At 44.8% G+C, this 256,285-nt stretch overlaps 7 protein-coding genes across 14 annotated transcripts; 1 reads left to right on the top strand and 6 right to left on the bottom strand.

Moving 5' to 3' along the window:
• Positions 1-19,155: 19,155 nt before the first annotated feature.
• Positions 19,156-188,106, bottom strand: LOC142814134 (uncharacterized). Its single transcript, XM_075892071.1, has 41 exons — positions 187,503-188,106; positions 155,735-156,006; positions 153,877-154,047; positions 152,633-152,709; positions 151,404-151,504; positions 150,211-150,479; positions 148,445-148,602; positions 147,515-147,670; positions 113,456-113,573; positions 110,879-110,982; positions 109,683-109,777; positions 109,017-109,095; positions 106,751-106,934; positions 104,465-104,601; positions 103,478-103,638; positions 101,330-101,570; positions 97,633-97,740; positions 96,559-96,865; positions 95,417-95,460; positions 92,677-92,759; positions 91,154-91,312; positions 89,706-89,768; positions 88,201-88,367; positions 86,980-87,059; positions 86,138-86,378; positions 85,506-85,572; positions 83,826-84,002; positions 61,498-61,514; positions 59,740-59,822; positions 57,344-57,432; positions 56,332-56,419; positions 54,710-54,905; positions 53,020-53,165; positions 50,178-50,333; positions 27,851-27,893; positions 26,698-26,804; positions 26,089-26,177; positions 25,640-25,718; positions 25,236-25,425; positions 22,118-22,284; positions 19,156-20,886 (listed from the first exon to the last, which is right to left on the bottom strand). The coding sequence occupies exons 2-41, from the start codon at positions 156,003-156,005 to the stop codon at positions 20,572-20,574; spliced, it is 5,583 nt and encodes a 1,860-aa protein (XP_075748186.1). The 5' UTR covers position 156,006; positions 187,503-188,106; the 3' UTR covers positions 19,156-20,571.
• LOC142814199 (trypsin-1-like) lies at positions 37,021-45,105 on the bottom strand. The gene is made up of 7 exons (XM_075892357.1): positions 45,023-45,105; positions 43,911-43,990; positions 42,547-42,635; positions 41,680-41,755; positions 40,472-40,661; positions 39,449-39,609; positions 37,021-38,691 (listed from the first exon to the last, which is right to left on the bottom strand). The coding sequence occupies exons 1-7, from the start codon at positions 45,090-45,092 to the stop codon at positions 38,524-38,526; spliced, it is 834 nt and encodes a 277-aa protein (XP_075748472.1). The 5' UTR covers positions 45,093-45,105; the 3' UTR covers positions 37,021-38,523.
• Positions 62,750-64,755, bottom strand: LOC142814200 (trypsin-1-like). The gene is made up of 3 exons (XM_075892358.1): positions 64,493-64,755; positions 63,191-63,351; positions 62,750-62,977 (listed from the first exon to the last, which is right to left on the bottom strand). Exons 1-3 carry the CDS (start codon positions 64,638-64,640, stop codon positions 62,816-62,818), a joined length of 471 nt encoding a protein of 156 aa, XP_075748473.1. The 5' UTR covers positions 64,641-64,755; the 3' UTR covers positions 62,750-62,815.
• On the bottom strand, positions 74,737-81,652 carry LOC142814198 (trypsin-1-like). 2 transcript variants are annotated; one of them, XM_075892354.1, is made up of 8 exons: positions 81,396-81,652; positions 80,716-80,805; positions 80,566-80,651; positions 79,360-79,448; positions 78,394-78,475; positions 77,326-77,518; positions 76,548-76,717; positions 74,737-75,002 (listed from the first exon to the last, which is right to left on the bottom strand). In XM_075892354.1, exons 1-8 carry the CDS (start codon positions 81,454-81,456, stop codon positions 74,835-74,837), a joined length of 939 nt encoding a protein of 312 aa, XP_075748469.1. In that variant the 5' UTR covers positions 81,457-81,652; the 3' UTR covers positions 74,737-74,834. The 2 variants fall into 2 exon arrangements, with proteins under 2 accessions (XP_075748469.1, XP_075748470.1); XM_075892355.1 differs by lacking the exon at positions 80,716-80,805.
• Positions 117,623-134,253, bottom strand: LOC119171745 (high mobility group protein 20A). The gene is made up of 8 exons (XM_075892356.1): positions 133,885-134,253; positions 133,735-133,784; positions 132,284-132,490; positions 129,560-129,677; positions 128,313-128,359; positions 125,908-125,992; positions 122,777-122,992; positions 117,623-118,019 (listed from the first exon to the last, which is right to left on the bottom strand). Exons 1-8 carry the CDS (start codon positions 133,943-133,945, stop codon positions 117,877-117,879), a joined length of 927 nt encoding a protein of 308 aa, XP_075748471.1. The 5' UTR covers positions 133,946-134,253; the 3' UTR covers positions 117,623-117,876.
• LOC142814197 (uncharacterized) lies at positions 163,249-245,564 on the top strand. Of its 7 annotated transcripts, XM_075892347.1 has the most exons (6): positions 163,284-163,691; positions 210,077-210,209; positions 212,578-212,739; positions 218,209-218,335; positions 219,521-219,589; positions 240,444-245,564. In XM_075892347.1, exon 6 carries the CDS (start codon positions 241,980-241,982, stop codon positions 244,164-244,166), a length of 2,187 nt encoding a protein of 728 aa, XP_075748462.1. In that variant the 5' UTR covers positions 163,284-163,691; positions 210,077-210,209; positions 212,578-212,739; positions 218,209-218,335; positions 219,521-219,589; positions 240,444-241,979; the 3' UTR covers positions 244,167-245,564. The 7 variants fall into 7 exon arrangements, with proteins under 7 accessions (XP_075748468.1, XP_075748467.1, XP_075748462.1 ...); XM_075892353.1 differs by lacking the exon at positions 219,521-219,589 and having other exon boundaries at positions 163,249-163,691; positions 240,444-241,601; XM_075892348.1 differs by lacking the exon at positions 212,578-212,739.
• On the bottom strand, positions 197,158-238,883 carry LOC119171364 (sodium-coupled monocarboxylate transporter 2). Its single transcript, XM_037422215.2, has 17 exons — positions 238,212-238,883; positions 221,020-221,211; positions 219,656-219,724; positions 219,529-219,580; positions 218,752-218,819; positions 218,503-218,583; positions 216,051-216,124; positions 213,558-213,698; positions 211,802-211,931; positions 210,102-210,190; positions 208,168-208,277; positions 205,823-205,890; positions 204,670-204,756; positions 202,521-202,681; positions 200,988-201,085; positions 198,975-199,141; positions 197,158-198,133 (listed from the first exon to the last, which is right to left on the bottom strand). Exons 1-17 carry the CDS (start codon positions 238,356-238,358, stop codon positions 198,023-198,025), a joined length of 1,845 nt encoding a protein of 614 aa, XP_037278112.2. The 5' UTR covers positions 238,359-238,883; the 3' UTR covers positions 197,158-198,022.
• Positions 245,565-256,285: the final 10,721 nt, after the last annotated feature.

The raw sequence follows: 256,285 nt of genomic DNA, 5'->3' as shown, positions 1-256,285 counted from the left end.
CCTCAAAGCATTCACAAAAAAGACGTCTACCCTTTGGCACGTATAGATGACGTCGTGGACTGCCTGCATTCTGCCTCCTATTTTTCTTCTGTTGAGTTGCGTTCTGGGTATTGCGAATTCCTATGCATCCCTCAGATGAAGAGAAGGGCCTTCGTAAAACCAGACGGTCTTTTTTAGTTTAACGTTATTCCCTTTGGTTTGTGCAATGCTCCAGCCACATTCGAGAGATTTATGGATACAGTACTCCGTGGACTAGAATGGGAAATTCGCATGTGCTATTTAGATGACGTGATTATCTACGGAAAGACTCTTTAAGAGCATAACCACCGCTTTTCACTTCTGTTTGAATGCTTACGCGAAGCTGGCCTTGTTTTAAACTCAAAAAAGTGCCATTTTGGAGGACGTCAAGCCCTCGTATTAGGCTTTGTTGTGGATAAAGAAGGCGTACGACCAGATCCACAGAAGACCGCAGTGGTTCGCAACTTTGAACAACCACGAACAGTGAAGGACCTGAGAAGTTTTCTGGGTTTGTGCTCATATTTCCGCCGAATTATTAAGAACTTTGCACAACTTGCCTGCCCACTGACGTCCCTTCTTCATAAAGACACACCATACTTGTGGGATGATAAATGTGAGGCTGCATTTTAACAGCTGAAGTTTTTATCGACTTCAGGACCCGTCCTGAAAAATTTTGATCCTGACGCTTTGACTGAACTTTATACTGATGCTAGTGGGCTAGGTGTTGGTGCTGTGCTGGTCCAACTCTGCAACAGCCGTCAGCACGTCGTAGCATATGCCAGTTGGACACTGACAAGAGCAGAGAAAAAAAAAAACGACACCGTCACCGAGCTCGAGTGCTTAGCAGTCGTCTTCGTCATTCAGAAGTTCCGACCGTATCTACATGGCCGCGAGTTCACAATAGTGACCAATCATCGCTCACTATGCTGGCTTGTGAGACTTCGCAACCCGTCTGGCCGGCTGGCTCGTTGGGCGTTACACCTCCAAGAGTACAGCTTTTCTGTGACCTATAAGAGTGGACGATGTCACACGGATGCCGACTGCTTATCCCGCCTTCCTTCAGTACACACCAGTGCTGACGACGATGACATCGATGACTATTTAGTTTGTCTCGTCCGACTTTCCAGATACCCGCAGCTTCAAATGTGAGCAACAGCGCGACCCTACTCTGAAACCCTTTCTCGAAGCTGCACATAACTCCGCCGACAAGCACTTTATAATTTCAAATGGTTTGCTGTACAAGAGAAACTATTCAGTCGACGGCCTCCCGTTGCTTCTAGTGGTGCCGGGAAGTCTGCGCCAGGTCGTCCTTCGTTCTATGCACAATGACATAACATCCGGTGATCTCGGTTTCACACGTACGCTACATCGACTACGTGAGACGTTCTACTGGCCGAAAATGTGGAAGACTACAAAACAGTACGTCGCCAGCTGCGCTATATGTCGGCGCTACAAGCGATCCACCACTGCCCCGGCAGGTTCTATGCAGCCCATCGCTCCACCGACATTTCCTTTTGAAAAAGTTGGCATCGACTTGCTCGGACCCCTTCCTAAGACCCCATCCGCCCACCGATATGTTATAGTGTGCGTGGATTATTTAACTCATTATACGGAAACGGACGCACTGACATCAGCCGCAGCAGCCGCTGTTTCCTCTGTTCTGTTACAACGGGTCATACTGCGTCACTGTGCTCCACGGGTTGTCATCAGTGACCGCGGACCGCAATTTATCGCCGATGTGGTTGAAAAAATTTTGCGCCTCTGTGCCTCCTCTTATCGCCACTCCACCCCTTACCATCTGCAAACTAATGGTCTCACTGAGAGAACGAATCGAACTCTTACGAATATGCTATCGATGTACGTTGGTGCTGACCACAGGAACTGGGACACTGTCTTACCATTTGTTACTTACGCATATAACACCGCCAAGCATGAAGCTACTGGACATTAGCCTTTTTTTTTTGCTTTACGCACGAAACCCACGAAGTTTTCTGGACACTCTCTTACCTTTATCGCATCAGGAGGACCTGTCCATCGCTCAGCCGTTGTATCGTGCTGAAGAGGCACGTCAATTAGCGCGCCTTCGAACATTGTCTACAGTCAAGTTTGCCCTCTGCCGCGGTAGTCTAGTGGCTAAGGTACTCGACTCCTGACCCACAGGTCGCGGGATCGAATGCCGGCTGCGCCGGCTGCATTTCCGATAGAGGCTGAAATGTACGCCCGTGGGCTCACATTTGGGTGCACGTTAAAGAACCCCAGGTGGTCGAAATTGCCGGAGCCCGCCACTACAGCGTCTCTCATAATCATATAGGGTGGTTTTGGGACGTTAAACCCCACATATCAATAATCAATTCTTTCGCATTTTAGTTTCCAGAATTATAATCTGAACAGCATCTAGTGGCACAAACAGTGAACGTAGAAGTCAGCCGACGTGAGTTCCGATACAGATAAAATTGGAAGGGGGGGAGGGGGCATACTTTGAAGAAAACAAATACAAACAATTGTTTCATACAAACAATTGTATACATGTCATGGAAACAAGTGTCTCAATGTCACAATCCTGTAGCACGTACTCTACAAATATAACGGTGCACTCGCCTGACAAATTTAGTCTTTTTGTTATTTCTAAGCGCGTGACTAAAGCATTGATAGAAAAAAACTGTAATCGCGAACGAAGCATGCCGCGTTGACAGACCGTCGTGAAAATTTAGGTGCACGAATGAAAAAAAAAAACGCTTGGCCTGCGCGGAAGGCGCAGCACAGTCACAGCAAAAGCTAGAAGAGCGGCCTTTCAGAGCCTTTTCAAGACATTCATTGAGTAACTACTGCAATCACACTTGCTTGGTACCCACTAGGGCATTAATAATAAACTTTTGGGTAGTAGGCTGGCATTCGCTATGCTATTTTTCGTCATTCTTCTGAGAAGCGTGGTATCCGCTAAAAATTTGCGAGGGATTCCGTGCCAATTGTTCATGCAGTGGCTGACGACGATGAGGAATTATGGCTGGAGTGGGTAAGCGCCACAGTTATGAGGGGAACTAGAACAAGCTTTTGTAAAGGGTTGGAGCATTGGACGGCCCACTCGTTACGCTTTTCGTATTGTGCGACGACAGGTTGTTCTTTCGCTGTTTTAAACCGCTTTGTAAGTCGTGTTAGCGCGAGTGCTTTCCCGACATCAAGCCTGCGTAAGGCAAGTTTGTCAACAAGTCACAACCACCGGCTTAGCACAGTGGCAGAATACTGGGCTGGCACCCAGCGGACCCCGATTACAGCCCACGCTATGTGGTTACGAACACCGGCGGCGGCGGCGGACAACTGAGTTGACTGGGTGTCCCGATTTGTGATCTCATAATAGCTTTCGCTCTAAAATTCACTGTGTCTATGAACGCGTGTTTCGTCCTCAATGCACTTAGATGCAGTCTTCGCGTATGATTCCCTGGGCTATAGCAAAACATTGCGCGAAGCGTAGCAGTAGATTGCGCCACGTGTACAGACTTTACCTGTGTCCGTGGAAACGCGGATAGTGGGAGTAAAAGGTACACTTGATGTTTCTCGCTTGGTAGGCAAGCCCGTGAACCTCGTAGGAGAGTGTGGTACCAAATCGTCACGGTCATCTGCGATGAAAATAGACAAAACAGCCTGTGTACCGTACTACGCTAAAGCAGAGTATAGTGTGAGCAGAATCGATTTGTGACACGCACCTGTCTTGAAGTACAGCACTATTCCTCCGAGGCAGAGAAACAGAACGAGTGACGCTCCAATAGTGACAGTGAAGAGTTCTTTCGTGTTCGGTGGGGACTGTTTCACCGCTCTGCACACAGTGAGCAAACAATTTCATGGGTGAATAAGCTGCACATATTCATTGATGCGATATCAAACGTAGGAGAGCAGCAGATGTACCGTTATATGCAATGTGAAAATGAACACGGAGCTTTGCCTTGTCTAGGCAATCTCCATTGGGCATTCATTCCGAATATCTAGTGCAGGGGAGTCTGTAAGCTTTGCGAAAATCTTGTTGATGAAATTCCCTGTATTATTCTCCAACCTAATTGTTACAGGTAATTGTCGGTTAAAACAGAGTTACTTTGTTACCCAAGCCAGCCAACGATGCGGATAATGACACCGAGCATTTTGGGGTTTACCGTTCCAGCGACAGTGCAAGCACTTTCTCCTTTTTTTTTTACGAGGCGTACGTGAAACAATGTGTATTTGAGCACATCGCAATGTTAATTTCGAATTTGATGCTCATGATACCGCGAGGTATGACACGAATACCGGTAATATAATTTTATTTTTGTGGCAGCTAAGTTTTTATAATATTTCAAGCAAATTTACAGATGTTTTTAGTTTACTCATTCACTATCGGTTCTGGTGAACGTAGGTGTCGGTGTAATGGGGGAAAGTGTGTTTGTTTTGCCTTACTCGTTTTCCATAGGATGTTCTCCCGCTCCCGGCTCTCCTGAAATAGGATAAAAGTATCATGAGATACATCTTTTCATGTTAGGACAGTGTTAGTGCTTTATTTCGTTTTTTTTTTCTCTGATACGACGCTTCCAGTTGTCGCCATTGTGCGAAACTACAATTGGTTATTTGGCACTTTACAGCAGTCGCACAAAGGCGACAACTGATGAACGAAAGGATATAGAGAACCTTCATTAATTCATTCATTTCCATTGAAAGGTAGAAGTTACAGAGTAAAATGAAAATAAAGTCGGTGAAAGGACGAAAGGAGACAGCCGAATCTTCAAATCTACCAGACATAGTGTGCGAAGCTGAATTTTTTTTCCTGCCCTCCTTCTTGAGTACAGTCATGCGTGCATGCACTGAACTTAGTAGCGGGCGTTTTAGGCAGCTCTACTAACAAACCTGGCGGTGCGTGTCGAACGTACTCTTCAGTTACAAGCATCGGCTTGCACTGCTTGCTTTCTCTGTAATGACTGCGTTTCGAGACGCTGTTGTATGATGATTGCCCATGACACAATGATTGCTGTGTTGCGCTTTTAACAACTATAGCAAGGTGTTACACACAGTAAGATGTCACACTCAAGTAGCAGCTCATCCGAAAGGTGATATATAACCTGGCATACTTCCCAATTCAACTTCTATGCTTACACTTCCGTATGCTAAGGATGTTTATGCTCACGCGAAAGTTGTCTGGCGTGCTTCGGCATGAACATATTACGCAGCAAGAGGTCGCCTGATAAGTTTCCACTGCTGTTAGTTAATTAGTTCATTTTTTCTTAAGTACTTTGTGCAATCCACACCTTGGCATAGGCAATAAATCGAATGGTCCCTTAGTTAGCACGCTCTCTTCAAGAAACAATAAGTTTATAGGTAGTTTAAATGTAACTCATTATTGATATAAAGAAATACAACTCAGGTGATGCCATTCTTAGGTTCTTTAGTATAGGCAAGTAGATGATGTTGTAAGCAATAGCAGACAATATTTCTATTGTTATTGAACTATCTACTTACGTGACTCTTCCGAGGCCATTGTGTCCACTTGCCGTGCAAACGGGTTTCGTATGACTCTACTTAACTCCTAAAACTGTAAGTTAGTCTGAACATAACGATGAAACACAATCCAATAATGACTAACTTATTCTTCTTCTTCATCCAAGCTTCCGGATGGGGGAACTTAAGGGAAGCTTTATCTTGTAACTTCCATGCTATAAACCTTTTCTCTTAGAGGCAGAACGTTTTATTTACCGTCGTGACGTTGTCATTAGAGAAACGTTGCCTTCTACAGACATGATGACTGGAATGTGAATGCCATTTCTTTTTTTCTTCTCACTCTCTTGTATCAATACATGACCTTCGCGTAAAGTTGAATTTTGGCAGAAAATGGTGCAGTCACCAATAGCTGGCAGGGCTGTACGGCAACTGAATTTTATCATCATCGAAGAAACCGTATTTAGTGCAATTCACAAAGTATTGCAAACCCGTTACTATAAACACTACTAATTTCTTACAGTAAAATGACACCTTGGTTTGCTGATTCGCACGGATTAGAAAAACAAACTTTAAGATTCCGTTTAGTTCAACACAATGGATACATTTTCAACACAGATGAAAAAGACCAAGTTTTGCATCTTGCGACGCATTTATTTTTCTTCATCAAAACTTGAAATTTCGTTTTCCCCAATGCATCTACCACTGGTTTTTGCCAATCTCCCGTAGTGGTTACGAGCCACATCATATAGGCACAAGCAAGCGATGTCTTTTTACTCTGCCACCAGCCTCTTTTAGAACAATGGAGTGTTATCAGGAGAACTAGACATATCAATAGCTGTCAGGGTAAAGCATATTAAAAAGATTCATCATACAGTTGTTTGGTTAGTTTTGTCTGCTGTGACAGTTTTCAGTACGTATTCAATGCCTTAATTTTACTGAACGCCTTGGGCAAGCGGCCCAAGGAGGCATCGACTATTAAAAGCTACCAGTCACTTCGCGAATCCATTCCTCGATAGCCGGGGCACTGGTCAGCAGAAGGGGCAGCTCGTGCGCCTTGTAGCAGTTACCCCGCGATAATATGCCTGCCAGGAACCACACCCGGTAGTCGAAGGTGCACTGCAGTGGTCCACTAGAGTCGCCCTGCGCACCGGGGGAAGCATAACATTATTCTAACACATTAAAACTCCCGGAAAGCTCCTTGTTAAAGAAGAACTGCTTAAATGCATAATCAAACTCGAAATTTCACTCTCGGCGGCGTCAACATGAGTGGGGCAAATATTTTCACGTGATGACGTGACTATATACGTCATCATGGCATCCCGAATAGGTGAAATGTGTAGCGTTATCACACATCATCACCTCGTCTGAGATGAACCGATCACGGAGGCAATGCAAAATTACGTTAGGAGGCAATGCAAAATTACGTTTTTCGGAAAGAGTGGACGAGAATCAATGCTTCAACTGAGAGGGAGAATATTATGGCTTTCGCAATCAAATCGTCATATGCGAATGCATAGTGGATTGTTTGATATATGGGGTTTAACGTCCGAAATCCACGATATGAATATGAGAGACGCCTTGTGGAGGGCTCCGACAATTTTGGCCACCTGGGGTTCTTTGACGTGCACTCAAATAGAGCACACGGGCCGACAGCATTTCCGCCTTCATCGGAAATGCAGCCGCCACAACCGGAATTCGTACCCGCGACCTGCGGGTCAGCAGCCGAGTACCTTAGCCACTAGACCACCACGGCGGGGCATATGTGAATCCATAACTGATTCTGTGAGTTTAGTTTAGCTTTTAGATGTAAGAATGACCAGCGCTCTTTGCAAAGACCTGCAGGGCTCATTACGCACGTTCTCTCGACAATGCATGAGGCTGACACGAAAACGAAAGCAGCTTGTTCGGTGGCATCATGGAGCTGCATTCAACCGAATGCACAAGACAGCCTGTGGTTCACAACTTAACTAGAGTGATAGCCGAAAAATCATCTTTGTCAGCACGTTATCACTATTGTTGGCCGTCGAACGGCTGCCTTATTTTTTGGTTACTTGGTGCGCATTGCCCAATTACATTCATAAACCTAGTACAATACAGATGGAACTTCGCTTATCTGGAGTGCCCAGCCGGCTGCTGCAGCAGCCGTTTTCTGTAGAAATGTGCAAATACCGACGGCATAATGATACAAAACATGGTCATACCACATGCTATAAGCCCTTGTGCTATAATTTGGCCTTGAAAGAAAGCAAGTTGCTAACGCGAGGTAGAAGCTGAGGACAACAACGGAGTCAACAGCCATGCGCTCCGCCGGTCTATAGACAAGTGTTATTCCGCTCTTCTAAGTGTAATTCTACACCTATCATTTGTCCGCCATTTGTTGACTGCCTTTTGACTGACCGCCATTTGTCACTTATTCAGGTTTCTTGCTGGGAAAAGTTGGGGAATGTCTGTCTTCTCTATGTTACAACTGTACAAGGTATTATTTACTGGATTCCTGCGGTATAGCCTACCTGTTATATCTAACACGTGATAAACGAACCTGCGCACAATCCAAAATATTCAAGCCCAGGCGCTTAGGATATGCCTTGGTTTACCCCGCTGCGCATCGACAGCTGAAACAGTTGCCATTGCACAGGACTACTCGATCATGACGCATATCACCATTGAAACGATGCGTACGCACCTCCGGCAACATGCTAGGAATCCTTCTCACCACTTGGCAACCCTCGCTACTGAGAGGCCCCGCACGAAATTTAGTGCAATTGTCTGTGCACATCGTGCGTCGTTTACGTCCGGTTTTACGCCTGCTGAGAAACTGGTGTATCCTCCGTGGTGCCTGACACTTCCGCAAGTACGTGTTTCAATTCAATTCCATGAATAGAGAAAAAAATCAAATTTGCCTTCATCAGCCCTAAAACAATTGAGCTTGAGCCTTCTGCACGAAATGTACAATAACCACGTGCACATATACACCGATGGTTCAACCACAGCGTCTGGTTCTGGCGGTGCTGTGGTGATTCCAGCTAGAGGAATGACTCTGCGAATCAGGCTGTCACACGTCACTACGTCTACGGCGGCAGAACTTGCGGCTTTGCGTGGCGCCCTAGAGTACATAGAATTCCAAAGATTGAGTAAATGGGCTGTGCTTTCCGACTCGAAACCGGCCCTACAGAGCATGCAGTCAGTCCTTCGACGAGGTTGTCATGAACAATTAACTTAGAAAGTTGTCAAGCTTCTTCACCACGTCACAAAAACAGGCCACGAGGTCAAGTTTCAGTGGCTTCCTGGCCATTGTGGGATCAGTGGCAATGATTCCGCACACAACGCGGCTCGCACATCGCACCAAGAAGAGCACATCCTTCTGATTCCTTTGTCAAGGACTGACGCTGCAAAGCAACTTCGTCACCTGGCACGTAGTCTGTGTCTGCAGGAGTGGAACACCCCAAGCATAAGACATACGAGACTCTACCAAATAAACCCTCTACTGAAACTTCGACCTCCATCCGCACTTCGTCGACGTGAAGCTTCTTTGTCGCCTTTGGTTAGAGTTGCCTTCACAAAAGCATATACAACCCTAATCGGATTGACCGACAATGCGGAATGCGACGTCTGTTGCACCAAAGAAGACATCGACCATCTGATATGCCATTGCCCTCGATTTGCCTCTGAAAGACAGAAGCTTTCAGACGCATTGCGACAATTGCACGATCGGCCACTCTCTGCTCTGTGCAGATGCTACTGGAACATCGTTTTCGCCTTTTGTTGGCTCAAAAAGTAGTCAAAGCTGTCTTGTGCTTTTTGAGGACTACAGGCCTACGTGACCACCTTTAACCTTTGTGAAGTGCCACCGCTGCATACGCGCCAGCCGATTGACTGGCAATCCTCTTTTTATTTTTATCTCTCTTTCTCTTCTCTTTCCCCTCTCTCTCATCTTTATGCTCCCCCCCCTTCGCATTCCCCCAGCGTAGGGTAGCAAACCGGGCATGTGCCTGGTTAACCTCCCTGCCTTCCCTCTTGTGGTTCATCTCCTCCCCCCCCCCCTACAACTCTCAATGAAAGACAAAATGTCAGTAGCTTCATAGAAATACTTCTGGTAGGGATAGTTTGTGGAACGAGACGCACCTATTAAAGCACATAGAGAGTACGAAGAACACCAGTATACGTTGGTAATGACCCTCGTCCTTCCTTCCCAGTTTAACAATATCTTAATTTGCGCCCTCCATTTATAACATGCAACACCTTCAGGGAACAACGACTGTAATTGTTTATAGTTTGTAAACATTTAATGAAGGTGCACCGTCGGTGGCAGAAACGACCACGCATGGCTCGAAGCCAAACCCCTCAGAGCAAGCAGCAGTGTTCGTAGAGACTGCGTTGGCAGTCATGTTACACCAGAAGGGCCTCTCGTCCTTTTGAATGAATCACTTATGTTAGAAATTTTCAGGGAAATTCACATTGCACAAGGCACTTAGACTTACAAAACAGGCTCCCTGCCGCTTCCCGAATTGGCCAGCACACATTGCGCCCTCCACCACAGCCCTTACACCAACGAAACGGGCGCAGTACTGTGAAGGCAGTACATGCATAGGAACATGGTTGAGGCTACTTGGCTGGGTACCATAACCTGCAAGTAGAATACATCGATAACAGCCATAGTGGTATTAAAGTATAGTGGTGAACATTTTTGCAGTGTATACCTTATGTGGCTATAGGCCAAACGAAAATTCATTCGCCACGAGAAATGACAATGGTCTCCAGTGTCGCGCCGATTTCACATTCGCAGAAACACTAGCGCGTGTATTTGGTGTGTGCCCAACACGCATCACACAGTCTCTTCCCCGGAAAACACCGACGCCAAGTCACTCTCTGGTGACGTTTTTTTTTTGTTTTTTTTTACTCGATCGTGGCGTCATAACGCGCCAAGTAGTCCAGCATGATCAAATTTTTGAAGAAGTACAACTCGGAAACGTACGCAAGAGGGCACTTACTCTGCATTCCTGATCCAGTGATCACGCAGAGTGCACCGACAAAGTTTGCTTCTTTGAAAGGCAGGCAGATGGGCGTGATGCGCGATAACGCTTCGGCGCTGTGCACCGTCTGCTGTATGTGCAGAAGTGCGACATCGTGTGACACTCCGTTATAAGTGTGGAAGTGAATCTGGGAGAACAAAAAATAGCAAAATGAGAAAAAGTGCCGCCATATCCACGAAGTGAATGATGATGAGTGGGCGAAGCTCTGGAGGAAAACCTGGTAAACCATGAATCTTCCGTACATTTTGCCTACTCGATTTTATTACAATGCTCCCCCTAGCGTACGTCGCCGCACTAAATCGAACGATTGCCTTCCACCAATGACACGTGCCATATGTGACATATTTCCTATTTTATAACATCTCGCATCTTTCATCATCAACTACAAGTACCGCCGTCTAGTTTATAACATCTTGCATCTTTTCATCATCAGCTACAAGTCCCGCCATCTAGTGAGCACTGAAAGAACTAAACGAGAGGTGGCTACATGCAGGAGACGGTGCCGCCATCTAGTGAACACTGCAAGAACTAAACGAGAGGAGGCGACATACAGGAGACGGTACCACCATCTAGTGGACACTGCAAGAACTAAACTAGAGGTGGCTACATACAGGGGACGCACAGCCCACGCCTTAAGGAGCTTCGCCCCTAAAATGTGCCAGGGTTCAGTTGTTATCTTGATGTTTTTCGTTCCTTTTGCTTGATGTAACACCGCTCAGTCGTGTCATGTCGGGGGACGAGAAATGGCATATGTTTCTGACCCTTCGGTCACATAACAGGTGACGTTTTTCGGAATCATATATAGTTCGTCGGACTTTTTCGTTAGGCATCTGTGAGTGGGAAAAGAAGTGCAAACTGAGATGCATCGCAAGCGAATGAACGCGCAGGACGAGCGCTGACGAACAGATGAAGTTTATAATGCTTTAAAGAAGTGTTAAATTATCTCGCATGTGCCAATATTTTTTGCGCGTTGTAACTGTACAATTGTCCTTTTTCGAGTCTCCGTAACCTACGTAATTGATTGGCAGCTTCTGCCCACGTATCGTGAGGAAGGCTTGAAATTTAATGTGCCGTTCATTTGCCACCAATTTTTCTTGATATTGTTTTTTAACAAAACTCGTAGTGTCCCTTATGCATCCACCTCAATCGACTCGAATGTGAGAACCATCTCCATTTTATTTTATTTTTTGCCTTCTACGTCGACGTATTAAACCTCTCGCGGCTCCCTTCGAAAGCTATCTGCAACTAGCATAGTTTTGCAGGCTCAGGATCGAACGCATTGTCAGCCTTCTGCTGCTCACAGTGTTTTGCACAGCCTCCGAGATTGGCATCCTTTCGAACAGTCAGTGATGTCATGTCATGGCGTCACCGTGCATATGACGTCGTTTTGACGTTACCAATTTTGATGGTCTGTGACGTCATAACGACGTTTTATAGTGACGTTATCACTTGAAGATTTTCTTGCATCACTCGTGTCGAGGCCGCCGACGAGGGATGCCGATGCGGAACGCAGACCGATTTTCGAGTTTGAGATCCGCATGGTATGCAACGCCCACATTTTGGCGGACACTATGTGCTCACGTACAAGCTGACACCGTCACCCGCAGTGAGCTGCAACCTGCTCTAGAAGCGCCTTTTTCAAGTGGACGCCGAGGTGAATTCCTGCGACGCAAGGAGATTCTCCGTCGCACCACACGAGATTTCATTCCACCGTGTGGTTCAAACCTCTCCGGCGGAATTACGGGAGGGAGTGTTGCAGAGATTTCGCGTGGGGGCGGCACTTACGCCGTCGGTAAAATATTCATGGCCACAGCATCTGCACGGACCGTTTGGGGATACTTGCCCGAACTGTACAACTTAAGCGTCCGCGGCTACTACCAAGCACTTTTTACCCACATTCAGTGGCCTGAACCAGACAAGACAGTGCTACAGTGGGCTTTCATCCGTCGAGACCACTGTATAGTTATGATTTGTGTCTTTACGTGCACCAGCAAGAGTGCTGTTGATGTATATCACGGAAACTAACCTACATCTATATACTTCCGAAATGTAAAAAAAAAAATTAGGCATCATAGGCTTTCGCCTTAAGAAAAAAACAACCTTCAGTTCTTAGCGCTTTTCCTGTGTCTTCCTCCCGCTTATGATATACGTCTGTATTGGCGCTATTCTTCTCATTTCAACATGTGTGACACTTTTATAGAAAATGGGCAAATCATTAACCTGTTTTCGCTACCAAGGAACGATTGTAAAGATTTTATAATCGTGCTCAGCGTTGTGCCGATTTTTGTCACGTTCCACCACGATACTCAAGCGAAAATGCTGTTCTGAAACATTCCTTGATTATTGTCGCGAAGAGACACTTTCTCAACGTTGTTAAGAAGAAACAAAGAAAAGCCGTAAGAGGCAAAAGTGGTTATACAGACAAACGTTGTTTTTGAATGATTACATGAAAGTTTGAATCTCTCGTTTCCCTGTATTATAACGATATCAACTGCACATAGCTTACCCCATCCGGAGAAATAAACTCAGTTTCGGGTCCCATGTAGTCGGTGCTGTTTTCGTGAAGAACAATGGCGATTTCACTTGGTGTGATGTCACTGAAGGGAATTGAATACTTGTATTACGCGATACATTCAACTGAACAGACAATAATACTGGCAATAAAAAATGTGTAGGCTCGTAAATTCTGCATAACCACGACGTAGTTACTTTCAAAGCTTGTTAAAAAAATTTTGTAACGAATCTCGTAACCAGTTTTGTAATCAGTTCTAAAGAAGTTAACATAAACAGATATAACTATTTTGTTATTCGGCTTGCAAAAATACTCCTAAATCAGCGGGAAAAAAATGGAAACGTATGGCGGCTGCGCACTAGTGTGAAACCTGGGGAAGCACGTCGCACGAGCACTCAGTGATTCCCGTACGTAAAGTTCCCACTGGTCCGTTTACCCAAGCGTCAGGGACGCTAATATCGACGCAAGATAAGGGGCATTCACCCACACGGTGGGGTGGTGGCGCCATCTCTCGTATTTCGCTGAAATCAACTCTGTTTGCGAAAGGTTTTACTAATTTCGAGCTAATTAATTTGATTAATTCTTGACTATTTATGTCACATATAATTTTTTCAGATCGTGTTTGTTCTTTTTTATCTGAGTTCGAGCACTGCTAACCTTGTTATGGCATGTAGTGAGCGCTTTGCTTTGAGCGTGATCACGCCACGCGAGGTGCATGGATGGACGACATGCCGGGCCCCTCGAGCTCTCCGCATTAAAACATTAATAAAAAATGGCGTCATGCACTCTAGATACCTACCCTCATGTAACGAGTTTTAGGCGAGATGACACAGATAAACAGTCGTACCTGAAGTACTTCCTAAGAAGTCGTGTGGCATGGTCTTTTTGAGGAGTCAGCTGTAAATGATAAGACTGGAGCTTTTCTTTGAAACGCTTGGGGTGGAAATACAGCTTGGCCGATACAAAGACTGGACACAAGTATGTGGAACTATAGTGCAAGCACGAGCGCTAACGAGCACCATATATTAGCCTGTCGCTGTATTAATTACGTTTGCCCATTTCCCACAAAGCGAAGATATACAGGGCGTCTTAGGTAACTTTAGCCAGCGTTTAAAAACATGCCGGAACACGTAATTACGACGTGACCAAATGTATGTTGTTCACCCTTGTCTGGAGCTAGTCTGACTATTTTTTGTGTTCTCAAATATTGTTTAATCAGATATGTTTAATTAACTAACTTTTCAAGAAACGAAGATAGATAAAAAATTTCAACGAGAAAGCTGTAGATCAGTTTGCAAAACGTCCGATTAGACAGTTTAAACTTTATATCTGTTAGGTATTAGTATTTTTCTGTTAATTACAAATGCCCGCGAAATACAAAAAATACCACGTGACAAAACCGCTCGTGTGCCAGTGCACACGATGGTTCTAGTGCTCCATAACGTTCCGCGTACGAACGACTATAACATTTGCCCTATTGTGCTGTCTCAGTAGGGCCGCAACGATGGTGGTGGCTTTACAATGAACACGTTTTGCTATCGGCCACAAAAACAATAACTGCCGTGACTGCTTATCGCTGTCATGAGCCGGTGCGAGGTAGGCATGTCGTTCGTGCGCGGAACGTTAGGGAGCACTAGAATCATCGTGCGCACTGACGCGCGAGCGGGTTTGTCACCTGGTCTTTTTTTTTGTATTTCGCCGTCATTTGTTATTAGCAGAAAAACTCTAATACATAACAGATATAAGGTTCAAAACTATATATTTGGACGTTTTGCAAGCCGATCTACAACTTTCTCATTGAAATTTTTCATCCGTCTTCGTTTCTTTCAAGGTTAGTTAAACAGGTCTAATTAAACAATATTTGAGAACACAAAAAAAGTCTAACTCCAGGCAGTGGTGAGAAGCATGCATTTGGCCGCGTTGTAATTACGTGTCCCGGCATATATTTAAACTCGGGCCAAAGTTAGGTGGGGCACCCTGTATAGCGTGGATATCTATTCTGGAAAGCGCTCAAAGTGAGGGCGATTCACCTCGCTACGCAGTGCGCTGCTGTCACTACCCATTCGTTGCTGAGTAACGTGCCGCCGCAGAAGTGATTTCCCATACGCCTTCCCGGCAGGATTCGGCTCAGGCCCACATTCCATGGGAATACGCCTGCCACGACGGGCGCTCCTCCTATGACACGGCCTGTGGCTGGACGTTGCGATTGGCCACATACTTTGCCAAGAAGGAAAGAAAAGGCAGGGGTTACTGGAAAATATGACTTCAAGAAGCTATAGCACGTCAAGCTTCCACGCAAAATGTGACCCGTTTTATTGTTTTCAGAGAGGCTGTTTGTTGGCATATCATAGGATTAACTGCATATACTTTCTCATTAACTCGAAAATGCAAATCACATGGTCCAACCGGGCTTACGTCATGCAACTTAACTGTTTGGGTTAGTAAAATGGTATATAGCATGAACACACGTCCCGCGCCATTTGTTAATGCAATAAGAAAGTTATCGCAAGACGTTTCAGAAGTGGACTGCTATGCTTTGTCGCAGAGATGCTGACTATGACGATTTTCTAAGTGCGTGGTCGCACTATAAGCACGGCTACAATTTTGCATTTGCGTATGTTGGAAGGGTGTCGATTGTGCAAACTGAATCATTTGCAGCACGTTGGGGAGCTTCGCCACTCGAGAGAGATAGCAATGATAACAACCGTGGTTACGCCAAGTGAGAACAACGGCAGACAGTTGGCAGTTGATTAAATTCTGGGTTTGTGAAACACAGTTTCGCAATATTCAAAACTACTACACTGGTTGAAGCTTTGCGATTAGCGTAGTATCATAAATAAACGTTAGATAGTGAAACCTAAATAGCATTCCGTAGCACGCATTCGGTTGAAAAGGAAACAAGAGAAAGAAAGGTTGATTCACGGTTTCACAGAGCAGTGTTCTTCACTCAGGAACTGAGCAATTAGGTGTGACTTCTATAGGTCTGCAAATCGGCAAACCGAGACATGAGGTCATCAAGAGTATATCCCGCGGAACAACCATGCTCTGGGACAACGAAAGTGAGAATAACTCACGTCACTTACTCGTGTAGTCATCTGTGTAGGCGTCGCACATATATAGGCACCACAAGCCCAAAACAGCCAGCCATATCCGACTCATTGCCACCACTACCGGTCATGTTACTCTTGCTGCTAGGAAACGCTCGCTGGTCTCCTACGACACCGCTGCTCCGTTTTCTGTATTTGTGTACACGTGAATGCATGCTCTTTTTTTTTGTGTGTACGATGCTGCAGAAAAAAAAGGAAATTGCCGGTGCCTATTTCGGCTCACGTAAAAGAGTGTAACAGACTCTTGCGATGGACGGGAAGGCTAAAGAATAAGTTGGCATTTGCAAAATATACGGAGCTGGTATACCGCCGCATGTCAAGGCTTTTGAAAAGCTTTACAATTTTCGTCGCCAGTCCGGTGCAGCTGGCTCACCGTGTTGAATAGGTAAGTTGGAAACGTGCCGCGAAAGTCCGCCTAGATGCTGCCACAAAAATAAAAGGGAGCTGTGGCAGCGCGGGAGTCCACATATCCTGAATACTAAGCTAGGTCGGGAGTTTTCGACAAAAAAGTGGGCTATTATAGAGTAAATTATGTAAACGTACACCAAGGCATTGCTATTTTGGGCTTGCGCAGCCGGCAAAAGTATCTGAATACAGCTACTCATAGAAGCGCAGCCTAACAACAAACAACAAATAAAACGACAAGAAAATAACTTTGTCCAGCGCACGATTTTTAACGGGCGCGCAAGTTTGCCGGAAAGTGAAGGCATGCTATTTTGTGCAGCTGGGTTTTCCAAAAGCCTACGCGTTTCTTCCGTAAGCTGGCACAGCTTTATGAACTTTCTCGCTACCACAAGTAGCCCTACTTATCCAGAGATTTTTCTTTTCCTTCAAGATTTCTCCCTTTCCCTAAAACAAAAAAGTAAACCAAGCTTGTTGTATACTATACCTCTCACATTCATAATTTTTTTTGTGTTTTCATGGCAGTGTACGCTAAAAGCGTAATACACATCTAGGTCGGGCACATGTAATTGTGATGGCGAAAGAACTGTTTCAAAACGTCCTAAAGGGACTTGAATTAACGTCCATGCCAAAAACATTCGGTTGCTTTAATGTCGCGATTTCCCAAAAGTCACACATTCCGTTATTTGTTCATTACAATTATATTTTTCCAATAAAAAATACACGATGCCAAAGGAGCGCGTGGTAATAGCTATATCTCCTTAGTTTTACAACAATGTGTGCACTTAGAACAAGCACTTATCTCGTGAAAGCAAGCTGGAATAAGGTAAGTGTTTCAGAAAGTTTAATGCGATATGAAGCTCAACTACGCAAGATATGTCATTGGCCAACAATGCAAGGAGATCGTAATATAATTCTCATGTCATTCTCAAAGAGAAAAACAGAGAAAAGTGAGCCCAGTAACTGTCTGCATCAGAGTGCAACACCTCAACAATAGCTCACGAGGGATGGGGGTAAAGGAGGGATTAAAAGGATAGGATTAAAAGGTAAAGTGATAGAGAGAGAAAGGAGAGGGCGAGGCGCAAGGACAGCGAACGACAGAAAACGACGGAAACAAAGAGGAGACAGGAAAAATGGACACGGTCACAGGAGTCCGAGGACGGGGCACCACTCAGCGAGAGCTCTTGTCGGCGGCACAAGATGGCATATAGGGCGAGCCAGTCGGCCAGAACTGCGCTGTCGCCGCAGATCGCGGGGGCACAGCCAATCGGCACGAAATCCAGAGAGCCAGTCCGTAATATGATTCCTCCATATGTTTCATAGACACACAAGGAATCCAAAAGAACAATATAAAATGATAAACCATAGAACAAAACTCAACATAATTCATGCTTTAAAAGCAACATAGCTAAAATTGCGCTGCTCTTTTTTTATGTGTGTGCTTGGATGCTGATTTGAATGTCGCTGGTACGACCATTGTCGTGGTGGTCACATTTAGGTGGACGTCGTATATATGCTTAAGGTTCTTGCACTGTGTGACGGCAGTGCTCGTGAAAGAACACCACATGGTAGAATTTTTCGGTGCCATCCACTGCTGTGTTTTTCATAATTTCATGAATGCGGTGGCACAGTCACAATATCGTGGTTCAATCACAAGAAGAGTTTGATCATGTTACTGCCCCACCGCGGGGGTCTCTAAGGTACTCGGCTGCTGACACGCAGGTCGCGGGATCGAATCCCGGCTGCGGCGGCTGCATTTCCGATGGAAGCGGAGATGTTGTAGGCCCGTGTGCTCAGATTTGGGTGCACGTTAAAAAAAAAAACAGGTGGTCGAAATTTCCGGAGCCCTTCACTACAACGTCTCTCATAATCATATGGTGGTTTTGGGACGTTAAACCCCACATATCAATCAATCAACTTTTATGATTTACAAACACACGCGTCCTGTGTACATGCTCCACAATAGAAGATGAAATATTGCCGTCATAATGCGTGGTACAAACGTACATTGTCATCGGGTGTCAGAAAATGTGATTATTATAGTGACTTCATTGTTCAAAGCCGGTCACCCACTACAACACGCACATGCGTTGCTGCGCCTATACCCTTAAGGCCACGTAGTAGGTGCATAGCAAGTTCGAACGGCTTCATGCACTAAGTGTTTGAAGCACGCATTTGAGACAGGATATCACTATTACATTCAACTTTTAAAGGCAAAGCTCAAGGGTCCCCTAACTTTTATGTATACACGAAAGAACATGAAAACATAGGCTACGTTGGAGCCAGCTATCTCGTAAACATGATATTTACATCCGAGGAACGCCCCGCCGCGGTGGTCTAGTGGCTAAGGTACTCAGCTGCTGACCCGCAGCTCGCGGGATCGAATCCCGGCTACAGTGGCTGCATTTTCGGTGGAGGTGAAAATGGTGTAGGCCCGTGTGCTCAGATTTCGGTGCACGTTAAAAAACCTCAGGTGGTCGCAATTTCTGGAGCCCTCCACTACGGTGTCTCTCATATCTTGAGGTGGTTTTGGGACGTTAAACACCACATATCAATCAATTAAACATCCGAGAAACGCGCAGCAACAAGAAAAACCAGACGTGCGGACACTTCTGCGTATGTAGTACACATGTTTGTTGATCATTTTTCTGAAGTTGCTTTTATTGATAGCCTCGTCACTAAACACGCATAAGTAATGCTTGGAAATAAATACTTTTCATCCAAATTGTGCACTCAATTTTCATAATAACACTTTCTCTGTGAGACGTCTATAGCATGACGTTGCAACAAATGAGTGCTAAATTTTTTATTCAGACACTTTTATTGACTATATTTTTTTTTGAAAACAGGCACTTCGAATTGACTGTAGGTAACAGTAATGTGCCAGCAGTACCGCTATACAGTCCGTAAAAAATGTATTCGCAGGAAATACTTGTACAAAGCCTAATGAGGCAGTAAAATATTTAGAATTTTCATTCAGTGTTTCTGTTCTTTTCTTTCCGTGTAAAGATTCATATTTAAAAAAATCAGCTCAGTAGTAATAAGCCTCATTATGCAAACGAGCAGGTGAAATTCGTCGCCCTCGTTCCGGGAGGAAGCGTTGCGGCTGTTCTTCTTGTTGCAGCGTTCGATCCTTTTGTCCTGACAATCAGGTTTTCCTCACAATTATCACCGTCACTACCATTGTTCCTTCCATCAGCAACTAGCGTTTCCAAGTGTTTTGAAGCTGTTATTGTAACCTAAAAGTGTTGTGTCCTGCACTGTTCTGAACTTGACACCGTTCTCGTTTTCGGTGTTGTTCGAAATTTCTTCCTTCGTCCACCGATACAAGAATTTTGTCCACTACATAACGTTGATTGTATCAAACGTTTCGGAAATGTAAATAGTTGACTTTCTCAATCAAAAGTGCTTAGTGGTGTCATTTAGATCTTGCGCCTACCGGGCTTTCAAGAGAAGTGCGGTCCCCGGTCTCGGATAGTTGCAAGACCCAGATGTCTAAGAGAAGTCAGTATAGTGATTTTGGGCTGGTTGCTGCATGTATAGAAAACAAAATGAAGAAAAGCTGAAAATAAGAAAACCAGACAAATGAAGCAATGATGCATGCGGTCGCGCACACTTGAGAGTGCTTTTACCTTGCACAATACCAATATTAAATGGCGCGCTGCGCTGATGATGTGCCCTTGTCATCCGGTTATGACAATCGTAAATTTTGGATTGGTTTGATATGAGTTAAAAACTTTCGCTAGTTCACGTGTTAAGTGCACGCTTTGCATGATCACGCCACATTCTCCTGGTCGCTCTTGCGCCATGCCGACTCTATATCCACAGATGGAACAAATGCGATATGATTGGCAGCTGTACATTCATATACGTGAACAATAACGATATCGTTGATTCTGAAAACACGATCAGTTTGCCACTACGCACACAGTCCGTTTACACAAGGCACCCTTATTTTTCGACGTTGCGGTTCACCTGAAGGCTTGAAACGTGGACGCACTCTTCGGTCGCGCAGAAATACAGCCGACTATTGCGAGAGAGTATTCCGTCACGGCTCTGTCGACCTGGGCTCAGCAGTTCCCGCGTCGCTTGACCTCGTCTCGGTGTTTTCGCTGGTTCGAGTCTGGGCGCTTCCGCTCGTTTCGGTATTCTCGCTGGTCCTCGTTGGAGCGTTGGTACTGGGTTTTTTCTCCTCCTCGTCGGGTGAGGATGCCATCTGTTCGCGGATCCAGTCGAGGAAGTACGAGACCTCTGTGTAGACTCCCGGTTTTCCAGCGCGGGCGCAGCCTTCTCCCCAAGACACTATGCCCACCAGGACAGCTTGACCATCAACGTACTGCACCGCTGGTCCTCCCGAGTCTCCCTGTGTAACCGTGAAGACATTTCTGATTAAAATCGGGGCGTTGCGCGCTTCTGCTGCGAGCATAAGAGCAGGTTCAAACAACGAGTACACACATAAGGTATGTGCTGACAAATCAGAAGTCGTCAGGTCACGATCAGGCAGGCGCTGTCAGATTGTCTCCCTCCCACTGACATGCTGAAGTCAGTGGATATAAAAGTTATTTTTGATTTGCATAGAACTGGAGTATTCCAAGTCGCACTCACCTACAGCCAAACGAATACATAGTCGACACAGGCACGCAAAGTGTGTTGAGTTTTGACACGAAGAGATGAAAAATCTTTGAAACTCAACGTGTAGATGTAGTTATCGTTTCTAAATGCGGTCTTGTCTTCCTCAAGGCTGCAACTAGTTTAAAGCTGGAACCACAAGACAAGTCCACTCGTGTAAATGTATGCTCCATCTACACAGAGTGTGACAAGGATATTCCAGCCCTTCGAATTTTCATCTTCCCTGATTTTGTTCATTATGACATGTTGTATGTGTTTCATCTGTCAGAAAATTTAGCGTAGCTCTTGATACGCCATTTATATACCAATATGGGTCCACGTTCGATTTCTGAAGACTAGTGTACACATGCATAGTATACCTTACTGAGAACGTTGTATTTATGATGATGCTTCTGGCATGCAATATTTATGCGTTCGCATTTCAGTGGCAAAACTGCTGGGATGGGGGATGAATTCAACATCTCAATCCTAACAATAAGAACGTCTGCCTGTGCCCTTGCTGCATTTATATACCACGTTTCTATTGGATAACGTTCAGGCATCGGGATGCTATTGCGTGCGATACCTCAAGTTTCGAGTATCAGGTTCACTATTAGCAAAGTAGCGATCTATAAAATTAAGGACACGTTTTACAGACAGTGGTTCCATAATCTGAAAAATGTAAGAATACCAATGATGTAGGAAGCATGTAATAAAAAGCACTAAGGCAAACGGAAAGATAATAAAGTATCAGATGAGAAGTGTTATGCAACTACACAAAATATACAAAAAAGCTGTAATGTACACTTTTATTTGGTTGATGGAACTCTTCGTTGTTCAGCGGAAGCTACTTCCATTTATTTTGCTCCATTTGGGTTGACATATATCGACATATGCCTTTCAAAAATCTTAAGAACAGCCTTACACGTTCAATACAGCAAACTATATCTGACTTGTGGCAATATTTATCAGCTTTGTAAACATACCTGGCAAGAGTCCTTCCCGCCACGTCTCTCACCGGCACAGAACATGCTATCGTAATGGATGTTGCCACCGAAGATAAGAGACCAGAAGGATAGGTAGCGGTAGTAGCACGAGCGGTCCCCTACAGAAGGCACGGACACTGCCTGCAGCACGTCCGAAGTGAAGCCACCTGCGACGATTCAGTGGCATGACAACGCTGAGATCAATGTGTCGTTCACCGTACTGTGATTAAAACTGCGCTAATATATGAAGTACAACTCTCTTCCAAAGTCAGTAAGGAAAACATTTCTACGAACGTTTCGAGGCATCGTGCCTTTCTTGTCCATCTTGTCCTCGGCAAAGTGCATGTCTTGACGTATATTGTATGACGATCATTTTTATCATCCAGGACAATGCATACTACACATACACCACACACAGTGTGGTGTATGTGTAGTGTACGTATGTATGTGTATACTGTGTATATGTGTATGTATGTGTATACACTGTATGTATGTGTAGGCATACATACAGTGTATGTATGTGTCTTCTCACTTGTTGGGTAGCAAACTGGACCTAGCCCAATTATACTCCCTATGCCTTTGTGGTTTTTCTAATTTATTTTTTATCTTTATTTCTTTCCTCTTTCCGACCCTTTTCCCCACCCCCATACAGGGTAGCAAACCAGTTCGTCTAGGTTAACCTCCCTGTCTCTTCCTTTTATTTATTTCTCTCTCTCTCTTGCTATACTCTTTTTTTGACCTACACCCAGACTTCCTCTACGTGGAGCTTCGCTTCTTAGTGGACTTTGTTGGGGTGGCCTACACAAAAGCATATGCCAGCCTCACTGGAGTAATGGACAGTGCGAAATGTGAGGTCTGCGGTACCGAAGAAGACTCCGACGATCTGCTATGTCAATGCCCTCGATTTGCCTCTGAGAGACAAAAACGTTCTAACGCAGTGCGGTGATCGGACGACCGGCCACTCTCTGTGCACAAGCTGCTGGAGCACCGTCCTCGTCTTTCGTAGGCTCACAATGCAGTGAAATCCCTCTTGCGCTTTCTGAGGACTATGGACCTATATGAACGCCTTTGACTTTTGCATAGTAGTACTGCTGCATACGCGTCAGCTCACGTACATACTGACCTTTTTTTGTCTCTTTTACTTCTCTCTCTCCTCTCTCTCTCATTCTGATACTCTTCTTCCCATTAACCCAACATAGGGTAACAAACCTGACGTATGCTTGGTTAGCCTCCCTTCCTTCTCTCTTGTTGTTCCTTTCTTTCTTTCTCTCTCGTGATCTACGAGAAAAGCAAATAGTTACCTACATGTGAGATTGGTAGCACGCCAGATGCTTACATTTAACTGAATTCATCACATCGCCAAGTGGCGTGCGATGTTTGCGGCACCGATGAAAATATCGAGCACCTGCTGTGCCATTGTCCTCGATTTGTCTCAGATAGACAAGTACTTGGCAACGCAACTCGTCGACTGGATGATCGGCCTCCTTCTGTGCGGGTGCTATTACAGCAACGTCCACATCCCTCGACAGCCCACAAGGCAGTGAAAGCCCTGCTGTATTTCCTGAGAAAGACAGGCTTGGGTGAACGCCTCTGACATGCGGTAGAGTTCTACACGCTGCAGTGAAATTACTGTCAGTCTCTCCCCCACCCCTTTTTGTTTTCTTTTCCTCTCTTCCCTTTTTCTCATTATTCTTGTCCCCTTCCCTAATCCCCCAGTGTAGGGTAGCCAACCGGCTACCTCCCTGCCTTCTCCCTTTTGTTGCTTCCTCCTTCCTTCACATCGCCAACGTCTACGTCTGTGAGCCAGAAATACTTCATCACTTTATCAGTGACTTGTATATAGTTTCCGTATTGTTTTCACATCCATTCGAAGCACCATCACAACTTCGTGTAACTATATAGAAGTGTATCCTCACCTACAGGCGTAATTACGTTTTCAGCAGCTCTGCTTTATGATTTAAAATATGTTACCGCTTATTCTGACGCCTTGGCCTTTGTATTCTACGTTTAACGCTTCTTTTACATGGTATTACTCCTCCAATTAAACTGAGACGAAGAGAATGGATCGAAGTGCCACTTTTTGTCTCAAACGGTAACTTTCGCTGTGCTTCAGTGATGATCCGATATGATAGCTGACCGAAAATTTCTCAACCACCTATTTTTGGAGCACACCGAAGTGCACTAGGCTGATGACGTTTGTTAAGACTAGCCATCACAGCAGTGGGCGATATCTGCTGATTGAAATCAGTGAATCCTTGATTAGAGAAGCGGCGCTCGTCCTTGAAGCAGAAAATCGAGATGAGCTTAGTCGATATTCGTTTGCGTATTAGGGTCTTCACTCACATGCTATGGTCGAGAGTTTATCGAGCAAGAGCACGTCATTGTCGCTCTACAAGTGTCACAGAAGCATTTGTACTCAGTCAAGAAGCGGCGTTTCCGTCCTGCTGACGAAATCAAGGAGTGTCGAGTGTATCAGTGCACTTGAGTGCACCTGTATGTCACTGGCTGTTCAGAGGCACCGCATTTATTTACTTATTTATTTATTTATTTATTTTGATTTTAGTTACCTGCTTCGCCATTATGAGCACAAGCAGGTTATATTCTTAACTACAAACAGGAACAAATTATTAGAATGCGTGGAAGAAAGCATCATTTGGTGTGACGTATACAAAAGTAGATGGCAAACTATTGCAACATCGAACAGATTGTACAACAACAACAAAAATAAAAAAACCGAAAGTCCCCCTTGCGAAGAAATACCAAAAGTTCAAGCAGTGGTCCAGTCCCTCTTTTTCATATATAACGTCGTCAATAACTATATTGTTGGCGTTTTATGGCGGTCTTAGAAAAATAGATATCGTGAAAAAAAAATTGTTTCGGCGTGCCACCTATGGTACCACAACTTCTGCCATTCAAGTTTAACCTACCAACCGCAGTTACGATCAACAATTTTTTTGCCGTATTCTAGAATTCTTTCTAATTTGTTTAGAGGCTCAGATGTACATTACGGTAGACCGTAAAACGTGACACAACGCGTGTCAGCTTCCATATTCAAGTTTACAGGCTTCTAGAGCATTTCCTTTTTTGGTCACAGCTCACATAGTTTCGGTGCACTCACTTTCTCTCGTAGTACCCCAACCAGCGATCACAATGTCGTCCTTGATCTTGAACCCTTTCGGAGGAAGGCACACGGTGTTTATGTAGCCCTCTGAGCCCGCGATGTCAACAGGAGAGTCGAGCTTCAGGAGGCCGATGTCGTTCCGGAAAGTCCGAAGACGGAATCCCTTGTGGGCAAATCGTTTGAGTCCCTGAAACGACAAATCAACTTTTTCAAAAATTTCTTTTATTTCCAAGAAGCACGAGAACTTTGGCAGCTCTATCTATCAGCAAGATTGTGTTGCAAAAGTGTTGACATCCGGGCTTTCGACATACTTTGCCACGTGTTCACTTTTTCAACTCTTTCATTTCCGCAGACGTCCTTTCTTGGCTCAGGGGTGTTATAATAGTACAGAATCCACCTACCTGTCTCACTTGCTTCTGTGCATTGTCGAGACTTAGCTTGTGAACACCCGCGTAGATACTGTAGTCGCCGGCCTCTCTACTGCAGAAAAAGATAGGGTAAATACGTCAGCACTTAGCTTGACATTATTCCATCAGCCACTTAGTCCACTGCTGTTACCAAAGTTACGAACTCGCTTAAAGCCCGTGTTCTATCCTTTGTGACCCGTGCAACTTCGATAATTGTTATTATTTCTACAGCTGATTTATTTTGTCAGATTGAGAACGTGTGATAACGCCCGTAATGTCTGGAGAAGTTGGATTTATGTTGCTTCAACACTTCCCACTTCATTTTCTCTACTCATCTCTATTGTTATGATCAAATACTCAAGATACACACATTACTACTTGAATGATCGTTCGTCGCATGGCTAAGATATTAAATGGATGAAGAAATATGTCAGAGAGCTCACTTCCTGAGGCAATGAGCTGCGGTTATCACCCAGCGAGGAGCTATGAGAGCTCCACCGCACAAATGCCGTCGTCCCAACCGGAGAGAAACCTGCGAAAAAGCACGGGACATTGTAGGCAACATATGGAGCGTGGCGAAGTAGAATGGTATGATCATTTTATTGGACTTCAATATAAATACCGTAGCAGTGTTATTTCCGTGTTCTATAAGTGTAAGTAAGCTGTATTACTTTTTTTTTTGCCTTAACAATGCTTTCTGGTGATGTGCCAGTACTGGATCGGAAAAGAAATCTTGATATGGCAGTTGAACTTTCTATTATCGCAAGCTTGTTCGTTCTTCAAGTGACGAAAATCATTCCATAATAATCCTACCAGTGGTTTCTTCTATATGTGAACTAACCAACCATTTAAAAATGCGTTATCGTCGGTTACATTTCGGTATTTTTGTTAAACTAACATTCCTATGTGTGCTAGTTAAAAGTATCTAAAGGCAGCAGAGCTTACGTACTTCGCATTGCCACTGAGTACATGAGGCGTGAAATGCTTTGCGTTTTTGTCGGTCCGTCCTGCTACAAATAAAGTACCTAAGCAAAATCTTGCATATGACGTACCAGCCACGGGAATTCTTTGTACAGTGCATCCCGTCCTCCAACAATCCTTTCCGATGCTGTTTGCAATAGATGGAGGTTAGCGTGGCTGATTCCACATTCTTCGCCCCCTTGAAAGAAAAGCAAACACATGCGAACGTAAAAAATGATCATTAGTACATCTTTCGATTGCTTGGTTCTTTATTTAGTAATTTAAAAGAATTGTTCACTGATAGCTCATATTTCTCTGGTAATTTATTGGCGAGGTAGCTTTCTTCTACAAATATTGCTATTCAGGGTTATTCAGAACATCGAAATAGCATGGTTTTTTACTGTTGACATGTCATTCCAAAAGACATCATCTCACGGCAGACATGAATAAAGTGCATAATTATTTAAGGATGCGGAGCTGTAACTACATCTAAAAGCTTCGATACGAACAAAAAAAACAAAATTTATTTTAAAAGAACAAGGCTATGACCATGCCTGTTACTAGACCTTGTATATATTGTTACATGGCTTATCCCTATACCAGATATAATTATATCATGACGATTATAGGGCGTAGTGTGATGAACCTATCGGCAGCTTTCTGAAATTTCTGACTGTTTGACTTGTACACCCCTCAAAACTTGAAAATTTGTCTACAAGAACATAACGAATATAACGGTGTTGCAGTGTGTAAGCTTCCTCTAGTCAGCTGTATATATATGATGCTACCCTAAAATAGTCAGGTTTATCGGGTAAATTATTGTTTTTCCTTTATCTGTTGTAATGCTTTATTTTTTTAACCACGCCACTTACTGCGGTGATTATGAACATGAAGCGTGAAAATTCGGGTAAGTTGGTAGAACGTAACTAAATATACGAACAGCACAACTTAGAAGTAGTTACAGTGCAACTACGGAAGCGAAAAAAAACAAGGATAGAAAAAAGTGCTCTTGTCTATCATTGTTTTTTCGCTTCCGCAGTTACACTGTAACTACTTATAAGTTGCGCTATTTGTACATTCAATTATTAACATGATGAAATAACACCACGACTGCAGAAATAACTGCAACTTCTACACAAAATTATCCTAGTGACCTATAGCAAAGATGAATGAACTTACTGTTTATAATCTTATTAGAAAGCTGCAATGTAAGCGTAGTGAACACAGTATCCGTTTATTGCTCACCTGCCAAGTATAATAGAACCGCTACCGTGCACACGCCCAGTATCTTGTCACAATGAAATGCCATGTCACTTCAACGGGTGCTCGCTGTTCTTCTGGTAGGTGACAACCGGCGAAGAGGCGAGGCACTCTGGGCGAATCCCTTAAATATGGGTGACTGCCTCTCTCAATAAGGTCACATGAATAAGCGATAGCGGGCCACTGTTACAGGTGCGCACCATTCCACTATACATAACAAGGTGACGGCGACCGACGCACCCGTACGCACTCGCGCATCTGGAACACGCCGTTACTTAATACCCCAACTCGCGCAGTCTTGGCAACCTTGAGCCGATTTCTGCCACCGGAAGACCCCAGCCATTGCACGCCTCGTTTTGTTGCTGTTTACCGCAACGCGTCAGCGGACGGCGGGTGTAAATGTGTCTACCTGGAATCACTGAGAACGGCAAGGATGTGTGGTATATAGATGTGGTCGAGAATATTGATAAGTATAAGTTCGGTATTTTCTTTTCGTTTGCGTGTCCTGTTATGGGACACGTGTATTTCGAGAGTAGGATTGCGGGAAATGTGGTTACCATGAGTGACGAAGTTTTCGGGGATGTTCCTGTAACGCAAGTTTCTGAAATGATTATGCTTTTCTCACTCGAGGAACAGGACGCAGCTCTAGCCACCTGCAGACGTTCATCGTCACCTGGGTCGGACGGTATTACATACGCTGCTTTATGCCATCTTGGAAGACGCGGCAGAGACCAGCTACTAAAATGCTACAACCAGTCATGGAACGATGGCGTCGTTACAGAAAGGTGGAAATCCAGCCGCTTGGTACCAATCCTCAAACCTGGAAAGTCGCCGCTTGATCTGGCATCATATCGACCCATTGCGCTATCCAGCTGCGTGGGGAAAATAATGGAAAGAATGGTTCTGACACGCCTCGAGTGGTACCTTGAACGCTATAATATATACCCAGAGGCCATGGCTGGTTTTCGAAGAGGCCGCTCTTCTATTGATAATGTCATCGACCTCGTAACCTCTGTGCAACAACAGAAATACCTCAAGCGCATCTCGGTTGCAATGTTCCTCGATGTGAAAGGTGCATACGACAACGTAACGCACGATGCCATCCTAGATGCCTTGGCGAACATTGGAATCGGTGGAGAAATGGTTCGATGGATTCGGAGCTACCTACAGAGGAGATCCTTCTTCGTGCTTACTGCGGATGGCCGTACCGTTGATCATTACACCGCTCGTGGCGTTCCACAAGGCGGGGTTCTCAGCCCTACGCTGTTTAACCTCACGATCATTGGCCTTGTACAAAGTCTACCTCGATCAGTCAATATCTCTACATACGCTGATGATATATGTATCTGGGCATTAGCAGTGACACGACCCCAGGTACGTGCACGGCTCCAAAAAGCAGCGAGAATAACGTCGACGTACCTCAATGCTCGAGGCCTCACAATTTCCACCGAGAAGTGCGCCTTAGTCCCTTTTACCCTCAAGCCCATGATCTATTATCCTGTTTCCATCTACAACGAGAGCCTTTCGTATACGAGACGTCACCGATTCCTGTGCGTCATTATCGACAGCCCTTCAATGCGTGCGAAGTCTACGACGTGGAAACTACCACCAGATGGTGTATCGTATTAATGAAATTTGTCATCGCGCCACTGATCAAGGACACGATATTGTTTTACAATGGTTGCCAGGCCACTGTGACATCAGTGGTAACCACCTCGCCGACGATGCTGCCCGATGTGCCCACGATGGAGCGCCCACACTGTTAATAATACCCTTGTCAAGAGTAGACGCAGCTAGAGAACTTCGTCACATCGCGCATAATGCCACGCTTGCCCACTGAAATTCTCCACTTAACTCCAATCATCGCCCTAAGATAAGAATCTTAAGTCATTAGTCCAGAAACAACTGCCGTCCAAGATTTCTCGACGTGACGCTACAATGCTGTGCCGGCTGTGGACTGGGGTAGCGTTTACTAAGTCATTCAGCCATCGCATTGGCATGGCAGATGCATCCATGTGTGAAAGCTGCAACTGTATAGAGACTATTGAACATCTCTTGTGCCACTGTGCCCAATTTGATGAAGATCGCCGGACTCTCCAGTGTGCCTTGAATAGACTCGATGACCGGCCATTTAATGAAGCAAAGATCTTAGGAGCCTGGTCGCGCAGCAAATCCGCACAGAAAGCCACATGAGCCCTCCGGAGATACTTGACAGCAACTTCATTGAGGGACCGCCTGTGAAACTCGGCATTGTGTGTGTGATGTGACATGTGTCTATCCTTCTCTTTCTTTTTTACGCCCTCTCCCCCTCCCATGTGTAGGGTAGCACACTGGACGCTTAGTCTAGTTAACCTCCCTACCTTTCCTACATTCTTTCTCTCGCGAGAGAGAAAGAGAGAGAGTAGGACCAGGTGGCATGATTCTATAGAGAACGTGCACCAAGATATGTGGAGCTAATGTGAATCTTGAAGATAGGCTCAAGCCCATATAAACATTTATCTAATATAGCGCTAAAGACGATGTCTTGTTCTTACAAATTTACCTGATAAAGAAACGACGTGTATTGACTCCTTTCGTGAAGTAGTTCGCATAGTTGAGTTTGTTGTCAGGCTAGTTGGTTCACAGGTGGGCGGTTTTCGGCGTCCCATGTATCTTCGTCCCTGCAGTCCGAGCACTTGCGTCGGTCAATTCAACTTCAGCCACGTAGTTTACTCAATACATGAATGTCATGGTCCTCTCAGCTCCTTCACCATAGGCTGCCATTAAAAAAAAACTAAAAAAATGCTTGTATGCGAAACAATGTCTCTTTTGCTGAACAATCGGCTCTTGGAAATACAGCTGCGCGGCCTCTGGCTCACTGACGCCGCAAAATGAGCCGGTAGGAGGAAAGACTTAAAGCCTTTTTGCTCAGACACGTGCAGCAGTCGGGCGTGAACGCAGTGAGCGGCGCATTAAATAATGGGATGGATATGTGTGCCAAGTTTACGAGACGCTGCTTGGCAGGTATGGCGTCTTGTCCGTCTTTTGCATTCCGCCACTTTGATTAGAAAACAAATATCTTAGCTATACTTCAGCGGTGTATTACTTATGGGGTGTATTTAGTCGTCTGTATTCGACGAAATCCTAGCCCTCTTCAGGGACAGCTTTCTGCTCTCCCATAGTAGAGTACTAAGTACTCTAAATCATTAAACACTTTTTCTAAACACACTTATCTACGTAGAAAGGATATCAACCCCAAAGCGTAGGCGATACTGAATTGCGCTTATGGGCATGTATACAAGGGATTACCTGTTTGATTATAATATCTCGACACGTGTAATTCGAACGATTATAGGCATCGACACCGCTTTCTCTGCATTTTTTTCCTTCTTCCACCCAATCACTGTAGATGATGGCCAGTGAAGTTTCCTGAGCCACAATGACGTCGTGCCCATTCATAGTAAAGACAAGCCGCTTATGGTAGTGATGGCAAGAAGTTATTATACAGCATGCGTGACGCCCAAATTGTGTAATAACAACCTCCGCCCCCGAGCGTTCTTCATAACCATAGGAGGGTGCCCTGCACTGGAGAATGGTAACGTGGCTAATGGAAAAAAAAACTTCGCAAACGTTCTATTTCAAACACGCCCTATACAGCATAACACACCGTAATTATATTTGTAGGCCAAATTAATCCCCTCGTTATCAAACAAGCTTCGACTCGAATTTTCGTCCTTCGCTAGAGCAAGTCGAACAGTCGACTGAAAACGACCCTGTGCTTCTCGAGAATTGGTGCGTGTTATCGCAGATAAGCGTGGACTTGTATACTGCCTAGAGACGGCGCTCCCATCGACTTTATCAAGCTAAGGTGGGATGTTAGGCGAAGGGACGTTCTAGAATACGGGGAAGGCTGGTCGCGTAACTTAAGTTATAGCGTCGTCATGCACCTTCTCATTTTATGCTACCGACATGTTCGATTTCTAAAAATTGAGTGACGTATGTGCTGGCTTCGATACGACGGTATCCACTCGGCAACTCGAAAATCGGTTCCTTGAGGCAAACTACTGAGGCGGAAGTGACCTGATAAAAAAAGAAAAAAAAGCAAAGTTGATTTGAGTCTTGACGCCTTTTCACTCGTGTCACAACCAGGTGGATCTGCTGTCGTTGATACGAAGGTGCCGCTTCATCGATCGCACAACGTTTCTTTTGATGGTGTGTGCTGTTCATGGAATATGTGCTTGTGGAATTCCCGTCGTGCGGCTTTGATCTTGTCGGGTGAGCACATGTTTTTTTTTTTGTCTTACATGGGTCCCTGTTGCGAAAAAAAGTGGCTGCGTAGATCCGACGTCTGTTGTCTGTGGATTTTATCCCGGTTGCCAGAGCGAGAACCAATATATATATATATATATATATATATATATATATATATATATATATATATATATATATATATATATATATATATATATATATATATATATATATATATATATATATATATATATATATATATATATATATATATTTACCGAGTGAAAGTTGTGTTACTTTTCTTGAGCTTGCGGTAGCTTCTTTATTTGTTCGAATGGATCTGGTATGAATGGCGATGCTGCTTCATCGCAATAGCGGTGTCAAACAACACCATGGCGTTGGTGGCCCGCATGATCTGCGTAAATACTCACATGCAGTCAATCAAGCCTACCTATTTCTGGAATCGCGGTCTAAGCCAGCTACGACCCTGGCTGAAAATCTCATAACGAAGTATCTTTTTTGTGTGTGTGTGTGTGTGTGTTTGTTTGTTTGTTTGTTTGTTTTCTCCACAGTAATAATGTCAGGTTATGAATTAGAACCCGTATGCGGCGTACGTACCTTTATGGAGGCCAAATGCTAAAAGACAGTGTTCTATGCGATGATAGGGGGGGGTTTGACAGCCCAAAACCCCGTTATGGTTATGGGAGACGCCGTAGTGGAGAGTTCCGGAAATTTCAACATCATGGCGTTTTTTAACGTGCCCCTAAATCGAAGCACACAGGCATCAAGCATTTTCGCCTACGTGGAAAATGCGGCCGCCAAGGCCGGCATTCGATCCCGCGGCCTGCGGGTCAGCAGCCGAGTGTCTTAGCCACTAGACCACCATGGTGGTCTAGTGGCTGAGAACACCAGATGGTCAAAATTTCCGGAACCCTCCACTACAACGTCTCTCATAATTATATCGTGACTCTGGGACGTAAAACCCTATTTATTATAATTATTATTGCTATTATTATTCTTAGAAGTAGTCGTAGTAGTAGTAGTAATAGTAGTAGTAGTAGTAGTAGTAGTAGTAGTAGTAGTAGCAGTAGTAGTAGTAGTAGTAGTAGTAGTAGTAGTAGTAGTAGTAGTATACTACAACAGCCGTGTCAGTCACGAATGACGCCTCAGAAACGTTGCATGACTGACTCATTAGTGTTCGCACTAACCTTCTTCTTTACCCATTCACCAAAGTACGTTCCGCCACGGAACAATGCGAACTGTGGGTAAATCGCCTTTTCCGCCCTCTGGTGGCAAGCCGCCTGCTGTCGAATTCATGTCACTGGCAATCACACCGTCAGATCAATGCTGTCGATTGGGAAAGGCTCGCCACTGGATGACGCACACATTTCCGCCACGCGCTTACCTGGTTCGTATTACTCTGTGCCAAAGTGGGCTACACTCATTTCACGTTTCACGCAGCGTTGGTGGGAAGAAAGTGGATCGCGAACGCAGAACATCGGGTACTCAGCATATTGGTAGTAATCTGGGGTGTTAAGTACCAAAACAGCTATCAGTGGCAGCAACACAGCTGTTTGGCCTAGCTAGAATCTATTCATATGGGGGGAAGCGCGAAAAAACATGAGGACGAAGCAGAGAATACACTCAAGACAGGCGCTTTTTAACGACTGGTTTTATTACTGGAAATCTCAGACTATCCGTAGAAAAGCGCGCAAAGCTGGACAAAGGTGTTGGTAGCCGGCAATCACGTGTGGCGCGTGCGATGATTGTTTTCGAACAACCTTCGCCCCCGGTAGCGCGTGATCTCCTCGAGATCACCGCAAAGGGGCTTTGTGGGCCATGCGCTATTTCCATTTTTGTGTGGTGGGGGGGGGGGGGGGGAGACCGCAAACGCTAACGGTGGTTAACGTTCGGGAGCTTTAGAGTAGCGCACCGCGAGCCCTTGCGGTACGGTCACTGCAACTGCGCATGCGTCGTAACACGAGTCGGGGATCGCGTTCGCGGACCACACGCAGAAAATTCGAAATTGCGTGCGGTGATGGCGGCCCGCATGTGGCCTGCAAGCGCTGGTTTCGAGGCTACGGTGTCGCTGCGATCGTGCGTTGCGGTTCGCAGCAAGGCAAACGCTATTCTAAAACTCCTATGACACCCGCAACGCCCGTAGCGCTTGCAAACGGTTTTCCAAAACTCCCTATTGCGACGCATGCACAGTTGCATACCGCAACGGATAGCGTACGAAGCTACCTAATGCCTTCGCGACTCAGATAAGTGTCTGCCGTGCTGACGCTGAACAACCGTGCCAACTGTTGTCAACTTAAGTAGAATATTATTCATAATAGTCTGGCGTATTATGGGCCGAAACCACAAAATTATAGTAAGAAAGAAACCGTAAGGGGGACTGGGGGGGGGGGGGGGCAGAGCATCAATTTCAACCACTTTTTTGTGCACTTACAATCGCACAGTTGCTTTTGCATTCTACGTCGATCAAAGGCGGCCGCCGACTGGTTATTGACTCCAGTGTATTCAAGCAACCGTGCAAAATTGTACTTTTGACGAAATGACAGTATTTTGATACACTCAAGCACTTTTGTAATACATTACGCTGTCGACCAGCTACCCGAGTTGACAGGAACGTGGTGATCGACCTGCTAGTGATGCGGGGCAATAATCCGCTCAATTGATTTCTTACCGAGATAAGTACGTTGATCTGCGCCAATTTAAGAACAGGTGTAATGTGTGGTTACGTGGGCCACATGTCCTGTGAAGCTTCTTGTCTCGGTGCCTTGCCGGGCCGGTACTATTGCGCCCAATATAAGGCGCAAGCCGTGGCCGCAGCATCACTCTTTTTCAAGGCAGCAAGGCACCTGTGATTCCTGTAATATGCACATGCGTATCGGTTGAATTCTCGTGGTTCCTTATCGTAGCGGTAATACGCGCTCCTGCCTAGCACCACGGGCAGTCTTGGCTCTTAGCGCAGCGTGCTTCGTCATGGCGAACAATCGCCTTGGCTTCACAACATTTTTTTCTTTTTTTTTTATTCTTCGTGATGCACTGCTCCAGCGCGAAGAACGCGTGACTGAACGCGCACAGTAGGCTTGTAGCTGGAACGGCAAAATTTTCAAGTTTTTTTTTTTTTCTCGGGCCGGCGTCATTACAGCCAAGACTAGCATGTTGAGACTCGTATTGAACGTGACAGTACGTAATCGCTTTGCTTCTAAACGTTCTGCAGTAAATGAACAGTGACACAATATTTAACCATTTCATAAGGTTGAATTAGTTGCGTGCGATCATCGATATTATTACAATTATTATTACTAGCAGAAGTAGTAATAGTGGCAGTAGTAGTAGTAGCCGTCATTACGTAATAACATCGAAATCGCAGTTGTAGATGCCGGATCAACCATACACACATGATAGATAACAACGCGAAATCAGCAATCGAGTTCTTTATCAAATTTGATAACGAAATTTCCGTAGCTGGTTCACATTTCATTTTTAGCCTGTCATGAAGAAGAGATGACAGCCATGCTGCCGCATAGAACTGTTATGTCAGAAGTGTTTCATTGATATTTTCTGAACAATAATTCTGGAGCTATGGATTAACGGTGTTACACTTTTTTATCCCTATATGACCCGATGCAGTGGTTTTTACTTATACCGCTTTTCTCACCTGTTAGCGATCTTCAACAATGACTTGTTTTTTCTACGCAGATGCTGATTTCTTCCTGCGCGCACCATCCAACCGACAACGCTTGAGAAATTCGCCGTCATAAAAAAAATTCACGAAGTATAGTGCTGAAATTGGTAATTACTAATAACTGGTAGACAAGTTAGCAAACTGGCGGGTATAAATACGTGGATGTATTTTTATTTACCTATTTTTGATAAAAGAAAGAGAGATGAGGGCAAAAGAAAGGCAGGGAAGCCAATCAGGCCGCACTCGGCTTGCTACCCTACACAGAGGAAGGAAAAAGGAAAAGAAAAAAATAGAGAAAGTGAAAAGTAATAATAGTCTTGCACGCGGAGCAGCGTTTACAGTGCACACCCAGCTTTCAAATTCGTTATGGCATACACAGTCAGAAGGCTTTGGTATAATTCCCTCGAACATGTGTTTCTACAGACGACTAAAGCCCACGTAGTGCATGCGTGGTATGTATCTGTAGCACCTAACCGCTGTGGCACACACATAGAAGTTGTTGTATTCCCATGAGCAGCAACTACTATTGGGCGTAGCCTTCACCAATGCCTACTCATTTAAGATAGGGATGGCCGACAGCGCGGAGTGCAGCGACTGCGCCGCCTATGAGACTATTGAACACATGTTATGTTACTGCCCGGCATACACAAACGAGAGGCTTCACCTGCACAGCGTTTTAAATCAACTGGACAGAAGTGACTTCGCTGTCGAGAAAGTATTGGGACCATGGCACTGCCCATTCGATTTCGACACCGAACTGTTTCATCGTTTGTTATGGTGAAACTCTTACGCGTGACCTTTTCTCTCCTCCTCTATACCTTTCCCCTTTCCCAGTGCAGGGTAGCCTACCGGGGCTCAGCCCTAGTTAACCTCCCTGCCTTTTTTCTTGTATACTGTCTCTCTGTCTATCTCTCTCTAACTATACTGTATGTATGCCCAACCACGGTGGTCTAGAGGCTAAGGTGCTCGGCTGCGGACCCGCAGGTCGCGGGATCGAATCCCAGCAGCGGCGTATGCATTTCCGATTGAGGCGGAAATGTTGTAGGCCCGTGTACTCAGATTTCGGTGCACGTTAAAGAACCCCGAATGGTCGAAATTTCCGGAGCCCTCCACTACAGCGTCTCTCATAATCATATGGGGGTTTTGGGACGTTAAATCCCTCATATCAGCGACCAACTATACTGCACATATATGAACAATGGCACACAAACACACATGACTCATCTCGTGATGGCACAAATATAACCTTTATTGGACATGTTGGAGCTCTGCCAGCAGAATGCCAGAAATCTCTTGTGGTCTCGCTCTGTCAGCATTAATTCCGTGACTGCCATTCTGGCGGCATCAAATACATAGGTCACCGTCACGAGTCAGTTATTCTTATGCGTGCTTAATTAATGAGATCCTTCGAGTCAAGCGCACTTTGCGCTTAGTTGGTACGAGACAAAAGTTGCCACGTTTTTTAGTAATCAAAATTCTGCCAGCGAATGCAGGTGGTGCAGAGCTGCGTTGAGTGCGAGAAGAGGACAATGCTATCCTTTGACCGTTGAGCCTAAAGAGCTGTTTTGTTGAATCGCGGGTCCTCCCTATGAACGTCACAAATTCGGAAGCACTCGTCATGGTCTTTCTGACCGATATTGATTACAGTTCTTTATTTTACATACCAGGCTCGCTTGTATCACAGACTTGCCTCATTTGGGTTTAGCCATTGTCGTTTCAGGAGATCGCTTTCGGCTTCATTATTGTATTTTCGGAGAAGAATTTGTGCAGAATCCAACGCAATGTAACCTGCGGACATAATGAAACGTCTTGCCTCTATTTGACGTATTCAGGCTACTCTGCAAACGGATAACTAGTAGCGCAATATACATTTTCTTTTCACTCAAGTAGCCTGGAAATGATTGCTATTGAGACTAAAGTATGGGAGAAAAAAAACGAGAAAAAAATAAAAGGAGACTAGCCAGCATGCCCTATACTGACTCGTTGCCGTGGATTCAGTGAAGGGAATGAATGAAGTTAAACATCGACGAGATTTGAAAGACAATACGAGAATAAATGCAACACGAAGAGACAAAGTTGGTATACAGAAGGCCTGGCGCGCATTTCACATGAGCCCAAGCCACTGACCAGCGTTTTCTATCAAATGATTTGTCATGTAAAAAGCTGAACGTGTAAATCACACATGTAACGGGGCAAAGGACAAAGTGTTGCTTCGTTGAAAAGAAAGCCGGATGGTAAAAGAGTATGAGTTAATTGAGATCATAATTAACGGCTCGTGAATTAACTGTGAAACCAGTATCTAAGGTGATAGTCAGCCATTGTCACCGCCAGGATTCAGTCGGTGGCTGTGATGGCATTTCGAACCACGTATTTCTTTAAGTTAGGAAGTGACTGGCTATTGTGGTTCATTCACGAGCTATTCGTAATGAAGAGCTTGCTGCTCTGATTTGCGTTCTCACTTTACAAGTCAGTGACTCCCAAAATGCTAGTAGATTTCACTTGCTCACTCAATTTAAGTTGACATTCTTTCGCTCCCACAATGCTAGTAGATTCCACTTGCTCACTCAATTTAAGTTGACATTCTTTCGCTCTTCATGTCTCTGTCCCTCGTTGCCGTGTATGACAGCCACCAGGAAAATCAAAAAGAAACACCTTCTCCCAGGTTGCTCTCAGCTCCTTTGGCATTTCGTATACTCTCGTGTCTCTCCTTCTATGAAACACTTCGCGGCAGCTATCGGCCAAACTTCTTTGAGTTGTCCTTTATCCAGTCGACGTAATGCGAAACCTTTGTGTAAACACCGGCGTAGCGCGCTCGAGCGCAGCCACGACCGAACGATACGATGCCGACGACCATAGTCAGTCCTTTCTCCGTTTGTGTCGCTGGGCCACCGGAATCCCCCTGCAAGGATATATTCAAAGCAAATCAAGATAACCATTTAACTTTCAGCACTCAAGATGTAAAATTGTGGACCATGGTACATAGTGTTTTTTTTTTCTGCACGAAGTACAGCGTAAATTCTCTTTTTTTTTACTCTTCTTTTTTCTCTATCTCTTTCAATTCTATTATTCCCCCACCCTAAGTGTAGGGTATGTATGAGCACCCGAGGCAAGCCTGGTTAAACTCCCTGCCTTTCCTCTCTATTTCTATTTCACTCATTATCTCTCTCTTTGTTCTACACTTTCGCCTTTTGAACGGAACGCTATCCTGAAAATAGGATATAGACTTTTGTAGCTAGCTGGTACATGTATACTGTCATACGCCATTTTGCCCGTTGTGTGAAAAACGAACATTATGCGGCCAGCTATGTGGCCGTTAAGAACGAACACTACGTGCTTGTGTTTCGTCATACAACCTTTGAATTGTCTGTATAGTGAACTGTTGAACTGCATTTCGCATTTTTTGTTTCGTCCTTAACCAGTGGAGAGCGCCAAACAAGAATTGTGTTTGTCTGGTTAAACATTAACAACAATTCTGCTATTAAGCACATTTTTTTTTATTTCTAGTTAGCATTATCTCAAATGAGTGTACCCCACTGTCTACATTCCTCTTTATGTGTCAGTAGTATTGTTGCAGAACACTGCCAATTACCATTAGCTATCATGTGCATAAGCACGTCTCGTTTCAAACCTCAAACTCCCTCGACATACAAACTTACCTTGCAGGACCCTCGACCACCCAGCAACGCCCTGGCACAGAACATGATTCTTCGGTCATAAAGTGAGCTCAGTGTGATCAGCTGGCTGTACTGGTAAGTGCAGAAGAGGTCGCTTCCCACGGGAACCGTAACCACGTGCAAATCCTGTGATATTTTTCCGGCTGCGAGACATGGAAGAAAGTGGGACATATAATTGGAAAATCGCCCCTTCCACTTTCCCTCTTCTCACCCGAGTTTTGAAGTTGTTGCAAAGGAAATGATTGCGTGCTCTTTCTGGTCCTATAAGGCGTTTAAAAAAGACTATCGGATCTATATTGTGCATGAGCGCGACACTATATTTTGTTAGCTGTGCAAACATTTATGAAAACACTTTTGATCTGTTGGTTTACATTCAGCAAATTGTAATATTACACATTAGATGCGAAACAGCTCTGACTAGCCTGTGTAACGCTGTCCCTCCGTACGAACGCGCCGCGCGCCGCACGTATTGAAGCGGTGCCAAGTAGGTCACGCACAGTCGCGGCGCTGCTGCGCGTTGACGTCATGCTCCCCTGGTAGTGCGCGCTGACGTCACTCTCCTTCACCTGCCACGCGCTTGCTGCGGCGCCCGTAGCTGCCACCTTGTCTGTTTTTTCTAGTACCCTAGTTTTTTCTTAGCCAGTTATTACAGACGGCAAACACAACCTACCTGTCCTTATATTACCTAGATTCCCTTGCATTCCTTTGCCTCTCCCCAGCCGGTTATTATGGATGTGAAACAAAACGTAAATGTCCTTACACTACCTAGCCTTTGCTCAACCAGTGACTGTGGACAGAAAACAGAACATTTGCTGTCTTTACATACCGCAGTCCTTCCCTAGCCTCTTAGTATGGACGGCAAACACAACTTAGTCGTCCTTACGCTCCATAGCCTTTTCCCAGCTGGTTATTATTGATGACAAACAACCGAGCTGCCCTTATACACTCCCTCGTTTTCTCATTGCCAGTGATTGTGGGCGGCAAACACGACTTAGCTGTCCTTACACTCCCTGGTCTTTCCCCAGCCGGTGATTGTGACGCTTCCTTCCATGCGGTGGTACTTGTCCGGCAGGCACACTGGCGCCACGTAGCCGTCGGAGCCCGCGAAGTCGAAAGGCTCGGCCAGCTTGAGCAGCGCTATGTCGTGGTTGGCTCCGTCCGTGCCGAACTTAGGATGACGTCGAATGCTGGACACCTGCACGATGCGACGCCACGTCGTAAACGAACGTCAAGATGATTATTATTGCTCTGATTGTCTCATGGCTTCAATTAGTACAGTCTCGCGGCACTATCGAATGAAGGGAAAACGAGGTTTTTGATTTAATATCCCACAAAAGAGAGCTTGAGGTAGCCATTGATTTACAACAAGTATGGCTGAGTATTAACATGGAGATTTCAGATGTAAGAAAATGAATATAATATAATATGCTTCCGACAACTTTGAAGCGTCTGTCCGCCTCCGTGTACGTCCTTCTGTGGCACCGCGCACAGCAATTTCAATGTTCTTTGTCGTAATTACTGAATGCGTATTGTCACCCTTTTCGTGTTCCTTCGCTCACTTGAGAATATTGACGCATGTATACCTCATGTGGACAAAAACTACCAAGGGGTTATTTAACGGGCACCACGTAGTGGCCCACGGATGTTCGAAGGCGAGTAAGACGTTTCCCCTGTTCAGCGTATTTGAACATGCTGTTTCGCTTTCTCAAGACGCTCTTGTCTTTTGATCACGTTTCACCACGACATTGGGCAAAATGGGGTTCCTATGTTATTAGTTCGTTTTTCTGTTGCTAAAATGTATTTTGATTAACTATAGTTTTTTTTTGTTTGATAAGGCTTGGTGATTGCAGCGTGGATGATGCCACAAACCAGCATCGTACACATTTGACCTACAGTCATCGCAAGACAAGATAACTAAATTCATTCAGCACCTTTTTTTTAATTTCGTATATGAAGGAGGTGAGAAGAGATAAACTGGTGATAGAAAACGCTTCCAAGATTATAACTAGGCCATAAAGTCAAAGATGCACTGTATGCGTATGAAACCTAAAATATATACTCTTTTGGCAGGGCCTGAATGATAAGAGATCTACGTATATAATATAACCATGATATGCTACAGCCCTGCCATTTTATCCTTGAAATATATTCACTAACTCGTGGTGAGTGTTTTACTATACAAACGTGCATGTACTTAGTTGGGTTTTACTTACATTTCGTCGTTGGTAATAACTGGTTCTTTTTCCGAGGTTTGTAATACCAGCCACGACCGAGAAGCCATTGGGAAACCTGCAGTAATTCGACGTAGTAATTTTATTACATGTTGATTAGGAGATACTTGGGCTATTATACACCACTAGCTACGCTTTTTCACGGATAAAAGAACAAACGAGAATCACAGTCATGAAAAATAGCGACATGAAATCGCCTCTACAGACAGCTTGTCCGTCAAGTCATAGGGATTCACATAAGTGCGATGTCCAGTCTCAGAGTGACACAAGGGACGACACAAAATACAATCCGAGCGCGCGATACTAGAGTTTGAATCAAAATTCACTCACATGGACACCAAGCTGTTTACACGTGTTGTTCTACGTTATGTCCAGTACATAACACTAAGAAGCTGACGCAAGGTGCATGCTAAAGTAATAGTTTACATTCAGCGTAAATAACGTATATATATATATATATATATATATATATATATATTCCTTTATTGTTTTATTTATTTATTTAGCAACAGCATCTGTCATTCTTTTTTCTGGATTCAATGGGTTTGAACAACGAAATAGCAACAATCGCACATACCAAGAGTTGCACTTTAGTATTGTCATAACACGTGAAAGCTCGAACAAGGGGCAAATCTTACCTTGAGGTATAACATGTACTCAAATGCAAAGCTCGTATAGTAATGGACATTTAAGCCATGAGTCCCAATGCTTAATTCATCGTTTGTACTTACAGAAAAAAACAATGGGTTAGGCAACCTTTCTGGCGAACCAGTATGGCAAATCAGTAGTTTCAAAGATAAAGATACATAGTGATTTCGTACCATACCTATCAGCTTCCTCAACACCTACCTGCGAACACAATGAGCAGCAGTCAGGACGATTGTAGGTTCAATTATTGAACCACCACAAAAGTGATAGCCATTCTTCTGTAAGGACACCTGCAACGTAGACGCAAATAACACGTGAACAACAATACACAGCGATCCGTTACGCAGTTATCCCTTACGCAATATGAGATTTCGCACCAACTTCTACTTTTGATTCTCATTGCTGTAAGCATCTGAGCGTGCTCAAGGCGATGTTTCGACAAGTGGATTTGTCTCCTTCAAGGCTAGAACTACAAGCTAACTCTTCTTCAAAGCTAGAACTTTTTCTAGCCTTGAAGAAGACAAGTCCCCCTTGTCTAAACGTTGGCTCGAGCACACAGCGCCTGTTTACGGATTTTTCCAATAAGAGATCTCAAGCGATTCGCGCGCATCCGGCTCTTTTCTGCAAACGTGATCACGCCCCTCCTCCCAAATCGAAAAAAAGAAAAGAAACAGAGGTGCAGTCTGCCGCATTCATTTACTTTGTCTGACCCGTCCCGTTAACACCTCAACTCATGCAGGTTCTTGATGATATGCGGCCTGATCAACTGATGCTGCACTTGCAATTTATCAAGAGTTGCTTAATTCTCGTATTCCCACCTCCGCTTCCTCCCCGCCAGAACCAAATAGAGACCACTGTGAGAAGTACGTCATCGCTTTGTGTGTTTTTTTTCTTTAGTTGCTGAGGGTCTCTTGCTCAGGTCTATGTCTCACTCTACGCATGCGCAACTCTCCTCCTTTTGTCTCTCCGACAAGTAATGTTACTCTCTCCTCATATCTCCCACCACCTTCTTGCGTTCGCTCTTCCATCTCTCTCCTCTAGGAAACCGACCCAGCGGCGATAACTCTGCCATTGCGCATGCGCATTCCCTCTCTCATCTCCTATGCTTCTCTCTCTCGCCTCGCGACGCACTGAAACTTTTCTCTAGGCTTGCCTCCCTGCGGCTTTTACACAGCCATTGCGCATGCGCCTCCCCAGGTTTCTCTACTGCGCAAGCGTCGAAGTCACCATATTCTAGGTCTCTCTATCGCCAGTGTAAGCGTTGAAGCTCACTGCTTCGCATCTACACGGTTCCCTTTAGAAAGACAAGGCGTACTTTTTTTCACGTTTGTTGTTAAGCATTTTTTTTCTTTTGGTCGTGAGGCCCCGTTAAAAACATTCAACAGGGAAACGACACAGGGAAAATAGACATCACAGATCCACACATACACGCCCAATTATGCACCCTAATGAACTTGCCAACACCATCTAATGGATGCCTCTGTGCATGACTATACCCTACAGACCAGTAACCTACTCCTTTTAATGGTTTAATGCGTCGTGTTCACGCACGGGGCACAACTCACCTGCCATGGCGCTTCACCTAATCTCGCACGTGAGCCTCCAACGATTCTCGACTGAATGTCTCTGGGGACTCCGCACTGAACTGGAATCGACGAATTGTCAATAATTAACGTCATCGTGAACTTGCATCATCCCTTCAACATTTAAAATTATTAGCTTTTTTATTATTCATTGTCTAGTTATTGCCTAATTACTGGGTGCAGTTGTTTTAAACTTCGAGCGCAGGAGACGTAAATGTCAGACAATGGTCACACATGTGGCTAAATATAATTAGAAAATTACTAACTCCACGATTTTTGGAAGCGGTGCTTTCACCTCCTGCTATGTCACAACCTGTCATTCATTTGATGCTGCTGTTTTCGTTTACTGGCCTTAACCTCCGAGATTGGTTCAGTTGTGTCCAGCACACAGCCCACACTGCAAGTGAGACCTCGCATGAAAGTCCGCATTTTTGTCGTCCAAAAGAGAGAGTCGAGAAAATTCTTTATTGAAAAGCAGAGAATTTAGCCGGCGTGGGCAAATCAATGGCTCAGCGTTGGGAAGCACCCGATCCAAAATATACATACGAGACGCACATGGTGGCTGTAGCGCCAGTTTACTAAATTATAGATCCTAAAGATAGACAGATCGACAGAACGACAGTGGTGCTATTCTGCTGAGCATGACGTCAAAGGCTTCGCAACCAATTATGGTGGTCGACATGGAACAAGTTATAATGGGGTGGCACTCAGGACCATTTATCTACGTTAGTGTAGATAAACTGTGAAAAGCCTCTGGTTAGTCGAAATTATTATTTTTGTATTTTCTACAACGGAATCCACCATCTCGAGTACTGCTTTGGGACGTTAAACTTCATGGTGCGTTTTTTTGTTCAGTAGTACCAGTTTTAATGCCAGCTTGGATGATTACTGCTTGATCTCATGTCTGCCAGACCTCTGAATTCTTCTGAAGCTTATGACGTCATTTCTGTCATCGTCATCATCTATTTTTATTTAAGACGACAATTAGTGAACATTTACAGCGGTAACGAATCTCGGTGAATCAGCCGTAGCATAAATTTTTGTACAGAAGATAAATAAATAAACAAGGTAAATACTTGGAGACAACGACTCACCTTCGGAGTCGTTTGATGCATCCGCGGTAGCGGCTGCGGCGGCGATGAGCAGCATCGGAGCAGCCCACATGACGGAAAAGGCATCAATGACGGCACCAGCTTGCCTTTTGAGGGCCTGTCGAGCGCCCCTCGCATAACTTCCTGAACGGCGCGCGGGGATGCGAGCGTGCGCCCCGAAAGTCTGACGCTTTTGTGGACCGTATGTGGAGCGTGAAAGTGCTGCCAACGAATTCGATACTTCGTTCCGTGTGAAAGTGAGGTAACCACGCTTGAAACAAGACATTAGGCATAATGCACACGGTTACTGCTTTATTAATGCACTGTAGTTGTTGTTTTGTTTTGTTTGTTTTCTCTTCGAACAATGGGTTTCGATGAATGCAAGCAGAATGTCGGAAGATTCTTGCCACTGTAGGTGAAAGCGTAAGCGTGTGTGCCTGAGGGAGGGAGAGGGGGGGGGGGGGCAAAGGGAACGCCTGAACTTTCTTCCTAGCGTCTGAGGTGGGCGCTAAGCTAACTATTTATGTTTGATCAGTCACACCTGTCGAGTCGTTGTTAATGCACACGTTTATAGCACCGTACGTTTACGACTATATCGCGGCTGCGAAAGACCCATTATGTTGCAATCTAAGAATCGTTGAAATCTCAACAGTTAGCCCTGAGAAGCGGCAGACCAATCTCAGGTCGATATGGACAGTACGTCACAGCCTAATTTTCATGTTTGTATGAATTTGAAATCTTGTTGTTTTTTAATCTACGAGTTTGCAGAGGGGCTCTACGCGCGCCTGTGACCAAAGTTGCTCAACTGTGATCTTCTTGCCGCGTCCGAACTTTACTAACTGTTAAGACTACCACTACTAAGAAGTCATCGTATTGCTGCTACATGAAACCACATCGCACCTTCTATGGAATCACAGACCCTGAGAAGCAGATTGTGTTTCCAGCTTATTTATTTTATGTAAATACAAAAAAACATACATGATAAGTTCAAAAGCTTAAAATGAGTTCGTTTTTTCTTGTGTCTTATTTTGCCGAGTTGAAAATCTGTCCCACGTGACTGCAAATATAATATTATAACATAAGATCGAAGTAGAGTTCAAACATATTTTATTGTTGAAGTTTTTATATTCTTCATCTAAATTGAATCAGCTGTTGGCAGCGCCTGAGTATGGGAATCAACTTTTTTTTTTCTTACAGCGAAAGCTCTTATGAGATCAGGGTCACGCGTGGCGCCGTAGTTGTCCGCCGCAGCCACCGCCGGCGTCCGTAAGTAGTATCGCAAGAAATAAGAAAAAAAAAACTCAGTTAATAATAAACACCAATGACACAATGGGGTTCAAACCCGAGCCACGCCAGTGCTCTTTAATCTCTTATATGCATGGTATTTAATAAAAATACGCCTGCTTTCTAAACTGACCTTAGGCCGGCTTGATGTCGGGAAAGGAATCACGTTAATATCAGTAAAAAGCGTTTTAAAACGTCAGGGACACAACCAGGTGTCACACAATGCGAATTGCGTAACGAGCGGGTCGTCCAATGTTTCAACCCATTAGAAAAAAGCTTGTTTTTGATCGCTTATCAACTGTAACGCATAATTCTTCACCGTCGTCAGCCACTGCGTACAAAAATACACAATATTCCTAACAAGTGTTAGGAATATTTCGCGAGAAATGCTTAAGAACAGTTACGTCTGGGCAGATTACTCGAACAAATGAAATAAAGAAAAAAATTTTAGGGGCCCGTTTTTTTATGCGGCACGACCAAATGAATCAAGCTGCCAATTAGGTCAAGGAAAGCGTGAGTGACAATAAGTGTTGTCTTTGACTGTAGTTCAGTAGTCATGAAGTAAAATGAAACAAATTGAAGTGGGACGAAGAATCATGCTTTCTGTCTGTGGGATCCAAACTCCCAACCTTCGAATGACGAGTTCGGTCATGTACAAGTTGAGCTACGACGGAAGGCGACTCCCCGTCGTCTTCGTTGGGTATCATGCGTGCAAACCATGGGTGTGTTAGCTGCAGTGTAATACTCATAGCAAAGGGGATGTCACGTGATCTCACTGATCTGTGATGATGAGGATGAATGAACATCATTTTGGGCTATTAAGCGCGCAGGAGACGCCCCACTCCACCCGGCTAATCCTACGTAGAACGTGAATCTACTAAGTCAAACGGATTATCAGCCGGGCCACTAAGGCCAAGGATATTTGGCTAAAACCCCTCCACTATACAAACCCTCCCAACTGGTTACGTGTTCTAGCGAAGGCTCAACTGAAACTTCGCATGCAGGACGAATGGAGTGCTGCAAAGTTGCCCGTCTTTTTTTCTGTCTTTTTTTTTTTTTGCGGACGAATGCAAATACGGGTATTCACACTTTCGCTCTCGGTGAACGATCGAAAGTTGCATCCGGTCGCGCACGCGAGCTGACCGAGTTTGTGGACGCGCATAATCGCGCTTTTCCGACGCCCTTGCCCCCCCTCCCCCCTCCCTGAACACTTATTCAGCCGTTTATGCGGGCTGCGTGCGTGCGTGTGTTTCCGGTTTCCGTCGCGTGTCTGGATGCACAAACACACGCCTTTCCCATTTGAGCATCCCCTTTCACTCCCCCACTTCCAGCATCCAAAGCAGACGTCCTCTGCTCACGAGACCTACATGATCGCGAGCCCGTGCGAAGTCCCGGAAAAAAAAAACGGCTTCAGCTGACATGTGCAGTTCCTCGATTCGGTTTGGTCACGTTTATACAGAGAACGCGGCGCAAGATCGTGATATCGGTCTAGAAATGAGGTTACAAGCTGATAATGTGGAACGTTTTTCGTTTCCCTTAGGTTGGATACGCAGAATGAGGTAAGTCGAAGTGAGATGGGCAAGGAGTTAATAATTTTGGAGGTTTTACGTCTAAAAACCACGACATGATTGGGAGAGACGGTGGCAAAGAGTTCAAAAATGAAGGTAACGCACAGTGCTACATTCGGCGAACAAATACGACAGCCTGGAAAAGCCGGCGCGTGTTAATATTGTGTGGAAGTAGAGAGAATAGCTTCGTTAGAGTAGATCTATCAACGTGTCTGTTGCTGATGCACGAGTGGCCCGCTTCGGCTACCCGTCGGACACGTTAGAATGTAAAAGCGTTGACTAAAGACCTTTTCTGTCGCTGTAAACATAGCAGTAGAAGCAGCGCGTGTTGCTTCCCAAGAAACTTCCGGTTACTTCAATTATCACTCTTTAACGCTGAAACAGAAAACTTGTTTTTTTTTTAGTTGTGCCAGAGTAAGGAAAAACTTTTTTTTTCGATTTCTGATAAAAGAAAGGCGCTTAAAGTTAACGACCAACTCCTATACTGTAGTTTGTAGCTGAGAAGAAATTGTATTTGAATTATTTGGCTAGGTGAAGGCGAGAAAAGTGTTGAAAATGAGCAGGCTACTCGCTAAAGCACTCGTTCTCCGCCACAGCTTCTCGGCTACGCTAGTGCACAAAACCGGAATCCGTCCAGGACCTTAGTGGTGAGCTCTTCGACAGCGAAGTCGGGATGGCTTTATTCTCTCCCATAAAAAGTACCTAGTACTCTCAATCGTAAACCACTTAATCTAAACACACTCTGTTTGTAAACAGTGAAATGGTGTATAGACTTCGTAGGTTAACTAAGGTTTGTATAGTTTACAACGCTACACGCGTGAATATATTGTTAAAGAGGAAGGAAGGTATTGGGTTCCTGGCTTCTGCCGGACCAGGGGTCTCAAACTCAGCTCAGCTAGCGGGCCACTATAAAAAAAATGTAGTTTCGCAGGGGGGGGGGGGGGGGAAGGTGAGCTTGTGGCAATATTTTTAAGAAAAAAAAAGGAAAAGAAAGAAAATGGGATGTGGACTTATTGATAACTGTCGCTCATGTGAGGACACCTCAACTAATTAACATTAAGGGAAATCGGGATTGAAGGGAAAGTAAAAGCGGAGAAAATAAAGTAAGGGAAAAGAGCAAAGATATGGGAGGGAAGAAATATATATACGCAGGGCGTTTTCTTAGGCAACACAAAAATTTCCTTTAAAAAACTATAACAGGTAGGCACTCCTCATCTTCACAGCCAATTTCTAAGCCGAGGCGGAAAGATTTTGCCTCTTACTAGATGACTTAGGAATGAGTAATTGCTACAAATATTTGAAATAACTTTTAATTATCAATTCTGTATGGTAGTTTTTTTATATGGCAAAGTTGTTCTACGTCACAAATTTGGCTGAGCCCAGTTTTTAAAAAAGAAAATATCACGGGTGGTTTCAGAGATCCATCCTCGAATTTCTAGACCATGGTGCCGGATAAACCGATACTAACACAATAGGTGCGTTAGTTTCGATACAGTCTGTTATTTTCGTCACGCTCGGTGCATTAGTTTCTGTTTCTACGGCACCATGGTATCGAAATTCAAGGATGGATCTCTGAAACCACGCGTTATATTTTGAATTTTTTAAAAACAGGGCTCACCATAATTTTTGACGTAGAACAACTTCGCCATATAAGCAACCACTCTAAAATGGATAATAAAAAGTTATTTCAATAATTTTTGTGAGTTAGTCATTTCTAAGTGGTATAATTAGTGATAGATTAAATAAACTAATATTCAGCGGGATAACTATAGCGCCACACATGTGTGGCGCTATAGTTATCCTACTGAATATTAGTTTTAAAACTATTGTTAATAGCTACTGCAGTAGCTATTAACAATAGTTGTAAAAGTTTACCGCTCCAAAGCCACGATACGCTTGTAAAAAACGCCGGAGTGAAGCACTCCTGAAATATCGACCACCAGGGATTCTTGAACGGGCATCTAACCACCGTATTCACAAACGCTCCTCGACTCGACTTTCACCCTTCACTTGACAGAGTTGAGCGCTGCGCCGCTGCTCAGCTGAAAATGACGCTGCTCTACTCAAGAATAGCAGCAAATTATTACTGATATGCAGTGATTTGCCCTGTCTAGAGATGGCGCTCTAATCGGCTTTTTCGGGTGAAGGTGGAACGTTGAGTGAAGGGGCGTTCTCGAATACGGGGGTAGATCTAAGCGCACGAGCCTCGAGGATTTTCACCTCCATCGCAAATGCGGCCGCCGCCGGGCACACAGTCTCTCTGAGAGCGTTGTCAAAGCAACGCTGATCGTGGATATGAGTCATCGCAAGTGCCGGTGACTCTCAATCCAGTCCAGGTATTGGGAGACTCGAGTGTAGACGCCAGGCAGACCCTTGCGGCCGCAGCCTTCTCCCCAAGACACGATTCCCGCCAGAACGACGCGACCTTCGTGCATCTGCATCGCTGGTCCTCCGGAGTCGCCCTGCACGAGCAGGAATTAAAAAATTCGGCCGATTCCACGTACCTGGGTATCGACGTTATGCGAAGCATGCGGAGGGAACGTGACTGTGTTGCATTTTTTTTTTTTTTTTGCTGAGTGACACGTCATGAAATGAGGCTGAATATATATATACAAATGTTGCACGCACAGATATATGTTGAAGAGTTGCAGATGTTCATAACACTAATTGTTTGCACTTGCGCAACGATGTCAACTGGAACATGCGTATTAGCAAAACCAGAAACTGATATGAAGCGCTGATGCTGGCCCTGGACACTGCTATATAAATCCACTTCAGCGCATGGCGCCTAACCACAATTGACGTTAGCCCAACGTGACGGCTGTATCAAAGGAGTGCATATGTAATGTTTATAAAATTGGGTACACAGTACTACAACCACTATTCACGTTTCACGAAGATTAGCGTCTATTTGAAAAGTAGTTCCGAGATCTGGCGTAGCTCTGGGGTAGAATGCTTAACTGCCACGCAGAATGCTTGGGTTCTATTCCAGGTGGGACCCTGAAGTTTATCATTTGCATTCGTCGGAGGGTAAGCGTTGCCAATGTCAGTCTTTTCTTAACACTGACCTTTATTCTATGCCTTAGTTGGGTGAACGCTACCCGTGTCGGGTATTGCTTGACGCTGACGCGTTAGAATTGTCCATGTGTGTTCTCGTCGTTCCTGGGTAGATACTAAGTGCCTATCACCTGTGGCACATACCTGCGTACCAGTGGCACATGCCCGCGCGTGTGTATGGGCCACTGTATGACGGGAAGTGTTTGACGACGTACGCGACGCGATTGTGATAATATACATGTCGTGACCAGTGCGTCATACTCGTCAAACCGTCTTACCCTCCCATGCTAATTTTGGTTCACGCCAAACTAAGGCATTGATCACAAGAGCACCCAAATGTAAGCGGATAGATAGATAGATAGATAGATAGATAGATAGATAGATAGATAGATAGATAGATAGATAGATAGATAGATAGATAGATAGATAGATAGATAGATAGATAGATAGATACGCTCGAAGTCGCCGAAGTTCACCAAGAAATGCTTCGCATTACACAGTAACGAGCTTTATGAATAATTAAAAGTTCTTTCGCTGCATGACGAACTCATAAAGTGCGTTGAACAAAAAGTAAATACGCGAACGTGCGTACATGTACTCTGCACACCATGCCTCGCCAAAAGCCATCGTGTCGCCCTTTTTGAAGAAGTTTCTCCGCGTCCGTGCCAGTGATTCTTATCGTGAGCGCCGTGTTGTTAGCATCTCTGCAATTCGTCCGTTTCTTATTGTTGCGCTTCTTATTATGTCTCAACAGTGGCGAAATTCGTACCAGTGGTGGATACGGGTTTTTTTTTTTTTTCGCTTCTTCGTCGAAGCCGGTAGTCGTGCCGGCGCTGCCTGCGAGCTGTTGTGTGACCCATCCGCACCAAGGACTTCGTGCACTTAACGCGAGACCTGTGCTCAAAGGACATTGTGATCGACGTGGGAGCGCAATTGCAAAGAGCTTGGCGACAACTTGCAGAGTGTTTGGGAATTGTCATTAGTAGAGAAATTGCGTACCAAAAAAAAGTACAATGCGGCCAGCACTTCTGTCAACGCTACTGCAAACATGCTTGCAGGTGTACGTTACTGATAAAATCGAAACGCTTTTTTTTACTTTTTTCAGTGTGAATACATTATAATTCATATATTCACACGTACGATTGAAAAAGTTTTCAGAATGATTAGAAGCGAAATATTGCGGGCAGAGAAGGTGCCGCATTGGTTTATTGTGACCCTTGCGGCTTTTGTCGAAAGCTCGTAAAATTGCCGGGTGATAAGCGCATAAATTCATCTTCGTCGAATTCTCTAAGTGAGTGTTACGTTGATGGAGGTTGCAGAGTTCGGTGGTGACCATGTAACAGGGGTATTACTATAGCATCTGGTCTTACGTAATCTTTCGGCCCAACTACATGCTTATAAATAAGTACTAAGGGCTGAATTGAAAAGTTCTTTAGCCATTTGCATTGTTCGCTGTCAATCAGCCGCGACAGGTACAGAGGTAACGGGAATAAAAGTTTTCCCATGTGACAACTGGCTTTCTGAAAAAGTCATCGTTGAAAAGCCGAAGTTCCGATCCTAGGCACATGGTGGTTAACAACGCTGTGCCACAGTGACCCAAAGTGTTCGCACATTTTGCACGAAGTTATTTCTAAACATAGTAGCACTCGAAGAATAGTGGTTGACTTCCATCCCTGGGGTAGCCTTGGTTGTGTTAATTTTCAATTCTCTTCCCCCTGGAAAATTTTTAATTTCGCATGTGCGTATAAACACGTGCGCACACAAATGAATGCACGCAAGAACATACATGAAGTCTATTCTTGACCCCCTACCTTTCCACCCACTTTTGCAAAAAATGTGTTCTGGCTACAATTCTGGCTACCGTGTACGGGTAAAACTGGCTAGGGATGTTAGTGTCAAAATACATAGTGCCAACGTAGCGCCATAATTAATAACCTCCCCAAATCTACTAAACGCGCTGCAGATGGCAATAGTGCGGCTGCTACATGAAATATGTAGCGGTCGAGGGAATAGTAATTGATATTAGTAAGGTGTTATGAAAATTTCCAGGGGGAGAGGGCGAACAGGATTAGAGAGTTTCTTCAGCTCTACCTTGCATGAGTCTTGTCTGTTGACGAAATCCGCTGCGCAGAACATTGTCTCGGGATCGAACCTCCCTCCGTAAGCCTTGTCGCAAGTAGAGTTGGGGAGAACAGCCATCGTGGCCACTTGTAGCACTGACGCCAACATATTGCCATCTGAAATGCCGATGTTTGCAATATATCAGAAGAACAAGGATAAAAAAGAATTGGTGAAAAAAGTTGGGATAATAAAAGTTTATCTGCCTTTTTTAAATGACAAAAACAACAAAAGTAATTTGTTTTTCCAAATTCACATAAACTGGTAATAGGTGCCACAGAGGGAACCCTATAAACAGGGCTGATAACAGTGTCTTAGAAAATACTAGAGGACGACTTTGTATACTCTGCCTATCTGACTTTGCCATATAGTAGCATACGCGAGGCTGTCTCACATTGACCTAAACTGAAAGTGATAGCCGTTACTAAATGCCTAATTTCTCCGCTAGTACTTTAAAATCACACTCGGGGCTGATCAACACGTGGTGACATAACCCTGCTGTCAATGCATGAGAAAGTCAGCTGTAACCATGGTGGGCGTAACTGATTAATTGATTGATATATGAAGTTAAATGTCCCCAAACCACCATATAATTATGAGAGACGCCGTAGTGGAGGGCTCCGGAAATTTTGACCACCTGGGTTTTTTTAATGTGCACTCAAATATGAGCGCACGGGCCTACAGCATTTCCGCCTCCATCGGAAATGCAGCCGCTGCAGCCTGGATTCGATCCCGCGACGTGCGGGTCAGCAGCCGCGTACCTTAGCCACTAGACCACAGCGGTGGCGAAACTTGGGCGTAACTATTGGCGGTTATGGACACCAGGCTAGCCCGGGCGCAGGTAGGGTCAGGGATAATTATACAGGTACCATCATCATAAGGATCATCATCACCACCCCAACAACAACCACCTCCACGTACACCTGATACAAGGCTTGTTACACAACCCGAATTCGTGCTGCCTTAATGCTATGAAAAGAACTTGTGCATCTCTACTACGAAACAGCGCTCGAAGGCTTCAGTATATTTGGCACCTCTTGGGCACCTCTCTTTAAGTTCTCGGGAAAGGCCGTGCGACCACTGTGTGACAGTACAATCGAAAAGTGCACCCGCAGGTCGCGGGATCAAATCCCGGCCGGCTGCGGTGGCTGCGTTGCCGATGGAGGCGGAAATGTTGTAGGCCCGTCTTCTCAGATTTGGGTGCACGTTAAAGAACCCCAGGTGATCGAAATTTCCGGAGCCCTCCACTACGGCGTCTCTCATAATCATATGGTGGTTTTGGGACGTTGAACCCCACAAATCAATCAATCAATCCACTACGGCGTCTCTCATAATCATATGGTGGTTTTGGGACGTTAAACCCCACATATCAATCAATCAATCAATCCACTACGGCGTCTCTCATAATCATATGGTGGTTTTGGGACGTTAAACCCCACATATCAATCAATCAATCAATCCACTACGGCGTCTCTCATAATCATATGGTGGTTTTGGGACGTTAAACCCCACATATCAATCAATCAATCAATCCACTACGGCGTCTCTCATAATCATATGGTGGTTTTGGGACGTAAAACTTCACATATCAATCAGTCAAAAAGTGCGTTGTGCGCACATTGTGTATTTGCAATCAGACTTTAACGCTTTTATCAGCGTATACCTTCTTTTTGCCAGCCAAATCCGGAAATGGACATCAGGCCAGACACGTCGTAGGTCCTCGGCGGCAAGCAGATGGCTCCAATGTGACCTCTGGCTTTCGCGTAGTCAAACGGCTGCTTTAGCTTAAGCAGCCCGATGTCGTATTTCTGGTGGCCGTACCTCCCGAAAAATTTTTCGTGTCTAAAGCCTTTCCTCACCTGGAAAAAGATAGTGACTAAACTTACAAGTTTCACTTGTTGAAGAGTACTTTCCGCAATCTGGTAAACACCTGCGTGTGGCGTGCCCTTTCCACGATAGAATTCCTGAGAGAGATACGCATACTTGTGCTTTGAAGCGTCACTGCAATCGAAATGCTCGTAAGCTAAATCTAGTCGCATAGTACTTCAGTCAATTTGCGATAAAGAGCAATTTACACATCAAACCATGACAAAGCGCCGCGTTTTAGCACTTCAGCGTCATGTAGTCCTTCATTGCTGGCGTTGACATGTCGACAGCTATATTAGATGACCAATAAAATGTTTATTGTTTTAAAAGACAACATAGCTCATCGCGTGAACAGCGTTAAAACGTATTTTAAAGAAAATTTCCGGTAAAACTAATGTCATTTTAACTTGCCACTTGGTTCGCCTGTACTTTAATGTAAAGGGACACTATAAAGTCCTATAGCAATTCAAGTTAGAGTGAAAGCTCAATGTATGACAACGTCTAAAACGACAATATTGCCAACAGCAGATCCATACTTACCGAGAAATTGAAGTAAGTGAACGAGAAGGCATGCGCCACGAGTAGGACATTCGCAGAATGATCCCGATGACGTCAGAGTTACCGCCTAGAACTATTCACTAGTAATCGAAATAGCAGCACTAAATCAGGGGCCTTCCATGCATCAAGAGACGTAATAAAACGCAGCTTGCTCTTTTCTGTTTGATTCATGGAAAAAATAATAGTCGGACGTTACTATGCGGAATGGCGCAAGAAGTTCAATTGTTTCATTTTCGCGTGGTTAAACTAGCGGGACCCAATTTAACCAAACACATCTGCCATCTTGCTGGCCATGGCGAAAAAATTCTCAATGGCTGTTGTTGCTGCTGTGGTTACTGCTACTTTCGCTTTGCTGCTACTAGTGTCGGCGGCCGCGCAGTAAAGCCGGGCCACATTGTGCTTGGCAATGATGACGGGAAAGTTTCCACTTAGAGGTGGAATTTGAAGTGTGCTAACGCGATGCGGACCACTAAACGTGATTTCATTTCAAAATAAACCCTTACTTGGCACTAAAGTAGCACTACGAGGCATCTGGACTACTATTTCAGCAATCAACATTGACTTATTTCCCTTTAGTATCCCTTCAATGCTAATTCTTCTTTTCGTTAATGCTCTTAAAGCAGGTAAAATATCCGGTGACTGGCACTGTGCACAACTAAAGTTGCTCCTTCAGGGTGAATATTTGGCTTTCATAACACCTATAAAGGGTCAATATAACGTTTTTCTGCAATATCAAAAGCTGCGATATGTTCTGTTCTTTGAGCAATTGCTTCTATTTGTTCTGACTACGTGTGCCGCCGTGAGTGGTAGTGTTCATACTTCATTTTTGCTTGCATACATGCTCAACCTAAAAATACTAACCTTCCTTTTCTGAATGAAGTCATCGTTCAACTGAATGATGACAGGATGGCGCGCTCCAGCGATGACGTCTAAATCTTCGATAGTGTAACTGAAAAAAAAAAGTTTTTTTACCAAGATAGCGCCATAGTTTTAAACCACATACAAAAAATCTGCAACTTTTAAACTCACTACAGCTGTTGCATCATCGTTGCAGTATCAACATGAAAACATTAACTATGTATGTCGAGCAGTTTCATCCCAACCGTAAAAGGTTTGCCCATTTGTAACAAGAGCTCTAGTCTTGTTATTGTCTGAAAAATTACAATTCAACTATTCAAAGAAAATTGGTTTGTACCAAGCTTTCACAAGCTGGACAGCCAGCCCGTTTAATTACTCTTAAAGTGCTCACTGGATGAACGTGCAGTATACATAATTGTTCCTTTTCAACTGATGCAGTGTCACTGTTTAATATAGACTAAAACTTCCATTCTTCAAGAAGCTCAGCGCAGGTTCGAGTAGTATAATTCTGCGACTCAAATTTATTTGTTACTGCCATTGGGGACTCGAGATTGTTGAGTGCATGAGGTTGCTGACATTTAGAAGCACGTGAAGTTTACTAGAGGCGTTTTTTAGTTTCGTTCTTGTGTTCTTTTAACAGTCCCTTTGGCAGCTGAGTATGAAAGGAAAACAAGAGCTAAATTCTAAAAACGTTCTATATGGTTGATTGATTGATTGATTGATTGATTGATATCTGGGTTTAACATTCCAAAACCACCATATAGTTATGAGAGACGCCGTAGTGGAGGGCTCCAGAAATTTCGACCACCTGGGGTCTATATGGTTACATATGTAACAATGTGCAGAATAAAGGCAAAAAATATTAACTCCTGAAATGTTCATGTGTAGATTACTAGTATTTATAATTTAGAATTTTTTTATCTCGTGCTGCATTTTATTTATTTATTTATTTTTGGTAGAAAACGACATCAATTTTTCTATATACGCGATCTCTATATAGTATTAAATCACTCACTTGTTGATGCAGTGCGCTGCCGTTACAACTTCACTTGGAGAGATTAGGCTACCACCACAGAAAGGCTGTCCTTTCCAGACGAGGCTCACCTTAATACAAGGTTGAAATTGGTGTTAACATTCTGAACTTCCTCGTGGATATTCGGTTGTTATTGTTGTATAAGTTGATCTAATTTGCGTAACTTCTATGACAACCTTGTGACAAAGCGAACATGATTTCATAAACAACACGAATGTGTCATTTTCTTCCTTCTAGAATCATTCTGAGTCGGTGTATTGCAGGGGTTTATATCGCTCACTTAGTTTATTTTCGTATCTGCCACTGCTAATGAACTTCCGGTCGCGATGACGACAAAGTCTCTGATCCCTCACCAAGCCTCAAAAGAATAAGAAGAGGACTATTATATTAACATCGTCATCATTGGCCTGACTACGCCTACTGCAGCACAACAGCATCTCCCATGTTGCGCCAGTTAACTCGTTCTTGTTTTTGCTTTTTTTGCCACATTATATACGCAAACTACCTAATCTCCCTATTCTCAAGTGCCCACCTAATTTTCTGTCTTCCCCTCGCGCACTTGCCTTCTCATAGAATCCAGTCTGTGACCCTCAATGACCCGCGGTTATGTTGCCTTCACGCTACGTGCCCTGCCCATGACCATTTCCTCTTCTTGATTTAGACTGGTGTCCTCAGCACCCGTTTGTTCCTTGATACACTCTGCTCTCTTCCTGTGCCTCATGGTTACCCCTGTCATTTTCCATTCTATTGCCCGCTGCATCGTCTTCAACTAAAGTTGAACCCTCTTGAGGGATCATGGCAATCTACCAGTCATTATTTCATAATGCTTGTCGAATGTTCTCCGCCCCATTCTTATTCTTCTAGTTACTTCAATCTCGGAGTTTGGCTCCGTGGTTACTACCTGTCCTAAGTACACGTACTCTTTTTTTTACCTCATGAGCACTGCTACGTATACATATATCGAAGTGCTGTTCACTTCCGAGGTTGTTGTACGTTACTTCCGTTTTTGGTGGATTACTCTCAAAACCTACCTTTCTGCTCTCCTTGCCTAATTTAGTAATTGTGAATTGCCATTCGTCCCCTCAGTTACTAAGCAATGCAATGTCATCGGCAAAACACAAGTTACTAAGGTACTCACCATTAACTCTTATCTCTAACTGTTCTCATTCTAGGCCACTGAAAACCTCGTATAAGCACACGGTAAATAGCATTGGTGAGATCATATCCCTTTGTCTTACACAATTCTTTATTGATATTCAGTAGCTTCCTTTATGGCGTACTATGGCGACAGTTCTGCCGTATATTTCTTCCAGGATGTTTATGTGTGTTTCGTCGACCTCCTGATTCCGCACTGCCTCTATGACTGCTGATACCTCTACTGAATCAAATGTTTCCTCGTAATCTATGAAGGCTATGTATAGTGGTTGGCTGTATTCTGAGCATTTCTCTATTACCTGATTGATAGTATATATGTGGTCGATTGTTGAGTAGCCTGTTCGAAATCCTGCTTGATTATTTTGTTGATTGAATTGTAATGTTGTTCTAATTCTGTTAGCAATTAACTTTGCAAATAGCTGCTACACGATGGAGAGAAAACTGATCGGCCTGTAATTCTTCAAGTCCTTGTCGTCCACTTTCTTGTGAATCTTTTGAAGGACTATTATTACACCCTTTTACTACTTATTTTTGCAATTTCGCAATACCATTTCGCTTTCATTCAACGTAGCATTTCTTACGCTTTGGGAAAGCGAAAACCGCCCGTAACGAAAGAGAATATGACTCAGCTGCAAATGTCGTCTCAAACGAAGTCGGCACTTCACTAGCATTACCATAACTGATTTTGCGTACATTTACCCTAATGAATTAACGAAATAGATTCTAACAAACTCCAACCCAGAGAATTTCTGCTGAGTTTGTGTATTCAGATAATCAGCATTATGTTCAAGGTTCTGAATTTGTGACTGTAGTTTGAAATTTTGGAACGAAGTTCAAATAACGCTTCATTATAATTAGCCCCTGTTATGTTCTCACGTTGCGCAAGAGTCGTACAGCGCGAGTATTCCTAACTTTACGTATGCATGGTCATACCGTGCTCGCTTCTGTACATAAACGTTGTCAGGTAATTAGAAATTAGGACGTCAAGTATGTCATCTACATTGTCACATCGTTTTCGAGCATGGATTAGAAGCGTGCTCTGCTACTCCATAAAGTAAAGGAGATAATTGGCTTCCGTGCACAGGCTCGCACTTCAAAAATTTGTTCGGTAACAATTTACAGCAGCGATTCCTGCTTGATTGCAGTTTACAATATGAACTGGGTGAACTATAGTTGCGCAATAATGTGGAGAAGATGGTAGCAACGCTCTCTCGTGACCATACCTGCCAAGGAAACTCCGCGGCCATAGCATCCCTTCCTCCAACGATTCTGGCCATGAAGTGGCGGCTCTTGCCGCATAAACTTGCTGTAAGAACATAAAGAAAGAGTCGGAGAGAAATGCATGCGTAGGGGTGGGGAAATAGGGTTTGTACATAAGGCAGAGAGAGATAGATAAATAAAACTGAAAAAAAAAGACACATACACACACATGGACAGCACGCAGGACGTCCAGGTCAAAGTGGTTCTGAGAGGCTACTTCAACGCAAGAAGCGGAGTAGCGCCTGCACAGCCTTTTTTTGACTCGTTAGATCAGATCTGCTCGGTTTCTACAGTTGTTTTCGACATGTGACAAATCCCGATTACGCATGTGCGTACAATTTATTATGCATTAAATTGTACTGTATGCCCCTCACTACGCCTCCTGGGGGCCTGGGAGGTATTAACTAATTAAAGTAAGTAAATAAATAAATAAATAAACGTTGAAACAGCGCTTTTTTATGGATTGGAAGTGAATATACAGCACATTTTTGGCACTTACTTTTTCAGTCACTCTGGCATTGACGGCAACGACTATGACGATAATTCTGTCAGGAATCGTCCTAGGGACCCGGACTAGGGGTTCCTCTCCCGCCCTCCTTCTCCATGCTTTTGTGAATAAAGACGTCTCTCTCTCTCTCTCTCTCTCTCTCTCTCTCTGCCAGAGATGCTCATGAAAGTGGCATGCAGAAATCCATTCAATTACCAAGAACCGATGCGGCAACAAAGATTCGCTCGCCCGCGCGTGATATAAGAGACTCGACGTGGAACACGACTGGTTTTCTGCGTCCCCATTCACGCCATTTAGATCCGTCACTTCAGCATGAAATTTCACCTGGACTCTCCCGATCCAAAACAAACACCCTCTGCCGCTTGTGGCTTGGAGTGTCATTCACGAACACTTTTGCTTACCGAATCGGAATGGCTCAGAGTGCTTCGTGCAATCATTGTGGCAGTGAAAAAACCATTGCCCACGTTTTTGTCACTTTCCACATTAGAGCTCCCTAAGACAACAGCTTTTGGCAACATTAGGACGGCTCGACAGCCTGCTGCTTTCGAAGCAGTGAATTTTGTCGTGACTGGGTGCTATTTTGGACATGGTCTAATTCCACTATATTGTCGAATTCTGTAATGACGGCATTCTAAGCCAATCAGAGAGGTGGCAGCGGCTTACTTGGCCGATTAGGATTGATCAATAACGGAATCTGACATCATGGCGGAATTCGACAATGTCCAGAATGGCACCCCCGGAACATTCGACCTTCCAACCAGAAAGCTACAAAGGCGCTGCTCTAGTCTGCGGTCTACGCGACTCGTAAAACGACTGTGACAAAACCGTATATGTGCTCGTTTTCTTTTTTTTTTTCAACTATTCCTCTTTTTTTTCTTTTTCTCTCCTTACTCTTCTATCTGATTTCCCTTTCCCCAGTACAGGGTATCAAACTGTGAACTTTCTTCTGGTTAACCACCCTGTCTTTCGCTCAACCGTATGTTATATCTCGCTCTTTTGAGGCTTATCTTACATTTGCTTCATTGTTACGGCGTTGAATTTCAGCGCTAAATGTTTGTATGTTTCTGACCTCTCACAAATAGGTTTTTTTTCACTGATATTTCAATTGATATAGAATATAGCCGCAGCCATATGAGAAATGTATTTTTTTCTGTTTGGGAAAAAGAATAATTTTTGACTAAATATTGTCTACAAGGATTCCAAGTTTTATTACCAATACTGTTGATGTAGCTGCAAAAATGAAAAATCGCAGAAGTTACGGATAACAAAAAAAGCCAAAAGAACAAGACATTTGAGACAATTGTAGCTTTCAAATAGATAATTCCGCTTGTTGAAACATTGGCTCACGTTGTCTACACAGCATAACAAAAAAAAATTCAAAAGATAGCAGTGCTGACCCACTGCTTCGAGCAATATAGATACCTGCCACATTTACGGGATGTGAACAGGCGGTATGTATATACCTTGCCACCTGACAAGATGAAAAAAATAGGAGCTCTACAATAAATGTGTATCTCAACGCCCTCGAATTGCCTGACTTGTTATGCATATAAAGTAGAAGCAGAAAACTTGAGAAAGCGTATGTATTAAGATGATATAGCTACAAGAACAAATCATGAACACTTACCGGCCAATAGAGGCTCACTTCTGATCATCACATAAACACAGATTGCTAAGAGATACATGTTACAGCTAAATGCGACTTCAGTTCGGAAAGCAACTAAACCCTCACGTACTCCGCTTCTGCCACTGTTCGAATATGTCCCCGAAAAGTAGACTGGTTCGTGCTTAAATAACTGCGGTGTTACAAACATAGCTTATTTGTGTCACCGGAAAGCGACAGACTAAAATGTTGTTTTCTCTCTGAAGATGTGTGTTATTATGCTTACTGTTGGCAACGCTGCCTAGTGACAGAAAGAGGTCGTTGCATTCCCCGTAACTGGTGCCGCGTGGTAGCTGGGCCACGAGGGAAAACCACGTATCCTTCGTCCTTTAAATTCCTCTGGGGCATTTCGATTGTTGAATGCACATTTAACTTAAATATTTATTGAACAACTATAGAATAAATATATTTATGAGGTCCTAATAATCAGTATGGCTATCATTTCTTTTCCTTTAATGAGGGTGCTTTCACCACGGTATGCTGAAAATTCCTGTTTCTAGCATATGCTCCATGAAGTGGTAAATCTGATTGTTTTTTTTTTTTCTTTACTCGCGAAGTGCGCCTGATGTGAGGTGCAACCGTTCGGAAAAGGAATCTCTTTGTTCCAATAACCTTAAAAAGTGAGGTCAGTGATCACTTCATCCTGTTCTAAAACACATTTGCACACTAAAAACGAGTTGTCTCAAACCATTATTTCACGGTAAGCGATGACACTGCATTTTTTGTGCGCACTGTTTAGACAAGTGTGTGTGCACGTTCGTGGATTAAAGCGGGCATTCCCACCTGTTTTGATATTGCCAGTAAGGGTAATAAATTTATTGCGTAATACTGTCCAGACATAACAAAAAAATGAAAGTTCTTCTCGTGGTCAGTTCTTGTCGGCGTGTTCTTGGATCCAGTCGATGTAGTTAGACACTCTTGTGTAGACGCCCGCATGGGTGAGGCGAGCGCAGCCTCGTCCGAACGAAACTATGCCCACGAGCAACGCTGTTCCGTTTCGATACTGGATCGCTGGCCCACCGGAATCGCCCTGCGAAGGAATCGGGGTGAAGAACTTTACTTCCGGTGCAGTGATATAAATAGAAGGGAGCACGAACTTACATGACAAAAATTACAGAAAACGTCCGCTAAACTTACTGCTTCATGCGCAAGAAATACGAAATTATTGCGGTAACAAACCCGAGATACCGAAACTCCTAAGCCGTTTTTACACACCACCGCTGACATACGTCGTTATACGTACCTGACAAGAATCTTTGCCACCAAACAGTTCCCCGGCGCAAAACATTGTCTCTTTGTCGTAGGCAGTGGTTAGAGATGATGGCTGCAGATACTGCACAGCGCAGTACATGTCGTCGGACACGCGAACTGACACAGCCAGAAGTTCCGTTGAAATACGGCCCCCTGAGAAAGAAAAAAAGAGGAAGAAGAATTCGCTCTATCAGGAAACATGTTGTCTGCCTGATTTGCTCTATAACATAAGCATAAAGGATTCACAAATTGATAGTATTCAAAAAAAAAAGGGGGGCAACGTGCCTGTTCTTCAGGCCTGACGATGGTTATAGCGCGAGACCAAAACGACGACACAGAGACAAGAAGGACACGAAAGCCTTCTTGTCTCTGTGTCGTCGTTTTGGTCTCGCGCTATAACCATTGTCATGCCATACCAACTAGCCCAAGCTGCCACACTTCTATGTTCTCCAGGGCGCCATCTCTTTGCCATACCACTTCCTTGTTTACAAAGCATACAACTTGAAATGAGTTCCCGAGTTGATATGAGCTTTGTAGCATATATAAAATTAGAAAAAAAGTGAAAATTATGATGCTTTAACAGAACTGACATTCTTACAGCAACAGAATTTTTTTTTATAAACTACATCATTTTGAACCTCGGATTGTTACCACGAGCAGAACTACAGCGACCAGATGCTACAGTTGTGTTTTCTCAGAGTTTTAATCGATTACACAAAGAAAACAGCCTCGATTTATCTACTCGGTTAAAACGCTACGCCACATATTATGTGATGTCTTTTACTGCGATAAGTTTATGTGCTTTTCTTTCTTTCCTTCTGTTCACATCACTGTGCCTTCTTTATTCCTCTTAGAATACGTGAAATGTTTCCCCGATAACGTTGTTCATTTATTCTGACAGTGGCTCTTCATTCATTTAGTTAGAAGTTCATGCATTATGTATACCATGTGCCTAGAAGGGAGCACGAACTTATACATGGCAAAACTTGCAGAAAACGTCCGCTAAGTTTACTGCCTAATGTGCAAGAAATACGAGATTATTGCGGTAACAAACCCGAGCTACCGAAACTCTTGAGAAGTTTCTACGCACGACCGCTGAAATACGTGTTTAACCGCTGTGACGCTGTCCCGTACATCAGGTGGCCAGGTTTCTCCCAAGCTGCTCAATGCAGCTTTTGCCTGGTAATCCTCGCAACCATGTAGCAGAATAAAATAAACTCAACTCTATGTATCCTACGTAGGCTATACGAAGCGTGTGTGTTTATGCTAACGGCAGCGAAAATGGCCAGTTCACCTTCGCGCGTGGTGCCCCAACCGGACACGACAATGGCGTCACGCATCTTGCGATTGGGCTCTGGCAGGCACACCGTGGAGACACAGCCGTCTGAGCCCTCAAAGTCGAACGGCTCTTGCAGTCTGAGGATGGCTATGTCGTCACGCATGCCTCGCTTGCCGAAGTTCTCGTGTCGAGCGGCCGACTTCACTCGACGACGCTGGTAGTGAGCGCTTTTCTTCTTAAGGTCGACGTTGCCCGCAACGACTTCCACCGTAGACGGGTCTCCCCTGCAGAAAATATTTTCCTTTGTCGAATATTCAAGTGAGTACTCAAGAATTATGGAATTCTTTTACGTATAATAGGGCATCTCGTCGTAATTGTACTCCCATTTTATTGAATTACGTGATCACAACAAAAAGTTGGTGCATTTTCGTCTCACTAACTGTTCCTCATCGCATGCGAAGCAAAATTGAATTGCATGAAGCTCTGGAAGTGTCCCGCTCAAGATCACAAACACATCCAAAGACAGCTGCACAGAGTACTGCAAGCGGCTTCATTGGCAACATGTGCGAGTGGCTAAACGTTCTGAGTTATCCATTATAAAAATTATAGCTATTTTGCTAATTGACAACGGCCAGAACCGATGTGGTCGACTCATGTCCCTGTTCGTCGCAGCTACATTACAGCGAAGCTGTCTTAGTCTACCGTATGCCGTCACCATCATCGTAGTAGTAGTAGTAATAGTAGTAGTAGTAGTAGTAGTAGTAGTAGTAGTAGCCATGGTAGTGGTATTGGTAGCAGTAGCAATAGTTGTGCTAGTAGTAGTAGTAGTAGTAGTAGTAGTAGTACTGGTAGCAGTAGTAATAGTGGTGGTAATACTAGTAGTTGTAGTAGTCGTAGTAGTGGTTGTGGTAGTGGTAGTGGTTGGGGGGTAATAGTAGTAGTAGTTGTGGTAGTAGTAGTAGTAGTAGTAGAAGTAGCAGTAGCAGTGATAACTGCTGTGGTAGTTGCAGTTGTAGTAGAGATAGTGGTAGTAGTATTAGTAGAAGTAGCGCAGGTCACGTGACCATGGAGTGGGGTTGAATTAAAAACAAAACAAAAAGGAGATCATGACGCTACATGACACTGATGATTCCTCGAAATGATGATGATGATGATGATGATGATAAAAATTTGGCAGATCCCACGTACTTTCGGAATCGACGTTTTGCGAAGCATTCGGAGGAAATGTGAGCATGTCGCAATTTTTTCATTGAATGACACGTCATGAAATCACGCTAAATATGTGTACAAATGTCGCACGCATAGGCATATGTCGAAAAGTTGCAGATGTTTTTATAACCAGTTGTTTGCACTTGCGTAACGATGCCAACTGGAACATACGTATTATAGCAAAACCAGAAGCTGATATGAAGCGCTGATGCTCGCGAGGATGCCGTCCCTGGACACTGCTACGTAAATAAACTTCAGCGCATGGCACATAACCACAATTGACGTTAACCCGACGTGACGGCTGCATCAAAGGAATACACATGTAATGTTTATAAAATTGGTTGGGCAGCGCGTTAAAAAAATTATGTGTGTTCTCGTCCTTCCTCAGTAGATACTAAGTGTCAATCATCTGTGGTACATGCACGCATGCCACTGGCACATACTCACCCGTGGGTATGTGCCACTGTCCGGCGGGAAGTGTTTGACGACGTACGCGACGGGAATGTGGCATGATTCATGTTTTGACCAGGACGTATGTTCATCCAAACATCTTACCCTCCCATGCTGATTTTGGTTCACGCCAAGTTAAGGGGGTTATCACGAGAGCACCCAAACGTAAGCGGTTATATAGATCATCATCATCACCATCATCATCATCATCATCATCATCATCAATCAGCCTGACTACGTCCACTGCATGACAAAGGCCTCAGTGGACGTAGTCAGGATGATGATGATGATGATGATGATGATGATGATGATGATGATGGTTATATAGATAGATACGCTCAAAGTCACCGAAGTTCACTTAAGAAATGCTTCACATTTAATAATCATGACTGTCATGCACGCGATCTTGCGACCCAATCACACAGACTCGCGCGTTTACAGCTTGGCGCTCCCACAGTTTTCACAGCATGGAGCTGGCCGTTTTTTCTTTATTTTGCTCTAAAATATGGATTACTATGGAAATGATGACGCACCTCACTTTCCCGAAATTTCTTCCCCGAACGTTTGCTCTCATGGTGTCGATTTGACGTAACTGGTTCTAAGTACGTGAAATAACTTGTGTTTCGTTTATTCTATCCTCCCATAGAACATCTTATTTACATCCAGTTCAATTTCATTCGGTGAAAGCCAGAGTTTCCCACCATGGCGTCCCTCTCGTTCAAGTCATGGTTTTTGCCCACAAAATCGTAATGTAGTAGTATTATTCTTATTGTAAGGTTGTCAACCAAAACTTTCTTGGCCAGGGAAAGGATATGAAACATCAGTTCACCCACTTGAGACAGAACGTTAAATGAATGTATTGTGAAGGCGACAAGTGAATCCTCCTTACGTATTATTACCCCTGTACATCTTCGTCATTTGTACATATTATCAATGTAATTTAGCTCGAGGCTAGCTGAATAAAACGGTTCCTTATAGTCATAAGTAATGTAGAGGCTCGATACCTTCCGCACTAAAAAATGACGATATTAGAAACATTTCACATCAAAGCATTAAATTCCATTTTTAAACGCAGGTTTTGGTCTCGGTATAGACAGTGAAAGCGAATATAAACCATACATCGGAGAGGAATAACATTGTACAATTACACTTTGTGTTTTGAATAGTCAAACAGAACCTGAATCTCAGTACTGCTCATGATGGCCATCTTTCAACTGGCTATAACAACAGAAGATGACACGGTCTTGAGCTCGTTCCTCTTCAGCCGACTAGAAAGTTTCAGACATTATTTCTTTCTTTGAACGATTATCGAGGGGAATGCCTTAGACACACTGCCTGTTGAAGGTGACTATAGAAATCTTCCAATCATTGCTTTTTACCCTGTTATCTGAAGTTCATTCTCTTTCTCTTTTATGCGTATTCCTTATAAAGTTTAAAGGTTAGCTGTATTTTTGGTACTTTATTTCGGGTTTATTACGATTTATGCTACTGTCTCTGAATAAAAAGATCATTTTTTGTATAAGAGAGGAAGAAAGAAGTATGCGGAAGGACAGGGAGGTTGGCCAGTTCTTAGATGGGTTGTCTACCCTTTATTGCGAAAGTGGGTAATAGGAATAATATATGATAGAAATGAGATACTGCAGAAAATAAAAAGAAAAAATTAAGGAAAAGAGAATACAACAATGCCTAAAGTCTATCACTAACCCACTCTGCAGTGAGTGTACTGAAGTCAGCAGTACTGTCGAATAAGTAAGCAAAAATAGCGGAAAGCATCGATACAAACGAAGTTCAATTAAATGGGCGCAGAGAAAGAGGAACTCACTTTCGGCCGAGACAGTGCGCAGCCGTGACGACAGTGTCCGGAGAAAGGATTGATCCTCCGCAGAAGTGATAGCCGCGCACTTGGAGTGATACCTACGAAAAATTAACAGACAGACAGACAGACAGACAGACAGACAGACAGACAGACAGACAGACAGACAGACAGACAGACAGACAGACAGACAGACAGACAGACAGACAGACAGGCAGGCAGGCAGGCAGGCAGGCAGGCAGGCAGATGGGTATACGGATGGAGGACAGACAGACAGACAGACAGACAGACAGACAGACAGACAGACAGACAGACAGACAGACAGACAGACAGACAGACAGACAGACAGACAGACAGGCAGGCAGACAGGCAGACAGGCAGACGGACGGACGGACGGACGGACGGACGGATGAACGGACACATGGACAGACGGATGGACACATGGACAGACGGATGGACACATGGACAGACGGATGAACACGTGGACAGACAGACGGACAGACAGATGGGTAGACGGATGGAGGACAGACGGACGGACGGACGGACGGACGGATGGGCAGACATACGTAGTCGTCGTAAACGTGGCATTGAAGCTGTGACAATTAGGTTTGTTGGCGCAATACGTTTACGCAAAAGTAAACGCGGATGTTTTAGCCTCAGCAAGAAACATTGTGAGGTAAATGATACGGTATACGTTGCTAAATAATCAAGTTGTTTTGTGCTTGGAGACACTTTTCCGAAACTTCCACGTCACGTGTTAAGATGTTTGAAATATTTTAATTCATGCAAACGGGGTATTTATTTTCATGAAGAAACCACACGTGTGAAAATTTCTGCATGTTGTCATTTCTTTGTTCAATAATTCTCTCAGCTTGCACAAAACCCAGTCATCCTTTTAGTATGGTCTCAAAATACCTTATATGTTTGTAACAGTAACGACTAAGACGATCGCAAAGTTAGGCGGGGCTTCAAGTTTGTTTCATAAATATTATGTGAAGGCATGACGTAAATACGCAAATTGAGATGTTTTTTTTTTGCAAATTGTCATAAACCATTTCCTATTTTAGAAAAAAAGCACGTGACAGAGAAATGAACATACCTGCCAAGGGAACTCGCATTGCTTGGCCGGTCTTCCCCCGACAATCTTTTCTGAAGAAGTGTTCCTTAGACCGCAGTCACCTGCTCAAATGAATTATTCCCGATTACAGTGTGTCTTCCAGGTGTCCTTTGATGACGTAAGTGACTGCGGTGTAAATTATATCCTGCTGTGTACTATACACTATACTGAAATGGCAATTAGACAAATTTATATTTATATGTGGGGTTTTACCTTCCAAAACGACGGCATGATCATGAAAGACGCCGTAGTGCAGGGCCCCGGAAATTTCGGCCATCTGCTGTTCTTTAACGAGCACTTAAACGCACATTACCTAGGCCTCTACCATATTTTCTCCGCCAAAATGGGACCGGCACAGACAGCATCAAACCCGCGACCTTTCGATCAGCAGCCGTTCACTATAACCACCAACCCACCGTGGTGGACTGCATCAAATAAAATTACGGCGTTTCGCACCCCAAAGCAACATATGCGCCACAAGATACATCATAGCAAGAACCTGATAAAGTTACGTTCTTGGTTGTACACCTACACGGACGTTAGGGCGAGAAATGGGACGGAAAGCACAGAGATACAAGTGCGAACTTGGCGTTTCCATCAACAAACTAAGATTAATGCTGGTGACACAAACATCGAGCTTCATGAAAACGTGGGTCTTACAACTTCACAGCATGGGGTACATAGAGCAAGACTGAAAGCTGTTAACTGCGTTGTTTGTAATTGTGCAGTGGAACTACATAGCCCGTATGAAACGGATCTCGGGTAAACGTATAGTTACGTGGCTAACTGGGTCAGGTGATATGGCGTCGTAAAAGAACATCGGTGAGAAATAACGTGTACATTTATTATGTTAGTGCAGGTAAATATTAATCATAAGTAGTTCTAAACTGTAAAAAATAAACATGAACGGTAGGCGGGTATCTTGTACGAATGAGTTAAATTCCGTATACGTTACCCGCGGCGATTCCAAGCAAGCAGAAAAGGACAACAAAAGTAAACGCATCGCGGGTTTCCATCGCGACAGCCGCGCCGGAGTTCGTTGCCGATCTGTGCTAAACTCAAAGTAAGCTACCTCGCTTCTCTACTACCTTGTCCAAAGGATCAACGACCCACAAATGTATGAGGATTTGACTCGGTTCATCCTTCTTGTTTACCACGACTGTGCTGGTACTGGGTTAATCTATATTTGTCGCCACCATTGTCACTGCTGCCGGCTTGCAGTTGCATGATTCACGGCCCGTTGGAAGAAACCCGAGAGCTCTGCGTCACGAAATATATCTTCACTGATTCTTCCCGTAGGTAGGAAAAGAATCACAGCATATCCACGGGGTGAATGATGAGTGGGGCGAAGCGCCCATCCGTCCGTCCATTGGTCCGTCCATCCATTGGTCCGTCCGTCCATCCGTCCGTCCGTCCGTCCGTCCGTCTGTCCGTCTGTCTGTATGTCTGTCTTTCTTTCTGTCTGTCTGTCTGTCTGTCCATCCGTCCGTCCGTCTGTCTGTCTGTCTGTCTGTCTGTCTGTCTGTCTGTCTGTCTGTCTGTCTGTCTGTCCGTCCGCCTTACTGCCATGGTTTCGCCTGACGCAGGACAAGGCTAGACAAAGAGGAGCTTCGCCCCTTAAAAAATGGCAGCATATCCATGGAGCGAATGAGGGATAGTGGTGCGAAGCATCCGTCCGTTGATTCGTTCTTGCTTCCGTCCATCCATGTGAGCGTCTGTGTGGCCGCCCGTGCGTCCATCCGCTCGTCCGTGCGTTCTGCTACGACGGCGGTCGAAATTCGTGAAGGCCGCTCCGTCTCACCACCGAAGGTCCTTCCTCCCGGGTTTCATGGCACCAAAATGTTGAAGAAAGGACGAGCCGCCGTGCCCATGACGAATCCCACCCGTTGACCTCTTCTTTATTCCGAATGCAGGTCTAATCCCCTGATAATGATAGTGACTATCTTCGTCGTTCACACAATATTTAAGAATGACACCTCGTACGTCTTTTATAAGGTATGTACGATGTTTCACGCATGTTGACGTGCGAGATTAAAATGAAATGAATTCTTCATTTGCAAGCATCACATACGAAAATTCCAAAACTGGTTGTACCCACAGCCAAAGGCTAGTAGAGGGTCCAAAGAAAAATTAAAGAAGAATCAGATCACCATGTACAAGAGATACAAAAATGCGCACGAATATAATCATTATACATTTTAAATTCCACAAGGGTACAAAAGGAAAGCAAATGTTTCAGTAATTGCAGAGTTACAATGACTACTAAATATGTACAAACAGTAAAACAATTTAATTTCATGCATTATTATTCAATGTTAAAATTTGCATGTTTAACCTCGCGAAAAACTGGCTTTGTAAGCAGGTTTCAGCAAACTACTGGCAAGCAAAAAAAATTACATCCTCACCGCTCACACTGAAGCAACATCGTTCAGACTAAGCAAGTATTTTAAAGCACATATAAAAATTTTTGATTGTTTTATTTCTGCTGGTAGTTTATTCCAGACTTTCGCCCCTGAAAACTGCAGCAGGAGTTCCCGGTATGTATTCCTAGTTGGGGGTAGATTAAAATTTCTGCATGCTTGATTTCTAGCCACTCGAGAAGGTGTGCAAAATAAAGACATATGAAATGGTAGGTTGTTTTTAATTATATTGAAAACACGCGTGGTGATTTTTAATTCATGTATTCTATCGTAGGACAAGATATTCATTTTTATAAACAGAGGTGAAATAGGTTGATCATGACGTGAGTGGGTGATTATGCTGAGTGCTCGTTTCTGAAGTTTGCGTACAGGTTCAAGATAAGTTTTGAACGTCGTATCCCGCGATTCGTTACAATGTGATATGGCTGTGGACGAGTGTGAAATATAAAATACGTAAAGTGTTAGTATCGAACTGATGGTGCGTTTTCACACGCTTGTAACATCCCGAGGCTAGCTTTGCCCAAACTGTGTTTGTTTGCTCTTTTTAGTGCAAATTATTGTCAAATGTCATGCCAAGATATTTAAATGAGCTGGTTCAATGTATTGGAAGTTCGTCTATACGTCAATCTAGTCATTCAGCCCTAACCATTCTTTGACACGTTCGGAACACCACGTATTTAGTTTTTTTTTTTGTTAATAGTAGGTTTGTTCGCAAAAAACCACTTACTTATTTTAAGTCGCCGTTTGCTCTAGTTTCCAGATCACCAATACTGTCGGCTGTTAAAACAATTCAAGTGTCGTCGGCGTACATAAGAACTTCACTGCTATCTAGAGTTAGTGGGACGTCATTGTAATATAACGAAAATAAAAGTGGTCCAAGGACGGATGCTTGATTAACTCCAGTGCGCACACTTTTAGGTATTGACTCTAAAATTATTTATCTTTACTACCTGCACCTGTTCATGAAGGTATCTCGTTAGTACATGCAGTGAGCTGCCGTGGAAACCATAAAAATGTAGTTTACTTAGAAGGATGCTGGGAATTACTGTGTAAAAGGCTTTTTTTAAAGTCTAAGATAATGACCTATACAAGCATATTGTATTGTAAAGATGCATTAAGTTTTTGAGTTAACACGGCTGACGAGGTTGAGTGATTGGGGCAAAAGCCGTGTCGCTGCGGGCACATAACCTGATATTTAGCAATGAATTTGCGGAACCTACCGATCAGAAGTTTTTCTGATCGGTAGTTTTCTGATAGATGGTACTGAGTACAGATATTGGCCAGTAATTATAAGGGTCATTACGCTCTCCATTTTTGTATATACGGACAACCTTTCCAATTTTCAAATGTGTAGGGTGTCTACTGCAGTTCAAACTGATTATACAAATGACATAAAACTGGTCCTGGTATATCTATATTCTCTTTAATTATGCGAATAGGTATACCATCTATCCCGGAAGATTTTGAGATAGACGTCTTATTCACTGTCACTATTGCTTCTTCTATCTCAATTATATCAAAAACGAAGGTGTTCGCCACATAACTCTGCGAGATAGAGGTATTGTTTAAGTCATTAAACTTTTCAGCTAGGGTTGGACCAATGCCGGCAAAATATGTGTTGAAGTTATTCACAACTTCTCATTCAATGGTTTCTGGGAGCACAGCTGGATTACTTTGTTTACCTATGATTTCATTTAGAGTCTCCCACAGTTTTTTTTTTTTCGTATTGCCAGCGGCCTGCCTAATAAGTTGAGTATAATACTCTTTTTTTCGTGTTCGAATCATAGCAACCGATTTATTCCGCTGCAGTTTAAATTGCTGTGAATAGTATCGACTATGTCTATTCTCACGCTATTTGTCGTACCAGTATTCTTTGGCTTTGAGTGTTTGAAGGATGTCCTCTAGGATGTCCTCTGTCATCCACCGACATAAGGGTTTAACATGGTGGCCTTTACAGATTTGACGTTTACTCTTTTCTACGGACACTTGTAGATTTCTAATTAAATTAGCTACTTCTATTTCGAGGTCCTCGTTGTATATTTCATTGTGCTTAATACGAAGAATTTCTTCCCGTAATACTTTGTAATCTATTTTTATTACGACATCATTTTTTGTTCGCGTTGTGCACTTTAAGCAACCTAAAGCGGCAAATATATATGTAAGTGATCCGAAACTGGGGGGGAGGGGGTCTCTGAGTGAACACCTCCAGTGACACCCGTATCAAGATTTGTCAATGCGTGGTCAATTAAGGACGCCGATACCTAAGTTACATGCGTGGTGGACGTAATTGAGTTTCGATAGCTGTAAGACTGCAACAAAAAGCTGTAGTCACGATAGTGAGCTCGAACTAGCACTTGCGAAAGGTCTTCTACTTTGTATTTTCTTGTTAGTGCTTAACTTTCAGCAACTGCAAAACGCTGGTACATCACTATAAATAAGTGTGCCAGTGTGCGGAGGGATCAGCGTACATGCTGATTGTTCACCTGTTTGTTTCAGATTGTTCAGATTTTCAGATTGTTTAGTCGCCATGGCAACTGCAGAGCTTCTGCGCACCATGTCACTTATCCTGATTTACAGAACATAACAGGACAAAACACAGTATTTTGTTCGTGGAATATTTCCCTTAGCTTCGTCGTGTAATTTACCGCGAGCAGTCGAATTCCAAGGAAGTTAATAATTTAAAATAATTGACTATGGATCATCAACTATGCTGATTTAAGCCTCCCGAAATCGAACCTAAACTCACGCATGTGTTTCATCAGTGTATGTGTGTGCAGAGGATTCGAAAGTGGCAGCTCGGCAGGCGGGTGTAGTGAATCACATTTTACGATCCCATCGACAGGCATAAATTTCAGTCAGCACTCATGCAGTGTGTCCCACACTGCTACTATGGCCCTGAGAGACTTTATGCGCTTCGATGTTCTAGAACTGTAAGACAAGTCCTACATCTAGTCCAGTGTGCATCTCTTTATGTATTTATCTATTTACAATTACTTACAGTAACTACATACTTATTCATCTACTCCCCTTCGAAAGCGTGGCAGTTGAGCAGTACCTTTCAGCAGAGTGCATTTCCGTGGTTGTCGTAAAAGATAATGTCGTAATGGAAATAGATTACAAAGTATTACGGGAAGAAATTCTTCGTATTAAGCACAATGAAATATACAACGAGGATCTCGAAATAGAAGTAGCTAATTTAATTGGATATCTGCAAATGTCTGTAGAATAATTACGCTCCTACTATAATGAATTATACATGCAGAAAAAAATATTTATTGATCAAATTTTCTGCCATGCCGTGAAGCATGGCTGTTGAAGAGTTTCAATGTAGTGCTGCGGGTTGTCCCGTCAGCGCTGTCCCGTGGACGTGTGATTTTTGATCCAGGGAACGTAGCGGGACACTTTGGTGTATACTCCGGGATAGCGTGAGTGGCCGCATCCAACACCCCACGAGACCACGCCCACCAGCTGGGAGAGACCTCCTTGTCGCTGCACGGCGGGCCCTCCGGAGTCACCCTGCAAAGCCGTTTCTCGGTGTAGTTGTAAGGAGCTAACATAAGAGCACACGCAGAGCAATACTAACTCTGTATATTGTCACGGGGTCGTGACGTGGCCGAAGACGGGAGACTTTGCGTTGGAATTTAACTGTTTATTTGGGTGAACCTGTGCCCGGTAAACGGAAAGTCCGATTACAGTGGCAGTCTTGGACTGATACAAAAAGAAATTTATTAACTTCAAACTCAAAAAAAAAACTCTTTACATCATTTTATACATACAGTGCTCGTTTAGACACCCCTCCTATGCAATATGGGGCATACAAACTCCATTATCCATTGAGGAAACTAGCGGCACATACACGAACGGAGCGTCGGCCGTCGATCAACTACTGACTAGCGGCGAAACGCGTCGGCATTTATACTCTTGCCGTCGAATGTTCTAGCGTTATCGCTGGTGGTGGCGTAGGTTCCAGAATAATCTGTACAGTTCGCAGAGTAGGCGTGATCTTATCGAAGTGGTCTGCTACAGTCCGGAAGCTTCTCGAAAACTGCAGGCGCGGTTTGCGCTGAGAATTGTGTAGTGTTTTGGGACGATAACAAAACTTGGGAAATGGAACGTGGCAATATGGTCAACAGAGCAAATGCGAAAGAAACAAAGACAGACATAGCGCTTCCTTTCTCACGGGGCTCTTTTTTCGCTGTTCATTCCTCAAGAGAATGGACTACGATTTTTTATAGCTCAGGCTACCAATATTGTGACACTAACTGCTAATCATTGTACTAATTACGAATTGATATGCAGTGCTAATAGGCACGTACGAGGCACGTAAAGCGAAACCACGCGGAGCCACCACCAAATGAACAAGGCTGAGCGGCGTACTGGAAGTGAAGTAGTCTTCGCACATGTACAACTAGAGCATAATTTGCATTCTGGGTATTGCCAAGCCACACAGCGATACACATTTTAAATAACTGGGACTCCCGATTGCTGCTAAGTGTTGCTTCCGTGTAGATGCACACTTACGATTTTCGCTTATGTCGACAGAAAGAATGCACTTCTTGTCTTTAATTTTGTTCCACAGAGAAGAGAAGCAGCCAAGGGTGGCTTGATGATGATTATGATGATGACCTCAGGTGGATGGTGCTCACCCACAAAGGGGGATGGGCCAAGAAACGAGTGGCAGGATACTTAAGTGAAACTAAAATCAATCTGAATCATTAGTTTAGAGAACAAACTGCGAATAAACAAAAATGGTTGCTGAGCAAGCGGTCAGACCATCTCTTGGTCCTGACAGACATAACTACGAATTATAAACTAAGACTAGCACGGTAATCTTTTTGTTGCCTTGGCTCATTTTTATTACCAATTCTCACTCCCTCCCCCCCCCCCCTCCCCGCCTTTTTTTTCGTAGCTAGCATTCTTAGCAATCTGGGAAAATTTCTGCTAATGTAGTGACATTCTGTTACAATTCAGTGTCACATGTATGACCATCTAATTCACCATCGTGTAGCTGTCAAACAGCACAGCTCTCAGTGTCAAACTCTCGGAACTCGTATTGATTACCTGGCAGGAGTCCTTTCCTCCGCCTTCTTCTATGGCACAGAACATGGCGTCAGCGTCGAACGGGTTTGGTTCACCAAGGCTGACGAAGGCGTCCTTGTAGAGACGGCTGCATTTGCTGTCTGGGATGACTGGTACAGCCACTGTCCTCAACTCTCTCGCCTGTGGTCCACCTTGAAGCAAAAAAGAGTCAGTGAACTGCAGTTAATTAATGATTCGTTTATTGACTTATTTGTTTGGGCAACGAATGCGTAGCTTAACGTTTTCGTATTTCCGAGCTTAAATTCATAATTACTGCGCTACAACTCTTCGTCCTTCAGAGTGCAAACTGATAGTTATATTGAAACAATTAGCCTGGTAAAACTTTTGTTGGGCCTGTTGGTTTATTGCTAAAGACAATAGTGCAACGTCAGGCGAAATATACAAAAGGTACGTGAAAGAGCGTCAACTTGCAGTTAAATTATTTTGAAGCAATGTTCCTTTTTTGTTCCTTGTTGTTTCTGCTCATGGCCACCCTGTTCCTACAGGGTGGCCATGAGCAGAAACACACTGTTCTCAGATCATGATTGTGCAAACATAGGATTGTGTATCGTTGTCCTGATCAAATATAACTGCACACCTGGCTGCCTGTACAAAACGGATTGTGGTACATGACATTCCAGGCTTTAAAATGTCTACTGATATTTTTTTACAAATATGGTACGAGACAAGACTGCAGATATATAAGTTCGTTCACCCTATATTGGTCGCTATGAATATGTTCCATTCAGTAGAACCTCACCAGCGTACAACGTGCCGTAGCCGGACACAGTGAGTAGTGCCTCGGCTTTGTAGTCCTCCTCGGGCAGACACACGGGTCCTACGAAACCGTTCGAGCCTTCGAAGTCAAACGAGTCGTTCAGCTTCAGCACGGCAATGTCGTTGCTCATATTGCCTCTGCCCAGGAAGCCCTCGTGCGCGATTATTTGTTTCACCTGCATTCGTTAACACGCAAATGCTGGCGACATGACAAACAAGCGATGACTGAATTCATTAAAACATTTGAATATTGTAGATATAGATTTGATAAGCCCTACTTCTGTTGTACTAAACAGTAGACAGCTATAGCACCTGCTTTTAAACAGCGTCCCTGTTAGTTTTTCAAGGTTGTTTATTTTTTCCCTAACTTCATTGTTAGTTAGAATACTGCATAAAAAAAGAAAAAACAGCTCATGTGGAGTATTATTAAATTTATTATGTGAAGAACTCTGTGCATTTGGAAATCTGTAGAGTTGACATATATAATATATTCATACGATGTGCAACTTCAACAGGCATGACTGAGATTGCCTATCCATCAGGAATTATTGAACCTACACAAAACATTACGTCAAATTGCACAGGAAATCAATGGCAAAGCTGCTGACTAGTCGAGTGATATTATTGAAAAAACAAAAATAAACAAGAAACGTAACGGTCCGTAAGCTTACGATCAGAGTCGGGCAATTCAAGTTATTAGTGGAGTCACACTGTCAGTTTCATCAGCTTTCATAAGTACTGTTTTCATAAGTTTTGGCCTAGACACCTGTAATTATATTTCTGTCGCATTTCAAATATTTTAGATCTAGCATCCCTTCCGTGACATCCTTCATCTCATGTACCTCCTCTGGTGTATTCGTTTAAGATACTTGAAATGAACACAGTCTATTAAGAGTCCCTGTTTTATGGTTTTACTTGATATCTGGATGCGAGAAAACGTTAAGTGCATCGAACTATTCTGCGCATAGAAACATCTACATGGTTTACAGTGTCAACATCGCGCGAGACTAACTAGGGTACGTTGTTAGTTGGTAGGCATTTTTTTTCTTACCCTTCTTTCCTGAGCAGTATCATCCAGGGGTTCAGTTCTTTTGAGTGTGCCGGCCACAACATTCAACCTCCTCGCTCTCATTCTGCGTGTATATATAAAAAAACTGTCACTGGTGGAAATGGATGCATCCATATCGCGAAACTCCGCTCGGCAATAAAATCGATGCACGCCGCGCAGCGCTAACTGTCCTGCAGGGGCAGCCGAAATACAGCCCTGTCGAAGTAACCTGTGTTGGCTGATTTAAGAGACAGGAGTTAGAGCTCCTCTTGCCTGCATTACCGTCTTGCATCACTGTCTTCGAGTGCTTCTTTTCCATGGGCTCTACCCATTTATATCACGAGAACCTGCATCCTTTCAAAAAAATTGGATTGAATGCTATTCATTGACCAATAAATGGCATATAAGAACAGTAAAATCAAGTCGTCTGGTCATGTGGTGCATAAATATGCTTCAAGCATTAGTCAAAAGAAGTCACCACTCTGCACATATTTACTTCGTTCGGACTAATGTCATTATTCTGGCGCTTCACTAGAAGATTGCTTTGACCCTCAAGCCAAATATAAATGCGCCACCGCTAGCAACAAGCACACACTTTTTTTTTCTTATCGTCGAATACCACTAGCAATTACAAGCATTGGTGGTATTTTCTTCGTCCTCCACATCTCTGAAAGTTGGCTGCACATCAATGTGAAGGCCTTTCCTTCTCACAAAGCCCTACTTGTCTGGTGGTTCTTACAGACAGTTTGGTAGCAGCCATTCATTCGAACAGTAATTCGATCCCACTGTGTGCCTGTGATAATCGTTGGCTAGTGCTCCACAATATCCAGCGATAAAAGAAAATCGTCAAGGGGGAACGCAGACGCGTGGCAGCCGCAGCGATATTTTGGAGCCTCAGCGATATCGTACTTCGACTTCCGACCTTATCGATTTCCATGAAAAAGAAGATTAGCCTATAGTACTTCTCACCCTCGGACGCAGTGTGCTGCTGTGACCACCTCCGTTGGCGAAATGATCGCTCCTCCGCAAAACACCATTCCGTGCATTCTCAGTGCAACCTGAAAATAAAAAGATGTACTACGTTAAGCATTTCGATGGTCTAAATCTGAGTGGCGAAGCATTCTATTTTTTCTGTGGGACAGCAGATAATTAAGCATCAACATGCTATACTTTCTGACAAACTGTGTTATCAAATAACCCACGAGTCCTCATAATGGTTTCTCAGAAATTCATGGTGTTATTATAAAGGCAATGCAAGGTACTGACTTAATAGACAAGTTTTTTGTTGTAATACATATGTGTTAAATATTTACATAAAAGCGGTACACGTCGAATTTCATGATAATGTTGAATACCCTCACCTATTTACCGTCTGTTGTAGAAAACGTAAAATGAAAATTTGAAACGCTTAACGTGATTACCACTGACAAAGCAACTTGCTGCTGTTGTCTCATTGCACATTTTGTGTGTGTTTTTCTTTGCACATGAAGAATTTGTTCTGACAGTGTAAATGCTCCTTTCGAAATTCTCGCAGTCGTATAGTACATTTTTTTAGAACAATAGCACGTAGCATGTGCTTTAGCAATTCCAGGAAGTCTGTCTTCTTCTCATCACTGTCCTTGAATTATTCGTCGCGTAGATACCAAGGACGCTCCACATTTGTTCGGCATCTGCCACGCATTGTGCATTAGAGATCGCAAATCTGTCGCCTACATGACAATAATTTCGGACAAATATTTCATGCTATCAGCGTATGACGATCTCACGACATCTCTGACAAGAAGTGGGTCTCATATTTATTTTTCGTATATACGCAATATAGTTCCGAAAGCACCGGCGTCGCAGACACGAATACACCACACGGCACCGACTCAGCCCCGACACCATCCCGACATCGTCCGGACGCAGTGCCGACACAGCACTAGACACGGCGCCAGAAACAACACCGACGCAAAGACACCATAGTCAAGAAACATCATAAAACGATGACTTGACGACGCATAGAAAGACCTCAGGTACTTCACGCTTTATAAACTTAAATAATAGCCAGTTTTTACATTACATATAGCCTCCTTATATACCTCGCCATCAAAGAACACGGCCGCTTACAAATGTAATTTGCTCTGTTTACGACAAGCTTGCTCTCTTCGTTGTCACACCGGAGGCAGTCCATACCTGCCATGGAAATTCGCCGGGCAAAGCCTTGCGGCCACCTACGATGCGCCTTCCGGGCGTTCGACTCTCCCCACACTTTGCAGCGCCTGCGTGTGAAAGAATTCGGAATGAGATTACGGGGTCGGTGTACCGTACCAACCTTCTTCTTACACTTCGGCTTTACGTCGCCGTGCTTGCCATGTTCTGTGCGAGCTTCTGCAATTGTCATTGTGTGCGCGCGCTGACCTGCCACAATTTGCACTGGTTTTTGAAAAAAGTACACCGTAAATTACTCTTCGAACTTCCACTGCACTAAAAGAAAGCAAATACTGGGTGAATAAAGATGCTCCACGAGATTTCGAGACCTCTTCAGGAAATATGCACTGCGTATCTTGCTCCTAACATAAACAAAAAAGGTGACATGACTACATGCGTAATGTGGCTTCATGAATAGAAAGTTTGCCCGCCGTGCATAGGACCAGAAACTTGCTTTTTTACGACTTACGGCTCCTGAATTTCTCTGTAACATTGATGTGTGAATACAACTGGCATACATGGCGTGCCAAGTTTTCGTAAGTGAAAAAAAAAAGCTTGAATTTCATGTGGAATTTCAGAGTGTACCTATATCTGCAACGCAATGATGCCCTTGTATTTATCGCTATTGAAGCTGTCTTTTCCTGCTATAAATAAATTTCCCGCGGTAAACAACATTGACAAGCAGCTGGTCACGTTTACCTTTATGTTGCATATTATGCATCTAAATAAAACTTCTAAACGTAGCTTTTGAAATCAACCAATGGTAATACCTACGCCAACGAGCATAAGCCAAAAGTAAACGTGGCCTTCCTTACCATGCGTGAATTGTATGAGCAAAAGGAACAGGAGAACCGATAGCGGAGTTAGGCAAGACATATTTTAACCCTTTTTTGCTGAGCTCCAATTCACTTTTAAACCCTTTGCCAGCCTCCGTATGAAGATCTTGCTATGAATGGATCTGCAGCAAGACCACGTGACGCAGCATGAGGTTCGACCTCAATGATTTTGTGTGTTATCTATTGGGTTTCAATTATAGGGGCACCTCGATGAATGGAAAACTGCCACTTGCAAGAAGCCAGCCGTGTGGGGCAGCCAAGTCTCTTTGTACCCTTATAAGCGTGTTTGAAAGGTGAATGACCGCTTCATTTCTCGTGGCATGAACCGAACCTCTCGGTCAGCTGTCGTGGAGTACATGAGGTTCCTTAATGCGGGCACCATAACCCTCTCTACGCCAAGTACCCTTTTTTTCTTTTTTTCTTTTTGTTGCGCTGCTTTCAAAAACAAGCTTTTTTCATTACTTTGCCACATGTTATGCAAGTCCTCATATATATATTGAAGCAGAAAAACTATACGCTGCAACCGCTGTTCAAGAGAAGTTGAAGGGAAAAAGCGTAATTTATGGAGCTTCGTGTGAAACACAACGCTCTATAAAGAGGGACAGACTCTTGCTTTCGTTTTCCTCTTGTCATTTAATTCAAATGTTATCGATTTTATTGCTACCTCCACTCTCCCCATCATAAAGTATACTGTTCGTTATATTTTGTTGGTCATATTAGTAGGGTGTGAGTTTGGTGTTAACTGCGAAAGTTATAGCCTATAGCAACAGGGTTTACGGGGTGTGGCCGACAATACGGTGAGGACCGAAGAAGGTAAGAAAGCGCCGAAAAAAAAAACTGAAAGTCCTGATAACATTCTACAAAGTACGCATGGTAGAACGTATAACTATTTAATCCTTTATTATCGTTCTTCCCACTAATTGGTGTCACTTTTGTTCCCTGTATTCAAACAATATTCGCAATATATAGGAAACTGCTTTGCAGTGACCGCTGTTATGAGATCCCGACTCGGGCCTCGCGCAGCGCCGCAATTGTCCTCTGCCGCCGCCGCCGCCGCCGGTGTCCGTAACCACATCGCGTGAAATTATAAATAAAAACCTATTACCAATGGCACGGTGGGGCTCGAGCCTGGGTCCGCTGGGTGCCAGCCCAGTATTCTACCACTGAGCTACACCGTTTTTTTTTCTTTATTGTCTGTTTCGGGACACTTCTTGGGACTTGTTGGCAAACTTGACTTTGGCAGGCTTGATGTCGGGAAAGAAATCGCGTTAATACAACTTATAAAACGTTTTAAAACCGAGAAAGAACAAGCAGTCGTCGCACAATGCGGATAGCGTAACGAGTGGGTCGGCCAATACTCGAACCAATTACAAAAGCTTGTTTTTGTTCAGCCATTGACTATGTCGCATACCCACTTGAGCCATAATTCCTCATCATCGTCAGCCACTGCATGAACAATTTTCACAAAATTCCTCGCAATATTTTAGCGGACACCACGCTTCTCAGAAGAATGACGACAAATAGCATAACGAATGCCGGCCTACTACCTACAATTTTTATTATTAATGCCATAGTGGACATAAACCAAGTGTGCTTGCAGCAGTTGAGCGTTTAGAAATGGCTCTTAAAGGCCTCACTTCTAGCTTTCGCTGCGACTGTGCGGCGCCTTCCGCGCAGGCCTGGCGTTTTTTTTTTCCCTCTTTTTGAAAGTCGTATACAGCCTGTTTGTTGCTGGTGGTTAATTTGAATTTGGTCAAGTTTTCGTAATTTTGAATGTTCGCGCACAGCTAACTTTTCAGCAATGGGTCCTGCGAGGTGTGCAGCACGATTCCAAATACGTAATTGACGCAGAAGTGATTTTCTTTGTTCCTGAATTATTTATATCTTTATTGTGATAGAAATACAATCAAGTTCATGAAAATGTAATCCGAAATGTGTTCCTATGTTGGCGTGGTGTGGAAGACATCGGCCGAGTGGTCAGGAATACCGATATGGCTATCGCAGTAAGAAAACAAAAGATTTCATGGAAGCAAAATTTATTCATCTCAACGATAAAAAAAACAAATTTTAGACGTCTCTATGATTAACAGCTTGCTATTTGCGTATCACATCAACGTGGTATTTGGTATTAATCTAACAATGAGGCTAATGTTCTTGTACGCTGCGATAGAGCGATCAAGAATGTGTTGTTCGACATCCATACTGCATTGGTAAAAACCTCACCCACCCTCTTCCCCCCTCAAAAAAATAAAACTATAGTTCATGAGAGGGAAGAATAGTACGCCTACCACTAAGCTTTGCGATAAGCGAAAACACTATACGAATTTAATACAATGGCCGATGTGATGTAGTGAAGAGGAAGATGGCGAAAATTGGTGGGGCGCTTAGAGGCCAAGCGCGGCGACAAACTCTTCAGCGGAGTTGCACTGTTGCAGCTGGGCCTGCCAGGAAAGCAACTCTTCGAGGTCTGCGCGCTCAGCACGCGCTCGGGACTCGGGCACCTCTGAACGCAGCTTGTTCATCATGCTGTCCATCACCGCGCCAAGCCACATCACGTTGCCGTAGAAGCGAGGTGTCTCTCTGTCACTGCGATACAATGTACCAGGATGGGTGAACAACCAACAGTGCGCGTGAACGATCTCATCAGTGAACGGCGACCTTGCAGGTCGTTTACATGCAGGGGAAACGCCTCATTAGTATTCCAGCCGATATAACTTCAATATTTTTTCACGTTCACGAGAAATCTAGCAGCTGTGGTGAGCTATTCCTAAAAGTAATCGACGCTGCATGGCATATGAGAGTGACCATCGCACGTAGTGTAAAACTTCGCACGAGAATTTAATAAAAGCTGGGGAAGAGAAGTGAGGGAGAAAAGGAGCGATGTGAGATCAAGGGGGAGAAAATGAGGCTTAGAAGAGGCCGTGCGTAATATGGTATAGTGATGGTGAGGATTAATGTGAGGGTGACGAGGAGGCGAGGGTGAAGCACGTCATAACTATCTGTATAATATAGCAATGTGTGGGAAGGAAAAGTGACGATGAGGAGGATTAACGTTTTCTTGAACCACGAGGGTGAGGAGGATGAGTGAAGGTAAAGCATGGTATATTCTTGTACACCGTAGTATAATAAAGGGTGGAAAATGGAAGTCGGGGGGGAGGACAAAGGAGACGAGGAAGCCAAGACCACCAGCTCCATTGTGTCCTCCGTCTTCGCGCCACGAGTGCGTAGCTTCTCCTTTATTTCTGGGGTTTTCAGGGCCGAAGCTGTTCAAAGTCTAACTTCGTCCGGCGTCAAGCGTAAAACCGGCAGAAGAAAACGAGAAAAATACAAGAAAGCAGTTTTTCCGAACAATATCATAGATGGCGCTGTCTCATATACACATAAAGTGCGGTTGAGTGAGTATATTCTACATGGCACTGTAACGCTACTCTCCGATTGGCTGTTGCGCCGGCTGTAAATGGGTTCGCGGGGAGCGAGTCGCCGTGCGTGTTGGATCCTTGGTGGAGCATAAACACAGCGGAGGCCTGCGGCGGCTCGTGCTCGTCGCCAGCAAACAAAAAGAAAGCTAGACGGACGGATGGACAGAGGCTTCGCCACACTCATCATCATTCACTTCATGGATATGCTGTGATTTTTTTATTGATTTGAGGCGCCCGTTCTTGTGTCAATCCTTCTTTGTCAGAGAATTTCTTTAGTGGGTAAAAATAGCTGTCACTCTATCACTCGCTCTTCTTTCTCTAGCCAATAAATGACGTCTGCTCGTAAAATCATGATTGATTGATTTGTGGGGTTTAACGTCCCAAAACCACCATATGATTATGAGAGACGCCGTAGTGGAGGGCTCCGGAAATTTTGACCACCTGGGGTTCTTTAACGTGCACCCAAATCTGAGCACACGGGCCTCGACATTTCCGCCTCCATCGGAAATGCAGCCGCCGCAGCCGGGATTTGAACCCGCGACGTGCGGGTCAGCAGCCGAGTACCTTAGCCACTAGACCACCGCGGCGGGGCTGCTCGTAAAATCAATGTGAAAAATTACACCGCACACAGTCCTCAACGTTCCTAATTATTAGGTATGAATTGACAAACCTGTGGTTTGAACCAGGACTGTCGTTTCCGTTTCCTCGAAACGGCGGGTCGTCGTAATTCTTGCCCCCTGCAATGAATGAAGTGTTGGGAAGAAAAACGTTATAGTTTCTTCCTCGCGCACATCTCCTTGAAGGTTCTCCGTGACAAATATGTCGTCTTTGCCTTCCGTGTGGCTACGCGCATATGTGTCTCACCGACACATTCGAACATATAGAATGTGGGACTCAATGGACAAATTATGCGTTGTGCATTTACGGTACGTTCATCACTCATGGATAGAAACGAAACAAGTTAGGCTGAAGTAATGAACCCATTTTCGTTCCCACTATTCTTAGTTCGAGTCATACTGGCGTAACTTCATAATCGAACGCTTGCATGAGAGAAATCCATTCGTATATGCTTCAGTTCAGTTCCCATTGGGCAAGCATGAGTGCGTGCCCTAGTGTTCAAGGCACTCGCTTTTGCACCAGGGAACCCGGGGTTCAACCACCGTAAAAGAGTTTATTTAGGTATTATTTCTCTGGCGCGCGCAAGTTGTGGGCGAGGAGGTTTTTTTGGCGAGGAGTGGGTAACACCAGTTTCACCGGTCAGTGAGTACAAGCTTCGCTAGAGAATGCGCGAATGAGACGTGCCTGCCGAGTCGATGTCGAACGACAGGCATCCGGCCAAATGCGCTTTCAGGCCGGCGCTCTCGATCGAGATGGGCGTCGTCCTATTGGGCAGCCGGTACTCGAGGCTCGCCGCGTCGGTCATGGCCACCAGCAGCTTGTCGGCGTCCACGCCCGTGTGCCTGAGTCCCAGGGCGCGTTCAGCCACGGCCAAGCAGCAGGCCGCCTGCTGAACCAGGCTGCGGCCTTGCACCGCGCTGCGCAGCTACAGATCGTTGGTGGTCGAGAATAGAGCGCAATCAACCAAGGGGGGCTTTAAAAAGTTATCCATGAATCATGGGCAATGTTCGGAGAGTGCTTATCTGGTGGTCTCTTCTCAACTTTTTTTGTCTTTTGTTTAGTTAATGTGAGAGCGCCATATATACATCCGCGGGACTCTTTATTAGGGGGAACCACGTCTTACAAACACAGCGCGTACCCCCCACTCTCCCTACCAGTGGCGGAGTTCGAAAGGAAACATTCTTCGCAATCTTAGTTACTAAAACAAAGAAAGTTGGGAAAGTTGCTAACAATGCATAGTATTAGTATGTGACTTACAGCTTCTAGAGCGAAAAAAAAAACTTACAGGAAGAAAGTGAAAAACACGGCGGAGTGCTATAGACTTCAACCAGTATATTTTATTCATAGAACATCCGAAGAAGGCACCATATGCTTTAAAATTCTGCGCATTGAATGCGAGAAAAGAAACAAAGCATGACTGTCACTGGCTTTCAGGGCCCAAATGTGAGAAGTTAATTAGGCCGTAACACTGAACATTGAAGTATGACTGGAGAGGTACGACTGAGTAAAGGTACGGTAATACTCACCGATATCCGCGACAGCGGTTTTCCAGCGTACGACAGCTCAAAGACAATGAAGTGTCGAGTTAGGCAGCATTGATAAGCGCCTGAAAAACCACCAACAGAAAGCATCGAAAACAATGTTGATGAAAACTTTCTGTAAGTCGATAGGCCACTATTAGTGTCCATTTTCTATGCCTAACTAAGGAAGGCTTATGCAAAGCAAGCATGAACCGGAAACACGTATGAAACGGATACGTACAAAAGAAAGACACGAGACGACACACAAGTGTTTGTTATACCTGCAAAGGTGTGTGTGTGTGTGTGTGTGTGTGTGTGTGTGTGTGTGTGTGTGTGTGTGTGTGTGTGTGTGTGTGTGTGTGTGTGTGTGTGTGTGTGTGTGTGTGTGTGTGTGCGTGCGTGCGTGCGTGCGTGCGTGCGTGCGTGCGCGCTTCCTGCATCGGCGCTACGAAATTATTTAAATATTTCAGATATACAACGAAGAGGTCCAATTCGCCACAATTCCAAACTTTATTGAATGCAGCTAAAAAAATCGCCTTGCGATGACAACTGCACGTTGCTCCCCTGACAACGCAATTCAAGCATATCGACTTTTCTAGAAATGAAATTATGCTTCAAATTATTAGCACTTAATTATAGATTTTGCTGTGAGCTGTCTATCAGTAAAGCAGCGTTAATTTATACAAGGTTGAAAATTATTTCTTCAAGTGACAAAGTGCTTTCCCAAAGAAAGTCTAAAAGCTGGCAGAGCTTATGTCACTTCACAAAGCTCCGCCACGATGACCGCTATATGATCATACGATCGAGCAATTCTCGGTAAACAAAACTTTATTTCAGCCTTTACCGAGTTTACCAAGACGGAAGAAATAAAAGTGTTGGCTACACATGGATACACCTTTGTATGTTACTTATTATTGCAATTTATAATTCACATTGCAGAAATGATTGCCCGAGATTAGCAACTGTGTAGCCACTACGTTACGACTTCTAAGCAGTAGCATCGTTCTATCTCAATATAAATACTATTTCAGTGTTTAATTCGAAGTTTTTCTCCTAAACTTATTATCAGCGCATTAACAATAATCTTTGCTTTCTCTTTATTACCTTATACGCGAATCTGCATGTCCCACTTGAGTTAATATGACAATACAATTGGACGCATAAATCGAACCTCTTACATGCCTGGAGCTTAAAGTTATCGCTGTGAAAAGTGACTAGTATGTGTACCCTTCCACGGGCGGAACGCCGTGGACAAATCGGAGGCGTCGGAGCTGCCATCCGTACCGGCCATCTCGGAGGCGAGGCTCTCGGCCAAGGACTCGTTCGAGCAGTCGAGGCCTTGGTTGCCGCGGCGCAGAAGCCACTCCGGAAACTGATCGAACACGCACACGATCCTGCACGCGGAAATCAGACGCGGTGGAGACGCGATTGAAGAGAAAACCGCACTTGTGTAACCGTGCGTTCTCGCGCCTGCTCACGTGTGACGAGAGAAATCGCGCACGCTGTCAGGCTATAATGGCAGTCGAACGGACGTTCAAGAAGTGTGATGAACACTAGTCTGAAGCGAAGGATCTTAGACTTATGAGATTATCATAGCTTCATCCGTTTGTGATAATCAATCTTAGGCTTGCGTGCCACAGAACACATCGTATCATTACAAAGAAAAAGAGGAAAACTGATGGCGGTTGCCTTGTCCAAGGTACGCATATATAGGAGTCAGTTGTCTTGCACTAACAAAATAATAGCCTTCGTTTCAACACCGGAGCTGTTTTAGCTCGAGTTCCAGCCGTGGTCGGCGACCGCTTAAAACTCGGCGCCGCGGTACAAGGCGAACCAGAAGAATAACATAGTCGCGCATAGTGCAGTATAGCAATGGTAGAGAAAGGGTATCGAGGGAGAGGGAGATTTGTGTGAGGGTGAGAGGGAAAGAAAAAGGAGGAGAGGGCAGAGCATAGCAGTCATGTATTTTACAATATAAAGGGGATGAGAAACGAGAGTGGGGGTCGGGTAAAGAGAGAGAGGGTAATGTAGAGCACAGTCTTTTACACCATAGTATGGTATAGTAATGTATAGTATAGCAAGGGGTGAGAAAGGAAATTCAGGGAAATGATAAGGGAAAGCTTAGAGTAGCATATCAAAAGGGTCAGCAAGGGAAGTTAAGGTGATGAGGGGTTATGTGATAATGAGAGTGAGGGGAAGGGTTAGCGTGGACGTTATTTTTTGTTCTAGCTTTATGGTAATGAGAGAGAACGTGCAAACACAGACACGAGAGAGAGGTCAAGGCACTACAAACGCCGACTAACCGTTAGTCAGATAATGTGGTATATAGCTTGACTTGTATCTGGTGTCCATATTTGCACGCCCTGTCTCTTTAAAATTAAAATACCTAACAACTAGCTCAGCTCTCTTATTTCCGCTACAGTCCTAGTTTTGCATTTACTTCTCACTACATCACTGCGGCTTGGTCTCAGCTACGCTGTCTCTTTATGTTTACGATGTTAAGTGAGATAAAACCACGCATAATTTTTCAGCGCTAACTTGTAATTTGTCATGGCAGTGAAGTTGTGAACCAAGTTTGAAGCACACTCGAGTTGGCTAGAGCAATAGTGTCCTGCCTTCTGTGCAATAAAAAAAAGGACGGTTTCTGTAATGTTCATATACTCGAGTAGTAACGACAATGATCGTTTCCTAGTGATTGCGGCTGAGGTGTACCTGCTGAAAAATTTTCTAACCTTTCAACTTCGATGAAATTCGGAGCCCTGAAGGTCATGCTGTGCTTTAGGGCACTCAGCTTGCTGAAAAACAGAAAGATAATTTTAGTTGGCGCAAAACGACGTCTTATATGCGAGGCCTGTTTTATGAATACATTAGCATTTCTAGCCGGCAAGCTATAAGACGTTGGCGCAGATTAGTTGCATTATGTTATAAACATCAGACACCATCTCGCAACCACTAATATTGTGTCCAAACCCCGAACATGATAATTAATCACTGAACTTTTTTTATTAATATAATGCACACACAATACTTCTTTAGCCTTCAGAGGCCCTGATCTAATTAGCCGGACCTTTTTTTTATGGCACCGGCATATTCAGCCAAAGACTCAAACAGCATAGTATTTCTTTTAAAAAATTGGCCCCGTATTTGCATGTAATCTGCAAATGTCGTCGAAAGACGATAGTCTTGTGTGTGAAGAGAGTGAAAAAAAAACATTTATTTGATGTTCTGTGCAAGAAAATCGGTGAATGGTATTCTGGAGGCGCTGCGTTAGTGCCTCGAGCGTGCAGCGGAGGCGAACGAGCACGTCAAGTCACAAGTGAGACGTGAGCGCCATCTGGCAGTTTTCTTGGAAAACGAAGCACGTGGCACTGAGACGGGTGTGCGTGCGTCTCAAAGGTGATAACGTGTAGAACGCAAGGCGACGGGTAGGTGGCCCCACCGTCTCGTTTTAGCAAAGCGGTGGAAACACTCGTCTTTTCGTGCAAGCGTTGCATGATCAGCGCAACGTGATAAGCGCTACGGTCATTAAAATTACTTATGTATGTCTTTTCTAGTAAAAGATGCATATGCAGAATATATACGCGTTGTTACGGTGCCCCAGACATGCGCAATAATTGCTTTCTAATTGACAATTGCACAAGCATGAACGCTAAACCTTGAGCGTCATTGGTGGCTGCGGATGGGGTCGGCCGTTTCAAGTACCTGGTGCCGTTAAGAGTGGACAAACAGATAAATGTACAGACAAACAAACAGACAGACCAAAATTTTTGCGTCGAAGGTCCCCAAGAAAGACTATCGTCTTTAAAAAGAATGCCGTAGATACATATAGGCGTAGAGAGGCAGCGTAAGACGTGATTCAAAGTCATTAACATTGATGTTGCCGAATAATGAGCCACAGTATTTTAAATATTCCAAGTATGGGTGTGTTCAATGTGGTAAGCAATCAAGTTTGCTAGAACAGCGTTGATATATGGCACAGTATAAGCAACAGCTTGTACGCAAACCCACAGTTACACATAGGTCGTTCGTAAAACTTCACCGTTTTTTTGCTTACATTTTCCGCTACTATATGGAATTTAACATAACTGAAATTAGGAACGGCCTACGTTGTTACACAGACATAAAGAGAAGCTACATAAAAAAAATTGTTTCGTATGTCCGTGCTATGCAGCCGACTCACAAGCAGCACTCAATGGCCGAAGCGATGATGTGGACCTCTTGATCTGTGAAGTCTCCCGTGACGGGAACAACCTTGAGCACGGTCCGCCTGAGCAACGAGGCCACCCGGAAGACCTCGCTGTGGCGACCATGGGCTAGCCATTTGGAATGGTGCTGTCTCCTGGGTGACCCAGGAATGAAAGTATACGGTGCAGAACGTTTCCAACAAAAATTGAACAGCCCTTCTTCCCTCGGAAAAGTGTAGGCAAGTGAAGCTTGGCGCGTACTTCCCTGATGTACCATTTATTTATTTATTTATTTATTTATTTATTTATTTATTTATGTTTTTCTCTCTCTTTCGCATTGCGCAATAGTCCTGGCTCACGGTTTACTTCCCCCATGCTGAAAATTGGGCTTTCAGTCACGTGCTTACATGGCAGTGCCACACTGCACTTGCTACGGGCAATGTCGGTCACGCATTCGGATCAAAAATATTTTTTTTTTTTAAATGAAACGTGTCGGCGTGACAAGAGATCGAAATTCCGTACCACAAAAGGCTTACCGTCAAAGGGCACACAATAAGTAAAACATCATTTTCAGGAAAATGGCGCATGCAAATAGGTTTGTGACCGGAGTACCTATGATGGCCGCATTGCCGTAGGAGAATGCTGGCGCATGACCGTTCAGAATTTGTAAAGCCGTGTCTGTCTACGTCCAACAATGATCGCCTCTGAATTAGGTGCGGAGTTCTCAGCACCTTGCAGCCTTCTTACGTGAAGCATGCCCTTAAATGTCTAGAACAGCACGCGTGCAACATCTGAAGGAAGCAGTGTGTCATCATCATTGTTTGAAAAGACCCGTGGAACTTATGTCTTGATTGGGATACGGGCTTGCAATTGTTCTCCTTGAATTTTCAAGTAAGCGCGAGTCATAAGCTCGTAGGCGCCGGATTTTTTCGTGTACGACTCCGGCACCAATATCGGTGCGAATTACGGCAATAATAATAATCGGTGGGGTTTAACGCCCCAAAACCAGCGTGTATGACTATGAGAGATGCCATAGTGGAGCGGTCCGGAAATTAATCTCATGCGACTTGGGCATTTTCGCCACATCGAAAAATGCGGCCGCCATAGCGGGGACTTCATCCCGTGACCTGCGGGTCAGCATAGTCGAGCCATATATGCACTTGACCATTACGATGTGTGAGTTATAACAAGCTCAGCATGAAAAATCAGCGGCTTTCACGGAAACTTGCGATGACGAGGAGTCAGTGAAAAGCGACTCTAAATGAATGACACCTTAAAGGCTAAGGAGAGAAGGGGCAATTCAAGAGCTTGATTTTGCTTTTTTTTTTTTTGACACAATAATAATGATAACTGCCAGCGACAACTTATCTATTCATGCATCTTCCTTTCTCCACGTTCGAATTACCATTACTACTGATAACATATACTCTCCTTGGCATCATTGTCTGCCAATTTTCATTAACCCTACACGCTGCATTTTTCAATTATGCCACAGATAAATGTCACGAAAATGGCTCACCCATTGGGTAGGAGGACGTGGAACGTCAGTGGTGCGTCCTGGTTGCACAAGTCCAGCAGTCGGCCCGGAAATACCTCGATGGGCTGCGAGTATGATTAAATAATAAATATAATATTCCCTCGCATATCGGCCTCTGTCGGCACGTGGAAGGTGTGTGATGGTGGTATTTTTTCCCTCCATACTTATACCAAATAACAATACACATTACGCAATGGTATAACACTGGAGCGACGGTAGCAGTTCATGAGCGCGATCATTTGAGTCGGTAAGTGCGTGTTGTCCCTATTACACCGTTGCCTGGTCACGTTCTAGCACAGCCTAAAACGCTTCAATGCATGGCTCGTAACTTCCGTGCTAACACCACATGTGCAATAGCGTGTAGTGGGCTAGTATGTCATAAACTGTTCCCTGATACAATCAACTGAATATTGATGCTCTAGATCGTTATATACAGTGCAAACCGACGTTCAATGATGGTTCACCTGGGTAGCGTTCAATGTGCATGAGTTGTTCTCGAATTTCGTCTGATTTCTTTCTTTTGTTTTCTTTTGTTCCCCATCTTCTTTATTCTTTATTCAGAAATACCCTGCTTTGCCCAAAAGCGTGTAAGCGGGGGGGTTACAGCTTTGAAAAAAACAAGTCTTCGTTAAGACAGCACACTTGGTCACAAGACAATTGATTCCACTCTTGTACAGTATGAACAAAAAAGGAATTAGCATAAAGGTTCGTTCCAGTCCGGTATTCTTGAATCTTAAGGTCATGACCAGACCTTCTAGACAGATAATGCGGTGGTTTAAGGTAAGCGTCTTTATTGATGCCAGTCTTCGTATGGTATATCTGAAGTAACAATTTCAAACGCAATTTTCTTCGGCGAGAGGAGAGCGCTTCCCATCCCAGCTCGTTTTTCATTTCAGTACAGCTGTCACCTCGCTTATACCGAATGAGAACGAACCTTGCCGCTCTGTTCTGCATTTTCTCGATCAGGTCAATCAAGGAATTTTTGGCGCGGATCCCACACACAACACGCATATTCCAAAATTGGGCGAACAAATGAAATATACGCCGTACTTTTTAGGACAGCAGGGGAGGATCTCAGATTTCGTTGAATGAAATTTAGGGCTCTGGCAGCTTTTGCAACTACAGCATGCACATGCGCATTCCATGAACAGTCGCTCGTACGTGTTACACCCAAGTATTTATACATTGATTAATGATCAATGACGTCACCATTCAAAAATTAACGCGCTTAATCCTTTTTCTTTTTTTAGTAAAAGACACGTGCACACATTTTTTCATATTAAGTTGCATTTTCCACTTATCACACCATTGCACAATTCGGGTAAGGTCAGCCTGCAATTCAATGCGATCCTGTTCATTTTTTATTTTTCTGTACACAACTGAGTCGTCGGCGAATAAACGTATTCGAGAAGTAATGCCATCAGGAATATCATTAATGTAAACTAAAAACATTAGCGGCCCTAAAACGGACCCTTGAGGGACACCCGATGTTACTTCCACCGTAGAAGAAGTAGTACCATTGAGAATGACACATTGTCGACGCTGTGATAGATAACAGGCTATCCAATTCAGTACTTTCTTATCAATATTGGCCCTTTCGAGTTTGCGAAGAAGCAAGGGATGGCACACGGTGTCAAACGCCTTTCTGAAATCTAAGAAAACACAGTCTGTTTGATCGTTGTCATCAACCTCGGACACTAAATCATGGTAGAACTCAATCAGCTGTGTTTTGCAAGACAGGCCCCTGCGGAAACCATGTTGATCATCAGCTAATAATTTATGTTGAACTAAGTGTTTCATTATGTCTTTATAGAAAATGTGCTCTAGTATTTTGCAGGGAATAGATGTTAATGAAATAGGTCTATAATTGTTGGCCTCTTTTTTGGAACCACCCTTGTGAATAGGAACCACGAAAGCCATTTTCCAGTCCTCAGGCAGAACCCCAGTAGAGAGGGATTTTTTCTATATTAGGTAAAGATAAGATGCTTTTGGCCAGGCACAGCGCTTCAACACGCGTGGGGAAATACCATCTGGACCAGGGGCCTTGGTTTCGTCTATATTTTTTAAAAGGGATTCGATACCACTCACGCAGAGTTCAACCGGTGGCATTAATGGCTGAGTTCCCAGAGGTGGCTCTGCTAGCGTAAATAATTTCGCAAAATCCGTTTGAGGTAAAAATATGGAGTGAAAGAAATCATTAAGACACGACGCTTTATCAATATCACTGGACAAGATCTGACCATCATGGAAAATTTCGTTTACTCCGGTTGAATCAGCTCCACAGTTTCACGGCTTGCACGGTACGAAATAAATGTTCGTAACCAGCGATTACAATCCGAAAGTGGATACGCACTTCTTTTTTTTTTTCATTTCTCACAATACCGAACTATTGTTAACATTTCAATCGGGTCATCCCCCTCGACTTCCTTGTTGACAACATTGAGAAAATGAAGTCGACGAAGTAACGGACGAGATTTTGGACCTAATAGGTGAACTGAATCAACGGCGTTAAGCCGAAGATTTACATCTGCATCCATCTATTCTGGATGAAGGTGTTTACATCGATTAACAAAGGGCTAGTTAGTTTCCTTCTGATTGTTAATGTCACCACAAAACAAGTATTAAAAAAACATTTAGCGTCAGGTCTATTCGTCGATATCTCCCAGCGGCCAGCAATTCTGCATGCAGAGTTCTTAAGCGAACACAGCAGCGTATTGCTCACCCGTTTGACGGTCGGTTTACTCTTGATGAGAACTTGGGGAGGCTCTGCAAGCAATCAAAGTGAAAAAAAAACCATATGCTCTCAATGACGGCAAATCATGATAACGATAAAAACTCATCTATGTGAGGCTCACATGGGATTGTCTTATTCGCACTATTACAGCGCGCCCCGACTGTATATACGCACAGGCCATTTTACATTAGGAAGAGGAAGAAAGCTTGGCGCGCGAATTCTTTTTTTTTTTTTTAGTCTGGCTGTAACGCATGCATAGGTTCGAGGACTAAAAAGTGCGCCTTAGTGCCATGAGAATACGGTATTTGAATGAATACAATACTTTTTTTTATGCTAAATCAGCACTCAATGATTGGTTTTAACCGTACAGGCTCTCATAGGCTATTACATTTTTTTCACTATGAACAAAAAATATTCGTCGTCGTCGTCATCGTCGTCATCATTGTTGTTGTTGTTGTTGTCGTCATCGTTGTCGTTCTTGTTGTCGTTGTTGTTGTTGTTGTCGTCGTCGTCGTCGTCGTCGTCGTCGTCGTCGTCGTCGTCGTTGTTGTTGTTGTTGTTGTTGTTGTTGTTGTTGTTGTTGTTGTTGTTGTTGTTGTTGTTGTTGTTGTTTTTGTTGTTGTTGTTGTTGTCAACGGCAAGAAAAAGAAGACCGTGTATAATGCTTTCACATTGGCTGGTTTTGGAGTGATTAAGCTGTCATTGAAATATTTTTTTTTCAGACGTAACACCCACATAATCACGCCCCGCCGCGGTGGTCTAGTGGCTAAGGTAGTCGGCTGCTGACCCGCAGGGCGCGGGTTCGAATCCCGGCTGCGGCGGCTGCATTTCCGATGGAGGCGGAAATGTTGTAGGCCCGTGTGCTCAGATTTGGGTGCACGTTAAAGAACCCCAGGTGGTCTAAATTTCCGGAGCCCTCCACTACGGCGTCTCTCATAATCATATAGTGGTTTTGGAACGCTAAACCCCACATATCAATCAATTAATCAATCAACCCATATAATCACAAACGATTTGATAGCTTCCATATTCGCGAGAGCGTATGCACGTACCACCAGTAAAAGACCATGTCATTGACCACGGTCCCTCGCTGATTTCCGAAGGAGTGCAGCCAGCGAAGCTAGACGCACGTTCACCCATTTCACACTTCACTGCCGGGGTGCAGTCGAGCACGTTTTCGTTCTTTTCTTCAACCACCGCTTCATCCTCGTCATCGTCGTCATCGGAGCTGCCCAGGCGCTGCGTCACGGGCGAGTCCCGACCGACTCGCAGTGGACTCCGGTCGAGGAGCGGGTACGACTCGGCGAATTTCGCCCACGACGCGCTCGACGTTGGTCGGCCCGAGTTCGACTCTCGTCGACCACCGTAGGCTGTTACCAGCGTGAAAACGAGCACCAAGCCCGTCAGCACGCAGGAGCAGACCAAGTAGATAATCACCTGCGAATTATTATTCGGGTGAAATACTTAGATGCCCCCATCGAACGCAAAAAGTGACCGTCAGGCTCAGCATCGGCGGCATCGATGCGATTGGTGTAAAAAGTAATCATCATTCGATGACTTCATCATGCGAAGTCTTCGTGGTTCTCGTTTGAATTCACCCACGCCGTTGGCTTCATTACATCGCGTCGCTATTGCTGAAAGCTGGGCGACTTCATTGCTGGCCCTACGGAATCGGTGCCTGCTTGTGAATTTTGTGCATGCGCTACATGTAAGTGACTAAACACGTTTTTATTTATTATATGACGTAAGATTTGATGTAGCGCAAAGCAAAACGCAGACACGGGAAGGCACGTATGGATACAACACAGCGCTAAACATACGGAGTCCGCATGTGCCTTTTCGTACACGTGTTTTGCTTCGCGCTTTCAAATCTTTTCAAATGCTTCACCGACAAGCCCACATTTCAACATTCGTCGACCGCGTAAATAGGTGTTATAGCAAAAACATACTGCGCAGTTTGCACTGCACCATTCCAATCCACGTAATCCTGTTCAGCTATAGTCTTCGTCAAAGCGAAGCAAAAAATGCACGGTCTTTTTAAATAACGCGAAGAGTCTAATCATCCACGAGACTCCTAAAATTACAATGACGTTATCAGCCGATTACATCACAACAGTCTATGTCATCACATCACATTATGAGGGAGCTCATGTGGTATTTATTCTTTTGTTCATGTGCATTTGTGAGACATAAACATGGCGCACCTGGTTGTTCCGGAAAAACTCGTGCAGGTCGACGCGGCCCGTCGTCTCGCCAGGGCGATCGGTGGCGACGACTCTGTCCCGAGAATGGTGGTCGTTACTGATCCCCTCCTGTGTGTAGCAGCCAATGCGAATGCAAAAACTTTTTTTAGCGTTCGAGAATAGTGTCCACGCAAGCAGTCAGAGACAACTATACGTCCACAAAAGACAGATTCACGCGTACAGATTGACCGACAAATTACGCCACCGGTGCGTCGTTTTAACACAATAATGCGTTTCTTTTTTTAACGCAAAAGCTCTACTTGGCCCAGTTGAGCCAGTTTCGCCGTGTAGAACGGATACCACGTAACAAGCCACGCAAAATTTAATTATAACGTTGCAGTTCTGATTGCATGCATCAGGTGCAATAACGATGTGGAAGCTAGCGAGACTTCTAGCAATGAATGCTTCCGCACTAAGAAACAGTACGATGACTTTTTTTTGCATCTGAGACATGATTTATTTTCCTCCTTGGGCTTAGCAGTAAATGAAGATGCTTTGTTCGTCGTTATATGGCTAACGTTGTTCTGGATCACTTGGCATCCCTTCGTTCTCACTTTCGATGTTTTACTTGTAGCATTTCGTGGCGCTGCGCGTGCGTGCTCGTCTCGCACGAGCATTAGAACGATGAAAGCCAAGCACCAGACGCGTGTAGTCCCACATACTGCTGGCCAAACTTCTTCCGTAGCTTCCACAGCATTGCACCATGTATGAAACGGAGCATAGAGCTTATACAACTGCGGCCGCCTTCCCCTTCCAGCTGTGATTAAGTGAACGTATTCCTCGGCTCGTCTGTCTGGGTGTGTACTTTTCCGAATTCATTTACTCAGCAGCTGAGGTGAAAACGCAAAGAGAAAGCGCGTTTCCTATCAGAGGACCACGCGGGTGGCTGTACGTGGTTTAGGGCCATGGCGTTCTTCGCGTCGACTTATACTCTCTCAGAAGTTCCCTTCAGCACTGTGGAACCTACAGGGTTTCTCAGTAAATAGGTAGAGTGATTAGCCCCTTCACATGTATTCATCCAGGCCATGTCGTCTGCTCAGTCTTCGAAGATGGTTTATTAACTTAAAAATACAGTGAAACTGTGAACCAAGCAACCACGCCAGGAACTTGAAGCGTAAATTTGTTGCTCTTCTGAAGATCGGTATAGACGCTCGTGGCGGCGAATAACTTCACGTTGTGGCTGTTTCTCTCCGACGATGTTCGTGGCTACTGCTCCTTCGTCGGCGCGTTTCTTCGCGTTTCCCGGTGTAACGCTTCTTTTCGCACTCTCTCTCTCTCTCTCTCTTGCTTTGTTCCCACCGAAGGAGGATGCAACCTGGCACAGCGCACGAAACGCTGTGCCAGGTTGCATGTCCACTGGCATAGCCTCCTAGATTTCCCTTGCCTGCCGGATGAGCGCGAAACGCCCGTCATTTATGGCGGTGCTACCTACGTAGGGGTAAGGGTGTTTGTACTCAGCCTTAGAGATCGGCAATTTTGGCGTATGTTAATTTCAGAGGCTACGTTTTGTATTGAAGGGGTTGCCTGCTGAATGAGCGCACAACGCCTGTCATCTATAACGGCGGCACTTGCGTAGGGTTAATTATATTTACGTTTACGCCTTTTAAAAAAACTTTACGCTATTCTTGTTGCATATAAGCTCCAAAAACGTTAAACTTATTTGAAGACATCCCTACTTAAGTGGCGCCACCACCATAGTTCCGATGACGGCCGCTTCTCAAGTGACCGCTGGTAATCCGGCAGGCAAGGGAAATCTAGGAGGCTATGCCACTGGAGATGCGGCGTTCTTGGTCTGGCAACGCAGCCCAAACACTGCCTCGTCTCGTTAAGCTTAGCAGATGCGACTAAGCAAGCAGTATAACTCGCTAATAACGACAAAAACGCACCTGATGCTTTATTTACCACACCGAGATAAACCCAATTGATGGCTTATTTCACCATTTATTTGTTGATGTCAGCGCTGTGTGAGTGTAGCAAGATCAAGTTCGGATCGAAGCCGGGGTGTTATTCTGGACGCTGTGGAATTCCGCCATGTTGTCAAATTTCGCCATTGATCGATGCTGATTGACCCAGTGGACTGCTACGACCTCTCTGATTGGCCTAAAATGCCGCCGTTAGGAAATGCGACAATATGGTGGAATTACACCCCGGGTCGTCGCTTGTGCATGGGCGCTGACATGTTTATTTGTAAACACAGTTAACTGGCGGTAACCGACACAAATAATTTATTGCGTACGAAACGAATGTGAAGAATAAACGTATCACGAGTTGATGTGACGCAATACACACCAAACAAACGCCAACTTTACTCAACCCTGTCAATTAATATTAACGCACTTATACTATATATGAGACTATGTTTTGCTGCGCAAGCGTGCGGCTTTCTTACACCCCGTTGTTTTGGTAGCACTGAACCCGAGTGATCAAACTTAGTTGTTTATAAACATTTCAATCCGGCCTTCTCCGGGGAATGCCTGCGCTGTGATCATCCGCTTGCGGATACTTTCCACATAGTGTGGGCATGCCCATCTAACCCTGTGGTCCCCCAATCGTTTGCCCTTCACGAAACGACAGTACCGAGTGCACGCAATACGGAACGTTAGACTAGTCATATCGTTCGGTTAGAAAACTACGCTTCGGCTACGAGGGTAAACATCCCTAACCAAGTAAACAAGCTTTTGCTTGCATAACCAGCCTAGCCGAACCTAAAATCCCTAAACAGAAGAGATGAATATCTGGGGGCTTTAGCTGAGTCAAGCCACAGCAATTTTTCTCATATATCACTTCGCACTACCTGTAGGTAAGGCTTCCAGTTACAGCACTCACACTCTTAAATCGGGAGTTCTCAAATAGCTTGATCTTTCTTTTATTTGCAGTCTTTATCTTCTTGTCAAAACTGAAGGTAACTTTTGTGGTCCATGGCGCAATAATCACTTGTGTATATATTTACTATGTCTCGGACAGATAGCACGTAAATTCAATAATAAAAATGCAAGATTAAACATGTCAGAACATGTCACTGAGCGTCTAAGTGTACCAAACACCTCAATTTTTACAATAATTTCTATATTGCTGGATCCGCTTCTCGAGAGACCAGGAAAGCTAGATGTCAAGAAGCGGTTTCGCACAGTTATCCTTGTTTTTAAGGTATCCGAGTCAAGGTCTAAAAGACAAAGATCTGTATAATTCTGCTTTTTTTGACATGACTGTAAAGACAGGGAAGCTTCCTGAACTCTCTCTCTCTCTCTCTCTGTGCGTGCGCGCGCGCGCGCGCGCGCGTGCGTGCGTGTGTGCGTGTGTGTGTGTGTGTGTGTGTGTGTGTGTGTGTGTGTGTGTGTGTGTGTGTGTGTGTGTGTGTGTGTGTGTGTGTGTGTGTGTGTGTGTGTGTGTGTGTGTGTGTGTGTGTGTGTGTGTGTGTGTGTGTGTGTGTGTGTGTGTGTGTGTGAACAGCCTCAAGAGCAGCAACTTTGATCGAAACAGAGGCAGTTTGTGCCAAAGAGTCGTCGCCCCTCAGCATTCAGTCAGCCATGTCCAGGCGGTCTCCTGTCCGCCATGGCACAGTGCGGTGTCGATACCCCAGTTATCAACTTGCTTATCAACGCAAGTAATGATCAAGGAGCACTAGGGAACAACGTCCGATAAAAATGAAATAGCGAACCTTGGTATATTCGTCCAGGAAGTCACTGAGAAGCGAGGCAACGCGTCCGCTTTCGTTGGCGCCTTCCTCCGCGTACAGCCCGTTGCGCTCTCGCTGTTCTTCTGGGAGAACGTGGCTCGCGTTTCGTGGGGCATACGACAGTCGCCTCGCGGACATCTGTCGGGACGGAGGAGGCGTGACGCCGGAACTTAGAGCTGCCACTGAGACTAGCACAAATGACAACGCTAGGGAGATCATCCTGCTTGCCGGGAACGAAAGCCGAGGTGAGACTCGACAGAGACAGGATGCGGGGGCGTGGCCTCTGCAACAGCCACGATCACGTGCGATGTCATCATGGTGATGATAACAACTGACCACATTGACGAATTATCCTATGACCAGTCATTGTAGAAAGCACAAACGAGACGTAATTGTGGCAACACGTAAATAAATAAAAAGTCGGTGGTAACAACATTGTTTAAGTGCTTAAAACCTGTGAGGTATGGTGACGAAGACGAACGCCGCATTTGAAAATATTCCCCGCGTTACCCCTGCCTTGCGATTTTCGGTGAACAGGTGCGATTAAAAATAGTTAATCATCATCACAATCCTCGTCAGCGGCAGCATCAGCATAAGTGAAGAAAGCGGCACAAAAAAAAAAGGAGAAATTGCAAGTTTCGAGAATTTGGAGAAAATTAGGGCAATATAGAAGTATCATTTTCAAGTGGTCAGCACCCTTTTTTGTGTAGAAGTCAGCGCTACCAAACAAGCGAATAAGCAAGCAAGCAATACCGTCCTCTTTATGTGATTTTCTTTTTTGGGTTACTCTAGGAGCAGCAGTTTTGGAGAAATTCGTGTAGCTTGCTATGTATTTACTTTGATGTGTGCGTATTTTTCTGACATTCTTGATGTCTTCACCTACTTGGACAAAAGAAAAATTCTTTACAGCTTGGGTTGTGCTAGGCGAAATGAAAACTGGGTCACACAGAAGCCCTACACCTTAGCGCTACTCAGTGTTGCAGCTGCGCAATGATAGCAACTTCATCAAATCCGGCAAAATTTAACAGTCCAGGTATCTTATACCCTGCGCTGATTTCAATAGCTGTGAAATTTCGAGGTGTTCGAACATTTCCCTTGGTGAAAGTGGCTTGCGAATAAAATTGAATGCTGAACTGCCAGAATCAAATATTCGAAGCGAAACCTATAGAGATACTCTTGGTCAAAGTGGCCTGCGAATAAAATTGAATGCTGAACATCCAGAATCATATATTCGAAGCGAAACCTATAGAGATACTTCGTTTGATAGCAATGTTTTCCAGCCGCATGGATGATTGACGCTCGCTATCGACGGTTAATAACGACGCTCACTTGAGGACGTTTTCGAAGAGAATAACAGATGCGCTCTTTGGGGTGTTGGTTTTGGTTTCGCTATCTAAATTAGACAAATTTCATCGTTTTGCAGTGATAATCACTGGCTGTTTCATAGAAACTGCAGAACGACTCCAATTCGCTTATTTGACTTATCAGCCTATTTACAAGGATTAAAAAAGTTAACTCTTTTAATCTTCATAACTACTGCCATAATTTTATTGTTTGTATGCATCTTAGGACGCCCTCTGCCACAGTAAAGGTAACACTGCAGGTACACGCAGATACCTCCCTTCTGTAATGTTTTTATGATTTTGAACACATTCCTTGAAACTCCATCTCACTGTCTCTGAGTACCAAGCCATATGTTTATAACCCTTTATACAAAAGCCATTTGTCATTTTCTGTGGTTGTATACAGGAGCAAAGAGACACACAGTGTGACTGGTATTCACACATACTTTATTTTGTTGTCAATCAATCACGTAGGCCTCTGAAAATTTACAGCATGGTGCACTTGTGTCCGATGTGTAATGGTCGTTAAGCTTTTAATCTCGGCGCTGTTGTCTAAGTCTAAGTAAACTTGTCTAAGTAAACTGAAAAGCATTCATAATAGCATTTTTAAAATGGTGCAACAAATACAAAAGCGCTCTCTTGTGTCCTATACAGTTATAATTATTTCGCGCAGAGGTGGACCATGTACGAGTCCAAACAAAAACATCGAATGGCTTCCAGCTTGCTGCAATATAGTCGCGCATGAAGCCACGCTGCCAATGGCACCGCGACAGGATCCCTGTGCAGCTAAGACTGCAGCGCTGCCACGTTTTCGGTGATCCAGGGAATGTAGGTGGGAACCCTTGTGTAGAACCCGGGGAAGATTGCGCACCCTAGGCCAAAAGACACGATGCCGACGAGAGTGTAGAGACCACTGTTGCGTTGCACTGCGGGACCCCCCGAATCTCCCTGAAGACAAAGAAAAGAACAGCATTTGGTATCTCCTTCAGTCAACGGTGTACACGCGTATGTCATTTGCATTTGCCAGTCCTGTGCAACAGTAACACAATAATAGACAAGGAAATTAATCTAGTCGCTATCATCGTACAAAATATGGCTCCGTTTCGCTACTTCCGGGTGGTGTATAGCTGGACAAGACGATTTGACTGAAAGTGTACGGTGTTTCACAGAATACTCGAGGGTGGTGTGTCGTCGGTGCATAATGCACGAACAAAAGTTATCCCTTTGTCGCAACGTCTCACATCCATAAGGCATCAAAACAAAAAAATATATATAGAGCTCAGTCAGACTCACCCCCGTATTCACAAACTCTCCTCCACTCGACTTTCACCCTTCACTTGACAGAGTTGAGCACTGCGCCACCACACGGCTGAAAATGACGCTGCGCTACTCAAGAGTCAAGACTCTCAGCAGACTATCGCTAATATGCAGTGACTTGCCGTGCCTAGAGATGGCGCTCCCATCGGCTTTCTCAAGTGAAGGCGAAGTGTTTAGTGAAGCGAAGTTCTAGAATATGAGGGTCAGACTCGTCAATTTTGCTTTTGTGACTCGACTCGTACTCGTATTTTGTGACTGAAGAGCATTCGAGCCGTAAAATATCCCTTTTTACGTGGCGCTGAAGGTCGCCAATATTCGCTTCAGTAAATCAATATCCTTCACTGCATGTACGTGGACTTCTAATTAGCGTTGTTCGAGTGATAAAAGTTGCAGACGTATGAACCCTTTTGAAGTGCAAGAAGATCAACTTTATAGCTGTCGCTGAAAAAAGGCGCACCTGACAGGAATCCCTTCCCGGAATGCCTGCGCAGAACATGGTTGTAGAGTTGTAGCTTGTTAGCCCGGATACGGTGCATGCTAGGTTGCCCTGCACAGGCACTGTCACTGTCATCAGCTTCGGCGATCCGGGTCCACCTGGAACATCCGCAATAGAAACCACACTATGCATTTCCGACTCTTTGCTCAATAATAGCTCGTCGACGTTTGTCATTGCCCGACTCGTAGCCCTATTGATTCTCATGCATACCTGTAAAATGCAGTTTGTTTCTGTTTAATCGTCAACGGCTATCAGTATAGATCACGCTGTCAGTGGAATAAGTACAGTGAAGTTTTGCTTGAACGAACTTCAAGGTACCCTCAGAAAAAGCTCGTTGAAGTGAAAGTTCGCTGAACTGAAATAGCTGTTGCGATGTCTTATCAGGAGCTGAAGAACACATCAGCTGCTGAGACGAAATGTGAACATTTTATATGCAATACTGCTTATTTGACTGAAAATTCCTGCTTATTTAGCATGTTTTTAAAAATGTATAAATCATTTGCTGCACTTGTGCCCTTAGTTCTGTACTTGTTATGAATTAAGTCACTCTGCGCAAGCTATGATAAGCCTCCTCCGGCACAACAGTCTGCTGCCCAGCAAAGTATTTCACTTTTTTTTTAATACATCAGTGCTTCTACAGCTGAAATTATTGGTGTTTCATTTAAACGGTTATTTCTTCCTCTTAACGTATACGACGCTCGCTATATAATCTCTTCTGTAGACAAAACGGCGGATGTCTCAACGTGAGAGTCACAGGTTACACTGTCCTCAAAACACCAAGTGTTGTCTGTATATTTTAGACAATCCTTTATCAATATCACGTGAGAGGCATCGGACGCTGTCAGAAATTATGGCCGAAGAACTAAAGTGCGCTCCCCTCCAATTCCGTTTAACAGAAACGCGTTAGCATTGGGTTTACTGGCGCTACGGTGTGGGAGGTATAAAAGCTTCATACAGCTGAATGGTTCACACGACATCATCGTTAGCTTCACTGACGTTTGTTCAAGTGGTATTTTAATGTAAATCGCTATCGCTACTTTTGTCAGCGGCTAGGAAAAAAAAACAAACGCCAGGCCTGCGCGGAACGCACAGCACATTCACAGCGAAAGCTGTAAGAGCGGCCTTTCGCAGCCTTTTCTATAAACACTCTTTGGGTAACTGCTACAAGCACGCTTGCAGGGTACCCACTATACCATAAAAAATCATAGTTTTTGTGTGGTATACCTAGGCCGGCTTCACTGTGATATTCTTCATCATTCTTCGGAAAAGCGTGGTATCTACTACACATTAGCAAGGAATTTCGTGCAAATCTTTTTATGCAGTGGCTGACGACGATGAAGAATTACGCCTAAGGTGGGTATGCGCCACTATTATTAGGTGAACAAGAACAAGCTTTTGTAATGGATTGAAGCAGTGGACGACCAACTCGTTCTGCAATTCACATTGTGTGGCTCTTGGTTGTTTGTTTGCTGTTCTAAAACTCTTATTATACTCATGCTAACGCGATTCCTTTCCCGACATCAAGCCGGCCTAAGTCAAGTTTACGGAGTTTCGAGCACCGTCATGGCTCTGCGGTATAAAACACTGGGATGGCGCACGCAGGGGACTTGGATTCGAATCCCGCTGGGTCCTTGGTTTTTTTTTTTTATTTACTAAGTCTTTTTTTTTTTTTACGTGCGACAGTGGTTGCAAACAACGGCCGTGGAGGACAAATATACAGCGTACACGACCCTTCTTGTGATCTTATAACAGCTTTTGCGGTAAAAAAAAAATGAAAAAAAAAAAGAGGAAGACAACTGCCCGAAGGCAATGTAAGACACTTGGGTCTGGAAATATCCGAATCGGTTGTTCTATCATTCGGCGCCTCTACTCTGGGCTACAGTCACAAGGATGTTTACTACGCAATAGAGGAATTTATCAGTCAGACTAAAAGAATATAGAGCTAAATTCTTCATTTTTTTTAACTTTTAAATATTATTACTCAGTATTTATTTGTTTTGAAACCTATCCCTAGCATATACGAGTAGTATTGCGAAGAAACAAAAAAACTAATTCACCTGAAGAAGAAGAAGAAGAAGAAGAAGAAGAAGAAGAAGAAGAAGAAGAAGAAGAAGAAGAAGAAGAAGAAGAAGAAGAAGAAGAAGAAGAAGAAGAAGAAGAAGAAGAAGAAGAAGAAGAAGAAGAAGAAGAAGAAGAAGAAGAAGAAGAAGAAGAAGAAGAAGAAGAAGAAGAAGCGTATATGCATACCCATTCGGGTCGAACCCCATCCTGTGACGACGACCTGGCCCCTGATGCGGTAGTCTGGGGGCGGGAGACAAACCGCGCCGATGTGCCCTTCGCTTGCGGCCAGGTCGAACGGGGTCTCCAGCTTGAGCAGGGCGATGTCGTTGTTCACATCGTTGTAGCCACTGTACACGACTATCCGTGAGACCTGTTTTGATAAAATTTTCTTTGTTCAAATTGGTGAAGGAAGAAGTGTCTCGCGAAAGACATCCAGGAAGTAACAGACTCAACTGGACATTGCAAGACAACGCAGTCGAGAAAGCAGTTGTAGGGATCCGTCATCGTACAGTCATTTTAAGTTGTAACAACTTGATGAGCGCTGGCTGTTTTATAATTAGAGTGTAGAATGGAACACCGTGACGAGAACGAGGAGAGCAAAGGAATGAATACCACAGGGCATGAATTGAAAGTTTGTTCGGCAATCAAGTTTATTAGACAGGACATGCAAACACTGACAAACGGGGAAGTCAAAATACCACAAACATCATGGTGCTCCATCTTGTTGTGTGCGTGTTTTTGCATGTCCTCTCCCTTTAAGACATGAACCAACTAGGTCACATCTCTGTTATTCAATAATAGTTGTTTGTGTTTATGTATACGTCACAAACACACGGTACGATCGTGATGAACGCCGTGTAGAGGAGAGCTCCAGAAATTTTTGACCATTTGGTGTTTTTTTTAGTTGAGTGCACGGGTCTCCAGCATTTGAATTTCCATCGAAAATGTGGCCGCACGACCGGAATTTTTATCAGGCAACCTTCGACTCAGTAGTCGAGCGTCATAACCATCAAACCAGCATGGCGGGTGATGTTTATTAGAATAACAATAGATATTTTTAAATAGGCTTTGAACGGGCAGCTAGCACTTCTTCAGTGGTATTCGTCCCTGTGGTGTCTGTGGTGTTCGGTGGTGTAATTTTTCTCGTCACCCTTTTCCATTGTCTAACTTCTCTACGTAAACGTTGTTGATACTTGTTCTTTGGGTTCATTCCTTTATTCAAGTTTACATACTGTGCGGGCCTTTTTGTTTTCTCTGGCACAGTGTCGTAACACCTTTGATGACGGGTGAGAAAAAAGGCGTAGTGGAAACACGGTCCCGGATATGTCAGCTAAATTAAAAGAGCCTTGCAACAATTTTTCAAGTAATCATCGAATGGTTTAGCTTAAAAAACTTACTGCCTCACGAATCAGTCGCTTCAAAAAAAAAAGCATAAGATCAGTCAAAAACGAACGGAGTTACAATGGTTTGCCACACGCTTTAAGCACTTCCTCTCTGCTTTCATAAAAGCGACAGAACTGAAAGCTATGCAGGGAGGGGGGATGACGGCAAGAATATACGTCTCTACGTCAGAGCGTGTCATGACCTTGAACATTTCCTTTTGATGTTTTGATTCAACGCACGACTTATTTTCAGTGTGATCGCGAGTGCGTTCGCGGACACGTGGCGACATCTCGCCGTGGCCACGGTATAAAGCTATGAAAGTCACGATGTTCAGATGAGGCAATGGCCGTGGACATGGAAAAATGGCACAGTGACTTGGGCATATGGTATCATTTGTAGAGAGGAGGGAGCGATTTCTAGATCACTTCAAGTATGAATTGTAAATTCCAGGTCACGTGCTGCGCTATACTGTATGGCTAGCTATAGTTCTCAGGAGCATCGATTGCCGATCGGTAGCGTTTTCTGATCATGCAAAAAAAAAAAGTGCGGCAGGGCCCCTTGAATAATGTTTTCTATAGCTGTTTTTTTGTTTCTTTTTTGTGTGTGTCTGTCAGATGTTTCTTATCCTTGTCACATTCAGCTGATCTTGACAACAGGTACTGCTGGCAGTGTTTACGAGAAAAACTGGTGTGCCAGATATATACGCATCGTTCGGTAAAACGATATTCACTAGCGCTTATCAATATATCAAAATCTCTGATTGCCTGAATGTATGCATGTGTCCTAGTGATGTATGCTGTGTTCATCATTCCATGATAGCTGAAATGATTTGGCACCGTTATTATCATGTCAGGGAAGCCTACATTGAAATCATAAGCAGCAGATTCTCAAGAATAGAAAATATATTCGCGCTACGAAGATGGGCGAAAGCAGAAGTGAAAAGAGCAGTACGTTCATATACATGTCAAACGCACTCATTTTATCGAGGCCGTGTGTTCACCAGCAAATAAGTTTGTCAATCGTCCAAAATCGGTGCCATTCTTCAATGTTTGAAAACTGAACCACTCACCGAGCGGCGCTGACTGTAACTTGGTGGGTCACGCAAGTCCAGAAGCCCCCCTTGAACAGAAATCGTGTCTGGAGACGTTCTGCGATTGATAAAAATTGTTGTTTTGCTTCTCGTCACTCTTGCAATGAGACAACGTTGAATATAATATACATCCAGTGTCATTATTAGGCTAGCCGTGCTAGGTCTACAGACATCTACAGCGGCCAATGGGCGCCACAACCCAGACTTATTGCCCCATGCACCGCCTATCAATATATCATCGAAAATGGAACGGTATTCCGAAGTACAGAGAATGACGTTACATCGCTTACAGTGCGAAAATCTCAGAGTGTCGCTGAGTTCAAAATTTCAAGATCACTAATGTCCACGCTTTTACGGTTTTGATAATGGCGTACACATGTCGCCCCATACGTTGAGCATGCGTATGTTGTTTTTTTTTTTTGCACGTAGTGAAATGTGATTTTGTTTTACGGCTGATATTCATGATTTTAGCTGCTCCTCGATAGCCAACATACGGCCAATCCAAAGCGCACAAGCTGTACAATACACTCTACGATCAGCTAGCGTGTTGGACAAGCGACGCTCACAGAAGCAGCATACGAGTAATAGCACCACCATTATTGCATTGTTGTAGAAACAAGTGGTACATTCTACCACCGCCCTTACGAGTCAACGCAGTGCCCGGCCGTGACAATGATGTCGGGAGCGATGAGGCTCCCTCCACAAAAGTGGAAGTTGTCTTTCTTTCTCTGGACAGATACCTGCGAAAGGAAAAACAACATTTACGCCACGAAAGGAAGAGAATCGCCACGTCACATTAACAAGATTAGCCCCGAGCTCTAGGTTCAACTCTGGAGTGTTTATTCGAGGAGAAGGAATAAGCTTTCATTAAAACCAGCAATTTAGTCGGCTGGGCCTAGGCCTCCCACGTGGGGACGTCGGGTTCTTGCCTTTTCGTCGCCTCTTGGGCCTGCTGGGATAGCCCAAAGTTGATCGTCGAGGTAGGAGTTGCGCAAGGCGGCATGCCATCTCGACGAGAAGATCTCTGTGTCAATGTATGAGTATTGGGGTTTACATTACCATAGCAAATGCGGGAACGAAGCTATGCCTGGGTCTTACAGAACTTACATTTTACGGGCGAAGCTCCTTAGGGCGTGGGCCTGTACATCTCATGGGGTTTGTTGTTGGTGATGTACGTAACCACCGGTGGCATACACCCACTCTAGAGCGAGTATGTAACACAGGGTATGGGAGATGGCGGTACTTGGAGATCCCTGCAAGAAGACGTTGACTCTTCCAACGAGTTTATCATTGCCCTCCTCAACGTTCGTTCTCTCAATTCACATGTGGATTTCAACAATGATATCTCAGATACGACCAATAATTGGTTTATCCAGCATGTGGCGCCTAGATATGCACTCAGATGTATATCGTATGACCATATGAAACCAACCACGATCTGAGGAACATGCATTGACCTAGTACTTGCAAATTTTCCACTGCAACCTATACAGGAACCGCTCACCCTTGAAAGACCATAAAGGGGCATCGCAAGCCATCCATCGTCTCTAAGAACAAAGAAAAGTTTATTTCTATATATACACCCACAGTGTTTCTCATGACGTCTTTAGATCATGATCAACTGGGCGAATTACACGCGGAATATTCATGGTTATACCGACGATTAATCTCTCCGGAGCTTCGCCCGCTCGTCATCGTTCACCCCGTGGATATGCTGTGATTTTTTACTCATTGTTTTAAGTGTATGTGTGATGGTGCTTTAAAAGTAGGGGCCTTAAGTTTCGTTCCCGGTCATGAGTTGTCTCATACGCCAGGGAAAGAGAACAATAACATTCTCTCACCTGCCATGGGTACTCAGCATCTTTAGCCTCCGTGCCTCCCACAATTCTGTCATCCTTGAACCGTCGTGAACTGGAGACGCCGCATTGGGGTCCACTGTCGCCAGCTTCAAAAATGTCATACTCGTTTATTTATTAGCCAGTATTACTATAGGTAAAGTAGATTGAATCTGGTTCAGACGATAACAAAAACATGTTTCATGGTCTCTTACTGAGTACTTCAATTCATATTTGCTTTTACTGCGAAAAGTGTCTGCATGTACATTCATTCCATCTGATATACTTCAAAACGTGATGGCGTTTTGTACACTGTCGTACTTTCGTAATATATATATATATATATATATATATATATATATATATATATATATATATATATATATATATATATATATATATATATATTACCGAAGGGTGCTAAGTTGCGAAGATCGAAGATCACAACACAGGGGTTGGTGGTTGGTGGAAAGGGTGGCTTTACATTTGAAAGATCCTTGTAGAGGCTCAAGAAAAGTGAAATCTGTTAACTCGGAAAAACTGTCACTTTCAAATAACACTCACTAACACACGTAGCGGAGAATTTATTCGGGGAACAGGGCTCTGCCTCTCAAGGCATGTTTACCTATGTCGTTAATTTTTCAAACTCAAAAAGTGGTCTACCCCGTTTCCTGTTATTAGCTAAAGGCATAGTATTAGGCCGACCATCGCACAGATGTTTAAGGACACGAGTAGAAAACTACATAGCTTCTATTGGAGAGATGGCAGGAACACTGTGCACGCGTGGCGCCCAAGAACCACTCGTAAAGGTGCACGTGAGGCAGTATATGATTATCAGATTAAATCGGGCAGACTATAGGCTAGAAACTTATGAGCTCGAAAACGATCACCTGATAATCGCGGACAAGGTTAAGTGCAAGTGAAAAAAGCTGGCGAAGCTTTCATAAGGAGCGCAATGTTTGCAAGGGTGAGACTTGACGATTCTCAAGAGTAGTCCGGTTACTTCAATATAGGTTGTTTCCATAGGCCTTAGCTGGGAGATGAAATTATTCTCTAGGTTGTTGCTAGGACTTAGCTAGCTGATGCTAGCTTGTTGTTACGTTGATTTTCAGTGCAGAGACATTCGAGTTGAAATGGACAGTCACAGACACACTCTTCTTAGAGAGAGTGGCGTCAATTACGCTTTATGTGTGTTCGTGTTTGCGTTCTTATGTGTGCGCGTAAATATAAACACGCCAAATTGAAAACTGTGATAAAGTGGCTAGCGATTGAACACCTCCCAACCCCCCCCCCCCCTTCTTCCCAGGCTACGCCAATATGTTGTGAACGATGCTTTAGATAACATGTGCAAGTCCTTGTGAGGAAGAATAGATGGACTTGTTAGTAATGGGTCAATTTGTAAGCTTCTTCGTAGAGCGGCAAGGGACGTGGACATGGAAAGAAACTTCACACAGACAGCACCGTGCATCGTGGTCATAGGTCGCCATAAAAACCGGAGCTCACTCAGGCCCACTAAAGATGTATATACTTCTCTGAGGGTTCACTAGGACTGACTGAAATTTTTCTCAAGCGGAATCACTCAGGCTCGTACTCACTACAATTTTTTTTTTTCAACCGGACCCAGTCGGACTCAAGCTCATCAGCATATGGCCTAGCCCGGGCTCGCTCAGACTAAGACTCCCGGCTTGATCTGAGTCTGGGTGAGTTATTCGACTCATTCGCAGTGACAATGCGCAGTGACAATGCGCTGTATTGTCTGAAGCGAAAATAAAATTTGATTTGATTGATTGATTGATCAATCCGTGAGAATAGGTTCGGCTTTTTCGATCAAAGTGTAAATGCTTCTTAAAGCAAATATATATCTCGCATAATCTGCTATGCGAGACTACAGCCCGCCTTTCGATTTTGTGCCTCTTCAAGTGAGAGTTGTCAGGAATCTAAATTCAGTAAGGACATTTTGATTCAGTAAGCACTCACACGAGGCACTTTTATCAAAAAGTTTTCGCGAAAAAGTTTGCAAGAGCGTTTCATGGAACTACCTCCTCTCACCTATGGGTCGCTCTTATTAATAATTATTTAGGCGGCATGTGATCGCTTATGCGTTTATGTGTGTGTGAAAAGACTTGAGTGCAAATGTAAACTGATATGCGGCTGACAGTAATGCTGAAAATGAATAGGTATGACCATATGTGGCCAATAAAAGATGGGAATCACTCATACTCATTGAAAAAATATATTTTGCAATTGTTACTCACTAAACTAAAACTGTAGATCAATATTTTCCTCAAACGCACTCGCCCAGATTCCAACTCCATAAAATTTTCCTCAGCTAGACTCACTCGGATTTAAACTCAACAAACTCTTACGAACCCGGACTCATTCAGACTTACACTGACAGCCCTTTTCCGAGTCTGAGTGAGTCCACGGGAGCCGACTTACGTATGAGTGAGCTTGTCGACCTATGTCGTTGTACTACGTTCCTTCAAGTCCCATGCCGCTGCACTACAGCAAAGCAAGTGTACTGTTTACTTTTCCTCCCATCTGTCATCGTAATCTATAGCGCAAGGCCAGTTTAGCACTCACCGCACGCAAGTGAGCTGGAAGACAACGTTAGCAGAAAGCACAAGACGAACATGTCCCCTCGTGGAAAACGTGCTGCCTGAAAACGAAACGCTAAGTGGGACACACAGGGCGAGTCGAGTTATACCGCGTCGCCGTCCAGGTCCATCGGTTTCCAAGACGTATGACGTCCCGGACGTATTAAATACTGGTGCCTATGCGGGTCGCACAGTTGCCGCACACTTTCTTGGGTCAAGGGGCGAAACACGTGCTCCTCTTTCCGAGCGCTGTGGATCCACTTCACTGGAGATTGTCCCGTCAAATCGATCTATTTGAGCAGTCGATCGAGTGACATCACAAATATGCGGGCGTCGTGCAATAACTTAGCACTAATCCCTGTGCTGCGCTGTGTGGCGTGAAACATTCTAAAACTCCGCAATTATGAAGGTCATCGTATGGAGGGCTTCAGAAAATTACCACAGTGTTTTAGTCGTTAATACATCTCCAAAATAGGCGCGTAGCCAGAAAGCTTTTTCATTAGCGGGAGGGGGGGGGGGGGGGCACCACTTTGATTTCGGGAGGGGCACCCCCTTAAAATGGCCGCGTGCCCGGTCAGAGACAGGCACCGCAATCGAACGCATGACCACATGTGCTCTACAAAAGCACGACGCCATGGTCCTTCAGCACGGTGTAAAATGCCTCACATTGTGCCTCTGAGCTGTACCCCGGCGAATTCTGTAAAGACTAAGGAAGGTGATTGGGCTGATTAAGAGATCCCAAGTTTCGCTGACCCTTTAGCGAGAGCTGCTGTTCTTTAATGTAAACGTTCAGCGCACCATTTGTGTTCGCGTGAAGGAACGGTGCGACAGCTTAGCGCAGCCAGAATTTACAAAAAGGAGCGTGGCTCAACGATTCTTCCTGTACGTTCGTGCACGCGTTCGAATACGTGCGTGTGTATATACGCATGGAATATTAAAACATTTTTAAAAAAACTTGACCACCCCGCCCCACCTGGCTACACCAGCACAATGCGGTGTTAGGTCCTTGAGAACATCGATACACAAGAGGTACCACCATAAGCATGCAGGTCATTATCATATGCTATATAAGAGGGAGACTTGAGCACGGCTTCCCGTCCCATTACCATTTGTTGTATTTCATCACAAACAGCGTAGCACTGGCGTAGCCAAGAAGGGGGGGGGGGGGGGGAGTAATGAACTGGCCGAACCCACCTACCACCTCCCATCCCTGAAAACATTTCTGACCACTTTATCGCAGCATACCTTAAATTACAATAATTGCAATCCCCGGCAAAACCAAGTTATGTATCGTTCGCACCTTCCCCTGTGGAAATTAATTAGGTGTATTTTTCTCAAGAAAAAATCAAACGTAAGTGCACTTGAATATGTTAAGCAAGCGAGCACATGCATTTACGGGCATACGTTTATTATTCCGCGAAAGAAACGCTGGGAGCCAATGAAGATGAAAAGCAGAAACAAATATGCATTCAACTCCGCATCCAATGAAACTAAGAACTTTTTGAGACCTGCTTGCAAAACGTGCTGGCGAAGCGCGGTTATAACTAAAGGATCAAGCGTTGAGGTACGCTGCGCCTTCTACAACGTTGCACTGGCGTGTTACGCCCACGGGATGGAACGACTTCGTCCTCACGTACGACTGAGTGATCGAACATGGCCTTCATAAACCGCGTGCGCGCTTGTCTTATCGTTCCACAATTTCATCATAGAAGCACATCTTTCAACTCGTTCAAAATGAGCCTTCAGTTGTACTCTCCAAAAAAGGCAAGGAGAAGATGAGAGGGCCGTCAACGCGCAACGCATGAGGGCAGTTCCACGACCTCAGGCTCAATCAATCCTGTCTGACAGCGCCACGCTAGCTGCTGCGGGATGCCGCTTCCTCGTAGTTTGGTGTCACCCGCTGAGGCTTATGCAAGCTAGTGGCTGCTTATCTGTGTACGAGCTATTACCATGTGACCAGAAGTTTACACACAGACCACCTTGTCTCGGCCTCATTATGATGAATCTGGGATGCACTGAAGTAGTCAGGGGGGAGAGGGGTCGCCCCCCCCCCCACCTCCACGGCAGTTTAATTTGGCGTATTACATACACGAAAACACACGCACGAATGTACAGTATGGTCCACTGTTAAAGGGAACACTCGAATGCACACCATCAATATTCCTGGCCCTCTAAGAGCAAGTGGATTAAGAAACAATCTTCATGCAAGCCAATAGTCTGTCAAGAGGAGGCAGAACTTTTAACCACCAGTATTCTTATGCATATCTAAGCCGCTATGATTCCGTAAGATAGTGAAATTTAAACATGCTGCTCACACAAGTGTTCCCTTTAACAGTGGACCCGTCTGTACATGAAGGGTTTCTGAATATACATACAGGGTTTTGAAGACGGGCGGGGCGTTTCCTCTTTGCTTGAGAAGCATTCAACGGCAGGGCTAGCAAGCAGGGAGGGGGCGGGGTGTTGTCGCGCGCACACTCTGAGCGACGGGGATGGGCCACCTCATTTGATCTCAGCTTCAGCTATATTCACCACCCCCGCTCACACGCTTTTATCCGCGAGTAGAACAAATCGATACACAGGTGGGATGTTTACTTTATACGGAGCATGACGGCGACGGCAAATCCCATCGAAACTATCTATATCATTGTTGTCGCAATGAAATAAGGCTCCATGCTGAGATGCCAGCGCAGCTGCCACAGTCTCATCTGAAAAAGAGGGACGCATTTGCCTTTCGAGTACTGTTTACAGGACTGTGACATCTGTTTCTTGTACAGGGTTATACATGAGTAATCTTCATTCATCTATTTTCTTGAAACTTATTGCTTGCATAAAACAACTTTTTTTTGTAACCTCACGCTTTTTATGTTACTGAGTTCACGGAACTGAACTTTCTTTCTCACGTGACCTAGGCCAGTGGCCGATTTATAAAAGGTTCTCAGGGTCATACGTGTGCTTACAAAAGAGACAGTGGTATTCATATTAAGTTTCCTCCAAACAAAAGCAAGGCAGTAATGACCAGCGTAGTGTGGTTAAAGAGATTAGAACACATTTAAGAATTACAACACATTTGAAAAAATAAATCTTACAAAACAAACTGTTGAGTATCCCCTTTAAATGATTTATTTCTAGAAAGTATAACACAGGGCCTTACTGTACCCACTTCAGCAAGGTCTGCTTTGTTACCAACTGCAAGTAAGCTGGCAGCTAGCTCTTCTGGGTGCAACTTCGCGTAACTCTACAGAATGCTGGTGTAATACAATACAGACTTTAAAAGGGGGACACCGTCTCGTACAGTCTCTTTTCAGGCCAGGAGTCTTAATTCCTGGCCTAAAATCTAATCATTTTGATCATGTAAAAGCAAGCTTGTTTTTTTTTTTTCTCCTCTGCCCTTGAATTAATTTCATGAAGCTAAACAAGAAACAACAAAAGGTTGACAAGCAATTCCATTATACAGGGTATCATAAAAAGCAAAATTTAACAATTTGCGTATAATTTCTGGCGGAAGAACATAGAACTCTTCTATCTTAAAAATCTCCAAAAAGAAAGCAAACAGATGCAAACTTTTACATGAACTGCATGTGAGTGTTCAATGTTCAATTAACATTGGCACATGTCTGTACTCGTATTGTATCACAAATCAGTGAAGCCAACACGAAAGTGGAAAACAATTATGCATTTTATCAGCCAGTCGGGCAGCCTAGTAAGAATGAAATGCTAGGTACAGAAATGTTTGTTTGTTTTTAACCTTGGCACACTGTAACATTGTATTCATTTTTTGGTTTAACTTTCATTCTCTCTCAAAGCACGGCACTCTCGATTATAGGTTTACACCCTTCCTTGTACTCCACATATTTCATTTATTTATTTTATTTATTACATATTGAAGACAAGCAGGTGGGCAGTTTCAAGAGGACATAATTGATACAATAAGTGGCATAAAAATTGTTTGGGGCGAGTGTTTCATACACTCATAGTGAACACAAGGAGCGACAGAGAAAATTATTTCGTAATAACGCATGTACCGGACAAAAGAGAAAAAATGTTTTACGGTTTGCGAACAATCGCACCCAAGCAATGTACATGCTTTGCTTTTTTGTTTGCCAGCTTTCAGAGCCATTTCAGAAAAAAAAAAAGAAAAACAGGAGCACGGAGACAGGTTATGAGAATGTATTTATTTATTTCATCAGGTCATCACATAAGCATGAGCTATGCACAGCATGCGAACGCTACAAATTCATTTGCACCAGCAAACTACAAGTAGTCTGTTCAACATTATATGAAAAGCATACGTAAAAGTTGATCATGAAAATGTACTTGATCAGTAAGTTATTTTCTAAGGAATTCAATGTTATGTACAGCATGCAAATGCATATATTTGTTTTGCGTTAACATATTAGCAAGCTGTTTTCATCCTTGGTACTCCAAGCGATTAGCTATCTCACGAACAGAAGCAATCAATGCTTCATGTTCCTGTGGTCGGTCCAAGATGATGCTATGAAGTACAGCCATATAGCTGTCTATGTTCTCCAATGTGGCAGTTTCATTTGTTCCTGCAAGTTACAAAGAACATACATACTTTAGTTTGCTTACTGTAATAACAAAGCAAGAAAAAAAGTTAACCTAAAAAGTAGTAAAGTGTCAAGTGAACAACAATAACAGTAATTGGCACTGAACATTTCAGAAGCACATACCTACATGGTGAACCCCAAAATACGCTGCAAAACAGAGCCGCGCAAAGTAGTCTTGACTAGTTAAGGTTCATTTGAATCGAAACACATGTACAAGTGCCATCTACAATCATTCTCCACAAATGAGGCTACCAACATTTCTGAGCAACGAGAACTTCAACTGCATTATACTTGAGTGTGTTCAGGTAAGGACAGACCAAGGGAGGTCCCGACTTTTTTTTTTGTATAGCTCTAAATTTTTTTATACCATCTGAGAAATGTCTCTGTAGCAAGGAATCAACCTCCATTCTGCGAAAATGATTCCTAATTTTTAGGGAAAAATTCACAATTCACTACAGGTAAAAAAAAGGCACTTCTGCAACTTTCAAATTTGCGAAATTTAGAGGCTTATTACTCAAGAATTAACGTATTGCAGTCACCAAAAAATGTTTTCGTAAGTCTACACCAATAGCGCCAATGGGCCAAGAAAAAATTATACTTATGTCACTCATAGTACATTCTTGGAAAATTGCCAAACTGATTTTTGAGCAAATGCCTCTTCAATATGGCTACTGAGTATTTGTTGTTTTGCTAAGCTCTTTCCAGGACACTACTTTCACCCCATAGTGGGAACGCTTGATATTCGGCCAACCTGCTATATCTGTGAGAGACTTATAACTATTCACCATGGCACGGCTATTACAGCAAAATTTCTTGCCCGAAATAACTTTTCTGAATACTTGAAGAGGCGCAAACAGAATACCAAGCTTCAAATGAATTTCATTAGAAACATGGAAATTGACAATCCAAAGAAAAGTGAATCTATTCAGTTTAATGATGGTTTCCAGACTACAGACGAAGTTATCGAAGACATTAACGCAATCGTCTGCGTCCCATAAGCAGTGTCATCACTAAAGCCTCCTCACACGTAAAGGACGGGAATATAGTCTCCTACGCTGGAGCTACTATAAAAAGCATTTGCTCCAGAATTCACACAGCATACAGCATTTAGCAGCCATACTGCAGAGAGAAATTGAGCGAAGCAGACACCAAGAAAATCTTTGATTACTCGAAGAATGAGCTGGACCATTCAAGGCACTGTCCAAACAGGAAAGATGTGTCGGTGGAAACGCACCATATCCACGAAGCGAATGATTATCAGTGGGCAAAGCTCTGGGGGATCATTCGAATAATCATCAGTCCCCTTACAGCACCCAATCGAACATGCAAGTGAGTTACAACATGTGTGTACAATATATGCAATGTTGTTTTGTTGGTCATATAACGTATTGAGGTGAGGACTTCGCTCTCCCTTCATTGAGACTGCCTTATGATCAGTGAAATAAAGGACCAAGGGTTCTTAGATGGGATGTAACCTAGCTGAAATTCGCAAAAACAAGGTATATACACGTCCCCCTAATTGTTGTGGGTTGTTCGTAGTCACATGATAGAACAGGCCAACTCGGGCACTATCCTACAATTCGAGCTGCGATCCTGAGCCAGCCGGTCTGAGAAGTGGCAACCCTTTCTTTCCTCCTTCCTTAATTCTTCTCCATCCTCCCAATTGGCAATCATCAGTACAATCATTCTATCGGATGATTGCACAAGTCTATTGGCAAAAAACATGGCATAGCAATATGCCATATATAACGACGAAGCTTGCCATGATTTCACACATGCTTGCTTTGCTCTGAGAATAATCAAGAATAACATTGAAGACTATTCCGCATTTATGCAAAACTAACACTTTTGAGCAATGGTGCAGCTGCCCATTTTAAAGAATTGCTTAAAACTGCATGAGCTGCAACACAATGAGCTTCAAACAGCCGAGTGGTTTTTTTTTTCGGCTACTTGGCACAGCAAGAATGCCAGCAATGGAGCTGGTGGGCTTGTCAAAGACCTAGCTACACTATATAACCTGTAATTACCCACCACAGCGATCATTCAGAACACAGGCGATTTCGTTAGTATTGCGGCCGGTAAACTAAAAATGTTTTCATGGCGCATACGAAAAAGAGTGAAGTGGAAGACTTCAGAGAATAGAGGAAAGAAAAATGGAAACTTGGCAGAAGGGTGCATGCAATTCAGACAACCCACATGTGGAAACAAAAAATGCGACCAAGAAAATTTTATTATATGTAGCGTGGTGTGCAAACATAAAAGTGGAAAAAGCTGTGATTCTACAATGTGTGAAGCTTGCGTGCCCAATTGAACATTACTCATTCTAGGCGATGAGATCGAGCCATTTATTCTGTGACATAAACCCGTGGTTCTCCTAGTGTCATGACTTCTTCCCACCTGTCTTTCCAACCTATTTTGGTGAATGCAAATTAGTCAATATCTACTAAGGCTTCACAGTTCCTTGATGATGCCACACTACAGTAATGCTTAAGCTATCGGTATATTGACGAAAACCAACTCTAGTCATGGATAAATTTGTTGCTTGATGGAAGAAAATATAGGTAAACATGTCACTGAGTATAATAACAACTTATACCATTGTGCAGTGAAAATCATAGCCGAAAATGAGTGCAGTAATTGTTAAATGTACCAGGAAAATTTTCACAGGCCATTCCTCAGGAAACGGCCCTTGAGTAGTCTTAAAAGAAGTTGAAATAATTTTTCACTGAACAAACGCAAACATCACATTTGGTGCCCCCTTTTTCTACCATGCAACAGCAGAAAATTAGGTCTAGGTGCATTAACACAGTGATAACATTATGCCATACTTTCAACAAAATACCTATTAAACCTCTTTAGCACAGTATACATCGTAAGAAGTGAAGCGAAATGGCTGGCGCGTATGAAACTTTGCACAGTACACAACAAGCTTTCATTTGTATTCACTCTTGCATGCCTGCTGGTACAGACAGGAAAGCCCTAAAAATTCTAGTTTACCTTTCCTATGACTTTTAATGGGTAAACATGGCACAATCTATGTCACTCTTCTTTATTACAACCCAAAAAAAAGAAGCTAAGAAATACAAATTGTCTCTGACATTAATTTGCCCATAAAAACGCCACACATCCCAGTTAAGAGGCTCACTTTTCTCACATAAAACAAAACAATGCCATATATTTTTTACAGTACAATATCAGGCAGTCATTTTTCGGCATTCTTCCCCATTTTCATAATAATCAATGGTGATCATTTCTTCTTAAGTAAACCCTCACATGAATTGATTTTAGTAAGTTTTGCAATTATGATATTTTTGGCATAATATAACAAAGTAATTATGCAGCACTACAGCATACTTTTTAGTTAATTAGCAAAAAAACTTTGACTTGGGACGAATTTTTTTCATTTTCTGCCTCTTAGGGAAAATTGCGAAGAGCAACCCCTAAATTTGGGTTAGCCAAAGGCAGTCACTCAAAAAGCCAACTTTGGCAATTTTACAGAATGTACTGAGAGACATAGGTTTAACTTTTTCTAGACCTATAGTGCTATTGATAGACTTGCAAAAAAAAATAATTTTGGAGACCACAATGTGTCAATTCTTGAATGATAGGCCTCCAAAGTTGAGTGATTTAAAAGTTGCAGAAGTGACGTTTTCCACCAGTAGTGAATAATGAATTTATTTCTACAGACACATAATCATTTTTGCAAACGAAGGTTGATTTTATCCCTTTCTATAGAGACATTTTCTCAACTCATACAAAAATTTAATCAGAACACCCTTGGTCTGTCCATATCTGAGCTCACTGATATTTTACACAACAAAAGCCAATAATTCAGACCCCACTTACATTTCCCCATGCTACAACCACCAAGCCAAGAAGAAATAGCAATTCACTTGACTCAGGTACACTAAAGAATTCCAGGTGGCCAAAACTTCTGGACCCCACTCTATAGCATCTCTCATAATCGATTCATGATTTTAGAAATTATTGATGATACTGTTTTGAGACGACTGCACATCCTTAAACTAAGTCATGTACATGCAGAAGGGTAGTCAATACGCTATGTAGCTGCCAACGACAGCCACAGCCAAACTGTGGGGGCAAGTCACGTCAAGTGACTTAGCATGGAAGGTTGCATTTACAGTTTATGTGCATTGCGCAAGTTCTACACAGCCATCACTCGTTTTTAGGCATACTAAATATAGTGATACATACTGTCCTGGGTTACTTCTGTGGCTGACCAAAAAAGTTTGGTTGAGTGGAATAATGCACATTCAAGCACCACAAAGATCACCTGCAATGTGTACCCTTTCAAGGTTGACTATGAAGCAAAGAAAGTAGTGATAAAAAATTGCTGTCGAGTCACACTCGTTCCGTTTTCACAGCACAGCTGTAAGTTAAAAGTTACAGCACAGCTGTAAGTACAGTACAGTAAGTACAGTACAACTGTAAGTTACAGCACAGCTGTAAGTTAAAAGGAGATGACAATGTAACTTGCCCTGGTCATACTTTCAGCTATCGTTTATTCAATTCGTTTCGGTACCTGTATCGACATGGCTCAAGTTACAAGCAGCAATTCAGTGACGGGCATAATCTGGTATTCGTGCCGTAGTCTCGCATTCCTAGTAAATGAGTCTCCTAGTTATTCACGTGTTCCAGGCAAGTACACAGCTTCGGGCAAGAGCGAATAATCAGCTGGTGACCTTTCATTTTTTTTTTGCTAATGCTGGAGGACTCACCAGGCAATGGAAGGCTCGAGAAACTCGCGGCAAGTTTTGTGCGTAATGCGGCCAAGTGCTGCTGTAGGGCAAGGTTGTTGTTCTTCTGCTGGACCGTCTCCACTTCGAGTTTTTCGATCGCTGCCTTCATGGTGTCAATGTGTTTGCCAAGGATGGCGTTCTGTTCCTCGTACTCTGTGTTGGACTTGCGCAGCTGTCGAAGCTCTGCCTCGCATCCTGAAACATTGTTGAAGCCACTTTAATGCCAGTACTGAGATACACAAAATGACAATCTGCATATATTATACTCACAGAATTAAGCTTAACAGGTAAATATTAATGTAGAACACCTAATAAAATCAATTACTCAAAGGTTACTCGTCGCACAGCTATGCATCAGGTTGCTGCTCACAGTTGAAGGTGTACACTCTGAGCTACACGAAAATGCCCATACTGTGCCACTCTAATCAACTAGAGGGGAACTAGTATGCCAATTTTGAGGAAACAAATTACTTAGATCTAAACTGACATTTAATTACATTAAGATTACAGGTGAAAGCTTTCCAAAAAAAATGAGTTTATAGGATTTGCATCGCTTTATGAAGAAATGAAGTTAAGAGGTGGCAGGAGGGGCAGGCGGTGTTGGCAGTCATCGATTCCGTGAAGCTGATGCTGCATGTTTTTTCTCGAAAACGAAAATGAGAGACGTATATGACAGGTGTAATAATTATACTCGGGCAGAAATGATGAAAACCAACCCAATACCAACAGACGTTAGAGAGAGCGATGTTTACCGTTTTGCTACAAGGTGTTTTTATCCGCTGGGGTGGCAACTGTTGCGTGGTTAGTGCCGCAAGGGCACGGACACGCAGAGACTAATGCATGAATGTTGCCCGAGACGAAAGTGGGACCCCACTCTTTCTTAGACACGAACATACATAGGATGCAAGTAATATGGGGCACCACGCTGTAGTGGCGGCCCAATGAAATAGCTGAATTGTGGCGACCTATACAGCACAGAAAGCAAGTCTTGTTTACCTATTTGTAAAATATTTGTGTGCATGTTCCACCCACTAAAAACATCAATGCAAGATATTGTGCACTGTTGGATGACGAAATTTTCAATAATTTGTACAACAATGTGTTTCGGCTCAGGAGACAACTATGGCTCGTTTTGGAAGCTTCCCATCACTACAAACTGCCCAGACAACAGCTTTCACAATGCCCGACTATTTTAACCTTTCAATGTGATAGCATTAAGGAACCTGTGCTATAGATTATCCATGTCGTTGCCATTATTGTTCATGAGGAGATAATAAGAATTACATGAATTTAAAGACAGAAAACCATGATATGATTATGAGGGATGCCATAGAGGAGCTCCAGGAATTTCAACAACAAGGGGCTCTTGGACATGTATCTAAATCTAAATACACGATCCTCCAGCACTTTCAGCTCTACTGAAAATGCGGACGCCGTGGCCGGGATTCAATCCTGCGACCTGTAGGTCACCAGTCAGGCATCGTAACTACAGGTCACCGAAGTGGCTATGCTCATGAGTGGAAAAACCTGATAGGTACAAAGAATAGAAATTGGGGTTTGCACTGAAACTGAACCCAGGCATTCTGCTTAGTAGTCAAGTATTCTGGCTACAAAGCCAGTCAAATGCTCGAAAATGTTTCACAAAAAGACCCTACAGAGACATCAAGTCAGATATGACATCACGTCTGTTTGAAAGCTGCCAACCAATTTAAAAACAACTCGCCCATAATTCACAATCATCAGCCACAGGGTCTACAGAGTATTACGTAACAAACATGGTGGCAAAAGTATGTGTATTTGTCTATTTGCAGCAAAAACAACCAATACAGGTGTGCAAGCAGTGGCAGGCAAGGAACAAAAGAAAGCCTTTTTTGAAACTCTACTTAAATACTGCATTAGCATAACCACCAACACACTCTCTATATTTCTAATCAAATAACCTAAACTACTGTGCTATCTCATTGTCCAAGTCTGTAACTCATTGTACAGTCAAACACCGCTTTAACAAACTCTGCTACAATGGAATTACCGCTTCAAAAAATGTTCTTCGATTCCCCACCCCACATCCCACAGGCACTAATGTACTAAATCTTTCTCCACAACAAACCACTCTTTTATTGTTCTCACGGTTCAAGGAAATTTTCTGGGGACACGAGTTACTCGACGAGCCACAAATCGAGCCACGCTAACTAGTAAATTGAAATGACACTTTTTTTTGCTTAATAACAGTATGGGAAAAAAACGTACACACTACAGCGGCTGTCTTTGCATTTACATTTTATTTCTCGTGCTGCCTCTAACAGAAAATTCTTATTAGCTGGCCCACATTCAGAGTCTACATTAGGCATTTTCTTGGTTATTGAACAGCTAAAACAATCGTAAATGCACAAAGATTGACCGAAGTCCACAAAACCTTCCAAATTCTGTAAGACCATGACCCCATGGGGGACACCATCGTTTGTGGTTAATGACGATACTCTACAGCACTTCGTGAAGCATAGAGTTATGCTGTGAAAGCCCACGAACTTGGCTAGCCAAAGCCTAACCGAATTCACACGTCCGATATTGGCTGCTGGCTCTTTTTTCTTTTCTTTTCACATGTTCTGGGGCCTTAGCAGTGTTAGTCCTGGTCAGTCCCCGCCTCGTGCTTCATCTCAGTAGGTCAGTAGTCCAGCACCTTGTTACCTCTGACCTGGGTAACTTTTTTTTTTTTTTTTCGCTCCATAGCAGCAAGGGCTTATGGCCACACCAGAGAGTAAGAAATAGAAGTTTGTTTTGCTAGAGCAGAAGGCGGAAATAATTGTGGTCGCAGCAGCAGTACAAAAAAAGGATGTATCACTGAAGAATATGGTATCTCCCCGAGCTCACTGTGAACGATACTGAAGTCCGCAGCGAGCATCTTAAATGCCCTAACGTCGAGCACATCTGCCCAACGGAGGAAGACGACCCAGCCAGCCCACGAAGAGCTTGACTAGGCAGTGTATGACTGGTTTTGCGAAACGAGGGCTAAGCAGATGCCGATCAGCAGCAGCCTATCTTTTCCATTATCCACTTATTAAACTAATGAATCACTAAAACCAACATCACAAGAGCCTTCCATTGATGCTGACCCTTGTTGTAGTCAAGGAACTCCTCTGTGAAAATGGGAATGTTGTAGCCAGGTAGTTCATCTTTCTTGCTGTCTTCAGTTACTGCCTACAAAGAAAGAAAATGGTGAGACTGTTTTAAGTATGGTAGTGCGTGTGTTTTGAAAGTGAATCCAGTAGTGATAATACATGTCAAAACTCTAGACCAAATAAAGGCCTTTCTTTTACTGCTACTACTACTACTACTACTACTACTACTACTACTACTACTACTACTACTACTACTACTACTACTACTATTACTACTACTTCTACTACTACTACTACTACTACTAGTGTTATATTCGCCAACCATTTATTTGTACTAAGTGGCAATCACCAAAATGTTGAGATAATTGAAAGTCCAAATAAAAAAATTGACTTGCAAAAAAAGCACTTTTACCGGCCCACTAGCCAGAAAAATTCGTCTGCACATACATGCACACACGCTTACGCTCAGCCAGTGTTTGGCCATCTCCGTGGGCCGACAACAATAGCACTGTTACAGCCTGTGCTCATTCGGCATTTGATGGCTGTGATGCAAACGGTGCGTCATTACAGTCACTGTCCACCTGCGCTGGTTCGAGCACCTGATACACTATCTCATCATCTTATAACTCGGCAAAATCCCCTAGGCAACTTCGAAGTGGACCGCTGTCCATCTGTCAAATATTCACTGCTTTTTTTTCCTCCATCGTCAGTGTCTAATGAATGCCACGTTTCTTGATTAGTTGTGATGGTACAAATGCAATGGCTGGCATTTGCATGCCATACAACACACAATAGAGCAAGACACAAAGCATGAGATGCAGATCAGGTCTAATCACAGAAACAACTGACAATAAAAATGTAGCAAACCCAAAATAAATGATGCGCCAAGTTGACTCTGAACATGGCTTGACTAGCCTGGAGTATAAAGTTGGGCATGTTGGTAAGACATAGTAGATCGACGTAGCGCGTTTAGAAACATAGGACAAGGGAAGGGACAGAAGGGAGCGCTCCCTTCTGTCCCTTCCCTTGTCCTATGTTTCTAAACGCGCTACGTCGATCTACTTGACTAGCCATTTCGCTGTAATAGACATTAAATGCATAGTTTACAGGCTAAAGCCAAAAGGCAACCATTACGCAGTGCAAACAAACATAGTATTTGAAATACGTAATTATAATTCCTGAGGGGACCACTCACACGACCTACAGACAGCCAGTACAACCTTTCTGTGCTGGCAACCTAGCCAGCAGAGAATATCGTACCATACAACAGCACACCTGATCAGCCAGCCAGAGTCTGAAAAAATCAAATAGCGCACTGTGGGGCATCGTAATTTTCAGTTGTCAGTTAACATTTCAATGGGACGAGAGGTAGCGACACAAAAGTGTCTGAACAAACAAGCATGTATGAATTTTCAGCGTCCAAACAAACGGTCAATGACTGCAATTTTGCCTGAAAATGGCCTGCATGGCACCGTCAAACACAAAGCCAATTAATAGTCTACTGCACGCACTAGCACTTTGATCAAGACAAGGTGGCAACAGAACAAAGAGCATTCTTTGAACATAGCTTAATGACAATAGACATTAATGTTTGCCTAGGAAACAATGTTTTCTTCTGATACTATTCTGTTCGGAATACTTCAATTAAGTACTTTGAAGGAAGACTATGCTGAATGTTTTGTATCACACTGTGTTTGCAATGGTTAGCAGTGTGCCCCTATAGGTGGCAGCTTCACAGGCCAATATTAGAGGTTGTTCCACGTTTACAGCATCAACTTGTTCAGAATTCTTTTCTATAGTTCATGCTAGCTGTGCGTGTATGTTAGAAACGAGATTGAAAGTCTTGTTTATACTATTTTCTTACGATCGCAAAACCCGTGTGCAAGAGTCAGGGGCGCATTAGACGTGGGAAAATATCCCACCTTTTTGAACAGAGATACTGGTAATCTGCCATTCGTGATGTGAGTGTACCTGCCTGATGCACTCCAACTTATTCTAATTCTTCTAGTTATTTCAGCTTTGTTTTTTGTAACTGCAATAACTGTATGACCTCAATAGATGTACTCTTCCTTACTTCCAATGCTACATTTTGCACACAGCTGTTCTCTTCAAAGACTACCGAACATTTCTTTAGCTTTCTGCACATTCAATTCTGCTTTGCCTGCCCAATTCAGTCATCCCGCTTTACCATCGATCCCGCTATTTACACAGCAAGGCAATGTCATCAGCAAAGTACGCATAACTAAAGCATTCTCCATTCACTCTTGCCTTCTACTATTCCAAACCCAAAAAGCTGAAAACTTTAAATAAACACAACAAATATCATTTAACCACTTATCCCATTTTAACTTGAAACCGACAAAGAAAGCACGCAAAATGTTGAGAGAATCAACACTTACATCAGCTGCTGTGCCATTCGTAGTGGCTGCTGCACTGGCATCATCACCTGAGCATGATGGACACTAACTGTTAGCAGTTTTCCAGTGTAGCTTTCAATGAGTAACACACGCCATAAAAGCAACCACCACTGCACTTGAACAAAGTCAAAGCTGGTTGCATTCCCACGAGCATAACACTTTATTCACAGCCATGGGAGTCTCATAAGAGATCGGTCGCTTCTTCATTATATACTGTACATGCTTCAGTACAAATTCAGTACCACAATTATGAAAAAAAAAAGCAGTTGAACGGACTCTCAATCTCAAAAATGGCATATTAGGAATTTACATGTCAAGATGACATGAGCTAGAAAATAAATATTGCTTTGCAGGGAGCATCACAAATACAATAGTGCCTCGTTAAGCCACTTTTTTTTTTTTTTTTGTTAAAGGGACAAGAGTACAGCTGAGACACCCTTACAGCAAACAACTTACGGAAATCGCTACGGGGGGACACTACACCAGTTTTTAATTTTAATTGCCTTCGTGTCCCACAAGGAAATAGCTAAATTTGAGGGCATACAGGAAAGTATAGAATTTGTTGTTTTAATTCTTGAATGTTATAAGTGCACTGCAGGGTGATAACCGTAAAGTGGTGAAGAAATCAGCTGACATTCCGAAAAACGAATCCCTCAAGCAACAAAATCAAATCTCAAAGGTAGTGCTTTCGCACAGTACAGCAACAGGGCGCTCGTTTCAGCTAGAGATTTTAAGACTGCCATGTGGCGCCTTGGTGTTTTTTTTTTTTTTTTTTTTTTTGCACTTCAGGTTGGTGCTGTATCTTGTTTGACAAATGAAATAATTGAGAGGAATATTCAGCTTCGAAGCCCTCGCTGCGCAGTTGGGTACTAGAGCATGGACAACAGCATGTCCAATGTGGCCTTGCTCAATTTACAAGAAGAAAACACAGCAGTGGCTTTGAATTTCTTTCTGTACCATAGTGAATACCAAAATGTCCTTCACTTCCAGTAAAGACTTCAGAGGTGGCAGTTTGAAATAGAAATTTCGTGCTCAAATGTGCATTCGAAGCCCAATTTTTTCGTACAGAAGAAAAATGTGGCAGACACGCCCTATCTCATTCAGCAGTTCAATGCAATCACATTTTTTCTTGGCTTCACCCCACTTTACAAAAAAAAATTATGACTGTAAAGAATTTGTTGCACATCCACACGTGCATTGTGAGAGGGAACGAGTATGGCTAGAAATACCTTTTGCTTTTTTCTCATGCTGCTTCTTTGTGAACATTCTGTATGCCTCTGTCTGCTGGTACTGCTCCAGCTCCTTCGTGTAACGCTCCCGGTCTTTCTCAGCTTCGTCCAAATATTTCTGCACAGAGCAAATACAATTGTTCACACTGCTGTAGAAGAATTATGTCGGTAAAAATAACAACACTCATTAATAACTAAGTAAGTAAAAGACAACCCCAGCGGCACTCCCAGCAGTGCACTTAGATTAAGCATCACACAAAAAGCACCACAAGTGTCGTCAACACAACAGTCCTATTGATTTCCGTCAATGTACAATTTCAGCAGGCTCATTCACTATTATACGAAAAGCAACTTCCCATCTGGATGATTTATGGCTGTATTAAACACAAGTAACCTTGTACTTTTGTCAATAAAAGTATCTCACGTGGTTTGCGATGAAGTGTAAGCTACGGGAAACCTAAGGTTGGCATAGAGATGATCTAACATGCTTTTCAGTAAATCCAAAACAACAAAAGAAGTTGCCTAACAGTCATGCCACGAAGTCGAAAGCGCAGAAAACTTTTGCGGGTTATGTGTGTCTGTTTTAGTGTTTTGTTTACATGATTGTAGGAAATCACTAACTAAAGAAGCAGTGGTCTCACATTGTTGCTTTCATGTACTCGAATAGCATTCCTTTAGTACTGAAAAAAAAATTCAGTACATAAAAGCGCAATGATATGACCCAAGAATATGTCAACCATTCCACAAAACTAGCGGAGTACGCCTGCAGTATGCTAGACATGTCTGCATGCTCCACACAAATTCACGGGCACATTAAGAGTCCTACTATTTGAATAACGAGTGTGAGTGCGGTCAATCTTGCACCAATGTAGAAGGAATCAAACAAAAAAGAAACCTTCAATGATGCTGATTTATTGATCTACTAGTAACACAGAAAGTGTTACGAAGAACCACAACCTGTGAGGCAATAGCCACAAATAAAATCAACCAAAATAAAAAAAATTGTTTGGTTTAGACAGACACTACAGGGAACAGAAATTTGAGCTGTAGTATTATAAAAAAAAAATTGATTTTCTACAACACAATAGGGACACTAAGACTGCAAGATGTTTGGTAAGCCAGCAAAAGACAAAGACAAAAGAAAGGTGGCACCGACACCACATTGAAGCGACTGCAGCAGTTCAAATGATTACAAGAATTTGGAAAGCTTCTGTTGTGGTATAGTAAATATTAATTATTGGTGAAGATTGACCATATTCAAAGAGTTAAGGAAGCAAATAGTATTTATTTTTTAAGCTTCCAAAATATTTGCTGAATGCTATAGCACAACCCCAAACAAGAACAAAAGAAAGAGAATCCTTTAAAATCTGCACTCTGTAGACTGGAAGAACAATCGTAACTAGCATCAAAATTAGGCTGTTTTAACTTCAATGGTGATGTTCCAGGGCTATGAAAATGAAAATAAATAAGGATGTCTAAAATGTTACCACAGGGAGATTTAAACCCTGGTCCCTTAGGCCTGAAGCTTTCTGGTGTAACCACTATAGCAAAGGCATCTTACAGGCAAGTTCTTAGGTATATGTGGCAAAATCGCCATATGATTATGAGGCTTGCTGAATAGAAGACTCTGAATTAACATTGACCACCTGGGGTTCATTAAAATACACCTTGATCGAAGCACAACAATGCTCTTGGACTTTAATTTCCATCAAAACTGCCATGGCCGGAAATCAACACCATGTACTGAAGCATGACAGCACGGCATGTCTGACCAAGCAAAAGAGATTGCCTTTGTAAGTGTCTCGTATGCAAGCCCACGCTTTTAGACACTTGTTAGATTTTTACAATGCTGGTGGCTTCCTAAAGGCGCATTTACACTAGAGAGACAGGACACCGATTTTAGTCTGCAGGCTGTTTTTGAAAGTGTCTTTTCTCTTGTCGTCGGCCTATGTACACTGCAAAGACACAAACAGTCCTCCGGTGGTCTATCGAAGACCCCGCCTTGTCGTGATCACAGTCTTTTGTTGGCTAATTCTGTAGTCCCATTGGAAGCTCACGCCACCCGTGCAGCCCCCGCCATAACCCGCAGTGACGAGGGACGGGGGTGATGGACACAATAGCGAAGCGAAGAAAAGACTTCCGTTGGGTGCTCGACCTGCCTATTTAGATGCCGCCTAAGGCTCGGAGAGGTCATTGTTAACTCCCGCAAGATTACCCCCTTCGGGGTCGTTTGAAGCAAAGACATGGGGAAAGTTTTTGCTCAGCCGGCGATCTCTTGAAGACATGCCGACACCGACGACAGGTCAGCGAATACGTTTTGCCGGTGTTTTCAGTTTCTCATCATGTAACACCACAACGACATGCTGTCTTTTCAGGCGCCGTCGTGAGCCTAGTGTGACCAGGAGGTCTGGCAACTTTGTCGGCGGGCGACTCACCGGCCGATGGTCTGCGTTTGCCTCGCGTCTTTGGCGGGCTCGTGTCAATGTCGTGTCACTCTAGTGTAAACGCGCTATGAACAACATTCTTTATGCAAGCCAGTGCGTTTAGATGCTTGACGCGTTTCACAACACCGACAGAGTGCCACCAGGTTGCAGCTGAATCTAATGTGGGTGCACAAATGTACCACACAAAAATAACCAACAATTCTTGTACAGCTTCTACTGTAGTTACTTTTACATTATTTTTGCTAGATTATAGTGTATAATGTGACGAGAACTGCATTGCCTGTTTCTCCTGTGGACTAAGCTTGCTCCACTCAATGGCCAGGAGCTTTGTGACATCTGGAAAGTTGGCTGTAGGGTTCGCAGCTCGGACGGCCTCTCGCCGATCGTTCAGGAAACGGACGTAGCCCGTCAGCGGTCGTTCCGGAGCGTTGACATCACGTGCCCTCTTTCTCCGTTTACCTTTGGTCCACTTGGGCTTCTTCTTTGGCTGAAAACGACAAAAATACAACAGTTACTGGTGCTCTCAGCTGCAAGTATCTCAAGCTTGCTTGCCCAACCTTTTGTTGGCGCAATTCTAGCAATGCCTACCAACTCTGTTGGAGCCCTCAACCCTTACTCCGCTCCTGCTGCACTCATTCGTCAGTGAAAAGTAACTTAACGGCCAACAGCTGCAATACTACTTTATTAACCCCTTCAACTATTTTGAACCAGCACAGCTCATCCTCACCAAACTGTGCCCAAGCCATTTTGGACGAGTGTGGCGTGTTAGCTTGAGATAAGATCTTCCCACGAGTGTTCTGAATGAGACTTGCTCATTTCCAGGCTAGTTCGTGCAACACTCCACAGATGACAGCGTTTGCTTGGCAATTAATTGTAGTTTAGCCACAATATCACATTTTTCAATGGCTTGTTTCTAGAAAATGTACACAAAAGGCGACGCATGTGTTGCTCGTGCATCATTGTGGGAAATAAGCCTTTCATCATCGTACAGCTCTTTAGGCGCTAATTACTCAGACACCTTTACTTTCAGTAGAGTCATCAAAGTTTATTTGGATGACTTGATGTGTTATATTCGCCAGTTTCTCAGCAAGGATTTTTTTTTTTTCACTAAACACACTAACAGGCCATAGGACAATAAAATCTGTTATGCTAATTTGAATTATTGTACATTTGAATTTTTTTTACATCGAGCATGCTTTTTAGAAGCAAAAGATTTTACATCAAAGTACAAAAAAGTATACTTTTAGACAGGAAATCTAAAAAAAAAAATAACAGTGAAGGGGTTAATCTGTGAAAAAAAAGAGGATATGCATAAGATGCCAAAGAAAAAAAACGGAAATATCGAGGAAAAGCAGCAAAATTCAAACTATCTTGATAGATCGTAAGCCCAGGACTTCTGAACTCAAATGGCGAGTGAGATATTTAATTTCGAATGTTAACAAGCACAAGGACTTTTTAATGACGTGAGTACTATGATAATCAACCAGATGACATGTAGTTGCTCGTGAATGCATACCAATTAAATATTTTTAAATGGTTTTATTACAAGCGGCAAAATTGTCGCAGCTGATGCGGTTAATATGAGCCTAGAACCGCGGCAGTTTGGCCTGGAACCGTGACGATCGGGCCTGGAATGCGATTGCGAGTGCCCTGCGATATCGGGTTGTACAACGTTTTGGCATCAACGTGAAAGCTAAACTGCTACCTTACAGCTTCGCAGCTTTCACTTACGTCGCTTGGCTCAGCAGGATCGGTCGTTGTGGAGGCACCGTTATCATTACCTGCAAAATATATTCAGTCAGAGAACCGGGCACAAAAGGCATCTTCAGGAAAACATGGAAACAGCTGAAGGGGCAACAAAAGCGAAAGCGACGACGATACCTGAACATCCCACAACTGCTGGCTCTTCACTCTTTGCTTCAAGGCCTTCCGATTTTTCCATCTTACTCGGACGATTACGAATTAAGTAAACAAGAAGTCAGTGTGTTCAATATCAAGCGATTCACTGAGAACGGCCTCTGTGATGCTATTTACTGTTAAGCGTTGCACTACAGTTCAGCAAAAAATGTACCATCCAATACGCAACAAACAGTCATCAACGTAAACCGGCCGCTTCAGACAAGAGCACACTTTGTATTTGAAGGATACTGTCAGTTAAATAGCGCACATTTAAGAAGACGCCAAACAATGCAGACTTTTTTTTTGTCTGCCGCAGCGCTTGGCATCTGCTCCGTCTTGGCTTGGATGAGCTTCTTTTGAGTGTGGCTTGAAAATTTCTGCCGGAACGGCACATGCAGAGAGAACACGACCTACTGTATTGCACTGACCTGCCCAGTGAGCGAAGCGCCAGCACGCCCTTTCTGGTACTGGTGCTTGCCGCTTTGCGCTCTGTAGCGCGACAACTTACCCCATCCGCACCGGTTGCTGACGGCCAAAACATAGGCCGCCGCGCTTTTTTTTTTTCTTTGTCGTTTGCTCGCGTGACACTGGGAGAAAAGCAGCAATGTTTACGCGTGCATACACTCTGGACGATTGAAAAAAAATGAATAAAAGCCTCTTTTTGAATAAACTTAATAGTGTAATGACGATCTTTTGCCACAGTCTCCTCGTGCCGAGCTGCGATAGACGCGTGCAGGTAAGTGCAGTTTGTACACCAGCGAAGCGAAGTTTTTTGGTGCAAATGAACCATCACGGTGGTGTGCTGCGTGCCTTTCTGCGAATCAAGGCAAGGGAAGACATCTGATGTCACTTTTCATGAGCTTCCAGAGACCGAGGTTGGTGAAAAATGCAACGAGGTCATTTCCAGAAAGGGTAAGTCTGCTCAACTAGGCGTTGTCTGGCATGCTGAAAATATAATGGGTTGTAAATGACGTGTCTTTAAATGAGTGAGTTGCTGGGCTGGTTGGTGGTGCATGACAGACTGAGACACATATTAACGCAAAAAAATAAATAAACCAACAACCTCAAGAAAGTAAATGACGACGTGCTATACTCACAACTTTTTATTAGCAAAAAAAAAAAGAAAAGATGACAAGAGTGCACATATGAAAGCCATGTCACTACATGTGGTTATGCAACTAGGTTTTCAAACACACCCATTGTGGGAAGAAGCAGCTTCTTCGAGATTGCTTCGGTAGTTTAATTACATTACCAAAAAGAGCAGAGATCGTTGCATAAGTGAATATTTATCCTCTGTCGCTTAATTAGTTCGACCTCGAACTTGAATTTATGTGCTACCGCGTCTGATATAAACGTGTTAGTTTACCCATATACGCGCATGCATGACAAAAGGACATATACGAGAAAACTTTTCTCCTAATGAAAAGTTGTGAGTAGCGTCTGTCCTTGTCTTCTTTCTTGTGGCCATCTGTTTTATTTAGTGCTAATGTATCTCAGCCAGTTACGTGTGTCATATAGTTAACGAGGTGAAGTCATACGCTCACTTCATAACTGTGTTTTATTCACTTCGCCACCATGGTATAAACTTCTAATTGCATGATATACTCCTTAGAAAAGAACAAGAAATTTTGTATTTTATTCACAACATTTTGGTGAATGTTCTTCTTTCTTTCAATGTGCTGGCAATGAAGTTTGGCTCCCAAATTACAGGTCGAATGTGTGCAGTATGCACTTTGCTCCAAACGACTATAAGCCGGGACTAAAGACAAAAAGACTGGAAACATTGACGGCACAGCATCCGCTTTCACACCCAAGGTACATGGTGCCACCCGTCGCAAAAGTCCGCCCACCTTGAAACGTTCAAATGTTCAGGAACATGGATCCTGCCCAAAGAAAAAAAGTGGCTAACAATGGTTAATGCTTGGCGTCGCCCCACAGCTCTTGCATACAAATTGGACCAATGAAAACGAATTTCAAGGAAATGCGTATAACAGAACGCAATTTTTTAATGCAGGAAGAAAACAGGTTCAGCCCCGGCGCAGCAGAGCTTGACATCGAGCGACATGTCATCAGTACCGTCCGCAAACACAACTGCGGGACAATCCTTAGACTTTATGCACCCTTTACCGAATTTGAACGCACAGAACCACCTGAAACTGCACCTGGCGACAAAGTAAAAAAAAAAAAGACCAGCGCTCCTTGACCACGCAAACAACTATAACCAGCCAGAAGATGCGCCGTGTGATAACTTCTGCAAAATCATCGTGCCGGAAATGCCAAACCATGGCAAGGGATAATGCTGAATTAAAAGCGCAAATAACCAAGCTGAACCGTGAAGTTGCAGAGGTTAATCTTCTCTCCAAAAGAGCAAACGCTGCAGTCTTGCGGGTAAAGTTGTTTGCTGTTGTTGTTTGCTGTTGGAGCTGTTTCGTTTCAAAGCAGTTGCAGAGCGTTTTTTATTGATTATTCATGTACCTGCGATCTACATTTGCCATTTGATACGAAGGTATTTATGCACAATATTGTCTGTATTGGGTTGTTTTCTATGCGCGCTGGATGCCGCAGCCACTGTCAAATGTCATAGTCCTTGCTTTTTCTTCTCCAGACAGTAAATTCAATCCAACTGAGTGTGCGACAAGTCTAACACTGTATACATGTGCAGCCGGTATCATGAGTTAAATAAACATTTGGTGGGCCAGCACTTTTTATAACCTGTCTCTGTCATCATTCTTTCTTGTTTTTCACGCTGATACACGTGTTCGTATCTGATTTGCGGTGCTATTTGAAAAATAATGCACTGAAATGTCAAATAAAATGCAAAAGAAGACTCTCAAAGTCACATGAAATAAAAAGATTCAAGATACCCGCCATATTTACTCAATGCGTGATGAAATTCTTCTCGAACCGGCGGTAACCCATGCATTTCCATGCATCCACCAGCGTTCAGGATGGATGGATGGATGTGGCTGTACCCTTTAGATCGGGCGGTGGCTAAGCCACCTAGCTGTAATACTTAGTGAATTAACCATTAGATTTATCTTTTTTTCCCTTTAAATAGTAAAGTTGGACGGGTACTTTGAAGGGAAGGGTTTAATTTTCACTCGTGCCTTGACTTTAGCCACCAATTAGATAACCTCCTTCTAGTTAAGTTTACCCGCTTAAAGTCTATTTTGCCCTCCCTGTCCCTAAACCCCAGTGCTTTGAAAAACTCTGCGCCATCATCCTGAACTATAGGGTGAAGCCCTTTACAGAACATTATCAAGTGTTCGGCAGTTTCTTCTTCCTCTCCACACGCACTGCATACTGTGTCTACCCCTTCGTATTTGCCCCGATATGTCTTTGTTCGCAATACTCCCGTCCTGGCCTCAAACAGTAGAGAACTACCCCGAGTATTATCCTAGATCCTTTCTTTGTCAATTTCCTGCTTAAAAGCTCGATAGATCTCTAGTGCGGACTTCTTAATCATGCCGATTCTCCACATGTCAGTCTCCGTTTCCTTCACTTTCTTCTTAACCGATAGTTCTTTTTGGTTTGGCCCCCTGCTGTTTTCTAAGTATTTACCAGTCAATTTCCTGGTTCGCTTCCTCCATTTTGTATCGACATTCTTCATGTACAAGTAGCTGAAAACCTTCCTAGACCAACGCTCCTCCCCCATCTCTCTCAATCGCTTCTCAAATTTTATCTTGCTGCTAGCTTCCCTGCCCTCAAATGATGTCCATCCCATATCACCTTGTACTCCCTGATTTGGTGTATTCCCGTGAGCTCCTAAAGCAAGCCTACCTATTCCACGTTGTTTAATTTCTAATCTTGCTTGAACTTCTGACCTCATGCACAAGACTGCATTGCCGAACGTCAGCCCAGGAACCATGACCCCTTTCCATATTCCTCTCACAACATCATACCTATAGTAATTCCACAGTGCCCTATTTTTCATCACTGCTGCATTCCTGTTACCTTTAGTCCTCACGTATATTTTGTGTTCCTTAGGTACTCGGTCCCATTGCTTATCCATACGCCCAGATATTTGTATTTATCTGTTATCTCTCGCGTGACTTCCTGTATTCTAAGCTCACTACCTTCGTTATCATTAAAAATCGTGACTGCCGATTTTTCCTTACTGAATCTAAAATCTAACCTATCTCCCTCATTACCGCAGATGTCCATCAATCTCTGCAAATCTTCTTTGTTGTCGGCCATTAACACTATATCATCTGTGTACATTAATGCTGGTAGTGCCTGATCAATGAGTTTTCCTTGATTGACTAAAGAGAGGTTGAAGCCAAGTCCACTTCCCTCTAATTTGCCTCTAATCCTTGTAGGTACATCATGAATAACAAGGGTGACAGTGGACACCCCTGCCTAAGTACCCGTTTCACATCTGTGGGCTTAGATACCTGTTTTTCCCACTTTATAACTACCTTGTTACTTTTATAGATTTCCTTTAAAAGTTTAGTGACTCCATCTTCCACACCCAGTGTGTCTAGTATTCCCCACAAGTACTCTTGAACCACGCTATCGTACGCTCCCTTGATATCCAAAAATGCTAGCCACAGGGGCCCGAGTTCTTTTTCTGCTATTTCGATGTACTCCGTCAGTGAGAACAGATTGTCTTCCAACCTCCTGTGTTTCCGAAACCCATTCTGCAGTTCCCCCAGCACCCCCTCATCCTCTATCCATGCCTACAGTCTTTCCTTTATAATCTGCATCGCCAGCCTGTAGGCCACTGATGTCACTGTTATGGGACGGTGGTTGTTTATGTCCTGTGGTAACTCGAGCGCCCCCTAGGCGGTGAAGTTCGGCATTCGAGCCAGCGCAAGCAGCTCCGTAGACCGCCGCCAGCTGGGCAGGTCAGGAGTACAGTAGGTCGTGAGAGAGAATTCTATACATTTCATTTATACATCATATGTAGCTAGAATTTTTGTTTAAATATTTGGTGATGGTATTGAGCTCTAAGTGTACTATGCTTGATTTACTGTCACGCAATGCGTTGGTGCAAAAAAAAAAAAAACTAAAGAAAGAAGCTTTGCTGAGGACCCGTTGTTACCTGATATTTCCCTAGTTTCTTCCCTAGTTGCAATAGTGACAGGCTGACAGCTGTTTCTAATGAAAATTTGCCTGCACACGTCTTAACTTATATTAAAGTGTACTTAAATTTACTCCTTGTCATTAATGTAATCAAGTGTTCTCAACTGCTGCTTCGACGTCCTATTGACACGATGATAGTTATAGCGCGAAAACAGAACGACGACAAAGGGACAAGAAGGCCATGTCATACCAACTAGCCCAAACTGCCACACTTCTAAGTGCTATTGACGGTGATTGATTGATTGATTGATTGATTGATTGATTGATTGATTGATTGATATGTGCGGTTTAACGTCCCAAAACCACCATATGATTATGAGAGACGCCGTAGTGGTGGGCTCCAGAAATTTCGACCACCTGGGGTGCTTTAACGTGCACCCAAATCTGAGCACACGGGCCTACATTTCCGCTTTCATTGGAAATGCAGCCGCAGCAGCCGTAATTCGACTCCGCGACTTGCGGGTCAGCAGCCGAGTACCTTCGCCACTAAACCACCGCGGCGGGGCAGTCCTATGGACGTTGCGCACCACATAATTTTTTTCGACCAGTCTGTGTGTACAAATATGCAACTACGAAGCCGTTTGCAGTTGCTCGCACATTTCCAAGTGTTGCTGACGTGACTGCGTGCGTGTCTTTGGCGTCCGCACAAAGACCATGCACAGACTGCCGGCAGTTTCAACGGGTAAAGTGACGTGAGGCCAAAGGTGAGGCGAAATACCGTAGCTGAAAAGGCACAGCTATAGACACGTTTTCGTGCTACAAGTGCTCCAGCAAAATTGCACTGTTCCAGCATTTGTTCCTTGAAGTCGTGATGGTGAGTTACCTTAGTTGCACTGTATCAAAGAAAAAAAAATATTTACGTTGACGTTGGTTGCATTTGTGCAGTACATGGTACATTGTTTTCCTTACGCATGTATATATGCTGAATCGCGCACGACACGCGCTGTATAACTGGCGGCATCGATGGCGTGATGCTGCAAAATATTTAATGTTGAAGGGCTTCTGAAGCCCCCGAAATTTTTTATACTATGATTTAACCTTTTGGGTGATACTAAAGTACTTATAAGCCTCTGTATCGACCGCCAGTTGCCAAAATTAGTTGCTCTACAAATACCCCCCCCCCCCCCCCACACACAAAAAAAATCCTGGGTACGGCCCTGCTCAGGCAAAGCCGGGTAGAGTGTGCCCTAGGCAGTAATTTGGCATACCGACCCGAAAACACTATCGCACACAACAGTAGCGTACATCCACAAGTTTCTTCTATAGGTAGGGAAGGGGGGGGGGGGGCAGGCGCACGATATTTCAACTATAATTACTTCGCGTGTGTGCTTGTATACGTATACACATGCAAAATGGAACAACTTCGGGTCAGCAACCACACACCCTTCCTAGATATGCCACTGGCGCACGCACGCAAACACATACTAAACACACACCGTTAGTATTGAACGGCTGTGGTCTCTCGAACTGTCGCCGCGTGGGTGTGATTCCGTGTGAAACAATGACCGCCACGTCCCCGAGCTCAAATGGACCCCTGCAAAAGTGAGAAGCTACGGTCGCTGGTAGCGGCTGTGAATCTTCACTTCTTTGTCGGAACAAAGGATTCTGGGTCATTGGCCGAGCCCATCCTCAGCCCAGAAGGCTTTGAAAGCTTTGCTGCGCTTTTTGCGGACAACTAGCCTCAGAGACAGACTTTAGTGTCTTATACTCTTTGATGTTGCCTTTCCTCTGTCGCATTTTTTTTTGTAATTTCTCCCTCTCTTCGCAACATTTCTTTTTAATATCTTTCATTCCCCTCACCCCTTTTCCCAGCACAGGGTAGCCAGCCGGTCTAAGAACTGGCTAACCTCCCTGTCTTCCCACTTAAACTTTCTTCCTCCCTTCACTTCATTTAGTTTTTGCGTCGTCGTGGCGCCGTAATGTTATGCTTACTTGTCAAGAAAATTGCCCCCCTCGAAAAAAAATTAAACTTCTGTTTATTCCTATCAGGGATTTTATCTCGCAACTTGCAATGTTGCAACATGCAGAATACCTAACTGCAGCCAAACACGTACACGCTGCACAAATAGACACCTCAAGATTCGGTGCCGAACACGCAACAAATCTTTTTATGGAAGCACAAGCATATCCGTCTGTGAGTTCGTGTGTCATGTTAAGCATAGCTTTCAATCTTCCATTGCAAATATGACGAGCTTGGCACAGCGCCAGAAAGGCTGTCGGTCGCCATGTTTCGCGATGTTATATTCACCATCTTGCCAGCTTTCATTGGTTCATTGCCCCACTGCTTCTCCGACTGGCTTACAATGGCATGATGACTGAATTTGACAATATTGAGAATATCGTCCAGGGGTGCATCCAGAAAAAGATGTTTGCTGTGGCGTGGAGGAGAGGGTAAGGCGCTTTTATGCATGCTCGTGCGAGCGTCCACCCTTATACTTACGGGATGGAGGTTGACGTCCCTTTTCCCTATTGCGCCAAATGATAGATAGCATCTTACCCGCGACAGTGGTCGCACCCGAGAATATGGTTATAGCTGTGGGCATTCTGAAATGTATGCGCAGATATCAGCATCAGGGAATGTGTACTGTGCGGATTGCTTGCACTAAGGTCACTGAAGCCGCGTTGTTGGACCACCGCACGGTTAGACGCGAAGTTTGTAAAGTCAGGTTAATGTTATCAGAACATTGCATATGCATGTTCTTTCGTTATTTGTGCACGGGGACCGCTACGTTCCCGCTACGCCGTCATAAAAGTGATGATGCGGTGCTTAGTTTATCAATGCCACCTTGTTGGAGTACCGGTGCGTCAAAGGAAGCTGCGGCCAAGACGTCACGTGCAAGATATCCACCATATGAGGTCACGGGCAAAATACCTATGCTAGCGGACACCGGTGGCCCACGAGGCATCGAAGACCAACATCTCTTTTCCGCTGCTCCTTTATTTCAGTATTGCTTGCATTTGTGGCCAGAGGTTGGCCGAATGGACATTTTTCTCACACCTAGTATCCATGGTATAATACGGGAAGGGGGTGTACACAAAAAAAATTTATCCAGAAGGAGTAGGGGTTCAACTGTACTTTATGTAAGTTCGTGCTAACGTTTGTATGTGTGCATGCTTATATAAGCACATAAAATAAAATAAAACGTTGGGGGGGGGGGTGCTGAACCCCTCACTCTCATGGTTATGCCAATATGCTACGTCACAATACCTTGGTATTTCGTTTGCACTCGAGCCTTTTTGATAAAATTTTGTTTTTCATGGATCAAGGTCCCCGAAACTTGCATATTGTCTCATTTATTTCATGCTCTTTTTGCTTTGACAATGTCCTCAAAGGAGATAACGTGTTGGCAAGATAAGTACTCGCTTGCTCTATCATGAGCCGTTCTTGTTTTGAACTGGGCGTTCACCTCTTGCGACTTGAAAATTTTCTGAAACCATTTCCCTAGACCGCGACCACAACGAAAGCACTGATCCTGTGTTTTTTTTTTTTTTGGGGGGGGGGGGTGGAGGGAGGGGGGACAATGAGAACTTGTACAATCCAGAACATAAGTTGCAAAAAAAAAAAAAAAACATCGACTGCTTCGTGACAAGCATTTGAGCACTATTTCTGCGATGAATGGTTGCGCGCGGGAGTAAATTCAATACCTCAATTTTTTGTTCTTAGAACAGGTGGGGAGAGGGGGCAAGGTAGCAGGGTATTTATTGTTTCGGTTAATCTTGAATTGTGAAGTAGCAGTGCAAACAACAACTATAGTCCATAAAGACTGTATACGATGGCAATTTCTTCGATTATGGTGGCTCGTTTAATATTAGTCAATGAACAATGGAAAATAAGAAAAGCACGATACGCTTCTGCTTTATTTCATAGAAATATGAAGGCGAAATTAAAATGAACTAAGAAACTAAAGACGTGGGATCCGAACTGACGTCTTCGTAGTACACTTGCGATGGTCAGTGGTGACTGCCCTGACAGACAGACAGACAGTTGGTCGCAACTGTGTTGATCATGGAAACTTTCTCTTTATTCATTTGCGTTTTTGTTTAGCTGAGGAAGCGAAAGCGCGGTTTCGAAACCTGAGAACGTACTTCTTCCGCGACAACCATAAGGTAACCGCTTCGAGGTCTTCCGAAGCCGGACGCTCCGGCGGAGAGCCTTACTGCTCCCAGTGGGAGTTCTTCGAAGACCTGACGTTCCTGCGCAGTTGCCATCACCCTCGAATGCACGTCGCCGCCACTGGATACGGTGGCGCTGCTCAGGGAACCGACAACACTGATCTAGTTATGGCGAACAACGAAGCCTGCAGTAGCGACGACGACGCTGACGCCGTAGCTGTGGAAAATGGCGATGGCGTTGGGGAGCCTTCCGCCGGGAAACGGTTTGTACGGCGGCGACGGTAGCGACGCTGCTGAAGTTTTAGCCGCACTCTCGCAGGAGGCTGCCAGAAGCCGCCCCTGGAAAAATGGCGGAGGCAGTTCGAGGTGGCAGATAACTTCAGAAAAAGAGGAACTTAAGCCCTCGACGCTGCCCAGCCGACATGACTCGATCTGTGATGGCCTCAAGGACGATAGTTGCTACTTCGCCATGATGGTTGCTCAAGAGCTTCGTCTCCTGGAGCCGATGAGGAGGGACATGCTGAAGCTCGGGTAGTTTGAAACGCTGCTGCAGGTCAAACATAACGTCAGCTTCCTCAGCGTCAGCGGCCAGCTTCTTCTGCCTTGAACACAGCGGCTGATCGGTGTTGGTGGCCGTCAGACGTTATCTGTGCGATAAGGATGATGCGCTATTTCAGTGGTCCACTTTTCATAGGAAGTGTACAAACCATGTTTTCTACCTAGTTTCGTTCTCCCACTTGTTTTGCATGTTGTTCTCCTACATAAACATTTTGTCAGTGCTGAATCAGAGCTGACGTCACTGTGCTTTGACTTTCATGTATACATGTGCATCCAAGCAGGAGCGTAGGCAAAATTTTTCTTTGGGGAGGGGTAGGGGCACCACCTCGGTCTGAAGTGGGGGCCGTGCAAGCAAATGTGGTCGAGTGTCCTTTTCTCTCCTGTATGTCATGAGAAAAAATATCGGTGGGGAGGGGTCTGGTAGGCTAGCCTCTGGCTACGCTACTGCCTCCAAATTCTCTCTTTAAGGCGATTCCAATAAAGCGTGAACTGCTGAATACAATAAAATAGAAAGTTGCGCGAGTTGATGCTAGAGCATTCTTCAAGAAAAACGGCGAAAAAGATAAAGAAAAGCGTAGACAAAAGAAGGAGAGGGAAAAGATTGCGCTGTATTCACGACGGTGAGTCCGGTATCATGTGAGCATAGGCGTGCGTCGAATTCCCCTTCGGGGAGGAGGGGGGAGGAGGCGAAGATGCATCGCAGAGTTTTCTGTTTTTATTAAGCAATCTATGAAAACAAAAAAAAAAACAGTGCGAAGCATATGCTCTAAAGTGCAGTGCTTTGTATCTTTCCTCTCGTTTTTTTACGCTGTTTTTCTTCATAAATGCAGAATATCGAGCATAAGCCACCTATAAGGACCCCTGAGGTCGCAAGGTTCAGATTAAGGAGTATCAATACCACGTGCAAAAACAAATGAAATAGGAGACAAGTGTAAGCGGACACATGTTGCCCCTGTTCCGTCTTCTCATATTGCCATTTCTTTGCAATTCAAACACAAATCCACTGAACTCGTATCTTGTCGCAGCAAGAAACAAGCCGGTCCGTAATTCCACTTTAAACTGCACCAAAAATTAACAGGGACTCCAGCACACGCTCAGCAAATTGGCAATACAGGCGCATATAATGTAGACGCTTGAGGAAGAAGCTTGGCCGACATACCTGCGCGACACTGATAGCTATATTTGTACCGCAGACATCATCTGTCTTTCTTCATTTTCCGTCATGTGCCAAGCTTTTTGCCGCAAATAGCATGTTAAGCAAACCATCACAAACCTGGTGTTTACTGGTTATGACGTACTTTAAAGCCGCAAAAAATATAATATATAACCCATTTTTATGTCCATGATTTATTTTTCTATAGACGCAAAAGCAGCAAATGAGAAGTTTTTCAAAACAATTTTATTTACAACCAGGAAGCATGCATAGGTCGCTTGTTACGACTAAACGAGCGTCGATTTTATTTATTTTTTGCCGTGTCAACACATGGACTAACCGTTACATCACGAAGCTGAGCCAGTGACGACAGTTACAGGCAAGAAATCGCATTAACCACGAACAAAAAAAAACAATTCGGTAAATCGAGACACGCAGAGCAGTTATTGGAAGTTTTCAGTGTTACGTAATTATGCGACAGTGGTTTGTACAATGGCATCTGATGAAGAGTTTGATATAACCCGTCGTTCTTTGGCACGTCTGAGAAAGAAAGCTCAGCGGACATCAGCGGCCGCATGCGATTTCGCCAGACCTATCGACGTAACGTGGACGGAGTTTTATTCATTCTTTTTTTACTTGGCCGAATCGTTTCTACATGACATAAACCATAACCAGCGTGCCAAGCACCCGACAACTGCAGTAACGACTCCAAAGTCTCTGAACTTCGATGCGCACACTTAAACATTGCCGTCGATTCGCTGATACTACGAAGTAGGCGTTGGTGGTGTGTACCTGCGCTCTTTACCTTTTTCTAAAATCGGCGTCCACATCGGTGAACAAATATGAGTGCTGATATTTCACTTACGTCCTCTAGCCTGCTTTCCGCACATTCCTTTCGACATGAAATATGCTGTGTGATTAAAGAAAAAGGAAAAGAAATCGATCTTCGAAAGCTTTAGTTTTTCTAACAGGTTTCCTACTCTCCTGAATTTGTGAACAGCATAATTTATGGTGTGTGTGTGTGTGTGTGTGTGTGTGTGTGTGTGTGTGTGTGTGTGTGTGTGTGTGTGTGTGTGTGTGTGTGTGTGTGTGTGTGTGTGTGTGTGTGTTGCGTAAGCTTTCTAGCTTACGTTCGTAACAGTGTAGTGAAGAGGAGAAAGAATATACGCTCGCGCGTCTGCTGCTGTGTGCGAGATCTTCGTTCTTCTTGGACTGGACTGGCGATATATACTTTGAGTGTCTATTCTTTACTGCTTCCTCAATAAATCGTCACACGACATTTGGTGGATATGCTGGGTATATAGCACCGACAACTGGCGCGCCAAATGTCGTAAGACTGCGCATGTCGATGGCGATTGGTCGTTGTTGCTTTTTTACTGTCTCGTGAAAGTTTGAGGGCGTTGTTTTGTTTCACTGCTAACGAGTTGAGACGCAGCGAAGCAAATAAGTAAAAAAAATAATATTTTGGTGCAATCTCGCTTGTCTCTGCCGCGCTAGTCCGTTTTGGCCTTCCACGCAAAAACACAGCGTTCCCCCGGGAAACGGGAATGCTAGCACCATAAGACGCGAGGAGGGTCAACACATGTAAACACAATATTTTCACGAGAAGCCGTGAAGTATTTTCAGGGAGCGAGTCCGTGTAAGTTCGCCCAAAAGTTCGCTTCATGTCCTTTAGACGATGCTTGTCCTGGCACGCGAAGCACTACTTAAAAAAAGAAAAGAAAGAACGATTACTGCACAGAAACTTTCTACAAACTGTTAACACACACAAAAAAAATCGCAACCAAGCGCCCATTGTCTTCACGGTAGCACAGTCCTCGGGCCGCCGCGCAGGACATGCAATTGAAAAAAAGTGCTGTACACCTAAAACAGCCAACAATTTTTACAAGTTCGCCAAGGCGGCAAAAAGTCACCAGGGTCAGTGGCCACTGTTGCGCGAGAGCATTCGACTCAGTACTACCCTATTGCGCCGTCTTGAGCATTCGGGTCCCATCATCATTGGGCGCATGGACGTTACACTTTAGAAACACTTCTGTTCTATTCGCTGAGATGCTCAACATTGGCGTGAACTCTACAACCGACTCTGAACTGACGGTCTCGATACGATGGGTCACCTGCGTCGTATTGAAGCTTGCAGTGCAGTTCTTACGAGTCAGATCCTTCTCGCGGCTTCGCATCCTGAAAACCGAAGCCTGACGACATATCCAGTGTTCAAAGACCTTTCTTAATGATGAAGTTACAGCTGGGTTGCATTTATCATAATGCTGTGTATCACCGCTTACCTGAGATTTTATTGTGGGAAAGTCTGCAAGCGGCTGTCCAGCTGCGGATGATTATTAGCACTTAAGACAGTGGTGGCTGAATACTTGGTCTCGGGTTACATCTATTGCTATGAACCCTGTGATAGGTGGCTTGTCTCACTCACAGCTACAATTCATCCTTTGCTGGGGAGGATTCGTGCCGAAATTCGGTTTGGTGATTTGTCGAAACTCTGCCAATTCTATCTCGCAGAAAGCTGCCAAGGCCTCCCCCAAAGACTTACTCAGTGTTTGACTTCGCCGCAGCCACAACCTTTTTAGGCAATTTGAAAGAAGTCTATCACAGCCACTGGCAAATGTAGCGTGCACTGTAGCGCAGACCACTATAAAGGGGCTGCCGTCGGCCGGTGCAGGAATCACTTGATGCCCTTCCGCGGCGCTTTCAGTTGTTGACGTAGATGTTGACCCAGTCGACGTACTCAGAGACCCGCGTGTAGACTCCGGGTAGAGAAGGGAGCGCGCACTGGACTCCCCACGAGACGAGACCGATGAGGTAGACGCGGTCATCCTTCTTGAACGTCAGCGGACCGCCCGAGTCACCCTGTCGAAACAAAGCGCGCGTACGTTGGAAAAACTTGTGTTGCTTTAGGCATGGAAGAATTAGCGTTACAAAGAACAAATGAGGCCATGGGAGTAATCTGAAAATGCGATCGCATCGCGGTAAGTTTTGGCGTATGCATCGCTGAGTTTTTTATCATAAGGGGGGTGCGGAGCAAGATTCTCCCGCAACGATTCCTTCTCCCAGCCAATCAGTCGAAAACGAGCTGCGAAATGGATGCAAAGATAAAGAGTTAAGCGATGATGTCATACGTGCTTCTCACAAAGGCCTGCATGCAGTTGGTCACTGGCATTCCGGAATAAAGAGGAGCAGTAAACAGTGTTTTTTTAATGCAGCACTAGGTGTCCCAGCCTCCCACATTGTTAAAAAAACTATAAAAACGAGCATAACCATAGCCTTTCGCATTAAAAAAACGACTTGAGAGGCTCAGCGAGTAAAGGCGTGGAGTACAGTTGGTACCCCCCCCCCCCCCCTTTAGATAATGTGAAGCACCCCCACAGCAACCTCACGCGCTCTTCATGAGTTTGTGCCTTGCACGGCCTTGGATTTGCGCGCGTGGCTCCAAAACGACAGCATTATGCGGCTCCCCCGCTCGCCTATGCAACGATGACTAACTGCCATCTTTCGAGATTGTTTGAATTTGCAGCGTTAATAGACTTCGTTCCCGATTGAAGTCCTCCAGTGCTGCGTTTCCGGACACCCGCACATAACAAGAAGTGACGCATCTATCTTAGCTTCCGACGCGCACGTTGTTACCTGGCACGAATCTCTTCCGCCGTCCTTGTAGCCGGCGCACAGCATGGTGTCGTAGATCTGCTCCTTGCGCCCCTTGTCCTTGAACCACGTCCGGCATTTTTCGTTCTCCAGCACCTCCACGCTCACCTTTTGCAGGACGTTCGGTATGTAGGACTGTCCTGCGAGCGGAGGAGTAACGAAAGTCATTTCATTGGCCTCGTAGACCTTATAACATCCGAGTGCAGTGCGTGTAGCGAATTTACACTACAGTGTAACATAAGGCTCCTTTGTTTGGAAATATATGGGGGGGGGGGGGGTAATTCGGCATCCTCTCCTGCCCCATCTACTGGTCTGCAGTCTCTACCATGCATTGCTCGACGACGCCGCTCGTGCTCGAAGTGCGTGAATTGAGACGTTGGTCGAGCTACCGGTCGACCTTTACGCAAGCTTCTAGTAGACGCTTTTACAATTTTTCGGCACGAGATTATTGAAAACTAGTAGACAATCAAGCTAAGGAGAACATAGGGGATGCTATAAGTGCAATTGCGACACAAATGTGAAAAAAATAAAGTGGGCGAAAAAATAAGTTGCTGGCGACAGGAACCGATCCCTGCAACCTTCGAATAATGCGCCCGACGCTTTAGCAATTGTGCTACGGCGGCAAGCGTCCACTTCACTGACTATATATGTGCATATAAACCTGCAAGCCATACAACGCAGACGACAGACATGCCGGCGAGTACGGAACACTCGTTTTCCACTTTCTCGTGTCACGTAGCTCGGCATCTTTTTTTTTTTCGGACTGGCAGCTGACTATATAATGATCCCTCGCATACTACCTGAAATGGAATTCATCGTGTAAAGGTTATTCGGCCGCCGTTATGGGTAAAAAGTAACGGAGATGCGTTCTCAGTCCGTCACGTGACGTCCATAGTTACGCTACTGTTTTAAGCAAGGTTATATTGCCGTGCGTGCCGAGAACAGTGCTCCTGATCTCTTTATTCTCCTCTTATGTGGCCCCGCCGCGGTGGTCTAGTGGCTAAGGTACTCGGCTGCTGACCCGCAGGTCGCGGGCTCGATTCCCGGCTGCGGCGGCTGCATTTCCGATGGAGGCGGGTGTTGTAGGCCCGTGTACTCAGATTTGGGTGCACGTTAAAGAACCCCAGGTGGTCAAAATTTCCGGAGCCCTCCACTACGGCGTCTCTCATAATCAAATGGTGGTTTTGGGACGTTAAACCCCACAAATCAATCAATCAATCTCCTCTTATGTGCACAGCGATCGGAGAAACGCTAGCTTCTTTTATGTTGAGATGGAGTATTAAATGGTTTTCCGGCTGGTCTGCTGTGGTATTGCAGCGTGCGTGGTGTCTGCTCTCTTTTTTTCGCATGTCCCTTTTATTTTGCGCTGTGTATTCATCCTGTAGTGGTATTTTATATAAAATTACATTAAGAAAGTCGATATAAAGCCCCCTTCCAGTTGTCACCTTCCTGTCCATTTTTACTCTTCCAAAGTAAGCAGTATAAACATTAGTTGCAGGTCAGAACTTCTTCGTGAATGTGCGCGTGTTCACTGCCTATACCATAGCTATATCGCACGACACCAGGAGTAGCAAGCTGCAGTCAACAAACCACGCTGTCAAGTCTTGAACTATCAACAAAGAGTTTTTTTATCTCGTTTCTTCGCACCTTCCGATATTGCTGCATCCAGAACACGTTGCATGTCGACACCAATCGGGTGAATCGCATGTAGTACATGCATGCGCTTCTGTAGATCATGGTATACGTACCGTACTTGAGCCTTCCCCAGCCGGAGACGGTGGCGAATCCTCCCGTGAAGTTTTCCCCCTTGCTGGGCAGGCAGATGGGGATGATGTGTTCGCGGAACACGACCGGGTGCGACAGCTCCAGCAGCGCTATGTCGTTCTTGAAGTTGCGCCTGTCGAAGGCCTCGTTGACGACCTTCCGCCGGACCGTGTACTCCTCGTGCGGGTAGCGCTCCGCCGTGTCCCGGATGCTGTGCTCGCCCAGGCGGACCCGCAGGTTTGACGCAGGCGTCCTGATGAAAAGATATATGCCTTTAGCTCGGCTACTTGGTACCCGCTTAAACCATGAAGCAGGACTGATAGTTGGGCTAGTTGATGACACCTTATGGGCAGCAACAGCACACAATCTCACGGGGCGAAGAGAAGAGACACAAACAAGTGTGTCTCTTCTCTCAACAAGTGTGTCTCTTCATTTTCATTACTATTATATGTTTTAACTAAGTCTTAACAAAGGAAACGTTTGTTTAAACCTTTTTGAGACGGCACTTCTCGTAAACATATGATATAAGAAGAAGCCACTGTAAAATCTGGGATTGAGTGGGAGCAAATGTGACATTTCTTGTCCCTATAGCGCAGCGAAAGCGAGCGCTTTAACCATTGAGCTAAGCACCAAAACATGCAAATGTAACATTTAAACTTATTCATATTCGATGAGCTTACTGTGTGAGAGAGATACAGATATTCTGAATAGATGGTATGAAAAGTAAGAACACGGGAAGCTGAATACAAGTCTGCCCACAATCTTCGAAGGCACCTGCCCTTCTTTTCTCCTAAATCGTTTTCGAGAGCGACGTTGAAATCAGTTCGCTTCCGCGTGACGTCACCGGAATATTCGGGCGTAATTGGCCGACGCGTCAAATAATATTTTAATTTAACCTTGTGAGCATTGGCAGCGACTGTATACCCCCTTGTAATAGGATTTTAGTGTACAGTTCCTTCCTCTACATTTTCTTAGACTGAATAACGACGCCACAAGCAAAAAAATATCGCTTTCAAAGGGTGTGTATGGAGTCCTTGTAACCGTAGCGTAACTATTAAATGCGCAAAAAGGTGAAATGAAGGTGATGACAACAACAAAAACGATTTTCCTTGCTTGTTGAGCGCTTTTACTGTGGTATACATTGTTACACACACAGTGTTTCGTCCGCTGCGCTTACCTGTCGACGCAGTGAGCTGCTGTGAGTACCCAACGCTCATGCACCAGAGCACCTCCACAGGATATCTTTTGTGACAGGAAGCTCCTCTTCACGACGGCCGCCTGTATGAAAAACCGACTTAATTGCATAATTAAGTGTAGTGATTGTTGGGAAACTATCGTTGCAGCGAAAAAAGCGTTACTCGCACGACACAGAATCTTTGTGCACTTGAACGCTTCGGAAAGGTTAGCTGGAACCCGAACATGTTGGGCGGTTGCGTCTAATCGTTAAAGAAATTGCGAGCTCGGCTGGTTCTGCATCATTTCCGACGAACAGTAATGACATTTTTTTTCTCCCGTTCTCGAATGGCAATCGTTTAGTTTGGCGATGTTGCTGGGACGTAACTTGCCATTCTTTAAAATTGAAGTAGTGCACGGAGGTTGTTTTATAAACTAGACCGTTTACGCTGTCTAGAATTTTCTTACAATTGGCCCTTATAGCTTTTCCACGGCATCATCTGCTGACCGAGTAAACCGACCGAAGGGGGGTCATTATCCGATATACAGACCTCGACACTTCAATGAAGAACAAAAAAATAGGTTTATGGCACAACAGCCCCCTATGTGTGTGGTACCGAGCTGAATAATGCGTAGCCTGAGCATACTTGTTGCTTGCACTGTTCGTGAGGATTCTCTTTTAAAACCGGGCCAACAATGCACATATGTCTGTTTCTCTGCACCTCAGCGAATCAATCTGCTCTATGCATAAGTGCATAAAACGTATGCGCTGTTTGTGACACCCGGAGTACTTTGCACGCACTGCCGAGTAAGTCGTACAAGTGATCGGCACTGCAGGTGTTTGTAGACGGTTTTGATCGCCGTCTCCCTTCCCCTGCTCTGGATCAGGGCCAGACTATCAATCAAGCACGTTCTCTACATTTCCGAGAAATGAAGATACAATTTTCATGCCACCGAGCACTGGGAGGCTTTTACCTTTTGCGGAACTCCTTGGCACATTTGAAGTACGAAAGACGTCATTCTATGGAATGAAATGTGTGAAAAATGGACATCGAGGTGTTGAATTGTCGGACATCTACGCAGAGATTCTCGACCGTTTCCAACATCCCTCTTGAAAGTGAGGCGTCGATGCATCAGTGACAATGGCAAAGGTCGCGGTCCGCAAGAAGACTGTTAATGGTCTGAATGATCTGCTACTGTAATCATGAGCTCAATATTCAAGTCATCGCTCACCTGCCATGGCTGCTGACCAAACTTGGCGTTTTCGCCACCAACCACTTTGGAATTGCGCAGATAGGTTTTGCCGCACACTGAAACGAAGTTAGGATGTGATGAACACACAAACGAGAAGCAAGGTCGGCTTAAAACAACGCCGTGTAAGCTTCGCACAGTGGACATCGTAACTTCATAGGAACTGTTTATGATTAAAATATTAAAAAGACGGCACTTTGCATTTGCGCTTACAATGACAGTATATATATGAAAGGTTAACAGCTGCATCAGCAGCTTCTCAGGGAGGATAAAAAGTCAGAGAATGTGCACTCTATGATAAGCGGGCATAAACGGAAGTCTGGTACTAAGAGTAAGCTAAACTTTTCTTCTGATTAAACACCTTCTTCTTCTTCTTGACGTAAGCATCCTCGCGGCGTATTAACGTCATTAACAACGCACTTTGCCACACTTCGAGCATGCGTCGAAATGCACGCTGCCGAGTTGTTTTTTTTTGTTTATTGTTATGACAGGTTATCGGCTTTTTTTCAGAGCAAGGAAATGAAAACAAAAACGAAATGGCGTGTCGATAAGAAATATATGTAATCAAATTGGCTCAATGATGCCCTAATGTTTTTCTCGGGTAAAGCCTACCTAGTTTATTGAAGTTTAAAAGTTCAACAAAAAAGGTGTTATAAAAGCCTGCGTATTTGCAAAAGCTGATTTTTTTTTAAATTAGCTTTAAGCGCACTATATCTACCTTTTAAAGTAAATTTATGCGGCTGAGTGCTGCTTACATCCGTTGGCTATATGCGTACCACATACCTACTGAAAACATCTAGTTATTGTAAACGCCATGCATGCTTCGTGGCTAACGCATCTCTTACATTTTTCAGAATACGTTAGTGATTTGTGACGCTGGAGCGCAGTAAAATATTGCTTGCAGTTCGCCCTCCTAGAGAGACCACTCCCTCATGAAGTACTGTAGCTCGCGTCATCATCCGTGGAGCACAGCGAAAGCTACGGGTCACGATAAACGGTAAATAAGGGCCCGAATTCCCGCACACACCGTTTCTGATCACATTACGCGTGGCTATAGGACCATTAGAAAAAAATGTTAATTAGATTTGATGTAGTGAAACTCGTGGTGCTAATATTAAGATGGTCACTTATAAAAGACCAACATTCATTGATTATTTAATTCCTTATTTCGCACAGGTCATTATCTACTAGTAGCAGGGCGTTTGATTTATTTTGCCAGATCTTACGGGCATCCTTGACCATGCCAGCCTTGGACGGCTCGGCATTTCTAGGAACGCAGCAGCTCCAGATGACGCCTCCGTTGCACAAGTCGACGGGCCTCTTGCCCTGGATCCAGCAGCTGATGCCCAGGCCGCACGAGTAGGCATTGCCGCGGTAGAAGCACTTCTGCGGGAACGCTGCTCACGGTGGGAAGAAAAAGAGGAAGGGAGAGAGAGGGGGCACAGAAGAAAACGGCAGTTGCAGCCACCCTCGCTCCAATAGAATCTTCGACGACACAGAGCTGACACATATGACTCAGACGCTTTCTCCCGCAGAGTCCTCACGATGCGCACACAACTTGGACGACTCTTTAGCATGCAGTTTTCCAGAGGTGTTACAAAGGTACGCAAGAGCTCACCTCAGATAAAACAATATGACATTTGAAGGACGCCCCGTAAACAAATGACGAATAGTAAAAGGTGACAAAATAGCAAATAAATAGATTTCGCCCATGGCGTCCGACTTATCGCAACGTCATTTGGAAGTCATCAACGAATAATATTAATTTAACTAATGGCCGTCCCTACTTATTCAAATATCCACCCGCACATCCCATCTGCAACTGTGGTCTTGTCCTCCTGTGTACTCGGGATGTGGCTGTCATGTCACACTTTTGTACTTTTGTACTATACACGAACTTTTTATATGCAATACGTCCGCGGTAAAAAAAAAAGCTGTTTCCTGAAAGTACTGTAATTTCGTACATAAGGTTTTTGTGATCCTTACTCGACGTGATTTGTTACTTAGATTTGTTGGAGAGAAACAGCAAGCAATCTACTATATACCATGACAAAGTAATAACTCTATTTTGACCATCGGATCAGGCGCGGTAGGCTGATACCTAACGTGTCGCACTGCTAGGCGCAGGTGTGCTGTTTCTATTCTTGGTCACGTCATCTGCATTTCCCAGGTGCTCATACGAAAATACACCCGTGTAAAGCCAACAACGGCGGGCCAAACAATCGCGTCGTAGCTTGGCGCGCAAAACCCGAGAACTTCTTTAGTATACTCTTGGCAATAACCAATTTGTCCACATTTCTACTTATCGTTTACTCCAGCACTCTGATCAGCAAATTAAATACAACGGGAGAATGAAATATGCGGTCATAGTTCTCTCCATCTATATTTTCATATTTTCGGGCGGACATAGGAAGGATACTAATAACTGTAATGTTTTAGAAGTCGCTGAGAGGCAAGGGAGAATTTCGCTAAACGTTTATCGCGACTTCGTGTGTCATTGCACCTAAAATTTGAACGTCTTTGATACATTTGTAGTTTATCGCTGTGGGAACAACTTTGTTATTATTGAACATTCAGACCTTTTGGACTCTATGGCACGCTCACACTGCTCGTGATTGTGTGTACCTTCTCATCTCTCTGCAACCTCTTTTCTCCTCTTCATCCCTTCCGCAGTGCAGGGTAGCAAACCGGATGTGCGTCTGGTTAACCTCCCTGCCTTTCCTTGCATCTTTATCTCTCTCTCTCTCTCACACACACAACTAAGAAAAAAATGTCTGCAATATGGGCAATCAATTAAGGGGTCTAAATTTCGGGCAAGCAGTGCGAAAGGTGGGCACGCGCCACAGTCATCGAGCATTGGACGCGAAGTCGGGACACTGTCAAAGAGGATTCTTCACGGAGATCAACTTGTGCGCGCCCTCCGAGGCACTCGAAATCTAACATTGCAAAAATGTAAACCGTGCAAGCGATGTGTAGGGGTGTTCTATTATTACACGGAGGGGTTGTCAGCAGATAAGTGTTTCAGGGCATCAGTATAGGGGGAGGAGCTGGGCAGGTGCATGCACGCATCTTAGCAGGACTCACACAATATATATCGCGCCACGTTGATGATATTGGTAAGCGTTTGGACATCGACCGCCTTGCCGCGGGTCTGCGCCGCCGTCACGGGGTGGGGGGAGATCCAGGGATTGTCGAACGGACCGCCGGTCAGGTGCCAGGCGCTGTTACCTTGGCGCAAGAGGCCCTCGCGGCTGCCCGCTTGCACGGTGGCCAACCAAAGCACCGCCAGTGCCGCAGTCGCTGCCACAGCCGCAGTCAACGATGACGTCACGGCCGTCCGGCGCCCCGGGCACATACTGCGGAGAGAACAGGGCGAAAACGGAGTGTCAGGCAACGGATTCGCGCCATTTCATCATGGCAACAGATGCATGGACTCGTATGAAAGCAAGCATGTGGGGGGCCACTATACGACAGCTTCTCGGTCGCTTGGCCTTATCTTCACCGGGGGCATAACTTTTCCTCCATTATCGCTCCTATCGAGGGGAAGAACATTAAGGCCACGATTGAAAACTTAGGGAGAGGAAGATAAAAATATCTGCTTGAGCGATGCCATTCCATTGCCTCTCACTATACACTGTTGAAGCGGTTGCGGTGAATGATGAAAACTATAGGCATAGGGAGACTAAGTCGAAATGGTGGAAGGCAGGGGGAGAGGGTAGGAGTGCGTTCATTACTATGGTGACAAAAAAAATTATGGTAGGTGCGCAGTTAACTGATTCTTCGCAATGTCTACATGCATGCTTTACGCCTGGTCCATGCGACTGGATCGTATCCAGAAGACTTTCTGTACATAGCATTCATGATCTGCAGAACACACGGGTAAACACACCTCTAAGTGAATTACTATTGAATGAAAAAGAATAACCCCCGTATTCTAGAACGTCCCTCCACTCAGCGCTTCACATTCACTTGAGAAGGCCAATGGGAGCGCCATCTTTAGGCAGGGAAAGTCACTGAATATCAGCGATAATCTGCTGCGATTCTTGGGTAGCGCAGCGTCACTTTCAGCCGAGCAGTGGCGCAGTGCTCAACTCTGTCAAGTGAAGGGTGAAAGCCGAGTCGAGGAGCGTTTGTGAATACAGGGGTAAGGCGTAATCCTTTACTCGAGTAGGAGGCTGCGTCCCTGCACCACCGCAGGGTAGAGTCGTGCCTTCGACGTGAGCATGTCGTACGTGGACAAGCCACAAGCTCCTGGCTCTAGCTTTGCAGACCCAGCAGGAGCCGTTTATGCTAACATCGTTAGATCTTGCGTGAAACAATTCGCCAAGTGAACAACGCGAACTCTGACTCCAATCACGGTACTTAAGTACATAGTATAGGACCGAATGGCCGCACTTCCCTGGAACGCTTATTTCTCCGCATATGCCCATCACAATGTCCTTCATTTCGACATCAATTAAGGCCATGTCAACAAAAATAGAGGAAACCCAACATATAGTCGTTCATTTCCGCAGAAATCACTTGTTCAGTCTTCTCGCTTCACTACCCGCATCGTGATTAAGTGCCATCTGTTAAAAGACACAAAATATTTCTGCGTTATCTGCGTGATTTATTTGAATACTGTCACGGGGTCGTGACGTGAACGAAGAAAGCAGACTCGATGTTCAGATGAAACTGTTCATTTGGTCGAACTTGTGACCCATAAATGAAAAGTCAGATTATGGCCACACGCTGGCACTAATAGCGGCGAACAGAGCGTCGGCCGTCTATCAACCGCCAAGCTATAACGTCTGCCGGCATTTAAACGTGTGCAGTCAAATAGTCTAGCGCTATCGTTAGCGGTGACATAATGGAACCTGCCATGTTCCCGTTCCGAACGTAATCGCATCAGAAGGTTCTAAACCATTATCTCGATGGTTCCTTATAGTAAATGTGCGTGGTTGCGCAAGGCAGCACTTACACGTGTGATGCACCGATAAGGAAACTTGAGATAGGAGCATGGCGATACGAACACAGAAATACATAATGCGCTTGCAGATTTCTTTAACTGAAGTGTAGTGCTTGTGACAGGCTCAAGTTTCCTCATTTCCATCATATAGATGTACGTGTGCTAGAGCATGCGTAGTAATATTACGTGCATATTTATTAACATTTGTCTTACGATTGTGTCGAACAAGAAAACGAGCGCTCGAAAATTTCCCCCCGTTATTGATTAAATCTTTATGTGTTTGTGATACGTGCATGAAACAAACCACCACAAGTAATGTCCAAGATTTTTTATACAAAACACACGCTGATTCTTACATTCTTTCTTCTTGAGGTATAGCCCAGTTTTTTCCGTGGGGGCGAGCGTTTTTTTTTTTTTCAGCTTTACTGCAACCACTTGGCATTCTTCAAGGCTGTTCGCATTCAATCAATTAAGGCATGCATAATGGACAGCTATAAGTCATCCTTCTCGAGCATCGCGGTCACTAAACGGCCACGAAAAGCGGTTTTTATATATCATTGATGCGAGAGCCATGTATCTTGAACCGCAAAAAAAAAAAAAAAAGCCTCGCACAAGAACGAATGAACGATGCATCTGGCTGCTGCTGAGCTTTTACACAACAGCCAGAGGCCTCTAATTTCCACATCCCCCCGGCGGTGATGTTGTCCTTACTTCAGCGTGTGCGAGCTCGCGCCATGATGGACCATGGACCATATGCAGTCCTGCTGTGGCACGAGGCCTCGCTTCAGTACACGTCAACAACCCTTTGAAGGTGCGGTGGCATCTTTGCGGAACGGTGCATTGTGCGCTTCGTTGAGCTCTTGAGTTCCCGTTGTCTCAGTGCGGTGAACACAGCCTGCCACTCCGCTCAACTGCGAGTTACAGTACTCGTCACTGCATCTGCAGGAATCATTTATTCACTCATGCGACCAGGAAGCGTACATACATTAAGCGGAAACGCTGGTGTGGTTCTCGTGGGGGTGTGGTATTAAGGGTTGTTGCCCATACAAGGACGGCTGTTCCGGCACTATATTGTATTGCACTGTTCTTGCAGTGGAGTGCAAACAGTCCAAACAACGCTAAAAAAATGCTTACTTCACTCACGTCTCTTTTCGTTGCGATTTGAGGAAGCTGCCTCGCCCCGCCGCAATGGTCTAGTGGCTAAGGAAGTTGCCTCGTGGGCCAATATTTCGCTTTGATTCCACGAATGCGTAGGAGAATTTGATCCATATTGGCAACGGGTACTTTAATGCAGCAGCGTTAAAGACCTAGAACTATGTAACTAAAATAAATCATAAAAATCGTCGGTCCGATTGACAATCAAATCCAGGCTCTCACCGTTCTGGCGAGCAGATGTACTAGACCACAGAGCGACGCTATTGCTTAAGACTGCCTTAAAAACAAAACCGCTATATGAAGGTGATATAGCGGAAGGAGTCTTCTTAATGCATTGCTTGGCAGAGTCATAGAATCGCGCTAGGCTTCAAAAGATACGAATTGAGAAACGCGTCGGTGTTTTAGAGGCCCACCTATTACACAGCACTCAGACATGTTTAATCATCATCAGCTGCAAACGCATCAACAAAAATGAGCAGCTGCATATTCAGAATGCCCATAGACTGTCGCGCCGCCAAGCGTAATTTAGGGAAGTCCTCTTGACGATGGTCAGTACGTTTCTTAATGCTAGGTCAGCAGGCAGACGCTCCCTTGTTCGGCTGTTCTATAGCCTCAGTGTTAACCCGTTAGCAAGAAGCGAGCACTAACCACTTCGTATGTTTCGAGCATCAGCTAATAAACCGGACTGTCTGCGATACGATAAATCTGATTCATTCTTGCAAGACGTGAAATTTTCGAGAAGTTAAAAACTGTGGCAACCCGCTCTTTCGATTACAGCCCGCAAGGTACCCATATATATCAGCTTCACGAGACTTTCTGCAGCCGCATAGTTAGCGAAATGTTATCGTTGGACCGTTGCAGTTGAAACTCACCTTGTTTTACGTGCGTATAGCATTCAATTTGATTGATTGATATGTGGGACTTAACGTCCCAAAACCACCATATGATTATGAGAGACGCCGTAGTGGAGGGCTCCGGAAATTTCTACCACATAGGGTTTTTAACGTGCACCCAAATCTGAGCACGGGCCTACAGCATTTTCGCCTCCATCGAAAATGCAGCCGCCGCAGCCTGGATTTGCTCCCGCGACCTGTGGTCAGCAGCCGACCGCCGCAGCCGGGATCTGTGGTCAGCAGCCGAGTACCTTAGCCACTAGAGCACCGCGGCTGGGCATTCGTCAGTAGTGCATGAATCCCATAACACTCACTGTACGCGGAAAGTCGCACTGGCTCACGATTTGCTCTCGAAAACATGGCCGAGCTGCGTCACTTCTTTTTGTGTGTTTGATGATAGATGGCAATAGACTGCAAGCAGTTCGCTTGTGAACGGGTTTCGGGGCGAGATGTTCTCTGCACCCAGGTAAACGTTGTGAGTGATAAACGTGGTGAGTTAGTGTGGTCGAATTCGATGGGCGAAAGGAGTTTTTCAGATTGCTTTCAGCAGTGATGTTGAAAGAAACCATCGTGACGACGAGGATTTTTTACTGGACGTAGAAGATTGTCAACGCACCGAGAGTGACAGCGGCAATGAACGATCAGCTGCTAACTCACTAGAAGCGAGTTTCACTTCAGGTCCCGCCCAGCCGCGGTGGCTAAGATACTCGGCTGCTGACCTGCAGGTCGCGGGATCGAATCCCAGCTGCGGCGGCTGCATTTCCGATGGATTGATTGATTGATTGATATGTGGGGTTTAACGTCCCAAAACCACTATATGATTATGACGCCGTAGTGGAGGGCTCCGGAAATTTAGACCACCTGGGGTTCTTTAACGTGCACCCAAATCTGAGCACACGGGCCTACAACATTTCCGCCTCCATCGGAAATGCAGCCGCCGCAGCCGGGATTCGAACCCGCGCCCTGCGGGTCAGCAGCCGAGTACCTTAGCCACTAGACCACCGCGGCGGGGCGCATTTCCGATGGATGCGGAAATACTGTAGGCCCGGGTGCTCTGATTTGGGTGCACGTTAAAGAACCCGAGGGGGTCATAATTTCCGTAGCCCTTAACTACGCGGCGTCTCCATAATCATATCGTGGTTTTGGCACGTTGAACCCCACACATCATATATGAAACAAAAAGTGGTCAAATGAAATCGGTACTATGAACACGACTGTTTTGTACTTTCTCAAGATTTCGCGTGGCCCTCGATCACACCAGACGTTCTTGAAAGTTGTTCAAATACGCTATGTATGTATGTATGTATGTATGTATGTATGTATGTATGTATGTATGTATGTATGTATGTATGTATGTATGTATGTATGTATGTATGTATGTATGTATGTATGTATGTATGTATGTATGTATGTATGTATGTATGTATGTATGTATGTATGTATGTATGTATACCAATGTCAGAACACTAACCTGTTTCTGTATCATCTGAAGTGACTTCAGGAGCATCAACAAGGTATTCCTTTGTTTTGTGAACGATTAACGCGCAGGATGATCGACGACGTCATCGTGGCAACGTTATTATAATCTGACCATCAGAAGATTTAAATTGCCCACTCACTCAACAGGATGTCATATGATGCGACGAATCGTATTCCACTGACAGTCGTTGGCACGATTCGTTATTAATTAGATCAACGCTTTGCCTATGTCACCTGCCCTTATATGATCGGCCGATCCTTCGTGATGGACGACGAGTTCGGAACAAAATTGATAGTAACTTTTACATCGCATGTGCCCAGTCTTGTTTCACCATGTACGCCAGTAGTGAATCGTCGACAAATCACGAACGCGTTATTACTATGCCCGTTAAGAATTAAAAAAAAACACACAAAAGAAACTCACCCTTCTGAAAACGCAGCTTCTCAAAACACAACGGGCGGCAGACATTAGCGTGTCTGTCATAGACGCATTTATCGCCGCTCGACTAGAGCGCGTATGGACGCGTTTCGGACGGCGGGGTTTCGATGACACGTGCGGGGACGAAAGCACTACGTGGCCGAGAGGCAGCTGAGCAAGGTGCGCAAACGCAGCTGCGCCCAGAGTCCTAGATTTCCCTCTCGAGTTCTCTCGCCTCTCTCATTCTTCCTCGGACAACCTTCCCCTTCTTCGAAGGATAAGTACCCCGTCCCGTTACAATTCCTCCTGTGCGCTGGTCAGATCAAATCACTCGTCGTGCACACATGTGGCACATTTACGGCGTTATCCCTTTGTTCGTTTTAGAGAGCGTGGACAAGGAAGGAGACGATGGGGACGGTTGTTAGGGAAAGGAGGCGGGTTGTGTCAGATTCCGTACTTGGTGGGGAAACCCCGGAGTGAGTTGAGTGACCCCATCTAAGCGGGGCTTTCTCCGCGGATTACGACCACGCAACTTGGAGGGAAGGGTGAGCGTGGAAGTCGGTCAACGCGGCCCGCTGTGTCGTTCACCCGCCGAAGTCCGCGCGGGGAAAACACGTCGTGCACGCGGTTGCAAAATTAACGGAAATAGGACACGCCGCTCGCCATGTGGTTTTATACAGTTGGCTGCGAGATAACGACGAGATTTATTGTATATATTTTATTTCCTTGCGTCGTTACTTTCCTCGATATTTGCGGACCGGTACTGCTTATACACGTCTCCTGTCCTCTGAATGCTGCCCCGCCGCGGTGGTCTAATGGCTAAGGTACTCGGCTGCTGACCCGCAGGTCGCGGGTTCGATTCCCGGCTGCGGTGGCTGCATTTCCGATGGAGGCCGAAATGTAGGCCCGTGTACTCAGATTTGGGTGCACGTTACAGAACCCCAGGTGGTCAAAATTTCCGGAGCCCTCCACTACGGCGTCTCTCATACTCAAATGGTGGTTTTGGGACGTTAAACCCCACAAATCAATCAATCAATCAATCAATACTCTGAATGCCATCAAAAATGAACAATCACGCAGACATTTCATAGGCATTCGTGATACTATAGATATAGCTTACACGTGACGTCTTGGGCCTTCTGAGCCTACGGGTGTTTCAAGATAGTGGCTTTGATGACGTGAACGCAACATAAAGGTGCGACTAATCAGCTTCATTGGGATGACGACGCGGTAGGGACATGACTGGTCCCTTTGCTTGAATGACGAAAGAAGCTGCAAGTGATGTTCTGTTTACATAAATGTGGCATCCCAAACTTCCAGTCTCCCTGTGCTGGCGTTCCAACGGGCCCACTGTGCCGCATGAATATTGGGCACTGTTGCCGCAAGCGATAATAGGGATATTTTGAGCGCAGCTATACAGCAACTGTGACGTAACAATGCGTGTTTTGTCGCTGTTGCTGTGAAAACTCTCAAAATATTTCAATCATCCGATCTTGCGACTTTATTTTACCTTTCTTAGTTTATATCATCGGTTATTAATAAATTGCCCAAGTTTTCAGAAGTTACCCCACACCTCCACCAATAATGTTACGAGGAACTATTCACAACGCACAGAACTCGACGAGCAAGATGGCGCCAGTCCAGCATCAACCACAAAACGAACTTCGTCTTTTTTTTTTCATGCAGTCGCGTTTCGCGGCTGTTATGTATCAATATCAACTCAAAACGACGCGTGATAACAAGAAAAGCGCTACAAACTGCGGCGCGAAGCATGAAAAGCCATTCAGCTGCCAGTAGCGCCATACTCAGTGCAGATGATAGGCGGCTACCGCGTCATCGTTTTTCCCGTGCGCGGATGTTCTTGTGGCGCTCCGCAGCGTTGACCCCTCGAAATGGGCGCACGCGCTGCAGTTCAGGCGGACTAGCGCGGTTTACAACTGATCGAGTCACGCTCGATCGTGCGCGTTGCACAATGCGTGCCAAAGATGGGTACACGCGTACTTTGTGGCCAATATGGTCGTAGCCCGTGAACGGTTACCGGTTTCCTGCTGGCTCCTCCGTTTGCGATTCAAGAAATGGTGCGGCGCCGCGTTCTGCTGCTGCCCAACTGCAACAAGACGAAACGGGCCGCGGATATGAGGTGGCCAGGTAAGCGCGCGTGACTGACTTTCTGCTTGGTACATGATCTTCATCAGCCTGACTACGCCCACTACAGGACAAAGGGCTCTCCCATGTTCCGCCAGTCAACTTTGTCCTGTGCTTGCTGCTGCCTCTTTAGAACCGCAAACTTCCTAATCTGCATCTGCCCACCAAGCTTTCTGTCTCTCCCTAGCCCGCTTGCCTTCTCTGGGAATCAAGTTAGTTACCCTTAATGACCAGCGGTTATCTTGCCTATGCGCTGCACGCCCGGCCCATGTCCATTTCTTTTTCTTGATTGCAACTATGATATCCTTAACCCCGGTTTGTTCCCTGACCCATTCTGTTCTCTTCGTGTCTCTTAAGGTTACACCTATCATTTTCCTGTCCATAGCTCGCTGCGTCATCGCTGGTTGGCACATACCTACACGTTTTTATTGATTTGAAATGACTACAGTTTACGGGCGTCAAGCTATTTTTGCACTTCGTGCACAAGAAGCCGGTAATTAACTCGATATGCAGAAACCCTGATCTGTGGGATTAGTGAGCACGGCATGGTTACTTACAGCGCATGCTCATGAAGCAAGAACAAACAGCTCGATTGATTGATATGTGGGGTTTAACGTCCCAAAACCACCATATGATTATGAGAGACGCCGTAGTGGAGGGCTCCGCAAATTTAACAAACAGCTCGAGCAACAATCATTTGCGCCTCGAAGATACAACCGGATATGTTAGCGTCTTTTAAAGTCTGGCTTGCTACTCCGTCTTCGGTGATGACTATGGCCGATGAATTTTTCACACCCACACACACATAAGCGCGCGCGTATCTGATAATGCACTATATAGTCAGTCGCAAGCTCATTCAAAGGACGGCCTTTTGATTCAGGATATGTCCGTCATTGTCAAGGGGAGATGGCAATCTTGCCGTTTCTGTTGCTGGGGCCTGGAGGGCTCCGCCGGCCTTGGCCATCCACCGGATTTGATGCAGGAGTACGAGTTGTACTACCGCGGATCCGAATAGGTCAGTCGCGCCTCCCACTGCCCCGTACTGGAAGTATCCACAAGTTTGTGGAAGCACCTGTACGGGTGCTTTCACAAATTTCACCATTTCACAGAACACTGGGGTGTATACTTCGTGATTTGCGCTTGCAGTGAAGTTGGCGTATCGCTTTCGGGTGCCTATGTAGGTGCTGCTGATCTACAGCAGTCATTCGAATCGTTACAGCGCCGGCCTTGCCGGAAGGGTTCCATACACGTCTCAGCAGGGGAGCCCGCACTTCGTGCTTATACGCACTTCTCGCAGTGTCACACGTGGCAAACGGACCCGCCTGCGTGCCGCTTCGTTTCCTGGCACGTCCGCGTATGCAAACGCGTAGATCGTCGATGCACGCTGAAGCCCGTGCACTGACGCGTGAGCGGGGCGGACACAGGTGCTGCCGTGGCGACTGCGGCTACTGTTCCGGTTCCGCACTAGAAAACCTCTGGAAGCCCAGAAGGTATTACACGGGCACACACGGCGACCACTTTCCTTCTCGGCGGGCGACCACACGGCCTCTCCGCTCTAGATACGCCGGGCGGCCTCCTCCTGTGCTTCTGGCGCTGTGGTTGGCTCGGGTGCGATGCCAAGTTCAAGGTTGTCTGCCGTGGCAGCGACGCGTAAATACGTGGGCGTGCGTAATACGAGCCGTGTGTACTCTAATCCAATAGAGCCAGAGATACAACAGTGGTTGACTCTTTTCTGATGGCGGGGCACAGCAGCCGGTGATGATAGGCTGACATGAATGAATTGATGGTGTTTTGTGTTCCGAAGGCTGTACGTAGTCAGCAATTAGGGACGCAGCAGTGAGCCCCCTGAAGTTATTATCACTACGCGATGACTAAGCACTGTACACAAGTTTTTATTTTTTTCTGAACTCCCCCTTCCCCCCTTTTTGGCATTCTGCCTTCTGCCAAATTTGATTTTAGTTAGTGTTTGCAGACCATGAGCTCTTCGGCCACCACTGACTTTTTTTTTGCCATAAAACAGAATTTATCATCGTTAATATTTCAGATCAAGACTTCCACAGCAAGGTTATTCATGCTTCTTTGCCTGTAAGTATTCTAGCCGTCTTTATGGGATTAAGATGGTTCTTCAACGGAAGGGAAGTTATAATGCTGCATGTGCCGATCATGCGGTCACCTAGAGCATTGTACCTTTGAAAGGTAATGGCAATGGGCGCTAAGTAACAGAGAAACGATCGCATCCAAGGTATGTGACGATGTAGCCGTATGGTTCCAAGATCGCGAACATGCAACTGCACTGTTGCATTCAGTGACGATGTTAAAATACGTGATGGAAACGGTGTATGAAATTAAATTCACATAGGGACCAGTATAAAAACTGTTCATGACGGCGCCTCGACAGAGTTTGTGCTCTCAAAGTGTGTGTTGTTGACGGACACAGTGGAAGGGGCTTGAGGTGGCCGGGATTTAACGCGCCCTAAACTGGCGCCTGTCTGCCAGGAAAGACGGCCGGAATAGAGATATCCGCGAAGCATGGGCGCGTGCGCACATTCATGCCGAAACGAATCATTTAGGCTTAATGGAGCGCGGCTCTCTGTGTACGCTCTGTCATTCCTCTAGTGCACGGTCAATGTCACGTACGGGCGTGTGTGCTTACTTTTCGCACAAGCAGAGACAGAGGCCCCGCGAAGCCGCAGAGAGCGTCTAAGCTCTTGTGCCGTCAGTGGTGTGTCCGGGAATTCGCGAAACTGGATCAAGGTCGCTTGCATTCGCCTCCCAAGGGCCGGGAGATAGCGCTCCGCCTACGCCAATCACGTTCGTCCCGCCTGGTGTGCGCTGCGCATGCGCCCTCTATGTACGCACAATTACAAAAGAAGACATTGCTGACTGGAGAGGCCAGACCTACAGCTTGCTCAGTCGGAATGGAAGTGTGTTATGCATGCGGCTTACCTAAATGATTTTTTGGGTCGGGACTATGGCGACATTGCAAATGACAGGTGCGCAGCCGAACTAGAGTAAAGTATGGGTGGACACGGAACCGCAGTTGCAGAGACAACGCTGCGTACGAAGGGCTAAGGATGCTTGCCTTCTTGGGGTGGAACCCAGCTACGAGAGATAAGCGTGTAAAACTATGTCGGATGTGTTTATCTTTTTTTTATCTTCATGTCTGACCTTCGTTTCTCCTCACGCCATGAGATCAAATGGACCACTGTAGATTGCAGAATTATTATTTCGGAACTGGTCGGTTCCACCTCAAGGAATGGAACGACGTGGTACTCGTGGATTGGTCCATACCATGGTTTATGTGCACAATGACAAAGGAAGAAGCCTGAGAGAGGGGGGCAAGAGAGATCATGGCGCTCAGACCGATTGTGGGGAAGCTGTATAGAAGATCAAAACCAATAGCAAGTGCCGGAAAGGTTTGAGTACGAAATCGCGCAAGAGTGCCAGGTCATGGCGAGCACCAGGACTTAGTGGACTTGCAACAATGGCATTCAATGAGGCCATAGCGCTGAAAACACAGTTATTAAGGAATAGATCAGGATGTGTGCTCGTCCTCTTTCTTGGTCCCTGTCTGTCTATACAGCGCTATGGCTTCATTGCACGTAAAAAAAAAACAACTAGCCCAAAAGTCTGTTCTCTGGCGGGGATGAGCCGCGGTAAGTCTTTTACTGTGGCAGCAAGAACTCCTTTTTTTCCTTTTGTTTTTTTTTCTCTCAATGGTCGATATACGATCGCGGCCACGTGTGAAATCATTGTCTATACGCTTATGCGTAAAAGACGAAGCGCACTGCATGCTTCAACATGACTTTTTTTCTTGTATTGGAACAGGACGTTATCGGCTGATCGAGCTTGGAGTCAGAGCGAAATTGGGAACTGCCTCCACCCATGTTATAGTCTTGTTCCCTTCGCATGCGCTAGCTCTTCTTTGCTGGCTTACGTTTGCCCTTCTTAAGTCATTCGCATAGAAACAAACTGATATATCTGCAGTAAAATGCGAACGGCGCAATCTTGAGTTGCACGAAGGAAGCAATAATAAAACGGTCGCCCAGATGGACCGACAACGGCTCGGCAGTGACGGCCGTGAACCGGTTCGGCGAACAGGGGGCCGAGTTTTTCGGTGAAGCGTGTTTATGCCCCTGACATGGTGGGCGTTTTCAGGCAACCTCGCCGACGTAAATTGTCCGGAGACGCCGCAAATAGGAGCAGCAGTAAATATACGTTGAATGCGAATCTCCACTTTCAAAAATTAAAAAAAAATTAAAAATAAGGCAGGCTCGCGCTAGTGGTGCCAAGCATGAACGAAGTGCGCAGCTGGGCGGAAGCTTCTTTCTCTTTCTTTCTTTTTTTCTCTGTCTTATTCTATTTCTTCCTTTCTCTTTCTCTGTGTATACGTATTTCATTCCATTTCTCGCTTTTCTATCTTTCTATTTCTTCATTATCTCTCTATTTTATTTTCTTGATTTTTTTCTTTCCATATGTCTTTCTTTTTCTGTGTTTCCCAAGTTTCTTTCTTTCTCTACGTTATGCTTTACTCTTTTTTTTTCCTTCTCACCCCAAACAATCCCAATCATCTCCACTTCCATTGCTGTACTACAAAAGGCTTTGTTTTGCAATAGCGTGCCTATAGACCACCGGCTGGTTACGGTGCTCGCCTACGTATCGTGCGTGGGTTGGAATCCCACCTCGTCTAGAAAAATTTTTTCACGAATGATTCTCGTCTCTCTCTCTCTCTCTCTCTCCCTCTCCATACTCTTTCTCATGCCCATATGAGTTACAGCATCCCCCATCGGACAAAACAGCGCAGTGGGTGAGCACGCGCCGGACACACATGTTCGGGGCGCGGTCGAAGCTTTAAGATGACGAGGACGGCAAAAAGAGCGTATACAAGTATCACGTTGCACAAGCCATAAAGGTAGCAGCCATTCATGATGGTGATCGTTCTTACGATCGCGTAAGAGTATAACTAAAAGAAGAACAGCTGCGTTGTAAAAGAAGTAAATGAACAGCCTACTATAAAGGTGGGGTGCCACGCTGGATGGTGCTAGCCGAAACAGTGTAAAATTGCGCAGGTAGAGCGACATAAAGGACTGGCTGCCCTGCTTTGCGCATCGTCTGTTGTGCGATGCATCTATAGCACCGTTCGTACGTCTCCTTAGAAGATTCCTAGCGTTTGTGAGTAAAAATGAGCGTAGGTATAGAAGCATGTTGGTACGATATTTTCAATAATTTATTTTTCAATCAAACATTTAATCACTTCAGGAAGTATGTGCAGAAAAAGCTCTTGTGAGCTTCACAGGTAAACCCAGAACCTACGCATGATTAAGATAGAACGACATGCAGGTGTGAGTCCTGCTCGCCCAATCGAAGTAGGAATATTAGTGATGCTGTTCATTCAGTGATGCCCAACAAAAAGGCAGCGCATTAACTGTAGTACCTGCCCTCCTGCACTGACCACAATAGAAAAATTAAAGCCTTGCAAGGATACACGTGAAAAAAATGTAAAATTAAAAGCTTTTGGTTGGATTGGAACAGAGCAGCTACCACGTATGCTTCGCAAGGGCGAACACTTTAAAAATGCCTTGCGGGCGAGTTAGTGTGTGCATGGTTTGCGCGTTTTAATTAGAGTCATTGGCTTAATGGGTTCCGCCTGTTTTAGACGCGCACCTATACGTGTCATACAGTGACAATTTGTACAGCGTCTCACACTACGTTTAGTTATGAATAAACTAAATGAGAACGCGAAACAGAGTGGAACAGCTTTCGCAAGCGATAAACCGGGAGTACAATCTCGCGTTCGTTATTATACGGTTGCGAATGAGTGTTCAGGCCCGGTGCTAAATGTACAAACCGAAGTTGTGCCGACGTTCAGTGTACCGGCGCAAATAAAGGCGAAGGACCATGTTTTAGCTAGTCTTAGCTCACTCGTATTTGAATTATGCGTGACTACACGTGTCACTCTTTTGAGTCTGTCGTCTTCGTGAATCAGAGCGACAATTACGAGGTTCTTCCGAGTTCCACTCAGCTATGCAACTTTCCCGGTCATATCTATGCACTCATTTGCACTATCATGATTTCGTCAAAAGTGGAGTCGCTCTTAGTTTTTTTTTAAAGCTGGCTTTGCGTTTTCAAGTCTCTCGTATATTACGCTCAACGTGGGCGATTAGGTGCCCATCAGCCTTCGTCTTGGCCTTTTTAAAGACGATAGCCTTTCTTAGGCACCTTCGACGCAAAAATTTTTATCTGTCTGTCTGTCTGTCTGTCTGTCTGTCTGTCTGTCTGTCTGTCTGTCTGTCTGTCTGTCTGTCTGTCTGTCTGTCTGTACATTTGTATGTTTGTCCACTCCTAACTGGATTGGATACTAGAAACGGCCGACCCCATCCGCAGCCACCAATGATGCTGAAGGTTCAGCGTTCATACTTGTGCAATTGTCAATTAGAGAGCAATTATTGCGCATGCCTGGGGCACCATAACAACACGTATATATTCTGCATGTGCATCTTTTACTAGAAAAGGCATACATAAGTAACTTTAAGGACCGTAGCGCTTATCACGCTGCTCTGGCCATGTAATGCTTGCACGAAAAAACGAGTGTTTCCAACGCTTTGCTAAGACGAGACGGTGGTGGCAACTGTGCCCGTCGCCTTGCGTTCTACACCTTATCACCTCCGAGACGGGCGCGCACACCCGTCTCAGAGCCACGCGCTTCCTTTTTCCAAGAAAACTGCCAGATGGCGCGCATGTCTCACGCGTGACGTGACTTGATGCGTGCGTTCGCCTCCGCTGCACGCGCGAGGTTCTCTAACGCAGCGCCTCCAGAATACCGTTCACCGATTTTGTTGCGCAGAACATCAAATAAATGTTTTTTAAACGACAATCTAACGATAAAGAAATACAAGCACTCCCCTTGTTGAAGACCTCCTAACCCATGACCCCCCTTGACTTTGTCGCTTAAAATCACTATTTTGAGAGGAAAACTCAATGTCCGGGTTGCGGTCACACGGGTTGCGTGGAAACGCGTGCCTTACCCAAGCAAGAGGCGTCGGCCTACTTTCGACTCGCTCTTAATATTTACGCTGTAGTCCTCCCTCCCTATTTTCTGCCTCGACAGGACGCACATACACACACGCACGCAACAAGATTATGGAAAGTTAGGCGCGGCCAACGCCCTCTGTGAAACATGTTCCCGAAGCCGGCTGCATGCCGCAGCCTTCAGCGGCTGTAATCTGCAGCTGATACGTTCAGCCCGCTATGCCTCGTATACGCCAGCTACATGCGTGTACACGGCGCGATTTCGGCGGCGGGTGTCGATATAAGGCCGGATATATGCGGCCGTCACTGACGTGAGGGGTCAGCGGTGTCACAAAGTGGCGCCCGCTCCGAAACGGATCCGGTCCCGCTTATCAGCCAAGCCGCGATCCGCAGACAAGCAGTAGTGGTCCGAGGGCCCCCGAAGACAGCCGGGGAAAAAAAAAAAAAGAATTTTCTCCCGTGACCCGCTAACCCTGAGCTGTGGTAGCTTGCCACCACACACAGCGGGAGAGCGTGAGATGAAAGAATTGAAAAAAGCTACACACCAGCGTGTTATATGCGCGCAGCCGCACTGTTCTCTGCGTGCTTGTACGTCATGAACGAAGGGTGCGCCTTTTTGTTCGTGTTTTTTTTTCTTCAGGCCGTTCCCCCACTCTTGCCGCGATTTGGATCCGGACCACGTCTACCGTGCCGCATACATCATCGGAAGGAACCGAAGGAGGAAGTAAAAAACGATGGGCCAGTCACGGAGCGAATTACCGGAAGCGTTGCACGCTGTAAGGGCAAGGGGCGCTTGGTTGTTTCGAGTCAACGAGACCTATCTGGAATTGAAGGCGAGCCGTATTGAAGGCACCCCTACTATTCACGAAGAAGTGAGTCAAGCAGCGCGGCGTATATGAACGAGGTGGTGATAGTTCGTGACTTCAGCTTCATTGCATTAGTATTCACGGCGGCGTTCGGAATGAGACGAATCGGGTCGAATCATATATGATACCTTACTGACACTTCCCCTGCAATGGTTGGGTAATCCTATAACATATCGTGCAGGCATTGTTGTTGGCCGCATTGAAAACTGTTTAACCAAATAGCCGCGAGTGTTGATTGCTTTGTTTTTATTTATTCGGTATTTATTCGGGTTTCACCTAAAAAAATTGCCCGCAGCTTCCCTCGGGGGAACACTGAGGAGGATGCGGAGCATATAATTGGTTAACGGGGTGTTAAAGTGCGACTTACTTGGGTCGATGGCTAAATTGGTTAACGTGGTTGTGAAATGGGGTGTTCAATTGCGACTTACTTGGGTCGATGGCTAAATTGGTTAACGTGGTTGTAGGAGGGGGTGTTAAATGAGTGAACACGTACACACGTATGCGAAAGGGCGGCGCTGGTCGAAGGGACGTCGATCATTGTGTTTGTGGATTCGTTGGAATTCATTTCACCGCGACCTTGGACGTCGACGCGCCGTACAAACCAACCGACGAGCGGCAACTGAGCGAGCGAGCGCCGACCTTGAGTATATATACAGCTCGACGGCGCATGCACTGTCAGCTGTTGAATGTTCTCGAAGCGCGACGCCACATGCGCGTCCACTGGAGAATCAGGAGAATTGTAGATGTCGAACGCGGTGTGTAGAGGAGGAAGGGTGCACAGATGGTGGAGGAGTGAAGCACGCGCGGTGTGTAGAGGAGGAAGGGATGCACAGATGGTGGAAGAGTGGGCGACGGCGCGACGGCGCATGCGCGCGCGTCAGCTGTCGAATGTTCGAGAAGCGGTGCGGACGGCGCGGACGGCGCGGACGGCGCACTACAAGGCGCGAGTATAAGATGCTTCCGCATCTAAAATCTGCCATCAACCTTCGGCGCAGTGCGCACACTGCCATGTTTGAGAAGCACTGCGATTGCTTCAGGTTATACTGTTGAGACTACGCGCTGGACGCGAATAGTCAAGTTTATTTGAGAGCTTACGTGAGCACCGGTGATAACAGCGGTTATCGCCGGTGCTCACACACCAAACGCAACCAAATTTTTAATAACGATCGCGAAAACTGTGGCATTACGTTCACGCGTCGATTGCGCCATGCCGCGTATCTTCGTATAGCGACGCTACGTTTGCGGAGATGAAGACGTCGTTAGAATACCAGCTTAACTGGTGGCGGAGTTAAAATTTTATCTGAATTGCTTCACCACTTCCAAACTTGCTTTATGCATTCGCCTACGATGACTCGAAAGCAAAAGCCGTCGTCCTCATTGAATCGATGCATTGATTCTCAGTAGCTCAATCCACCCCCCCCTTCTCACAAATTTCTGCGTCTGCCGCAGTTTTGCCAATGGTCGCATTTCGATGGAGGTGAAAATGGTGAAGGCTCGTTTAGTGCGCGATGTCGTTGCACGAGAAAGAACACCAGATTGTCAAAATTTACGGAGCCCTCCACAACCGCAATTTACGGAGCCCTCCACAAGCCCATTGTTCATCATGCAACTGCACCGGATGAAAAGTGAATTCAATTGAAGCGCTGCACGCATTGTTTGAGTCAGGCTGTGACAGAAGCGGTGTGCGCATCAAAGCGCGGTTCCGGTCTGGCGTACGCAGCCCCGCTTCTGAAGGCAGAGGGTGAGAAAGTGCACCACGCATTTTTAGTTTATTTAGTCACTTATGAAACAGACGGACACTTCCATTTGGGCATAAGATTGTCATTTAGCGCAAAAAAAACAAAGAAACAAACGAGCGTTATTTCTGAAGTTTGACATAGCAGTCATGACTAATTACAAACTGGTTTCATTAAAAATGTGGAGGGCGTGAGTGAGTTGCGGGAAGAAAATAATGCGCACGAAAACATCAATATTTCTAGCTGCGGATAATTTCATGTACAGCTTTAGCCATACACGGTGATCTACTCGCTAAAGCACTCGGCTGCTGACCCGTGGGTCGTTGGATCGAATCCCGAAGCCTACAGTGTCTCTCATAATGATATGGTGGTTTTGGGACGTTAAACCCCAATTATTATTATTATTATTATTATTATTATTATTATTATTATTATTATTATTATTATTATTATTATTATTATTATTATTACAGCTTAGCCCTGTAATGCCACTACAAAGTTACACAATAGTAAAAACTAAGAAACCCTGTTCACTTCGACTTGTGGTTACAAGGGAAAATACAATTTGATTTCTACGTTCATTATTCATTAGTTAGTAATCATTATTCAAGTGATTCATCAGTGATTCATTAGTAATCAAGTGATTAATTAGTAAGTAATAAGTTTCCGAGTTATCTCCAGATGAAAGCTTTCCCCGGGTTGCCGAAAGTGCTATCTTTACACGTCTCGTTAATACTTCTCATGCGCGAAATGAATTTAAGCGGGTCGACATAGCACGTCATGTGGTAGATTGGCTGTTACATGTTTCATTTGATTGATACGCGGGGTTTGACGTCAAAAAACCACCATATTCTTGTGCGAGACGCCGTAGGGCTCCGAGAATTTCGACCACCTGGGGTTCTTTAACGTGCCCTCAAATCTGAGCACACGGACCTACAGCATTTTCGCCTCCATCGAAAATTCAGCCGCCGCTGCCGGGATTCGATCTCGCGACATGCGTGTCAGCGGCTGTTACAGGGTTAGGCACAACTCACGGTCAAGTAGTCAGGAAAGCCAATAAACCTTAGATGTAATAAACAAATTGTTAAAAAGTAATGCAACGGTCGTTTCCTTCTTCATTATTGTCTGTTAGCCTTACGTAAATGTTCGTGTGCAAATGTGGCACGTCCAATTTTCTACTCGATGCATAGGGAAGGAAGCTAAGTGGTAAAAGGGAAAACGCGAACCCTTTGACTTATACGAGAGTGCAGTGGCCGTGTCATGCGATATATTTTTTAACATGTGCGGCTGCTTCCAGTACATTGAACGAGATAAAGGTGACAAAATTGTATAGATACATGCTAGATTACCACTTAGTTCACGAGTCACACGTGTGTGTCCGACATTCTAGTTCGTATTGAACAGCGTCGCCGAAACAGATGAGGTATCGCAACCGCTACGCCTAACCAACGAGAGATAAGAAAAAAAAAAGACTAAACATAAATGGTCCTTCTTTCTTTGTTAGAAACAATAATAACGACAATTGACAGACAGTTATGCCAAGGAAAGTATAGGGAACGCGTTATTTGAACGTCGCTGCTTCGGCTCCTGCCCACGGCAAGTTATCTTCTCATACACTTTTCTTTCTTCACATTTACATTACAGTTACTTCTAATATTATCCCCTATACGTTCCTTGGCATGAATTTCAGTCAGTTCTCGGTGAAAAAGCGAGATAAATTCTCTAAGCAGATGCTGCATTGGTTGACCTCACAATTGTCCTGATATTCAACTCCAGATAACGGTAACCCCCTAACCTAAAGTGAAACAGGCAAGCTGCGTCACAGATGGAGGTGTGGACTGACGCAGTCCAGGAACCTGAGCGAGGTCCGGCCGAGGCACCTGGTTGTACAAGTACAAGTGCACGTCCCCCCTCACTCCCCCTTCTAATTAATTTTTTATTTGTCTATTAAGAATCTCCCGCATTACCCTAGAGCGTCTCTTTCACTGGCCTCCTTTTGTAGCTTGCCCTCCTACGCGGTTACCCTCGCTCTCTCTCGTAAAACCTTCTCACCCTAACGAATGAATTCATCTGCATAACCCTGTTCACATCTCTGCGAACCGGCCATCATGGCGCTGGGCTCCCCTTTGCTGAAGCAGCACTACTGCCGAGGAATATGTAAGAGTTCGCTGAGGTGGCGCCAGGGTTTTCCTCCTGGTCACGAGGACGAAGCAAAATAATGTAATAAACGCTGCAACCGCAGAGAAGAACGCAACGCGGAAAACACGAATGTGAGAAGAAGAAAAAACGCACAGCTGCCGCACGTACATTGGTGTATAGAATGGGCTGGTGTGAAGGCCGTCCCAGATAAGTCCCGGCGTGAGTGTGTTTACATCGTACCTCCCATCCATGTGCGCGAAGACTCGGACGGTGCGGCGTGCGTGTACCGCTGAACCAAAAAGAAGCGCTGCGTAGTGTATACTGCACGCGTCATGCTGTTTTTCGGAGCCTCAGTTGAGTGCAACCTTGCTCTTATAGGGAACATTTAGCATCCACAGGCTGCGTCAAAAGTTCGAAGACCACTAGACACAAGAAGCTGAATATTCCCCCTGCTTCTTCAGGCAGCTCTAAATTTGGATTTTAGGTCTGTACTAAAACACGCTAACAACATGTACGCTGCTTAGTTCGACAGAATACAGTCACAAAATGCTGCGAAATTCAAGGTTTTCTTAGATCTAGTGGCCTCCTATAAACATTTAGTACCGACTGCATGTATAAATTTGAGTGCATTAATGATTGACTGGTTTCAGGACCTCTGTTGCGCTGTTAATATATACCATTTCCCGAAAAAAGTAAATGAGCGGCAATTTATAGGAGCGAACGCTCAGCAAACTAGTGTACATATTTGAACAACAATTTCAGTTTCCATTGATTGCTGTTGTTTTAGACTTATGAAGGCAATGAGAGCCTTCGCATCGACTATATTTAAATAAGACGCCCCCCCATCATTGGGAAGGGGGGGCGTCTGCATATGCATTTTCAATATCGCAATTTCTTTTTCACGACAGAAAACAAAAACAAATTTTAAGCATATCTACATTGCACGTAATTTATTTTGCTACTTGAATAGTCGTGCTGGCTGTCTCATAAGCACTCGCGTTACAATTCACTTCTGGTAATTCCTTCTTGATAATATATCAACGTATGCAAATACTTTTTTTGTAAAACTACTCACGAATGAAACAGTCTTCCAAAAAACATTGTGACCGCCCCTTCCACAGCGTATCCTTCCCTTTTAAAGGAGTATGCGGTCACACAATGATATTGTAAGCCGTGATTTAGGTATTTTTGATTTGTTTTTATTTTTGTGTGCAGTGCAATTAAACTTGTCCCCACTGATTAAAATGTACTTTGAATTTGTAAACCCCCCTACAACAATTCCACCAGAGGGCGCTGTGGGTATAAGTGTAAATAAATATATTTGTCAGCGCCGTTCTTTATTTCAACGAGCACAGACTATAAACACCAATTCTGAGATTTCTAAATTTTCAAATCAATTTGTGACGTTCTGCATTATTTCTCTTTCGACATTTGCCTCCTATCTCCTTCCTTATTTCATTTTCGCGAGAAGAACGCTTCTTTTTTTTTGACTTTCTTTCTTTTTTCGTTACCGTGCGTTAAAAAGAATTTAAAAAATACGCCTGGCGCTGCGTGCAGGCTGGTTTCGCGATAGTGCAATCACCGTTACTCCCAACGCCCTCACAATTGATCGCTCCACTGCGTGCGCGTGCGCCAGGTGCAGAAACAAAGGGGACGAGATCGAATCGGGACGGACAGCTCTGACACGTTTATAACAACGGAGGCACGTATAACGCAGTAAGCCGTTTTGACGGCGCGGTAAAAGTGGAGTAGGTTGATACGCGTGCTCGCCCGCGTGCTCGCCGGCTCTCTGCAGTGGTTGGTTGGTTGGTTCCTCGACACCTTGGCGCAACCCACCTAGGGGCATAGGCCACGAATGGGACGGTGCCTTGCTCTTTAAATTAGTTCACTTCTCGAAAGGGAGGGTTGGATTAATTAGGTAAAGTAGGTAATAATTGAGAGTTGTCAGATTTCTAAACAAACAAAAAGACACTTGAAAAGAAAAACATAATAAACACGCAAAAAAGAAAAAAAAGTCCATACATAAAACAACTGAAGTTATCTATTTTTAGCACTCCATTCTTTTAGGTTCTCGTAAGAAATTCGTGACAGCGGTAAAAAAAAATTGCCCGCAGCTTCCCTCGGGGGAACACTGAGGAGGATGCGGAGCATATAATTGGTTAACGGGGTGTTAAAGTGCGACTTACTTGGGTCGATGGCTAAATTGGTTAACGTGGTTGTGAAATGGGGTGTTAAATTGCGACTTACTTGGGTCGATGGCTAAATTGGTTAACGTGGTTGTAGGAGGGAGTGTTAAATGAGTGAACACGTACACACGTATGCGAAAGGGTGGCGCTGGTCGAAGGGACGTCGATCATTGTGTTTGTGGATTCGTTGGCATTCATTTCACCGCGACCTTGGACGTCGACGCGCCGTACAAACCAACCGACGAGCGGCAACTGAGCGAGCGAGCGCCGACCTTGAGTATATATACAGCGCGACGGCGCATGCACTGTCAGCTGTTGAATGTTCTCGAAGCGCGACGGCGCATGCGCGTCCACTGGAGAATCAGGAGAATTGTAGAATGTTCTCGAAGGGGAGAAGCGCGCGTGGCACAGATGGTGGGCGACGGTGCATGCGCGCGTCAGCTGTCGAATGTTCGAGAAGGGGGAGAAGCGCAACGGCGCATGCGCGCACGTCAGCTGCCGATGTTCTCGAAGCGCGACGGCGCATGCGCGCGCGTCAGCTGCCGATGTTCTCGAAGCGTGACGGCGCATGCGCGCTACATTATACACCTAGCGAATGTTCCGTGAAGAGGAGAAGCGCACGCGGTGTGTAGAGGAGGAAGGGTGCACAGATGGTGGAGGAGTGAAGCGCGCGCGGTTTGTAGAGGAGGAAGGGATGCACAGATGGTGGAAGGAGGAGGAGGAAGCTTGCGGACGGCGCCGCACTACAAGCCTCGAGTATTAGATGCTCCGCATCTAAAACGCTCCTGTGACTGAAACCAAATGTGACGGCGCCAAATGAAAGAACCACCGGAAGTGTCAAGTTTAAGTCCAACTTTCGTAGGGGTTCTTCTAGTAAATTTTTCGTTTGCCTTTCGAATTTTCGGCATGACAAAAAGAAGTGCTCCAAAGATTGACTCTCGTTACAATAAAGGCACAAAGGCGACTGTGCCAGACCCGACCTGTGAAGGTAAAACTTCAATGAAGAGACTCGACAACGCAGTTTTGTATACTTTGCAGCTACTTTACCTTGCTTACTTTTTTTTTTTCATTGAACGCATGCCTGAGCGAACTGCATCAAAAGAACCACAAGGATGTCTCTGCTTTGCATCCCCGGGGTTCAATAAGAATTAGTGCAAATATGAACGTTGCGTAGACGTATGACGTGGAGCGAGCTAGAGAAGAGTGAGAGAGGGAGAGAGGTCGCGGGATCGAATTTCGGCTGCAGCGGTTGCATTTTCGATGGATGCGAAAACGCTGTGGGCCCGTGTGCTCAGATTTGGGTGCACGTCGGAAAACCCCAGGTGTTCGACATTTCCGGAGCCCTCCACTACGGCGTCTCTCATAATCATATGGTGGTTTGGGGACGTTATATCCCACATATTAACTACGGTATAAGGTTATGTTGCTAACGATGTTTTCATAAATAAGAAAAAATCCTGTCTTTTCGCGTAGAATGGCATGCCAGGCCATTAATGAGAAAAAAAAGTCGGCAGATTTACTTCCTAAAAGCATCTCGATGTCTGACATGTAGGTGGGCTATCGGCAATGTCCATCCCTTTTCGTCGTTTAGTGAATCGTCGCCAAAACCCCCTTTTTTGTGGTGCTATGCCTAAATTCAGTTCCTTCAAATTTAAAAGTATCCCACTCGGGCGACATGCGCGTCGGCAAAGGTTGGCAATATGAGCAGTTGCCCAGCCCTATGCCCCACCCTCCAACACGGATGCGGATCCTTGTTGCCTCACGACCTGGTACGTCTATACACCTTTTCATAAACGCCTCCCTGGGCGCCGCCATAGCCCTCCTTGGGCAGTGCAAATTGGCGCGTCCCCTCGAAAATGCACTGGAAACGCTGCGCCTTTGTACTCCCGCGCACAGCCCATCATGGCGGTGTTTTTTTTTTTCCTTCCTGTGAAAAGGTGTATACCAGGGAAACATCACCACGACCACTTCCTTAGCAAGACCAGGACAGAACAGTACCATGTACTACCCATGGCATTCTGGGACATTATAGAATAGGCGGCTGTACTTATCCCTACTCTGCAGGCTTACCAGAGAAAGAAAGTCGTCATACTGCTGTGCCTTCGTGCGGACAGCAATACCTGTACGACACTTTACGCCATATACGCGCTATGCAACAAGAGCCCAGAAACAACGCCCATCTAAGCAAGCAAGCCATGGGGAAAACCAGCAGACAAGTCCAAGCCCTTAGGAATAACACAGGGCTGATGAAGTGGGCAATGTTGATTGATTGGTTGATATGTGAGGTTTAACGTCCCAAAACAACCATGTGATTATGAAAGACTCTGTAGTGGAGGGCGAAGAGAGCAATGTTATGAGCACTAAACAAACGCTTATTTAGAACTACGTCGCAACCCACTACCGGGCACGAAGACCTAGCTCTCTAAAAAAAAAAAAAAATTATTCGCTCACCTTGCTTTACAAGCGCCGTGGCTCAATCATTGGAAACATGAAATGTAAACACAGTACAATTCTATTACTTCGAGTCCTATCAAAATTTTGGTGCTATTTTTTCCACAAATCTTAATATATTGTTCTTTGTCTTTCGTTTCGTCTTGATCTGCGCTACTTTCTCCATTCAGAGTGACCGATTCCTCTCGTGGCAGTGACTAGCGTATACAACAGTCAACGTGCTCCCTAGTCATCCCGATTCTGTCGGTGACTCTATAGGCTAGAAAGCGATGTACACAAGGATGGCTCTCTCCTATGCACATAAAACTCGCGTAAAAGCAACAACGAATCTAGCCAGCTATTGAACGCGGGTTCAGTGGCATACATCTCCGGCCGCACGTGCGCAGCCTAAGTCGCATGTAATGCAACGCACACGCAGGGTAGCGAAGGCGGACGTTGCCGCTACTAGAGGCTGAGAAGCCGCTTTCGTGCGTGAAATCCGGACCAGAAGGTGCGTACGACGAGGAGGAGGGGACCAGCAGATGGCTTCCTTTTGTGTAAAAGCAAACGCACACACACACACACATCTTCTTTTTCGCAGCCGCTGTGCTTCTTCGCGACCTATATGCGGATGCCCCACTGAAACCATTCCGAGTGCCCCCTCTCTCCCGCCACTCTCTCAAGCCGACTTTTTCGCGACCATCTCTTCTTTGCTGCGATAGGACGCTCCATGGCCGAGCTGGCGCCTTCTTTCCTGCGTCGCAATGTTTCATTTTTTATTACTTTGTTATTATCTTGCAGCCAGAAACTGTAGCCGCACTTTTTTATTGTTTTGTTTTTTGCACTTCGGGGTCTTCGCTCTCTTCGGAGGACGAGCAGCGCGCCTCGGCGTTTCCGAAAGGTTTCGTTGTGCCACTTTTTCTTCGTCATCGCTACGGCCTCGCCCTCTGGCGTTCGGCGGGCCGGCGATGCTATAAACGTTGCGCGTCTCGGACTTGCCTTGCAAAAAAGGGATAATGACCTTGAACCACCACGGGTACCATCCCCGCTCTGCCGCTTTGCCTCGATTTGTATTGTGTAGCTCGCCGCACTTGCATCGTCGAATACCGGACAATAGACCACCATGGTGTTTGCGTAATGGGACTTCTTCTTTCTCTTTGTGCAGTTGATAAGAAATATCGGGCCAGCCAGGGGCGTAGTCTGAAATATTTTGGGGCGAGGGGGAGTTCAACCAACCTTTATGCGTCTCAGTGCACGTCTGTTTGCACGTGCGCACGTATACAAGGCAAAGTTGCAAAATTTGCGAGGAAGAGGGGGGGGGGGAGGCTTTGAACCTCACTTGGCTGCAAAAATGGGGTCAGTGATGCCATTGCGGCGCAAAGTGCAGAGGTGGTAGTTCACATTTGGGGTGTGTGGGTTTGAGTGTCCAGTAAGCAACCCGTTCTTTGATTAGTTACGTGTACAAGAGTGTTATAAAAGGTAATTCCTGCTAACTGGCACTCACTTTACTGTGGTTTCAATTTACTTATATGTAAATATAAGCTATCTGTCAATGTGCCGACGTCACTTCGGTCGCATCGACAATAGGCTCCATCACAATAGGAGCCAATAAGTTCGAGCTTTATTACTCCTTATGTGACATATATATGAAATTACAATGCGAAACTCTGCCGAATGTCACGCCAACTGAAGACCTCGCGGCTACTCTCGCCGCTATAGTTTATGTAAACATACGTCGCCAAAAAGAACGTTGCATGGGTGGCTGAACGCCACATACTGCAAAAATAGAACAATGTCGAACTCTTCCTCGAAACATCAACCATGACTGCTGAAGGTATGTGCCACGCAGAAATACTGTCCTACGAGCAGTATTTTGGTGTAGCATAATTATTTATAGCCATGTAGATCAGCATTTCTCCGCCATCAAGCCTATACGCGTCGTATATACTTTTGTGAAGACAGATTGAGAAGATAGTTCTAACCCAAATCCAGGCTTAGTTGGAACGCCATGTTTGTTGATATCGTCATAATTGCTGGGTGATTCTTATTGGTTAAAATAACTGGGCACAAGTGACTCGTGAGATGATCGTCTAAATGATAGCATACCCTCAGACCTGTTGCAACATGTTTTGTGGAGACTTATTGTTCATCTGGGTTAGCCTCATTGGTCAACGTGATGTTAACGATTACCCGAAGATGTTATCAAGTCGCAAAGACACCTAGACCAGGCCGCATCATGAGACACATTCAAACCTCCGCCATAATGCATATCGTAGATACGCAATCGCGCAGAGCCACCGAGGCAACACCCTACAGTTTGAATTCTCTCCGAAAACATCTTACTAAGCCAAATATAAGTCCACGCAAATTGGGGTCTCCGCACTGCCACAAGGGACAAACCGGCGATAAAGCTTCTGAACGGGCGCCTATAGAGTACCTACCGGGCAGATGTAAGTGCTTGCAGGTAATTTAAACACAATATCAGTTCATCTATTATAGAGAATCAGATTTTAGGTTATCTTTCTGTCTTATATCTTGCTTTGTGAGCAAGTATTAAACGCATAAAATCTTATGAACGGCTGAAGCACTTCCTTTCAAAACCATCTTGCGCTTTTGAGGCGCCTTCTTTGAAAACCGTCTTGCCTGAAAAATAGATGCATGAATATTACAAAGCGTCACTCAGGTTTTAAGTTGAAGGCTCCCAGGCTTTCGGTTTTACATTTCTTCAAAGGGCCAGGGCTCCTTAAAAGAGCCCGATGACAGTCAATTACTTGTGCTCTTGAGGTTTTCTAAAGAGATATTTGTAAAGCTTGCATTGAGGCGCGACTACTATAGCTGCAGCTATTTATATGTTCAAAGAGACCCCTCATTCTGTTCCGCCGCGGTGGTCTCGTGGCTAAGGTACTCGGCTGCTGACCCGCAAGTCGCGGGATCGAATCCCGGCTGCGGCTGCTGCATTTCCGATGGAGGGGGAAATGTTGTAGGCCCGTGTGCTCAGATTTGGGTGCACGTTAAAGAACCCCAGGTGGTCGAAATTTTCGGAGCTCTTCACTACGGCGTCTCTCATAATAATATTGTGGCTTTGGCTCAATCAAATCAATCAAATCAGACCCCTGATTCTAAAGCATCCTGTGCGCCCATGACAAGGTCGAGAAAAGCCACGCCTCTGTGCTCTATTAAAAAAAAGACAGTCGCGCAAGATGTGCTACAATGTATACACGCTATCGCAGGAACTATACACGCAGCTTCTTAAGGCAGGTACTTAAAGCATTGCAAGTATAAGGCGAGAACGAGATACTGGTCGTGCTACCACTTTTACGTCTTCATGCCAACTAGCCGTGGCGTCATTCATATCGACTGTCTACTCGATAGTATAGTTCATTTTGATGATTATGTTACACTGCAAACAAACAAAAAATAAACCGAGAAAAGTTAAAGTATTCTTTTTCCACTCCAGACTACCATAATAAAAACAATATCTTGGAATCGGTGACGTTACATTGACTTACTAAAACGGTGGTTTGAGCGCGAAATGAAATAAAGGCAAGTTTGTCCCCTTGAGATTTCTTGTTTCGTAAGTTGGTGTTCGTAAACCTTATTTAGGGTGCTACAAATATGCACAACATAGTTTGGTGTGCTTGTTTTTAGAGCCTTGATTCATTGATATGTGGGGTTTAACGTCCCAAAACCACCATATGATTATGAGAGACGCCGTAGTGGAGGGCTCTAGAAATTCAGATCACCTGGGGTTCTTTAGCGTGTACCAAATCTGAGCACACGGGCCTACAGCATTTCCGCTTCCATCGAAAATGCAGCGGCCGCAGCCGGGATTCAATTTCGCGACCTGCGGGTCAGCAGCCGAGTTGCCTATAGCCACTAAACCACCACGGCGGGGCTGGTTTTAGAGCCTAATACGTTATAGCTTGTCTCAATGTTTTGCGCAAACGGTCAACATTGTTATGGCATTATAGTGCCAGTCAGATTAGATAACATTACATGCCAAAATAACAATGTTATTGCGAGGCACGTCGTGGTGCTGGAATCCGGAGGCCCAATCAATCTGTTTGAGATGGTTTCCTAGTCTACCACCTTATGCCGTAGCGGAAATCGCTTAGCTTTAAGGTAACTTATACAAAACTCGCTCGCACGTTGCGCAAGAAGATGGAGCATTCAGAGAGCGGCAGTAATGTCAGAGTGAACAAAGCGGCTCACAGCAAATGTAGAGACGGGGGGGGGGGGGGGGTTGCAGTGTTTACGTTGGCTTAGACGTAGTTTTTTAAAGAAAGTCACTTCGTGTTACGCTCTCTGTAACCCTCGAAAGTGAAATGCTGCTGCGCGCTTAGTAATGCATTAACGTGTACACTCGGGACAAGACTCACTGCAGGACATAATGAGACCGGTGTGCGAAACACGCATTGATGTACCTCGACGTTCTCATTCACTTCGTCTCCCTCCTTCTCCCCTCCTTCTTCGTGAAACTTTCTGCACATCACCTTTCTCAGTTTGGAATGGAAAAACCTAGGAACGATCAAGCGATGAAAACATCCCATCAAAATAAACTAATCATTGAGGCTAAATTAATTAAAAATTAGCAATTAATAGATTAAACATTCTCATCGCACTACCTCCGGGATCGATCCTCGTTCGACCAGGTGACGACGCCATGCGTGGACGCCGCCGCCTTCGTCATCATCATCATCATCATCACCATCATCATCATCCTGACTACGTCCACTGCAGGACAAAGGCCTCTCCCATGTTCCGCCAGTTAACTCGGTTCTGTGCTTGCTGCTGCCAATTTATACCAGCAAACTTCTTAATCTCATCTGCCCACCTAACTTTCTGTCTCCCGCGAACCCGCTTGCCTTCTCTGGGAATCCAGTTAGTTACCCTTATTGACCAGCAGTTATCCTGTCTACGCGCTACATGCCCGGCCCATGTCCATTTCCTCATCTTGATTTCAGCTATGATATCCTTAACCCCCGTTTGTTCCCTAATTCACTCTGCTCTCTTTTTGTCTCTTAAGGTTACACCTGCCATTTTTCTTTTCATTGCTCGCTGCGTCGTCCTCAATTTAAGCTGAACCCTCTTTGTATATCTCCAGGTTTCTGATCCGTAGCTAAGTACCGGCCAGATACAGCTGTTATATACCTTCCTCTTGAGGGATAGTGGCAATCTACCTGTCATAATTTCAGAATGCTTGCCAAATGTGCTCCACCCCATTCTTATTTTTCTAGTTACTTCAATCTCGTGGTTCGCCTTCGCGGTTATTACCTGCCCTGAGTAGACATAGTCTTTTACAACTTGAAGTGCACTATTACCTATCTCGGAGCGCTGCTCTCTTCCGAGGTTGTTGTACATTACTTTCGTTTTCTTCAGATTAATTTTAAGACCCACCTTTCTGCTCTCCTTGTCTAACTCCGTAGTCATGAGTTGCGATTCATCCCCTGAGTTACTCACCAATGCAATGTCATTGGCGAAACGCAGGTTACTAAGGTACTCTCTATTAACTCTTATTCCTAACTGTTCCCATTCTAGGCCTCTGAAAACCTCCTGTAAGCACGCGGTAAATAGCATTGGGTAAATAGCCTTACACCCTTCTTGATTGGTATTCTGTTGCTTTCTTTATGAAGCACTATGGTAGCAGTTGATCCCCTGTTACCACAGTGTTTCATAAAGAAAGCAACAGAATACAAATCAAGACGTCATCATATGTCATTCCAAATTTTTGGAGTCTATGACGTCATGATAGCGTAACAGTGAGGTGTTTCCTCTCCACACGCACGCTGCTCGCTCAGAGAAGGTCACCTGCATTTTTCTAGCATTTTTTTTCGCCTGCCTTGTTTCCCTGAAAATGTCACCTCGCAACGAGACATTTAGACCTTTCGGCTTTAAAAAAAAATGTGATCAGAAGGCAGCCACAAAGAACTTTCGAGAGCAGCACGAGATAACGAATTCTCCTAACATCGCCCCACTGCTTAGTGTAGGTGACGGCAAGGTGTAGGTGTCACCTTGTTTATTCATTGCAAGCGTCAGTAAAGAAAAAGCAGGCAGTGTAAATGGTATGTGTTGATTGATGTCCTTGAAATATGTATCTAACGTTCATTTCAAAAACAGTGATTGTTTCTGGGCAAAGAAGTATGCGTGGAATGCAGGAATGATCTTGTGGGGCAACTAGCAGACACATTAGTGCTGGTGCAACTTGTAGCGTATTCAAGGGCACATTGACAAGAACACAAAACTGTGGCACTAGTAGGGTTGGAGGGTATCAAAATGAAACTTGTAGTGGCCAACTTAGAGCTTGGCAAAATATTTTATTGATCATTTATACGTAAAGATATTTGACAATAAATAGGGAGACTTGTCCAAACGAATTTGTCGCCGTTAGTGTATCAGTTTTGTTATCGTGAATTGTTTTTCCTATAAACATATAATGAACCACACTAGATTGTCAGACGAGTGAGCCCAAGTAAAGTGTCACGTACGAAAACCGACCTGTACTCCAAGTCAAAGTGTGGATAAAGCACAGACGGGATAAGAACTATGGTTTCTCGGCATGAAAATAGCAATATTATTCGTCAGCTGTAGATGTTGCCTTAGTTAGCAATACCTCGTTTATAAATGTTTCGACAACAATTGTCACAAAAGCTCATTCTGTATTGCCTTCGTTGCGACGCAGATGAGTAGTAATGTTATCTGCATCGTTTCCTGAAACTTAAATTACGCTTATAGTGAGTATTCACCTTTCCCTACACCCTAAACGTATAGTTTCGTTTTTGTTTGCAATGCAAGTGCAGTCTTTAAAAAAAACGAGTATATGCATCTGGTCCACGAACTCATCGAAGTAGTCATTCAGAAGCAACTAGAGAGCTTCGCTGGCTATGCGAGTAGTGCTGCAATAAACGCCTCGTAGGACGTACGCAACCGTTTTTATGTACGCTGTCGTTGTTTATGAAAGAACACGCAATCGCATGACCTGCTTTCTACAAAGGTTACCTACAGTATCTTGCAGCGCTTGTCCAGAGGCCATAACTCGTCGTTATGTTTGCCAATAGATGACGCCAAAAGCCAACGTGTTTTCTCTTGCAGTCGGTTGGTGATGGTCCTGTAGGCAACTGCCGCAGAGCGCAGGACACGGGCTCACGTGTTCCCTTTCATAAAGCACGACAGTGTACAGACTTATTAGACTCTTTTCTCTGAACCCACTCCACTGACCAGATTGAATTCCCCTTATCATATTCATTCTTTCATTCTAGATACGACAGTATGCTTTAACTCCTAGTTTCTCCAAAGATGGCAGGCGATGACGTCGACGAGCCGTAGGGGCATCACGTATTGCAGCGAGAAATATGCTTCATATTTCACAATGCTGAGAACGCGCTCGAGAGCTGATACATTCGAGGGCAAGTAAAAATGCTCCTTGCTCACCTTTCCGACGGCTCCTCGCACGCATGAAGAGCGCAGAGTCAGTGAAAGCCTCGGTGCCACAGGAGAAGCACAGACATGTCAGACCGTCCGAAGGCGGAACACTTTCATAGCGACAGCGACTCGAACACCGGCTGCCGCTACGGCAGCCTATGATCCGGCCGATGTCCAACAAGGCACTCGAAGCCGTACACGTGGTCGACCCCCGCGCAGGAGTAGCCAAACCCCCAGTAGAAGTGGGAACCACCACTCGACGGCGACGAGTAAAAACCAGCGGCCACTTTCTTCGTCTCGCGCAGTGGCTGGCGGGAGGCACTAAAGAAAAAAAAAAAATGAGAACGCTCCCTCCTGACGCTCTACACCGCCGAGGGGCAACGAGCGTACGTCAGCGGCACGACTGCTTCAAAGACGATGATGGCACGCCACTCATGAGCCGGCGCGAACGATCGCCGAGGCAAGGAGGGATTGACTTCTCCAGGAGGAAGACCTGCCGAGGGCGGGCGGCCGAGCAAGGCCGTGGCTGAGGGCTCCGCGAAGAAAACACGTTGTGCGTAGCAGCCGCGGGCAGGATTTGGGTTAGTGCTGCCACTGCCGGCCTGTCACTCGGTCAAGTGCACACTCGGTTCGCGCGCAACGCCGGAGGAGGAGGAGGAGGCGCGTACGACGACGGGCCGGCTGCGCGCTTGCGACCGTCGGCGGCGCGGTCGGGTGTTGTGGCGGAGCCGCTGCTGCCCTGCGCCGGGCTGAAGCGGAGGGGGGTCAAGCGAGGAGGCGAGAGCCACCGCCTCCCGCTGTACTTCTCAAATCCAGGTCAACCGACGGCTGCGACCAGGGGAGAGCCTGCTACCTACCACCAGAGAATCCCCCACCTGCGTCTCACTCACCCATCATCCTTCTCCGCTCGTCTGCACGCTCCTCCGTCAACTGCATTACGTTACCTCGCTTATGCACTTGGTTCCTTCCTCCACTTGTTTAGCTGTTTGCTGTCGTGGCACAAAGGTTACGGTGCGAGCTGACCCCTCGTTCCTCTAGCCCGTGCCTGTTCGCTTTTCTTCAACGCTGGCACGTTGGCTGTACGAGCGCGCCCTCGGCGCTTTATTGCACGCACCTCTATTCCAAGCGCTCTTCTTGTTCTCTTGGTCTAACTTCCATCTCGGCCGTTAATCTTGGCGTGCAGATTCTATTGTTCGGGCCGTTCTTGTTTTCTGCCCGCGCAACTATGATCGGGGTTGCCCCGCAGGAGAGCCGGCCCACGGCGATGCCAGAAAGGGAACGGATCGTTGGCCCTGCGTCGTTTGCCATTCATGCTCGCTCTAGTTTTCTGTTTCTTCGTCCGGCCTAGTTAGGCGGTTTCTCGGCAACACGACGCGTATAAATGGCTAAGAGCTCGTGTAACCATGGGCTTAATTTTATATATATGCGCCCATGAGCGTCGCCTCGTTTTCTATCGTTGATGGTAATTTTGAACAGCCTCTGCACTCATTGTTTATTCGTTGTACATTTTTAGGAGTCTTGTAACTCTCATGCGCGTCATAGCTGCGTCCGTCTTCTCCTCGTGTTTTGCTTTCGGGAAACAATTTTAAATGGCAGCTGCCTAATCTTCTTGACCAACCTTAATTTGTACTAATGTCGTCTCCTATGCAGCCTCACGAATACACACAAAAGCCTCGACAATTATTTTCCCTGCACGTTTATTTAAGTGTAACTTAAAGAAATAAGGTGCATTTCATAGTGTATAGCGAGTAGGGATTGGAGAAAGCATCATTTATTGCACTTCGTCAGATTGTAAGAGCAGGTAAGCAGAAGCATACCCGTCCAAAGCCGTTTATACCCAACTATATCCCTCCATACCCATAAAAACAAACAGAAAAAAACCTTAGTAACGCCCAACATAGGCTGAATGTAAGTGCCACGAAAGTATTAATAACGCACTTTGGGCAAGCCTTTGTTCATATGAGGTTTTTGGGACGTTACACCCCACGTATCAATCGATATGGAGCATTGCTGTAGAATTGGGAAGCTGGAGGGATAAGTCCGGTTATTGATGGTGACTCTTGGGGTGCTAAAACTAGCCGGAGTAATTAGATGAGCCCCAGTGATCCGGATTTCAGGGCCTCGCCAATCAGTCTTCACTTTCTTCAACTTCGCCGTGAAAGGCTCACTGACGACGGAATAGTCGGCCCCAGTGTCGACGAGAGCGGTGACGTTATGGCCATCGAATATGACGTCGAGGTCGCTGGTTCGTCGTCGTGCGTTTTGGTTTGGTCATGGCGTCGCATCACGGCTACGTCGATTTGCTCCACTGCTTCTACGCAGCGTCGTCAGGTCTCCTCCTGGCCTGGAAGTTTCTATTTCAGGGCTCTGTCCTGCTTGCAGCGTGTTAACGTTTCGTCACGTCGTCGTCGTCGTCACCGGCGGCGAAGGGTCTTCGGTAGTTTGTATCGCTTGCTGACCTTAGTTTTCCGAGTATGGGCACACGGAACGGCCCCTGTTTGGGCTGCTGTACTGCTGTCGTCGATGAAGAGACTGGTAAGGTCTCGCTGATGGCGAACGGGAAGAACGTCGAGATGCCCGTTCTGTGGTGTTCAGCTAGCGATGTCGCGAGGTCGCTCCCCGTGCTGTGGAGGCGGTGCGTTGACGGCGAAGCTGCGTAGGCCTATTTGGCGGTACTGATAGCGGCGGTATGTGTGCCCGGTGTTAAGGATCGGGGTTGATGATGGTATTCCATGCTGTTCGAGCCCGTTCAAGAAAAGGCTTGTCTCGCAAAGCTTTCGTTGAGACCCGACTGCTACGTGGAACATTTACAGGACAGCGTCTTGCAGACTGGGCGCCGATGGGGTTGAAAGCACCCTAGGAGACGGGCTTACGCACAATGGCGTCTGCCCAGATGAGTTGCCGGGCCAAACGTAACACCAGCTTCTCCGCAGTGGCAGCACAGAAGGTGGTTTTGTCAGGGGCACGCCAAACTTCGGTCTTTTTTGGTACGCAGCGCTGGGAGGTGATCGGTGGGGATGGCGGCAGTGTCTGGTGACGAAAATGCGACGGCGTGGCCTCTTGACGTGGGAGTTGGAGCGTATCGTCGGGCTGCTGCAGCGTAGCTCATGGCTCGAAGCTACGGCTGCGCTGACTCAGGGATGCCCAGCGACTGCTCAGTTTCTTCTCTGACGATGTCAGCGATTGACAAAAATTGGGGCTGGCACGAGAGGAATATTCGGCGAAGTTCTTCGCGCAATACAGCTTTTATGTCTTTACGGAGATCGTCGGGGTTAGAGAGGATGGACCTCTGCACAGCCTCCCGTCGAGCGGCGGCTGAATTGTGGTGTGCGCATTTCAAGGGTCTTTTCGGTAGTCGTCTCTTCTGAGACAAATTTTTGGACGCTGTCCCACGAAACACTCCTGCTTAACTCCCCGCATAAGGAGGCGGACTTTCTTGTCTTCAGGCAGTTCGGGGGCCGGCGTGACGGAAGAGTTTGGTCATCTCTTCTGTGAAGAGCGCCACGTTTTCGTTTGACAGCGGCATGCGAGTTTTTAGTATGGCTTCAGCCTTCTCCTTGCGGACCACACTTGCGAACGTGACAAGCAACCTGGCCCTAAAGACATCCCACGTTGTGAGGTTTCAAGCTTGATTCTCGAACCAGGTCCGAGCGGCGTCTTTTAAAGAGAAAGAAACATGCCGAAGCTTGTCGTCGTATAGAACAAGGAATGGTCCTATGTACGTCAATGTAGTGCGTGACACTGCGACAATTATTCGAGGCGACGTGTGTAATTTCTGCAATCTGTTGCCTGAATAGAAATATGAAGGTTGACAGCAACCATTCGGCAGATCCCACGTACCTCGGGAATTGGTGTTATGCGAAGCATGCGCAAGGAAGGGGACTGTGTTCCAATTTTCCTATTGAGCAACACGTTACGAATTGGCGCTAAAGATACGTACAAATGCACGCACATTCATACGTTAGACAGCCGCATTTGTTATATAACCAGTTGTTTACAGTTTCGTAACGATTCCAACAGCAAGATAGATATTAGCAACGCCAAAGGTGGTCAGCTGATATGAAGTGTTGGTGCTCTAGAGGATGATGGCCCTGGACACTGCTACATAAATCAACTTCAGCGGATGGCGCCTAACTACAATTGACGTTAACCGACACGACGGCTGTACTGTAAGAGCACATATCTATGGTTTATAAAAACAGGATAGTTAGCACTGCAACCACAATTGATGTTTCCCGAATATACGGCCTATTTGAAAAGTAGCTGCGAGATCTGGCGTGACTCTGTGGTAGAATAGTTTACTGCCACGAGGAATGGTTTGGTTCGATTCCTGCTGGGGCTCCTGACATTTATTGTTTGCATTCTTCGGGTCAACGCAGCCGATGTCAGCTTTTTTTCTTAACGCTCACGCATTGAAATTACCCATTTGCGTTCTCGTCGTTCCGAAGCAGATGTAAAGTGTCAATCACCAGTGGCACATACCCGCCCGCGGAAATGTGCCACTGTTTGACGGAAAGTGTTTGGCGACGTACGTGACGGGACTGGGGCATTGTTCATGTCATGGCCAGCGAGTCGCATTTGCCAAACCATCCTACCCTCCCATAATAATGTTGGTTTACCTCAAGTTAAAGGTGTGATTAAGAGAGCGCCTAGATAGATAGATAGATAGATAGATAGATAGATAGATAGATAGATAGATAGATAGATAGATAGATAGATAGATAGATAGATAGATAGATAGATAGATAGATAGATAGATAGATAGATAGATAGATAGATAGATAGATAGATAGATAGATAGATAGATAGATAGATAGATAGATAGATAGATAGATAGATAGATAGATAGATAGATAGATAGATAGATAGATAGATGGGTGGATTGATGGACGGATGGATGGATAGATAGATGGATATATAGATAGATATTCAAAGTACCTGCAGTACGCGAAAAATGGTACACATTCAATATTAAGACATATAAACGGAATTATGCGCGTAATATTTATTCAACTTCCTGTCGTGTGAGATGCGAGACTAAGATGCCTCCATTGCATTTGTGTTCTCGCTGTTGTCGCGTCGTGCCGGTGACAGCGGTGAGACACTGCGTGTTGTGGTAAGGATACATGATCAGTGCCAGCCTCTCCAATAGTGCGCGCATAGAGGGATCCATCCCAAAGAAACGGGCAATACAATACAGAGAAAGTCGAAACGACTCAACACCGCTTGCGTGCACGACCTGGCATGGGCATGACATGCGAATGCTGCATTGCGTGCGCATGACGTGTTATGCGTCTGCGTTGTTTAATCTTCTGGCTCCGAGTTGCTCCGATACCGAAGAGTGCAGGGAAGGAATTTTGGCTTGCGAAGTCTGCACTGGGATGGTGGCAAATATCTCTCATAATCATATCTCGCATCATCATATGGTGGTATTGTGGTGTCAAATTCCAGATATTATTATTTAACTTCTAGTGTACAAGTCAAATTTTTCATGTGGCCTTCTTGTGAAGCGCCGTTTAAAAAGTAAATTCCTGCGGCTGCAGAAAAGCATCTCCTGTTCCTTTGCGCTCGAGCACACGCACGTACACGGGTAGGTGCCGAGCAGAAGATGCGATGCGGATGAATAGATTTGTAGATGGTAATCGACCTTCATAATTGGCTAAGAGGCCTCTCAAGCACTGTGAAGGCTACAAAGCCTTGACAGTGCTGAAAGGAACTTATGAGATAGTGTATGGGTCGCACCCCATAGAGTTCTGAAAGCTCACTTAATCCCGGTAACATGAATAGCGCTCTCCAACTCTACTCGAAAGCTAAACTTGAAGTTAAATAAATAGCGTTCATAAAGGCACCAGTTTTGAAAATAGGCAGTTATGCGCACTTATAGGAATTTAATCACAAATGCCAAAAAATAGGCATTTATAAGCAGTATAACAACAGTATAAAAGCTCTTCTTAACCTATAATTTATGCTCATATATCGAAGTGATGCGATTGAAACGGAAGAAACGAAATATGCATTTGCGTATAATCTGGTCCGTAGGTGCAGGTTCACATCACGGACGTAGCCACAAATGTTTTAAGAGGGAGAGAGGAGGGCGGTATTCAAATACATGTTACGTATATTCGTGCCTGGATTTGTATGTGTGCGTGTATATATCAACAAAAATTTTAAATTTTTAGAGAGAAAAATTTTTGTGGAGGTGAACATCCCCCTATCAGCCTCTGTTTACGCCAATGGTTCTGCAACAACATTCGACACAATGGTGACGGCTAGAAACTCCCTAGACAGCGCGATCCTGTGCCGCCACCTAGTGCATAAACGTACAACGACAGCGTAGTCTCCGAGATATCCAACGCAGCAGGATGGCTTCATTTCGCGATCTCCGGACGCGCCTATAGCCTGAAGCGCCGGTCACAGAGCCGCTATAGTTGCATTTCATTCGTATGGGAGGCGTGAGCGGCGCATTCAGGATTGATCCCTTCGTGTGCAGTTCCAGTATGTGCAGCTGGCTGTACAGATTTCGTTCTGCTGCAAACCGTACTTTTCGTTCTCACTGTGCTGCTAGTTTGCCTTTTAAAATACTATGTCTAGGGGCATAGTATACTTCGTTGTGTTGTTAACCCACCCATTGTTAAGTATACCCAGAAATCCAAACAGATGCTATTTCAAGTTTTACGTCTACCACATTTGGCTATATGGCTTTTATCAGCAAAGTTGGCTCCATCTTAGGGTGTTTTGTTTTTATAATGCAGTTTCATTAGCGTTTTACATAAGCATAGAAACGTTTTTTTTTTTTTACAAAACATGTCCAATATGTAATTCCCTTGCTTGCAGTGCTTAGCTGATTTTCGTTTGGCAATACCTTACTTAATTACGGGCCGGGAGGGGGTGAGTGGTGACGGATACTGTTGCCCGCTCAGCTGTACTCATTTACGATGATCTGGTTCCCATGAAAAGTTGTGAAATGCTTTTTTGTTGTTGTTTTGTTGGTCAGGAAAGCAAGAAAAGTGAAGGCGAGTGCTGTTTGCTAACTAATGCCGTCTAACTTTATTATTTTTTTGCGTGTGAGTGTCCCCCCCCCCCTTTTTTTTGTAAACTTTCCACTCCTCTCCTTCTTTCTTCCCTTATTTCCTACATGTCTCTCCTTCCCGAAGGAGCAGGCAAGAATTGTGCCCCTATAGGTGGCAGTTACGTCAGCCTGTTCTCTCCCTATTTTCTCTGTCTTCGTGTCCTCTATGTACACAAACCAAATAAATAAATAAAGCATGGCGTTTATTTATAAAAGTGCGTCAACTAAGCCATCGTTTGCATTAATTATTATTGTGTGCGCATAAAAGAGCCCTTTGACGCTGTCGGGAGTATCGTAAGATATATAAGTAAAAGTATTGGCGTTCTTCCTAAATTTACGAAAACTAAACGAAAGGAACGCGATTATTTTCTTTACCTCTTGCGGCCTTATTATAAACTGCGTCAAGTTTTGTTCACCTCACAGCTCGTGTTCAGGAAGGAGGATGATCAACACTGAACAACACTGCTGAACACTTTTATTGATTTTTTCATAGTTTCAATAAAACATATATACAAAAACGGAACTCTTCACTGACAATGATCGACGCCTAAATGGTGCGATGTGAGCGAAGTCCATGTGGTTTGTCGTTGCTTACAAGAGCGTAGCACCATCAGTTCAATACAATCAAAAAACATAAATGCCAAGTACACATGAACAACAATATCCTTCATTGTATTGTAGCCTTTCGTAATATTTCGAGATCCGGTCGTTCAGTACAACGAATAAACCAAAGTATAACAGACACATTTTCAAATGACGATCTCCTTCCAACAACACCTAACAATGCACTTTAAGCAACATACCCTTGTTTTCCCCGCTTCTTTAGTACGAGCATTAACGATGCTTGAAGTACTGTGACTGCATTCGAAGTCTGTACTATGAAACAAAAATAGTGCCTATAACAAGATGTGAAATGAAACGCTCTTTCATTGCTTACTTCAAATTCACTATTTCGACTATAACGCAGCGTTTATCTATCACTGTCGTATATTGTTGGTTCCCCACTTCAAATAGAAGGTAGAAGAAGACAAATAGATCATCCTATAAAGTTTCCTTGTCACCCCCCCTTGAGCAACGCTGTTCCCTTCCTTGAGAATAGTAACTTGAGGCCCCAGAAACATAATTTTCCGAAGTTTGAGTGCGTTAAAAAAAATGACATGCGGAGCTTTTATTGATTAAAGAAAAGAAAGCAGGCAGTTAAATAGAAACATTCAGAAAGAGATGCCGGAAGCATAAGTTGAGAAATGCATGGGGCTATAGTACTATAAATAACAACCGCAAAAGAAATTTTATAATGGAGGCCGGAAAAAAGAGAATTAAAGATTGAGAGACAAACTGGCCTTAAACCTACACTTTCTTTTTGGAGATAGCCTCATAACGACTAGTACTCTGACAATAATTTGGCCCCGCCGCGGTGGTCTAGTGGTTAAGGTACTCGGCTGCTGACCCGCAGGTCGCGGGTTCAAATCCCGGCTGCGGCGGCTGCATTTCCGATGGAGGCGGAAATGTTGTAGGCCCGTGTGCTCAGATTTGGGTGCACGTTAAAGAACCCCAGGTGATCGAAATCTCCGGAGCCCTCCACTACGGCGTCTCTCATAATCATATGGTGGTTTTGGGACGTTAAACCCCACATATCAATCAATCAATTATCTGACGATAATTTTTGTTTTTGTATCACCATCATACGTTTGTAGCCGTGCAGGTTCGATAATGCGTATGCAGAAGTATACGTAATAAAAAATCGCATCTGTGTGCAGCATAGTTGTCTATCGTCCTGCCACACGTATGCCGTTTGAGTATTTCAGCTTTCTCATTCGGCGTAATGACTGACTGCACCATTATTTCGCGAATGCCCACTGTCAAGCGCGATGACTAGTAATGTATCATATTCTCAAGATTGGACATGGCTTTTACAAAGCGGCTGGTACTGTGCTTGGGACCAAAACTGTACGTAAAGCGCAATGTGAACGTACATTGTTATTTCTATAAGGTGCCTAATGTTGCCCCAAACGCGAAAAGTTTGGCGAGTAGATGTTACGTAGATGTGTGAGTAGATGTGTGCAGATGTTAGTGCAGATGTTACGTCTGTCTGCGAGCCGCATCGCAGTGGATATACATTAGGCTAATAGTATGCATAACTGACAACAATCAAATATACGGGGAGAGTCGCTAGTCACCTTTTGACAGCAGAGTTGGTAAACCTGAAAAAATAGAGCTGATGATAGCCTCTCAAATTGACGATGAAGAAAGGGCGACCTACAAAGGTGCCTAAAACATACATATAATTCTTTGGTGCTACAAATTGAAGAGATGTACATGATCAGACAAGAGAAGTATTGTTTCATGAAGAGTTGATAATGCAATCAGCTTCCGGAAGAGATAGATCACGAACATATAACAATGACACAATGACAACTGTTTCAGCGAGAATCAGAGCGTAGTTGTAATTCTTAAATACAAGTCTGAAGTGTCCACCGCACTATATATATATATATATATATATATATATATATATATATATATATATATATATATATATATATATATATATATATATATATATATATATATATATATATATACGTACATGGGAGAGCTCGTGCGCTGATTGATGTTTCACGGGAATACTCATTTGAGCTTTTACCCCAAATCGTTGTGAATGAGTAGATTGTTAAGACTCACTCACATGGAACTAGCATGCATCGAGCACAATCCCGAGGCAGTTTTAATACGCCAACATTATTTCACAATTAAGCTACCTTGAGAAGTAACAACCAGTGAAGTATAAAGAGTAGGAAAGAAAAGGAAAGCGCTCGAGTAAGTATTTCTGAGCTTGTGCTGTGCAGTGAAAGGAGGAAAAAAAAGCAATAGGACATCAATTCAGCTAGATAGAAATTGAACCATGAAAATCGCCAAGTAAAAAAGCAATACCTTAAATGAGTTGAAGTAAAACATTTCAAAAGCGAAGGTGCTGTACCACGCTGAGTTCCGCAGAACGCCTCGCCACGGTGGTCTAGTGGCTAAGGTACTCGTCTGCTGACCCGCTGGTCGCGGGATCGAATCCCGGCTGCGGCGGCTGCGTTTCCGATGGAGGCGGAAACGTTGTAGGCCCGTGTGCTCATATTTGGGTGCACGTTAAAGAACTCCAGGCGGTCGAAATTTCCGGAGCCCTCCGCTACGGCGTCTCTCATGATCATGTGGTGGTTTTGGGACGTTAAACCCCACAGATACGTGCCACAGAAAGCAAAAGAAGTCATGGGGCTTACGCGGTTGCGAAGCGTAGCCTTTACGTAATATTTGGTCGTTCACTTGAAAATGATAGTCTTGAGTCACTTCTTTTCTTTGTACTAGCTCCACTGCGTGACACGTCCATAATTTAAGGCGTATAAGTCACAGTATGATATTATAAACTATAGCTAAACAGTTCGTCAACCTAAAATATCACAGTCTTTCCGCCCGCCTACATGGCTGTGTGTTCCGTGCCGTCGTCATTGGTCATCGCGTAGTTCACGTGACCATTGGTGTAGCTCACTATCTCGCGGAGTTTCTCTGGTTTCTCGGGGGAGTCATCCTGGAACAGAGAAATGACGGAAGTTAGGCGGAAGCTCCCTACTAGACAGTAGCGTGGCAAGAAACTTTTAAGGAAGAGAGGGGGATATCGAAACCTGAAATCCTCCATCCCCTTTCCCCTCCCCTGGCGACACCCGTGTTTTTAGGACTGTGGTTCTCAAACGGAGGTACGCAAAATCATTTCCCCTTTTGACTGTTTTGTTTCACCGTATGACAAATGTGCATTGCTACAAAGCAAACTTTTCATGAGATGTCTGCAAAGTTCTTGTTGCAGCTTTCTACGATATAGAAGCATACTTTTTCTAGCCTTGCATACTTGTAAAGTAAACATAGCTAGAAACAGGCTTAATTGACTCCAGACCGCACAACTTATTGACAGGTCGTTGAGATCGAATTGACGAGGTACTTTTGTTTCACCATTCTTTGCCAGGTATGAATAAAAGGCAACTATTTCCCGCCGCTTGATCCGTTGGAAATTTTGACCCCCCTTCCCCCCCCCCCCCATCTCCACGTTTTCTCTCACCGCAAGGGATCGCCGATAAGCTCCACCCATGTATGAGAGGTCCCAGGAACATCCATAACTGAGAACCACTCTACTAGGAAGTTATCCCAGGTTATGCTATAATGCGTTTCATTCTCGCCAGTTGCTTATCGGGCTCTTTCCGTTAGAATTATAGCTATAAACATCAATAGAGAAAAATGTTTATAATGAAGAATAATTTCAGTAGTATCATATTGCTTTGCGCGAAGCAAAAGGGTGATTGAAATATTATTTGATTATCTTATTGCCTACATTAACCTAGGCGTCCTAACCTTTCCAGCATTACAACGATGTCCCTCACCTGGATCACCTCTATCTTCAAGGGCTCCTTGATAACTTGTTTTTGCTCCTTGATGACCTGTTGTTCCTTGGTGTTTTGTTCTTCGTCCTTGGCTCTCGTCCTTATATAGTACTGCCTAATACCCGGTGCTAACAGTCTTGGGTCCACATCAGCCGCGTTCTTTGTTCCTGTGTGCGAACATGACAGCTACGGTCACTCTTTTTACTAATTTGAGTATATAAGTACGCTCTATTAAACTGAGTTACTTTTGGTATATTTAGTAGATATATTCTCAGTAGCAGTGCTCTAGCATGCCTAAGCCAGAATAATTTGCACCAGCTGGGCAGTGTTTGCAGACCTTTGTGCTGATTTTGGCTGAAGAAAAGCAGCGAGAGGGAGAAGGTAAAATAAAGGCAGGAAAGTTAAACATATCACACTGGACTTATAAATGTATTTCGTTGGAGGGCAAGTGGAAAGAGGAATAAAGGAAGTGTCGAAATTTGCGAAATCTGGGCAGGTTAACAAATATCCTGGTGAGCTTTAATAATCCCTAAATTTTGTAAGCGGAATTAAGTAGCTTTGCAAACGTAAGACATTCAACTTTGTGCACAATTTTCTTTATTGACCGTTTGATCGGGACGTCGAACAACTTACTTCAATTAATTAACATTCGCAGGAACAATCATAAAGCCTTTGTGCAGGCGTACTCAAAAAATAAAATAATAAAAATAAAAAATGCAATACAGTGTTGAGAAAAACAAATCAAGAGCGGTGAGAATGTATAAAAAAAGAAATCAGCGCGAAATGAAAAGTACAAAAGAAGAGAGAATCATGGCATGGCAGTGAGAAATAAAAGGGAATATACTCAACTATATGTGGAAAGCTTCCTGAAAAATGAAGAATCTGTACATTGTGAAAAACTATCTTAAGAAAGTGCAAAGCTGAGATAAAAACAATGACAGTGTACTGTGAAAAACATCGAGATCATGACAGTTAACAATATACATACTTTGTATTCTGCACTAGAGTGTTGAAATAAGTTAGCAGGCACATGAAATGGTCGATTTTCTCTGGATAACTTTCGCGGAAACCGAAAATTTAAACAACCGAGAAGCGAAGGGCAGGATATCGTACCGGGAATTATAGTTTGTAAGGAAATAAGAGGTCAGCGCGATTTTGTCGGCAGTGAAGTGATGTCAATAATAATAACCCGGTGGTGTTAGAACGAGATGCAGAGTCATTTCTAGCAGAACTATGGTTGTAAATGCTTATGAATCTTTTTTTTTTCTGAACTCGCTCAATAGCGTCACTGCCAGACTTAGCGATGCCATTCCTGGTCACTGAAGCGTACTCAAGTTGAGGTAGACATATTTCGGCGTACAATTTCTGGAAGGCTGATGGAGAACTGAATTTCCGAGAGATTCTACAAACATAGCCAAGAGAATTCCGAATACCACGCATGGCAGCACGTTTTGTGCGAGCATAAAAAATTAGCATGCCAGCAAAAAACACCGACATCACTGAATTCATAAACCTCACATAAGGACATGGTATTGACAGAGTATGTGAATGACACGATGGATGTTTTCTGATATATACTCAAGAATTTGTTCTTTGAGGTACTCAGACGAAGGTTATTCTTATCAACACACTCGGAGAAAGAACACAAACCTGACTGCAGCAAGCGACAGCCATTGACTGAATGAATTTCCTTAAATATCTTGATGTCATCAGCATACAAGAGAAAAGAAGAATGAGTAACTGCAAAAAAACATCGTTAACGTAAATTAAAAAATAGCGTGGACATAACAGCGACCCTTGAGGAACTCCACTAGTCACTTTGTACAAGGAAGACGTTTGGCCATTTTGAAATAAAGACGTTTGGCCAATATAAATACATGGCCCGTATCATTTTGCCTACATCAAAATAGAGGCCGGTATCCAAACCCGCAACCTTTGGGTCAGCAGTCGAGCACAACGACCATGGCGGCGAAAGTTGCAAACTTAGGATGGTGCAAATACGACGGTACTCACCACGAATGAGCGTGATGGTTACAGCTACGAAGATAGTGGAAAGGAAGCTGATTACTGGAATCCACATGTACGATATGTGGTAGAGATCGTATACGCCTCTGAAAACAAAGAGCAAGCGAAACGTGTGGTTTGAATATTAGTGCACTTAGCGTATGACAGAGTCTAGTGGACATCGTACTGCGTTTCGGCCAGCTTTTATGGTGTTCAGCTGATCCTAACTATATAAACCAAATATTTTGACTACTGTCTCATCGTTTCTCCATAAATATGGAATTGTTCGGTAATTAAAACATCGTAGCTTAAGAGAGCCATTATTCTTTGGTCATAATCCATGTTATGTGAGTTAATTGTCCTCGTTTTCAAAAACAAGCTGGCAAAATTTTAGCGCATTCGGTCAACCCGGTTGATTTGAAATTGCATATTTTCATAAATACGCCAATGGCCTGAGAGTTTGGCAACACTGACACACTCGCAAGTTATGACGCAACAAGCTGCTTGCTTTTCAGGATTTACATTCTGGCAAAGGATTTTGCTCCGTGATCAGACGAATGCGTAATCGAGCTATTTGAGTTTTCTTGAAGTTTGCGTTGAAGTTTAACGATCAGTAGCGCTGAAACTTTGGTACAACACTACGGCATGGCTCCTTGTTAAACATCACGTCGCACAGGTCATGGCAAAATAGACGTCACCGGCAATGGATAATGTTTAAAACCGGCGCCTTCTAAGACTCACTTAGCACTGAGATATATTTTGCCATCCATTTTTCATATATGTACAGGTACAATACATTTTCTAGTTATATATCTATATTCTGAATACCGCATATTGCTTAATCAGCGTGTCATGTCCCCTCGGTGTTGCAGGGGAGTTTTGCGAAAAGAAATCACTATTTCAGTAAATGTATGTTAACCATCAGCAAATAATAGCTTGAATACTGCACGTTCTGCCGTTATTGCGCTGAAAGAGTAGTCAGACATGTTGGCACATTTCTACGTCAAAGCACCAGCTCACCCAACAGCCAACTCTTTCGATGTTGGCACACTTTGCTGTGTCGTAGAATGCAAGCAGATATGTACTTACACGGCCGCAAGATAAAATACTCAGTTTTTGCTCTATGGTTGGTTCAACAACGCTAAAATTTACAGGCGGGAGAAGGAGGTCCAATGTCCGCGTGTTATTATCCCATTAGTTTCTATGGAAGTGTGGCCTGTGAACGTTTGACAAGGACTGAACGTTAAGAATGTCAGTGAACGGGTCTCAATGTGCACCTTGTGCCTTGAAAATTAGAAATTTTTTTTCGCAGATGAAAAATTCATTAAAAAGGCATACATTGAATTATTTCCTTCGAATTGATACCACTGTTGTCATGTACCAAAGAGTGGACCAAAATGCAATTTTTATAAGCGCAGACGTTTCCCCACTTTTTCAAGATCGCGCTATCACATAGTTGCCCCGAAGATGGCGAACGTTGTTTGCGAGTGAACAGACAAGCGCAGCAAACTGTTGTCCATAGCGAGGATCAGCGCATCTCACCCCGTGTAGTATGTTCGATGAGGCGGCACTCTGAGCGTGTAGTTGAAGGCGCAGGCGTCCACGGTTGTGCGCGCGACAACGGGCTTTCGAGGGTAGACCATGCCGCCAATGGCGACCCAGAAGGACAGCGCCATGCCCGTTAACATGGACACGATGACGGTCTGTAAATAATAATAATAATAATAATAATAATAATAATAATAATAATAATAATAATAATAATAATAATAATAATAATAATAATAATAATAATAATAATAATAATAATAATAATAAAGCCAGTGCCCAGTTATACGCCCTATAAACTCTTAACTCATTCCCAGTGTCCTACATTTAGGACGCTGAAACTTTTCAGCGTAACTCGAATGTTTTTTTCTGTAAAAAAGGTAGCGCCACCTAAGGTGTGTTTACGATGCCCTGTTTTCGTCACATGCAAATCTAGGTGATCGCTGGGCTACAATTAGCCATGTGCTGGCAGTCACAAAATGGCTATTTCACGTGCATGTAACTGAGAGCCATACCGCGAAAAAAATAAAAATATGTAATACAGAGTCAAATTGCTCTCGATGCTGTTGATATTTTTGTCGATTGTTCGTCAGTTATTGGGTGTGCAGTAACTTTTGTATGACAACAATAGGCGCTAATGTTTTTGTTCACGGTGTGTCAAACATGAGTGTCCTACATACAGGACGGCTCCAAATCATTGTTTGAGAGATCTTTTTTAAATAAAAGCCTTGCTCTGTTTTCTGAGGTTGTAGAAGCAATCATTTTGGGAAAATAAATTAGTTTTGTTAGTTTTCTCAAGTTTGGGCATATATGGGTTGAATGCACTGCATCGAGCACAATCACAGCCTCGGTTTGATCCGGGATACCTGGCTCTCCAGTCTCGATCCCCTCGTAAAATACGGTCTGAATCACACTTGTTCAGAGTGGTATTCAAAGCAGCTTGCTGATCTGGTCGAAATAGCGAACTTCGATGCGTTTCTACCGTCTAGGCGAAATAGAGAAAAACTCCAAACACACAGAAAAAAAAAATCGGCTTATCCCCCGTATTTTCGCAGAATGTGTAGGTTTGACTGCTGATGGGACTCCTGACATTTATTCTTTGCATTCGTCGGGTCGAGATTTTCTTGACGCGCACGCGTTAAGGATTACCCATGTGTCTTCTCGTCGTTCCTGGGTAGGGATACTAAGTGTCAATTATCTGTGGCACACACCCGCATACCAGTAGCACATACACGTCTGCGGTTATGTGCGACTGTTTGGCGGGAAGTGTTTCACGATGTACGCGACGGTATTGTGACGTTATTCGTGTCTTGTCCAGCGCGTCACATTCGGCAAACTGTCTTACCCTCTTATACTAATTTTGGTTCAATTTAGCCAATTTGAGGGGTGATCCTGAGAGCAGCCAGACGTAAGCGGATAGATAGATAGATAGATAGATAGATAGATAGATAGATAGATAGATAGATAGATAGATAGATAGATAGATAGATAGATAGATAGATAGATAGATAGATAGATAGATAGATAGATAGATAGATAGATAGATAGATAGATAGATAGATAGATAGATAGATAGATAGATAGATAGATATCAAAAGTGCTTGCAGTACGCAAGGAAATGAAAAGATGGTGCTAGGGACGGTAAGGGACTCTATAACGCGCGGCTGTGCAAGCTGGTGACCTTCGTGCTTGCGCCGCAAATATTTCGTTATGCTACCTCACGTTAGCCACAAGTTTTCGTTCATGCCTAAATTATAGCACAAGGATCTATTATGCGGCATGTCTATGTTTAGCATCATTCGGTCTCTGCACACTTTTGCGAAAAACAGCGGCTCAAGCGTTCGACCGGCCTCTAGACTATATAAAGTACTTATTTGGACCGGTTTGTACATGATTAACGAATCGAAAAAAAAAACACTGCGTAACACAGGACAGTGACAGAGAAGGACTCAGTGCTTTCTCCGTCTCTGTCACGGTCCTGTGTTACGCACTGTTTTTTTTTTTTTTTGCTTCATCCTCTAGATAAATGTGATTCAGACTCTACTTACAGTATTTCAGCTTGCGCCATTACATATACCGCACAGTTTCGAATGACAAATTAATGAAAATGCTAAACATTGTTGCTGAAAACCAATAGGCTCACCCCGCCTCCACACCATGGGTACAGGAGGCCGAGAAAGAATATTCCTCCGGAGGCGCCCACGAAGCAGCCCGTCGTGACGAAAGTTGCCTGTAAACGAAACCCCGAGTCACTTCCTCGTACGTGTCACATTGTCATGCGAATTATCGCAAAACGATTATGTGCATATTAGCTGCGCCACGTTGGCCGCGTGTACGAGTAAATATGTGCAGTAAGCGGGCTTTGCCTATACGATGACATTACTGAAAAAGGGGCACGACAGTCGGCTCAGCCGTAGTGCGCACTGGTATGTAGGTGAAGACTGTCTTGAGCATTGAGCTTGCATCTATTTATTCTTGGGGTTGGCGGGTTGCTAAGCCATAAGAAAAAGTACACTGCAACGCAGCAACTTTTTTAATTCGCACTTCTGAACCCATATCGAAATAATAATAATAATAATAATAATAATAATAATAATAATAATAATAATAATAATAATAATAATAATAATAATAATAATAATAATAATAATAATAATAATAATAATAATAATAATAATTATTATTATTATTATTATTATTATTATTATTATTATTATTATTATTATTATTATTATTATTATTATTATTATTATTATTATTATTATTATTCCGAATCAATTAGGTTATCCTTTATTTCAGTATATGCACTCTGTGCTAGTCATCATCACGCCCTGACAAGTGTTGCTGAGTTGCAGCTCAGTTTCAGAGTTTATATTCTCCGCATGTCCGGTTTGTTTCTTCTCTTGATATGTAATCGCATTTACCCAACAAGTCGAGAAATGAATGCAACGATTTGGTTAATTGTTTTTTTTAGGGGCGGAGCTTCTTAGGCAGTAGGTAGTTCCCTTCTCCGTGTGTAGTATGTCGTCACCTCTAGTTTATGACTTCCTCAATAGATGGCGTTGTGTGTATACGCCTTCGGGAACAATATAACTAGACGGCGTTAGTGGTTTCCACATCATTCATGGACGGACCGATGGATGGAAGCAAGAACGAACGGACGGAGAGAAGCACGGACGGACGGATAGAAGCACGGACGGGCAGTAACTTCACCCAACTCATCATTCACTACGTGGATATGTTGCGTTTTTTTTTTTTTCAATAACAGCAAGGACTCAAAGTTTAGGTTGACTCACCGAAAGGATGGAAGGCAGGGTGCCGGCAAGAAATGCGATGACAATCGTCAGAAGACCGTAGGTGGCCGCTGAAACAGGAACAGAAATAGTCTTCAGAAAAGTCTCAATTATAGCACGACATCAGGCTGTCTTCTCCAAAAAAATTTTCAGATAAAGCTGCCTTCATTTTTCATTACTAAGGCGAAAGCCATACATGCCTCTAGAAACAGGAAATTTTACCGTCGGTGGTGACCGTCCTATGACGGAGATGAGTGATGCAAGAAAATCGTCGCGCCATGACGTCAATGTATGACATGTCATGACGTCACAGATATGAAACCTTTGTGACGTCATTGTGACGTCACAAATTCTGGCGTTATGTCATGGCGTAAGGACACACGATGCCATTGTAGCACCTTCTTTGGGGTGGTGGACGAAACCGGAGAAACTGGACAGTGCGCCACCTCAAGACAACAAAATGAATACGGTGCTTGGCAGTGGTGCATGAAGCAATGTCTCATGTTTTCTGCTCCCTAATGGGTAAACTGCGAAGAAAAAGACGACTTTTGTCATAGAATCGTCTTAGGCGAATCCACAAGGTATCCTGTGAGTTTTAAGGTTTCCTTCTCTGTAAGGTGAGATTTCTTCATCGGAAGGCTTTTATGGCTCTTTTCGGCGACGACTGGATGACGCCTTACCGAAATGGTTTGCTTGGGTGGTATATGATCTAAACAGGCTCATGCACCTGCAAGCTAAGATTCGTCTCTGCCTGTATGCCGCCCCTACTATCACTTAGCATGATTTAAAGGAAGAGGAGCGGTACCAAGTGCGCATTGTTCCCAGTAGACTGTCGTTGCCACCACCAGTTACTGTTAGTGAGGTTCAATTATTCAGTAACCATTGTACTGGTAATTTGACAAGCACTAACGCAGTTATCATAATGTCAATGAGACATATGTAAGCATGCATACTCAAACGACATCTAACTGCGTTATTCTCAACGTACTAATTGCGTGCTCATTTCTCTTGGCTGATAAAGAAAGCCCACGAAATACCAAACAAAGAGCTGAGCTAGGTTGCAGGTATTCGTTCTACAAGAGAGAGGGCGTGCAAACGCGGACACAAGAAGTAAGTCTGGGCATCTTTGAAAATGGAGAAATAACACGGGAATACGCACCCGCTTGCAAAAAACAAACAACGTTCTCAAATAATCCAAGTGCAAGCAACGGATTTGCCTGTTGTCCGTCGCCAGAGACAGCGTTTCATACTCTGGAGTCTGGAAAGCTCGCAGGTGGGGCGCCAACAGGCGTCAAATCGCGCAGTGATTCACTGGACTCGATTGTCTACGGCATGAGAATAATACTGATTTCACGCTCGACTGTTTTCATTGATAATATGGCTGGAGCATTTTTCTGATTACAGGCTCACTCGCGTTAAGACTAAAGCGAATAAAGCCTTAAGACTAAAGCGTTCGGCCGGGGAGTGGCATGTGGGGTGATCAACATTTATTTATTTATTTATTTATTTATTTATTTATTTATATTCAAGAGAAAAAAATGCTCTCTTCTTTCTTTTTCTTCTTTATTCTTTATTCAAAAAAAAAAAAACCTTACGGGCCCCAGAACAGGGCATTGGGTAAGGGGGGGGAGGAATCGGAATGGTACAGACAGGTAACGAACAGTTTACAGGCAGGATCAGCGCAAGAACAACGAAAAACTATATATATATATATATATATATAAATGAGATCACATTTTAGGCTATACAGGGCGAGGTAAATTTGAGGGAATACAGCACTTGTTGATGTGAACATGGCGACAGAGGGATACATTTCAAAATAAAAGACAAGGGGAATATAAATCACCGTTACGCAATGCACTCAGATTACAAAAACAGGGTCACATGGTGAACAGAGTGAGTAGCTGACGGCGAAATGTATCGGGATTAGATATGGAGGCTATGCAATCAGGGAGGTCATTCTAAAGACGAACTTCTTGCTTCACTCACTCTCGTTATACCTGCTTTATTATATTTTTGCGTTAATTCGAAGATCACGAATGGAAGGTTTCAAACAGATTTCTCGTACTGATCAGCCTGCTTACTCATTTACTTTCTGTATTACTGACTGTCAGTCATGCAACCACCACTCATAGGGGAAGTCGGGCCTAAAGATATATGACAAAAATTGCGCGCAGGACAAGATTTGTGGGCACATGCAGTGCGGAGAACAGTGTTACCTTCGTACTGCATTATGCATCAAGTTAGATTTTTAGGATTTCAACGCAAATGAAGCATGCAAAAGAAAAAAACGAACTTCAACTACTATAAAGACTAGAATCAGGTGTAATGACACCATCAGCACGCACCGATCGCTTTCGTTGCCCACATGACACCTTTCGGAGACAGCTTCAGCCTGGGCTTTAAGAAATCCTCCCATGTGATGGCGGCCAATGCGTTGTAGCCAGACGACATCGTGCTGGAATATATATGAGAAGCGAAACCAACCAATCGTCAAATCACGAAAATGTATGAGTACTGCGTATAAACTCGGGACGCTAGAGTTTCGGCAAGCGCCATTGACTGGGCTCGGTAATGGTGGCGAATGTGGAGCGTTCAGTAAATTACGAGTGTCACTAAGTACGCGATCCCAGGCACATGTGCTCCCAATAGGCGTTTCGCTGTAGTTGGGTCTACACATCACGCTGCACCCTGATCGCAAGCGATACTGCGCTTTTTGCGATCGAGCGGCCTCTCTGAACGATTGTAGCCAGAACACTCTTTTCTCTTCCGGTTGTGTGTGTGTGTGTGTGTGTGTGTGTGTGTGTGTGTGTGTGTGTGTGTGTGTGTGTGTGTGTGTGTGTGTGTGTGTTTTCTCCCGAGTGTGGACAAGCGTTGTTTATTCTCTTTTTCTCTCTCTCTCTCTGCACACTCTTTCTTGCCCATTCACCATCCCACAGTGCTGGGTAGCAAACCGTATGCTAATAATATCAGGCTAACCTTTCGGCCTTCCACTTTATCTGTCTCCCTTCTTTGTGTCTACACCTAAGGGGATGAAATGGCAGTTTTAATCGTAGTTGGGATGTAGAAACAGCACAAAAATTATAGACAAGGACGAAATAAGGGACGACACTACACTGGTTTTCGCAACTAAACTTTATTGGAAGACACCCGCACATATATCGTACAATCGACCCGGTCACGTGGCAAACCAAAGGCGTCTGCAACTTCGCAAACCAAAGGCGTCTATAATTTTTGCGCTGTTTTTACATTCCAAGTATGAGCCCCCACTAGCCCAACCTTCGCTATTATTTTAATCGTAGCCCTATGAAATAGCCAGCAGGACAAGTGCCACGGTATGGATTTAGGTTCTGATCCCAATTGCGACGGAAAATTCCAGCCGGCTACCCGCAGTGTGGCGACTACCCTTGCTGCCCTGTAATATACAAGGCTATGCCAGCGTGCCTGGATAGCAAAGTGTTTAGGACGCTGACCAACGAATTACGCGCGCACGTGGGTACGCGGGTTTGAATACCACCTCGCGAAGAATTTTTCCCGACAGTAGTTTTTCGCTTGCTTTACATCTTCTTTCCCGTCTCTATGTTTTTCTCTCCCTCTCTGTACTCGTTCCCTCACCCATCATGGTTATTGCAGGGCACGCGCCCTATGCGACTTCCCCTAATTTTGCAGCGCATACCCTACAAGATGACAGTTGCAGGGTCAACACTTCATGGCTGGCATAAACATCATCACTGTTCAATGGCTTTCGACTGGGCTAATTGGGGCTGCCATAACAATGTGTTGTTAATTAGCGCTTGTTTTTGTGCGTCCCTTCTTCGTCCGTGTCTCAGGGTGTGTCGTAAGCTGTTATGGTTCACTATTGAAATTGTTTTTGCTTGTAATTTTTCTAATGTCTCGTTATGTCGAGCTCGAAACAGCTCTTTTCCAGTGTTTTCCATTATCTGGCTTTTTTGTGGTTTCTTATGGTTATATCCGCAATTGAACCATCATGCAACTGTTGCTCAGTGAAGTTTTCCTACATTTACATTTACGTCTTTACCACCTGACCAATGTAGCTCACTACGTCAAACGTGACACGGCGGGATCTATAGAGTTTGTGATTTGGTTCTGTGACATGATTGATCGACGGCTTCCTTGTGATTTTTCTGTTGTAGGCAGTATTAGCATTCTCCTAGAATCATTTCTGTTAGTATTGACTGGTGTGACAGTTTACAGGTGCTTAATGACTGACGAGACTTTCGGTGAACCTTCGTGCAGTGATAGACATGTGTGACCGTCATACCTGAGTGATCCACTGTAGACAGCTGTGACGAAAAGCCCTGTCATGCCCGGCAAGTGACCCAAGTTGTCCATAACAAAGTACGGCATCATCTGCGAACGAAAAAGGGAAGTACGTTCATCCAATGCTCGCATATAGTTGAAGGGACGTTGTTTTCTTTTTTCCGAGTTCGTTGTTGCGACTAAGAAACAACAATGTGACCAAGCTGGTGATTCACAGCAGTCAAATATCAAATGAAAAATCTTTGGTGTACCACCCTAACTCTGGCGGTGCTTTGGCGGTTCCATGCGTTACGGGTTGAAAACGTTAACGTTACATCGTCAAAGTGGGATGCTACGCTACGCAGTACGGATTTAAGGACGCAGCTATGGGCAGTCCAAGTGGCCCACAACGCGGCGAAGAGGTTAGGCCTATCTATTCCGACGTGGGAGGGGCCCGCTACGTGCTAGTTTACGCCCTCACCTACCTAAATAAAGGTTTCCCATACCATACCACTCTAACTAACACTTAGACGAGGTAAGGTGAAAACTGTTAGACATTCATTATTTCGTATTTTTTGGCGCTGTTTTCAGAGCTTTCTGTTAAAGCCACCCTTCTCCCCGCACATTGCTTTTGCGTGATTACGGGATGCTAGAACCAATGTGGCAATCTTCAGAACCCATTCAGACACATAAGCGGGTTCGCAGGTGAATTATTCCTTAAATTCAACTGCTTTAACAACGAGGCTGCTTAACTTATCGGTAACTTGTGTTGGACTGGGCTGAACTACCCAGCTGGGTTAGCGCACGGGAATATGGCAAACCCCACAACCGAGTACAGCAGGTGCGAACGTTTCACGAAACCTCTGCTCGGACAAGCGCAGCACGTGAAACACGTAAAAGAGATAAAGGGAGAAAGCGATAGGAATAAGCACAGAAAAAAGAGAGAGTTGGAGGGTTTGAAGAAATAAAATAATATAAAAACAGCGCCGAACAGCAATGGGCCGTCCAGCAGGCCCACGAAGCGGCCGCCAGGTACTCACTGTCGGTCCCTACGCGGGAGACGCCCGCTACGCGCTAAGCGCATCCTGCAGGACTGAAATGAAGTTTTTTCATTCCACTCCATTCCAACAGAGAAGGCATATAGAGAAAGAGCTAGAGAGGGACACGAAAAAGAGATGCAGAAGGCAGAGTACATTATAGAGAAACGAAGAAAGACATAAGGAGTAAAAAGAAAGAAAAGGAAAGGAGTGACCAGGGAGAAAAAGCGAGAAATAGAAATAAAGGTAGAAAAGGCTGACTCGGTGTACCCGAGGGTACTGTGTCTCGCCGTTGTCAAAACGCAGATGATATCGAACCTGCAACCTCTCACACTTAGTAGCCCAAGGCATGGCTACTCCGCTTTTGTATAGTAGCTTCAGAAAAGTCTATTGGTTATTATTATTATTATTATTATTATTATTATTATTAGTAGTAGTAGTAGTAGTAGTAGTAGTAGTAGTAGTAGTAGTAGTAGTAGTAGTAGTAGTAGTAGTAGTAGTTAGTGTACCTGTTGTTGGGCTCGTGATTGAGCTCTCCCTGTAATGAGCAACAGTAATGCTTGACGGAAGGGGTTGTTGCTAATAAAGGAGCTGTTTTAACAAAGGAACGAGAAGTTCACCAAGGTAGCTGTTTAGATTTGTTTGATTTGGGCAATGACCAGTGTTCACTGTATTGTTCACTCACCTCGTCGTATTTCTTTATTACGGACGCCTTGACCGGGTCGCACTGGTGATAAAGCGCGAAAAGCACGAGACCACAAAACGCAGATAACGTCAGCGTGCCTCCGACGCCCAGCATGTTGATGTACAGTGCCCTGCAAATAAATAGAGTTAGAACAATGCATTTTGTTGAGCACACGTAGCTCCGTGAGCACACTTTAAGAAGAGAAACTCTCGCTGGGCAGACTGAGTATTGTCAACTGTCAGATTATACTCTTGACAGAGTCTTGGCATATTTTAAGATAATGAAGCAAAGAAAATTACCGCAGACCACCGGGTCTCTGAGGCCACGCATGCCGTAAATAGTTATGTTCCTCAATGTCACAGTTCGTTTACACATTCCCAGAAGTTGTGGACATCTGGACGTGGCGCCATCTCTCGGCAGCAAGAACGGTGGTGTGCCATAATTAACTCAATGAAAAATAGGCGAAAAAAATTATAATTCTTGAAACAATTTAGTTAGCAAAAGCGGCTCCGAGTTGTACGTAGCAGAGACCCACTCGTAAATTTTGGCAAAAATTCACTATCGCACTACCTGCGAGTGGCTTCCCAGGACAGTTGAATGCTACCCATAGAAACACACAGGATTCCGTTGTAAAATATTAAATGCTGTGGGAAGCTGGGTGGTTCGTAGTTCGGCTCTGTAACTTTGCCAGACCGTTCAAGTAAGTCTATGTTGCATAAAGCAGGGGATCGTTTTCGATAACTAACTTTTTTTTTATCAGATATGATTTTTTTCAGCTATCTTCCGTTAAGTTACAGCAGGCCAGCGCTGTCGCCGACCATAGATGGCGCTACATGCGCATGTCTCCAAATCCTGTTCACGGAAATGTGTACTGCGGGGACAGCGTGAGAGGTGAAGTGATCTGCGCTGCCATTCGATCTACTCTAACGCTTGCCGTGGTAAGAGTGCGACTGCTTCCGATTCTAACTCAGTGCATTGGCGTAAAAATATAAGTCGGTGCGTAATTTATCTTGTCAGTAGCTGCAACGCCCTCATCATGTCAAATACACCTTTCAATGTTGCTGTCTAGAAAGCAATCACTCCCAACTACAGTAGCCACCCACTTGCTCCTATGTGACATCGAACTTAGCATTTTCATCACGTAGGTTGCAACATTATTAGCAGGTGGGCTTGTTTGTAATTGATACTGGTTGGGTGAACTGGAAGCGCGGCAAAAGACAACGGACAGGGAAAAGACACAACACAAGCGCTCACGTTCTTCCTCGTCCTTTGTCTGTTCCCGCGCTCAGAGTTCACTGAACCACGAAGGATTTCATCACGAGTCATGCTGTGTCATGTTGTACAGGGTCGTTGACATCTATAGGACGAACACCTCACAAGTGCGCAAGACCTCAAAAAGCTTATGTTTAAAACATAATTCGAAAAATAATTCCAGTGCTTTTAGGCATCCAGATTAGACGTCAGTAACGTATGCTGTCGGGCTAGTTGGTGCGTAACTGGGCAGAACATGGTTGGCGCAAACTTAAAAGACGTCGAAAGAAGAGACTCGGAAGACATTTCCGAGTCTCTTCTTTCGACGTCTTTTAAGTTTGCGCCAACGATGTTCTGCGCAGATTAGACGTCATATAAGGCACATTTCTTGAAGTACAATATATAGACTTTCTGGATTTGACAGCTTTAACACTAATCGAGTTTCCACATTGGGCGTGATCGACTCTTTACCTTAATATGCATGCATGCAGTTGCGTATACTCACGCGCGAGCCTTGTTAATGGACTTGAGGCTGCAGTAGCGCTGAATCATGGTCTGGTTGGTGCACATGCTCATGGTCCAGGTTATCGTGGAACCGATGACGACACTCCAGAAGGTGAACGTCTTCTGAAAGTCGAAGCTCATGCTTGCCGTCGGCAAGCAGCAAGGGACAGTTTGTAAGCATACATACATCTCCGTACAGATTCAAAAGCAGGCGGGCCAATATTGCATTGCTATACCAAGCTGTAGTGCGCATCGCGACATTAGAGAATTACAGAATGAGAGTGCTTTAGCTAGTAAACTACGTTCGATGATCCCGCGCAGCCCATTGAGAATTTGAGAGATTTTGAGAGTGACTACCTACTATCAGTCCACGGTTGCTTGAAAATGGCTTCAGTTTTAGGATATTTTATATTCGCATGAAGGAAGGTAAGGCGTGCGAACACACAGACAAGAGAAGAGAATGCAGTTTCTGTTTTCTGGTCCCTCGCCTCGAGTCCCGTCTGTGTTGTCTTTCACGACTAATACCCAACTGGTTCAACCTTATGCGGCTTTATATGATATAAGTAAGCTGTTGATGCGATCGATTCGCAAGTTTGTCAAAGTACGTCGAGACATCAGACGCCTCGCACTGATTACCGGCGTCATCTGTGACTGCGCGTAATGGCCGAGTTGGGCTCAAATTAAGCCCCCTGTGCTGGATTATGTGGGCAGATCGCGAAGAACACGTCTCCAGTGCCGGTTGATACTTAAGAGAAGGATGAGGGAACGAAGGAAAGGCAGGGAGTTCAACTGGACGCGTGTCCAGTTTGCTACCCTACACTCGGGGGAAAGGGTTAAAAGAAAAAGGAGAAGGTGCTTTCAGTCTACAATCGGCGTCAAGTGAAACACGAACAGCGGAGTGCGAGCCGCAAACAATATACAAGGTGTAGTGTACGCCTTTCAGTCATCATCATCATTATCATCATCATCATCATACTGACTACGTCCACTGCAGGACAAAGGCCTCTCCCATGTTCCGCCAGTTAACCCGGTTCTGTGCTTGCTGCTGCCAATTTATACCCACAGACTTCTTAATCTCATCTGCCCACCTAATCTTCTGTCTCCCCCTAACCCGCTTGCCTTCTCTGGGAATCCAGTTAGCTACCCTTAATGACCAGCGGTTATCCTGTCTACGTGCTACATGCCCGGCCCATGTCAATTTCCTCTTCTTGATTTCAACTATTATATCCTTAACCCCCGTTGTTCCCTAATCCACTCTGCTCTCTTCTTGTCTCTTAAGGTTACACCTACCATTTTTCTTTCCATTGCTCGCTGCGTCGTCCTCAATTTAAGGTAAACCCTCTTTGTAAGTCTCCAGCTTTTTGCTCCGTAGCTAAGTACCATCACCATAAGTCATCACCATAAATCAGTCATCACCATAAATCACTCCGCACCGCACATCCGGTGCGGCAGCACTGCGCGATTCCCCTATACAGTGCGAAACCTTCGCTTCTGTTCTAGTTCTGATATTCCAAACGCGTAGAGAACAAAAATAAAATAAAAAAGTGAAAAGTACCAAAAGCACATGTTACGCCCTCGATGGCTCTTATCATCGGCATATCGGAACTAGAACGTTAGCAAAACCATTACAAGGGATCGCGAAACGCTGCCGAAACGAATGTGCGATGCTTTCAAAGGTGGTGACTAGATGAGGCGCACTATACCGTTGCTAATACTTAAACCTCACGCTCCACTGTTGGCGTTTCATTTGACGCCGACAGCACACGTGTGCCTGTTCGTTACACACTTACAAGCGATCGATTAACCCGGTCGATTTTAACAGCAGTTGTGAGTCGTATAGAGCATCAACAAAGTGTTGTTACAGTTCTACAAATAAACGCAGCCCCGCCATGGTGGTCTAGTGGCTAAGGTACCCGGCTGCTGATCCGCAGGTCGCGGGATCGAATCCCGGCTGCGGCGGCTGCATTTCCGATGGAGGCGGAAATGTTGTAGGCCCGTGTGCTCAGATTTGAGTGCACGTTAAAGAACCCCAGGTGGTCGATATTTCCGGAGTGCTCCACTTCGGCGTCTCTCATAATCATATGGTGGTTTCGGGACGTTGAAACCCACATATCAATCAATCAATCAACCACTATTAGCCAGCTCAAGTGGAGGCCACCTTTGTGTTTTCGATCGTTATAACTGACCATGTGAGCCTTATAGGGACTCAACGGTTCCATGACCGTGTAAACGCCTGACTTGATTGATATTAATATAAGCGCTTTTAAGCCTCGTTGTCTCACGATACGCAACAAAACCTGTACTCAGTCAACTTCAGGTGTTTCTTTTATTTACTTGTAGCTTAGAAAGTTTCCACTTTATACAACGAGTATTTCATATCTTGTGCGCGTGCAGCCGCCAGCATAAAGCATTGCAAAACGCGGCCCGTACGTGTGATGCACGCATATTTCCCGGATTTAGACATCTATTGAGATGACATGCATATGATACCTACTCGAAAAATTCAAGCAATCCATGCTTGTCCACAACGTCGAAAACTGCAGTTGGCCCACCAGTTGTCATCAAACCCTGTAAGAGTGACAAGCAAGAACGTAGTTTGAAATACGCTCCAAATTGACATCTCAGAAACGAACTTGCAGTCACAAGTCAGTTCTCGCACGCCTTCAGTAGATACCTGAACCAACTTATGAGAAATTAAGCAGAAACAGTGGTTTTCTTTTTCTTTTTTTTCCTATACACTTTCCTTAGCCATTTGTTGAACCACATGATCCCTCTGGCATAACGAAGCGAAGACAGTATGCGCTTTCGTTAATGCTGGGAAAAGCATGAGACAAATTGACTTACATACAGACTAAACATTGGTGTGATAATTCGCTTAATTTTATATTGGCAAAGTCTTCTTGCTATGTTGAAATTCAATGGTATTAATAACACTCCGGGAGCGTAGGAGAGGAGTGAGGGGGAGAGGCGCGTATGCGCTTTAAGAGTGGTCACGCCGCACACCGGAATTGAGATCGACCGTAATAAGACACTTTTAGTTGGGCGTACGTAACGAGCCTACGTACGTGGCACGATACGTTGCGTACGCTGCATGCGAAGCGCTCCACGACACTTTTAGTTCACTGTATTGACCGTACCGAGATACGTTTGGTTGCACTAGATGTATGTTCTTATAGAAATAAAGCAGCTTTTGGGTGTTTTTTAGCGCCCTCGTTCGGTAGCAGCGCAACATCGTCCCTCAAAGTAAAATATACTCGGTTTGGGCCGGCTTTGTTGCTATCTGGTTCCTATACCAATCGAGATATCATGAGAGCGTCACGCCACGTAAGCTTCGCCTCGTCACGTTTACGCACGCCACGCTTCTTTTTTTTTTTTTGGGGGGGGGGGGAGGGGGAGGAGGTACGCGCGCATCTCTGAAATAGATGCGTTACGTACTGCGCATGCGCAGTTCTCTCCCATGGCAACGCGGTGTACGTGGCTCGTTACGAGGGCCCAACTAAAAGTGTCTGATATGGTAACGATAAGACGCTTCGCATATCAAATGGCGATTCTTGCAATACGCAATCCTTGAAACAGCGAAGCTCGACGATGCTGAAATCTAATCTATTCGGTTTTAGGTCGTTGCAAGGCCAGACCATGCTTGGTTGTTTCTAGGTTGATTCTCAGCGCAGAGTGGTTCGAGTTAAACCAGTCGCAGACACCGAACTAATACGAGCACGTCATCGTTCACGTATAGTGGGGCTTCAATGGCTTTGTGATCTTCTCACAGCCACTGGGTACCGTGGATTTTTTTTTCCCTTTGTACGTACCGCTGAATCACTCCGTACAGATGTCTGAGCAAAGCTGAACCGTGTGGCCACAGTGTTTATCGCTGGTTTAGTACCGGCTGTTTGTTAAAGGTTTTTCTCAATTGCTGGTTACTTCTGCCTTAAAATCTTAATCGTGTTTTTTTTTTTTCGCCCGTCTGTTGCCTCCGTTTTTTTAGTGAACCTGCGCTGAATAGTTGTATGTGCGAAAGTTCTGGGGCACATACCCGTTCGCGGTGAGGGAGTGTTCGGTACACATTTTCACCCGCAAAATTTTTTAACGGCCGGCCTAAATGTACTCGCTGTTAGAACCCGCTCATAATACCCCCTTCATACTTCCCTGAAGGACGGGGCCCAGATATGAAGTACCTACTGTTACAGGTTCTATTTTAGAGGGTGTCAATCTGGAGTGCCAGGGGTTATCTTTGACCTAGTCCGAGAGTGTTGTTCACTTGAAAACAAACGTTCTCAAGTGCGCATTCAATTGATAAACTGCTTCAGTAGCGTTGCCGAACCCGCCAAGTCATTATTTTTCTGGGACAAAAATAAAACAAGAGTCTTTAACTGGGACAGAGTGGGCAAATGGAGCTAGGTATGAAAGTGCCTTATTAACTGCTTTTCTTTCTTTCTTTGTTTCTTTCTTTCTTTCTTTCTTTCTTTCTTTCTTTCTTCTTTCGTTCCTTTCTTTCTCTGTTTCTTTTCTTCTTTCTTTCATTCTTTATTTTCTTGTTCCTTGTTTTCTTTCTTTCTTTCTTTCTTTCTTTCTTTCTTTCTTTCTTTATTTATTTCTTGCTTTCTTTCTGGAGCAATGTTCACTACTAAATTCAGCGTTCTATTTTATCATAGGTAGCCACCGTCCCCAGAACGCCATTTGCGGGCTGTGTCGCCATTGCTTCTTTTACGTTCCTTCCACCGTTCGTTGTCCCACAGCCTTTATGTTGCTACCGTGGCACCAACGCCACCAGCTTTACAGGTAAGTGAATACGAACTTCGCCAGAAAAAGAACTGTGATTCGTCAAGATAGAACTTGAAAAATTAGGACCTTATATAGAGTGTTTAAGATATTCACGACAACGTGTTGAAAGGGTACTTGGTTGGGTGTATGTAGAGAGCGAAAGTGCAGAGAACGGGGTTGTTTACCTTTATGAAGACGATAAAGAAGCCGGAAATCATGAGCAACATCTGCATGACGTCGGTCCAGACGACAGCTTTTATACCTCCCTGCGTAGAGAGATAGACGTTGTAGTCCTCGTAGCTGTGTCTCCTATCCTCCCTCTTCGTCTACAGTCCCCAGTGATTGTACGATAAAACAGGCGTCCATTGTCATGACATTGATTGACCAAAAGAAATTGAGACAATTTTAGGCACATGGCATGTGACGATACTCACGATTGTGGTGTAAAAAGCACAAACGCTTCCGTTGAGAAGAATGGACAGCCATACTGGAAGGCCGGTCACTGCGTATGACCATGTATGAAAGAAATGATCAGGTATTTAATTGTAAAAAGCAGTGTCTCAGCATCAACTCTTAATGGTTCCAAATGCCCTCACATCTCCTTGTATTTTCTTTCTTTCTTCAACAACAACAAAACAGTCGAGGGTGGGACACATATGCGTGGGTTATGGTTGAAAGCATTACTTTATTGCAAGAAAGATGAGATTTCGTTGAGTTAAAAAAAACAGTACATGCGATTAACGCATAAAAAAAACGGCAGATTGACTTGCTTAAGCATGCATGTGGTTGCAATATTTTTTTAGAACTGTCATACGAAACGAAAACAGATTGGTGATTAGATCCGTGCGATATTGAGGCTATCAGTGCATGAAATCAATGTATGAATCTATTTATTCTCCGGAACCAAAAAAGGTGCTCTTTATTTTGGGGTGGACTCCTAGCACGTAAACTGTAATTTTCTAGGTTTAGAACTGTGATACTGTCGTTCTTCGATTACAAAGTGATAAGGCAGAGCTTGTGCACACTGTACTCTGGTGAGAACAGACAACAGAGAGATAACTATCTTTAATGAAATGTCTGGAGATAATAGCCTATTTCGCCAACTGTATTTCTACTTCAGGTGTCGAGTGTTGACTGTGATATGTACAACGGTCACATATACACAAAACTGATACGTAGACACAAGAACACATCTATATACAGGCACTCACCCGACCCAAGCGCAAGTGATGGACCGTATAGCACTACTCCCAGGTAGAAACACTGTAACGGGTAAGTAGGTTTAGTGTATTCATTAAACAAATAAAAACATGCATTAAGAATCTAACTGCGAATTACCGTTTGAACCACGGTGACGCCAGAAGTGAACTTTCGTATGAAGGTAGAGTTGTAGCGCTTTTCCAAATACTGCAAACAAAAAATCGTCATTTCGGTGTCAAGAACGAAGCGCACTATTTAGCGAAGAAGCAAAGCCTTTTATATAACGATTAGATGGACAGCGGTTTTAGATGCCTCATCAAACGCATGAACTGAATATTGACGTCGGCGTTCCGCAGCGTCGTGGACAGTTCAGTGTTGCAAAAAATAATAATAACCTCCCAGATCGTGAAGATAATTATGACCTCTCAGATCGTGAAGATTTGCTTGATTATGATAACGTCACTATATCGTAGCTTGGTCAAAAGTGGGCCGATCACAAAGGCAGTGCAAGAACACGTTAAGTGTAAAAAACATCTTTTTGTCGGGGGGAGAAGGGTGAGTAGAGGTGACTGTGCAGAATCATTACACCAACTGAAAAGAAAAAAAGGCTTCGAATCATCTCCGGCGAATATATATTGTACTATGAGATGTTTTTTTAATTACATATTCTTTTCGGTCCTGGGTAAAGTGTGAGCGATAGCCAGACAATTAGGCGAAAAAAATCACAAAACCTCATTAAGACTGTAGCGTTACGGCAACGACGAACATGCAGCTCATATGCCGTGCAGCTAATCCTGACCCCGAAGCAATAATATAGCCAACCACACGCTTTCCTTAGTTGATCTTGCTGTCCCGTTCCCTAATCCCCCAGTGTAGGGTAGCCAACCGGATGTCTTTCTTGTTAACCTCCCTGCCTTCTCCCTTTTGTTGCTTCCTCCTCCTACTGTCATATTCTTTTTATCAGAGGGCCTATTCAAGGGATGGGCACCGTGGCAGATGAATGTCCACGTCGCATGTCACGCTCCGACGAGTATGTAAGATACACCCATAGATGGCGTTACTTACTCGGTCGTGGACGAAGCGGTAACCGTAGGGTGAAACAGAGAAAGGGAGGCTAGATCGTAAGTAAAGCCTAAAGGTACTGTAGCATTATCCGGCGTCTCAGGGTCTGCCACACACCCTTTCCCGTGCATCTCTACTCTACGAAGAGCACGAAAACACACTCAGACAATATCGCAATGAAAACACCGCAAAAACGCAGCTCCACTGCTACTGCACATTTCACACGGGGTAGTGGAACTGGGAAAATTTATTGTTCTCGACTAATTTTTATCGTGGTTCTGGCACGTAAAAACACAGAGGGTATTAGCATTCTCATTTCTTGTGACCTTAATGAACAGAATAAACTATCTGCGCGATAAAGAGAAGGGTGCTAGGGACGTCGACTTCTCGTCGATGAAGATAGGTACTAGGTTAGGAGCGATTTCTCGAGCTGTCCTCACTTGGTTCACGCTGATCATGTCCATCTCGTAGAACACGGGCAAAAAGACGTGAGCTGCCAAGAGGATGGCAATGACGACGCCGATGAAGTTGACCATGTACTGGGAGCCATTGATGAAGCTTTCCGATGGCACGCCCAAAATGGCGATGGCCGACAAGAAACTCGCCATTATGGACATTGTCACTGGAAATACCTGCGAGGAAATGAGCACCAGAACTCGAACTTATTAAGGCGAGAGCCTTTGAATTCCCCACCAATCGCGGAAATCGAGTGTCGGCGTCGGTGGCATCAACACTAGTGATGCCACTAAGCTTGCACTAAACCCGGGCAAAGCTCGTATACAGTGAATCTGATCGGTGTCGCAGATCGGCCGCTCATTTATTTATTTATTTATTTATTTATTTATTTATTTATTTATTTATTTATTTATTTATTTATTTATTTATTTATTTATTTATTTATTTATTTATTTATTCATACTGCAATCCCTATTACAGAGATTTTAGCAGGGTGGTTACAGATATAATTTTCACAATGTTGGCACTCAAGATTGCATAAACCAAACAAACAAAAAAAAATAGAACAGCATGATGCAAACAATCAGGTCAAATTTGCTGCAAACAACTCTAAGAACGGCTCCATCACTTGGTTATTAGTTAATTCATTCCACTGAGTTACTGTACGAGGAAAAAAAGAATATTTGAAGCAGTTATTTCGGGACCGGAAAGGGGTTATTGTAAGTTGATGCCTTTGGCGGGTGGCGTACCCAGAAGAAAAGGAAATGATGTTGGAATGATTTATTGCTGTAAAGAGGTTGAACTTGGCTTTAACAAGGTTGTACTTTGCTGTAGCGAGGTTTAACTTGACGCATGATACCGTGTGTATGAGCTTTTTATGGTTTAGTGCAAGCTTCGAGTGTTTTTTTTTAACTATTAGAGACCGAAGTTGTCAGAAGGCGTACTCGTAAGCTAGCTCTTTGACGATCCGTTCATGCATTTTCGTACGCCCTATATTTGTTTCCGAATCTATATTTGTTTCCGAATAGTATGCGATGATCCTGCCCACTCTAAACCACCCGTCGCTACTGATAGCTGTAGCAACGGTTGATCTGAGCTAAATCAATCAATCAATCAATCAGTTTATTATCATGTCATAAAAGAATGTTACAGGGAGTAAAATATACAGACGAGGGTCCCAAAGTACAAGACTGCAACGGGACCCTCGGTGATCATTACAAATAATAAAAGCACAAGCAGCTGTTAGAATCGTAGAATCAAAAATATATAAAGCAGAATGAAAACAAACAAATGTCCAGAACCCTAAGCTGATCTTTAATGCTTGCGAAGAAACACATCCCAGTCTTTTCTTTCCTTCCCCCAGAGCAGGGAAGCAAACCAGGCACGCCAGGTTGACCTCCCTCTTTTCCCGTTTAGAGGCATTGTTTGTTTTAAAGACCTTCTCATCTGGTCTGGTTATGTTGAGCTGACAAGCTCCGCGGTTGCACTGCACGCTCACGATTGTATCTGCACGCTGCCTAACTAGCTGAAAGTTCAAAATAAAGTTTGTTCTCCCCCCTTTTCGTGGGCGTCGTGCTCTCAGATAGGGCGATGACGTATACCGAGTACGCCAGCGTAGATGAAGGTGTGCACGCAACGTGACGTGTTAATGTTCATGCATCACGAGATCCTCTGGCTTTGCGGCGCGAGAACGCAAGGAATGAGTTGATTGATCGATATGTGTGGTCTAACGTCCCAAAACCGCCATATGATTATGAAAGACGCCATAGTGGAGAACTGCGACCTTCCGCCAGTTCGATTCAGCCTGTTACGTGCAGTGGTCATTTGTACTGCACTCGCAGGTAGCTTGAAAGAACGGAGCAGCTACGCTGCGGATGGTCTTGCGACAGTCTGCGGAAGGTCCTGCGACTTTTGAGACTAACGTTACTGCAGTCAACTGAATGCAAATTCGAGTCCTCTTTGAACAGTGCTTATAGAGAAAGACGTGGCCTCTTAATGCAACGAAAAGAAACGATTGTCCTAGAATCAGTGACAATTAATGCAGGAAATGGATCAGTAAACAGAGCAGTGCTACGGTACGCAAACTAGGACTGGCATCAAATGTGGGCATGGTGCAGTTCTTTGTTCTTTGGGTTTTGGCTGTAGAAGCCAATGTACTAATGATTATAATAAACAACAAATTAAATTACGCTTTGCTTCGTGGGCGCATTTGCTCTATAATGCAAACGTGATTCAAATAAGTATGCGCTCGTTGCCTGCTAACAGGTAGAGTCTCCTAAAAATATAAGGAACTTTCACTGACTTCGCATACGTATGAACGTGCATATGTATGTGCGCGTGTAAAAGCTTGTCAATATATTTTATAGCTTATACTCAACGTCCGCTACATTCGGCGCCTGTTGGACACTAATAATGCGGCAAGTCCGGCCGGTTATATAATATAAAATATGTTCAGGGTATCCGTGGAAGTACACACGATCCCATACAGGTTCTTAGGAGCGATCGTGGGTGCCACACCAGTTCTCTTAAGCACGGACATCTTGCGAAGTAAGAGGTCACAACTTGTTTTGCTCGTATGCATAATTCAATTAGTTAACTTGTTTCTGAACATGCTCTTACTAGCCCGTATACCGACCTTAGGTGGTCGAGACGGAGTTATCGCATAGAGAGGAGAAAAGTAAAGGAGGACGTTTACACAGTTTTGTTTAGCTTGCTGCATTGTCCGCGAATAAGTGTATGCAAGAATTTTTAGGAAAATACGACATATCGTCTTCAAGCACAGCGCCACAGGTGTGAATACGCACGCACGCACACAGACGCACGCAAGCACACAGACGCACGCACGCGCACACATACACACACAAATGCACAGTCTATGGTATTCTCGGCACATTAGAGGTCACAGTATGCAAATACGCCCTGCACCCAAGGTCGATAATAAATCAGCTTGCCTTATACAGCCGGGTAATGCGAAAGCGGATTGGGCTTTCGCTTTATTGCTGATGTCGTTAATCTCCATGCGCACGCGATGATGGTAGCGCGGTGACATCGTGATATATATCACACCCCGTTAACGATGTAATTATTCAAAACATATTGCAGCTGTCGTCATTAGCAGTTAATTGCCCCCTCTTGTTGTTCTGTCTGGTGTATGTCATTCACGGCTATACGCTGTCCTCTTGGGGTTTGTTGCCGCCGCACATTGTTCGTCATAACGACGGAATTATTCTGCGGAGGTAAAAATGCGTAACGGTCGACTTCATTTGTTATGGCGGTCACCTTGTTGGCTGCGTGGAGTGACGGCGTTTTCCGTCAGTGTCCACTGAGCGTGGGCATTTTGCCCGGCAATCTCGTCACTCTTTTTTTTGTGTTTGTTTCTGTTGGTGCTCCTTATGTGCTTGGGTTTTTCTCTAAGTTACACACCAACTAGCACAGCAAGACGTTCTGCGGAGTTCAGTAAACTTTAACTTCAATGCAATGGCGGAGATTTTTCTGCGCATTAGATAACACTGAAACACACAACGTACTACCGTTGTGTATATGCCTGTGTACCCATTAGCACCTTGATCACGTGCGGACCATGACTCAAGGCATACTGCTGCAGCCTTCGCGGGCTTACTATACACATCAAACTGAAACGCTTGCACTTACCTATCCTCAACGATTTCCGTATTTCGTGCATGGTCCTTCGACATGTTGTCACGTGATCTTCACTATATTCATCAAGCAAAATGACAGGCAATTTTATTTCCGCTCACGGAATAACTGAGGAAACATCGGCCACCATTTCATCGATCAAACAACTGTCCGCTTCCCATGCTAAGATAAAACAACAACACGTTTCACCAGCAATGCAGACCCCACATCACTAAAGTTGGCAGAAACAAAGGTGAAAGGGTGAAACCGTGAATGTTCAAATTGGCGTCTGCCGCGGCGTATATACACACGTACACATGCGATCATATATAAAGAAGTCACAGCATATCCAGGGAGTGAATGATGATAAGTGGGGCGAAGCGTCCGCCAGCCCGTCCGTGCTGTCGTCCGTCAGTTCGTCCTCGCTTCCGTCCGTCCGCACGACCATCCATGCGTCAATCTATGCGTCCGTCCGTGAGCCCGTCCATCCGTCTATCCGTCCGTTCGTGCGTCCATCTGTCCGTACGTCCGTGCGTAAATCCATCCATCCGTCCGTCTGCTACTCTGTCTGTCCATCCATCCGTGCGTCCGTCCATGCGTCCATCTAGTGGACACTTTAAGTAACGCCATCTCCCATCTCGCAACCCCTGTGGCACATGCCCGCTCTATAGCGGGTATGTGCCACCGCTGGCTGCATACATACATACATACATACATACATACATACATACATACATACATACATACATACATACATACATACATACATACATACATACGGAGGAGGAGGAGGAGGAGTGACAGAACCAAGCCATAAGGAGCTTCGTCCCTAAAAGTGGTTGAAAGCACCCTTCCTCCGCACGTACGCACGCACACACTCACATATACAAAAGAAAGAAAGAAGGAAATAAAGAGAACGAAATAAAAAAGAAAGAAGGAAATAAAAAATAAAGAAATGCTGAAAGAAAGAAAGAAAGAAAGAAAGAAAGAAAGAAAGAAAGAAAGAAAGAAAGAAAGAAAGTCGGAAAAAAGTAAAGAAGGAAAAAGAGACGCAAGGAAGGAGAAACGAAAAAAAAACAAAGAAGGAAAGCGAGACGAAAGAAAAAGAAAGAAAGAGCGGCTTGTCGCTGGTTTAACTTGTTACTCAGGCTTCCTTTGCATGCGTTAGTGAAACTCTTCTGAAAGGTCGTTTTTGCTTGGACCATATTGTACTGAAAATCCGAAGTGACAGCCAGACTGATTAAACGAGCAGGTTGTTTTGCACATCAGCTTCTATCGTATTCTACTCAAGCAGAATAACGTCGAAAGGGAGAATTGATGACTGTCGTCATAAGGCTGCTTGCAAATGATCGAAAGTGTTGACGCCGACTCTGCTTGCAGCTTTGATATTGAAGACCGTCCTGTGTTCGATTTTAGCGTCACGCGTAATCCTCCGAGTGTAGCTAGAATTCATTCCATATTGGCGCGTGCATTCACGGCCGGTGACAGCGTATGCTGGCATTCCAAATTCTCGATCTGTCGTCGGATACACATGCTGCGGAACCGTCGAAAGCCCTTATGTACGACAGATACGATGACAATAGACAGTGGTGCACGCTATTTCTGTCTTCCTGTGCTATAATGCTGAAAGGCAGCTGATTCGCACAATTGAGCGCTCACTCTGAGAACAATAATATCAGCGCCGTTATTAACAAATAAACTCGGTGTCAGAGGTTTCGGCCTTAATCGGACGTCCAAGTACGGCGGCCCTTTTTGCGCAATCATATATTACTTTGCATCAAATTATTTTTTTTTATTTTATCTATTTGATACTGTCGACCCCGTGCTTGGGGTCATTACAGGGAGGGTGACACAAAGTACATAACCTTCGCACAAAGAAGAAAAATTCAAAAGCACATATAAATACGAGATGAACAACCAACAGTAAAAAAATAAGACACAAACAACAGTGACTACACACATAAAAATCAACGAATGAATGCTGACAACCGAATTCAGCACGCATCACTACAAAGAAAACCATCCAATGCATTTTCGAAATCCACTGATGTTGTTTGTTGCACAACCGCATTGGGTAAACTATTCCACATATCTATTGTGTCTGGGAAAAAGGAGTGGCGGAAAGCATTCGTGCGTGTGAAATAAGGTTGAATTGCTCTACTATTATTAAGACGATCACATCGCCTTCCAGGGAGCTGAATATATAAATCCTTATTTATCTTTGTTTGCCCGCTTATAAGCTTAAAACAAATTTGAGGCGATGTTTTCGCCTGCGATATTCCAAAGACTCAAGCTCACAGGACTTTAACAAAGCTGTGACTGAGTGTGCGCGTCGGCATCTACCGCATATGAAACGGACTGCTAATTTTCGTATTCTTTTCAATTTTTGTCCACAACACCTTCTGGTGAAACGACCATACAATACTAGCGTACTCTAAGGCAGGACGTATGAATGTTTTGTAAGCAGTTAGTTTTACATCTGGTGTGGCATGTTCCAGTTTTTTTTTAAGGAAATAAAGTTTTTTGTTTGCTTTAGAACAGATGTTATCGATATGCGAGTGCCACTTCAATGTGTGCATAATACTGACTCCTAGGTATTTGAAACAATCGGCATTATTTAAAGGGTGAGTTTCGATGTGATACATGAATGACGATTCCCGCCCACTAGAATGAATATGCGTAAATGTCGTCTTGCTATAGTTTATTTCCATCTCCCATATTATACACCACTGATCTAATGCCTGTAAACACCTGTTCAGAATAATTTGGTCACCTTCACAAGTAACTGGGGAATTCTTTACATTCACTCTTTATTTAGCTATAGAATCCACGCCGAATGTCCACCGAGTGATCGTAATTCTAAAAATAACCTTTTACTCAAAGTAACGTGCTTCTAAATGAGCAGGTTATTTTCACAGTTCCCGCACCTAACATCAGCACATACATCTCACACGCGAGCGGCTCCCGCTGCCCACACGAAGAAAGTCGCAACCCGGTCGCGGTCTTGTGCGAAGTTAGTAAACGTCAAAGAACTCCGGATAATCGAAATATCATGCCTCGTAATCACGTTGCGTTTTTTTAGCGAGCACTAGACGAACTGGACGACCAGACTCTTTCGGAAGAAAGAACCCTGCGCTATACCGACAGGACTCTATGTCGCAGAAGAAGGCTGTGAAGGCACTCCTGCGCTTCTTGCGTTCAACTGGTCTGTACAAACTACTGTGATAGGAACGCCCTGGATGTGTGTGTATGTGATTTTTTTCAATAATATGTTCTGTATCTCTCTATCCCTATCCTTTTCTCGACCTTTATTTACCCACTCCTGTACAGGGTAGCAAATCAGTTCTTCTAGATTACCCTCATTGTCTCTTCCTTTTATTAAAGACGATAGTCTTTCTTGAGGAACTTCGACGCAAAAACTTTGGTCTGTCTGCCTGTCTGCCGGTGGTACATTTGTCTGTTTGTCCACCGTTTCCGCGAACCGGGTACTCTAGACAGCACCAGCGGATACCTCGAATGGCCGACCCCATCCACAGCGCCCACCAATGTTGCTTACGGATCAGCGATCATATGTGTGCGATTGTCAAATAAAAAGCAATTATTGCGCATATTTGAGGCATCATAACAACACGTATATATTCTGAATGTTCGTCTTTTACTAGAAAAGGCATACATGAGGAATTCTAAGGACGTTGCGCTGACCATGTAACGCTTGCACGGAAAGGCGAGTGTTTCCAACGCTTTGCTAAAACGAGACGGTGGTGGCCCCTACCCGTCGCCTTACGTTCTACACCTTATCACCTCTGAGACGGGCGCACATGGCCATCTCAGAAGCACGCGCTTTGTTTTCAAAAAAAAAAAAAAAAACTGCCAGATGGCGCCAATGTCTCACGAGTGACGTGACTTGATGCGCTCGTTCGCCTCCGCTGCACGCTCGAGGCGCTCTAACACAGCGCTTCCGAAATACCTTTCACCGATTTTCTTGCGCAGAACATCAAATAAATGTTTTGTTCAGTCTCTCCACACGCAAGACTATCGTCTTCCGACGACATTTACAGATTACAAGCTGAAACGGGGCAATTTCATTTTATTTCTCTATCGCTCTCAGAGCGCGTAAAGCGTCATATATTAAAAAAGAACGAAAGAAATAAGGAGAGAAATCTTATTATAATATTATTATTTTTCATCACTGTAGCAGTTAGGCGTTGTATATACATCGACAATTTTTAATGCTATTGTTTGTATGTAGCTTGTGCAAATTCATGCATATATCCTTTTGATACTCCCCTTACACAATTCCCTATTGGGTCCGTAAGGCTTCTTGAATAAAATAAAAAGAAACCCGAAGAGAAACAAACAGGCTTCCTTCCGGCTTGGCACCCTAGTGCGAAGCTGCCTTATCTTTAGATACGAAACGTCTTATGGTCGAAATCAATCAGGTGTGGGGCGCGACCAACCACATGTATGCCCCTCCCCTCTCTCTTTTAGACATCCCTCCCAGCGGCGTTTACGCCTCTACTGCACATGCGCGACCCGTTCCCTTCTCTCTCTTTTTCTACGCTCGCCCACTGTCTTGCATCTCAACGCCGTCGCAGGCAGAGTCTGCTGGAGGGTTTCTTAATTGAAAAAAAAAAGAACGACTGTTCGCGCTGCACAACCGTTCACTGGCAACCCTGTATATATAGACACTGGATCTTCACCTCCAATTTCACCTCCTCTACAGCTCCTCCTCCTCTATCTTCAGCACCTCCTCTACAGCACCTCCTCTATCTTCACCTCCATCTACAGCAGCGGAACTAGCTGCTTTGCGCGCTGCACTTGGTGTGGTCAATCGGGAACCACCGCAACAATGGTCGATTTTCAGCGACTCGAGGGCTGCCCTACAATCTGTGCTCTCAGCACTGCGTCGCGGGCCGTTGGAACAGCTTGTTTTAGAAATTCGATGCCTTCTCCACACTTCCCACGAGAAAGGGCATCATATGACGTTTCAGTGGCTGCTAAGTCACTGCGGCGTCATAGGGAACGAACATGCCGATACTGCCGCGCGGACAGCTCTTGAAGGAACACGAGAAGAAGCCGTACCACTTTCGCGGACCGATGCTGCCAGTAATCTTCGACGACTTGCGCGTGAAATCATGTTTTCACTATGGTGCCCACCAAGGAACGAGATGAATCGTCAACACCACCTGTCCTCTTTGATGGCTATCCGCATTGCAACTGGGCTCGACCGAAGAGAAGCCAACCTTCTTCATCGCTTAATGCTAGGAGTGGCATCTACAAAATCTTATTCATTTGTCATAGGAATGGCCGACAACGCTCTCTGCGATGCCTGTCGTTGCGAAGAGACGCTACACCACATCCTGTGCGACTGTCCGTTGTATGACATCCAGAGACAGTCACTGGCGTCCGTTCTTCCGCGCATCGACAACAGCCAAATGCCTGTGGACATTATTCTTTCAAGTGCCCGAGAGAATACATTGCAACAGAAGGCAACAAAAGCACTGTTGAAATTCCTACGCGACACGGACTTGAACAAGCGGCTGTAACAGCAATGTCACACACCACGAAAGACAAGACTGTACTAAGACTGAGTGTGCGCGCGTGTGCTGCCGAATGTGCTGTGTTTATCTCTCTTCCCTCTCTGCTCTCTATCTTTCATCTCCCCCATCCCCCTCCCATGCGCAGGATAGCAAACCGGCTGCCTATAGGCTGGTTAACCTCCCCACCGTTCTTTTCCTCCTATTTTCCTTCCTTGACCTCCAAGGTAGTGCCAATGGGAAATTTCTTCCATGCGTTGTTGAACGCACATGAATAGAATTTTGCAGCGAGTGCGCCAACTAGAAGCAGACTGCTGGTCTCTGTGTCCAATCGTAGTCTTCTGTTTGTCATTGCCCATTAGCAGGGATTGGAATGTTCCTATAGGAAATACCCGTCCATCACGGCGTGCTTTGCACCTCCCCAGGTTTATCTATAGAGTAACGCCACCGCAAAGAGTGCCAGCGTCAACGGCGCCGCCAGTGTAAACGTTAGCATCCGCTTCTTCGCATTTATACGTGATCCATTTTAGCGGGTGATGGTGTAATTTAGCTTTATTGCTCTGCTATCCAGGTACGCACAGAGCATGCACAGCCATGTGCAGCGAAATGTAGCAAGGGGTTAGAAATGGAAGTGAGCGTGAGAAAAGATACGCGATCGTAAGGGGGCGAGAAAAGAGGTGAGAGAACAAAGAGGAGCGTAAAAAAATGAAAAATTTGGACGAAATAAAGAAAGAGACAAACACATCCGCAACGAAAGATAGGGAAAGAAGTAGAGGGAGAATAAAAGAAAGAAAGAAAGAAAGAAAGAAAGAAAGAAAGAAAGAAAGAAAGAAAGAAAGAAAGAAAGAAAGAAAGAAAGAAAGAAAGAAAGAAAGAAAGAAAGAAAGAAAGAAAGAAAGAAAGAGAAAGCAAGCAAGCCACGCCAACCAACGGATACATTGCGCGCAACCTGGCTGTGTCTGATCCTGTCTCTTGATAGTCGTGGGGTGTCCTAAGGAAGTCCTGAGGAGGAAGACTCGGATCCCAAACCTACACGTGTCGGTCGACGGGGACCACAAGCGTCGACGGGGAGCACAAGCGGCGATGGTCCTGTGCTTCGTCGGGCCAAGCTTTGCGGAACGAGGTTTTACCCGTTTGTGACGCCCACAATTGTTACCACGGAGACCGGGCATTGAAAGGCTCGATCAAGAATGGCTTCGTGGTTAAAAGGGCACTGGCCGATATAAGCCACCGGCCTCTTCTCAACATGAAATTGCTACATCTAAAAAAAAAATGATAGATTGCTGTGTGCACCGTACATACTTATTCCACCTCTGAAATACTCTGAACAATTATTTACGGAAGACTAAAGAACATAGAAAGCACGAAAAATGTTTCTCGTTTACTCTGAACGATGGTATTTATCACCGATGCATGGACTTGGTACCTCCTACTTGCTGTAAACACCAGATCGACTATATGCGCATGTTGTTGAAGGGAGCAATTTTTGGGCGGTCTCTCTGAACGCCTGAAATGAGGCCTTGAAAATGCACGCATGCGAAGTTGAGTGGCAGCGCGCTGTAAACCCCTTAATTCACCCCGAACAAAATCCCAAGCAAGCAACACACCCATTGCCTCACAAAAGCTTGCTTGAATGGGATAAAGTTCTTTCGCTTCCCTGTGTAGTCTTTTGATTAGCGGCTTCATTTTTTAACTAAAACACCCTTTAGGAGCTAAAGGTGTATGAGCTCATGTAAACAACTGTGACCCATACGACAGAGTGCCAGTTGATCACTGGTAATCGTTTAATGTTATAGGTGTGTTTAGATTAAGCGATATTTCTGTTTTAGAAGTATCTACAAACACACCACGAATTTACGCGTATTCTTTTTGAGTGCTTGTTGTCTAATATGTAGAATAGGAATGTGCCCACCGGCACTCAACGGCAACACATTAAGGCTATATTTACTAAATGGTTGATGAATATCTGTGTAGTGTGAGTGCGCTATTTATTCATTGTTTTCGATGTCATACCTTCAATGAACCTCACTTGCGCCGCTCTAGCCAAGACTCGGTACGGCTTTCTGCACTTCCATATAGTAGAGTATGAACTACTCTCAATCGTTAAACACGTTTTCTAAAGACACAAGTTGTGTTTCATGTATTTACAAAAATAGAAATTACCAAGAAAAGACAGGCCATAGAAAGGACCGGCTTGCTCACAACTAACTTTATTCTTGAAAGAACATCACAGTATATAAACCAAGCCACACGCGCAACAACATTCTATACATGTAACATCAAACAATCGGCACACAAGTTTTACTGTAGCGTATCTTGTGCGTATGCTTGGGTGCGTATTGGCGCCTTCTATACTGATTCAATTACATGTTGCCTGACTGGAAGCCTTTATGTTCACTGTTTTTTCGGTCATAAGTGTGTCTAGACAATTGGCAACGCCCACTGATATGGCTCTTCTGATTCGCAAAAAATGCCCTTTTCCTATACGGTGTAGGAATGTTAGTTGATACATGATAAAAAACGCCTTTAAATGTGTAAACTGGTGAACTGCGTGTGTTCGACCACAGATGGTATGAAACGGGAAAAAAATGCCACAAAATATGCGTGAGAGTTAGACATAACAGCAACCCGTTGCAATTAATCAGAGAAAGGTACACGCTGTCCCAGAAAAAGCTGGCGCTCCGTTTTTCACTCAAGCTAACTTCTTTACGCAATATGCAGTTAGTGCCCGAAATCTACTTCGCACGGTGCATTTGTAGGTTTGTCAGAAAACTAAATGAATATAAAACTTGAATAACCAGAAGAATAAAAACTGCATGAAAAATATGGCCCACCATCCCTGTAAGTGTTACGGGCCATAAAGATGTCGGGAGAAAAAAAAACCTACATGTAGGGTAATCGCCCTACCGTCGGCCCCTGAGTGAAAATTGCTTGCGTAACCTGCCCACGAAATTATGCTGAAAGTGCGGTGCACTATAATTGCGGCTTGTGTCGACACACGACGTGTGAGGTTGCCGCATACGCAATCGTATAACAAGCGGAGGTGAAAACGACAGGCGTTGGAACCGCGCGAATAGCGTGCGCAACGGAAAGGGGGCGAAGTACATTGCACCCAACTTTCACCAACATGGTGCGACCTACAGCGCAGTTCTCTGATTGTGAACGAGGCGCGTGTTCCGTCTATGTATTGCTTTCTTTTCGTATCTTACATACGGGGACAATGTCAGGTAATCTCAATGCGCAAACTTACCACAACAATACGACCAGCATGAAGTTCGGCTCAAATAACCAGCTGCAAAAATATTACCTCTTGTTACGTATCACAGCACGGAGTGGCAGTGCGTCGAAAAGGCGCCGCCGAAACCCCTGGACAAAAATTATACCAGTTTGAAAGTACTGTTCAGAACAGTTTCCAAATGTACTACTAGTGCCCTTAAAGGGGTACGGACACCACTTTAAAGAAATGAGCTTACTCCGCCATACAAGTTTTCTGCATATATAGAGACGGCTTTGTATACAGTAAACTTGTGTACAGAGAAGGCGCAGCTACTGAGCAAGTGTGAAGCTCGGAAAATGCTGATAAGACATTTTAAGGCGAGATCCTTACATGCTTCACTGAACGCGAAATGGGACCGTTGGTGTCGGCGTCCCGAGTCGCCGGGATTCCGATGTGCTGATAACGAGTGTGGCAAAAAATAATCATCCCGTGATAACGTCACAGTTCTGTAAAATTTCTGACGTCATTTTGGCATTATCATGACTTCCCTGTGACATCACGTGACTCAAAATCGCATAATGACGTCATCATATGACATCGTAGCTTGGTCTAATGTGTTCAGATCACAGAGGCAATCGAAAACTAGGTGATAGATCTCAGATCTTGGAGGCAGTGCGAAACCACGCAAGGTGCAGATAGCGTGGCAATTTGGGCTAGGTAATGGCGATTGTTATATGGCGAGCTTGGAACGATGACAAAAGGACAGCGCTCGTCTTCTTCTCCTTTTGTCGTCATTCCAATCTCGCGCTATAACAATCGTCGTGGTGCAGATAGCTTTCGATAGTTGGTGAGAAAGGATCAGTAGATCGACTGAGAAGAATGAGATAACCACTTTCAATTCGGAGTCGTATTAAGTGAATGCATAAGAGACCCAGAGAGTTTTATATTCACATTGAAGTCAATATTCGCATGGCGCACCTACTGACATCGACCCTAGCGTATCACGTCATTCTCCAGTATCAATTCTGGAAATTTCACACGCCAGTATGAATAGTTGTGATGACGTCATGCGTCAAAATGATACCGTTCTCGAGCAGGTGACGAGAAGCTACCGTGCCGTGACGCCAAAGTACAATAAGAACCAACAATAGCGTTTGAAAATACGTTGTAATCAATTTCTCATTGCGCACTAACGCTTATTAGTGCATTCTCGAGGATTCTCGGAGCTTCACTTTTCTCAAGACGAAAAAATTGGCCCCGTGTCCACCTGTTCCACCACAAATGTCGTCGAAAGACGATAGCCTTGCGTGTGGAGAGAGAGAACAAAACGTTTATTTGAAGTTCTGCGCAATAAAATTGGTGAATTGTATTCTGGAAGAGCTGCGTTAGAGTCTCGATCCGTGCAGCGAAGGGGAACGATCGCATCGAGGATGGATGGATGGATGGATGGATGGATGGATGGATGGATGGATGGATGGATGGATGGATGGATGGATGGATGGATGGATGGATGGATGGATGGGTGAGTGGGTGGGTGGGTGGGTGGATGGGTGGATGGATGGATGGATGGATGGATGGATGGATGGATGGATGGATGGATGGATATGGCTGTACCCTTTAGATCGGGCGGTGGCTAGCGCCACCAAGCCGTAATACTTAATGAACCCAAAACTATATTTATTTTTTTTCTTAAAAAGTGAGTTTGAGGATTCGTACTTTGCAGTAAAGAGTTTAATTTTCACTCGTGCCTTGACTTTAGCCACCAATCAGATAACCTCCTTCTAGTTAAGTCTACTTGCTTAAAGTCTATTTTGCCCTTCCGGTCCCTAAACCCCAGTGCTTTGAAAAACTCTGCGCCATCATTCTGAACTATAGGGTGAAGCCCTTTACAGAACATTATCAAGTGTTCGGCAGTTTCTTCTTCCTCTCCACACGCACTGCATACTGTGTCTACTCCTTCGTATTTGGCCCGATATGTATAGGTTCGCAGTACTCCCGTCCTTGCCTCAAACAGTAGAGAACTACCCCGAGTACTATCATAGATCCTTTCCTTGACAATTTTCTGCTTAAAAGTTCGATAGATCTCTAGTGCGGGCTTCTTAATCATGCCAATTCTCCACATGTCAGTCTCCGTTTCCTTCACTTTCTTCTTAACCGATAGTGCTTTTTGGTTTGGCCACTTGCTGTTTTCTAAGTATTTACCAGTCAATTTCCTGGTTCGCTTCCTCCATTTTGTATCGACGTTCTTCATGTACAAGTAGCTGAAAACCTTCCTAGCCCAACGCTCCTCCCCCATTTCTCTCAAGGCACGCTAGACACGAGCGCTATCTGGCAGTTATCTTCGAAAACGAAGGAAGGCGTTCACGACCACGGAGAAGGATGCGCGCCTGTCTCGGGGGCGATAAGTTGTAGAACGCAAAGTGACGGGCAGGTGCCGCCACCGTGTCACCTTAGCAAAGCGTCGGAAACACTTGCCTATTTGAGCATCGGGTTGCGCTGTCAGCGGAGCTTGATAAACGCTACGGTCCTTAGAATTACTTGTGCGTTCCTTCTCTAGTATGAAGGCACACACACAAAAGATCTACGTGCTGTTATGGTGCCTCAGATATGCGCAATAATTGATTTTTTAATTGACAATCGTACAAATACGAACGCTGAAACTTGAGCAATATTCGTGGGTGCTGCGGATTGAGTTGGCCGTTTAAGATATTGTTTGGTGCCACGTGAGCAAACGTTACTGCGGAGACACTGACAAATGTACAGACAGGCAGGCCAAAATTTTTGCGTCAAAATACCCCAAGAAAGACTATCGTCTTAAGAAAAAAAAAGGGGGGGGGGAGGGGACAACTGGAAACTTCCATGTCTTCACCCTTTCAAGTGAACTTCTATAGAGGACGCTGCAGGCAGCATTTTGCTAGAGATAACCACACGCCCCCACATTTGGCGGCGTTATTCAGTGTCCCGATAATTTCCATAGACCTAAACATTCGTCCCTAATCATAGACGACAGAACCAATGTATTTCTTCTATTTGCATGAAACATCTTACCTTTCTGCCTTCTTAAAAAAAAAAAAGATCTGTATATTTTAAGTTAAATATATCCGACAACTCATTGCTCAAACCCGCAGAAAGATTTCAAAGTATAGCGAGAAGCGAACGCATATGTGATCATAAGCTAGAGAGATCACATTCGAAAGGTCATAAGCACTAAAATAGTCCCACTGAAGGCACTCATTCATTTCACATTGATGCAATACACAACCAGGCGCGCACTCACTCTATGTTTAGTGATCAAATAATAATAATAATAATAATAATAAAATTTATTTTTCATCAATAGTTTGATGAAGGACAGTTGCAGGTAAAAGCAGCTCTCCAAATATATTCTAAAACTGCAAAATGCAAGCGAAGGCGATGCCAAGCTTTCAGTTTCTCTATGTGCGCACGTTCACCTTCCTTTCTTTGACCAACCAGCCGCGCCGCGGTGGTTTGGTGGTTATGACGCTCGACAGATAACTCGAAGGTCGTGGGATCGAATCCCGGCTGCAGGAGCTGCATTTTCGGTGCACGTTAAGGAACCCCAGGTGGTAGAAATTTACAGAGCTCTCCGCTGCGGCGTCTGTTATAATCATACCGTGGTTTTGGAACGTTAAACCTCGCATATCAATCATAAACTGCACAATTGTGCGTGGTGCGCTCGAAGTGTTCTGGGCTGCGCAGACCGGTGGAGCCAAGGGCTTTTGGTCGCCTTAGTCAATATCTTGCCTTATTTATTTTTTTTTGTATAAACCAATTTGCAGACTAGAAAAAAAGTGCACGAAAGACAGAAAGGAGGAGCTTCACGTTTACTCTAACAAAAGGTGATCTCGCCCCCATGAACGGTTAACTGCAAGAGCGTGAGTGTCGTGCGCAAATTTCAGAAAGTACGTGTTTAGTGCGGCCTTTGTGCACATCTACCACACACACACGACGTACTCTGCATCAAGAGCAAGTCAATATCGCAGTAAAAAAATAGATAGTCCCGTGTGGTAAGAGAGTAACTAAAAGATGGATGACGAAAGTGTCTCCTAATGCATGGTCCATGCTCTTTTTTTTTATCTGTGACGTCGAGCGAAGTGGTAGAACGCCATTGTATATATATAAAGTTAAATACCTTAAAATTTTTTTAATTGCATGCCTTGTCTATTAGAGAATCTCCGTAGGAAAACATTTCACGAAGCTAATAAATGTTGAATATTTCTAATCATGCGCTTGATATATACCATAATGTTGTTCCGAAAAATATCATGATTGATTGATTGATATGTGGGGTTTAACGTCCCCAAACCACCATTTGATTATGAGAGACGCCGTAGTGGAGGACTCCGGAAATTTTGACCACCTGGGGTTCTTTAACGTGCACCCATATCTGAGCACACGGGCCTACAACATTTCCGCCTCCATCGGAAATGCAGCCGCCGCAGCCGGGAATCGAACCCGCGACCTGCGGGTCAGCAGCCGAGTACCTTAGCCACTAGACCACCGCGGCGGGGCTACCGAAAAAAAAATATCATGTGTTAAGTGCCAGTGCGTGAATGAAATATGTCACAGATTTTTATATATATCACTGCCTTACGAGAACTCTCTCCTTGAGTATACTATTTTGTGTAGTAGTTTTCGCTGTTGTGATTCTCACAAAGCATTTTATCTGTGAGCTAATATCCCGAAGACTACACATATACTTCTTAAAAAAAAAAACAGTCCCAACCTTTTCTAGAAGAGCTCATACGAGACAATCATCGCTTACCTGCAACTGCTTGTTTCCCACGAGGAACTCCGTGTTGTTGGTGCTGCGGCGGCCCTTCCAGGCGAAGTAGACCCCGATGAACGAAGAGAGGCCCAGCACGGCCACGAGCACGCAGTAGTCGGCCGCATGGAAGTAGCGCACGGCCATGGCGACGAAGTTCCGCGCTGCCGAAACACTGGACCACGGCCACGCGCCACTGTGTACAGCCGCGGCTAACGCACCGCAACAGTTGTTGCTCCGAGAGGTGCGCGGTGGTCCTAGACTTCTGTCCCACTTTTCTCTTGGGTTTTCAAAGTTTCACTGCCGGGGCGCTGCGGAGAATGCAAAATGAAACACCCCGTGTATGTGTGCGCCTATGAGGTGCTTTGTCTTTTTCTTCCGTGGCTACCGGAGTCATACGGTAAGGTGCTGAGCGGGCGGACGACAGAGTGAGCGAGCAATCGCGAAGATACGCAGATACAATTCCCGCGCTAAGTGCGCCCGTATGCTGTGTTCCCTTTCCACCGCTTTCTCCCGCCTCCGACCTTCGCGCGAACGAAAGAGTTTCGCTGTCGAAACGAGGAGCCGTGTCGACAGTGCGATTGCGCGCGCGGACACTTCTTTTCTCTACCGCACGTGACGGGGCTGCTTTATAAGGCGCGGGGAGAGGAGGCACATGCTTAACACGAGTGAACTTCCCCTTGTACAAAACGGTGATCTGTGGAGGGTATTGCTCAAGTAATGCTGCTTCGGGCGCTGCTCACCTCGGCGAAGAACCACGCTCTGGAGGACGCCGAACCGTAGATGTGACGGCCTCCGAAGCGCCGCTTTGACAACTAGTCGATAGAGGTATCGAAACCGCCGCTGGCGCTCATCGAGGAGTTGTCGTAGAAGTGAATGAAAGAGGAAAAAAAATATAAAGTGGCTCACGGAGTGGGCAATCCGCGCTCTGACGCGCAAGCTGTCACGATGCCGGAATCATGCCTGTCGCGAATGATGAAAGTGACGTCGCCTATACGCAGGCGCGTGGTTATGACGTCACGCGTGAGTCAATACTAACGTGGCAGGGGTTTTTGCGATCGCGGTTCTGTAGTTATCGCAGTTACGTCGACGACACGCTCTCCAGCTGTTAAGGCTGAACCGAATTACGCGACCCAAGGTGGCCGGCGCTGCTTTGAACCGCAGTAGCTAAACTCTCACTGCTCAGGACGTGTAGCATAGTCTATATTAAGCCCATTTTATGCATGCAAGGGCGTTAATTGACTCGACTGTATTCTATTTCGTTTTTCGTGCATCTATGTGAAGGGACTTCGCAAGTATGTGTTCGTTTGCATGGCGAGAGAGAATTATATCAACTCTCCATATAAAGTATATTAAGTAACTTTTCCAATTGCTGCGACTTCCATGAATTCTATTATCTGGGCAAATAATATGTATCCGGGGCTATATAAAAGCACTAATATATCCCAATAACACGTAATTAAAAATGTTCAGGCTGCCACAATGTTACCGATAATGTTAATTATGTAAATGCGCATTTTTGGCGCGTAATTGCGTCTCGGTGTTATTAAAGGCAGTGAAGAAGTTTTTTTTTTTTAATGTGCTGCAATAGATCTATAGACACGAATAGGCGTCCCGTACAGCGCGGACAGCAAGGAGAGATGCAATATTTATTAGAAACTTCCAGTATACAGTGTTGTAATATCAGCGAAATTAACGACAAATATACTCACGTAAAGAATACCTCCTATAAGCTGCCCTAAAGGAAGAGTTAGGTGCAGCTCATTAGAAAAGGGGGGGGGGGAGGGGTAAACAACAAGAGGGAAGGCAGGGAGGTTAACCAGGCACATGCCCGGTTTGCTACCCTACGCTGGGGGAATAGGAAGGGGGCATAAAGATGAGAGAGAGAGGAAAGAGAAGAGAAAGAGAGAGATAGAGAGAGAGAGAGAGAGAGAGAGAGAGAGAGAGAGAGAGAGAGAGAGGAGGATTGTCAGTCAATCGGCTGGCGCGTATGCAGCGGTAGCACTACACAAAAGTTAAAGGTGGTCACATAGGCCTGTAGTACTCAAAACTCACAAAGAAAGAAAAACAAGGTAAATAATATGGCATAGAACTGTAAATTGGGTGGTGACCGAGAACTTGCAAGCCGCACCCAGGCCGCATGCACATGACAATAAATAAATAAAAACGATTGTGAAGTTTCTTGCGAAGACCAGTGGTCTTATTTTATTAATTTTTTTTCTTTCATCGTAGGTACGCTCATCCCACAAAGTGCAGTGTTTTAATTCCTGGGCATGACAAGGAAAAGAAGACAACCGCGCGTTTGTAGCACGAAGCTACAAGTAAATCCGTACGGATTTCTCAGAAAAAGAAGCCTCTTGCCGAAAGAAAAATTCGTCCTGGTCCAGGTGTCACAGAACGAGCGCTAAAAAAGAGCGCGCCGCCAAATCCTTGCGACAACGGGCCGCAGAAACGCCGCGAGGTAAAAAGAGAAAAAAAAAAAAAAGCAAACATCGAGGGCTCCCGGGCGCGCGCTCTCCCCGCAGAAGCACGGCTTCGCAGACGAACCTCCTCACCCCACATCGGCGGCCCAGCAAGCCCGCGATTTTTCCAGAAAGAAGTGGGCGGGGCCATACCGAGTTGACTCACCGGCCGGAGAGGGCATTCCAACTGTCTCGCCCTCTTCCCAGCTTTCGCCGCGTATCGCGCCGACGAAATGACCAGAAATTTCTGGAAGGTGGCGCGGAAGGTATTTAATCGAGCGGCCGAGACGACAGAACAGGAGGTGACGGAAGTTAACGCCAGAACGCGTAGGAATTCCGCCGTGTAGTCGGCGAAGGTTCTGCCCGTAGTGACAGAACAGGAGGAGACGGAAGTGAGCGCCAGAGTGCGTAGAGAGTCCGCCGTGTAGTCGGCGAAGTTTGTGGTCCGTAGGGACGGCTCGAGCTACAGGCAAGAGCGTGGGTTTACCGCTATTGAGCGAGGACGCGTGGCAACAGCTGCGTGTGTGAAGCCGACGTGTTCGGGCGAAGAAGTTGAAGTTTGAAGAGTGGCCAATTGAAGACGGGAGGTTTCCTGGAAGAGAAACTTCAGAGAGCTGCGGAACGACAACAACGCTGGACTTTGAGTGAGTGATTCTCGGAAGAGTATCATTCAGACTTTTGTTCCAAGGACTTTGGACTGAATAGGTTTTCTATCTCTTTAGTCCTTAAGTGTCTTGGTTGTTCAATGCATGTGACTGCATCGTAGTGCGTATTGTTGTCTGTGTCCGTTGTTTCAAGTGTGGTTGATTGTACTGTGTAGTACATTGTCTGTTTGGTGACGTATTGTATGTAACTATTGTGGAGTGTGCATACGTGTGTATTGTTTTTGATCTGCCGTTAATGAGAATATAATTTTGTTTGTTTATCATCTCTCGGCTCTGTCTTGTTCTTTGGGCCACAGCCGGCGTCCGCTGGCGCACCAATAAGGACCACTTCTAAATTGTCCACGCTTTCGTGGTGCGGTTCGGGGGGCCGATACTTCGGCTCTTGGAATTAGCCCGGCGATCGCCTCCCTAATAAACGGGACAGGTGTGACAATTAATCTGGCGTCCGCGACAGGACCTTTTGGTGCACAGTGTGTCCAAAGTAGTGAGAAAGAGCCTCGAGTTGTTGATAGTGCTATCGGAACGATTTTGTGTGTTGTTCAGTGTTCTCGTTAACGAGTGCAGGGGAGTGTTCCGATAGACTGATTTAGGCAGATACTTTTTGCACGCGGCAAGGTTTCATTTGCGAGTTGCGAGACACAATGGATCTCGAAAAGTTAGTTGCGCTTGGTGAGAAGATGGGTCTTTCCGGCGCCGAACTACGGAAATGGGTAAGCCAGAAGGAGAAAGAGGCGGTGGAGAGAGAAAGGTTGGCAGCTGAGAAAGCCAAGGAAGAAAAAACAGCTGAGTTGGAACGAGAGAGGTTGGCGGTCGAAAGAGCCAAAGCGGAAAAAGAAGCTGAGTTGGAGAGAGAGAGGTTGGCGGCAGAGAGGGCCAAGGAAGAAAAGGCAGCTGAGTTGGAGAGAGAAAGGCTGGCCGCTGAAAGGGCGAGAGAAGAAAGAGAAGCAAAGGAGCGACAGCTGAAAGAAGAAAGAGAGGCAAAAGAGCGACAGCTGAAGGAAGAAAGAGAGCAGCAATTGAAGTTGGAGCTGGAGAGAGAGAAGTTGGCAGCCGAAAGGGCGAGAGAAGAAAGAGAAGCGGAGATGGCTGAAAGGGAACGGCAGCGGCAGCACGAAATTGAACTCGAGCGGCTCCGTTTGCAACAGCGAAACGAAACTCCCGTCCAAGCTAGAGTTGAAAGCAGCGAACGGGAAGATCACGGCTTCCGCTTGAACCCAAGCAAGCTGCTCGTAGCGTTTGATGAAAGGAAGGACGACCTAGACGCGTACCTCCACAGATTTGAGACGATTGCGAGGAGCCAGAATTGGCCGGAACAGCAATGGGCAACTGCTTTGAGTACCTGCTTGAGTGGTGAAGCGCTCAGTGTGTACGGTAGGCTGACGCCGACCGATGCGGCCAACTATGCAAAGGTGAAAGCTGCTTTGTTGAAGCGATTTAGATTCACTGTGGAAGGATTCCGGGACAGATTTCGGACAGGAAAGCCAGCTGATGGTGAAACGGCTACGCAGTATGCCGCCCGACTTTGCCATTATTTCGACAGATGGATTGAACTTTCAGGGACAGCACAGGAGTACGAGGAGCTTAGAGAGCTCCTAATTAGAGAACAATTTCTTACTAGTTGCCACCCAAGCCTGTCGCTGTACTTGAAAGAGAGGAGAGCTAAGTCACTTGAAGACATGCTTGAATTAGCTGATCAATTCTTGGAAGCGCAAGGTGGCACTAATTTGGCCAAAGTCAAGAAGGAGGGTCCCGAGGATTCGAAGAAATCGGCTCCTGAGGAAAAGAAGCATGCACCGGAGAAAATTCCGCGATGTTTTCTGTGTAACCGAGTGGGTCACCGTGCTAGCCACTGCCGAACTAACTTCACGAGCCCTACGACAGTCAAATGTTTCAAGTGTGGTCAGACTGGGCACAAAGCAGATGCATGTCGGAACGGAGTGAGTCAAACTCACCAGGTATCTTGTGTGCAAGCGGCACCGAAATCTGATAATAATGCCGTCACCGATGGATTCGTAGAATTGAAAAATGGGGAGAAAATTCCTATTGTGGGGGCTGTAATGTCAAAACAGCCAACCGGTGTTACGAAGGGAATGCCGACGCTTCCTGGAAAGATTGCAGGCAAGAAGATTACGGTTCTAAGAGACACCGGTAGCTCCACGGTTATCGTGAGGAAAAATTTGGTACGGGAAAGAGAGTTGACAGGCAGAACGAAACCGGTTTGCCTAATTGACCGTACGGTCCGGATGCTTCCCGAAGCAGAAATTGAGGTTGAAACCCCGTACTTCAGCGGGAAGGTTACTGCGTTATGCATGACGACCCCCCTGTATGACCTTGTCATCGGAAACATCGACGGGGCGCGAGGGCCAAGTGATCCAGAATGTTTGGGAGAAGACCCGAAGATAGAGCCCTCGCCAACACAGCGGCCGCGAGATACAGTGGAGGAGCATCCCGTGACGGGTCTCACTAGAGCCCAAGGTGAAGCTGCGGCGCAAGAGACAGCGAAGGAGAAGACGATCGTGTCGAATAAGTTCACAGGCCGAGCAACTGGACGTACGTCGGCACGACCTCAACCGACCGACAGTGTAAAGGAGACGGAGTTGGCCCGCCGGGCAAAATGTAGAGGCATTATCAAGCGGGTAAATAAACAGACAGGACCCGTCGAATGTAATGACGCGTTAACGGTGTCGGAAGAGACAACGATGGCTGAGACGACGCCCCAGATATCGTCGTTGGAAAGGGCTCGCCGAAAAAGAACGTGGAAGCACAAGAAGAGATCGAGCGAGCACCGCAAAAGGGGGCGCAAGCGCTGTTCGAAGTATTCAGGATAAGTGCCGAGGTCGAATCAGAATGTGTTGGGCAGTGCTGAGTGCCATATGTTGTGTTATTGTTCTTGTTATCCTGTGTCTCAAGTGTATGTCGGGCGAGTCAGTGTTCTGTGCGATGGTGTGATGTATAGTGTTGTATAATTGTTGGATAGACAGAACTTTGTACGTTTGTATTGTTTAGAATGTGTGATGAAGTGTTGTAGGCATGTACCTGTGGCTATATTTCATGTGTTGTGGAATTGAACTACAATGTACGATTGTATTGAGAGATATATTGTGAATGTGAAGTGTCATGAGCGACGGATTGTGTTACAGTCTGTGAGAATGTGTGGTGACTGTTCGCGCTCGTTTGTGTGGTTTTGAATATTATGAGATAATATTCTTAAAGTGGGGGGCAGTGTCACAGAACGAGCGCTAAAAAAGAGCGCGCCGCCAAATCCTTGCGACAACGGGCCGCAGAAACGCCGCGAGGTAAAAAGAGAAAAAAAAAAAAAAAGCAAACATCGAGGGCTCCCGGGCGCGCGCTCTCCCCGCAGAAGCACGGCTTCGCAGACGAACCTCCTCACCCCACATCGGCGGCCCAGCAAGCCCGCGATTTTTCCAGAAAGAAGTGGGCGGGGCCATACCGAGTTGACTCACCGGCCGGAGAGGGCATTCCAACTGTCTCGCCCTCTTCCCAGCTTTCGCCGCGTATCGCGCCGACGAAATGACCAGAAATTTCTGGAAGGTGGCGCGGAAGGTATTTAATCGAGCGGCCGAGACGACAGAACAGGAGGTGACGGAAGTTAACGCCAGAACGCGTAGGAATTCCGCCGTGTAGTCGGCGAAGGTTCTGCCCGTAGTGACAGAACAGGAGGAGACGGAAGTGAGCGCCAGAGTGCGTAGAGAGTCCGCCGTGTAGTCGGCGAAGTTTGTGGTCCGTAGGGACGGCTCGAGCTACAGGCAAGAGCGTGGGTTTACCGCTATTGAGCGAGGACGCGTGGCAACAGCTGCGTGTGTGAAGCCGACGTGTTCGGGCGAAGAAGTTGAAGTTTGAAGAGTGGCCAATTGAAGACGGGAGGTTTCCTGGAAGAGAAACTTCAGAGAGCTGCGGAACGACAACAACGCTGGACTTTGAGTGAGTGATTCTCGGAAGAGTATCATTCAGACTTTTGTTCCAAGGACTTTGGACTGAATAGGTTTTCTATCTCTTTAGTCCTTAAGTGTCTTGGTTGTTCAATGCATGTGACTGCATCGTAGTGCGTATTGTTGTCTGTGTCCGTTGTTTCAAGTGTGGTTGATTGTACTGTGTAGTACATTGTCTGTTTGGTGACGTATTGTATGTAACTATTGTGGAGTGTGCATACGTGTGTATTGTTTTTGATCTGCCGTTAATGAGAATATAATTTTGTTTGTTTATCATCTCTCGGCTCTGTCTTGTTCTTTGGGCCACAGCCGGCGTCCGCTGGCGCACCAATAAGGACCACTTCTAAATTGTCCACGCTTTCGTGGTGCGGTTCGGGGGGCCGATACTTCGGCTCTTGGAATTAGCCCGGCGATCGCCTCCCTAATAAACGGGACAGGTGTGACACCAGGGTCACCTGCTCGTCTTCAATGTATGTACATCTTCATTGCTATAGGTTTGCTCCACTCAACACAAAAGTGTACAAACAAAATTTTACACAAATGAAGTGTCTATACACATACATAAAAGTTGTCAGAGCTATTGTCCAACCGACCCTAAATCACTTGCGAATTCTCTGTTTTGTGCTGTGCTCTAACTGCGACAGTTATATTTTCTCGAAACCCTCGCACAAACACGGGATTAAAAGAAACATATATCCGGGTATACCGGATTATAATAATGGTTACATAATTTTAATCGAATTTAGTGTGTTTGTGGTGTATTTTATACCTCCGAAAATTGCGCTACCAATGTTCCCGCAGCATTGTGTTTTTTTTCTTTATCATTACACTGAGCATCCAAAGGGCTCGGTTCTAACGTGTGTCTAGACCCTATCATTAGCAGGCTGAACTCGCCTGGAAGCTGTACCCTTCTGCGCATTAGCAACCACGTCTGGAGGTAAGGAGATCGCAGACGTTGGTATTGCATAGCAGCTGAGATATACAAGGAATGTAATGCTATATGCCTTCAAACTCGGCCAGAGTTAGGCAGAACGAAAATTGAGAACACCTATTCCCTGACATATAAAACAGAGGGGGAGAAAGGAAGAACAAAAGCGTCGTCACATTGAAGGAATCCGTCGGATGTTTCTCACTAAGTGCGCGGCTGTGAAAAAGAAATGGAATAAGTGTGCATTTTTTTTTTCGTTTCCGTAGCATACGTGTGTCGCAATGGCAGCTTACCCGCGTATGACATAAATTACCGACGTCATTGATGAGACGTGCAGATTAAAACGTACAGTACCAAATATAGAAAACCACTCTTCAATTATAAAAAAAGCAGAAAAGCAGATCCTACATCGATGAAAAGGCGGGACGATGGGCAAGTCACTGTGAAATAAATTGCAGCTATTATTTTTTATTTATTTATTTACAAATACTGCTGGCCCTACTCGGGCCCAACCAGGAGTGGGAATATCAATAAAAACAATACCAACAACAATGCTTACAACTATCGATAACTTAAGTAGTAAACCACTATCTGCAATCAATAGAAAATAAATAAATAAGTATGCTTTGCAGTAACAAACACACAACGTTATAAGTAATAAAACATGCACCTACAATAATTCAACACATGAGATGAATACTATGCATAAAAAAGTGAACGCGAGAATCAACTGCCATGAAGCTGTTCAACATAAACAGAACTTTACAGATTAAACAATTCATATATATCATATTATGAATTGCTGCCTTCAAGTTATTACTATTGTGAGCTCTTGCCCTGAAGCTCCAATAAGGCATATGTTCAGGAACAGATGAAAGCTTCAAAAGATGTAAAATTCTTGAACAGGTGTGTCGCTACAGCGAACGTTTCGACAAGCGTATATGCTCGTTTTTTTCAAGGATGTCCTTGACAAAGACAAGTCTGCTTGTCCAAACTTTCACTCCAGCTACACACCTGTTCAAGGATTTTTTGATAGCTTGAAAACGACATGATCACTTGTCGAAACTAACATGGCCAGTTGGTGGAGATGTTACGTATTCAACAGTTCGAAAATCATAAAAAAAACACAACACCGAGAAACGAAGGTGCAGGACTTGTCAAAACGTTCACTTTACCAACACCTCCCATTCACTGAGAGTGTGCCTTGGTCTGCCCAGATGTACGTCAACACAGACAACAATTGCAATTGCTGGCGACTGTCCGATACAAACTCACATTGTTGGAGAAGTCCTGAGAACGCACATCAGACACTTCGCACGTGCTCCCTGTCAACACCTTGCACTGTTGCCTTCAGAGAGGCGCCAAACATCGTTCCCTAAAATGATTATGAAGTACAACGAGAAACTTCCCTCGGGCTTAACTCCTGCATATAAACCATCGATACCCCCTTGGTGTCTTATTCGACCCACAGTGCATCTTAGTGTACCAGGGATCCGGAGGAAATCTGAGCTTTCATCGCCCGTGCTGAAACAACTGTCTCTTCTTCTTTTCCACGAGAAATAATCAGACAGTGTACATATATATACCGATGGCTCCACGAACCACCAGTGTTCGTCAGGTGCAATAGTTGTCCCAGCAAGAAGTGTTACCATCAGCTTTAGGACTGACCACTCCATGGCATCTACAGCAGCGGAACTAGCTGCTTTGCACGCTGCACTTGGTGTGGTCAATCGAGAACCACCGCAACAATGGTCGATTTTCAGCGACTCGAGGGCTGCCCTATAATCTGTGCTCTCAGCACTGTGTCGCGAGCCGTTCGAACAGCTTGTTTTCGGAATTCGATGCCTTCTCCATACTTCACACGAGAAAGGGCATCATGTGACGCTTCAGTGGCTGCCAAGTCACTGCGGCGTCATAGGGAACGAACAGGCCGATACTGCCGCCCGGGCAGCTCTTGAAGGAACACGAGAAGAAGCCGTGCCACTTTTGCGGACCGATGCAGTTAGTAATCTCCGATGATTTGCGCGTGAAATCTTGTTTTCACTATGGTGCCCACCAAGCAACGAGACGAATCGTCAACACCACCTGTCCTCTTTGATGGCTATCCGCATTCCCACTGGGCTCGACCGAAGAGAAGCCACCCTTCTTCATCGCTTATTGCTAGGAGTGGCATTTACAAAATCTTATTTCTTTGTCATAGGAATGGCCGACAACGCTCTCTGCGATGCCTGTCGTTGCGAAGAGACGCTACACCACATCCTGTGCGACTGTCCTTTGTATGACATCCAGAGACAGTCACTGGCGTCCGTTCTCGCGCGCATCGACAACAGCCAAACGTCTGTGGACACTATTCTCTCAAGTGCCCGAGAGAAGACATTGCAACAGAAGGCGACAAAAGCTCTGTTGAAATTCCTACGCGACACGGACTTGAACAAGCGGCTGTAACAACAATGTGACACACCGCGAAAGACTATGACTGAGTGTGCGCGCGTGTGCTGCCAAATGTGCTGCGTTTATCTCTCTTCCCTCTCTGCTCTCTATCTTTCATCACTCCCATCCCCTCCCATGCGCAGGGTAGCAAACCGGCTGCCTACAGGCTGGTTAACCTCCCTGCCGTTATTTTCCTCACATTTTCCTTCCTTTTCCTTCCTTCCCATTCAAAAATTTTTACAGCGCAGCTCTCAGGTAGGCGTTGTTGCGCTAAGCGGCGTCAGCGTAACTGGTAGAGCGAACGAGGACGTAAGAGAGCTGACGGAGAGTGCAGCGGAGGATGAAAGACGGCGATAGTAAGCAGAGAGCGAATAGGAGAGAACGACACTGACGAGACGACAGGTTTCGCGGTGGTCACCGCTGTGTCATATAGGGAGCCTTCATGTGCGCCCCGGCTCCGGAAGCGGCGCACGCATGAATTTGGGTCTCTACGGTGCTGCACTAGTGTGTTCCGTCGTGCGTCGGCTGTTGTGGAACGCGCCCACGCGCTGACCTCGGTAGCCTCCCGGTTAGCGCGGCAATCGCGCTACGCTTAGTCTGCGGCTATTGGTGTGAAATGGCCTGCGCGAGATCGTCCGCCCCCGTCACGCTACTCACGGCGTTCTCTTCTTAACGTAAACCGTTTTCGTTTATACAAAATAAATACCAGTCAGGGCTTTCGGTAAAATGAATTGACGCAGCCGGTGAAGGTGCGTCGTGTACCGCTGCTGTTAAACGAGCTGCTCGAGGAAACAACGCCCAACGCCACCGACGCCAGAATCCATATGTGCGCACCACCGAATCTATACTGCAAAATCAAAATTACTAAACAACTGCACTCAGAATTTGCATTAAGCATTATCGTAATCGTCACACAATTCTGTTTATCTCTTTAACCCCCCCTATTCATCTCAGCATCTTCCCTGTTTAGATTATGTGTTATATAAAGCAACAGAAAATGACACACTGCAGTGAAGCATTATGCACCTTTCTTGGTGCACTGGGCTTTCACCAAGGCCGAATGAGAATGCCTGCGAGCGAGTTTATTTTGTTGGATTACGGTATAGCGTTTGTTGCAAAATAGAGTTGGCGCTTTATTGAGCTGCAGAGCGTGGAGTAATTCTTCATTGAGTACCCGGTGTACAAAGGCGATGGACGGCGGTGTCGGGAGAACGTACAAGAGCTTGACCGAGATCACTTATTGACTTTGTCACGTATGTTGGCTTTCGCATCAAAACAGCGTTAAACCGGGGTCATCTGGCGTGCATATCTCACATCTATAAGTTTTTTCTCCAAAGTGTGTGCGTGTGTGTGTGTGGTGTTCTCGTGGGCATTTTCGTTAATTTTTTTACAGCGATTGTCGGAGTTGGCCTTCCAGCTTCCATCACCTGCAGCAGCGTCGCAGTAATCGCATTTTTTAACACTTACTTCTTCATTTGCATATACTCTGGCTAATCACTGCTGTTTAATAGATTTTTTTTTGTCCTCTCTCAAATACCGGCAGACTCGGGGCATTTCTGCGTTCGTGTTAATATAGAAGGATCGTGTTAGTGAATAACGTGTGCGACTTCGATGCCTAGCACGAAACGACACTCGTATGCTGGGACACCACACAGCGTATTCTTGAATCCATGTCACCCGCCATGGGCGCCTAGGAGATAGTGTGCTCGACTGCTAACCCGCAGGTTTCGGGATCAGATCCCGGCCGCGGGAACCGCATTTTCGAAGGAGGTATACGTGAAAGCAGTTGAGGTTCGTGTACTTAGGTACACGTAAAGGAACCTCAAATGGGAGAAATTTCGGAAGCTCCCTACTACAGCGTCTCTCATATACATATCGTGGTTTTGGGACGTTAAACCCCGACATTTAGTTCGTATCCACGTGCCACTTCGCGCTACAGTCATCATCATCATCATCAACATTGTCGTCGTCATCACCACCACCACCACCACCACCACCACCACCACCACCATCATCATCATCATCATCATCATCATCATCATCATCATCAGCCTGACTACTTCCACTGCAGGACAAAGGCCTCTCCCATGTTCCGCCAGTTAACCCGGTCCTGTGCTTGCTGCTACAACAATGCAGTACAAATGATTCATCAACCAGCCGACGTTTCAATTCTCGGTTATGTTGATGGGCATGCGGCGCATTAGATGAGCTTGTGCCTAAGAAGGAGCTCGCGTAACCTGTGCTCCATGTAGCATACGCACATGCAGAGGGCAGCAACAGCGGCACGCCACAGCGGGAAGTGGTCGTTCGGCTCGAGTCTGATTCAATTTCCCAGCGACGGCGCGTCCGATGATCGCACTTCAAGGCGCGCGCTTGAATAACACCGCGCCCCTTGCGTTGCGTCACATGCGGTATTGGCTTGAAATGGCTCCTTCTTCGATCGCACCGCGTCTTTGTACGAAGGGAGGAAAGACCACAAGGTCGTGGTTGCCGACCTCGGATTCGCCTTCGAGAATTCTCGTAGTCGTGTCAGGGGTACGGCCAAGGTAGTCGGGAACCGGGACGCGCTGTCAATCAGACCTTGCATTCACAACAAGACCAACGGAATATTTTTTCTGTCAAAACGTCTCACAAAGCCTTTATGGTCATCGATCTGTGACCAGCATTATTTCAGTTCATTTAGAATAATCCAGGACACCCAAACACTCGGCCCGCGAACCCTCTGCAAGTGGCCCGGTTCGGCCTTCCTCTTACACCCGCCTTCGTGACATTTTTTTTTCTTTAGTAATGAGTAATTTCATGACCTGCACCCTTGAGAGGGCAAACTCAGTCGTGAGTGGATTCACTCAGATTCACTGAAACACTGAGATCAGGTTGTGAGTCTTGGTGCGAGTGAGTCTGGTTGATGAAAATAATCATGAGTCTTCGTAGAAGTGAGCTCTAAGCGCAAGACATTTACATTTTTTTTACTTAGTCTGGAATATCAACACTTTTTATTGCTGGCCTATTGTCCTGTCTACTCACAATCTGCATTACTAAAAGCCTGATTGAGCTTGTAGCGAAGGATACTGAAATACGCCAACGCACTAGCGTTGATGCACCACCTTAGTATTTATAAATCATATGCGTGATCCAAGAGGGGCAATGACTTCATCCCGTGATCTCATAGATGGAAAGTGCATGATATACATATCTCTTGTGAGCGATATGTTTGATATAAATGTTCTAGCTGGATTGAAACCACTGATAACTGCTATTTAAATGTACAACATTAAGAGGCGTAACGTGGAGCACCGATCATGTTTGACATTTGCCGTTAAGGAGCATCGGTACCATGATTGAAAAGGCTAACTTTGTGCTAACTGACTCATGAGTCGAGTTACGAAAGGCTCACTAAGACTCAGGTAAAGCCGTGAGTCTCAGCATGAGCGAGTCCGGTTGAGTGATATGTAAGTGGGTTTGAGTCCGAGTGAGTCCAGTTGAAGAAAGTTCGATCTGTCTGGGTTCGAGTGTGTCTCCAAATTATTTCTCACCCTCCTCTTATACGTGTCCGATTTCAAGCATTTTTTCATCCGGTTACAATGGGTTAACACATAGACGTAAAACAAAAAAACTATATTTCAGAATCGGCTGGCAGATTTGCAAATGTGAGTCATCCTCTAGAGCAGTATCGTTATGTTTCTCGAAACACGAAGTCAAATTTCTGAGAAAGGCCTTCTGTCAAATAGGAAAGTTAGCTGTCATTTTGTTCAACCCCCACCCCCACCACCCCTTAATTTAACCTTTTCATAATACTGGTTCATCAGGAGACTAACTTTTCGGCCCATTCACTGAGGTGTGTTTGTGACACCTAGTTTAATCGGTCGCTTTAGAGAGCAGCCGTGGTCTATAGGGGATAGAACGTATACTACTCAGCCACGGCAAATTAGCTTGATTAAAACTCCCATCCTCATAATTAATTAAGGTAAAGATAGGTACCAGCTTTCTCCGAGCTTACCACTTGGCTTTTTCTGCCGGGTTTGCGCAGAAAAAAAAAAGAACTGCGCTGAGCCTTTTCCTTAGGCGGTTGTCGAGTAATGCCCAGCATAAGGAGGCCCGTGTAGGTATAGCTTTCTACGTAGTGCTTCGAAGTTATTTTTCTAGCACAAGAACTTCTTTTCAAATAGAAGACATGTTCATTATACTATATTATGTTAATTACATTAGCATGCTCGTAAATGCTAATGCGTGTTCATTACGCGTGGATATAGCTCACTTAGAACATATGCACTGGCGGTGCCCCGCTTTACGCGGCGGCAAAGTCATCACCCGAGGTGAAAGTAGCAGCGCAAACACACAAGACACCCACAAAGACATAAAAAAATTACGGCATATTCACGGGGTGAATGATGATGAATGGGCGAAGCTCCGGAGGGATTCATCGGTAAACTGTGAATCTTCTGTGTAATTCGCCCAGTCGATCATCATGTAAAGACGTGAGAAACGCTGTGTGTGTATATACACAAATCAACTTTTATTTGTTCTTAGACGATGGATGGCTTGCGATGTCCCTTGCCTCGCGCGCTCGCACATCGGGATTCTGTCTGCGAGCGCGCGCTGCTGCCGCCTTGCGCTCTCTCCGCTGTGCAGCCTTATCCATCCGACGACTCCGAGCGCGCGCCAACAGCGAACGGATTTTATTACAACGCTCCCCCTAGCGTACGTCGCCGCACTAAATCGAACGATTGCCTTCAACCAATGACACGCGCTATATGTGACATCATTCCTATTTTATAAGATCTCGCGTCTTTCATCAACTACAAGTACCGCTTTCTAGTTTATAACATCTTGCATCTTTTCATCATCAGCTACAAGTACCACCATCTAGTAAACACTACAAGAACTAAACGAGAGGTGGCTACATACAGGAGACGGTACCGCCATCTAGTGAACACTGCAAGAACTAAACTAGAGGTGGCTACATACAGGGGACGGTACCGCCATCTAGTGAACAATGCAAGAACTAAACTAGAGGTGGCTACATACAGGCTACAGGGGACGCACAGCCCACGCCCTAAGGAGCTTCGCCCCTAAAACACGGCCCTCAGAAGCGCTGCACATGCTCTCAATGGCGTCTTGTGTGCTTGCGCTGCTACCTTTAACTGGAGAGTACGTCCCAAATGAAGTTTTCTTAAAGTCATCGCGTCGTCTTAATGGGAGGCTGCTGTTTCCTGCTCCGGATTCGAAGAACAGTTATGGAAAGTCCAGCTAGGCCGCGATGCAGTAGAGTGATGTGTGCTTTTCGTTCCGACGTGGTAGCGATTCGCAACGTGCTGAAAGCATCCCGATGTACTATAATAAAGCTTTTCCATCCATCCATTTATGCAGAGTTGACAGAAGCACCTATTTTGAGTACTGTTTGCTAAAGCATTGGTGTTCAGATATGCACATTCTGCATGGTTGTACAACCATCTTTAGTCTAAGAGTGACGATCAATGTGCTAGACATTCATACCATTATCATGCACGACTTGCATGTGACTATAGTGTTTCTTCAACCGTACGTAATGATATTCCGCCCTCCATTACAATCAAGACCTGCAATCACTTAAACGAAACCATTACCTGTCGGTCCACACGTTTTACGATTGCACCACAAAGCACGGCGCGGGTCACTAAATGAAACTCAATCGCTGAGCTATCCGAAGCTTCTATAGCGCAATGGGGCGTTCAGAAGGAACAGTTCGTCACGATAGCAGTAAAATGCACATTGCGTGTACCGGATCGAGCGCACGAGATGTTCCGGGAACACGTATAAGGGGAAATCCTCAACGCACGCAGACACCCTCCAAGCTGCATGCACGATATACGCCATGGACGAGACCAAAAAGACCGCGATTGCGCTTTTCCGCCAGTTTCGTCACCGTCAGCTGGGAGTAATATCGAGGACATCCCCTCTTTTTATGGATCGGTCGTGACGCCCGTCATTCGATTGTTGAGTATGAGGGTTACAATTGCCTTGTTACCTATAGCTTTTACGCTTGTATTCTCTGTTTCTTCCGCTCACCACTGAAGATGTGTATGACTATCCGCCCACCAGCTTTTTTTCTCTTGCCTTCATCTCACATGGGCAGTAAAGATTGGGCATTGTCTTAAAGAGCTCCTTGAAAGTGGCCCCTTATGTAGACAAACAGGCGTAAAGAAATGGTTCGCTTTTTGCAGCACCACACTGCAGTACTGCAAACTAGTCGTACTGTCAGAGAAATAATTTTAACAACAATAATTTTGTCTTTTTCTGTTTATTTTTTTACTATAACGTTGGGCCACAATCTTCCTTTCTTGCCAAACGGTTGTTAGATATCTTTAATAGGGAATCTTCCTACCTCTTTACTTAATTATTTTATTGCAACCTCTTTTCTCCCCTTTATCTCTTCCCCAGTGCAGGGTAGCAAACCGGATGTGCGTCTGGTTAACCTCCCTGCCTTTCCTTGCATCTTTATCTCTCTCTCTCTCTCTTATTGTTACAGTACAGATAAATGAAGGATAGTAAGAAAGCATGGGGGGCGGGGGGTAGTCTGGCTCTGTTGTGGGCGAGCAATCACTAATTAACAATGATTGATTGTGCCAATCAGAATAACGTATCTGACATTGTACTCGAAGACGACCGCGCGACACAGCACGTGCGTGCCCTCCTCATTTCGCCTCTCTACGGCAACATCTCGTCGGACAAGGACGCCGCGAAGGAGACCGGGAAGCGAACGGGACGCTCTTTTTCTCGTCCGGAGAGGCAAGAAGATGAAATATTATGAGTCGGCCCCCACCCAAGCCGAACACACTGCAGAGAGACGCTCGGCTGCATCCGGACGATGATGGGTGTCGCACCGGTGACCGCGACTGAAACAAAAGAGGCTAGCGCAAGCCAAAAAAAAAAAAGAGAGAGAGAAAAATGCGGAAAATAAAGTAGCTCGAGTCGTGACACCTCGCCTCAGTGCCCATCTCGTGAAGCAACCGGCGCACGAGGAAGTGATATGCGCTCGCGAAGGGCACTATTCGTAGAACTGCCCGTCTCTCGTTCCGTGCTTCGTTCGTTCTACGTCTTTGTATTATTTCCTTGACACCTTCTTCAAGCGTGTTCTACACCGTGGACGGCGGAACGTAAAGAAGCGAGACGTGTACTCCCGGCATACGTTTAACGATCGCCACTCTATATTAAAAAAAAAAAAAAAGATGTGTTACAAGTCCGAACGCAACGCTGTGAACGACGGTAGGCAGGGGACCAGGCACAATTCGTCGCGTATCCGCTATGGCGTGAAAACCACCACAGGTTTATGGGTTAGTTCCTTGTCTGGAGGGAAAGCGCACTGTGTGGTGGAGATGATATATGATGGTGTGTTCCCTTCAATAAAGTCCTCGGTTTTCACACAGCCATAAACGAGATGAGCCATTAAGAACAAGAACTTTAATGGGTGTCTGTTAGACAGACAGCCAGAAGGAGAGAAAGGTAAAGGAAAGACGGTATCATGTAGTTTCCCCTGCCGAAGCAACTCAGCCATTGAGAGGCGCCGTAGTGGAGGACTCCGGATAACTTTTTCCCCTGCCGAAGCAACTCAGCCATTGAGAGGCGCCGTAGTGGAGGACTCCGGATAACTTCGACCAGAAAG

This window comes from Rhipicephalus microplus, chromosome 4 (genome assembly GCF_043290135.1).
Source record: "Rhipicephalus microplus isolate Deutch F79 chromosome 4, USDA_Rmic, whole genome shotgun sequence".
NCBI lineage: Eukaryota > Metazoa > Arthropoda > Arachnida > Ixodida > Ixodidae > Rhipicephalus > Rhipicephalus microplus.
Note: the sequence above shows the minus strand (reverse complement) of the source record. Positions and strands in the feature narration are given on the sequence as shown.

What these genes read in the sequence shown, in the direction of transcription:
- LOC142814199 (XM_075892357.1), bottom strand. Translation starts at nt 45,092, where the DNA reads ATGTGGGCTGCTCCGATGCTGCTCATCGCCGCCGCAGCCGCTACCGCG. An exon ending in TGCATCAAACGACTCCGAAG is followed by an intron (nt 43,991 to 45,022) that starts GTGAGTCGTTGT and finishes CGTCGATTCCAG; the next exon opens with TTCAGTGCGGAGTCCCCAGA. An exon ending in GTTATTACCAACGACGAAAT is followed by an intron (nt 40,662 to 41,679) that starts GTAAGTAAAACC and finishes CGCATCGTGCAG; the next exon opens with GTGTCCAGCATTCGACGTCA.
- LOC142814200 (XM_075892358.1), bottom strand. Translation starts at nt 64,640, where the DNA reads ATGCGTGACGACATAGCCATCCTCAGACTGCAAGAGCCGTTCGACTTT. An exon ending in TTGGGGCACCACGCGCGAAG is followed by an intron (nt 63,352 to 64,492) that starts GTGAACTGGCCA and finishes TTTCTTTCTCAG; the next exon opens with GGGGCCGTATTTCAACGGAA. An exon ending in GTGGCAAAGATTCTTGTCAG is followed by an intron (nt 62,978 to 63,190) that starts GTACGTATAACG and finishes ATTCCTTCGCAG; the next exon opens with GGCGATTCCGGTGGGCCAGC.
- LOC142814198 (XM_075892354.1), bottom strand. Translation starts at nt 81,456, where the DNA reads ATGTCTTGCCTAACTCCGCTATCGGTTCTCCTGTTCCTTTTGCTCATA. An exon ending in GCTCATACAATTCACGCATG is followed by an intron (nt 80,806 to 81,395) that starts GTAAGGAAGGCC and finishes TTCAAAAACCAG; the next exon opens with TGCAAATTGTGGCAGGTCAG. An exon ending in GCAGCACACTGCGTCCGAGG is followed by an intron (nt 78,476 to 79,359) that starts GTGAGAAGTACT and finishes ATATACACGCAG; the next exon opens with AATGAGAGCGAGGAGGTTGA.
- LOC119171745 (XM_075892356.1), bottom strand. Translation starts at nt 133,945, where the DNA reads ATGGAAAAATCGGAAGGCCTTGAAGCAAAGAGTGAAGAGCCAGCAGTT. An exon ending in ATCCTGCTGAGCCAAGCGAC is followed by an intron (nt 132,491 to 133,734) that starts GTAAGTGAAAGC and finishes TGTCGTTTTCAG; the next exon opens with CCAAAGAAGAAGCCCAAGTG. An exon ending in GTTCCTTGACTACAACAAGG is followed by an intron (nt 122,993 to 125,907) that starts GTCAGCATCAAT and finishes ACAATGTTTCAG; the next exon opens with GATGCGAGGCAGAGCTTCGA.
- LOC142814134 (XM_075892071.1), bottom strand. Translation starts at nt 156,005, where the DNA reads ATGTGCCCGGGGCGCCGGACGGCCGTGACGTCATCGTTGACTGCGGCT. An exon ending in ACAGACAAGACTCATGCAAG is followed by an intron (nt 50,334 to 53,019) that starts GTAGAGCTGAAG and finishes CTGCTCGTGCAG; the next exon opens with GGCGACTCCGGAGGACCAGC. An exon ending in GCAGCTCATTGCCTCAGGAA is followed by an intron (nt 25,719 to 26,088) that starts GTGAGCTCTCTG and finishes CTTTTTCTGCAG; the next exon opens with TAGAGAGGCCGGCGACTACA.
- LOC119171364 (XM_037422215.2), bottom strand. Translation starts at nt 238,358, where the DNA reads ATGGCCGTGCGCTACTTCCATGCGGCCGACTACTGCGTGCTCGTGGCC. An exon ending in ATCACTTGCGCTTGGGTCGG is followed by an intron (nt 218,820 to 219,528) that starts GTGAGTGCCTGT and finishes GGTCATACGCAG; the next exon opens with TGACCGGCCTTCCAGTATGG. An exon ending in GTGCTTTTTACACCACAATC is followed by an intron (nt 218,584 to 218,751) that starts GTGAGTATCGTC and finishes CTCTCTACGCAG; the next exon opens with GGAGGTATAAAAGCTGTCGT.
- LOC142814197 (XM_075892350.1), top strand. Translation starts at nt 241,980, where the DNA reads ATGGATCTCGAAAAGTTAGTTGCGCTTGGTGAGAAGATGGGTCTTTCC.